Here is a 287,556-nt window from a genome sequence, read left to right on the forward strand (position 1 = left end):
GAAGGCAATGGCACCCCACTCCAGTACTCTTGCCTGGGAAATCCAGGTAGGCTGCAGTCCATGGGGTCTCGAAGAGTCGGACATGACTGAGCGACTTCACTTTCACTTTTCACTTTCATGCATTGGAGAAGGAAATGGCAACCCACTCCAGTGTTCTTGCCTGGAGAATCCCAGGGACAGGGGAGCCTGGTGGGCTGCCGTCTATGGGGTCGCACAGAGTCGGACACGACTAAAGCGACTTAGCAGCAGCAGCAGGAAAATGGCCAGTATGGGAACATGGACAAACGGAACTCAGGGATACCAGAGATGGTGAAAGACAGATAACTAATCTGGGACAAGAAAATTACAGTCATTTGAGAATCATTTTGTAACAGAGCAGGGCTGGTTTATCTATGTTACCATGGCTGGAAAGAAACCTATTTCTGCATTCTGAACCATCACACTCTGATAACATATTCACATAAAAACCTCTGGATTGGTGATTGCTTTGCCGTTTAGAGAGCAGAACACTAGAAAACAGGTGGAAACATTTTTTGTCAATGAAAAACAAGTGCATCCTTTGTTAATCAATGAGATAGTATCCTGGTTTCGGCAAAGGGAGCCTTCCATTCTGACCCTGGTTATTAGGAGTCAATTTCCCTCTCTTTGATCAACTCAATATTGACTTGAACCTCAAAAATTAAAGCTCTCAACAACGATGACCACCAGTAACTAAGATGACAGTTTGGGGACCTTTCCAGTTTAGCATGTTATCACTCCCTCCCACCCAAAACCACAGCAGAGTAAAATGCATTGATAAACAGCAAAAAGGGCATCAAGGAACACTAGAAACATCTTTAGAAGATTTATTTTCTATTTTTCAAAGGAATAATAGTAACAAAAAATCAAGAGATCTTATTAAAAGTATTTATTCTTAGTATATGGAACATAATTTTAAGATTGCATATTAGTTGTTTTTCAAAGAATATTAAATATCCAAGACTTTGAAAGTAGAATCAGAAGGGAGAAAAGGACCCCGCCCCCCCCCAAAAAAAAACCCCGAAAAAAAGGTGAGGGGGCAGGGATGAAAACAATTCAGAAACAATTTGGTTCCATTTTAGTTAAAGTGGATTTTAAAATAAGACAGAGAGTAAGTCCATAAAATTTCTTTGGGAGGAGAACAAAATTTCCATCTTCTTGCAGAGATTAAGGCAGTAAAAGGAATCTGAGAAACATCTGGTTCAATTATGACGAAGTCTGCCTGCTTTCCTGGTTTTACATTGAGTTTCAATGCAGAAAGACAACAAATGTTGGTGATAAAATTACATTAGACACTCCATGATAATTCTGGTGGGGGTGGGGGTAGTCTCTGTTTTGAAGAATTCAGACGGAGTCAAATGCCTTAGGAGAAATTTTGGTCAATAAATGGTCTAGGCTCTGGAAGAAGTCATTCTGCTCCTTCCACTGCTGTTGTGGAAATAGGTTTCACGTAGTACGGACCTTCACTCAGGTAAGTTCTGAGCCTCAAATAATTTGGGTTCCCAAAGATTTCTGCAATTGTTTTGGAATTGGCAAGTGCTTTCACCAGTTCATACTTAGCATCCTTTGAGGCTTTGTCATGCTCTACAGACCGATCCATCACATATTCTACAAAACCTGGACTGTTAAACATAAGTTTCTGAGCCCAGGGTTGGTTTGCAATGGCCTGAAATGGAAAGGAGAAAAGAACACAATTCCTCTGAGCCTTAAGAAGTTAGGCGTGTTAATGGAATGGCACAAACCTTAGAAAAAAATTTGGCAACACAAACATTAAAATTGTTACTTTTTACCTAAGTAAATTCCTCCTAAAACTCTAACTTAAGAAAATACTCAAAATATTTTTTAAAGTTTTGTATACAAAGATGCTCATTACAGTGTGAAAGGTACACTATAAATCCCTTATAGTGGGAAGATGGGTTAGTAAATTATGGTATATAGCAATAAAAAATTAAGTAAATATTAAGAATAAAGTTTATAAAGAATAGGTAAGTCTGTTATACGAAAAAAGTAGATCCAAATTACACACATGGCATAATTACAACGATGGAAAAATTAAAGACTAGAGAAGAAAAGAAAAGACTACCCTAAAGAAACTCATTCTGCGCATAAGAGTGTATTTTCGAGAATGTTCACTGTAGCATCATTTGTGATAGATGCTATCTAAATCTTCATTTACTGGAGAATGACACACTGCAGCTACACAATGAAATGCTAATGACTTTCCAACTGCCTCTTTCAGTACAGACAGATCTTAAAAATATAATGCTAAAGAGAGAAAGCAAATTGCAGAATGATATGAAGAGCATGATACCATTTGTAAAGTTCAAGAATATTTGAAATACTGTATTTTAAGGATATATGCATAAGCAGTAAAAGTACAAAATCACACATGCGCTTGTAAACCCTGAACTCATGACAGTGCAAACATGGAGAAAGCGGGGAAGGGGAAGCGAGTCAGGCTGAGGTAGCAAAGTATGCCCGTGCGTCTGGATGTCTTCCCAACACAGACAGACACGAACTCCAGCACCGACGCCAGCCCTGAAAGGAGTCACACCAAACAGGTGTGCCGTGTGCTTTAAGAGCGTGCCACTTCTCAGTCTTTCCCAAATTTACAAGCAATGAATAAGCAACTCTTATAATGAAAAATGTTTCTTAAAACCTCACTACTATATTTTAACAAGGGACAGTCAAGTTTACAGCCTGTCTCTTCCCTTCAAAACAGACCTTCAGCACAGGCGTCACCTGGAAAGCTGTTAGAAACTGAGGGTCTGAGCCTGTACCCCAGAACCGCTGACTGAGACTCTGCATCATAACAAACCTTACGGTGTGAGAAACATCAGCCTGTTGAACTGTATTTGAGGATGGGGGGGCTTGAAATAAACACAGCTGCCCCAACCAGTAAATCAAAAATTATTTCTACAGCTATGGCTGAATAAGTGAAGCATAAGGTAGAAGAGAAGGAAAAAATAAAGCAATAAAGAGAATGGGCTTCCCAGGAGGCTCAGTGGCAAAGAATCAGCACGTCAATGGAGGAGATGTGGGCTGGATCCCTGAGGCTCAGTGGCAAAGAATCAGCACGTCAATGGAGGAGATGGGGGCTGGATCCCTGAGGCTCAGTGGCAAAGAATCAGCACGTCAATGGAGGAGATGGGGGCTGGATCCCTGAGGCTCAGTGGTAAAGAATCAGCACGTCAATGGAGGAGATGGGGCTGGATCCCTGAGGCTCAGTGGCAAAGAATCAGCACGTCAATGGAGGAGATGTGGGCTGGGTCCCTGAGGCTCAGTGGCAAAGAATCAGCACGTCAATGGAGGAGATGTGGGCTGGGTCCCTGGGTGGGGAAGATCCCCTAGAGAAAGAAATGGCAACCCACTCCAGTATTCTGGCCTGGAGAACCCAACGGACAGAGGAGTTACAATCCATAGGGTCACAAAAGAGAATCCCATGGACAGAGGAGTTACAATCCATGGGGTCACAAAAGAGTCAAACGCGACTCAGCGACTAAAACAAGAATACCAGTGCAGGAGCCAAAATGCCCATCACAGTGGCTACTAACAAGAGTGAAACGGTCTAAAAATGGCATTCTTGAAGTTGGCAGGTATTCTGTGTCCTTCAAGACGCAGACTGTATCACATCCTGGAGGAAGCGTTCACTGTCTGGCTGCCCCCTCTCCTGTTGCTTCCCTCTCCAGGCCAAGCATGCTACCTGAGATCCCATCGTTAAGATTACTAAAGGGCATATTACTACATTTTCACCAGCCCAGGGAACCACAGTAAGTACTGAAGCTACAAAGTTAAATCAGATATGGTTCCTATTTTTCAATAAACTCTGTTCACAAGTCAACAAATAAACATTTTCAACAAGTGTAATAAATAAAACAGGCATAATCCTCACCACAACTGTAGCTATACAATTAACTACACATTTACTGCCTGGGTCCCTCCACAGACAGAGCGACACGGAAGGAAGGGCTTTGTCTGTTTTCTTCACCGTTACATCCCCAGAACCTAACACAGAAGCTCAATAAATATTTGCTGAATAAATTCGGAAACGCAAGGTAGGAAAGTCAGCACTGCTGAAGTCAACCTTATGAGTTTGGGCAAAGCTTGCTGAAAAGATATCTGAGCTAGCCCTTGGAAGAATAAACAGAAGTTAACAAGCAAAGTCAGGGAAGAGTGCTGCCTGCAGAAAATACATGAGGGTCCAGAAATACGATGGGAGCAGTCTCGTTATCACTAGAGCATCCGGGACCAAAAGGGAACGGCAAGAAATCAGGCTGTGGGAAGACCAGGGCTAGGACAGTAAGGGCTTGCTTGATGGCAGATAAGGAATCTGGAGTTAATTCTGTGATCCCTGAGCACCCCCAAACATTTGCCACAGCACCTAATAGCTTTCACCGAAACAATCTGTTCACCCGTTTGTCTCCCTCATTAGTCTACACTAATAGCAGAGGGCAGAAACTTAACGGCTCAGTGTAAGCACTCAAGTGTTGAAGGGGCAGATTCCCAGAAGGGCCCGTGGACAAGAAGAGGACACCTACCGTGAACACTTTTAAGGCGGCACAGTGTAGTTCAGGAAAGGGTTGATTACTGATGCCACGGAAGAGCTCCAGTGGGTCCCGAGATAAAGAAGAAAACCAGGACTCAGTCATCCTCAGGAGGTCCTCAGTCTGCTGCTCAGGCTACATGAAACAAAAGGATGCTCTCAAGACATTCAGAGGTGAGGAGACCTGGGTTCTGAGCACACCCTGCCGTTAACAGCTGCGTGGTCTCTGCCAGGTTTGCAGCACTCTGCCCTAAACACAGCACTGACTTCCCCGCATTTGTTTTGGCTTGCTTTTTTATTTTGTTTTGATGGGGTTGATTAAGCAATCTCTAGGGTCCTCTCCAGCTCTAATACTCTATGATTCCATTTTAACTTAAAAAAATGTCACTAGTCATATAATGAAGGGTATCGTCTTTCACAAAGAGTGAGAAAGATGGCATTTATTTGGTCGAAATTTAGAGTAAGTTAATGGGTATTATACAGATTTATTCTCCCCCAAATATCCCACTGTCTTTTGTTAATTTCCCAAGCCACTTACTGGTAAATAAAAAAGAGATGACAATGCATCCAAACATCTAATTTTCAGCTCTGTTGAGGCATTCTTTGCTTGATATCCTATTCTCATGAGCAAGCGTTCAAAGCGAGTGCCTTTGAAGAAAAACAAGATATTTATTGTGGTAAAATACACGTAACATAAACTTTATCCCTTTATCCATGTTTAAAAGGATGCATGCACATTGCTGTGCAGCCATCACCCCATGCACCTCTGGAACCTTATTCTCACCACAAACTGCACTCGTCAGACACCAGCTCCACCCCCCCCGCCCCAGGCCCCCGGGAACCACTATCCCACGCTCTGTCTCTGCGAGTCTGACTGTGCCAGGTGCGCTGTGTAAGTGGGATCATATGGAATCTGTCTTGCTGTGTTGGTTTAGTTCACTTAGCACTGCGTCTTCAGGGCCCCCCCATGCTGTAGCACGTGAGAGAATTACGCTCCCTTTAAAGGCTGAAGGATATTCCTGTGAGTGTACACACACCACATGTTGTCTATCCGTTCACTCATCAGTGACTTGTTTCCACCCTTTGTGGTTATTGTGAATACGGCTATTAATGAACACAGGTGTATCTATTTAAGTCCCTGCTTTCAGTTCTTCTGGGTATATGCCTGGAAGTGGCCTTGCTTGATCATACGGTAAACCTACGTTTAACTTCTGAGGAACCACCACGACGTTTCCACAGCAGCTGTACCATCTACACTCCGCCAGATGTGCACAGGCGTTCCCACTCTTCACATCCTGGTGGCTGTGTCAACACTCATCATTTTGTTTAAAGCAACAACACAACAGCCATCCTCACGGGTGTTAAATGAACAATGCGATTTCCTACGCAATATCACATATACAAGTTAAAGTGTTGAGATCTGGGATCAATGGACCTGGATTTGAGTAGCAGCTGCCCCGCAATCTGAATGATCTTAAAAAATGTTCTTAACTTCTCCGAGTTTCCGCTACTTTGTCTGTAAAATGAGAGTGACAATAGTGTGTCCTTGCACTACTTATAACAGTATTATATGTTATAGGTACAAGCACTTAGGAAAGGACATGTAACATGGATACTAGCTATGAAATGCAACAGCACATATATTAACAATTTTCAACATCTATTTCACAAGGGCTTTAACAGTGGTGTGCATTTTTCTTGTGCGTGGAATTCATAGTACTTGCAAGATACCCATGGATGTGCCATGAAAGTATCACTCTTGGCATAAAATCTTGTAACATATTTTTGTTTACCTTCCTTGACATATAAATATTAAACAAATGTGTCTTTTCATTAAATATGAACAACAACCCTGAGAAACATTAACACTTGTTATGCTGTTTTTCTATACGAGGAAAATGAAGCCGAGAGCAGTGAAGTGAGTACAAGAAGCTGAAAAAGCTACTTTAATGTTAGAACTGGGACATAAAGCCAGGTCTTTCTGACTCCAGACTACAGTCTCTGTACCATGAATACTATTTAAGAAGATGGAAAATTCCATGGATGGAGGAGCCTGGTAGGCTGCAGTCCGTGGGGTCGCTAAAGGTCGGACATGACTGAGCGACTTCACTTTCACTTTTCACTTTCACACATTGGAGAAGGAAATGGCAACCCACTCCAATGTTCTTGCCTGGAGAATCCCAAGGATGGGGGAGCCTGGTGGGCTTCTGTCTATGGGGTCACACAGAGTCGGACACAACTGAAGTGACTTAGCAGCAGCAGCAGCAGAAGGGAAACAGTGTTTGATGCAGCCAAGTTAAAAAAAAAATCAGTAATAATTATGAGACATTTTAGGGGTTAGTCGCAGGTCATGGTAAGAAGACTGTCCTATAAAAGCAGCTTCTACAATGAAGTTAAGCATAGCAGCAAATGAATTCTTATTTTAAAAAAAGGAGAGACAGCGCCTTAAGGAAAACCAAAACAAGTCATACCAACCTGTTTTCTGTAAAACTTGTTTTCCTTCAACATTGGATCCCAGAATTCCAATCGTGTCCACTGCTACACCAATCATGGTGGGGTCTTGACTTTCTGTCATTTCAAAGACCTTTTCCACAAAGATAGGATAACGCTCACAGATCTGTTGAGGACTATCCATTATGGCCAGGTTTCCAAAGAACTTCACAAACCCTGAAGATATTTAGAAGAATACATTTTAATAGAAAAAGAAGACAACACAAATTGTTGGCCCCACATTTTCATGGGACAGTAATAAACTTCAGGCCAGAAAGGGGAGAAAGGTTATGGTACTGTGTTGCTCAGAAATCAGACAGACCACAGGAAGACACTGAAGGATCTGTGTGGTCCTGAGGGAATAGAAACCCCAGAGTCTCAACTGATCTGAGTCTGAACACTGAAGCAGTGTCACAGGAAAAAGGAGAAGAGGGCCCGTGGGATCACAGGAAGGCAAGTTCAGAGGCATTTCCAGGAAGAAAATTTTAAACAGAGATGTTCATCAATGAAATAAGCAAGGCTCTCTAAAATAAACATTCAATTTCTGAAAGTGTTCAAGAAAAAGTAACCAATCATGTCCTAGAATAGAATGACTAGAACAATTCTGTATTAAAGATTTCAACTCAGGCTTTGACAAATCTGTGAAACATACTGTAAATGTCATTCTGGTAGTTTTATTTATGACTCTTTTGGCTGAGGGTCAAGGGAAACATCCTAACGCTCTAAATAGCAACATTTCTAGAAAATTAGAATCAACAGCACGTAGCTCCCAGAGCAATAGATTCCACTTCATTAAGGGCCTATGGGCATCATCTCAAGGAAACTGGCTCTAAAGAAAACAATTTTTGGCCTCCCCTGTCAAAGATTAGTTCGGAATCAAAACACACGCTGTCATTTCCACAAGCATTTCTTACCTGGCAAATAGAAGCTAGAGAAAGGGTCTGCATCTGCCCCAACAATTATGTTAGAAATCTGATCAATGACTCCTTCTTGAGCAAGGTACTGTCGTCCATGATGAGTATAGGCCAGTGATGTCACCATTTCTATACAGGTGGCTCTGAAATGACAAGGATTTGCGTATGATTGACAGTTTATAAACTGTTTTCATACAGGTTATTTAATATTTCCCACCAAATGTGAAAGGTCAATGATTCTGGATCTCCCTTTGAGATGAGGACAGAAGGATGAGAAAATTGTTACTTGTCCAGAATCACAATCATGCTGTTTTTCCGAGGCAGTTACAACTCAAACTGTGGTCTTCTGATTCGAGGCCCACAGCTGCTCCTTGTTTCCAGTATAACACAACCCCTCCTCAAAGAGTTTCTAAACCTGTGTTTCATTTTGAAATGTCAAACATGACTTTTTTTAACACAATTACCTCTACCACATATTTAAAAAATAATTCTTTGGTATCACTTAAAGCCTAACCATGAACAAATTTCCTCAATTAACTAAAACAAGTATTTTTATAGTTGATCCTAAGCTATATTAACTATTTGCAAGTTTTTTTCCTATGTCACTAACTCTGATACTAAGTTAAAGAAACTTAACAAAATAATTTCCTTATTGTGAAAGCTCTGAAGCAATGTAACTCCAATGCTTTGAGACAGCATTAACTGAGGGCTGGTTTATACATGTGAGTTTAACAAATTCAGTCACATTTAAAGAACAGAAGACAATCAGAAAATCATTTAAGAAAAGGAAAATAAAGTCCTGTGTACACAAAGGTATCTATAGTGCTCTTATAATAGTAAAATATTTGAAACAAACCAAGTGTTTAAGAGTGAGGAGGTGTTGGTAAACTGTGGAATATCCAAGGAAACACTTGGCAGATATCAAAGGGGACTCAGGGAGGAGTAGGGAGTAGAGGCTGGAATTAACATTTCACAATACAGTGCCTATATCAGCCACTGTACTACTCTCTATGGTTAACTCACTTAATCCTCGTTTTCAGAGTTGTCATTCACATTTAATGTTGTAAATGACAACATTTACGGAGTTGTCATCAAGTTCAGTTCAGTTTCATCCTCAGTCATGTCTGACTCTTTGCGACCCCATGGACTATATAGCACACCAGGCCTCCCTGTCCATCACCAACTCCTGGAGTCTACCCAAACTCATGTCCATTGAGTCAGTGATGTCATCCAACCATCTCATCCTCGGGCGTCCCCTTCTTCTCCTGCCCGCAATCTTTCCCAGCATCAGAGTCTTTTCAAATGACTCAGCTCTTTGCATCAGGTGGCCAAAGTACTGGAGTTTCAGCTTCAACATCAGCCCTTCGAATGAACACCCAGGACTGATCTCCTTTAGGATGGACTGGTTGGATCTTCGTGCAGTCCAAGGGACTCTCCAGAGTCTTCTCCAACACCACAGTGCAAAAGCATCAATTCTTCAGCACTCAGCTTTCTTTATAGTCCAACTCTCACATCCATACGTGATTACTGGAAAAACCATAGCCTTGACTAGATGGACCTTTGTTGGCAAAGTAATGGCTCTGCTTTTCAATATGCTGTCTAGGTTGTTTATAACTTTCCTTCCAAGGAGTAAGCGTCTTTTAATTTCATGGCTGCAATCACCATCTGCAGTGATCTTGGAGCCCAAATAGTCAGCCACTGTTTCCACTGTTTCCCCATCTGTTTGCCATCAAGTGATGGGACCGGATGCCATGATCTTTGTTTTCTGAATGTCAAGCTTTAAGCCAACCTTTTCACTCTCCTCTTTCACTTTCATTAAGAGGCTTTTGAGTTCCTCTTCACTTTCTGCCATAAGGGTGGTGTCATCTGCATATCTGAGGTTATTGATATTTCTCCCAGCAATCTTGATTCCAGCTTGTGCTTCTTCCAGCCCAGCGTTCCTCATGATGTACTCTGCATATAAGTTAAATAAGCAGGGTGACAATATACAGCTTTGACATTCTCCTTTCCCTATTTGGAACCAGTCTGTTGTTCCATGTCCAGTTCTAACTGTTGCTTCCTGACCTGCATACAGGTTTCTCAAGAGGCAGGTCAGGTGGTCTGGGATTCCCATCTCTTTCAGAATTTTCCAGTTTATTGTGATCCACACAGTCAAAAGCTTTGGCATAGTCAATAAAGCAGAAATAGATGTTTTTCTGGAACTCTCTTGCTTTTTCGATGATCCAGCAGATGTTGGCAATTTGATCTCTGGTTCCTCTGCTTTTTTTGAAACCAGCTTGAACATCTGGAAGTTCACGGTTCACGTATTGCTGAAGCCTGGCTTGGAGAATTTTGGGCATTACTTTGCTAGCGTGTGAGATGAGTGCAATTGTGTGGTAGTTGAAGCATTCTTTGGCATTGCCTTTCTTTGGGATTGGAATGAAGACTGACCTTTTCCAGTCCTGTGGCCACTGCTGAGTTTTCCAAATTTGCTGGCATACATGTTGTCATCAAGGAGATGAGGAAAACTCAGGTGCAGAAAGGTTACAATAATCTAAGGTCAAACAGCTACTAAGTAGTAGAGATGCATGCAAACCAAGTCTCTCACTCATTTTCAAGAGTCCACGTTTTATTCTGTCATGCTGTAGTGCTATTACTTAATAACATCAAAACATATGCATGTCGGGAATTCTCTGGTAGTCCTGTAGTCAAGAGTCAGCGCTTTCACAGCCTAGGGCCTGGTTTCAATCCATGGTCAGGGAACTAAGATTCCATAAGCTGCATAGCATGGCCAAAAGAAACTAACAAACAAACTATATATATATATGCACATAGGCTTCCCTGGTGGCTCAGACAGTAAAGAATCTACCTGCAATGCAAAAATTCTGGGTTCGATCCCTGGGTTGGGAAGATCCCTGGAGAAAGATGTGGGTACCCACTCCAGTATTCTTGTCTGGAGAACTCAATGGACAGAGAAGCCTAGTGGACTATATAGTCCATGGGGTTACCAAGAGTCAGACACAACTGAGTGACTTTCACTTTACTTTCCCTGGTGGCTTAGTGGTAAAGAATTCACCCATCAATGCAGGAGACTCAGGTTCAATCCCTGGGTCGGGAAGATCCCCTGGAGAAGGAAATGGCAACCCACTCCCGTGTTCTTGCCTGGGAAATTCCATGGACAGAAAAGCCTGGAAGGCTATAGTCACAACAACAACCATATATGCGCGCGTGCACACACACACACACACACGTGCACGCTTACATGTTAAGCAATACAAAACGACAGTTACCATGTGGTTGGCACCTTCTAAAGCACACACAGGCCTAAGGACAGGGAACAGTTATTCAAAAGGAGCTAAACTGTCATGAAGGGCTTTGCTAAGTTCCAGTAAGTTGTGATCAGGTAAGCTGAGCCATGTTCTAAATGCCCCTTTTTCGGGACAGACATCAGTCAGGAGATTGCAACCTGAGCACAGGATCCAGGCAGGGGAGTTCATGCTAAGTCCTTAGGTTGTCTCCTGGCTCTCCAGAAGAGGATATTTTGTTCTGAGAACTTTCTCCATCCACATACCTGACCAGCACATCCTCACCAGTCAGTTCTCGGAGGAGCTGGGTTACCAACCCACTGGTGGTACAGTAGTTCAAAGATTCTGGTGACACAGAAGAAATCTCCACAATTAGCTGAGAGAAAAGAAGAGAAAAAGTAGAAAGGTGAAAAGAGCACCAAACTGGTTGATGGCATTTTGGTTAAATGCAGGGCTGGGAAGTATATTATGTACAGGTACAAACTACATATGTACTTAATATAACTGAATTTTTAAAAATCCATAATTTGTCTCCACAAGTAGGACAACTTTGTTGAACTCATAAGAAATTACTTTGGCACAGAAACACTCCATATACCTGGGCATATCTTGACTTTTTCAAAAAGAAACCATTAATGGGGACAGAAGCCCCTGTCGGCAACAACAAGCAGATTGTAAAAATCATTCATTCATTCATGTACTCTATCCGTCAGTAATTCACTCACTCTTTCAACAAGTATGTTCTGAGCGCTTACTGAGAGATGTAGGACACCAAGGATTTTAACAGAAGAATGACAGAATCAGATTTCAACTTTTAAAAGATCATTCTGACTATAGGTGGCAACAGACTAGCAGTGACAAAACAAACCGGCAGAGCTGTTTGGATGAAAATCCAGTACTCCAGGTGAGAGATACTGATAGCTTAAGACTAGGGCCGTGGTAGCTACACTGAAGAAGAGAAGTGCAAGAGTTTGAGTAAAATTGACGCAGTGTGATGCCTGAATGGATACGTGGTGGGGAGGAGATGGCCTCAGAGAATGAGCTGGAGGTCCAATATCCAGCTGTGTGGACTGTAAGACAGGGTCGATTTGTTGCTGCTGTTTCTCATTAGGGGTATGAGGTGAATGGAGAGAATCAGAGGTTTGTTTTGAACATGAGCACGGCCTAGCTTGCCTTCACAAACCCCAACAATTAAAAGTTCAATAGAGGTTAAGGACTTAGGACACCAAGAAGAAATGGCTATAGAAACAGAAGGAAAACCAAGATTCTTACATGTTAAGACATGCAAAGTAAGACACTGTTCTGAAGAGGGAAATCAGACTGTAGAAGGTTCATTTTGAATACACAGTCTACTAACTGCGTGGTCTTGGGGAAATGACTCCATTAATAGTGAGATTAGTGACAGTGAAGCACAGGGCTTCCTGTGAGAAATGAAGACAATGTAGACGAGAGGATTTAGCACACTGCTCAGCACAAAGCTCCTTCTTACTGCCACTACTACACTGATGTTTGCAAAGTGCAATTTCAATGGCATCTCCTCTATTGTATCAACAGTACTTAGTGAAAGTGAAAGACGCTCAGTCGTGTCCGACTCTTTGCGACCCATGGACTACACAATCCATGGGATTCTCCAGGCCAGAATACTGGAGTGGGTAGCCTTTCACTTCTCCAGGGGATCTTCCCAACCCAGGAATTGAACCCAGGTCTCCCACATTGCAGGCAGTATAAATATTTTTTATATGACTGTCTCACACATAGGCTGGGAGTTCATCCCACATCGCTAGTATAGGGCCTAACATAGACTATACACTCAATAAATGCATGTTAAATGAGCCATCTTGCCTTTTTATGTAAGCCCTACTGCATTCTGAATTACAGGCACCAGAGAGTATGCTTTTAGTCTTACCTCATACACCCTATACCGAACAATGTCATTTGTTTTCATGACACTTTTCAAATCATCCAGCAGATTACTTTCAAATAAAGCCTCCAGTCCAGCTTGGGTCAGTGATATTCTTGACAGGGATTTAATGGCCTTCCAAGAAAAGAAAATATCTCTTAAGCAGTCAAAATGCCCAACTGTATTTTCTACTTCCTAAGATTGAAGTGAAAATTAGTGTATGGAATGTACTTTATCCAAACAGCATTCACTACATTTTATGTATAATTACTTACCATTGGAAAAGATATACTGTATTTCCAATAGAAAATAGAAACAGTTTCTTATCAAGCAACCCAAACAACTTTTATAAGCTCTATGATGGATAATTTAGACATGTGTATTCTAGAAAATAAAAGGGGTTTACTAGCTTTTTATTTTTGACAACCATTTATTTATTTGATCCCATCGATATGAGGTTGCAAATTCAATTACACAAATCATAATTGTAAACCTTCACCTCTCAATCCAGAAGGCCTTTCTCTATTTTTCAGGACATTGTCACTACATATTCAGGCAATGGTTGTAGCTGACTCACCGTTTTAGCTACAGACAGATTCTCTCCACCTATACAATAAACAATTTGTTTCAGTAATTCAGCATTATTTAGAATCTCAGTAACAGCATCAGAATTTTCAACAATCCTTCCAACCTGAAATGAAAGAAACAATCAGAAATATTCTTCCAAGGCAGGGCAACATGGAAACACATGACAGTCAACTTCCTCAGTGTGCAGTTATTTTAGGAGTTACTGACTATAGCCGTGAGTCATTAAAAATCCCAGATGACTCGGATTCATTAGAGTCAAACACACAGAGGGCATAGTCACATCTTTGAAAGAAAAAGACAAAACAGGTGAGTTAAGGCTTGTAACACCTGTGAGTGAACACAGGACAAATCCAAGCTCTGTCAACTTTCAGTGGTTAATCGTGAGAACAGATTAAATAACTTCTTTGAGCCTAACTTTTTGTTTGTAAAACAGGAATACAATAGTTAGCTGCAGGATCATAATAAAGATTAAATGAAACTTAAATAGGTAAAGCCAGAGTTTTTGCAAGTAAATGGTTAATGGATAACTTGATACCTTCCCCTTTTCTTGAATAAATACTTTAGAGGAGAAAAGAAAAAACAGTAATTGAACATCTCTTGGATAACTAATTGCTCAGCTTCTGTCCCTTCACGATAATCCTCAGCAGCAGCTCTTCACCCAAACAGTAGCATGTTTGGTTACCAGGCTGGTAAGAGTTACTGTCAATTTGTTGGAATAGTGACCTTTATAACAGTACTTTGTTCATGCCACTGTAAGACTTACCATGGCAATCTTTTCTTCTAGACTTGGGGCTCCTTGGAGGAAAGAAACAGGCTTTATTTAATAGATTTTGTATCAGGCATTTTACCATATACGAACATCATATGGTAAAATGTCTGATAAAAGCAACTCAGTATTTGATGAAAAACTGATTCAGATGCTATTTACTGGAATTTCTCACTTCAGCTTGCATTCCCCAGTTATAATTAGCTACACACACTAGACTAGGTAATTCTTACAGACAGAGAGAGCATGCACTTTCTTCACCTCTCTTGTCTCCGGCACCCAGCATAGAGCCTGGCCCAGGGCAGATGGTCACTAAACGTTGATTCCATTACGTGCTAGTAAAATATTCATACCTGGGACAAAGTAAGGATTTTTACAGAGTCATTAGGGTGAGTCAGTCCCCTCTGCAGGTCACCCCTGAGGTTCCGGGCCACATGAACTGGCTCCAAAGCTTGCAGCAATCTCTCCAGGATGGATACACACAAAGTAGTCTGTTCCCTAAAGGAAACACCATCAGTTCAGTTCAGTTCAGTCGCTCAGTGGTATCCGACTCTCCGCGACCCCATGAATGACAGCACGCCAGGCCTCCCTGTCCATCACCAACTCCTGGAGTTCACTCAAACTCATGTCCATCGAGTCAGTGATGCCATCCATCCATCTCATTCTCTGTCATCCCCGTCTCCTCCCGCCCCCAATCCCTCCCAGCATCAGAGTCTTTTCCAGTGAGTCAACTCTTCGCATGAGGTGGCCAAAGTATTGAAGTTTCAGACACCATAGATCTCATCAATTCCTGTCCTACCAGGTAGGAAGTAACAACCTAATCCTAAAGAAAATCAGCCCTGAATATTCACTGGAAGGACTGATGCTGAAGTTCCAATCCTTTGGTCACCTGATGTGAAGACCTGACTGGAAAACACCCCGATGCTGGGAAAGACCACAGGTAGGAGAAGGGGATGACAGAGGATGAGATAGTTGAATGGCATCACCAACTCAATAGACACGAGTTTGAGCAAGCTCCAGGAGTTGGTGATAGACAGGGAAGCCTAGTGTGCTGTAGTCCATAGGGTCGCAAAGAGTCGGACACGACTAACCAATTGAACTGAACTGAACAACATTAATATCTGACACCAAGCTTAATAAGGCTCTCTTCCACACAGAGACTTCCCTTTGAAAGACCACTTCTACTAATTTATTCAACATTTACTAAGTATCTATTATGTACCATGTCTGTGCTAGGGATATACATACATTATACATACATATATATATATATATATAATATATACTCTTTAAGGATAAGATATATTCTCTGATCTCAAGGAGCTCATTTAACGGAAGACACAGAAAAATAGGCAACTATAATCCAGGTAGATAAAGGCTACAGGTTAGGGCTGGAAGCTGAGGGAGCTCAGACAAGAAGACAGGGCTCAGGGAAGGCCCCCCAGAGGGTAACACCTAAATGAAACTTTAAGAAAAGGTGGGGGTTATCTAAGAGAAGTGTTCCAGGCAAAGGGGGTATGAGCACAAAGGGGGACACAGAGGAATGAGGCAGTGTTACGCATTCAAGGAACCACAGGTGGCTTGGAATGACGGGCTGGGAGAGAAGTGGGGAGAAGGATGAATGACAAAAAGTAAAACAGGAGAGATGCACAGAGGCTGGGCTCTGACAGTCTTTTACGTCCTGCTATGGAATTTAGCCTTTTCCTAGAAAGCAATGGGAAGCCATTAAGTGGTTTTAAAGCACAGAAGGAACACAATGAGATCTGACTTATAGAAATCACTGCATCAGTTTTAGAGAAAAAACTTTCAGTCAGAAGTTATTTGATGGTGAGAGGTGATAAAGGAGCAAAAACAGGAAGAAACAGTGAGAAAGGAGAAGAGGGAAAAGACTCAGAGCTATTAAGGAGGCAAATCAAGCAGAACTTGATGACTACCAGATGCAGACAGAGGTGTTTCACGAGTCATTTCCTTGTCTCTTAACAGGCCGTACAAATAAATGGGCACTCATAAACTACTAACAGGAGTGTACAGTTAAACTGTGCGGTTGTAAAAGGGAATTAAGCAATATAGCAATAGCTCCACAGGTGGCACAGAATCTGCCTGCCAATGCATGGGGCATAAGAGACACGGGTTCAGTCCCTGGGTTGCGAAGATCCCCTGGAGAAGGAAAAAGTGACCTGCTCCAATTTTCTTGCCTGGAAAATTCCATGGACAGGGGAGCCTAGAGGGCTAGAGTCCTTGCGGTCGCAAAGAGTCAGACATGACTGAGCACAGCAACACACAGCAATTCAAAGCAAATGAACATATCCTTTTAACTTAGTGACTGCACTTTGCACAATCAAGCCCAAGAGAGTAGTTAACTTTTTTATTCTCAAGATAAGTCAAAACATGTCCACACAAAAACAGTACACCAATGTTCATAGATCCTGCTTGCCAGGGGCTGGAGGAGGGATGAGAGGGGGAAACAGAGAGTGATTGCCAATGGCTATAGGTTTCTATGATTAAGCCTCTGACTGTGGATCACAAAAAGCTATGGAAAATTCTTAAAGAGATGGGAATACCAGATCACCTTATCTGTGGTCAGTTAGAACCAGACATGGGACAACTCGTTCAAAATTGGGAAAGGAGTATGACAAGGCTGTATATTGTCACCCTGCTTATTTAACTTATATGCAGAGTTCAGTTCAGCTGCTCAGTTGTGTCTGACTCTTTGCGACCCCATGGACTGCAGTACACTAGGCTTCCCTGTCTATCACCAACTCCCGGAGCTTTCTCAAACTCATGTCCATTGAGTCCGTGATGTCATCCAACCACCTCATCCTCTGTCGTCCCCTTCTCCTCATGCCTTCAATCTTTCCCAGCATCAGGGTCTTTTCCAATGAGTCAGTTCTTTGCATCAGGTGACCAAAGTATTGGAGTTTCAGATTCAGCATCAATCATTCCAATGAATATTCAGGACTGATTTCCTTTAGGATGGACTGGTTGGATCTCCTTGCAGTCCAAGGGGCTCTCAAGAGACTTCTTCAACACCACAGTTTAAAAGCATCAATTCTTCAGTGCTCAGCTTTCTTTTCTAGTCCAACTTTCACTTCCATACATGACTACTGGAAAAACCACAGCCTTGAACAGACAGACCTTTGTTGGTAAAGTAATGTCTCTGCTTTTTAATATGCTGTCTAGGTTGGTCATAGCTTTTCTTCCAAGAGCAAGGGTCTTTTAATTTCATGGCTACAGTCACCATCTACAGTGATTTTGTAGCCCCCCAAAATAGTCTTTAACTATTTCCATTGTTTCCCCATCTATTTGCCATGAAGTGATGGTACCAGATGCCATGATCTTAGTTTTCTGAATGCTGAGCTTTAAGCCAGCTTTTTTCACTCTTCTCTTTCACTTTCATCAAGAGGCTCTTTAGTGCTTCTTCACTTTCTGCCATAAGGGTGGTGTCATCTGCATATTGAGGTTATTGATATTTCTCCCAGCAATCTTGATTCCAGCTTGTGCTTCATCCAGCCTGGCATTTCACATGATGTACTCTGCATACAAGTAAAAATAAGCAGAGTGACAATACACAGCTTTGACCTACTCCTTTTTCTATTTGGAACCAGTCTGTTGTTTCATGTCCAGTTCTAACTGTTGCCTCTTGATCTGCATACAAATTTCTCAGGAGGCAGGTCAGGTGGTCTGGGATTCCCATCTCTTGAAGAATTTTTTATAGTTTGTTGTGATCCACGCAGTCAAAGGCTTTGGCATAGTCAATAAGGCAGAAGTAGATGTTTTTCTGGGACTCTCTTGCTTTTTCGATTATCCAATGGACATTGGCAATTTGATTTCTGGTTCCTCTGTCTTTTCTAAATGCAGGTTGAACATCTGGAAGTTCATGGTTCACGTACTGTTGAAGCCTGGCTTAGAGACTTTTGAGCATTACTTTGCTAGAGTATGAGATGAGTACATGCAAAGTACATCATGAGGAACGCTGGGCTGGATGAAGCACAAGCTGGAATCAAGACTGATGGGAGAAATATCAGTAATCTCAGATATGCAGATGACACTACCCTCATGGGAGAAAGTGAAGAGGAACTCAAAAACCTGTTGATGAAAGTGAAAGAGGAGAGTGAAAAGGTTGGCTTAAAACTCAACATTCAAAAAACTAAGATCATGGCATCTGGTCACATCACTTCATGGCAAATAGATGGGGAAACAATGGAAACAGTGACAGACTTTATTTTCTTGGGCTCCAAAATCACAGTATGGTGACTGCACCCATGAAATCGCTCCTTGGAAGAAAAGCTATGACAAACCTAGACAGCATATTAAAAACCAGAGACATTAGTTTGCCGACAAAAGTCCATCTAGTCAAAGCTATGGTTTTTCCAGCAGTCATGTATGAATGTGAGAGTTGGACTATAAAAAAAGCTGAGCACCAAAGAATTGATGCTTTTGAACTGTGGTGTTGGAGAATACTCTTGACAGTCCCTTGGACTGTGAGGAGATAAAACCAGTCCATCCTAAAGGAAATCAGTCCTGAATATTCATTGGAAGGACTGATGCTGAAACTCCACTCTTTTGGCCACCTGATATGAAGAAATGACTCACTGAAAAAGACCCTGATACTGGGAAACATTGAAGGTGGGAGGAGAAGGGGACAACAGACAATGAGACGGTTGGATGGCATCACCAACTCGATGGACATGAGTCTGAGCAAGCCCTGGGAGTTGGTGATGGACAGGGAAGCCTAGTGTGCTGCAATCCATTGGGTCGTAAAGAGTCAGACATGACTGAGCAACTGAACTGAACTGAGAAAAGATCCTGAACCAATATATAGCCCAGAAAAACAGAAAAATACCCAGAGATCGCCAGTCCAATACACAGAGTTACTGCCACAGATTGCAGTTGGCATCTACTACCCTGCCTTTAAATTCCCAGCAACACTGTTTTCTAGAGAGCTGCTCCTTCTTCCAGCAAACTACCTCCCCCACAGAGCTTATTCTTCAAACTCCGCTTCATTTCAGTCCCATTTGCATTCCTGGTGTTAACTTACGGTGTGACCACTGAAAGCCTCTTCATCTATAATATAAAGTGGTTGGACTGGTTGGGCTGTCTAAAATTTATGCATCTTTTATTTGGCATACATCATATTATGTGCTGCACCCTAGGAGGGATGCAGAGATGAACAAAATATGGCCCCTGTCTTCAAAGAATTTACAAACTAGAATGAAACACATATGGAATTACAACATAAGGCAAAAATTATCAAGTATCATTAAGAGAAACAATCATAATGTCCTTAAGGAGATCTGAGATCTGTCACTTACAACTGGAGTGACCAAGAAAGACTTTTTGGAGGGGAAGGCACTTCATCTGGGCCTTAAAAGATGGACAGATTTGGAGAGAAGGAAAGAAGGTATTTCAGTTAGAATGACTGGCATAAACAAAGTTAGAAAAGTGCCAAGTCATATTTAAGGAAAAGTAATTAGCGCCACATGGTAGCTGGAGCAGATGAAATATGTGCCACATGGTAGCTGGAGCAGATGAAATATGGTCGAGTGGAGAAAAAAGATGAGGCTGGGAAATCAGGGTGAAAATAAACTGTACGGGTCCAAATGCCAGACTGACAAGTCTTACTTTTACACCAAAGGCACTGGGAGACCATGGAAAAGCTGGGAGTCAAACAACCTGAGAAGCTCACCGTGGTTGCAGCATGGGAAGAACACACTAGAAAATTAAACTCAGGGATAATGAGAAATCAAACTAATTCAATAGGTCTAGCAAGAGGGAGAAAATGCGGGCCTGAGATAAAATGGACACATAGGAGGGATTTAATAAGCAGGTCTAAATAATGCTGACTAACAGAATTAACGAAGAGATAGCACAAATGAAAAGAGAGAACTCTTAGAAGGTCAGAAGTCATCCAGTCTTGACTCAGTGATTCATTATCTTTTCAAGAAAGAAGGTCACTTTTAAATTTCTGGATCACAAACATTTAAAAAGTCTTTTAGGTTATTAGATGATCAAATACAAAACATTTAAAAATCAAATACTACAGATGTACATAAAATGAAAAGTAAAATGCCATCCTACCATTCTAAGTTCCATTTCCACATTAGTAGCTTCTGATGTACCTTTCAGATATTTCTAATGTTACATTGGGCAGTGTTCATGTGGGTGTAGGAGGGTTGTAATTCTTTTCTAAAAATTACATATAATGGAATTATAAACTCCAACAATTTTTTCATTCAGCAACATATAATAGAGATCTATGTCCATATATATATAGATAGATCTACTCAATTTTTCTAACAGCTGCATACTGTTCCATAGTCATATGTCATAATTTAAGAATCTCCTTTTAATAGATATTCAGGTTGTTCCTAGTTGTTTGCTTTTGTTTGGTTTTTGCTGTCAACTTCTGTTGTGAATAAACCTGTAGATACAGTACATTTTGTGTGTGAGTACACCTGCACGTTAAATTTCCGTAACAAGAATTACTGGATCGACAGAGCCCACCAAACCGCCAGGACAGGACCTCTTGTAAAGAGGAGAGAAAAAGTCGAGGCCCGGGGCTCGTGTTTCCAGGATGAAGGCGGCGAGTCCAAACGACGGCCGGGGCACAGCTCGGAGCCTGGGCTGGAACCCCGTCTCTTTCCCGTCCGCCCTGGCTCCCTCCTCTCTGAAATTTCACCTATATTCAGCCTTCACTGAACTGGGAAAGCCTCCCCTCACCACCCCGCCCCGGCTCCATACTTGGGCTGTCATTCTCCCCCGCTCAAGCTGCGGGGTCCGCTCACCGATGGCTGTCGTTGAGCAGGGAGAAAAGCGGGCCAAGGCGCAGCTCCGCCGCCTGCTCGCGGAGCTCGCTGAGCGGCACCGACTGCACCAGCGACTGCAGGGCGCGCAGCTCCTCCAGCGGCGCCTCCAGCCGCGACACCTCCCTCAGCAGCGCCAGCGCCTGGGCCGCCATGACGCCCCCTCCCGCCGGGGTCCGCCAGTCAGCCCGCCCCGCTCCCGGGGCGCGGCGCGCCTCTGTGAGCCTCGCGAGATCTGCGCGGCGCGGCCTCCTGGCCCCGAGTGTCGCTGAGCCCAAACCGCCCCAGCCGCACCAATAGCGGTGCTCAGCTGCCCGGCCGCTCGCGTTCGGGAGCTGCCAAGCCTCGCGATACCTGGGCTCACTGGGGTCGCCGGTCGTCACGGGGTCTCAGCCGTGCGTCGCCATGGCTGCCGCTCAGTGGGCCCTAGTCTCAGGTCTGGCTGCTTCGGTGGCACTGAGAGCGAAGGCTGGGTCAGTGTCCGGCAAGCGGAGTGGCGACAGTGAGAGCCAACCGAAGGTTAGACGGCCCCCGGGCTCTAAAACCAGCCCGTGGTGGAGGCTGAGGCCGCCGGGGCGGAGCGGAGGGGGCGAACATCCTGCTCCCCGGCCACACACGTATTAACGCGAGGCGAAGGGTCAGGCCTCTGGAAGATGAAAATTCTCGGGAAGCTGGAAGAAGGCGTGAGTAACAGCGACGTGGGGCCGTGCACACCCGTAAGCAAGACGAGATGGCCGTCGCGGCCAGCAGGGAGAGTTTTTGCCGCGTCTGCTCCTAGGTGCTGTGCATTCCCAAGGATGTAAACATCGAGAAGATGGAAACGTCAGTTAATCTTTTGGGTCTAGGATTGGGGGCGGGGGGGCGGCGATCGCTGAAGGCTGTCTGCAGCCAGGCCAAACAGGTTTACGTGCAACTGGTGGAAACCACTAGCAAGGACAACCCAGATGAGTTTTCATGCAAGCAAGGGATGGTTTGAGAAGTTTAGAAATTACTATTCACTCTGACCGGGACGACAGAGAATGCGATGGCTGGATGGCGTCACCGACTCGATGGACCTGAGTTTGCGTGAATCCGGGTTTTGGTGATGGACAGGGAGGCCTGGCGTGCTGTGATTCATGGGGTCGCAAAGAGTCGGACACGACTGAGCGACTGAACTGAACTGAACTGAATACACTCTGAAATTCGAGTTTGATGGAAGATCCGTTAAATACCCAGTCACCACCCACGTATTCCAAGCAACTCTAGAAACTGATCAGAGCTAGAGGCTTTAACGTCAATAGGCCTTCACCGTCAAGGAAATGGGCCTGCTTTGGAAGCGCTTGCCTTTGTGTACTTTTGGGGAAAGACAGAAACCCGGGAAGCTCAGGACGCTGAGGACAGGATCTCCCTTACGTTTGGTGCCACGGCTGCGGGTGACAAAATGACAAAGCCATTTCTGCTTATTAAGACCCCGAATTCCACTTGTTTTATGAAAAAAGATATAAAATGCTTTCTTGTTTTTCTGGCGATCACTAACCTTATCGTTAACCACTACCCTCATTTGGGATTGACTCCCTAATTGTTTCATTCTTTGAGCCTGGAATTAACTCCCCCAGATCTTGCCTTCACAGTATAACTGGTAGTGATCCAGTCACCCAGAAGCATTATTCCTCACTCATCCCAACACTATCTATAACTAGCCATCTTTAGCCTTTGGATCAGAGTATAGTTGAAGCATTCATGGGGTATTACACCAAGCGTATGTTTGACCACTTTGCCCATGGTATTGGGAAAAAACCAAAAACCCTTTGCTCACTTTAAAAGAAACATGGCAACAATTCAACATTGCTGTTCCTTTGGTAGTAATAAGAGAGGTGATGGATGATAAGAAAAACCAGATGCTCGATAAAGCTTGGTGGAAGCTTTGCTATGATGTTATGAATAATTATGCATGTTTCCCTGGAGCTAAAGAAGAAACTTAAAAAAAAAACAGTCTGCAAATTGGATGGGCTTTAAATTCATCAATATGAAACTTAAGTTTCAAGCTTTGGCACTAACAGAGAGTCTGTATCTTGAGATGATAGATGCACGCCTGTACCTTGAGAGGAAGAAGGCAAATCTTTGGAATCAAAGATGAACCTAAGGAAATAGTGCTGTCCTATGCCAGGTGTCAGACCTTATCCGTGCTGCGATTGATGTGGATTCTTTCCTGGATTGAGGTTTGACCTTAAAAAAGAGACTTCAGTAGATTGTTGTATATCTATAGAAGAGGTGCAAAAGAACAAAAGAACGTTCAAAATAGAGAGCTGAAAAAAGAGAAAGAAGATACAAGCAGTATTGTGGATGAAAGAGACGGGTACAGAATACGACTCTGAAGAGGAGTCTGAGTTCACTTCTGAATCCAGTAAGGAGGAGGAAAGAAAGAAGGGAAGATGCCTCTAGAAGAAGAGCCTGCGATCTCAGGCAGTGGTACTGAGGCTCTTACTGGATCTGAAGGATCTGCCAAGGCCATAAATGCAGAATTGGACGTTTGGAATCTGGCCTTGGAATTGACTCTGAAGAGAATAGAGGTGCCTCAGTTGAAGGAAGAAGAGAATCCAGAGGTGGTTTCTTCCAGATAGAAGTTCATCCCTTGCCATCCTTTGCCCCAACATCACCTTCATCATGACCATCCTTATCATCACCAGTCACACATCGTATCATTTAGTCATTCAACAAATATTTATTGAATGTAATCTCTGCAGGAACCTCTGCTAAATTCTGGGACATCATCTCAGGATCTAAGGTAAAATGGTCATTAACAGTGACCTTTCCTCTTAATATAACGTATTTAAAAGACCACAGTCTTGATTTATTTTAGTGGACTTTGAATATAAAGGGTTTTTTAAGGACCACTAGGCCTCATTTTTTCTAACCCTGTTTTTTTCATACATGCTAAGTTCTTCAATCACAACTGGAGATTTTCTGAGTTAACCTTGTTTGGTAGTGGCATGGGACTGCTCTTGAAATGCTGACATGGTCTTACATTTTATAAACTCTTACATCAGTCTTCTGTTAATCTTCACTTTAGACCTATAAAAGAGGTATTAGCTCTTTCTTTATAAAAAAAAGCCCCCAAAGCTCAGAGAGGTTAAATAATTTGCCTGAGTCTACACAGCCATCATTAATGATAGGACTAGGGTACAGCTGGCTTTGTCAGGCACTTTGCTAGAAAGTGTTATCGGCCTTTTAGGAATAATAGTCCCAAGGAATAAGGCAGACAGGTAAACACAGAAGCTGTGAACTGGCAGCTTGCCCCCCAGTTTGGGAACCAGGTGTGTTTTGTTTTGTCTGCCCAGTTTAAAACAATTCCTGATTGTTTTTCGGCATTCCCCCCCACCCACTTTGTTCAAGGTACTATTTACATAGGACACAGTTTCCCAATTTTAGTGTACAGTCTGTTGAATTTTCTTAATGTTTGTGTAATCACTGCTGCAGCCAAGATGAAGAGTCGTTTCCCTTCAGGGTCTTAGCAGCAGTGTGGTCACTTAAACATTAGGACATTTCACATTAAGAAGCTGGATTCACAGATGGGGAACCCTGACAGCTGTGGACTCTGCATCCCCAAAGGGCAGCAGTCAGTCACTAGCTTGCTGCTTTTGAGTTTGTTCAAGCAGCTGACGCTAAATGCTGCCTCCGAAGTGTGGACAGAGTGCCTTGGGGGAAATAGGACCTTGGGGTTAACCTTGGTGAAGGCTGCACAGACCAGTTGGCCTTGAAAGATGGGTGGGTTTACAGGGAGAGCAGTCAGCAGCAGGAGTGTTTGTTTTAAACCGTGGAGGATTAGAAGGGAGATCCTGCAGGGGACACAAAGTCAGCTATGTGTGGGCTTCGTTTCCTTGGGTTTTTATTTTTTTGGTGGGATGGGCCTCAGTGGAAGACTTTTGTGTATTTGTGTTTGTGGGCTGTGGTTTCTGAAGGTTTTATTTATCTAAGAAGCTTTAATCTGTACACCTCGGGATTTTATGGATTTTGGTATGTGTGAGAATGGGGAGGGAAGATTAGTATTTTTATTTTTGCAGGGGTTGGAGGTTTGCACAGGGTGTTTGGGTTATATGTTTCTAGAGAGCTGCCCGGTGAAAAATGAGTCCCTCTTTCCCCGCCCCCTCCGCCCTCTCCTTCTGGCCAGCCTGGCTGGGACCTGGCGGGCAGTGGGGCAGGCAGCAGGTGGTGAGAGGAGACGGGGCTCGGGCCCTTCGAGCCCACCCGTCCGCCAGCGACTTTCCCTCAGGCTGCAGTTCCCATAGCCTGTGCTGGCTCCAGGAACCAGTGATGCCATGGACAGGCTAGGCTCTCGGTGCCCTGTGCCAGGCTCCGCTCGGCCCTCTATCTTAATATGCCTCTTGGTGAGTATTGCACCGTACGACGCTGTGAATCCTCTCGCCTCTAACCCTCCAGCCTGGGAATTGAGGGAAGAAGGGGCATTTGTGTTGTATGCTCCTGGGATTTTGAGCTGGGGGCAGGCGGGTAGAGGGTGGATGGTGAAATCCCTGGAGGCACCACCCAGTGTCCTGGAGATGGTGGTGTGATTCTGAAGCTCACCAGCACCCCTTTCTGCCCTGCCTTTGGGGAGGAGTGACAGGGCTGTTTCACTGCCCAGGAGGGTGGGGTGGTGAGGGGTGTTTGCTGGTGCGTTCTCGTCTAAGGGTCCCATGCTAGTTTTTTCCCTCTTCCCAGTGTAGTTGCCGGCTCACTTTCTGGGGGCTTGGTTGTCTCATCTCTGAAGTGTCTTCGGATGTGGCTGCAAAGTACCTGTTGGTGGTGCTGGTGCTAGCTGCTCTTTGGGGCAGGGCTGGCTGGTGGGAAGGAGCACTGTCGAAGCCCAGGGGTCTAGCCCAGCTCCGCTGCTCAGCTTTCTGGTGATTTCTTTCCCTCTCTGGCCCTTAATTAACTGGCACACATCAGTGATGCTTAATATTTGGGGGACTATAGATTTTCTTGCGGGAGTGTGTGTGTGAAAATTCTGAATTTGCACCCAAGGAAAGTATATAGATAAACGCAATGTTAATTTCAGAGTATTTACCAATTCCTGGGTTATAAATTTAGAAGTACTAGGTGGTTTCTGAGGCCCCTTCTGCCTTAACACAGATTGTAAAGTCAACCATAAACTCTAAAGGACTTCTCCAATGGTCCAGTGGTTAGGACTCCCCCTTCCAGTGCAGGGGGGTTGGGTGTGATCCCTAGTTGGGGAACTAAGATCCCGAATGCCTCGGGGTGTGGCCATAAAAGTAAAGAAAACAAAACCATAACCTGTTAAAGGTTAGGCAGATACTCCAGTACAAAAAAAAAAAAAAAGGACAAAGGCAGAATGAAGTAATTGAAAGGGTACATAAAATATTTTAAAACAGTGTAAAATCAGAAAAGATGTGAAGATATAAATATGAAAACGCTGTAAGCTCACAGTAGTCGAGTGCTTCTGTTAGGAGTGTGTCGGCAAGCGTGCCTTGCATTCATGTGATAGCACTTTCCAACGGACTGCAGTCCACCTTTGTTGCCAGACTGACCTTTCATACCTCCTGGCTCTTTGTTGGTACGGTCCACAAACACTTCTCAAGTCCATACCTCCTATCAGGGCTTGTAAAGTGCTGTGGATCCAGAAATGAATGAGCTCACATCCAATGAGGGAGATATAAGTAAACTGCTGTATTTCAGTGTGATGGACGGTACAGTAGAAGGATGTTCAGCAGCAATCCTGGCCTCTACCAATGGCATTTCCTCCCCAGTCATGACATCCAAATTGTCCCTAGATGTGGCCAGATGTCCCCTGGGGCTGGGGCAAAATTGCCTCAAGCTGAGAGCCACTGGATTAAGTGAAGCTGAAATAACCCCGCTGTGTCACTTCCTGGTGAGGCTCCTTGCAGTTCAGAGAGCCCAGAATGGGAGGCAGGAGTATGGATTTCAGTCTTGGTTCAGTCACAGAACTGCCTCAGTCACCTTACCTGTTAAATGAAGGCTTGTCTTAGGTTATACCCAAGCGCCCAGACTACCTCTGAGTGTCCCTTTCACTGTGAGTTCACACAAGAGTTTCAGTACATTTTAGGTGTTTGTATTTAATCCTGTGAGCTCTGTGTTCCACTGATACCTGCTGGCTGAAATGCCCTATATCTCCCCTAGGAATGGCTTTTTTGGTTGGGGGACAGACCATTGTTTCTTTTGTTTAGAGTCCGTGCTGAAAGCCACCTTAGAGTCGTGTATCTGACCCCTTAGAGTGTACTAGTATGTTTGATTCTCTGCCAGAAGCTCCGTGGATGACCCAAAAGCCCTACTTACTTCACAAGACTGTTCAGTCTCCATCTCAGCATCTTGCTGGTGTACGAATTCACCAGTCTGCAGGTTATTTCTTGAGAACCTGCTGTGTGCCATGAACTGTCCTGGGGAACAGTGACGAGCAAAGCATGATTCCTTTCTTTATTGGATTAGTGGCCAAAAACTGTTTTTCCTATCTTATTTGAACCCATGGCAACTCTGTGGTAGGCAGCACAAACATTGTAATCTCCAATTTCTAGGTAACCTTTATAGAAGAGAGAGAAAGTAACCTGTTGACCACAGAGAGCTGTACGAACACTAGGTTTTAAATCCTGCTGTTTAGTGCCTTTATTTTATATCCTATGTAATCTAATTGAGTTGTCACTAACAACTTCCTTGCAAACCCTGGTTGTTTTTTCTTGTGTGGTCACTGGTTTAGTTCAGAGGACTAGTATGTTGGACTGGAGGTGTTGGGGGAGGTCGTGGGAGGGAATGAGAAGCCCACCCCGGACAGGCCTCTAGTCAGACTGAAGCTGAAGAAATAAAAACACTACTCAGGCCCTGCCAAGGAGTAGGAGGCAGGCAGGGCCAGGCCATAACGTAGGAGTGGGGGGACAGAGGTTTGTTTGAGCGAGACGTGAGCCCCGGGCTGGCAGGCAGGAGAAGCGTGTTCTTGTCCAGTCTTGCCTGATTCACTGTGGGGCTCCTTGCAAGTTGCCTCCATCTCTATTAATGACTCTTTTGTATCCCCCAAGCAAAGAACCCTGGAAGATGTCCTCCAGTTCTTTTTATTTCCTCTTCTTTTAGATGTTTTATCATTAAAGTAGCAAGAAACATTGTATCTCGACGGTCTTTTCCTCTGTTGTCACTGTCATTTTCTTAGCTCAGGATCCTGATGTCTTTTTCCTGCAGCACTATAGCGGCCTTGGCCCGCCCATCTCTGATCCCCCCACCCTCCTGGTTACTCAGCCTGATCCTATTATTTCTCTCCTACTTGAGAAGCCTCCGAAAGCACCCTGTCACCTGAGTCCAAACCCCACATCCCTTAGCCGACCCTTTATAGTTCTAGCCAGACTCATTTTCCTCCCAATTTCATGCCCACTGACTAAGACCCATGCAGTCTAGATAATTCGTCTGTGCCCAGATACCTCTTGAGTTTGCACATATTATCCATATCTTTTTTTTCAGTCCTAACTGTTATTTCAGTTCCAACTTGGATGGTCCCTTCTCTTCCCAGCCTCTTCTGCCCCCAACAGATGGAGCCTTCCTCTTGGACCTCCCCTGCCGGCTGTCTGTCATAGTAGCACAGGTCCCATTGCTTTGGAATTAGGCTTCCTTTTCCCCTGGACTCCCGACAGCACCTGGCATGTACACAGCTGAATGATGGTGAAATTCACTCCCTAGCACATCAGCAGGTACAGGAGTTTATTGTCAGTCAGAGTCTCCACAGGATGATAGCAGTTCAGTGGATGCCAGTTGGCATTACCTCTAGTAGCAGTTTTTTTGCAATGGGAATGGATTTCAAGTTATCCAGGCTCCACTCCTGTTCTTGGCTTCGCCAGTTAAAAGCTGTGTGACTTTGTGTGTGTGTGTGTGGCCACGCCGTATGGCTTTTCAGCCTCATGGAGTCTTAGTTCCCCAACCAGGGATCGAACCTGGGCCCTGGAAGTGAAAGCACAGAATCCGGACCACTGATCACCAGGGAATTCCCAGAACTGTGTGATTTTGAGCAAGTGTCTTGATTTTTAAGCCTTTTTTTTTTTAACCATTTGTAAAATGCAGAGGAAAATAATCTAGGCATGAAAACATTAAGCACTGAAGTTCAGTACAGAGTGGGAAATGGGGATAAAAGTGTGTCACCCAGCGTTGGTCCCAGTCTGCTTGAGCTCGCAGGTGGGGAGTCGGTCATGTCTCTGCTGATCTGTGCTTTTCTTTTCCCACTGTGTAGATCCTGACAGCCTCTCTCCTGACATACCCTGTGCTCAGGACCCTCAGCCTGCAGCTCCTTTCGGTTGTCACTGGCAGCTACGTGTCCGGCACGTACTCCATTGTTTTTGTCAACTGTCCCAACGAGCAGATTGCCAGAGATATTGCCAGGTACCGGGAAGGGGCTTAGGTACTGCCCCAGGGGGCTCAGAGGGGCCACTTCGGGACTCTTCTTTTGCTTTTGACAACCCCATCTATCCAGTGATGAACTGCACAGCTGTCTGATGGGGACAATTTGAGAGGCACGTGTGAATGACACTTGGATGGATCCTGTTTCTGGGCCTGAAAATGTTGAGTGGTGCCTGGGGGCAGATAAGGGACCTGAGATCCAGAGAGCTAGGCGCCTTGCTCAGATGGAAGCCTGCAGGTTGAGCATTTAACAGTTTTAATTCCTGACCCAGCTCTCTTTATTTTTGGAGATAGTCTTTGCTCAGTCCCAGAGATGTGGACCATGACAGGAGGAGGAGGAGACCAATTCCAGGTGTTTGGTGACTTACTGAAAGCAGTGGTGGAGAGAACCCGCGAGCAGAGTTGAAATCTTGGCTCTGTCACTTGCTGACTGTGTGACCTCGGGCAAGTTGCTCCCCTTCTCTGAACCTTATTTTTGGAATTACTGTTGTTGTTGAGAGGATTAAATGATATGGTACCTGTTCAGTCCTTACTCCAGGAACTCAAATGTAACAGAGGCTCAGTAAAGGTTGTATCTGATTTCACCCCCTCCCTCTTTTTGTTTTTGTGGCCTCACCGTGCAGCCCGCGGCATCTCCGTTCCGGAATGGGGGCTGAGCCCCAGAGCCCCGGCAGTGAGAGAGTCGAGTCCTGACCGCTGGGGAAGTCGCCCCTCCTTCGTAACGGCAGCTCTGAGGAGGCTTAGTGGGCTGAGGGGCGCTAAGCTTGACTCCAGCTCCTTTCTTGCTCTGCCCTCCTGCATTCTTGAAACTTGGTGGTCGTTACAGTGTTTATGTGTTGAGTCTGGTCTTTGGGGGCACACGGCTTCCACACTGATGGTCACGGGCTAACTTTGGAGTTGATTGCATCTTTCCTGCCCCTAACCAGAATGTCTGTTGTTTTCCTTATTAACATTGCTTTTGGAGAACAGCTCTTGTCTGAATGAGCATGTGATTACTCCAGAAATATGACCTCAGCTTTCAGCAGCTAGGAATTGAAATCCCTTCTGTGCTTCTGGTATACCCAGAGCCTGTGCTGAACTCACTGGACCCCTGGATCAGCCACTCTGGGTCCTGTCAGGAGAAACTTCAGGTGACATCTACAAGGTATTGGGAGGAAAAGGGCTCTAAGGCATGGATTCTAAATAGTGGAAAGGCCAGTTGAGGGGAATGGATTGGTCTCAGCTTGGAGAGAGGTCTCTGCCGTCTTCTTGCATCCAGGGTTGCTGATGAAAAGCAGCAGTGGATCTCATTCCTCTGTAGGTAACGTGTTTTCTCTCTGCTAGTTTTTAGGAGCGTATCTTAGTGTTCATTTGTTAACTTTTTAAATATACTCTCTCTCCTCTCTATTCTTTCTGCGTCCTTTTCCTGAATATTGAATTCATTTTCTGTGACTGACTTTATAGTTTTCTTTAGACTGAATTATGTAGTTTCCTTTTCAGGATTTCGAATTGTTTTTAGTTAACCAAGTGTTCTTGTTTCGTACTTGTCTGATCTTGTTTTATAGATGCAATAATCTTGTTTTATCTTTCTGCAGATAGTAATTATACTTACTTTATGTTTAATTTTTTGCAGCTTTATTGAGATATAATTGTCATATAACATTGTGTAAGTTTAAGATATACAACCTAACCCCTTATATATGTATATATTGCAAAATGATTGTGACGCTAAGGTTAGCTAAAACATCCATCATCTCGGTTACTTTTTTTGGTGTGGTAAGAACTCTTAAGATCTCCTCTTAGCAATTTTAAAGTATATATAATTGTACTTATTTTAAAATCTTAGTTTTGATTGTTCTATTAATTTGTCTTTCTCAAGTAAATTCTCCTTCATTGTTGAATTTTAGTTTCTCATGGTGTTTGACTTGCTTCAGATACTTTCCTAGTGATGCTGACAGGGAAGTGCAGGAGCAGCTGCAGGAGTCGCCCTTAGGCAGCCCTGTTTCCACTGCATGTGGAGCAGGCAGGTGGACATTCTGCAGTCTGAATCAGTTCCTAAGAATAATTTATCGCCTCAAGAAGTATTTCCAGAAGGGTCAACCTGTATGATTGAAACTTTGACTATGTTAATGAAAAATTATAATTTTATAATCTTCAAAATTCTCCAAGTTGCTGGAGGCCAAGTAAACCAGATCACTACCAGTTTTTAAAAGATTCGAAGGCTCTTAAACGAGGAAGTCCCCTTATATGCTCCCATACGTGTCTCAGGGCTGCCTTTATTCTTCAGGGCTTCCTTCTAGTTGCTGGTGCATACAGTGTTCTCCTCACTGTGTTCCAGCGTGGCTGAGCGAGAAATGTTCTCTGTTGTCTCTGGCATGTGGTGTAAAGGGAGGTTGCAGAGTGTGTGTGTGTGTGTGTGTAGCCCACCAGCTGGACTGGAAGTCTCAAGTGGAGATTCCCTTCAGCTGTTCTGTTCACTAATGATTCAATTGGAATAGAAGAGAGGTAAATAGATTTCGTTTCCAGGGTTTATAGGAGAGAGTAAGTAGGTGCGTGGTAGGGAGGGCCCCACCGATGATAGCTGGCAGGTAGCTCAGCTCTGCCTATAGAACTGGTGCCGGGACCAGGCCTTTTGGCTCTAGTTTGGGGCTCGCCCTTCTCAGTGTTCTTTAGAGCTGCCTCTCAGGTCTGGTTCAGTTCCGTTCTGGCTCCTAGTGATGTTCTTAGAGCTCGTCATTGACAGACACACTCTAAACTGGAAAAAATCTCTTGTTGGGGCTAGGGTGGAAATCTGAACTGGTAGAGCTGGATTCTAGTGCCCTCTTTGCTGACAACACCACATATGACCTCAGTCTTCTTTCTCTGGGCCTTGCTCTCACACACAGGGACAGGGGTTAGATTGGACCAGGGCCACAGGCACCAGTATCGACAGGCAGGCCACTTCAACCTGAGCGAAGTGGGCTGGGTGTCTTGATGAAGAACGGCAGCAGTTAGCAACCCTTATGCGCCCCAGGCGTTGGGAGGGAGGAGAGTGAAGACTGCCTGGCCCGAGAAGCTCCTGCCGTGCCTGGAGGTAGTAGCTGCTGCTCAGCTCTAGCTGAGTGTGGCCTTGTAGGACTACAGGTCCAGAATGTTCTCAGATTCAGTTTTTGGTGAGAAGCTCGGTAAGTTTATTTTTGAATGTAATGGACCCTGATAGTAAATATTGGTAACAAAGTCAAGATTTTTTTAAACACTGTGAGAGCCAAACCATGTATCTGGTCTGTGAGCCTCCAGTCTGTGGCCTTTGCAGTTTCTGCAGACCCTCGCAGGTCTGTCTTCTGCTTTACTCAGACGAGCGTGAGGGCTTGAGCTCCCGCTCTGTGACTCACCGCTGAACTTTGCTGTGTGTTTTATCCATCAGCTTATACATTTGTTTTCTCTCTCTCTGGTATTATTTTTTTCTTTTTCGCCACAGGGGCATTTTGAATAACATAGTCCTCCAGAATTTTACAGTCTTTTTCCCAAGTACAAGTTGCTGTGATTAGTCACCAAGGAATTCACACTGCCAAAGAGATTGGAAGCCCGTGAAGCAATGGATTTTTTTTTTCCCGCTCAGCCGTGTCCGACTCTTTGCGACCCCATGGACTGTAGCCTACTAGGCTCCTCCGTCCACGAGATTTTCGAGGCAAGAATGCTGGAGTGGGTTGCCATTTCCTTCTCCATAATTTTTTTTTCTAAAGGTTTAACTCACTCCCTGTGTTTGCGTGTCACTTTCAGAACCAGTGAAATGTTATTTCTCAGCAGATGACTTGACTGAGTGAGCAAGACTTATAGCATTTGCTTAAACAAATTTGGGCCCTGTGCCTCTGCTTAGAGTCAGGGATTTATTTACCACCTGGAACTTTCCAAGGGCATGAGGATAGTGATAATACCACATTAATGTGGAGCCTTAAATAGAACAGTGTTCAGCTGGGAACTTGGGGGAAGAGAAAGTAGGTCAGTTCTCTTGGCAGCGGTCAAGGAAAGGCGGGCTCAGGGCTCAGAGCTCAGACACATTGTATTTGGCCGGGGCCAAGCACTTCAGAGAACTGAGACAGGCCTTCGTGGCTGATGGCAGACCTGAGGGGTTTGTCCGGGCCTGCCTGATTCCCAGGGCTTAAGGTTCGATCCTTGGGGACACTTCCTTGAATCGACAGTGTGGTGGTGCTTCTGTTTCTGTGATACTTTGTACTAGTTCAGGCCCTGCACAGGACTCAGACTATCAGAGCAAGAACTCCAGTCTGTGGTCTGTCAGAAAAAGAAAACCCAGTGTTTAGAGGTCTGCAGAGGTGGTGATGGTGCTCTTAGGACTGTGGTAGGAAGCGTCACAAAAATGAACAGTGTAAAGGGCCTGTATTTGCCAGTCACAGGACGGGATGCCTTTGTTTTCTTTTTTTTGCTTTCCCTTCGAGATGTATCAGTTCCATGTGGTCATCAGACACTTCTGATTCGTAGATGTCATGTGAGAGCCTAGTGCATATCCAAGAGAGAAAAGGAAAAGAAGCTGACATAATCAAAGGAGTGTTTGGTGGTGAAAAGGGTTGGAACCCATCAGTTGACTCATTCCTCTGGTTGCACGGCAGGAGAGTCAAGTTGAGTGAGGCGGTCCTGCCTGTCTTGGATAGGTGCTCAAATCCTGATTTCTGGAATGAAAGAAGGAGCTGCATAAGGTCACACAGCCATCCTGCTGCAGGGCTGGATTGGAATCCGGGTCTTTTTGTTCTCCTTCCAGTGCTAACAAATTTCCATTCACCAAGCTGATTGGGCCTGTCCTTGAAACAGCCTTTGCATAGCTGCTTTCCTGCTTCTCCCACTCAGGGAAGGACTTAGAAACAATTCTGTCCGCAGAGGGTCTGTGCACGGGAGTTATGGAACGTATTGGTTTGACTTGGGAAGGGTACTGTAAATGGTTATCTGTTTTGACTTAGGTTTCCTGGGGAGTTCCCAGGAACTCCTGAATCCTGTTCCATCTCTTCAGATGCTGGACACTTGCCCCAGTAACTGGCATGCCCTCTCTTTGCTTTAGGGCTGTACTGGATAAGAAGCTGGCTGCCTCTGTGAACATCCTGCCTAAGGCCTCCTCACTGTGAGTTCTGCTGTGGCCAGTGGAGGGCTGTGAGAGTGCTCCGTCAGGTCCTGCCTGGTGGAAACTCGGGCACTGAACTAATGGGAAACTGTAAAAGAACAACTCAAAGGCATTTACGTAATCAATACTTCACTGTCGGTCTGTATCCCAAAGAAATCAACCAGTGGGTTTATGCCATTCAACAAAAGCAAAAACAGGCTATGTTTAGAGAAGGCAGAAAAATGATCTACAGTTGAGGAACAGTGAATCTTGTTTCCTCATTCTTTGTAAATCAGTCAATCAGTTAGCTTGCTGTTAGCAAAGAAGTCAGACTGGGTAAACCAGTCTGAGTAAGCCAGCTAAGAATATCAGAGATTATAATTCCTATTGCTTTTGGATTCTCTGGAAAAGTTTGAGTTTGGCATATGTGACAGGCTGTTTCTGTGTATTGTCTGCCTTTCATTTGATCAGCTCTTTCACTTAAGCCACGTCTATACCATTTCCGTCATCAAAATACTTCAGCATGGGTTGGGGGTAGGAGAGAGGGTCTAGAGGGAGGAAGGGGCCATAAAACAACCACAGCTCATTTACACTGATGTGTGGCAGAAACCAGCACAATACTGTAAAGCAAGTATCCTCCAGTTAAAAATAAATAAAGTGATAAAACACAATATCTCGGCGTCCCAGTCCTGCCCGTGCAGGATTTGTCTTGCGCCTTAAATCTCTCTGGCCAGCCTGTTTCTCAGCTCCGTCCTGCCCTGATGAGAGACGGAGAGATGCCTGTTCTACAGGTTAGAACAGAGAAGCGCTGAAGCACAAACGCTCCCCCTGCCCACCAGTGACACGCCCGCGGTGCCCCCATCACCTGTTGCTGTGGCTCCCAAGTCTGGCTGCAGTTTAGATGCCTGAGCTCCATCCTGGATCTGTTTAGTCTCCCTGAGGATGGGGCTTGAGTCTCTGAATTTTTCAGAGGTCATATTAAGTGATTCACATAACGCCAGTCTGGGAGCTGGTGGTCGGAAGCTAGACTGGAACTTTAGCCTGCCGTTCTCCTCATGTTCGTCCTTCCTTGTAATTCACCCTTTCACCAGCGCTGTAGGCTGAGGCCAGGGGCCTGAGCCATCTTAGACTTGCCCTGGGTCAGCATAGATATTCTCAGGCCGCATTTCTCTCCCTCCCATGATGCTGTTCTCCTACTCTTTTTCTGAACATTGTCACTGACTCTGTTTTGAACTTTCAGACCTGCTTCCGTATTTTATAAGGCTCGCTTCTTCCCTGAATAAGTCCTGTGCTTCTCCATTTGTCGCTGGTGGGCACTCAGCTTTGAGAGTCAGTGATATAAATAGCACCAGCCCAGAGGATGGGGAGGTGCCTGGAAGCCAGGAGTGTGGGGTGAGCGCCAAATAGAACTGGAGGTGCCCGCTTTGGAGGGTAAATTTGCAGGAGTTTCTTCAGGGCCATCGTGGAAGTTGGGGAAGACACTTGGGTGGCAAATGTCGGCACACCATAAGAAAAACCATCTCATGTGAAAACCGTTAAGGTAGATGGACTTCTTCAAGAGACAGTGAGCCTCTTACTTCCAGGAAAGTTAAGTCAGGTGCTGGAAGCATGCATTAGAATGTTTAGACTAGATGACCTGTAGGACCTTGGCCAACTCCAGGCTTTTTCATATGAGCTTGGAAAGATTTTAAAGTTTCCACCTTAGTAAGTCAGCAAATTGGGCCAGGTTTATTTCACTGAACTCATCTTGTAAGTGGACTTCCCTGGTAATTCAGCTGGTAAAGAATCCGCCTGCAACGCAGGAGACCCGGGTTTGATCCCTGGGTTGGGAAGATCCCCTGGAGGAGGGCATGGCAACCCATGCCAGTATTCTTGCCTGGAGAATCCCATGGACAGAGGGGCCTGGTGGGCTACAGTCCACAGGGCCGCAAAGAGTCAGACACGACTGAGCGACTAAGCTCAGCCATCTTACACGCGTGACACTTCTTCTTTGCTCTTTTCTCCAGATACTACTGGAATGGAGAAATAGAGGAAGCCACCGAGGTCCTGTTGGTGAGTGAAGCTGGGGGGTAGGGCCCTAATCGGGAAAGAGTGAGAGCAAAGTCCCAATTAAGTATTAGCAAGGATCAACTGACGGAGGTTCTTGCCCCACACAGGTGCCCTGTGTCCATTTGTAAGTTGGTGACTGGGCCTGGGCACCTGGAGGAGTGCTGTTTCCTAGAAAGCCAGAGGAGTGAAGGGCTGTGGACCTGGAGCCGAGATCCTACACCAGGGATTTTTATTTTTTCTTTTACAGTTAATAAAGACAAAGACTTCGAAGATCCATATGCTTTCCAGCTACATCAGGTAATAGTGCCATCTCCTCCCAGCCAGGGACCTATTGGTAACTAAGTGAATGAGCTTGAAAAGGAGGTGACCTTGAGCCTAGTCACCAGCCTCCCATGGGACCTTGGCTATGACCCTGTCCCATAGACTATCTATAAAATGAGTCATTGGTGTTTTTTTTTTTAATTAGTTTATTTTAAAAAATATTTATTTATTTGTCTTCCCAGGTCTTCCCTGATATTAGGGCTTCCCTGATACCTCAGTTAGTAAAGAATCCTCCTGCAATGCAGGAGACCCCGGTTCAACTCCTGGGTCAGGAAGATCCCCTGGAGAAGGGATAGGCTACCCACTCCAGTATTCTTGGGCTTCCCTGGTGGCTCAGCTGGTAAAGAATCCGCCTGCAATGTTGGAGACCTGGGTTCGATCCCTGGGTTGGGAAGATCCCCTGCAGAAGGGAAAGGCTACCCACTCCAGCATTCTGACCTGGAGAATTCCCTGGACTGTATAGTCCATGGGTTCGCAAAGAGTCAGACATGACTGAGCGACTTTAATTCACTTCGCCAGGCCTTCATTGCAGCGTGTGGAATCTTCAGTTGAGGCCTGTGAGTTCTAGTTCCCTGACCAAGATGGAAACCAGGCCCCCTGCATTAGAAGCGCAGAGTCTTAGCCACTGGACCACCAGGGAAGTTCCTGTAAAATGAGTTATTAGTTTCAAACCAGTGGTTCTCAAAATTTTGGTCTCGGGATCCCTTTATACTTTTAAAAATTACTGAAGACCAAAAAGAGCTTCACTTATGTGGGTTCTATCAAAGTTTACTGTATTAGAAATTAAAGCTGAGAAATTTTTAAGATAAATATTTTTAGTTCATTGAAAATAACAGTAACAGAATAATAACATATGAACAGAAGTAAATACAGGCATACCCTGGAGATATTGCAGGTTTGGTCTCAGATCACCACCGTGAAGCGAGTGACGTCACTGCCTGATTTCCCAGTGCGTATGAGAGTTATGTTTACCCTACACTGCAGTGTAAGTGTGCCAGCAACAGCATTGTGTCTAAAGAAAACAAAGTACGTGCCTTAATTTAAACATACAAAACAAGAAACAGTTACAGTAACATCAGAGATCGCCGACGTCAGCTCACCATACGAAGTATAATCATCATGAAAAAGTTTGGAATTTTGCAAGAATTAGCAAAACCTGACCCAGAAACACGGAGTGGGCAAAGGCGGTGTCAGTGGACTTGTTCCAGGTGGGGTTTCCACAGACGCCAGTTTGTAAAAAGCTCAGTATCTGCAGTGCAGCGCAGTGCCGTGAAACAGTGTGCTGGCGATGCCTTCTTAGGGGGGTAACCGTAGTTTCCAAAAATCAAACACGTGAGAAGAATGGCATCTTTCTACATTTTTGCAAAATCTGGCTTAATAAGAGAGCTGGATCTCCTCAAAAGCACCTGTTAAGTACTGAGTTCATGGTTATACATTCAAATTTTCCAAACTTCTGATTTTTGCTTAAAAACATGAATTTTTTCTTATTTACAGTGTTTTATATCTGTACAATGTTATACAATGTATATAGTTTCTGCTGTACAGCAGAGTGACTGAGTTATACATATATATATTCTTTTTCATGTTCTTTTTGCTTATGGTTTATCACCAGATGTTGAATAGAGCTCTCTGTGCTGTACAATAGGACCTTCTGGTTTACCCATCCCATGTATAACAGTTTACATCTGCTAATCCCAGACTCCCAGTCATTCCCTCCCCTACCCGCAAAACACGAATGTTTTTTTAATGAATTTTTTGATTGGCAATAAATGATGTAAATTGTCTTCGACTGATGGGCCAAATATTTGTTCATATTTGAGAAAATGTGTGCCTAATACTCAAACCTGAGTCACCTTAATTTGTGAAATTGACAGACAAATGATGGTTACTCAAGCTTGAAAGTAAAAATGGTGTACTGTGGGAAAAAGGTCGTTTAGCTTGTGACTTGCATCAGACAAGTTCAAGACAACACTGAACTTAGGTATGATATCAGAAGCACTTTATATATACTTCCCATTTTGTCACACAGAATATTAAAAAGACACACTCAAGGGTCAAACTTTAATAAAAATAGTAATTTTTGCCACATTATCAGAAATGTTCTTAGGTAAATTTGACTTTAAAGAAAATGCATGCATGTATGCGATGGTGAAGAACACAGTGATGGCCAGCACAGCGTGGAGCTGCGGTCCTGATGTGTGCTAAGGTGTGACGTTTTACCCATCATTGCTTTTGCACCATCAGTGCAAACATCAACATAGCGAAAAGATAAATAACAAATTAGTATTGTTGTGAAAATAGTTTTGGCCTCTTGGACCTCCTGAAAGAGGCTTGAAAGTTCCCCAGGGGTCAGAGGACTCCACTTTGAAAACCACTGGTCTAGGATTCCATGAAATAGGAAAATTCATTCTTCTCAGGCACTGGATAAAATTATGCGGCCTGCTCCTACTGTTCAAGCACCTGTTCGTGCACATGTTGTGATTTAGTAAGCAGCCTCTCTCATGAGGATTTCTCAGTGCCTAAAGTCAGGAGAAGGAAATGGTAACCCACTCCAGTATTCTTGCCTGGAGAATCCCATGGATGGAGAAGCCTGGTAGGCTACAGTCCACGGGGTCGCAAAGAGTCGGACACGACTGAGCGACTGAACGGAACGGACCGGAAAGTCAGGAGAGCAGACGACTGTCACCCCGGCTTGACAGCTGGGACTGAGGCGTCCTCTGCCTTTTCAGTTTGCAAAGTGAAGACAGCCCGTGTGCTCAGAACTGGGTGAGAGAGACGGGGAGAAGGGAGAGGCTTCTGTGGGCTCGGACGGTCAAGGAAGGTCCCTGGGGAAAGGCCGCTGGTTGAAGCGAGCCTTGAGGAGCAGAGAGGCTTTCAGTTTCTCAGCAGGAGTGGGGAGGACTTTGGAGGTGGAGGAGAGAATCGGCGCAGGGGACGGGGCGGTTTGCGAAAGGCACAGTGACGAGTGGAGGGCAGTAATCCAGGCAGCGGCTGCCACTTACCGAGTGCACAGTGCCAGTCAGTGTAGCAGCTAAGTGCCTTATCTACCTTGCCTCATTTAATCCTCAGCAGTCCAGTACTGTTTGCACCCTCCTCTTTTGTGGGGGCTTCAGCGAAATGAGATATGTCCATGCTTACATGGCTAGTAAGTAGTGGACTTAGAATTTGAACCCATGTCTGTGAGACTCTAATGCCCTCTGGCCTCATTTATACTTGGTGACAGATGGGTCATAGGCTTAGGAGTGGTGGGCTCTGGGGCCGGACAGGTGGGCTGCAGGCCGACTTCAGAGGGCCTCAAGGGAGGTTGGCCAGTTGGGTTTTATGGCATAGCCTTGTATGCCACTCATGGGACTCTGCTTTCTTCCCAAAGGTTGGTGCATCCTTTTGAAATCCCAGAGCTCTTCAGTCTTCCCATGGACCAAGGAGATGTGCAGTATTTAAGGTGGCTGGAGGAGGGCATGGAGGAGGAGTGAGTGGGGGCTTTTGTGCCTCCTGCTCGGTGCCTCTAAGAGCCATCGTTATCTGTTCTCCGGCTGAAGGGCGGCTTCTGTCTGCCTCCTTGCATCTCTGGATTCCATGCTTTTCTCAGCACAGAGGAGCTAAGTAACTCGTGGAGGGTGAAGGTCCAAGACCCCTGAGGCTAGAAGAGGATGCCGGGCCGCCAGGCCCAGCAAGGACCCGGTGGAACTGGCCTCTGAGTGCCTCACGCCTAAAGGTGGCCGGGAGTGGCAGCGTCGCAGTGAGGGTGAGGCTGGTCTGCTGTGTTCGTTGAGCCCAAACTGAGTGCCGCGTATGTTATTACTCTCCTGCTTCTGATGAGGAATGACCTGGCGACCTGTCACCCAGAAGCGTGTGGGGGAGAAGGTCACCTTCTAGGGAAGCTGGAAGCACTCTATCCAAAAGGAAGAATCGCTAATGGTGCAGTATCAGGGACAAGCAGGATTATTTCCTCTAGCTGAAGGTGGCGTTTGTTATTCCTGACTCCTGAGGAAGTGGGCCTGGGAAAGGGCTTCATGAATGCAGGTAGGACTGGGGAGGGGAGGGCTTAGACACAGCCTCAAGGATTGAGAGTTGGTCTTGACTCTTTCCTAGCCCGCAGGTGACAGACCTCAGAAAGCTGTGGTCCCTTGCTCAGCAGAGACAGGGGTTCTGAGCCCACCACACTGACCTTCCCATGCGAGCACGGAAACCGAGCATCCTAAAGTGGGAAGAACCCAGTGGAGCTGCCGGAGCAGAACTCCAGGGGTTCACCGGAGGCGCCCTGAGGGCTCCTCATACTTTAGCCAGTGCAGCCATGCTTTTATTATTAATTTTTATGTATTGAGCTAAGTTGTTACAAGTTTGTAAACCAGTAGCCTAAGCCAGTCATAGATTTTGTAAGGTCCAAGACCCCTGAGGCTGGAAGAGGACGCGGGGCCAGTCAGCCGAGCCAGGACACGGTGGACTCTGTAAAGCCAGCGTTATAGATGACTGAAGGGAACTGAACTGCCCTGAGGCCCAGAAATGGGGGCTTGTGTTACAGAGGGGAGAGCCAAGGCTGTTCAGTCTGTCTGCTGCTCTCCTAACCCTGCTCTGTGGGGCTGGTGGAGCCCCGGGGGGGTGAGAAGAGAGTCTGACCTAGGCCCCCTCACGGCTCTGCTTCAGGGCCCCCTCTCAGGGCCCTTTGGAGCCTCACCCCAGCTCACTTTTCCACCGCCACCTCCACCTCTCCTCTCCTGCCTGGACCTGTGGATAGCTCTGGCATACCAGGCTGTTACCCTGTGTTGGGGCTATCGCCTCTGCCTGAGCACCCTCTGCACCAGTGCTCGAGAAGTGTGACTGTCCTCTGCAAGCCCTGGTGTCCAGTTGGAGGGAGTCTCCCCTGTCCTGACGTCCTGTTAACTTTGCACATCATGGTCCGTCTCTTTTTTCTAGATTGTGCGTTGTTCCAGGTGAGGGGCACATTCAGAGCTACTTGGTCTCCTGCACACAGTTTGGCAGAGATTTCCCAAATTGATGTTTCAAGGATTTGAATAACTAAAGCCTGGTGGGCTCCAGTCCACGGGGTCACAAAGAGCTGGACACGACTGAGCGACCTCAGTGTCTCTTCTTTCCAGTTACTTTCTCACTTACCAGGTTGGCGAAATCCAATTGTTTTTTCCTTGAACTTCCTTACAGTGGGATCAATTCCAGAGGAGATGTCCCTGTCACTGGTTCGTTTTCTGTGCTGTGTGCTTTGAAAGCTGTTTGCTGGTGGCCTGCCTTTGCCTCAGTGTCCCAGCTGACTACAGGAAACACAGGGCAGGACACCAGCTCTCTCTGCAGGTATTGTCCTAAGTCCTAACATTTATCCTGGTGACTCAGGTTACCCTCAGTTTGCAGCTGAAACCTGAGACTGGAGAGCAGAGACGCTTAAAATAAGTGGCAAAACTAGGCTCTGAAACCAAGTCTCCAACTCTAAATCTGATGCTCTCACGGTCTCTTTTAAAGAGGCTGGATATATCTCTTTGTAGGCCAGAGAACCTGCTGTAGGAAGAGTTGTTCATTCCTAAAACATCCACCTTAACAGTGTGGTAAGTTGGTATGTTGTGTCGTTTCCTTCTTCCCACAGACCTGGCGGTTAGTGATAATGTCTTCATTCTATAGATGAGGGAACAGATTGAGAGGCACCTAATGATTTCCAGGAGTTTGTCTAACTCTACCACACGTTCCTCCTCAATGAGGCTGTGGGAGCTGGGGCTAGACACGAGGGCTTCCACCCGGGAATTCCTTCCCAGCACTTCTCAGGAAACATGGTTTTTGACTCCAGAACCCTGGGAGAATCAGTTGAGGAAATGAGAAGTAGTTAAAAAAAGTGTCCATGAATCCTGAAGCTTTAAATGTAAAGGTGCTGTTGGTTTGAAGGAACTCATCTCCGTCAAATAAACTAGAGCAAGAAGCAGTTGCTCCTTCAGAGTTGCACATCCAGTCACCGAGCCAGGACAGGGGTGCAGAGGGAAGCGGTTTCCATCTACTTCTGCCTGGGATTGTCTAGCCCTGTCCGCTGCCAGCCCCGAGTCACTCCTGCAAATAAGAGAACTATACACGTCATATGCCTTATACAGATCCTGTGAGTGGTGCTCTAAGAAATAAGCTTTGGAAGCAAAATAAATTCTTAATTTGGCAATTCTGACACTCGTCTGTACTCTTAACCTTGTTAGGCTATTTGAATGTTAACATTTGAATACTATCCAATAACATTTCTGGTTTTCCAGGGTTTAAATATTCCCTAGAGACTGCAGTTCTTTGTAAATACTACTAAGTTTAATAATCCTATTTGTTAAACAGATTTTTTTTCAGATTTCTGTAATAACAGGAAAAGTATGAAGAATATTTTATGTATTTTAAGAATAAGTTATAATTTAGGGAATTTGTGAGAATTCTAATTTCTTGCTCCAAAATTCTAAAGGCAGACAGATGCATGCTGTGAGTTTGTAAGCACTCACCTAAACCACACAGAAACGGGCACTCTCCAGCCCAGGGAGAGCCAGCAACCTCAGAGGGGTCTCCAGGGCTCTTCACTGTGCAGCCTGGGCTAGAGCCCGAGTCTCTGGGTGCCTGGGGCCATCCACCTGTCACTCCATTGCACTGATTCCCGAGACTGAGCCCCGTACCCCACCCCGGCTTTAAGTGTGGTTTGTTCCATGGTCAGTTGTAAGATCGCAGGAGGAGTGGTAGGAAAAAGTGGGAGCTGTAGTTAACCAGGGCTTCCCTGGTAGGTCAGACAGTGAAGAATTGGCCAGCAATTTTTAAGGTCAGCCGTTAACACTCGGGGTTTAACAGGCTACACTAACTTTGGAAATACAGAGTTCAGTTAGGCACATGGCCTTCACCTGCCTGTAGCTTTCTCCTATCCCGTCCCCTCTTTTTCTCTCTCCAAACTACCCCTGACTTACAGAAGTTTATGTAAGGTGGCAATCTATAACATTTATGAGGTGGTTCCCTCAGTATCTAAGGGGCTGGACACGAGCAGGGATTCTCCCAGGCAAGTGAAGCAGGGGGTGGGGGGTGCAGAAAGGGGACTGGAGCAGAGGAACCTGACAGGGCGGGGCGAGGAGCACACCTCAGATTGCTAAGGCCGTGTGCCTGCCAGCACTTTGCAGTTTTACAGTGCCTGTACCGAAGCCTCCTCACAGGGTCACATTCTAAGTTCAGGCCCCAGCTTTTATCTCTGTGGCTCCCAGCTGATGTTTCCTGCCCCCATGGGCAGGGTCCTCAGAGCAGAAAAAAGGTTCTCTGTCCTGGTGGTAAAGGTAAGAACACCGCTAAGAGAATATGGTGGCATGTGGCAGAAGTACCGGGGTGATCGGAGAAGGGATGGGACCCCACCGTTCCCCGTCACCTTCCTTATACTTCACCAGAGCAGTGATAGGTTGTTTTTCAGAGGGAGCCTTTAAATTGTAAATCAGACACATTAATTATAATTTTAATATAACAAATGTTATTAAAAGCAGCAATTCAAAACCATAAATCTTTCTGAAGGTGCACAGGGTTATAAGGTCAGTTGGCAGTAATGCAGCTATCACCAGGTAGGAATGAAACGCTGGGGCGTGGGGTCAGGGTGGCCTTGCCAGGCCCCACGCTGACCTCCCAAAGGGGAAGACCCTGTCTCCCTCCTCCCCCTCTTCCAGGCCAGAGCCTCTGAGCTTGAGGGGTGGCGCAGGGGCACCAACGGCCCTGTTCGTCCCGCACCTCAGAAGCCTGGGAGCAGAGCTGGGAGGTTGCTGTGCTCTGGGGCCAGGCGGGAAGCCAGTGACTGGCTCTCCGTCCCACACCCTGGCTGAGCAGGGGCTGGCCTCTCAGCTTCCCTTCCACCTGCCCCCGTCAGGAGCATCAGTGGCAGCAGCGGTGGGGCTGAGACGGGAGCAAACGGGCCAACCAGCCGTCCCTGCCTGGACCACACTGGGAAGCGGAGGAAGGGGGGGCTGCACCGCAGGTGAGGGCCCGCTGGAAAGGCACGGCTGGGCTGGGGTCTGAGGGAAGGGGCGTCTGAGTGCTCTCAGCGCCCCCACCCCCACCCCAGAAGCCCACAGATGGGGGATAGCCTAATCATGGAAAAACCAGCTCCAGGCCTGCAGCTGCCCCCTAACTGTTCATCCCCCTTCGCCTTGCAGCTGGCAGACTCCAAAACCCAGCCAAGCCGGAGGCCGCAGCAGCAGTTGGCAAGGCTGGCCCCCATCTGGTGCACCCCTCGCCCAGTCAAGGCACTTCTTTCCAATCAAGTGAGTCAGTTTCTAATGCCTCCGGAAGCAGCAAAAATGAGGGGTCTCCTTCCCCTCCCACTTTTGATCTCCCTCCAGATGGGTCCGAGTGTTAACATCGGTTCTAAGAGCTCTGTACTCCCACTGACAAAGGCTTCCCTTTTTTGAGGGGACGTAATGACTCAAGCCCTTAAAAAAAAAAAAAATCCCAACCTGCCCCCAAAAGTGATTGTCAGTTTCAGAGCAGGGCAGGGGGTACAGAAGGTGTGAGTCCCCCATGCTTCCCTCTCGGGCCCAAGCTGGTTCCCCGGCCCGAGCTGGACTTTCACATTTCGTTGCAGCACGTGGCGCCCGTAAGAGAGCCCAGGAAAAACTGAGGGCAGGAGCCAGGCTGGCACCCAAAGGGGTGTGTGGCTGTGTGTGTGGCGTGTGAACACCTGGAGGCTGGGACCCATGTGTGTGCCTGGAGGTGAGAGCGCACACACAGACGGAACCTCCTCTGTGTGCGCGCGTGTGTGCGCGCACGCGCCCTTGGGCTGTGTTGGGGAGGAGGCAGAGGAGACAGTCCGCGATGGAGCAGGCGGGACACCTCTCCTCCTCATGCCTCCCGGCTGCAAGGCTGGGCCCCGCCCCAAGGCAACAGAGAGGGAACGTGACCGGAGAAGAGAAAACGGGGCTCTCGGGAGCCGACACCGCAGCCTGCACCCTCTGCCTTCTGAAGCAGAGACCCAGCCTCCTCCTCCTCAGATCCTGAGAGTCGCAGGGTCTCTGCCCCGCAGGCTTCCCAGAGGCGTTCTCCCACCCTCACCACCCCTCCCCGGGACAGGAGGAGGGGTGGGAACAGGGCAGAGGAGCTCCGCAAGGCCTCTTACCCACCTTCACCCTGTCTTTCTCGAAGACTTCCGTCCTCCTGACGTGGTCCCCGGGACGGGTCAGGTGTGAAGGACATCCAGGGGAGGGCTGGGTGTGCAAATGCACACACCCAAAAGGGGACAGGGAGAGGGCCACACTGGGCACGAAGACTCGGGCCTCTGCGGAGCCGGGAGGAATGCGGACTCGGACAGGTGAACAGCTGGAGGGAGCACGTGGAGACAAGTAGCCGGCGGGACCGCAGAGACATGGGCGAAGGGACGGTGAGCCTGAGGCCCAGAGCAGAGGTGCAGGCAGGCAGGAGGGCTAGGCCGGCCCTCGACTCTGTCTTGCTTCCCTCCCTCCTGCAGCCTGGGGAGGAGCGGGGAGCCTGTGGCTTCCACCGCCTCTCCTTTGGTTTCCAGGGCTCCGGGCCTCCTTGCGGGGCTGGTCAGTAAGGGGTGGTCCCTTCCCATTCCACCAGGTACTGAACCTTGCCCTCTGGCGTGACCCTCCGAGCCAGCACCTGGTACTTCTCCCCACAGGCTAGTCGCCCCGCTGCGCCAAAGTAGTTGGTGATGGAGGACTTGAGGTGAGACAGGGACGAGTCGTCCTCACTGATGCTCTCAAACGTGTGGCTGTCGACGCCCTCGTCCGGCCGCTCGGGGCCCGAGGCCGCCTCTGCGCTGCTGTCCGAGGCGCAGCGTCCGCCCGGCTCGGCTGCCCGGCGCTTGGCCCGCAGCGGCACATACGCTTTGGCTGCCAGCTTCCTCTTGCGGCTGCCCACCGTCCGTCTGCGTGGGGAGGGGGCGAGGCGGGGAGGACGGGAGTGAGATGGGCTCACCCCCACCAGTCCCCGACCCTGAGCTCCGCCGGCCCCAGGCCCCAGTTAGCTCACTGAATCCTCAGGGCAGCCCTGAGGAACCCCAGAGCGGGCAAGTGCCAGCTGGGAGTGGCGGAGCCGGGACCCAACTCTAGCTGCGTCCGTCTCCAGAGCCTCGCTCTTTTATACTGAGGACCTCGGCGCTGCCTGAGTCCAAGAGACATGTGTGTCTCCACCCTCCACCCCACCCCGCCCAGAGCAGAGAAACTAAAGAGGTACACATTCAGAGACACCTAGAAACCCAGATCCAAGGCGCTGGTGAGAGCCTAAGAAACAGGAAGAAGTCAATGAGAACACGGAGGACGACACCTAGAGGTGTTTGGAGCCAAGACGCACTTCGATGGGCACGACGCTTTTAATTTCCCTCTTGCAAGGGCCAGGAGTGCCCTAAATACCATTAAAGGAGCCTCAGTTGAGAGCTGGTCCGTGCGCTTTGCAGCACCCCAACCCCCCGCCCTTTGCTGCTGAGGACCTGCCGCCGTGAAGCACGCGGTACCCTTCGCGAGCCTCATGCAGACTTCGGTGCCCTCTCCCAGTCCTTACACTTTGCAAGAAACCATTCCCCCTCTCTGTCAGGCTCCGCTCCTTAAAGAAGGACCCCCAGCAGACAGACACTAGGTTCAGACAGCCGAGAAACACGGCTGGAGACCTTGCAGGCACAGGCACAGACATCACAAAATCCTGGCACATGACAGCCAGAGCCGGAGAATGACAGAACCCAGATCTGAAACTGCCCAGAGAGGTGTCACACGCGGCAGCAGGTGAAGAGGAGTGGGAGAAGCAGCAGGTCTCAGACCCGACGCCACATGGACAGAAGGTCAGGTTCCGACATTTAGGAGCCCAGGGTGAGCCCCCGTCACAGGTGGGGGTAGGGGCGCCGGGGCTGAGTGCACGGCGCTGGGAAGCTAACCTGGAGTCGTAGGAGAGGCTGGTGGAAGCAGAGCCAGAGGTGCTGGCGGCATCGGTAGAATCCACGTCCGAGAAGAAGGTCTGGCCTGAGCTGGCACTGACAGGGAGGAGGGGGTGAGCCTACTGCCAGCCCTCAGCACCCCAGGACTTTCCTGGGCATCTCTGGCCCCTCTGCCCGGCACCCTTTCTCTTGGCTGAGCCCCTTCCCCTCAAGCTGCCCGCCACCACAGTGGTGGGCGCGCCTCCCCCCCCACCCCACCCCTCCGGCCACTGCCTGCCCACCAAGCCTTCAAAGCCCCAGAGGTCACAGAGGCCTTCCCTGACCACCTCCCCGGTCGACGACACAGCACTGTGACAACAAGAGACAATAAAGAGGGTTCTGAGTCTCCTAACAACCAAGCAGCGGCCGTGGAGGAGGCTCAGGGAGACTGGAGAACTTTGCCAAAGTCACACAGCTGGCAGCTGCTAAGTAGGGGCTGGGGCCCAGGCCTGAGTGACCGAAGCCCTGGCCCCCTCCTTCAGGCCTACAGGAGAGCCCGAGATGACCTTCAGTAAAACTGCTGGATGTGGTCCCACCCATGCGGGCACCAAGGACCAGGTGCCATGGAGCAGAGGGAGCACCCACCAGCGCCCGGGGAGGGTCGGGGACGGCTCCCCAGAGGGCCGTGAATGTGGGGGGACCACAGCAAGTCTGGGGCCAGGTGTGAAGCAGGGAGGAGAGGGGACAGGAGAAGTAGGGAGGGCTGGGCTCCGGGGGGCTATCCCCGGGAGCCCTGCAGGTCTCGGGGGGGGTGGGGGTTAGGTGTCAGGCTGAAAGCCCTGATGCAGAAAGACCCTTCTGCAGTGCAGACCCTTTAACTCAGCAACCCCAGGAGCGTGTCCCCATCCAAGGCTCTGTGTTCGCAGGGCTGGGGGAATAGGGGGCGTCTGTCTCCCTGGTCGGTTCTATTCCCGTTTCCAGAGCAGATCTCTCTGCCGGGCCCCTCACTGTTACCTTTTTAAACTCTGGATCTCGTCAAGCGTGAAGTCAAATATGCTGGCCAGGTGGTGATTGGTACTCCAGGCCGAGGTGAAGTCGCTCTGTGGACACAGGAGGTGGGGTCAGCAGGCAGCAGCAAGCCCCGCCCCCAGCACCCTTCTCCCCGCTGGGCCCGGGGGCCTCCCACGGGCCACGCCTGTCACTTCCTCTCTTCCAGTCCTGCCCGGGGAGGCAGGGCACATCGGTGCTAGTCCCAGCTCTGTCTCTAGCTGACTGTCCAACTGGCCCTTCTGTGGGTTTCGGTTACCTCCACTGCAGAGGTGGGTAGCAACCCCTCCCGAGCTTGACTCCCAGAGGTGTCAGCGTGGCAGAATGGAATGAGGATTCTGAAAGTCGCTCAGGCATGTCCAACTCTGACCCCACGGACTACACAGTCCATGGAGTTCTCCAAGCCAGAATACTGGAGCGGGCAGCCTTTCCCTTCTCCAGGGGATCTTTCCCAACCCAGGAATCGAACCCAGGTCTCCCGCATGGCAGGCGGATTCTTTACCAGCTGAGCCACCAGGGAAGCCCGAGGATTGTGAAAGCGCTTTATAAACTGTCCAGGGGAGACGTGTGGCACTGCTCATATTACTGCCCACAGTGAGGGCTCCAGTGTGGATGCAAGAGCGCGCCAGAGCCCTGGTTCTGGGCCGGGCTCTGCCACCTCCTGGGGTGTGACCTCAGCAGAGTCACTGCTCTCCAGGGCCTCAGTTTCCCCACCCTGGCCCAGGCCTGCTCTGGGTTCTCAGGAGAACGTGGGGAGACAGAGGAGGAGCCCTTCCTTGTGTAACCAGCTGTCAGGGTCCTTTCAGGGATGTGGGCGAGTCCCTGGGTCTGGGAGACCCGGTTTGCTGTGCCGGGGCCCCTCGTGGGTGTGGACCCTACGTGTGAAAGCAGAGAGTGAGAAAAAGAGCAACTAACACTGGGGATGGCGTCTTCCAGCAAAAACTTCGATCTTTTTCTTCTATACACTCGCCTTTTCTGCTGCTGGAATTCATGAGGCAGCAAACTGTGGAGACAGAAAAAGAGGGAGCCGGTCAGAGCCCGAAGGCCCGGGGGAGGGGCGGCCCGGGGGAGGGGCGGGGTCGCAGCGTGGGCACAGGCTGTCCTTCCCGGGGAGCCCTGGGGAACTGGGGGCCGCAGGTGTGGGAGGCGGAGGCGGGTACGGTGGCACCTCTCCTCACCCAGGCATCCAGGAGCTCTGCCCCCCACCCCCCCCAATGCCCAGGAAGGGGGGCTGGGCTCAGCCAGGAGCGCTGCTGCTAAGTCACTGCAGTCGTGTCCGACTCTGGGTGACTTCATGGACCTTAGCCCGCCAGGCTCCTCTGTCCATGGGATTCTCCAGGCAAGAATACTGGAGTGGGCTGCCATGCCCTCCTCCAGGGGATCTTTCCTGATCCAGGGATCAAACCCGCGTCTCTTATGTCTCCTGTGTTGGCAGGCAGGTTCTTTACCACTAGCGCCACCTGGGACCCCTTCCCCCCCTTCACTGCCCTTCGCCTCGCTGCCTCGCCCTACGCCCACAAGACTGGGTCCCAGCTTCCCCTCTGAGCAAGGCCACCGAGGGGCCGTGGTGGAGGCAGTGGGCCCTGAGTCAGGCCCCGGCCCAGCCACGGACTGGCCCACGAGGGCACCTCTGGCTGGGACTAACTGGCTGGAGTGCTGCCTTGTTCCCTCGGATGTCACCGCACAGCCCATCGGAGGGGGCTGGCGCTGGAGCAGGGTGCGGAGAGCCCAAGGCCAGCAGCGGCCCCGCTCTGGGGTCCCGGGCACTGACCCGGGCTTGCTCTTCCCTCTCCTCCGCAGCTCGGAGGCGGCGCCATGCTCGGGGGGCGCCAGGCCCTTGTCGGGCAGCAGCTTCCCCGGCGGGTTGGGCGGGACACGGATGCGCAGGCGGAAGATGCACTTCTTCTTCTTGATCTCCTTGCCGCAGAGGAACCTGGGGGTGGGCAGGGAGAGGAGAAAGCTCTGGAGCCTGTCCGTCCATCCTCCTGGGGAGGAGAGCCAAGTGTTAAAAACCTCCCTCTCTGCCTTCCCAGACCCAGCACTAAAATCCAGAGCGGCCTGTGGAGACACCGAGTCCGCAAGGCCTGTGGGATCGGGGGCTCAGGTGGGCTCCTCCCTGTCCTTCCTTGTCTGGGGCATCACACTCCTCTCCCCTTACTTTTCTGCCTCAACCAGCCCCCAAGGCCTCTGCCTGCAGGACAGCCTCATCCCGCTCCCAGGGGACCCTTATGGTGGAAACACAGGGTTCCACAGCCCTGGAATCCAGAGAGCTCCTGCAGGCAGTGCACCCTTTCGTGACAGACTGAGCTGCCTGGGGGCCTCAGAGGGGCGTCCCTGCAGTCCTATCCCCAGGAGACTGTCCACGGAGACAGCAGGAGGCCCCATGCGCTCAAGCATAGGTAGGGCTGTGTCTGGGCCCCAGAGCAGGAGAAGATGGAAGACAGAGTGGATAATAACCCTCTCCAGAGAGGCCTAGGGAGGTCTCACAGTAGTCAGGGACCGTGTCTTATTCACTGTGGCCTCAGCACCTACACGGGGCTGACACAGTTCAATAGACAGTCGCTGATGGAGCAAGGGAATGAAGGACTGAAGAGCATCTGGGGTGCAGAGTGTGAGCAAAAGCACCAGGGAGGGGAGCAGAGGGTTCAGAGTGGGTGGCGCCCAGAGCCAATCACGCACAGGGCCCGTGGTGGAAGGAGTGGGCTGGATCTGATCACACGGGGCCCAGACTGCCGAGCTGAGGAGCTTGGCACTCCCTGTGGTGGGGACATGTGTGTTCCAAGAAGAACTCAGCAGACCAGATGGGAACACACGGGCTGGGGACAGTGAGGAGGCTGCAGCCCACCCAAGATGATGCATCCAGGCCTCAGGGCCTGGCCCAGAACCCCGGATGGCTAGCACAGGGGGGCAGCCCCCTATGGAGCTGAACCCAGCAGCAAAAAGGGTCAGGCTGCTGGAGAGGTCAGGGGAGGCATCCCAAAGAAGGTGAATGCTCCCTGGATCTTGAAGGCTGGGCGACACAGCCACAGAGAAGCGGGGGGAGACCCGGATGGGAGCACAGCTGGCACGAAGGTGATGAGGCGGGAAGCTACGTGAAGCCTGAAGTCCAGGCCACCGGGTGCCGCCCACCCCCGGTCCCACGCCAGCACTCCGTGCTTCCCTGCACGCACCGGCTCTTGTAACTGTTCAGCGCATTGAGGAGATGCGGGCCTCGGTCCGTCACAGGGGTGCTGGTGAGCTACGGGGGAGCAGGACAGTCAGACCCGGCCCGTGGCCTCTGAGAAGGCCTCAGTCCCCGTCCCCCGCTTCCCCTCAACCCCCGGATGCTCCGAGTCCTCCAGCTGAGGACCACTGACTTGTTCCATGATCTCAGACAAGTCTTTGCACCTCTCTGACCTCACGTCCCCATCTGTAAATGAGAAGAATAACTCCTGTCGTAAATGTATCAAGAGCTTTAAAAATGTCCCTGCCCTTGACCCAATAATGGTGCTTCATGGATCCTATCGTACGGACATGACACACCAACAAAGTTTTATATACAAAAAAGTTCACTGCAGCATGTTCCTAATGATGGGCAAACATGAAAAATGTGGGGAAAAAAACCTATACGCCCAGCAGGACGGAAACAAGTAAACTATGGAGGAAACCAATGCAGCCATGAAAAATGTTGATAAAAACTTCCATGATATGCAAAAGTATTTATGATATAATGTAAGCTGAAAACAGTGACTTAAATTTGTATACAACATGAGTCTGATTTATACACAGGTTTATTTATTTTTTAGATTCTACATATAAGTGACGTATTTGTCTTTCTCAGCCTGACTTCACTCAGTACGATATTCTCTAGGCCCATTCCTGTTGCACTGCAAATGGTAATATTTTCATTCTTTTTTATATTTTCACATCTCCTTACACCACTGGTGGGCACTTGGGTTGCTTCTGTGTCTTGGCCGTTGTAAATAGTGCTGCTATGACCACTGGGGTACATGTATCTTTTCATCTTTTCTGAATATATGCCCAGGAGTGGGATTGCTGGATCTTATGGTAGCTCTATTTTTAGTTTTTAAAGGAACTTCCATACTGTTTTCCATAGTGGCTGCACCAATTTACATTCCCACAAACTTATGGTTGGGCTTCCCAGGTGGCGCTAGTGGTAAAGAAACCTCCTGCCAACACAGGAGACATAAGAGTTCAATTCCTGGGTTGGGAATGTCCCTTGGAGGAGGGCACAGCAGCCTGCTCCAGTATCCTTGCCTGGAGAATCCCATGGACAGAGAAGTCCGATGGGCTACAGTCCATAGGGCTGCAAAGAGTCAGACACAACTGCACGACTTAGCATGCATCCATGCAAACTTACGGTTACCAAAGAGGAGAAGGATGGGGGAGGGGTAGACTAGGGGTATTGGGTTAACAGACACATATTACTGTATATAAAACAGATAAGCAACAAGGATTTAGTACAGCACAGGGAGCTATATTCAATACCTTGTAACAACCGAAAATGGAAAACAATCTGGAAATATATACATAAATTACAACTGAGTCACTCTGCTGTCTATACCTGAAACTAATACAATATTTTAAATCAACTCCCCTTCAATAAAAAATTGCAAACACTGTATAATCTCACATAACAAGAAAAACAGGCAGAGAAGAAAGCACTGAATGGTGTGTGGCTGTGTGCATTAGCAGTGGCTGTTCTGAGTGCTGTGACGCAGGCATGCGGTTTAAAGTATACGTTCTTATACTTTTTGGTACTTTGAAAATTTTCTACCAGGAAGATGCAGGATTTTTTTATGTATATAAATCAGAAAAAAAAACTTGTTAAAAAAATATCAGCTCTACCTATCTTTTAGGGCTTGACGTTAATCATATGTATATCATTAATAAATTATCAACACTGTAAATGAGGATGTTATTACACGAGAAACTTCTGCCAAGAATAAACATTACTTTAAAAAAAATTCCCGTTTCACGAAAGGATTTGGGCAGTCAGTGGAGAAGACGCCTCCCTCTGGATATGGTGGAGAGGGTCTGAGGGTGTCACGAAAGGCAGCATGGCCCTGCCGGGGAAGTGGTTATCCCGGGAGGCCCTGGCTCAGCTCCAAAGCTGTGCGGTCAACAGCAAGTGGCTCTCCACCTCTGACATCCTGGAAGTCTCTGGTCTGTTACTTCACTTAGGGACTCCCAGCTCCCAGGACCCCTGGTGAATACCCCTGAGAATTCAGAGTACTCAAAGTGTACTCTGAATCGCTGCTATTCAGAATACAGACAGCAGGGGGCAGGCCCACTTCACTTTCCATCCTAGCCAAGCAATTTGGAGTGGGTCACTGCAGAGAGGCCTTCTCCAGCCAGACTTGACCCCCAGCTCCCTACAGCTGAGTCGGTGAGTCTCTAAGCCACCTACTACCAAAGCCTGGGTCAGGAAGCCCCTTGCAGGGTCCAGGCTCAGAAGCCTGGACTCAGGGATACAGCAGTTCAAAGATGACATTGGTACCTGCTCAGCAGCCCTCAGAGGCAGGCAGTGCTCCCGAAGAGCTGAGCTCAGAGACCCAGAGCTCAGTTCTGCACTGTGTGGCCCCGGGCACGGCCTTCACCCCTCTGGACTCAGGGCACCCCACGGGCGGGCATACCTTGCCGAGCTGCAGGAGCTCCCAGTGATGGTTCACGAAGGCCAGGATCTCCTCAAAGTCGAAGTACTTCTTCTTGCTCTGCACGCCCAGGTTGTAGAGGGCCAGGTGCACCACATCGACCCTGGGCAAGAGCGCACGGAGGTGGGGCCGGGTGAGGCGGCAGCCTGGGCAGCCAGGGTTGCAGCGCCCTGGATCCGAGCTGAAGGGCAGGGGTGAGGCTGGGGCCTGGGGCCTGGGATGGTTCTCAGAGGGGCGCAGGAGGGGAGAGGCTGAGAGGGGCCAGGGCGGGCCCGGCCAAGCCCACCCTCTCACCATCGCAAGGGCAGCCTCTCGATGTACTCTGGGCCCTGGTTGCACACGGAGCAGAAGAACAGGTAGAACCTGTGGGCGTGAAAACGGGCCCGGTGGCAGGAGGGCCTCTGCCATCCTGCCTAGTCCACACCCTCGCCCCCAACCTGCTGTTCATGGTCAGCACTGTCTTCATCCCCTTCGAGGAGAGGACAAAGCTGGGCCGGAACAGGGATGAAGAACCGTTCTCCCACCCTTCCAACCTCTGCCTCAAACCCTTTCCCAGATAGCACTGCCCTGGACTGTGGCTGAGCTCAGAGGGAGCTGAACAAGGCTGGGCTGCAGGGGCCCCCCTTCCCCTCTGCCTGAGAGATAGAGACAGACACACACACACAGGCACACGCGCGTGCACCTACTTCAGTCACAAACCACACGAGACACCAACCAAGACACACACAATATCTGGTTTGACACACGTACGCCTGCCACTAGATCAGCCCCCTTGTTAGAGGCCAGATCAAGTCACCCATCCACCCTGTGGCTCCTCCAACAATCCTGGGCAGGGGTGGGGCAGACCTGTGTCCCTCCCGCTTCCCAGACCCTTCAAGAGATGGGCATGGGGAAGGCAGGGCTTTGTCTAAGGTCCCCTGCAAGTCAGTGGAGACTGGGGATGTGGTTCAGCCGGTCCCTCTACTGGGAAGACCTCCCAACCCTGAGCAGCCTCCGTAGACAGGAGGCTACACTGTCCCGGAGCCCAGGGGTCTGGGGTCTGGCAGGCCATCTGAAGGAGTTGCTGCAGCTTCTGCCTCCGCCCCCCACCACAACCCCAAGGCTGAGTCGGACCAGACAAGCACCTACCGATCACCGAACATCATGGGCTCATTGAGACACTGGGTGCAAGCCTCGTGGAACCACTGCCTGCAGCGGTAACACTGCAGCATCCGCAGGTACCATCTGGAGAGCCAGAGGAGCCAGGGTCAGCCAGGCCCGCACTCCCAGTCAGGAATCGGCCTCAGCAACCTTCCCCAACACAAACTTGCCCTCCAGCGGGGGAAAGGGAAGAGAACTCACAGTTACCAAGCCCTGGGCTGTGCCAGGGGAGGACCGAGCAGCAGGACATAACCTGGTGTCATTCGCTCTCACCAGTTGGTCAAACACAGGCCTCTGTTCCCGTTTTACAGACAGCTTGTTCAAGGTTACTCAGGAGGCAAGGGGTGGGGAGTGACTCAGATCCTGGCCTCCTGACTTCAGAGCCCATGCTCTCTGTTACACACTGGAGCCCCCTTCTCAGGTCTGTGCCCCACACATTGCTTCCAGACACCACTGATGGGGAAAGATTTGCCAAGGCCATTTCATAGGAAAATAAAGGCTCCCTGTGAGCCCCTCACCCGAGGCTGTATCCATCCTGTTACAACCATTCAACACCTACTCACTGAATAAGAATGAAAACCACAAAAGGTATTTCTTAATTAACAATGCTCGGTTCACACCTTGACAGGTGTGGTCCATGGACCACCTGCATCAGAGTCACCTGGAGTATAGGTTAAAATGCATAAGATTCCTGGACCTGTTCCAGATCTACTCAGTCTTTGGGGCAGCCCCTGGGAGATGCATATTTGACAACCACCCGAGCAACTCTGTCCGGTAAGCATTGAGAACCACCACCTCAGTGCTGCAAAGGTCTCTGTAAGTATGTCTCCACCTGTTATCCCAAAGGCCCCACAACACCCACAGAAGGTGATGGGGCCAAGGTTATTAATCTCACTTGAGAGATGAAGCACTTCAGGTGATTTGCCCAAATCACCCAGCTAGGTCGTAAGCATGGCCTTGAGACCCCCAGGGCTTGTCAGCAGAACTGGGGGCTGAGACTCACGACTTCAGGGCGCCCTGTGGGCTGTTCCCTGTGAGCAGAGGTTCCATCTCTCACTCCCGTGGTTCCCCCAACAAGGTTGGGGCTGATCCTCCCACAAGGTTGGTGCAGTCAGCCCAAAGGAGCCAGCTCAATCACCCATGGCGACATGCAGGCCCAGGCCACAAGGAAGAATCAAAGACGCTTGTTCTATAGTCAGGGTGAGAACACCCTCCAAAGCATCCTCAAACATGCCCAATCCCTGCTTGCACACGTCCAGGGAAAAGGACCTTCATCTCTCACCAGCAACCTGTTTCACTGCTTCTGATGATGGAAAGGTTTATCCAAACGTCCACGCACCAACAGTAAGAGCTCACATTTATTAATTGCTTGCCAAGTGCCAGGCACTGTGTGAGCCTTTACATGAATGATCTAAATCACGCTCTACTCACAACCCCCAAGCCCCGGGACAGCTACCATAAGAACGGAGCTCAGGGACAGCATAGCTGTAAGGGGCTGGGAGAATGTGGACACTCGGGACCAGGCTATTAACCACTGTTCGACACTTCCTTCTCTTCTATGGAGCCCCAAGAAAACCTCCACCCCCAGCGCCCCCCACTTCCCCTAGTGCTAGCCTCCGACTCACCAGCCTCGCGAGGCTGTGGGCTCCTCTCTGGGGGTCCGGCTACCCCAGCCAGCCGCGCCCCCGCCTCCCTGGAGCCCCGCCCACCGGGAGACCACGCCCACCAGGAAGACCACGCCCCGTGCGGCCCCGCCCCCGCCCCGCCCCGCGGCCTTACTCTCCCGGCCCGCCGCAGTAGCAGTAGCATTGCTGCTGGTTGGTGCGGTGTGGGGAGTCCCACTCGAGCTCCTCGGGCTGGTAGGACAGCACCATCTTCACGGCCTGCAGCGTCCTGGCGATGGCGCCCTTCTTCAGCGCACCGCCTTTCTGCGGGGAGATGAGAGCCCGAGTCACCTGCCAGGGGTCCCGGTTGGGCCACACGTGGATCCCCATCATGGCTATCATGACTAATGCCGGACCACGTGGGACAGGCGTTTCCAATATAGTCAGAAACGCATGGAGCCTTATCTCATCAATCTCAGATCCATCCTGTCTCTATCCCCAAGGGTCTGCATTTTCCATAGTATTAACAGGAATAAGCACAACAATAAAAGTCACAAGAGCCAATATACATCGACAGTGGGCGCTTACATGGACTTTTCTGTGATTAGCAAAGCACTATTTGCTGGGGGCCTCCTATACTGACACCAAACCTGTATCCATTTACTAGCAGCGGAGGAAACAGGCTCAGGGAGGCTAAGGAACCGGGCCAAGGGCATACAGCCGGTAAGTAGCAGCCGCTATCTGCCTCCAAAGCCAGGCGCTGCGACCAGGAGTCAGGCCTGAGTCCAGAGTCTCTGGGCTTCCAGACTGGAGGGGGAGAGGGGCGGGCAAGGTGGGAAGAATGGAGGGCTCACCCGCACAGCCAGCGCGAAGATGCAGCGTCGGCAGAACCAAGGTGTAAGCAGGGGCCGGTCGGCACTGCCCGCTATGGGGATGTGGCACTGCTGGTGGTAACCTAGGAGCGGGCAAAGAAGGGCGGTGAGTGCCCACGAGAGAGCAGCAGCCCCTGGCTGGGGAGGGCAGCAGCAAGTGCTGGAAGTCATGTGACTGCCAGGTGCCGGGGTACTTACTGGGCCAGCATGGGCCCAGGGCAGGAAGCACACAAGGTCTGACTTCAGCCTCTGTGCTCCATCTCTGCTACCTATCCTCTCCACCCCTCGGGGCTCCAAAGTGCCTAACTTCTCTCACTCTCCAGAAGCCCCGGCTCTCCCCTAGGATCACCTCCCTGGGCCCCCATTCCCAGAGACTGGTCCCCTTGTCACTCTGCCCCGCCAAGAGAAACATGGAAGTCAGCTGAGGCCCTGAGGATCGGCCACAGAGCGGTTCCCAAGCCAGCGGGGGACGGGGACCCCCAGGTCTGGTCACACTCACCCAGGCCGCACTTCCCACAGATGAGGATCTCGTTCAGGGGCCCTGACGTCTTCCCCAAGCAGATGTTGCACTTGGGCTCCTCCCCTGGAACACCAGCTGAAGGAAAGGGGCCCTGTGTGGTCAGCTTGGGTTCATGGGAATGACCATTCATGGGAATGACCCACGGTCTTAAAACCACAGTCCGGGCGCCGCACCTCTGGATCTGAGTGTTGGGCCCCAGAGGCCGACTCACTGAACCTCTCCAACCACTCTGAGCTGCCTCTGACCAGTACTTCATTCTAAAGATGGGGAAAACAGGCTCAGAGCAGTTAAGTCCCTTGCTCAGCTAGAAAGCAGGAGAAAGGGGATTCAAATCCACCGCTTTTTGACATCAACTCATTTGATTTTTGTTTTGGCCACACCTCAAGGCATGCAGGATCTTAATTTCCCAACCAGGGATTGAACCCACACCCCAGACATTGGAAGCCCAGAGTGTTAACCACTGGACCACTAGGGAAGTCCCAAATAATTTATTTTCTTTTTTTTTTTAGTATTTATTTGGATACGCAGGGTCTTAGTTGCAGCATGTAGGATCTTTTAATACTCATTGTGGCAAGGGTTCTCTTTTAGTTGAGGCATGTCAGATCTAGTTCCCCAACCAGGAACTGAACCTGGGCCCCCTGCATTGGGAGCATGGAGTCTTAGCCACTGGACCACCAGGGAAGTCCCCCAAATCATTTGTTCTTTTGACAATACCATGCTGCCTCTCCTGCTTAATTTAACTTGATTTGTTAAAGTTTTTTATGTTAAATAACTTTAAACATTTTTTATTATGGCATAATAATAAAATGTTATAATGAAACTCCGTGTTCTTATCACAGCCAGTCTTGTTTTGATTATATTCCCACCCACTACCCCTCCTGTTTTATTGTGAATCAAGCCCCAAATACCCAATCATTTTCCATAAATATTTCAGTAGGCATCTCTGAAAGATTACTACTCTCTTAAAGAATAAAAAAGAACTAGTGCCTCTATGGAACCCAAATATTGAAAATAATTTCTTAATATCAACAAATTCACTGTTCACATTTCTAATTGTCTCAATGGTCCATAACAATTTTAAGTTTGTTCAATTGCTCTTACTCTACAGGTTCCCTCTCTCTTTTTTCTTTGAAGTTTGATGTTGAAGAATAAACATGTGTTTGTGTGTGGAGGGTTTGAATGAATAAAGTAAGTATGTTTTCACGTGTGTTTCAGTCTCATTTCCCTCAGCAGACCGGAAGTTTGGTAAGGACAGAAAAGGTATCTGTTCATCTGCGTCCCCAGGACCTCACATGGGTGTGGTACAACACACGTGTTCAAGACACGTTTGTTGAATAAATGGTCTCTTGCCTCTTATTCCTGAATATGATCCCAGGAAAATGAAGCAGTTACTTAAAAAATGAAAAGTTTGAATCTCAGGAATTCATGTAAAATCTCGTTCATATGATTAGAAAAGGAAACAAAAACAGGTTGGCTTATTATAGTAATTGTGTTACTTTCCATTCCTTTACTACTTATTAGATACTGAATGGCCATTTGCCATTGACCGCAGTTATTTCTTAAGAGTACCAACAGTTCTGTGGGTCTCAGTCAATCTCCACTGGCTTAATGAAGCTAAGGATCAGTACCTACAGCAAGCTCAGCCTTGTGCTCTCATCCTGTGTGAACGCAGAGGGCCCCTGTCCTCTGTGAGGAGCAGCGATCTGGGAGCCATGTAACCCCTCCACTGAGCACTGCAGCACCTTCTTGGTGCCTGGCACAGAGTTGGCCTTCTATTGACGGTTTGCTAAGGTGAACTGTCTTTCCTCATCAGCTGGCTCCTGCTGCTTTCGATAAGAAGGCAGCCCAGGACAGGAGACCCTCATTGCTTTGGATCTTGAAATAATACATTTAGGGTGAGAAGGGCCTGGAGAAGCATCAGTCTGCATTAGCCATAACATTTTGGAGAAAAAGGCAACCTGGAAACTCTTCTAACTGGCTGAGTCCTGTGGCCTTTGCTTTTGCTCCTGAAATCATCTCTTACGGTAACAGATTCTTCAGAAACTGACTCCCTGTAACTCAATAGCACTGGTGGTGGTGTAGTTGCTAAGTCATGTCCGACTCTGAGACCCCATGGACTGTAGCCTGCCAGGCTCCTCTGTCCATGGGATTTCCCAGGCAAGAATACTGGAGTGGGTTGCCATTCCCTTCTCCAGGGGATCATCCTGACCTAGGGATCAAACTCGTATGGCCTGTGTCTCCTGCATTGCAAATGGATTCTTTACTACTGAACCATCAGGGAAGCCTGGTCCAAGGAATGTCGGGCCCCAAAACCTGCCTCTTCCTCACATACCACCAGGTTAGTCCTCCTGTTAGAGCGTAAATGGCAAAAAGGTCTGTTCTCACATGGTAACTTATTGGGAGTGGCTGCCTGGCGCTCCGTGTTGAAAATGAGTGTTGTGATTGATCAGTGATGCCTGTCATGCACATGGCAGGGGAGAACGGTCGCAAGAATGCCCCCAGTTTGTCATCTCTGTAAGACAGTATCAGCCCTCTGAGGGCAGGGATGATACCCAACCCAGCTCCTTTTCAGCCCTGGAAACGGGCCCAGCTTCATCCTGCTACGTCCATCACCACGCTGCCTGCTCCAGGCTTGTGGGTCTTTCCCCCATGGAGAGAGCAGCCTCCTAGTTTTTTTAACATGCTGATAGAGGACCCTGTGCTTACGCCAAAAGGTTTCAATTCTGATTGCCTGGGCCCCTTCTGTTCCTAGCCCCAGAGTGACCCAGAGCTTTGGGCAGCTGGGAAATACACACAGGCCTGGGACACAACCCTGCTCTCCCACCCCTCCTCAAGCTACCTTCCCCATCTGCCTGCCTCCCTCATGAGGGATGAGTGCTCAAGAGGATGACAGATGTCATAAATGAGTTCTCATGTAAATGGACAACTGGTAATCTCCAAGGACGAGGCCAGATGCCGGAAGTTAAGAGACAGAAGGAGAGAAGGAAGAAAATGGAGGTAGGAGAGTGGACCAGGGCTGGGGCGGGGTGAGGAATCACAGGCACACTCACCGTGCTGTATGTCCTTCCATAAGACCCAGTATTTGGAATTATCTTCAAAAGTTACGAGGCAGCTCTGCTTAGAACTGCTGACCTGGAGCAGGAAGAGGAGCAGTGTGAGGCAGTAACTGGGGGAAAGCCACTTGAACACAGTCTTCCTCTCCCATCTCTGCCCCCACAGGGCAGAGAGATTAGACTCCCTCCTTGTGTTCCAAGAATCCGCCTGCAATGCAGGAGACCTGGGTTCGATCCCTGGGTTGGGAAGAGCCCCTGGAGGAGGGCGTGGCAACCCACTCCAGTATTCTGGCCTAGAAAGTTCCATGGACTGGAATAGTCCATGGGGTCACAGAGTCACTTTGTGCTCCAAAAAGCAGAGCCAGGCCAGAAGGAGAATGGCAGTCCTGAAGGTTGTGCACGCCCACTCCCTGGAGTCAGGCAGCGAGGGGCTGGGCGACGGCACCTTGGTGGGAATACCGAGGCCAGATGATCTCTCCAACCTGACTTTTTTTGTTTTGCAGGCTCACAGAGCACTTGTCTAAAGATGATGACCCTAAGGATGGCACCTGCTTTGGCAGGCTCCGCCTCCTTCCACTTTCAGCTCTAGAGCAGGAGGGCACAGCAGGAATCTGCCAGCAATCTCCCATCCTCCACCTCTGGTCTGAGGCTGAGACCAGGGATGAGCAGAGAGATGCTGAGCCTGGGGAACTGGGGCCAGGGAGGAAGGGTTTACCCTCTTGATCTTCCCAAGATAATACAGTCCATCTGTCCACCGGCACAGCACATACTGGCCCTCTGTCAGCTTGGACATCAGGTCTTTGAAGTTGTTCTTGGCTTTTGCCAGGGCCCCCTTGTTAGGGAGGTGGCTGGTGGCACCATAGGAGTCCCGAGTCCCTGGGTCCAGAGCTCGATTCTCCATCAGCTTCCACTGACACTGGAAGAGAAAAGGACAGGGTTTTTACTCCTTGCTTCAGGAGAGAGGGGAGAAAGGAAACCAGCGACCATTTGTGTAACCTGTGCTGTGCCAGGTACTTTTATCATCTTATGGATTCTTGTGACAATCTGCGAGGTTGTCACTGGTATTCCCATTTTACAGGTCAGGAAACTGAAGTCTGGCAAGGGGAAGTGGCTCTGGGTTCAGAGGCAGAGTCATGGTCCATAACCAGGTGAGCCGATTCTATACTCTGCACTTGCCCCACCCCTACCAAGCAGCCTTGTACAGAGAACGGCTCTTTCAACCAACCACAGAGCAAAATCCCCCTGCCCAGGTGTGTGTGGGGGGGAATCTGAACCATGCCCCCTGGCTTTGGAGCCAGAGGTTTTATCCGTAAAGCAAACATACCCCGTGTTTTCTGAGTGGAGGGCCTTCTCCAGGAGAGCAGTAGGAGGTTTTCAGACCCCTGCCCCTTCCCCTGAGAGCTAGCCAGAGAAAATTCACCCAGAAAGGAAAACTCCTGGTGGCTTATGAACTGGTATAGACTTGGCCATCTGTGAACTCTGTTATCTCCTTTTCTGTTCTCAGTTATGGGATGATTTAATGGAAACCAATTCTGGGACATTTAAACTCACTTATGCTTTTACTCAGATGCAAATTGGCTCCAAGCAGCGAAGCCATCGCCATGCCAATCTCTCGTCTGTCTCCACCGTCCTGTGAAACCTGCTGGCCCTGCGGCTTTCCCACTTCCTGCTAAGGGTACTACTCTGGTCCCCAGGACACCCCAGCATCTTTGACTTCTCCAACTGATGAGTTGCCACAAGCAGCCAACTTCAAGCACAGTGATTCCTGGCTTCCTCTTTCTCGTCCATCTCCCTGGCCTGCTCTGCGCTCAGGCCTCATCTTGCCGGGGCATTCACTCATTCAGTCAATAACCTTTCATGCTCACTCAGCTACCGGGCACCTGGGATGCAGAACGGCCCCGCGCAGGCACAGCGCTAAACGGGCCTCTCCCTGTCTATCTGCCGCCCCACCAGACTCCTCCCCGGGGCCAGCAAGTCCCATCTTCTTTTCCCAGAAACCTTCTGTGGTTCCCCCAAGCCTTCAGTGGCATTCAAGTCCCCCACCCCAAGGCCCCTCCTCCTCAGTCTGGGCTCACCTGGCTCCAGGCGGCTGCACACACTCTCCACTAAGCCAAAGCACAGCCCCCTCTGCTCCCTGCACCCACTATTCCAGTCCCATCCTTCTCTGCCCAGGCGCTGGGTGTTGTGATTACCTGTAGATTACAGGGAGACCGTCAGTCGTGTGTGCTTTTCCGTGTGAGCGCGTGTGTGCTCGTGTGAGCCGGTGTTTGGTGTCTGCAGCCTTGTGGCGGTGAGTGTAGGAGGCGGAGCACATGTGTGTGCATGTCAAGGGCCCCGGGGCACGCAGGCCATTGCTGGGGTCTTCACTCTCCAGATGGTGGCGCGGCCGCATCCTCTTCCCTCCCGCCGCCCCCGCCCCCAGTTCCTCCCTCGTCTCCAGGGCACAGCGCACAGGCGCTGGGCAGGGTGTGCGGTCCAAATCTGCCTTCTCCCTGCCACCTGGCTGCCGGGCGCTGCACGGTCCTGCCCCCCGGGCCTGGCCCGGGCCCGCGGCAGGTTCGCAAACGGACACTTCCTCCCCCGCCGCGCCGCTGGGAGCAGGCCCAGCCGCCGCACCCGCCTCCCTGACCGGGCGGGGGCCCTCGGGTGGCGGGCCCCCGCTCCACCCGCGCCTGCATCCTCCCGGAGCGGGCCCCCGCGGGCTGTGATTGGCTGATTCAAACCCATCTGCAAAGAAATGCCTGTTTGCGGGTTCTCGTCGGCGTCCAGTTCAAATCCGCGGCACCCGGAGCGCGGGGCCGGGCGGGGGCAGGAAGCGAGGATGATTCATGCGCCGGGGCCTCTCCCAGGGCGGCCGTTGGCTTTTTAAAAAGGGTGTTCGGGAGGGGAAAACGCTTGCAGAAGGACCCCCCTTCGGGTTCAAGCGCTCCGATCTTAAGTCGCTCCGACGCCAGGCCTCCCCCCATTCCCATCCCGCTGCAGCCTGACTTCGGACGTGAGCAAAATCCCAAACGGGCCCGTCGGTCTCCAGGCCCGTCCCCCCACCAAACAGGAAAAGTAAAGATTTGGAGCACGGGAACAGCGACCTGTCACACACGCCCCCCCAAAGGCTCGGGAACCCGGGCGGGGCTCCCGCCGCCCCGCAGACTCCGTTCACCCCTCTCCACCGCCCCCCGCCCCCCAGCCGTGCATCCCCCCGGGACTCCCAAGCCCCCTCCCCGCCCCGAGGCGTCTGAGCCGCCAAAGTCCGCGGAAACTTCCCAAAGAGGGATGACTGCAGGGCGAGGCGAGAGCGGCGCGGAGTCCCCGGCCCGGGCCGGCCGCCTGCAGCGCTGAACTTACCGCGAGGCTGCGTGTCCGCCGGTCCCACTTGGAGTCTGGCCACCAGGCACATCGGCGGCTGCGCTCGGCCCGCGGCTGCCCGGCCGAGTGTCCGCCCGCGGGGCCGGGGTCGGGGTCCCGGCGGGGGCGGGGCGGGGCGGGGGCGCCGCGGGGAGGCGGGGGGCCGGCGGAGCGGGAGGGAGGGGCCCGGGCGCTCAGGAAGGGGCCCCCCGGGCGCGGGGCGCCATCTTTTTCGCGTTTTCCCGCGAATTATTGACGTCCCGCTTATGTAATTAGCGGGGGCCGCGCCGGCCTCGCCATTGGAGCCCGCGGCCGCGGGGCCCCGCCGCGCCGCCCGCCGCCGCGCCGCCCGCCCCCGCCCCCGGGCCGCCCCCGCGGGCGCGCATCCTCCGCCGCCGCGCGCCCGGCGCAGACACGCGGCGCAGCGCACTCGGGAGCGGGGCCCCGGGCGGCCGCCCGGAGGCGGAGGCGCGCGCGCGGCCGCCACACGCTTGTCCGCGAAACCCAGCTCTGCGCGCCGGGCGCGGACGTCAGCTGGCTGGGACACCGCGGGGAGGCGCGGAGGCGCAGGGACGCGCTGCCCGGGCAGACCTGGGGCCAGCCGAACGGGATTAGCACAGCAGAAGCACACAAACGTCCTGCGCTTGCAGCGGGGACGGCCCGCATAGAGACACAGCGCACGGCGCAAACGCAGGCTGACCACACATGATCTACACGACACAACACACATTAGAGTCTAGACACAGATACGCAAGAGTGTACACAGCGTAGACACACAACAAAACAGACATGTAAAGCAGACAGCCGTAGAGTCACAGGCTGCACACAAACGCGAAGCGGAGAAACACAACACAAAGACACAATTGGAAACACCACCCCCCACACACACACAAACACAACATTTAAATGAGCGGCACACAGTGAAAGAGCATATAGTCATAAGAATAGCTGATTGAGGCTGGGGGCATGGCTCCAGTCATTATCGGCCCTGGCCCTGGGGAGGATGGGCAGAAATGGCCGCATCCGGACTCACTCTCTGGGGAGTGGGTCTTGGGGTTCGGCGTCTCTTAACAAGTGGGTCTACCCTTGTTATGCATAAGGCAGAGATTGCAGTCAGCTCATAGGCCAGCTCCACCACGGGGCGTGGGACCCTTAGCAAAGCATTTCAACTCAAACTTCAATCTCCTCATCTAGAGTTGTTGGGAAGGTTGGCATTAACGTATGCAAAGCCCTCAGCAACCAGTGGGTGTGCAATAAGTGATTACTGTAACTTTGTCAAGAAGTCATGTAGCCACTGAGTGCCCCCTCCTCCCGCAGGAGTGAGACCAGAATTGGGGGCAGTGGGAGTCACGGTCTCAAGGGGGAGTCAGGGGTTGGCCCAGGCAGCAACAGCACAGGGGTATAAACATGAGGGGCATGGTGCGTGGAGCTGGACGTGGGATTGGAGGAGTCCTGGCTTCAAGTCCAGCTCTGTCTCTGAGCCCAAGGGAGGTGCTGGGTGAACTAGTGCCCTGGTAAACCACCTTCCCTTTCTGTTCAAAGAGTCCATGGCTGCCCTGTCCCCCAGGACCACTGCCGAGATGAGGCCAAAGCAGCCCAATAAAGAGCTGTGCTTTTGTAAGTGGAAAAGTGGTGGCAAAACGCAAAGCTGTTTAAACACAACAAAAAGAGAAATAATAAATGCCTCTAGAAAGGTGTAGTTTCACCCGTGATTCAGCGGCAAATCCAGCTTTGAGTTGAGAAGAGAGGAGAAGGATTGCAGAAAAGGTGGCATTCAGATGGAATGTGGAGATAGGAGGGAGGCATTCCAGACTGGGGGCGTGGTGTGTGCGGGAGGCCTGGGCCTGAGCGAGTTGGGCGTCCTTTGGGTTGGAGTTCAGGGTGCGCAGGTCGAGCCTGGAGGAGGAGGAGCTGAGTGTCCTGGGCTGAGTTTGGCTTTCGGCCCACAGGAGGGTCAGGGCCCCTGAGCAAGGCTGTCAGTTGTGCACAGTCTGGAGACAGCCGCAGGAGAGAAGGGCTGTGACCCGAGTCTGCTTTGGGAGGACCTGGCAGAAGTAGGTTGGAAGCGTGGACAAACTAAAGAAACACAAATTATCACAAAAAAAATGGGTTAAGGCATCAACCGGCAAGTCACAGAAAAGGAAACCTCGGTGGCCAAAAATATGAAAAGGGGTTCAGCTTCACTGGTCATGGGAGAGATGCAAATGCTAAGGGCTGTGGGACACCATTTCACGTCCACCAAACTGGCAAGCGGCCAGCAGTCTGTCAGTGTGGGGAGAGGGACGAAGGGGGTAAGGATGTGGCATCCTGGGAACCCTGTACCATCCTGATGGAGAAGCGAAAGTATACAGCTTTTCTGGAGAAGAGGTTTGGCAAATGCTAATAAAGCCGAAGATGCTGTTATCTACCGTTCAGGGACTTCCCTCCCCTCACTCAGCATGTAGTTGTAAAAACTGAGGAATTGATTACTTGTCCACCAACAGATAGATTGTGATCTATTTGTGCAATGGAATAATATACTGGGAGGGAAAAGAAACTCAGGCCACAGCCTCAACATAGATACAGTCTAAAAAAGTGGTAGAATAGTGTGATACAAAAAGGTTTTTTTTTAATTCAAAACTATGCTACATATGTATTGTTAGGGATACAGTCAGATAGTAAGTGTTAAAACATGCATAGGAAATCAAAGATACTAAATTTAGAACAGCAGGTACCTCTTGGTAGGGAGGGGTGGGAATGAGATCAGAAAGAGGAGCACAGAGGATTTAATCTGTACTGCAATGGCACCCCACTCCAGTACTCTTGCCTAGAAAATCCCATGGACGGAGGAGCCTGGTGGGCTGCAGTCCGTGGGGTCGCTAAGGGTCAGACACGACTGAGCGACTTCACTTTCACTTTTCACTTTCACACATTGGAGAAGGAAATGGCAACCCACTCCAGTGTTCTTGCCTGGAGAATCCCAGGGACGGGGGAGCCTGGTGGGCTTCCGTCTATGGGGTCACACAGAGTCGGACACGACTGGAGTGACTTAGCAGCAGCAGCAGCAGGTAATTATGGCGGAGAAGGCAATGGCAAGCCACTCCAGTACTCTTGCCTAGAAAATCCCATGGATGGAGGAGCCTGGTAGGCTGCAGTCCGTGGGGTCGCTAAGGGTTGGACATGACTGAGCGACTTCACTTTCACTTTTCACTTTCACACATTGGAGAAGGAAATGGCAACCCACTCCAGTGTTCTTGCCTGGAGAATCCCGGGGACGGGGGAGCCTGGTGGGCTTCCGTCTCTGGGGTCGCACAGAGTCGGACACGACTGGAGTGACGCAGCAGCAGCAGCAGCGCTATCTTTCAGGAGAAGAACATCTGAAGCATATGTGACAAGGTGTCAAGAACTGGAAAGTTGTGTGGCTTGTCTGTAGTTATTTGCATTGATCCTTCTTCTCAGGTCTAAACCTTTTCCCTCTATTTTCTGTATGTTTGAAATATTTGGCAATTTCAAAGACGGGATGTGCAGAGAGATGCAGCAAAGGAGGTTTGGTCTCAGCACTAACCTGTCGTGTGTGCTGGGCCATCAGAACTCCCAGAGTCCTGACACGTCTGCTCCTACAGTTTGGTGACGCAGGCATGGCAGGCATTGGATCTGTCCACTGGGAAGCGAACAGAGGCTTGGGGAGATGGGGTGACTTGCACAAGGCCACACACAGGAGGGAGGAGTCCTCTGACCCTAAGCTGTGTCTCAGGGGAGACCGGCAAAGGCCGAAGAATGTCAGGAAGAGGTCTCCCACCTTGCAAAAACCAATCTTCTTCCAACTGCTGGCCATTTCTGTTTTTGCTTTCAATTAAGGACACCTCGGAAAATATAAAAAAGCCCTTGGGAGAAAATGAAAGTGACGTGCTTTTCACTGTCTTATTTTTAAATTTTATTTATCACTTTTGGCTGTGTTGAGCCTTTGCTGCGACCTTAGTTCTGTAGGCTTCTTAGTTCTTAGGCTTCTGTAGTTGTGGCACCTGGGCTCAGTTGCCCCGAGGCATGTGGGATCTCGGTTCCCAGACCAGGGATTGAACCCCCGTCCCCTGCATTGGTCGGTGGATTCTTTACCGCTGGACTACCAGTCAAGTCCCTGCACTGTCTTACTTTTTAATTCAGCTTCATTGAGGTATCTATCACAGACTCAATGGACATGAGTTTGAGCAAGCTCCGGGAGATGGTGAAGGACGGGAAAGCCTGGCGTGCTGCAGCCCATGGGGTCATGAAGAGTCGGACATGACTGAGTGACAACAACAAATAATTCACATAAACCAAATTCACTTGCTTTAAATGTGCAACAGTCTCTCCATTCTAGAGGACGTGATTGGTTTGGAAATATTTGAGTACTAGCCCGCTTACCATGTATGGAAGTGCTCTTACAAAGAAGAAAAATGTTTTTCATGAATTTGAATAATTATGATTCTAATAAAAGTTTTGGAAATAAATAAGATACAGGTGTTTCCATCGTTGAAAGTGTGGCCAGTGGGGTGGGCCTGTGTTTTATTGCCTGAATTTGGGGGTCAGTTTATAATGGCCTCTGCAGGGAGGTGCTGAGAGCTTTCAAATTATGGTAGAAAGGATGATTGTTAACACGATTTAAATTCTTTTTTTTTTTTAAAGAAATAGTTGACAGGGTTAGACTGTGGCCTGTGGGAGTGCCTGTGGCCTTGGTTGGCTGCCAGGCCATAAACAGCTTTACCTGTGGCTTTTGTGGGAAACGAGAGACATCAAGTGTCTGTCCTCTCCGAGAGCCCAGGCGTGCCTCCGCTGGGATGCAGGAGACCCTGCGCCCCGTGCCTCCCAAGCTTGCGCTGGAACCAGGGGTGGGTCCCTTCTCTTCTCTGGATTGACCTCCCTGTCTGTTAAAGAACAGCTTTATTTGCGTTTGCAACATTCAGCAGCCCCTGAGGGGCAAGTGTGCCAAGTACTCCTAGGGGCAGAGGGAGGCATGTGGTAAAGATGGGTAAGTCCCCGTCTTCGGCTTTCAGAAGCCCAGGCCCAGCCATGGGGCTGGTGGACACATCAACAGGGCACTGTGGCCGCCTTGGTGGTTGTGTTCAGTCTCTCAGACATGTCCAATTCTGTGACCCCACGGACTGCAGCACACCAGGCTTCCCTGTCCTTCACTGCCTCCCAGAGTTTGCTCAGACTCATGTCCATTGAGTCAATGATGCCATCCAACCATCTCATCCTCAGTCAACCCCTTCTCCTCCCACCTGCAATCTTTCCCAGCATCAGGGTCTTTGCCAATGAGTTGGCTCTTCTCATCAGATGGTCAAAGTATTGGAGCTTTAGCATCAGTCCTTCCAATGAATGTATCTAACCAACCAACACTCAGTATTGTCAGAAATTTTATTTTTTTCCAATAAAAACTTTGTATTTTTACTTCTCATTGTGTTTTCATTTTTACTTCTATAAAAATACTGTTAAAATGAATTTTTTCATATAAAAATTATATTTAAAAAAAGGACAAAATGGGCTCTCGACAAGGAGTGGTCAGTCCTGAGTAAATACCAGTGATCTCTAAGGTGCCTCTGACTACAAAAGCATTTGATTTTATGAACTTAATCTAAGCTTTGTCTCTCCCTCTCCCTGAGCAAGTCACTTCTCCAGTCTCTGCTTTAGATTTTCTCACTGGTCAAAACAATGTTTAGAACGAACAAAGAGTTTCTACTCTTTCTCTGCAAATGATCTTATATAAGGATTTGATCCATGAAATGCCACATTGATTATTTAAGTTGTTTGGTCTTCTCTTTTTCATGAATTTGCTTAGTCACTAAGTTGTGTCCAACGTTTTACAATCCCATGGACTGTAGCCCACCAGACTCCTGTGTCCATGGGACTTCCCAGGCAAGAATACTGGAGTGGGTTGCCATTTCCTTCTCCGTTTTTATGAATTAGGTCCATCTATTACTCCCACAGACAGAGGAGCCTGGCAGACTATTGCCCATAGGCTTGCAAAGAGTCGGACACGACTGAAGCGATGTAGCATAGCACATTACGTTCAATCAGAGCTTTCGATTGGTGTGATACAAATAATGTGATTATGAAAGATAGAATTAAATAGATAAGTACATAGAGTTCTAGTCCAAAGCTAGGGTGCTGGTTCTTTTGTTAATCTATGCCATTGCACAGCAGATACTTCTGTGGGGGGAGTAAAGATATCTTTCCAATTATCAAACATTAAAACACAGATGAGCATTTATTAGCGAATCCCAGTATTTACAAGGCATCTTTTCTGGAATCAAGCAATCTATGAATCTATCAACTTGGTGGCTGAGTGCCCAGTTCCATGAAGAGCAGATGGGAAACAGACAAGACCTGGTCCCCAGGAGTCAGACCCCTTGCTGGGCATTTCATGAAGAAGGCAAAATCTAACCACGGTGGGTAGTGCAGATGTTTGGATGATATTAATTCTTCCAGGACTTAAGCACAGGATGACTTTCCACATATTTGCGTCTCATTTCACTCATCAATATTTTGTACTTTTCCACAGTATTTTACCTCTCTGGTAAAGTTTGATTTTAAATATTTTATTCTTTTTGATGCCATAATTGGGATTGTTTCCTTGGTTTCCTCTTTGGATAGTTTATTGTTAATGTATAGGAATAAAACCGATTTTTTTTTCGTGTGTTGAACAAAACAATTGTAACTATATATGCAGATGGATAGGGCTTCCCTGGTAACTCAGCAGGTAAAGAATCTGCCTGCAATACAGGAAATCCCGTTTCGATTTCTGGGTCAGGAAGTTCCCCTGGAGAAGGGATAGGCTACCCACTCCAGTATTCTTGGGCTTCCCTGGTGGCTCAGACAGTAAAGAATCCACCTGCAATGCGAGAGACCTGGGTTCAACCCCTGGGTTGGGAAGATCCCTTGCAGGATGGCACGGCAACCCACTCCAGTATTCTGGCCTGGAGAATCTCCATGGACAGAGGAGCCTGGCGGATTGCAGTCCATGGGTCGCAAAGAATCAGACACGACTAAGCACAGGCAGATGGCTGTTAACTGGACTTACTGTGGCGATCATTTCACAATATATACAAACACCAAATCATGATGTTGAACACATGAAACTAGTGCAATTTTAAGTCAACTGTATCTCAATTTCTAAAAAAAAAACACTTCCTTTTGTGAACACAGGTGTGACAAATGCAGTAGCAAACTGTTCTCCCCCCACCTTTGTTCACTCTGTAATTTAGAACAATGTTTTATGGAAACATTTTGGGACTGTTTCTATATCAGTTTGTAGATATCTACACCATTAACAAAAAGCAAAAAGGAACTAAAACTATTGCAATGTATTTCACTGTGTATATTGTTAAATTTGTCTGATTATATTCCACTGTACGGATTGTTATAGTTTAACTAGTCTCCATTTCATAGACATTTGGGTGATAATTGTCTAAAACAAAATAACTCCTTGAATATTAGTCTGGGAAGGGGTAAATTTTGCCTTGGTGTTATTAGTTTGGTAACTTTGTGGTTTCTAAATTAATGTTTTACAATTTAAAATGATTTTTTCCACAACAACTGGAAAGGGCTTTCCAAGTCACGTTCCCAGCTCTTCATGTTCAGATGGACAGATTGGTATGGGGAGAGCAGGTGAGGCTTGCTCAAGGTCATCCAGGAAAAGACTTGTTTAAGGTCAAGTGATAAATCAGTCAAAGAGCCATAATTTGATCAAAGTTTCTGCCTCCCTGCTGAAGAGATTTATGTCTTGTTGCTTTTGTCAAAACTCCAGCGGTCCTCTCGAGTTTTCCTACTGCCAAAATTTATTTTTAAACCCTTCTGGTTGAGTGTTCTATGATAGGCGACATTCTTGTGAATTTTTGAGGGCGTCCCTGCCTGGGTGGGGGCGTGTGTAGGTGACAATCAGCTTGGAGAGGGTGTGCATCTGTTATGGCTTAAAGAGCATCTTTGTTCTTTTGCTGCTCTCAGAAGAAGCTCTCATTCACTCTGTGATCTGTTCTGCTCCCCAGTCTTTGGGCCTAAGCGAGGACCACCTGGATCTGTGTTTTACAGCTGCCCCTTTCAAGATTACAGTTCAAGATCCCATATACGTCCTGCCATGGACAGGAAACACCTGGGCCAAAGCCGTGTGGATGGAGCCCAATCTGTGTGGGAGATGCCCTGAGTAAGGGGCCTGTGAGCCAAGAGCTGTTCATTTCACTTTAATTTTTCAAGAAGCCTGAGTTTTAAAGTGTATTTATTTATTTTTGGCTGTACTGGGTCTTTGTTGCTGTGCGGGCTGCTCTCTAGCTGCTGTGCTCGGGCTTCTCTTGTCGGGGAGCACAGGCTCTAGGCTTCCAGGCTTCAGTAGCTGTGGGCTCAATAGTTGCGGCTCCCAGGCTCCAGAGCACAGACTCAACAGGTGCGGCGCACGGGCTTAGTTGCTCCGGACCATATGGGATCTTCCCGGATCAGGGATCGAACCCGTCTCCTGCAATGGCAGGTGGATTCTTTACCACTGAGCCACCAGGGAAACCCAAGAGCTGTTCATTTCAGATGCGGTTCAGACCACTGGGGTCTTGATCCCACCTGTGACACTTCAAAAGGCCCAGGGTGTGTTTTGGCGGCCGGGGTAGGGGAGCAGCTAGAGAAAGTGGGGAGGGAATCCAGAGCAGAGGGCATCCAGGAAAGAAGCCCTGGGACCTAGGTTGGTGGGAATGGCAGGCACAGTTTGTTTGAACAGGCAGCTGAAATAGAGATGCTGAGGCAGCCAGACATAAAGTGGCCAGTGGCAGGGGTAGGGTACCAGCAGGGGGACAGGAGCAGGAGGCGCAGGGACAGGGCTCTGCAGCAAAGAGCTCTGTCTGTGTGGCTGAAGGGGAAGCAGAGAGAACACGGGGTCAAGCCACGAGGGACCTGTGCACAAACCCTTCACCACCGACTCAACTTTGGCAAGCAACCCTCGGTAAGTCCGAGGAGCCATGTCCGCTTCTGCACCCAGGAGACAACCCGGTGCCAACCTGAGTGTCTCTCACTCCAACTGCTGGTCCGTCCTGTCCGCAGTCATCCCTCTCTGACAGTCCCAGGAGGTACCAACCTGGATGACCCTTCCAGGAGGGTTAATTCTAACGCACAGTTGAGTGATCAAACTTGAGTCTAGGTGCGGCTGTAAAGGGATCTTGTAGGTGCAGTTAACATCGAGACTCAGGGAAGGCACTTCATGGTGGCCCAGTGCTTAGGGCTTCACCTTTCAATGCAGTGGGTGTGGGCTCACTCCCTGATCGGGGAGCAAAGATCCCACATGCTTCACGGCTAAAAACCCAAAACCTAAACAACAGAAGCAATACTGTAACAAATTCAATAAAGACTTTACAAAGTGTTCATACATAAAAGGAGAAGGCAATGGCAACCCACTCCAGTACTCTTGCCTGGAAAATCCCAGAGGGGAGCCTGGTGGGCTACAGTCCATGGGGTCGCATAAGAGTCAGACACAACTTAGCCACTAAACAACAAGATGTATCTGTCAATCATCTATCTATGAATCTATCTTTGTATCTATATATGTATGTAGACATTTGGGCTTCCCTGGTAGCTCAGCTGGTAAAGAATCCACCTGTAATGCAGGAGAGCCCAGTCTGATTCCTCGGTCAGGAAGATCTGCTGGAGAGGGAATAGGCTACCCACTCTAGTATTCCTGGGCTTCCCTTGTGGCTCAGACGGTAAGAAAATCTGCCTGCGATGCAGGAGACCTGTATTCAATCCCCGGGTTGGGAAGATCTCCTGGAGGAGGGCATGGCAACCCACTCCAGTATTCTTGTCTGGACAATCCCCATGGACAGAGGAGCCTGGTGGGCTGCAGTCCATGTGGTCACAGAGTCAGATACGACTGAGCGACTAAGCACAGCACAGCACATATCTATATATATATGCATCTATGCATCAATATCTATTTATTCCCATCAGTTCTGCTTTTCTGGAGAACCCTGACTCATGAACCCTCTTTCAGAGCCTTGATAACAGGCCACTGATCAGGTCCTTCCCAGCCCATCTCCTGAGCGTCTCCTGGCACACACTCAGGTCCCCTTATTCCTCCCTCTCCTGCCTGTCTGTGTATTCCAGCCCATCGTTTCCTCAGCATTTCATACCCATGGGTTTTCCCTTAGCCTCTTTTTTTACACTCGTGATCCTTAACAGGATAGAAGGACCCAGACGGCAATGGAATCCCATGGAAGAGCAAGCTTGGTGTCAGCTTGAAGGGCTGAGAGGTCTGAGAGCCACAGGAAGTCAGCCAAGGGAATACTGCAGACAGTCTGATCTGGGGTCCTTACTGAGGGTGATTTTGACCTCCACGGGTCATCGCACCACTCACTCAAGAGTCAGTCCCAGGAGTGAATGTCTGATTGGCGGAGGCTGCGTATTTCACGTCCACTGTCCAGGCAGGAGATCCTGGGGAGGCACTGGGCTTCACTAGGCTTGCATGGTGAGGGTGCAGTGGGAGGTGGGTGCTGGTTTTCTTCTGGCCTCACAATCAGGGAACTCCCGCAGAGGAGAAATCAGGTTCTAAAGCGAGGGCAGATACTGGACAGATTATAAGTGGCAGCTAAAACTCTTAGAGCTATCATTCAGCCTAAGCCAGTAACTGCTGGATGGTACTGCTTGAAAAGGGGCAGAGTGGAGTGGACAGAATGTAGGTTCTGAATGTGGATGTGCTGTGCTTAGTCATCAGTCGCCCCTCTGTCCATGGGGATTCCCCAGGCCTGAATACTGGAGTGAGTTGCCATGCCCTACTCCAGGGGATCTTCCCAACCCAGGGATCGAACCCAGCGTCTGAGCTTCCAGGGAAGCCTGCGTGTGGGTGACCCAAGGTCAAGTTCTACCCCTTACTATTACTGTGATTCTGGGCAGGTTACCTAACCTCTACAAGGCTCAATGACCTCCTCTGAAAAAACGGGAATAATAACAGTACCTACAGCTCACAAAATTACACGTGAAAACACTTTGTAAATGATAGAGTGTTTTGAGCTCCAGAGGGCACCAGGGATGGAGTAATTGTGCCTGAGGCATCTTCTGATCTTGGGGCCCTGCTCAAGCCTGGTACCCGATAAATACCCCCAGTGCTTGTTAAGTGAATGGATAAAGTGATCAAGGGATTATCATCATCTGCTGACCTGAGTCTCAGCTTTGCAGAAAAAAACAGGCAGATGCTGTTGGACTCCAGTGTGGGTTGTGTGAGCTGAGCTGCATTTTATTTTCTTAACAACCTTTTGACGTTTTCATTTTAATATGTGAAACCTGGCTACTTGTCTAGGGAGAGTTTATGGAAAAAAAGCTTCCAGCTGGCTTTGGTATGGCCCATAAAAATGTACTGAAAATTTCGAGCAGTTAGAAATTAGGAGCTGTCGGATGATAGAGCTCAGTGACGCCATAAACCCTGGTGAGGCCCATAGTATTTCAATAATTAGCTCTCTGGGCAAGAGGATGCGTTCTTCATTCCTTCCTGGTTCCTAGTCAAAGAATGGGGCCCAGAATCAGCTAAAGAGAAACCACAGCTTTCAAATAACTGACAAACACATCTTTAAACACAAGCAGCTTGTGATTCAAACAGTTTCAAAGACCATGGGGGAGGGAGGGTTTTGAAGTTTTAACTGTAACAAGCTGATCAGAATACGTACATCTCTCCCTCCCTGCCAGCTTTCCAAATCCTCCCCCTCCCTCAGATCAAGTCTGACCTCCTCCAGGAAGCCCTCCTTGATAACCTCAGCCCATTATGGATTCGTTCATCCGTATGTCGCCTGGACTTAAAACCCTGCAGAAGTTCCTCTGAGCCTCAGGGCCAAGTTCGCGCTCCTTAGCTTGGCGTGCAAGGCCTTTTGTGATCTGGCCTCTTCCCACCGCCGTGGTCTTGTCTCATATCCTTCCTAGCCTTGTCTGGGCTGTGCCAGACCGCCTTCCCCTCTGTCTCCTCCCAGCCTCCCTTTGGGCCTCTCAGAGCCTTGGACTGTACCCTCACTTTGGCTGGGATGTTCCTTCTTCTTCTTTATGTGGCTGGATGGTATTTATTCCCCAAACTGATCCCAGGCCTCTCCTCCAGAGGATGGGGTGGTGGAGGGTTTGAGTTCCCCAGCCTGGCTTCGTGGGTCTCTGGGGGATCCCAGAGTACATGTCGCACTTCCCTGGACAATCCACCAACCTCCCTCCGCCCTCTCCTCTGTCCCCGGCATCTTCCACGCCTCAGCGTCTCTCTAGCGAGCACCAGAGCTGGCCCGGGGACGTGCTCCTCTCTAGGCCTGGCCCCTCATACCTGGCGAGCACCACTGTGGCCGACAGCACCTAACCCCAGCGACTCGGAAGAGCATCTGCCAAGCCCATGATCTTGAACTCGCCGCCCCACTACACTTGCCAAGAGTTGTGTTGGAAAGAACACTACTCATCCTTTGATCTGGATTGGTGGTGCTGAACAGCTATACAACCACCCTCGGGTGCCACCCAGCTTCCAGCTTCTCAGGAGAGACCCCCGTGCCTCGACACCTGTCAGACTGTCCGAGTCCGCCCCGCCCGCACGCACTCAGATCCCAGAAGCCTGGCCTGGGACCCCACACTGTAAACCAGTTACTGACTGCTTCCGACATGCACTGTAGGAACAATTCAAAACACCCCAAACCTAGGCTGCAAGCTCCTGAAGATGTAAGCCAGGCAGGGAAGTCGCAAACAAAAGGGCCTTCAGGGAACTGTGGAGGGCTCATTGGAAAACTACTCAGCTTGAGCCAATTCTTATCCTTAGGGAATGTGGGCCCCGGGTAGTCAAATCCCTTCTTTTTTTTTTTTTTTAAATAGACCTCCAATCTGGCTTTTTAGGTGAAATTTCCTAACCATCTAAAATTGACAACAAATCCAAAGCATTTAAGTATACTTCTCAGGCCAAACTAGAGCTTACCTGGGGACTGCGGGCAGCTAGCGGTGTGCCAGTTTGTTCTAAGTGTTTCCTATAAAGGCTGCAGGGGGATTAAACTGGAGGGTGGAGAAGGGCCGTCTCACCCTGCGCTGTGCTCTCTGCTCCGAGCTGCTCTGGGACCCCGGCCCGCGCGGAGTGGGGCAGAGGAAACAGTGCCCGGGGCCTGCACTGTACAGGCAGCAAGGACGCCGTTTGGGGACGTCACTCCTGAGGGTCCACGGTGTGCTTCGCATGCCAGCACCCCAGGAGAAGGCCTCTCTGGTCTTCCGTCGCGGTAGCCCCTGAGGCATGGGTATGTCACAAACACTGAACCTTGTGGATTTGGTTTTGGCCTCTGGGAGGTTCAGAACAGTTTGGGGCCTGTCTCCTGTCACGCAGAGGACCCTGTGGCTCCCTTTTGCCCGCCTGTCTCACTCCTGGATTCCTCGGACCTCCCCAGCTTCTGTTTCCATTTGTTCTTTGTCACGTGACCAGGCCTCTAAAATTTTATTCCCTTGTATATCAAGAAGTTATGTTAAGTGCTTTCTGGAATAAGGCATGCTATAAATAAAGAAGCCCTTACAGAAGAGTAGGTGCTCAAAGAGAAAAAAAAAAGAGGTTGTTGAACTGATAACTACTTGAATGATTCATCTACGGTCCCTCCCAGGGCCCGGCTCGGAGCAGGTGTTCAGGAAGGGCGGGGCAGGACAGTAGAAAGGAAAGCAACGGTTTAGAGGTGGTGAGACAGGAGCCCCGTCATCTCCTAGCGACTAGGGCCTCGGCGAAGTTCTTCACGCTCTCTCAGCCTCAGTTTCTTGTCTGAAAAAAGGGGACAATCTCAGCACCCACGTTCTGGGAGTCTTTAGGAGGACTGATTGCGGTTTTGTATATAAAGTGCCTGGTACACACACTAAATGGCAGTTGTGATGATTAATTATAAACCCCTCATGAATCTGTGTCTTTATTTAATAGCCTAATTAAAAAGGTGTGCAGCATGGGTGGGGGTACTCTCACCCTGCTCAAGTCGGCTAGACTCTGAAAAGGAAGCCACAAGTATCCCCTGGGGAAATAAAATGGAGTTTCCAAGAAACCCTCTACTTCCTCAACTCTCGGTCCTGGCTCTCTGCCGACCAGGGTACCCCTGGCTTCAGCAGTGACGCAGTAGCTTCCTGTCCGGATCAGCAGCTGCCCCATCGCCTCTTCCTAGAATGCTCAGCCCCTGGCCTGCCTTCCCCATCACTCAGCTCCCCAGCCTTACTCCTGCACATCCTTTATTTTGAAAGCCCTGGGCAGTTTTCTCCAAGCCTCCCAGATCTTTTTTGGCTCTGACTAGCCCCTCTCCCCGGAGAAGGCAATGGCAAGCCACTCCAGTACTATTGCCTAGAAAATCCCATGGATGGAGGAGCCTGGTAGGCTGCAGTCCGTGGGGTCGCTAAGGGTCGGACACGACTGAGCGACTTCACTTTCAGTTTTCACTTTCACACATTGGAGAAGGAAATGGCAACCCACTCCAGTGTTCTTGCCTGGAGAATCCCAGGGACGGGGGAGCCTGGTGGGCTTCCGTCTATGGGGTCACACAGATCGGACACGACTGGAGTGACTCAGCAGCAGCAGCAGCAGCAGCCCCTCTCCCAGGGGTCACTTACAGAAGAAAATTCATCATTGCCAGTCACTTGTTCTCATTGCTTGATGGGCACACCCTCCCTTTAGAAAACCTGTGTACCCTAGTGTCCAGAGGGGGCACTTAGAGGACTGCATGTAGCACTGTGTGTTGGGGTGGGGGCGTTCCCCTAAGGGCGGGACAGAACAGAACTCTCCAATATCGGTATAGGGATGGCAGCCCATCACACATTCCAGTGGTGAATGTCAGGTCTCCCTAATCACTAAAAGTTTATTCAGAGGGGGTGCCATGGTGTAGGCGGGGTTCCCAAAGTGTGCCCTGGACCAAGGGCATCGGCATTAACTGGGAACATGTGACAAATGTAAATTCTCTGGCCCCACTCCAGAAATACTGAGCTGAAAAAAAAAGAAAAAAATCTGGGTAGACCAGCACTCCTTTCCCCCTTTTTGGCCCAGCTAAATGCCTTGTGGGATCTCAATTCTCCAACCAGGGATCCAACTTCAGCTTTGGTAGTGAAAGCACGGAGTCCTAACCTCTGGACTGCCAGGGAAGTCCCCCAGCACTCTGTTTTAACAAGCCCTCAAGCTGGTCCGGATACATGGCAGCTTGCTGACCTCTGGAGTGAGGGAAGGGTGGAGCCGGGATTCCAGTTCTGAGCCTCAGTTGTGTCCTCTGTAAACAAGGACCATGCTTAAAGCAGGGGACATCTGTCAGGGAGATGAGATTAGCCTGGGACTCGTGGCCACACACAGTTGGTGCTCAGCCATCCCTCACCCAGTCAATCATTAAATCGAGCCCTGAGGGTCAAGGGTGAGCTGACCCTGTTCTGTGCCAGGCTCAGAATCAATGCCAGACCCCTAGAGTCCTGACTCTGTCAAGGACGGGAAGGGAGACCAAGTTAAGGGAGACCTGCTTAGAAAGTTTTGGGACACCCTACATACCCACTTTACGATTTTTATTTTATTTCCTTTTTTAAAATTGAAGTATAGTTGATTTAAAATGTTGTGTTAATTACTGCTGTGCAGCAAAGTAACTCAGTTATATGTCTGCAAAGTGACTCACTTATGTACATATAAGTGACTCATATATATGTATAAATATGAAATATGAAAAATAAGATGAAAGAAAAATCTGGATATTCTTTTCCACTAGGGTTTATCACAGGATATTGAATAGAGTTCCCTGTGCTCTACCGTGGAGCTTTTAAGTGTTTCTATTACTTTTCTGGGCTTCCCTGATGGCTCAGACAATAAAGAATCTGCCTGCCAATGCCAGAGACTAGGGTTCGATCCCTGGGGCGGGAAGATCCCCTAGAGAAGGAAATGGCCACCCACCCCAGCATTCTTGGGATCCCCGTGGACCAAGGAGCCTGGCGGGCTAACAGTTCGTGGAGTTGACTCAGTTAGTCAACATTACTTTCCTGCAACAAAGCAACACAGTGCTTGTGGTTCCAGCGGCCCCGGGGCCACGGGCCCTTCTCTCCAGCCATCCCCCAGTCCCCTGTGGGGCTGAGCAAAAGAAAAGGAGCATCAAGGACACTCCTCCCACCTCCCCCGCGGGCCTTGGCAGCGCTCTAGTGGAAGGCAGCCACGGGAGGCCCTCTTATCAGGCTCTGAGGCCCTGGCTGCCTGCAGAAGGCCTGGTGAGGTCCAGGAAAAGGCGCCTGGGAGAGCCGAACCGCGCGTTTGGAATGCACCAGCCGCTCAATGCATTCCATATGGGTGCGGGTGGGCGGCCTGGCCCGCCCTGGGGACCGCAGGCGGGGCCGGACCTTGGCAATCAGCTGCTCCCTCATTAGGCCCTTGCCAGCCCCGCCCTGCGGGCAGGCACGTTTCTTTGTGCTCATTTACTGTCTGTCTCCCATCTTCCCTGTGCTGGGATGCTGAGCCCTGATCACAGAGTCTAGCCCGGTGCCAGGAACATAGAGTTGGGAGGATTTGATGAGTGAACACCTAATAAACAGCTTCGTGGTAGAAGGCTTGAGGGATTCTTCCTCTTAAGTAAACCCAGCACACAATCCCTCAGCACACTCAGCTTCAGCTAACATTCCGGGGACTCTTCGGTGTGTCTGGACTTTCCATGTGACATCCCAGCTGGCCCTCATAACCCCGCTGGTGGGGACTGTGCCGCCCAGCTTTGCCCATGAGGATGGTGGCGCTCAGAGCTGGTGATGGGACTTGCCCAAGGTCTCACAGCCAGCAAGGAGCTGGTCAGGATCTGCAAGCCAGTGAAAGAATTACAGGTCCAGGGCCCTTTCTGTCCAAGCTCCAGAGGGAGCGAAACTCCTCTGAAGGTTTAAGGTACTCTGACCTCCTGGGGTTTGTCCTCACTCAGATCCTAAGACCCCCAAAGGAGGGAACTAACGCCCTAAGAAAACAAGGCACGGAAATCTCCAGCAACCTTAAAAAAATTTTTTTTGTTTCAACTTTATTGATGTATAAATAACAGACCTGTTAGTGGTTTTGAGCTTTCAGATTTAAGGTTGCCTTAAAGAGGAGTCTGGTCTTCACATTGCATTTATGTAACAGCTTTAGAGGCATGACTGCTTGATTAACAGGCTCTTTGGGTAAAACCCTGGAAGCTCTCCAGTCAAAATTAGGAACTTGATAGTGAATAAAACCCAACACCATTATTCAAGATTGATCTGAAAGTTTTAGCCATTGCAGTAAGATGTGAAGCAAAGACTTAGCAAAAAGATTACCACTTCTTAAGGACTCTGAAATTGGAGTAAATATTTTACTGAAAACTCATAGCACCTTAACAAGATAGTTATTTTATATATTAGCATTATTTCCATTTTTTTCCTTTTAAAGGAACTGAAGTAAGATAATCAGTAACTTTCTTATATTTTATCCACCAAATGGTCCTTGTGGCTATAGAGTGTTACTGACATTGTAAAGGAGACAAATTATGCTGATTTAAAAAGGGTCTTTGTCCATCTTGAAAACCAAGAGAATTCACTGAAAAACCTACTAGAATAAATAAGAGAATTCAGCAAGATGATTGGATAGAAAAGATAGCCACGGTCCTACATACCTATACCATCTACATACCTACATTACCAACTGGAAAACATAATTTAAAAAAAATGTCAGTCATAACACATCAGTAACTAACCTTAACAAGAAATGTGAAAAGCTGATAAGAAGACAACCACAAATCTTCTCTGAGAAACAAAATAATTTTTAAAAAATAAATGGAGCTCCATTTCTACCGTGGTCTTAGATGGGAAAACTGGATGTTATAAAGATGTCAACTTTTCTCAGGGTAATTTGCAAGTTTCATGAGACTCTCACAAAAATCTCTGAAATATTTTTTATGGTGTTTGTTCCAACTGGAAGAATAAAAATTTTTAAATGTTGAAAATATGAGTAATAAAAAAGGGTTACTTTGATGTGTGAAGAAAAATAACACCTATCATGTCACATTTTAAAATACACTCTGAAGCTGTAGTAATCAAAACAGCATGGTAAGGATTTAAGGAATGGATAATGCATCAGAATCCATTATCAATGGGTCTGGTAATGGATCAGAACAAAAATGGCCCAGAAAGAGTCCTTATCATTTATAGGCTTCAGTGGATAATAAAGGTGGTGCCCAAATCACCAGGGAAAGGAGGAATGATTCAACCTCAAGGCTAAGACAGTTGGCCAGCCATCTGGAAAATGATTACATCAGAGTCTCACTTCTCACTTAATATCAAATAAATTACTGATGGAGGAAAGAATTAAAATATGAGTCCATAAACCTTAAACGAAAATCTAAATGAACATTTTTCAACTTAATTATTTTTAACCTTGTGTTTGGAAATAATTTAAGACTCACATAGGGACTTTCCTGATGATTCAGTGGTTAAGACTCTGAGCTCCCAATGCAAGGAGTGAAGGTTCCATTTCTGATCTGGGAACTAAGATCCCATATGCTGCATGGTGTGGCCAAAAAAAAATTAAGCCTCACATAATGTTGCAAAAATAGTACAGAATTCTTGTATATGTCATCACATAGTTTCCCCTAATCATAACCTCTTACATAACCATAGTGCAGTTTCAAAACAGAGGAATTGAAGGTAGTGTGAAACTATTAACCACCTACATACATTATTTGGATGGGAACATTTTAAACAATAAGAAATACAGCTCTATTTAAAAAATTAAAATCTTTAGTGTGTTAAAAATCATGAAAGAAATCAGAAAAGCAAATAGCAAAGTGAGAAAAATACAATAAGTATGACAGTTATTACCATGTTTGTGATAATAAGAAAAATACTAACATGTATATAGAAATTTGGAAACAGGGCACGTGTAGACAATTCACATGAAATGTAGATAGTTACTGACCATATGAAACAGGTTTATCCTCCCCAGGTACAAAGGCAATTTAAAATGCCATTTTGCATCTAGTAAATTAACACATATAGCAACACTTGGATGAGATATATATACCTCAATACAATATACTGCTTGGGAAACTTTAAATTAGTATATCACTTCTGGAAGACAATTTTCAGTGTGTAAACAGAGCCCTAAAAGTCTTCACATCTTTGAGCCAGGTATAGCACTTAAAAGCACCTCTCCCCTGGTTGTGATCAGAGGAGTTGTCAAGATTGTTAATCACAGTGGGAAAAGCTGAATTATCTGACACAGGGGATGGCTGCTTCCTTGATAGTTCAGCTGGTAAAGAATCCACCTGCAATGCAGGAGACCCTGGTTAGATTCCTGGGTCAGGACGATCTGCTGGAGAAGGGATAGGCTGACCACTCCAGTATTCTTGGGCTTCCCATGTGGCTCAGCTGGTAAAGAATCCACCTGCATTGGGGGAGACCTGGGTTTGATCCCTGGGTGGGGAAGATCCCCTGGAGAAGGGAAAGGCTACCCACTCCAGTATTCTGGCCTGGAGAATTCCATGAACTATAGAGTCCACGGGGTCGCACACGACTGAGCGACTTTCACTTTCAGTTCGGTTCAGTCCCTCAGTCAAGTCCAACTCTTTGCGACCCTCCCTGTCCATCACCAACTCCCTGAGTTTACCCAGACTTGTGTCTATCAAGTCGGTGATGCCATCCAACCATCTCATCCTCTGTCGTCCCCTTCTCTTCCCACCTGTAATCTTTCCCAGCATCAGGGTCTTTTCCAATGAGTCAGCTCTTTGCATCAGGTGGCCAAAGTATTGCAGTTTCAGCTTTAGCATCAGTCCTTCCAATGAACACCCAGGACTGATCTCCCTTAGGATGGCCTGGTTGGATCTACTTGCAGTCCAAGGGACTCTCAAGAGACTTCTCCAACACCACAGTTCAAAAGCATCAATTTTTTGTATCAAAACATAGCCTTGACTAGACAGACTTTTGTTAGCAAAGTAATGTCTTTGCTTTTTAATATGCTGTCTAGGTTGGTCATAACTTTCCTTCCAAGGAGTAAGCACCTTTTAATTTCATGGCTGCACTCACCACTCATCATCTGCAGTGATTTTTTTTAGCCCCCCAAAATAAAGTCTGCCACTGTTGCCACTGTTTCCCCATCTACTTGCCATGAAGTGATGGGACCGAATGCCATGATTTTAGTTTTCTGAATGTTGAGCTTTAAGCCAACTTTTTCACTCTCCTCTTTCACTTTCATCAGGAGGTGCTTTAGTTCTTCTTCACTTTCTGCCATAAGGGTGGTGTCATCTGCATATTTGAGGTTATTGATATTTCTCCCGGAAATCTTGATTCCAGCTTGTGCTTCTTCCAACCCAGTGTTCCTCATGATGTACTCTGCATATAAGTTAAATAAGCAGGGTGACAATATACAGCCTTGACGCACTCCTTTTCCTATTTGGAACCAGTCTGTTGTTCCATGTCCAGTTCTAACTGTTGCTTCCTGACCTGCATACAGGTTTCTCAAGAGGCAGGTAGGGGATGGCTAAATTTCTTCTGTCCCCTCCATATAATGGACTACAACACTGTCATGATAATAATCTTTCATAGATCTTTAATGGTATGGAAAAATGTTAATAATAATAATATGCAATGGAAAATGAAAGATAAAGATTGGTATACACATATAATACCAATTTGAAGATTGTGAGAGCATGTGTGTGCATGTGTGTGTGTGTGTGTGTATTTGGTATATATTTATCTATCTGTATCTGGCAATAAATGCACCACTAAGTTAATAGTATTTATCTCTGAGTAGTGAGACACTTTTCTCTATTTATCTCTCCCATTTAAAAATAGTGACCAAAAAAAAAAAAGAATAAAAATAATGAGCAGCTATCACTTTTATATTATTATTTTAAATGGCTTTATTGAAGTATGACTTACTTCTCAAAAAATGCACCCTCAGTTCAGTTCAGTTTAGTCACTCAGTCGTGTCTGACTATGCGACCCCATGAATCACAGCACGCCAGGCCTCCCTGTCCATCACCAACTCCCGGAGCTCACTCAAACTCATGTCCATCGAGTCGGTGATGCCATCCAGCCATCTCATCCTCTGTCGTCCCCTTCTCCTCCCGCCCCCAACCCCTCGCAGCATCAGACTCTTTTCCAGTGAGTCAACTCTTCACATGAGGTGGCCAAAGTATTGGAGCGTCAGCTTTAGCGTCAGTCCTTCCAATGAACACCCAGGACTGATCTCCTTTAGTATATTATTTTAAATGATCATGTATTTTGTCCATTTAAAAACAAATTTATGTTTAGAGAACAGAACATTACTTAAAACTAAAAACAAGTCTTCTAGATTGTAACTGTATCAGTTAGGGTTCCACCAAAGAAACAGAAAAAATATATATAAAAGCCATTGAATTGCACATTTAGATGGGTGAACTGTACGCTTTATGAGTTATATCTTAATTATACCTCCCTAAGACTGTTACCAGACACTTCCTAGTTCTGCCCCTCACCAGCCGGGACTTTGAAGACTGACCTCCCCTCCCTCAGCCTCGGTCTCTTCATCGGTCGAATGCTGGTGATGAGCGCAGTGGCTTCACGAGCTGTGGCGTGTTTTGACACGAGGACACTGGGCCCTGGGGAAATACCGACAACAGCAAGTGTTTGCCGAGGAGGCTGCCGGGCGCCTGGCCCAGGGCTGGGCACTCACGCCCGCGGCCTCACCGTGCCCTCTAACTCCCCGGTTGCGGATGGTGCAGTGGAGGGGGTGAGCAGGCCCCCACAGACCGGCAGCGGCGGAGCCCAGCTGACAGCCCCGGAGCCCGAAGGACAGGCAGCCGCGGAGCCCGAAGGACAGGCAGCGGCCGAGCCCAGCTGACAGCCCCGGAGCCCGAAGGACAGGCAGCCGCGGAGCCCGGGCCGGGCCTGAGTTCCAACCACAGGGCAGCCCTGGGTTTCGAGTCGCGCTGCCCTTCGCTGCGCTCTCAGGACCGGCTGGGTCAGGAGAGGTGAACTGCACGCCCTGGAGCGAAGCTTCATCCACCTTCCTCCCTTCTTCCCTCCTCCTTTTCTTTGGCTTAAAGTACTTTCTAAGTACTTTAAATGCTCCAGTGAAAGGCCCCCTGAGAGCTGGTGACTGCCCGCCTCCCCGGACAGGTCTGGCCTTGGGGAGGAACACACACTTGCCCTGCCCGCTCCCAGCCTGGAGAGACCTCTGAGCCTGGCCTCATCACAGAAAACATGCAGAGGCAGATAGTCTTCATTTGCCAGAGATGCAAGGCTAGCTTCTGCGCTCTAAGAGCCCCCGCGCCGGGGAGTCGGTTTCTCCCGAGACCCCCGTTGGCGGGGAGAGGGCAGGCCTGGGGCTGGCCCCCACCCAGCAAGCCTTGGAGCCAGCTGTGCAGAGGCAGTGAGTACAGCTGCTAAAAATAGAAGTCACGTCTAGCAGGGACGTGGGCTGGCCCAGAGGCATGGCTCAGCCCAGGCAGATGGGAGCGGGGAGCAGAGGCAGGACTCTCGCCCACCACCAAGGTCCTGTCTGCAGTGTGTGTGTTTGGGCGGTGATTCCCTTACCCAGCGTAAGGCCCCATCCCTAGCTGCACCAGAGTGGTAGGGCCTGCTCCTTCACCGGGGCAACGAGAAGAGTCTTCGAGGGATGTTAAGCAGACGTAGCACGTGAGCTGCACGTATAATTTCTTAATGTCCATGCTAAACAAAGAACAGGAGAAAGTAATTTTAATAAATTTTATTTAATCTAATATAATGAAATGTTGATCATTTCAACATGTCATCAACATAAAAAATATTAAGGAGATCAATGAAATCCTCTTCATCGTACCAAGTCTTTGAAATATGGTGTGTATTTTAAACTCATGGCTTGTCTCAATTTGGAGTTGTCATATGTCAAGTGCCATATTAGTTTTCAACTGCTGTTGTAACACATTAACACCTAATGCTTTGAAACAGCACAAAGTCATTATCTTACAGTTCGGGAGGTTAGAAAAGTTTGGAAATGAGTCTCATGGGACTAAAGTTAAGATGTCGTCAAGGGCTGTATTTCTTCCTGAGACTGCAGGGGAGAATTGGTTCCTTGTCTTCTCCAGCCCACCTTTCATCCACCCACCCACCCACCCATCCCTTCCTCCGTCTTCAAAGTGCGTAATCCAAACTCTGCTTCTGTTGTCACATCTTTTCTCTTTGCTTTAGTTGTCTCTTTGCCTTCTCTGACTCTAAACCGCTCAACTGTTTCTTATGAGGACCCTTGGGCTGATACTGAGTCCACTCAGAAATCCAGGATGACCTCCCCTATCTCAAGATCCTTAATCACACCTGCAAACTCCCTTTTGCCATGTAAAGTAGTATACTCACAGATCCGAGGATTAGGATGTGGGCACCTTTGGAGGGTGTTACTCAATCAGCCACAGACACATGTGTCAGTGGCTGCCAGACTGGACAGCATAGTTCTAGGGAAGTTGTGGGAAAATCTAGTTAGATCTCTTAGCTTCACACTCCATTTTAGCCACTAACTCCTGGTGGGATCTCAGGCAAGTCTCCTCCTGTCCCTGGTTGCCTGTACTTTCCTTGTATGTAAAATGGGCTTGATAATAACCTAAGCTTGGGAAAATGCAACAAGCTGGGAGGGACATAGGTGCTTATTTAACTGTGAAAGGTGTGGGGGGCAGTTCAACTGACAGGTTGCTGAAGGTTGTTGCCCTGTGGTGGGAGAATTGAATACTAGGAGGGTCCTCAGAGGTCACTGGGTTCAGCTGCCTCATTTTGCAGATGGGAAAACTGAGGCCCAGAGTGGAAAGGAGGCTTGCCAGAGCGCCCCATTAGTTGGCAGCTGAGCCAGAGAGGGGATCCAGTGGGACACTGTTCCCTGTCCACCCCTGTCTGAGTTTCCTCAAATATAAAATGCAAATAATAATGACATGTTTTCAGGCTTTGTGGAGATGAAGGAACTCTCAGGTGTGAATATGCTCGGGGAGGATAAAGGAAGGTCACGATGACACCTGGGCACAGGTGATTATGGTCTCCCTCCAGGGCAGGGCTAGCTGCTCCCTCTACCTCCCCGGCCTGCAAGGCTCTGGGCACCTCGGAGGGCGTCAGTCCTGTTTGTCCATCCTGGTTCCCACTTCTAGAAGCCAGCCTCAGAGAGGCAGGAGGCAGGCCTTTCGCTGGCTGACAAGGGCCCACAGCCCTCTCCTGAAAAGTGACCTCCTGCGGGCATGGCCCTCCGTAAGCTCTGCGCCTCCTGCCAGGCGGGGGTGGGGGTGGGGGAGGTGGTGGTGCTGTGCTCTGGTTGGGGCAGGGGGCCAGGTGAGCGCTTTGCCAGGCTTGGACGGAGGAGCCCCACTCCCCTGCTGGCTGGCCAAGCAGCCTTTGCAGGTCCCTGGCCTCCCTGTGCCCAGCTGCGCAGAGGGTGGGAGGGGGCAGAGATGCCCACAGCCCCAGGGCCTAGGGTCCTGGGGCTCCCTTCACTGTCTTCACAGGGGCTGACAGGCAATCTATTCCTGACTTCAACTCCCAGCTGCACAGGCGGGCAGGGCTGTCGGGAAGGCAGGGGCCCCGGGGAGAGGCAGGGTGAAGCAGGAACACAGGGGGGCCTCCATCTGCGTCCGGCTGGCTCCTCCCACCAGCCTTCCAGCCTGAACCGGGCCGGGGGCAGGGCTGGCCCGCAGAGCCCCAAGGAGGCCTCTGTCAGGAGGAGTGGGTGTCGGCATCAGTGGGGAGGTCTGAAAAAGCCTGACTAATGAATAGAATGCTAGATTGCTAATTTGCGAAAACAGATATGCAACAAGCAACAAAGGCTTACTGCGTAGCACAGGGAACTAGTCAGTGTCTGGTGATGACCTACAACAGAAAGCAATTTCCAAAATAATGTATGTGTGTATGCACAACTGAATCACACAGAACGAGAGCTCTGCCGCTTGAAACTTAGTAACGCTCATCTTTTTGCCAGTTCTTCCAACTGTCCTACGGAAACCTAATAATGCATGAGCTACAAGATTTTAAATAGATTTGTGTAGAATATAAGAGTAATTTAAATTACTATAATTATAAATGTATTATATTTGAATTATCAGAGAAATGTTAATATGTCTCACTATGATTATATATATATTTTTTTCCTTTCCTCTTATATTTCTTCCCATTTTTGCTTTATGTATCTTTGTTTCTTTGTTGTTAGGTGTCTAATGGTTTATGATGTCTATCTTCTTTGTGAATTGTACCTTCATCATTAAGAATATTCATCTTTGTTTCATTTAAAAAGAAAAGAAAACACCTGACTGCTGCTGAGAACCGGCCTCTCCAGATCTTAACAACCCATCGCACTGTTTAGCAAAGTTCCACGCTGCAGGGAGTAGCGGGTGGACATTTCCCACTCCCCTGGGGTGCTGGAGACCCGGGACTTTGCAGAAACAGCCCCTGAGGGGCAAGGGCACCTGACCGGCGGAAGATCTGTTCACTGTTGTCAAAGTGCCAGCTCTGCTCTGCGTCTTGTGACCCAAAGTGAAGACACTGTGGTTCCCGCCCTCTTACAGTCCGACCATCATTTTCTAGGCAGGGTCACCCAGGCCGTCACACAAGGGGAAGGGGCTGGCCCCGGGTCCGTCAGTGATCCGGAGACAGCCAGGGCTGGTGGAAGGAGAGCTATCGGCCTTGACTCCTGGGGCCTATGGGTCAGGACCTTGACGATGGCTGTAGCAGGCATGCTAGGCACTCCTCGTGCTCGGGGCTCCGTCCAAGTTCCTACTTGTGTTGGTTTGCTTCATCCCCACCACACCCCCGCGTGGTAGGAATTTATCTCCTTTTTACTCTTGGGGGGATGGAGGCACAGGGAAGTTAGATGACTTGCCCAAGGACACAGCGACCAAGTGACAAAGCCAGGATTGAACTGGGCTGCTGGACTGTTACCACCTGCTCCCGACCGAATGCACGCAGGCGTGAGGCTGGGGGAATGCGGCGAAGTGACCTGCATGCCCTGACCTGTGCGCGTGCCTGCTTCTCCTGTGCCGGGGGAAGAGGACCTCCGTGGGTCTCTTTGTCCCGGAATCCCACATGGTCAGCCTTGGATCTTTTCCCAACCACGCATCCACTGTGCGGATGGGACTGTGAGCTCAGAGGTGGCAAGTGACTGGCCCAAGGTCCCACAACCAGAGTATGGAGTCCCCGGCAGGCGGGACACCGGGCACTCGATGGTCGAGGGGGTTGGGAGTGTCCTCAGACCCCCACCCCGGCCCCAGGAGATGTCCACGGGGCAGGCAACTCTCCAGGGGGTGCAGCAGCAGCAGAGAAGAGCTCTTCTCACCCGGCACAGCCCCAAACACCCGTGTCCCACACGGATTCCCCTCCAATGCTGGTCCCGGGCTTCCTGCACCGATGGGGCTGTGCTTGTGAGGGACAGAAACCAGCTGTCCCCATAAAGAGACTCTGCAGGATTGACATCAACACATTAGTGGGTGCAGCAGAGGTTTGGGGTTGTGGCAGAAGACGCCAGGGCTGGGCGGCTCTGCCTGTAGGCACCTGCTGCCCCAAGGGAGTCTCTCTTCTCTGAGCGCCTTCTTTTCATCTGCACAAAGGTACCTGGGGCCCTACTGCCAAAAGAATGGATCCGGCTGCCCAGAAGTTGGCCGGAGGGAGAGAGCAATGGACGGGGAGTGATGATGGCTCAGCTGACCTCCCACCAGAGAGGAATCACAGGCCGCTGCAGCTGAGCCCCTGACCCACTGGGTAACCTTGACCTCCCGGCCATACCAGGATCAGCTGGGACGGCAATGACGACTCTAGCACCAGACACCCCAGATTTTTTAAGGAGGAAAATACCTTGAAGCTGATAGGGCTTGAGGAAAGGACTAGAAAAGGGAGTGCTGTCATCACCCCAGATGACTAACATTGCAGCCCCTCTGGAATGGCCCCCTAACTCTGTGCCACCTCAATGTGCTTTGGTTAAAATGAACACTCAAGTCCCAGATGCCGAGGCAGCAAAGGAGATCCAGCTACTGGCAAAGGCTCACTGGCCCACCAGTGGCTCCCCCGACTTTATCCTTCCTCCCCGTGGCCTGTGTCAATCCCACCCAAAGGGTTCCCGCCAGGCTGAGCGCTCCAGGCAGGGGCATCTCTCCCGGAGGAGAAGGGCTGACAGTCGGTCCAGAAGGGACCTCATATCCATTTGACCTTCTCCTGCTCCCAAGGCACTGGAGAGGACCCTGTCATGGGTAAAACCTCTGACTGTCTGTCACAGATAAAACAGAGGTCTGCCTGTTAGCGGTGTGACCTTGGGGAAGTTGCCTGACCTCTCTCAGCTTGTACCTTCATCTATAAAGTGGGGAAAACATGCCTTCCTCCCAGGTCAGTTACCAACAGAAGGCTGGTACTCGCAAGTAGTGCAGTGGGTGCTGAGCAAACAGGAGTTCTCACCATTTCATGGTTGAAAATGAACATGCAGTCTGCGCAGAATTAAAAGCCATCTCATCTTTCTGTACTGTTTCCACAATATTACGCCGATGACATCAGGGGATTAAGGCTCTGCATCTGGCATTTCGGTCTAAGTCCTGGCTTCTGGCCCTCGTGTGACCTTGAGTGACTGATTTTTGCCCCTCAGAGCCTGGGTTTCCTCCTCTATAATCCCACCTCCTCGTGGGGTTTTTTACCCAAGTTTCATGAAATGACACCTGTGAGCGCTCAGCTCGGTGTCTGTCAGTCTGCCAGGCACCCCATCACTGTCTGGGATTCTTGTTTCTGTCATTACTAGACTGGGACCCCACAGGATACAAAGTGAGTGGTTTCCCGGACCCTGGCACCCTCAGAGCAGCCCTGCGAGGCTAGGATTTTCACCTCCACGCAGAAGAGGAAACCAAGGCTCAGCAGGTCTCTGCTCTGGAGGTCAGTAGGGAGCGGCGGCCAGTGAGGGGTGGTGCGGGGCCTGTCGGCTCTCCTGGGGTACAGCTGCGGGAAGGCAGAGGACGTCTCTCTCTCCCGCTGCCCGGGCGGGCCCAGCATCCCACCCTCTGGCTCCTGCACACACCATCTCCTCCAGACCCAGAGGGCAGATCCTCTCCTGAGACTTCCCCAGGCGGGCAGAGGAGGGTCCAGGAGCCCCACATTCGCGTGGCCTCACATGGCCTCCTCTTCTCGGGGGCCTTGGTTTCTCCATCTGAGCGTGACTCACACCAGAAGAGTGAATCCTAACCCCACCACTGACCCGGGTGGGGCCTGAACACGTCACTTCCCTCTTCTTGGCTTCCACGTCTTTGCCTACAAACAGGAGACAGCGGATGGGAGTGATAGGGGGTGTCAAGTGGAAAAGCGACAGTAAAGCTGTAATTAGCATGGTTTAAACACATTTTTCTAAACTCCCTCTGCGTGTGTCTGTGTATGGACTCTTTCAGAACGACAAAGGACATTTACTAAAATGTTCCCAGTAGCATGACTGTGGTTTTTTTAACTTCCTTTTGTACGTCACTTTTGTAGTTAGCCAGTGTTTCTACCAGAGGACATGTCTCTTACCATTAGAAATGGACAATGAAAGGCAGAGATAATGGCTGTCCCTGTGGCTCAGGGTGGTCCGAGATCCCCTGCAGACACCACGGAGCTGGCCCTTAGCCGCCCGGTGAGAGTGAAGTTCCCTCGGCTGTGCTCACGTGCCCCTCCTCACGGGCACCGTGGGGGTGACAGGGTGGTTCCCACAGGCTGGCCCTCTGGCTGGGAGCAGAGGGACCCATCACCTCCCAAGGCTACCCGTGAAGGTGTGACCTCATCTTGGCTGAAGACAAAAGAAACGGAAATGCCTCATCAGTCTAGAAGACGGAAAGTAATTAGAAGCCAAAGACCCAGCTCCCAATTCCACTGCCTGCCTTGCTCCCACCTGACCTTAGGGAGGACACCTGGTCTCCCTGGCCTCAGTTTCCCAGTTTCTAAAAGGATGTTCAACTCTGCCTGCCTTACAGGGGTTTATGAGGAGCCAATGAAAGAGTGGATTCTCCTGCGTCTTGCCTCCCCTCCCCCTGAACCACCTGTAAATGGTAGGACCTCAGGTGTATGGGGCACTTAACATAGCGCTTTGGTGGAAGATAAATTGGTAAAGGTTTAAACTCACCATCTCACCCTGCTATCAACAGCCTGAAGGGTCGCACACAGGTGCTCTGAGACCCTCCCGGCAAGTGCTGATAAACCAGGCAGCTGGGGCCGCCTTGGATGCCGTCTGCACTCCAGCCCATCCCACCTTCTTGCCTCTTCCTCTGTGGTTCTGCCTTCCACACATTACCTGAAGGCAAGGCGGCATCCCATCTCTGGGCGTTTACTCTTCCCCACACCCCTATCCTCTGCATCTTCAAATATTTAAAGGCTGAGTTTACATGCCACGTCTTCCAGGAAGCCCTCCCTGCTTCAACCAATGGGTCTGGACTTCCCATGCTTTCTCTGAGCATCTCTTATGTACCACTTTCAATGATTTACTTATGGACCTGTTCTGCCCACTGAGCTAAGAGTTCCGTAAAGATAGAGTGCATCTCTTATCGTTCCCCACCCATCAGGGTCCAGCACAGTAGGTCTCAAATAAAGCTCGGCCGAAAGAATGGCTGCGGCTCACACTGTTTGAAGAGAGTGTGTGTCTCCTCCTATCAGACACAAGTGGTGAAAGGGACAGAGTGACAGCTGTCTCTAGGAGTGCTTGTCCCGCAAAGCCCTTATAAGCTCAGTGAGTAGGGATGGTTATCTCTTTGCCAGGACACCAGCTCTGAGACAAGTGTCCCCATCACTTGTCTCTGGTTTCCACACACATCGAGGAAGCAAGTCAGCCTCATGACAGGTTGTCAGCAGTGGGGACGAGAAAAAGAAGTCCTGACGTGTTGGTAGCCTGTCGTGTTTGGCGAGATGCCACTACCCTACAAAGCACTAGCGCTCTGGCATCGTATTTCAGCCTTGTGAAAACCCTGTGGGCGGGGCAGGGCCAGGCAGGGTGGTTCTCCGTGTTTGTAAGTGAAGAGGCTGAGGCACAATGGGATACCAGGTCTGCCCTGGGGGCTGGGGTTTTGGTTTTCTGATACACTGAGCCCACTGGGCTGTGCTGCCCCCTCACCTCCCAGGGAGGGCCAGCCTCAGAAACGCCGGGTTGGGGAGGACAGGCAGGGCTGCTAACCCATTTCACAGGTGAGAACACTGAGGGTCTGAGGAGTGACTCCCAGCCTCAGCAGGCACAGGAAGAGGAAGCTGCAGGGAAGGCTGGAGGGGAAGCGGTGAGGGGGCTGCTCTGGAGCTCTGTGTAGCAATGTGACGCCTCGGGGCTCGGGGAGATGGGCCAGGGTCCTGCAGCAGGCTGTGCAGCGACCTCCAAGGTGAGAAGACAAGTGAGCCCCGGCCCAGCCAGGCAGGCAGCGGTGCCCTGCTTCTTGCCAGCCTCTCCTGTGTAGCAGCTCCTCTGAGGTCAGCGAACTTGGCGAGTGAGGCAGGCGGGGCGGTTCCCCCATTACAAACAGAAGACCAAGGAGGAGAAGCTTGGGTGCCGCCTGCAAAACTAGCCGGTCCACCCAGAGCTCAAAAGTCACCACCAACTCCCACAACCCTTCATGAAAACTGCAAAAGAGATTAAAGAACAGTTCTTTCTTTGGTTTTATACACACAAAAGGACAGCGTCTGCGGGTGGCTCAGAGGTCCTGACCTGTCAACTAGAGATGTGGCTACCTTGGTTCAGCGGGTGACATGGGATTCTGGACGTGGCCGAGGGTGGAGCCCCCAGGCAGGCAGCACAGGGAGTGTGGGTCCCTCTCCTTCTCCACGCTCCTACCGGCCGCTCCTGAGAGCTCAGAGACCTGGTTTCACCTGGAGGAGGCAGCAGGGCCTTTGGCTGGGAGAGGCGCAGGACACAGGGCCTGCGTGTGGCTCTGCATAGAGGGGAAGCGGACTGCCAGGCTCAGTGCGGGCAGTGCCATGTGGGTCAGCTCGCCCACCTCGAGGTGCTGAAGCTGAGTCAGGACACTGGAGGGCACGGGGCTCCTGAACCCTGCAGCCCGTGGCCTCAGCTGGCCCAGGGGGCTGAGAGTTAGAGACTTTCTGGGCTTGAAAGGAGCCTTGAAGGTCTTGAAATCTACCCCGTTTGATGCCCTCCCCAAAGTGTAGCCCTCTGCAGTTGCTTGTTCACCTCCAGTGCCGGGGAACTCAGTCCAGCCTGGGACAGACTGGATTACACTGGGCTCCGTCCCTTCCACCCCTGGTTCCGGTTCTGACCCCGAGCAGGCAGAGAGCAAGCACGGTCTCCATGGTGATCCGCAGAGGCCTCCTCATCCCCAGAGCCCTTGGCTGAGGTCCCGCATCTCCAGCTCAGCACCCACGCCCCAGCCTGGTTGGTCCCCACACCCTCCCGCTCTTGGCCAGAGTCCACCTCCACGCTCAGGGCTGGGTGGCTCTCCGGCCTCCAGTCTTGCGTGGTGAGTGCTGGGGGATCCGTCCTGCACCACCTCCCTCTGGACCTTCCGCCTTCGTGGGTCCGCCCCAGGGTCCCGCCACTAAGGTGACGGCGAGCCCCGGCCAACCTGTCAGCCGGGCTCAGGCAATGCCAGCCCCGGCCCGTCATCGTGCCCTGGGGTCCTGGGCACAGGGGACCGGGGCCTCGGCTGCTGTGCGGAGCCCCCTTCCGAGCCGGGCTGCCGTGGCCTCGGGCGCGGCCGGCAGCCTAAGTGTCTGTCTCCACGACGCACTTGAGGAACATGGTGTCGTCCTTCACATAGGCGTGCTTGGGGGACTGCAGCTTGTTGAGGGGGAAGAAGAGCGGGCAGCCGCTGGCCACGTTGGTCTCGCTCTGGGGCCGCTGGAAGGACGCGGAGTTCAGGTCGGGCCGGAAGGCGTCGATGGCGTGTTCTCGGTTGTTCTGGTCCAGCAGCATGAAGGTGACCTGCCGGGCAGCGTGCTGGGAGGTCAGGCCCGGGTCTGGCCCAGGCCGTCCCTCTGACCCTGAGCTCACACCGCTGCTTTTAGTTAGTTCCTCAGTTATGTCTGACTCTTGCAACCCCATGGACGACAGCCAGCCAGGCTCCTCTGTCCACGGGATTTTCTGGGCCAGACTACTGGAGTGGGGAGCCATTCCCTTCTCCAGGGGATCTTCCCTACCCAGGGATCGAACCTGTATCTCCTGCACTACAGGTGGATTCTTTACCACTGGGCCACTGGGAAAGCCTGAGCTCACACTGAGCAGGAGCCAAAGAAAGAAAGAAGAGCCACACGTGGCACACGGTGAGAGCTTGAAAGCAGAGTCACCTGGTATTGTGAGCGGGCTCCAGGGTGCTCTATGATTAGGGCTCAGATGTTCTATCCGACAGGAAGGGGGAACTCAGATGCCACTGTCAATTGCGGTTGGCTGTTAGGGGCTAAAGGCGAGACTGAGTCCTGACAAGGAGGCTGGACCCCTGAAGCCAAAATGCCCCTTTCTGCTCAGAGAGGTTGACCGTTCAACCACAGCTGGATCCTCTGGGACAAGGTAGAGGGGTAAGAGCAGCCAGGCCTTCCACTCAGCGGATGTCACTCACATCCTGAAACACGAACCCAGCTTCTGTTCTGCACAGGGGCCCTGTGTGTCCCCGGGAAGCCAGTGACCTTGAAGTGACATACATTCTCCCCTCCGGCCCACACTGCTGAAATACCCATCACCCCCGCCGCAATGGTTCTCAAACTCGGCGGCACTTTAGAATTCCCTGGGAAGGTCTGAAGTTTCCCAGTGCCCAGGGCTCACCATTTATGGTAGTGAGGCCCAGTCATTAGCATTTTTAAAACTCCCCCAGAACGTATGGGGACCGGTTTTGACCTACTGACTCAGACCCAGGCCCCGTGGGGCCCCCGCCCCACCCGTCTGCTCTCCCTCACCCCCTTCACCCCAGCTGAGGTCTGGAGTATACACTCCCCCCCGCCCCCGCCCCCGCCCTCTTGCTGCTGCTGTTCACCTGCAGGGAGTGTCTGCCACACCCCCACCTCCGGCTGCCCTGTGAAACATTTTCAACAAACTTTATTTTTTAGAGCAGTTTTAGGTGCAGGGCAAAACTGAATGGAAACTACAGAGATCTCCAAGCATCGCCACACTGCCTCCTACCCTATCAACGTCCCCCACCCAAGAGGAACACTGGCTGCACTGATGAACCTATGCTGACACACCATATTCGCCCCAAGTCCCCACTTTACTTTAAGGCTCAAGCCTGGTTTTGTACCTTCTATGGGTTTGGACAGATGTACAAGGACAGGAACCTATCATTATCATATCAGAGCACTTAGTAGCGTAGTGTTAGTCACTCAGTCGTGTCCAGCTCTTTGCAATCTCGTGGACTGGTGCCCTCCAGGTTCCTCCGTCCATGGGAGTCTCCAGGCAAGAATACTGGAGTGGGTTGCCATGCCCTTCTCAGGGGATCTTCCCGACCCAGGGATTGAACCCGGGTCTCCTGCATTGCAGGCAGATTCTTGACTGTCTGAGCTACAGGGAGGTCCCTCAGAGTATTTACACTGCCCTAAATCCTCTGCGTTCCACCTAGTCATCTCTCCTCTCCTCCATGAAACCCTGGCACCCTTTGATTTTCTCACTGTCTTCACAGTTTGCCTCTTCCAGAATATCATATAATTGGAATCATACAGTTTATAGCTTCTTTCACCCCGTTAACATGCATTTAAGGTTCCTCCGAATCTTTTCATGGCTGCCTAGCTTATTTCTTTGGAGTGCTAAATAATACTGTATATTGTCTAGACGGACCACAGTTTATCTATGCATTCACCTACTGAAGGACATTTTGGCTGCTTTCAAGTTTTGGCAGTTATGAATAAAGGTGCTATCAATATCCGTCTGCAGGGTTTTGGGTGGACTTAAGTTTTCAACTCATTTGAGTAAATGCCAAGGAGTGTGATCTCTGGGTCACATGGTAAGAGTACGTTTAGTTTTGTAGGAAACTGCCAAACCGTCATCCAAAGTGGCCATACCGTTTTATATTCCCACCAGCAATGCACGACGGTACCTGTTGCTCCACATCCTTGCTAACACTTGGTGTTGTCAGCATTGTGGATTTTGGCCATTCTTAAAGGTATACAGTGGTATCTGCCTCCCTCCCTTTTTCTGAGAGTGCTGCTGTTGCAGGCTAGACCCATAGTGCCTCCTATAGGAAGTTTTCCTTATTCACCCCGCCGTGTGAACTCCATCTCTACATGTCTTCCAGGGTTGCTGGTCCAGGCATTTTAGCTCCTGCACTCATGCAAGCAGCAGCCTTGGCTACTAGAGGGGAACTCAGGCTCTTGTTTCGTAAGCGGGGAAACTGATAACACAGAGGGTGAAGGGCTCTCCGAGGTCACACAGGTAAGCTCATGGCTAACCCAGGAGCAGGAGCCAGGTCTCCTCCACCCGAGGAAGCCCCTTGTTTCCCAGGCCCATACCTTGTTCCTGAAAGGCCACGGCAGCAGAGCATCGTACTCCCCTCTCATGATCACGATGAAGAGGGACAGGTGGGTCCTCTTTCCTGTCCCATCCCCATTCAGGTAGAGCCGCAGGCACAACTTGTATCCGTACTTGGCGGTGTAGAAAGCTGAAATGCCGAAGTCAGAGTCATCACCAGGGCAGCTGGCAAGTGCTCGACTTTACAGATGAGGAAACTGGGGCTGGCAGTTAGGCAGGCCCAGGTCAAGGCCCCAGGCTATGACATCTGGGATTGGAGCTGCTTCTCCACCACAGAGCATCAAGGGGCTTCCCTGGTGGCTCAGCGGTAAAGAATCTGCCTGCAAGGCTGGAGACGCGGCTTCAAACCCTGGGTCAGGAAGATCCCCTGGAGAAGGAAATGGCAACCCTCTCCAGTGTTCTTGCCTGGGAAATCCCACAGACAGAGGAGCCTGGCAGGCTACAGTCCATGGGGTCTCTAGAGAGTTGGACGTGACTTAGTGACTCAACAATAAACAAAAACATCGAGCATTAAATCTTGGAGACCACCTGGCCCACTGGATGTCAAGGGCCACCGGAATCGCAGACTGCCAGGCCCCAGGCCTGGAGCTTCTGACTCAGCAGTGTGGGGTGAGGACTGAGAATTTACGTTTCTGACAGGGGACAGAGGCGCTGCTGGCCCTACCACACTCCCGACTTAACCCATCTGCACTTTGTAGTCAGAAGCCAGAGCCCAGCAAGGGGAAGTGGCCTGCCCACAAAGTCACAGCGAGCTGGGGTCAGGGCCAGAGTGAGGGGCCCAGCTTCCTACATCCCAACATGCAGCTTTTTCTGCGGCCCCAAGCTAAGCAGCTGGGGTCTGGACTGGGAGGGAGTGGGGAGGCTCACAATCTGCTGGCCACCCTCAGCACAGGCCCCTGGGATGAATCATCCCCTGGTGATTAGGTACAGGGCCTGTGGGCTCTTGCTCTGGGCAGCTGAAAGAGCCATCTGAGTGTGGGTTCCAGCGGCTGTCCCCATGAGGGCACGTCTGGGAGGGGCAGAGCGGGGACAGCTTGTGCAGGGCAGGAAGGCGGGGACAGGCTGACGGTCTGACTCATCTCTGCCCTCTGTGCTTTGGTAGAACAGGAAGCCAGAGACACTGCTTGCTTTTTCCCTCTTTGGAAAGCAGCCAGGACAAAAAGCTTACATGTAGAGGGCAAGGCCACCCCACGAAGGAGCTGCCCCGGTTCCTGAGGCGCAGGGCCTGGCCTGGGGGTCCACCTGCCCTGTGGGATGGGGGTTAAAACTGCCTTCAGCAGAAATCCTCCTCAACAACCCACCCATTTTACTCAGATGCACTTGAGGGAGGCAAGGGGAGAAGCACACAGGTCTGAACACAAACATGCACAGCCTTACAGAAGCAGGTCTCAGCTAATGAAGACAAATCTCAACCGAGTAACTGCCTACTTTACGCAAGATGTTGTGCCAGGCCCCGGGATCCCAGAAATGAGTAAGAACTGCCCTGATCTACACAAGACTCACTCACATGCTCCCCACAATTGTACACAGACGCCTGTGGTTTTACCTAGATCTCCCCTCACCTGACTTCAGGTCCCTGGGTCTCAGAGGGCTGGGGCCCCTGTGAAAGCCATCCTCCACTTCCCTCGAGTCTGCAGAGACTCAGGTTCACAGCGCACTCTTTCAAAACCGACATCCACACAAACAACTGAGATGACATTCAGGGAGGCAGAAGGCCAGCCGGGTGCCAACAGCCCCTGTTCCACGCGGCGGGGTGGGGAGGAGCCTACCGCCTCCACGGGCCTGGCAGGGCCGGGCATCTGAACGCCCTCAGGCCTAACTGGACGCACCTCGGCTGTCAGAGCGGACCACTCCCTACCCCCTGCTTGTCTCCTGGGCCCCGTGGGGCCTGCCTCCCCTGCAAGTGCCTGTACCCACCTCCCCGCCCTGCTTGCCATCCCGGGAGGAGTTACCTGGGGAGAAGAGGCTGACAGTCCTGCCACAGGCCGACTCATGGCACCGCCGGGTGACGTTGGTGATCTTCCACAGGAAGGTGCCATCGTAGGAGGCCTCCTCCATGAGGCGCAGGCTCTGCTCCAGCTTGCCCAAGGCCTGGTCCTTCTGGGCCAGGGTCTGCTGCAACTCCAGCACCTGAGGCGGGGGAAGCCCATTTAGCCAGAGGCACCAGAACGCAGCCTGAGGGTGAGGTAGGGATGGCAGGATGTAGAGATAGATGCAGCTGTTCCCCAAATGGCCTTCCTGACCTTCCTTCCCTCAGCTGCAGGCCTCTCTCTCTGCATATGCTGGCCCTCCTGCCTGGAATTCCTCTTCCTCCCTTCTCCACTGGCCAACTCCTATTCATCCGTCAAGAACCTGGCTCACATAGCCCTTCCTCTGGGAAGGCTTCGACCACTGCCCTAGCTCAGCTGGTTTCCCTCTTTCCTCTCTTTTTACAAGCGTCTGAGATGTGTTTTTCTGCTTTTCCTACAGGATGGATGGTCTCCCCTGTCAAGGGCTGGGCCCATGCTCATTTTATCTGTGGTCATGTGGCTCAGATGGTAAAGAGATGGAGGTTTGATCCCTGGGTCAGGAAGATCCCCAGAGAAGGGAGTGGCAACCCACTCCAGGATTCTTGTCTGGAGAATCCCATGGACAGAGGTGCCTGGCAGGCTACAGCTCATGGGGTTCCAAGGAGTTGGACATGACTGAGTGACTTCCACATGATTTGCACAGTGCCTGGCATGTACGAGCTGAGCCACAATATTTGTCAAGGAACTGAAGACATAGTCACTGCCCTTGTGGGGAGTGGGCAGGTGCCACCTTCCAACTAGGGCAAGAGTTGCATAAAGAAATCCTTTACTCTGTCACTCAAAGCCAGTGTCTGGCTCTTCTAGTAGGTTCCTCCATTGACATTTGAAACAAATACAAATTCATTCTCAGGTATACTCAGGTAGGGAAATCAGGAGTGGAAGTGAGCATCCTTAAAGAAAATCAAATCCCTAATTTTACGGATGAAAAAGTCGCATCCTGTGACTTTCTCAGATCTACATAGCTAGTGAATGGTGGGCCTGGAACTAAAATCCAGGCCGAGCTCAACATGAGATGGTGACGTAATATTGTTGCCCCACAAAAAACAACACAGCATTGTGACTGGTCATATTAAGTATAAGCTCTGCAACAAAGGAGGTTACAGTCTGACTTAGCCAAGAATTGTCAGATAAGTGAATTGTCTGGTGGTCTGGTACCATCATGCCGAAGGGTGGAATTCTTAAGAGGCTGAGCCAGAACACAAGAAACAACGTATTCTGATGAAGTGTGGAGGCACTGAGGGTGCTTAGCTTAAAGAAGGAAACACTCAGGCAGGATATTATTACTGACTTCTCATCTCCGAAGAACTTCCATGGGGGCTAGAAGTCAGATGTTTTGTGGGCTCCGAGGGGCAGGGAAGACAGAGAGACTAATTTTAGCTTAGTATGAGGGAGAACTTTCTAAGCGTGAAAAATGTCTGACAGCAGAATGAGATGCTTGGGGTGGGAACAGTCCATTGCAGAATTGAAGCAAACGAAACGAAGTGCTGGATGGGGGGTGGGGTGGGGTTGAACTACCACTTCTGCCTCAGTCCTCTTCCTAGAAGGTCTCAGGACACAGGAGAGAGAGTTGTGATGGGGGCATGGCTGGTCTGCGCAGGGAGGAGGCGTAGGAGGAAGGTTGGTCCATTTGCTCTGGAGACCAGATGAGGCAAGGGGTGTAGGGGCCCTGAGCTGCCTTGAAGGTGAACTTGCCTCCCAGGCTCACCCTCTGTTCCAGGCTGAGGATGTGTTCACGGTCCAGCTGGCTCTGGTGAATGGAGGCGGCCAGGGCCAGGTGGGAGGCCTCCACCTCCTTGTTGAGGACGGCAACAATGTTCTCAAATACACACAGCTTCCCTTCCAGCTCAGTCAGGAGCTTCTCCTTCATGAAGTGCTGCAGGGCCAGCTCGTCCTGGCTCTCGGAACAGGGGGCCCGGTAGCAGTCCACCTCCAGGTCCCCGGCTACCTCCACGGCCCCCTGCAGCTGCAGGTCAGACAGGTTCCGTTCCAGGGCCATGGGCCCATACCCCAGGCCAGAGCCCAGCTGGGCCTTCCACTGCTTCATGAACCCCAACAGCAGGTTCAGGTGGGCTGCCTGGGAGCTGACTTCATGCTCCTCCATGAACTTTGGGCTTCCCTGCCGAGAGAGTGGGGCTGATCAGTGAAAACTGAGGAGGAGGAGGAGGCGGAGGCGGAGGAGGGGGAGGAGGGAGTACCAGGCAGCCAAGGAGAGTCCTGCCATCAGAGGTTACCAAGGGACGTCATATCCATCCCCCCAGCAATGGGAAGGACACAGCAAGGGGGAGAGGGATGTGAAGGGCCCTGGCATTAGACACGCCCAAGGTGAGCTGTGTACACTCCAGCTCCCAGAGCAAGTTCTGTCCTGCTCTCCAGCACAGTGACGATTCAGGACCATGGAGAGAGGCACAGGGGTTGGGGGTAGCGGGGCGGGGAGGCTCATGTTTGTGATGCCGCTGCAATGCTCAGGTGAGACATTAAGAAGAACTCCCCTGAGCACAAAGACGATTTACTAGTGATTTTGTGGCTTGTGAGTCATGTAAGGTACATCCAGAGCAGCAGCTGGATGTTGGGGGAAAACCCGAGGGGCTGAGCGAGGAGGTCTGAGGCTGCAGTGTACAGACCTCCTTTCTCACACCCAGATACTTACCTTGAAGGAGCAGCCAACACCTGCAAAGGGGCACTCAACTCCAGCCTCAGCCACCTCGGGGTGATCCTGGAAATAAGAACCATGTCACCGGGTGTTGTGGGGGTCCCGGTGGAACTGGGGCTGTCTGTGAAGAACGAACATGCACCAGGCAGGGGCTGGGCCGGGCCACGAAACTTTGCACACGCTGTTCGTTCTGCCTGGATGATTTCTTTCCACCCTTCAAGCTTCAGCCCTACTGTGACCCTCCTTCAAAATGAGATCAGAGCTCCTGCTGTGATCCTGGGAAGCGCTGCCACCCCTCTTGCTGGGGCGGGTTCCACCTACCTCACCCTTTGGTTCCGCACTGGTCTGGGAGCTCCCTGAGGGCCCCAAACAGGCAACTGGGCAATACCGTCAACCTATGCATGGGTCTGAGGAGTTTGGAAACGGCTTTTGCGGCCATAGTTCTTCCGAGGGCCCCAAACAACACTTGGGGATGGCAGGGTAGCTTTTCTGTTCCCATTTGATTGATGAAGAAACTGAGGCTCACAGAGGGGCAGGGACTCACTCAAGGAGGAACAGCTAGGAAGCTGCACGGCTCCAGGGCTCTTTCCACCCCATGTCTCCTGTTGTCGTTCAGCCGCCAAGTCGTGTCGGACTCTTTCTGACCCCATGCACTGCAGCGCTCCGGGCCTCCCTGTCCTTCACTATCTCCCAGAATTTGCTCAAACTCGTGTCCATTGAGTTGGTGATGCCATCTCTGTCTCTTACCAAAATTAAACCCAAGAGAGACTGGGAGGACATTTTTTCCCAAAACATACACCTGTAAAGGCCTTAAATACAGAATATATAAAGAACTCTTACAATAAGACAGACAGCCTAACACAAAATGGGTAAAACACTGAACTTCATAAAAGGAGACACATAAATGACAAGCCTGTGAAACTAGGTTCATCACCACCCGTCATCAGAGAAATGCAAATTGTTATAAAATGCCACTGTCTGCTCACTAAATGGCTAAAATTTAAAAAGGATGTCAATACCAAGCTTTGGGGAGGATGTGGAGTAACTGAAAAACACTTGCAGGTTGCTAATGGGAATACAAAATGGTACAGCTGCTTTGGGACAAACTATGCAAGTATCTCATAAAGTTAAATCATAAAGTACCTTATAGACCATGCTTACCAAGCTAGCAGATAACCCACGCATTCCACTCCTAGGGATTTACCCAAGAGAAACTGAAAATGTTTCCATGTGTGTATGTAAATGTTCAGGCAGCTTTACTCACAACAGGCCCACAATGGAGGCTGTCTGAGTTTTCATCTGCTGGCCGATGGGTGAACAGTGTGGTGTGTCCGTACCCGAGGACACTCACCACTCAGCAACTGGACGGACTAAATCACTAACATGTGCAGTACCAGAGCAACCGCGAAACATTCTGCTAAACGAAGAGTCGAACACGGAAGACTGCATACTAGAATTCTATTCTTTTTAAGTTTTTTCTTCTGATATTAAAAAAAAATTTTTTTGGCTTCACCATGCAGCATGTGGGATCTTAGTTGCTGGACCAGGGATCAAACCTGTGCCCGCTGCTTTGGAAGTGCGGAGTCTGAACCCCTGGACCGTCAGGGAAGTCCCTAGGATTTCATTCTCATGAGATTCTAGAAAAGGCAAAACCATAAACAGAAAGTAGATCAGTGGCTGCCTGGGGCTGAGCTGGGGGAGACTGACTAGCCAGGGGCACAAGGAAGCCTTTATCTGGTGCAGAAACATTCACGTTCTTAACTGCAGGTCACACGACTGCAGGTATTTACCGGCATCCATCAATCTGTACACTTAAAATGAGTGAATTTTATTACACATAATATCTTGGCTTTCCAAGAGCTTTGTTGCTGTTTTTAAGAATAACCTCACGGGGTGATATGAGGGGAGATCTAGAAGGAGGGGAGGACAGAAGTCTTTGGGTTAAGCAAATATAAAGTCACACTAGTCTTCATTCTGTAAAAGTTAAAAAAGCAAGAGCTGTGGGCTTAATAAGACAGCTGGACTGAAACACAGCACAGCCCAGCAAAGGGCCGCCCCGCGGTGCCCCACTGCCTCAGGCTTCAGGCACAAGATGTTCCCAACCAGCAACAGAAAACAGATGTTTTCCGGGAGGGAGGCAGCCTCGGCAGGGGGACCAGGCGGGCTTTGCAAAGTGCCCCGTGATGCAGCTTCTCCCAGCAGGTAGCTTCCTGATGTTTGGGGAGGGTGGAGGCCCCGAGGCTAAGGAGGACCCGGTGATGGATGAGGGTGGCCGCTCAGGCCCTGAAACTCCCTCCAAACCCGTGATTCGAATCCTCTGAAGCTCGAAGTGAGAGGCAGAGGGAGGTAAGATGAAAGTGAGAAAACTAACGGTGGGGTTCTAGAATCGCACACAGTGGAGGGGCACGTGTCCCTGTGGCAGCTGAGTCTGTGACGTTGTGTCTGTGCAGTGAAAGCCCAGGCAGACCGGCAAGCGCTATGTGCGTGGAGCAGGCGTCCTTGTTACCACATGTGACGGAGGAAGCTGGGGCCAGCCACGCACAGCAGGCAGAGGAGAGGCTGCTGGGGGCCAGCCAGACTGCCTGGAGTGCCACCATCAGTCACTGCCTCTCATTCCTTGGGGTGCTTACAGGGGGTGGCCCTGGAGCCATCCCGCTGGGGTGCAAAGCCCATTTCTGTCAGCTCACACACTTAGCTGTGTGGTCCAGGGGGACTTATTAACTCCCCCACGTCTCAGTTTCCCAATCTGGAAAATGGAGACAATAATAGAAACCACTCCCCGCCCCAATAGAGTTATGGTGAGGATTAAATGCCATAATACACGTAAATTCTGATACGAGTGACCTATTCTGTTATAATAAAATACCACCAACTTAATGGCTTAGACAACCCACATTTATTATCTTACGGTTCTGGAAATCAGAAGTCCTAACATCAAGGTGTCAGCAGGACGGTGTTCCTTCTGGAGACCAGAGGGCAGAGTCTGTTTTCTGGTCTTTTCCAGCTTCCAGAGGCTGCTGGCATCCCTTGGCTCATGGTCCCTCCCTCCAGAGTAAGAGGCAGCAGCAGAGCACCTTCCAGCCCCTCTCTAATTCTGCCTCTCTCGTCTTCCTCTTTGGAGGACCCTAGTGACTACAATGAGCTCACCAAATAACCCAGTCATCTCCCCATCACGAGATCCTTAACCTAGAAGGTCTGCAAAGTACAAAGACCCTTTTGCCATCGTCACGGGCTGAGTAGTGTCTGTGCGTGTGTGTACTAAGTCACTTCAGTGGTGTTGTCTGTTTGTGACCCTGTGAACCTCAGCCCACCAGGCTCCTCTGACCACAGGGTTCTCCAGGCAAGAATACTGGAGTGGGTTGCCATGCCCTCCTCCAGGGGGTCTTCCCAAGCCAGGGATTGTTCTGAGGCCCTTATGTCTCCTGCATTGGAAGGCAGGTTCTTTACCACTAGAGCCACCTGGGATGCCTAAGCAGTGTCTCTCCCACCCCAAACCCATATGTGGAAGTCCTAACCCCCCAGGAACATGACTGTGTTTGGAGATAGGGTCTTTTTTGTTTTTTTAAATTACATTAAATTGTTATATTTTTTGGCTGTGTGATCCTTGTTCTTAGTTTTTTGGCTGTGGGGTCTTATTAGTTCCATGACCAGGGATTGAACCTGTGCCCCCTGCATTGGAAGCTCGGAGGCTTAACCACTGTACCACCTGGGAAGCCCCCCTGGAGACATGGTCTTTAAAGAGGTGATTAAGTTGGAATGAGGTCATTAGGATGGGCCCTGCTGCAGTGTGACGGGTGTCCTTACAAGAAGAGGAAACGAGGGCACAGACTTTGAGGGAGGAGGGTGCTGGGAGAAGACGGCATCCAGGAGCCAAGGAGAGAGGCCTCGGAAGAGACCGACTCTGCCTGAACCCGCCTCCGGAACCGCGAGGGGATCAGTCTCTCCTGCGCCCACCACAGTCTGCGGCCCTCTGTTACGGCAGCCCGGGCAGACCAACACAGCCGCGGAGGGTGACACAGTCACAGGTTCCGGAACGCACACGCAGACAGCTGTGGGGAGCACCATTCTGCCTGACACACACGTGGTTTAGCCCTGATGAGCAGTAACAGACCTGCTATTACCACAATTATTCCTGTGGATGAAGCACTGCCCTGGGGACACATTTTCCCTCCCCCTTCACGGCTGTCACATACATGCACCTCATTTAATCTTCACACCTCAAACTCGCAGCAATTCTGTAAAGCCCTGTTTCCCCATTGGATTTCCTCAGGGGTTGGTAGAGGTGAGGAACATCCCTACGTGCACTTGTATTTCTATAGGACCAAAGCATTTTTGCAAGCTACCTCATAGGACCCCTGCAGTAATCCTTCAAGGCAGGCAGGGCGGAGTTGGTTTCACCTGAACACACGTGGGAGACCTGGCCGAGTGGCTCAGTCTGGGTCACGCGGAGCTTGTACAAGTGAGGGGCCTGCTGTCCCGCAGGCACGAGCCCTTCTGGGGCCGTGACTTTCTCCACCCCCATGTAAGCACAGCCCTGCCGGGTCTCCCAGGACCACCCGGAGGGGGTTGGGGCTCTGAAGTTCTGCCTCTCTCACGGAGGTGACGAAGCTGAAGTTCAGGGAAGGCTGCTGACTTACAGGAGATGATGCAAGCTTGGGGCAAAGCGGTGGTGGAGGCCAGGCGCCTGGGATCCGCATCCAGGGCCCTTCCTCTCCCTGGGGAAAGAGGGGTAGCTCATCTGAAGGCAGGGCACCCAGGGCACTAGAGAGGCAAGCGGGCTGGGGCTGCGGAGGAAGAATAGGGCGTCCATCCTGGGCCAAGCCTGTGCCACAAGCGGCCCCTGTGTGAGCGGCCTCACGGCTGGCAAATCGCTAAAAATAAAACTTGCGGTGGAATTTCCTCTGAGGAGGAAACAGAGAAAACACAATCCCAGCCCTGAGCGAACACTTGTCCTTCTGTCCACGTCCGAGAAGTCAGGGGGGTGTGGTGTTCCCGGCTGCCTACTGACCCAGGCCCTTTGTGATGGGGTCAGCAAGCAGAGGGCTGTCAGGGGGCCTCCACTTGACGACCTGGGGGCCTCTGATAATGTGGGTGTTAAGAGGATACTGGGGGCACGAGAGAAGCCTCCATGAAGCCACTGCACAGAACAGAGGGCCTGCAATGTGCCGGGCACTGCCCACACTGCTGTGCTGGGCACAGAGGCTGGCCAAGGTCTTTGAGGGCTGGACGGGGTGTTTTCGCTTGCGTCTCAGCTAGTGCTGAGGGAGAGGCACTCTACCTCAGCACTAGGGCTGGCCCGGTCCACCCGCCAGTTCCTGCCCTCCTCTGTATCTGAGCCAGTTTCCTTTCTGGCAACCTCTGCTCAGCTCAACTGCCACCTCCTCCAGGAAGTCCTGCCTGATTCTCCTAGTTGAAAGGAGTCTTGCCCATTCCTGTTGTCCCAGCACTTGCTGGATTCCAGCACTTAAGACTGACTGGGTATTTAAACCTGTGTAAACAAAACACTTGGGGTGATCCCCCCTCTGGAGGCAGTAGAGAGATGCCAGAGTCCCGGGGGGCAGGAAGAGGGAGGCTGGCTCCAGCTCCCCTTTGTGGTAAGAGTGGTGCAGGCACGCCTCTTCCCTAAGCCTCCATATGTCACCCGTTGGTATCACCACAGCCCATGACACAGGATGTCACAGGACAGATGAGGTGACAGATGCAACTGCCAAGCTCAGAAGTGTGAGGGGGCTCATTTCCAGGGGCTGGATTCCAACAGACACAAATCAGCATGGAGGCTGAGGACAGACTCGAGAGAGACGTGGTCAGCATCCTCCCACAGACGCAGGACGGCCTCAGGGCACAGGAGGCTGACTGTCTTGCTTTTGGGGGAGACAGACGTCAGTTCAGTACAAAGGGAGAGGACAATGCACAGTAGTTAGTTCCTCATGGTGGACATGGTGGTTTTGTGCAGTGATGAGCTGCCCATCGCTGAAGGGACACCAAGCCACTTGGCAGGAATCCAGTACAGAACGGAAATGGGACTAGACAGCTCGATCTCCAATCGTTTTCAGATTCTAGGATAATTTGAGGCATTCTTGTAAGCCACTGGCACCAAAGGCCAACCTGCTTTTGACCTTCTCGAGTGGCCTCAGGGGGAAGAGATGAGAGCAACAAGCCCTTTCCCAGGGTCTCCTGCAGGCAGGACTGACTGCTATTTCCCAGCTGCCAGGCGGTCCCTACTTCACTGTCACTTCTGTAGGAAGGTCATTCCGGGCCAGGACCAAGTCTCTAACTGGGTCAACAATCATCCTTTAACGTCTGCCTCTTACACGAGCTAATCAGTCCCGGGCTCTGAGCGCTTCTTGGGGGGACGTGATGCTAACGAAGTCAGAGGAAGAGGACAGAAGGGTGAGCGCTTGGCGTGGACAGGGTCGCACGGACGGCACCTCGGGGCTCAGCTCGGCCGGCTTCCGGCCCGGCCCCGCCACCCCACCCACCCCCACTCCCCAGCTTTCCTCAGAGGCACAGACTTCAGAACCACCACGTGTGCAAAGTGTTGATTTACCATCAGCTGCTTTCCTTTGGTCAAAAGTCCCCCCAAAGTTCCCATCGGGTCAGGAGCTGGCGGAGTCCCTGGTCTTTCCGCTTGTGGCTTTGTGCAGGTGTCAGACCACGGGCTCACGCCGCCCCCCAGCTTTCCACGGGGGTGCAGCCCCTCCCCCCACGCTGCAGCCGGCTGAGCGCCTGCAATTCCATCATTAGAGTCACTTGGTCAAAGGCATCCAGTTTCAAACTGCGCCACGCAGGGCCCTAGGAATCCAGAGTCTCTGGGGGCTGGGGCAGGAGAAAGAAGAGGGGTGACCACCGGGCCAGAGGTCCAGGCTTCCCTTCTACTTTCATCTGATTTCACACTAACACAGACGAAAAGATTAGAACTACTGAATTGGGAGACGTTAAAATATCTCTGCTTTATATTATCTAAGATTCATACAATGACCCTGGATTCATTCTGTTAAGAGGCAAGACTAGAGCAAACCAGAAACAATCGTCCTGACGTCTTCAGGCAGGCAGCTGCCTTAGAAAGCAGATAGCCTATCCCTCCCTTTGGAGGGTGGAGCGCGGAGGCCCGCTGAGCACAACATCCCACGAGGGAGGTTTGGGAAGTTATTCCAGGGGTGTTAATCCTATCGGCCCTCACCGCATGGTAGAGTACAGAGTTCCGGGAAAATGCATTAGATCCTTACTGTGATCCCCTTGAGGGTCTGTTGGGGAGAGGACTGCTGAAGAGAAGAGAGGAAAGCCCTCAAAACCAGCTCTGGTGGGCCAGATGTACCCCGCCTCTCTGGAGGAGAGGGGGCCGGAGCGGAGAAGGGGGAGGAGGCAGGGACACCTGCCTGCCTGTCGTTCCACAGCAGGAGGGAGTGCGCCCCACCAGCCAGTGACTGGCAACGGGACATCGCTGGTACTGAAAAGGCCCTGTCCAAGGCAGCGTCTTCATTTCACAGGTAGACAAACAGGAGCCATCTCAGCCGGGCGCTGAATTAGCCATCCTTGACATCAGGCTCCTGATCCCCCCCTACCCACACCCAGAGCCACAGTTTGGCCAAGGGTTGAGCTTTGGTCCAAAGGAGCTGGGCTCCTCGCAGTGTGGACAGCTCGGGTGGCTAAGCTGATGAGAATCCCCAGTGGGTGTCGGGGCCCCACGTGTAAGAAAAGGGGCTTAGATTTAGCGCCAGGGTTCCTAAAGCTCTGGATTCACAGACCAGTACCAGCTTTGTTTGCTTTTTAAATTAGGAGATCAACATAAAGATTGTCGTTTTTTAATTTTACCCCAAAAAAGGCTTTACCCCCAATTCTACCATCTGTCATGATCATTTCCTTTATACAAAGACACGCACAGGAAGGGAATCATCTCAGAGTAAAGGGTGATTCTATTTTGTAAGAAAAAGTCATGGCAATTTTCTTTCTCTTTTCTTTACCATTTTTGTCATGAACTGGTTTGGGAATGAACCAGGGTTGGTTGCCATGTGGGCACCTCTGGGCTGGACAGATGGCCCGCACGGGTCTTTCCAGCTCAGAAGGGCCAGGGTTCTAAAACGGTGCCTGAGGATGTCGCTTTGGCCCCTCTTACTCCTGGAAGCACAGCTTGGGGAAGCCAGAGAAGTGAGCTGAGGCTGGCCTGACCCTGTCTGAGAGCAAACAGGGTCAGAAAGAGCTGTCTGCACCAAGATTGGCAAACTATTTCTGGAAAGAGCCAGAGAGTGAACATTTGGGGGCTGGAAGGCCTCCATTACAACTATTCACCTCCGCCATCTCAGGGCCAAAGCAGCCACGCACAAGACATACACGAATGAGCTGTGGCTGTGAACCAATCCAACTCTCTTTAGGGATCTGGAAGCTTGAAGTCTGGATCATTTTCATGTGTCACAAAATCTCATATCCCTGTTGAGTTTTGAAAACCCTTTAAGGGTAAAAACCATTCTCAGCTCATGAGCTGTGTACAAACAGGTAGCAGGCTGGCTGGGCCTGAAGGCCATGGTGTGTGGGTCCCCGAATAGACTGCTTCTCTCACCCTGAACCTGCAGGTCAGCCAGGCGGCGTGGGACAAGCAGCTTTCTCACTGTGAACATCAGTCTCCTCGCCACCAACAGACAGAATTCAGCCTAGATTCAGGACAAGCAGGGAGGTGCCTGAAAGCGGAGACAATGGACAATCTTTCCTGGCAGCGCCAGCTTACCTTCTCCTGAGACAGAAGGCTTCCTGGACTTTCAGACGGGGTGTCATCCCCTTTGCATTTGGGACAGATCCGATCCTCATCATTCCTGGGAACATAAAAACAAATGCTACTGAGTGAAGCCTTCAAGACTCCATGACACCAACCTCCACCCCCAGAGCCCCAAAGGCCTGGGCCTCGCCCAGCATGGCAGCTGACACCCATGAGCATAGAGCTGCATCCCAGACGCACCGTTCCCAAACCTCAAAAACACTGGGCACCCAGCGTTTTCCCATGGCTTGCAGTGAGCTTCTCTGGCAGCCAAACCTGATTTGAACTGACTAGACTATTAAAGCCCTTCTTATCCCACTTAGTATGAATATTTACGTTTGCAGAAATATCACTGCTTGATGCTTGAACATAAGGTATGTCCCCAGTCCCCGCTGGAAGAATGACAGAGTAATGTACTGACTGGCTTTTCAAAAATCTGAAAAACTTCTTCATTCCACAATACATCTGAGCCCAGGGGTTCAGTTAAGGGATTGTGGGTGTGTACTATATTAGTTCTTTGTAGGTTCCTCTATTTTATTCTGGTCTCTTATTTTTAGTAATTACAGATGACTACAGCCTCTCAGAATAAGAAGGGGCCTCCGAGAATGCCCAGCCTGAGATTCCTAAGCAGGACTGGGTGTCAGACTCTGAATGAGATGACGCATGGGCCCACATGCTTTTGCAAAGTGATCTGATCCCTCCCGAGCGCCCCGGTCAGGCCCATTTCACAGGGAGGCGACTGCAGCCTCAGAGGATGCAGGGGTGGGCGGGGTGGAGAGATGCAGGGCAGACCTGGAGCCCTTCCCCGCCCCTACCACGTTTTGGAAGAAGAGGGAAGGAAACCAAGAGACCCACTGCAAAAGCCTGAGATGAGCCCTGGATGGTAAGACCAGTCAAGCTCTGCTCGCCGCCCCATCTGCCCTTCTTAGCCCTCGCCTTTGTCAAAGCGTTTCAACCTCAGAAGTTTCCCACCTCCCTAACCTGTAAAGTCCCCAGCAAAGGTCACACTGGGGGCGCATGGCAGTTTAAGAACACCTCTACCGGGAGACTAACCTCATCTCTCCATTAGGCCTCACTGTCCTAATATGCTAACAGTGTCCACCTTTCCAAGGCTCCTCTGAGGAGTGTTTGGCACACAGTTGGTGCATAACAGTTGAATAATAAGGTGGGACACTGATGATCATATTGATGTCACACCTCTCTGAATTATTTATAAATATAATATACACATTTTAATATATATGTATATTATATATATATTTTTATACATATGCCAAATACATGTATTATATATAAAGATGTGTTCGTTGCTCAATTGCATCTGACTCTTTGCAACCCCATGACCATAGCCCGCCAGGCTCTTCTGTCCGTGGGATTCTCCAGGCAAGAATATTGGAGTGACTCGCCATTCCCTTCTCCAAGGGATCTTCCTGACCCAGGGGTTGAACCCGGGTCTCCTGCACTGCAGGTAGATTCTTTACTGTCTGAGTCACCAGGGAAATATAAAGGTATTTGTATACAAAATAAAGATATTTATATACAAATATACAGGAGATGGTGAAGGACAGGGAAGCCTGGCGTGGTCCAGTCCACGGGGCCGCAAAGAGTTGGACACGACTTAGCAACTGAACACGGACAATATACAAACATATTAAATATATAATACATGAACACACAACAGCACACCAGATACTTCTGCCCCTTAGAAGAGTCCTCAGCAACCAGTCTGAGGTGACGGGTGACACTGTGGAAGGAGATACATCTGTACAGCAGTTTGCCATTTACGCAGGAGTTTATAGATAAGTTCCCAATTATAAGGATCTTTTGGAATGTTGTTGATTGGGCCTTGTAACAATCCTGGGAGGTAGAAAATCACTTTACAGGCAAGGGGGCTGAGGTTTCGGGACGTTAAGCCATGCACACAGGCCACAGTAAGTAAGTAGCCCAGCTGGGCTCAAAGCTCTGCCATGCTCGACGGCCTTCCGCAGAGGGAGCTGCGGGCTTTCTGCGGCCCCTTCTCCTTTCGCCAGAAGTCAGATAGGGGCATCGGGGAAGCCGCCAAGGCCAGAGAGATACAGTTACCTGCCTGAGAGCAAGGGGTCCTCTCGCCCTCGCCTCCCATCAGGAGTCCCTCCCCGGGGCCTCCTCCCCACCTGCCCCTCACCTCGCGTTCTCAGAGAGACACACGGCGCAGCAGAGAGGCCTGGGCTCTGGGGGGTCCTGGCAGGCGGTGGGGGGGCACCCGAAGGGGAACTCGTTCTCATCGGGGGCCGGGCGGGAGCTGCTGGCTGACCCAGAGGCCATCCCGGGGTCCCAGGCGGGCCCAGGGTGCAGGGCCTGGTCCAAGCTCCTCGGGGTAGGGGCCCAGCCCTGGGAAGTCTGTGCTGGAGAAGTGCACTCTGCTGGGCCACTCGCTCTGATACACGGGCGGCTGATGCCTTTATCTTCTCGCTGGCTTGTATGGTTCGACGTCACAGCTGAGTCACAGCAGGGAAGAGACAGGAATTACCCTTTGTGGTGCAAAAAATCCCCTGGATGGTGACTGCAGGCTCCAGGAGTGTCCAGTCATTCTTTCGAGTGAGAGGGAGGTAAAGAGCAAGTCAGACAGAGAGAAGAACCGCATCGCGCGGACTTTCAGGGACGGCAGTTCAGGGTTTCCCCTGTCGGGGGACCTCAAGCTGCCGCTGGCTCCTTCCACCTCCTCCCCAGGGACAGAGGCAGAGAGAGCTCCGGTTCCCGACTCGTCCGTGTTCCCTGGGCCCTCTGAGCAGTCTGGGATTCTCGGTGGGGGTGATCACCACTCCAGTGGAAATCCCCAGGGTTCTGGAGGCAGATCCAAAAATGAAAGTTCCATGCGTGTAAGCTCTGCCCCATCCAGAGGAGGTGAAAGTCACTTCCTCACAGTGGGTCTCGGTTACCCCATCTGTAAAAAACTAAAAAAGGAATTGCAACAGGGCGTCTCCAAGCCTTCTGTGGGCGCTAAAATTCCAGGACCCCACGGCCAAGGTAACCAGGGGCAGCAGGAAGGCCCCTGATGGCCCAGCCCTGCCCGGGGCACTCTTCATCAGAACGGCGATGACACCATGGACTGCTCAGGGCCCTACCCCCACGGCCCCACTCAGGAAATCATAGGTGGCCACAGACTCAGGTCAGCCACCACCACTTCCTGGCACTGAGGAGAACAAAGGTCTAAATGAATTCAAGGTCCTGGAGACTTGGTCTCAGCAGCCAAGCAGGAGGCAGACCCACGGTGTGTGGGAAGCATGGCTCCTGCCACACCTCCTGTGCCCCGGGCGACAGTTTCCTTCCTATTCCTTTCACAGGCTGTTGGGAATCCCGCAGGCAGGAAAGGCACAGAGAAGCCAGATGCCTGGTCTGAAGTCACTCAGTTCCCGGTGGCTAGTGCCAGGTCTGCGTGACTCCAAGCTCTGTGCTCCTCCTCCTGCCCAAGAGAGGCCAGAGCAAGGCAGCATGGAGCCTGCAGAGCCCACCACAGAGGTCCGAGCTTCTAGCCTCTGTTTTCTCATCTATCGAATGGAAAAGACGGGCTCCCCTGGGGGCTCAGGCAGTCAAGAATCCACCTGCTATACGGGATACCTGGGTTCAATCCCTGGGTTGGGAGGACCCCCTGGAGGAGGGCATGGCAACCCACTCCAGTATTCTTGCCTGGAGAATCCCCATGGACAGAGGAGCCTGCGGGCTGCTGTCCACGGGGTCGCACAGAGTCGGACGCGACTGAGCCACTGACACGGTACACATGGAAAAGCCAGTCGGTTCCCCCGCATCTCTGTGTCCTGCTGGTCTGCTCTCGGGGCTCTGCGAGCCTTCTCAGCAGTTTCAAATCACGGGCTCTGAGGTCTGACAGATCTCAGCTGGGGTCCTGAGTCCATCACTCCCTAGCTCTGGGTCATGGGGCAAGGTCAGTAACTCCTCTGCACCTCAGTTTCTGCATCTGTAAAATGGGGACAATATTAATACCTGCCTCACGTGACAGTCATAATAACAGGTGAGATTGTTTGAAAGTATGGCATGGTGCACAGCCCAAGTGAAGTGCTCAGAAGGCACAGCCCTTCCAGTTCAAGATCAGGAAAAAAGATTAAAATGCTAAATTATGCTTATATATATAGTGTTTTCACATTCATTAACTTTAGTGGAGCCTCACAAGTGGGCAAGGTAGGTCAGACGTTATCCTCTGAGTCTAGTAAATTCAACTGCCCACCTTCCCTGGAACGATGCTGAGTCTGCCAGGGGTTGCTGGCAGAAAGGACAAGGCAGCCCACGCTACTGCGGCAGTGAAAATCAAGTTCTCCAGCTTCACAGGGGCCAGCCCCGCCTGACCCTTTCAGCAAATAACTTTGAGGGTTGTTTCGGAGAAAGACTGTCCAAAAGCCACTCACTTAACCGCACACCCAAACCTGCCAACTTCTCTGCATCCTCAACTGTTCCCTCCTTCCCTCGGCTCGGCATCCCAGACTTATCTCTGTCCAAGTTCTTGGGCCCCTTTCTGTCTCCTCTGCCTCCCAGCTCCTTCCTATCGGCCTCAACACGTGCCCAAGCTGCTCTAATGACTAAAAGCGAGAAGCAGCAGGTGCCGCGTTAAGTGCTTTTACAGGCACATCTCATCTCATCTTCACGTGAACCCTATTAGGCAGGTATTGTCACTTTCACCCCCATTTTACTGGGGCTCCTGGGGCAGTTCAGTGACCTGCCTAAGGGCTCAGAGATCGTCAATGGGGACTCCGGATCCCTGTGTTCTAACCACACGCGGTGTTTTAAAACGCTTTCCACATTCCGCTCCAGCATCCACACGCTCTCCTCAACTGAGCAGAACTTTTGGAAAATACTGTCTACACGGGCGCTCCGCGTCCTCACTCCAGTCGAGGCTGCCCCAGGCCCACGGCAAGCCCACGCCACGTATCCGGGCGCCTCCTAACTCCCCTCCTTGCTGGGGTTCCCGCCCCCACACTTCTCCTGCTGCTCCTCGTCTCCTCGAGCCCTTTCTCTTCCGAGGATCCTCGGCGCTGCGCACTCGCGTCTCCCCTCCTTCCCTTCGTCTCTCGGGGCGCGGCTGGACCAGACCACGTCCCCCCGGGAGTCCCCGTGGGCTGCCCCGGGGTGCGTGGATTCCTGGCCCTGCGGCCCCACTGCACGCCGCCACCGGAGCCCAGTCCCCCGCCGCCGGGCTCCGTGAGGCCAGAGGGCCTGTGCGGGCTCCCAGCCCGGCTCGGGCGTCCCGGGGGCGTCCCGCTGCCGTCGGCCCCGGCGCATCTCCAGACGCGCGCGCCGCGAGCGGAGCCGGGCCAGGGCTCGTCAAGGACGGGCGGCCGCCGGGCGCGCGGGAAGGGCCGGGGCAGCGCTCGGCAGCCCGGACGCCGGGGCCCGGAGGCGCGCGGGGAGCGCGCGGGGAGCCCGCGGGGAGCGGGGCGCGCACCCACCTCGCCGCCGCCGCTCCTCCGGCGCCCGGCCGGCGCTTCCGGTGGGAGGACTCGGCCGCGGCGGCGGAAGCGGGCCGGGCGGCCCGGGGCGGGGCCTGCAGCCGGCGCTGCCTCCCGGGGCGGCCCCGGGGCGGGGCGAGCGCTCCCCGGGGGAAACTGAGGCCGGGGCGGGCTCCCCGCTGTGGCAGTCTGTTTCTGCACCGAAACCCGCCCGGCTCCCGTTCCCCTTCTCCCCGCGCGAGTTCATGGCACGCGCGTGGGACTCAGAATGAAGCGTTCGCGGAGTAAACGAATGCAGACTTGGGTCTCGACGGTCCCGGGCCCTGCCTGCCTGCAGCCCCTTGCGGGGTGGGGCGAGCAGCAGCGACACCCGCGCTTGGCCCTCTTGGGGTCCTGCAGAGATCCTAGCTCGGCGCTTACTGAGTTGTACGCAGTCAACTGTACGAGCGCTCGGCGTTTCCACAAAACTCAGTGTTTTCAGGAACCGAGACTCGTTTTGTCTAAATACACACACGCGCGCGCGCGCACGATCACTTATTCCCTGTGAATTTTGTGTATATCAATTAAAATAATTATGGTACTTAGCGTTGGGATAGAATTTTTGTTTAAATATACAACCTTTATTTTTGCGAATTTGATAAAGGCTCCTCCATCAATATCTGCAGGATTGTTAGCTGAGGACCGAGTGAGCCTGCCTACTTGCTGGTTTTGTTTTCCTTACCCAGAGCCATCCATTACATTCTCTACACGTTAGGATCTCATTTTTTTGTCCTGACACCCAGCTGGAGTTGGGAACTGTGTGTTACTTCTTTGGTTTGGTTTGTTTTTAACCTGGGATGTGTTTAAGCCTCTAGCTCACCTAGGGCAGAACTCCCAACTTCTGCGGATGCTGCAGGACCGTCCTCCTGGAGAAAGGAGGGCCTCCAGTCCTTCCTGGAGGGGAGACGCCTACCTGCAGACAAGCTGAGGGTCACAGGGGCCTCCAGGTTGGCAATCTGTGGGACATTGACCAGAGGTGGCTTCTGTGGTCACTCTCAGTTCTAAGAGAAAAGGATTTAGAGCTTGGAGTCTCTGATTTCAAAACTCCTTGGTTCTCAGTGCAATCCGTGAAGGCTTTGGGGCCTCTAAAGCCATTGTCTGGTCCCATCTCTGTCCCACCCACCCCTTCCTCTCTGCACCAAGCCAGCGTCAGTGAGCAGTCAGCCTGACGGCACTCTGCATGTGCCACATCCTGTTTTCAGATTAATGAGCTCATTTGGTGGAAATTTACCAAGGGAAATAGTTTAATTTTGGAAAGTACCAAAAACTCATCTGTAGTCACTCGACTTATTTTTGGGGGCTCTTGAAATAGAGGGGGCATCACCAGGGGGACCTCTGAGCCATCAGGGAGCGGCAAATTGAAAGCAGAGCCCAATGAGGCTGAACATGACTCAGAAAGGAATCAAAACCTTTTGGAGACCACTCATCTCTACCCAGTAGAAAAAAAAAAAATTCCAAAATTAAGTTGAAGAAGAAAAGTGCATGTGGCTAAGGCCTAAGATCTGGTGGTATGAGCCTGGGGCCACGACTGGGAACAAGAAAGCACACACAGGGAAGTAAGGGGGTGTCTGAGCCTCAGCGTGCCTCCCACATCCCTATCTGCTCTGCTTGTTCTGAGAGGCACCAGACGGTTTCCGTTTTCCAGTCTTCCCCCTGTCCTTTAGCTGTCAGACTCTTGACCTTGAGGTTGCCTGCTAGCCTTGTAGCCTTTTAAGCTTGTGGCTCCTTCAGTTAGGAGGACTCTGGGAAATTAAAGTTTTTTGCGCCGTTCTGCATTGAAGGTGGTAGAGACGGATGACAAGCCCCCTAAGTGTCTGATCACCTCCTTGGCCTGCCCTGTTTCCTAGAGGAGAGACTTTTCATCCCTTCTAAGAGGTAGAATCGAAAAATGGTGAAAACTGATAAGGCACTGACAATTTAGTACTGGAATGAAATCGTGTCTTCCTTCTCTCTGCCCCCCGCCAGCTGAAACCTGTATACATATTTTGGAGGATATATTTATCTTTTGGAATGAGCGCTGGACTAGGAGTCAGGACATTTGTGTGTGTTTTTTTCCCTGTCACTAAAGCAGTTTTGGGGGAGAGTAGATGAATAAATGAATGCTTAAGCAATAGTTCAACAAATCATAGTCCATAGTGTTGTTTTTGTTTTTTAAGTGGAAAATGACCTGGGTGGAATGCCGTGGGTTATCTCAAAACTTGTATTAGCTGTGAGACTGTCTTCAAATGCTTTTTCACCTAGAGCCCAAGGATGCATGCTAAGTCACTTCAGTCGTGTCCAACTCTCTGAAGACCCCATGGACTGTAGTCCACCAGGCTCCTCTGTCCATGGGATTCCCCAAGCAGGAATACTGGAGTGAGTTGCCATGCCCTCCTCTAGGGGATCTTCCCCACCCAGGGATCAAATCCACGTCTCTCACGTCTCCTGCACTGGCAGGCCAGTTCTTTACAGCTAGCGCTACATGGGAAGCCCAGAGCCTAAACCTACAAACCAGCTAGAAGCACGGATTTTCTGTTAAGTGAAGCAGACAGCTAGGAGTCTGTGCCTTGGACTTCTTTCATCCCCATCCTGACCTGTAGGCTCTAGGAACATGGTTTAAAAATGGTGGACCTAACAAGTACTCTCAGATCCCAGAGGTGGAAACTGGGATTCTCTCTTGAGCTGTCTTGCCTCTGCTGTCCCAACCATTCGAACTTTTTTTTCCCCAACAACTGAGCATTTCCAGGTGTTATAGTCCTGATGGGCATCGGAGGAGGAAGAGATTGCATTGCCAGGGTCATTACCCTTCCAGAGGGTGGGAGGGCAGGACGAGACTGGAGCCTAAGCATTTGGAGGATTGAGGTTGGTGGTCCTGGTAAAAACAGCAGTGACAACAGCAGCAGTTACACGTGATTTAGCATGAGTTACTGTGACACTGCTCTCATCTGAGCACATCACATGCCTTGCTCCACTTACTGATATCATCAAGAAGAGGTGAGAACACTGTTTTCTCCTTTCCAGAAGCCAGGCCCCAGGTTATAGCAGGAAATGAGGCAGCCCGGGCTGCTGGTCTCGTGACAGCTGGCTCCTAGAGGTGAATGCACCGAGTGTGTCCATTCTCCTAATGCCAGTCGTCCATGTGGCTCGTTTGTGCGTGTGCACGCGTGTGCGCAGGGTGGCCGGGGCGGAGCTCAGTCATGTCCAGCTCTTTGCCACTACATGGGTTGCAGACTGCCAGGCTCCTTTGTCCATGGAATTTTCCAGGCAAGAATACTGGAATGGGTTGCCATTTCCTACTCTGGAGGATCTTCCTGATTTAGGGATCGAACCTGCATCTTGTGTGTTTCCTGCACCAGCAGGCAGATTCTTTATCACCGTGTCACTTGGGAAGCAGCAGAGTTGGACGTGACTGAGCGTATTAAGTATATGCTGACTCCCTGACTAGGGATCAGACCTGTGCCCCCTGCAGTGGAAGCAGAGTCTTAACCACTGGACTGCTAGGGGCGGTCCTGTTTCTGCTTGTCAACCCTTAAAGCGGGGGGCCCAGAATAGGCTACTGCTTCCTCTACTCCTAAATGCCAGACATCCCCCTTTCTGCCGCTATATTCCTTCTTTTCATCGCCAGCTGCAGGCTTTGTCCCTGACCCTGTCTTTAGTTAAAAACAATTAGTGAACAGCTCTCCTGCTAACATCATCTGTACCTCCTCTGAAAACTTCTGATTCCTGGACCAGGAAATTTAATTAGACAGATGATTACAGGTTATCAGTCATCTAGTATTGATAGATTAGAAGAGCAAATGGTCCTGAGTTCCTCAACCCAAGTTAAGCACCTCCCCATGGTAACTCATATACAGCTGATATCAACAATCAAACAATCTACCAAATGATCTTGTAAAATCTTTAGCCTATAGGACACCTTTGCTTTGATGTGATGATTTAAAATGTCCCAATTTCCTTCTGTTACTCTCCATCTTGTTCTTTCTATAATCGTTATAAGTGGCAATTTATAAACTACGCTTGTTTACAGGTCTTTTTTTCCTGTACCACTAGAATTTGTGAATTATATTAATATAATAAATTAAATGAATTAAAGGTATTAAAGTAAAGCTGTGTCTGATTCCTTTGTTGTCTTTCCCCCTGACTCAGCACAGAGGAGGCAATCAATAAACATTTGTTCAATCAATGGCTAATACTCAAGACACCATCCATAATCATTTTTACTTGAGATAATAATCATTAATGATGATCTCACCATCGTCACAAAATATTACGTATCTTTGGCCTGATTTTTTAGGGTGTTATGAAATTAAAAATAGCATTCTAGTGAAAATTTGATAAGAAATTTGGGGTTCTTCTCTGAAAGGAGATTCTATGCCTAGTGATTTTTCCTATCTCAACAGACTTCCAAATTTTAAGGAAAGAAACAAATCACCTCAGAAATTCTTTGAATTGTAGGCTCCAGAGCTGTCCCTAGGGGATTTCCAACTATTTGTGGGACTGGCTGCTTTGAGAGTGCCGTGGAGATTCCCATTTGTGACGGGGGTGCCAATGACACTCACAGGGATGGTACTGTGTCCAGGCAAGGAGCCTGGCGGAGGCCGCTTTGATGTTCACAGGCTCTGATGAGGCCAGTGGTGAGGGAGCCAGGCAGCTTGGGTCTGCAATAGTCTACTCGCTGCTTCTCGTCGCCGTCTCTGGACACCCGGGGGCCTCGTTCTACGAAGCTGGTTTTTCTATGTGTCAGATCCCTTCTTTCAGGGACTCTTGACAATTACAGATGCTTCTGAAGGTGGATGCTGGGACCTCCAAGGCCTTTTGCTGGGCTACAGAATTATTGCTCTTCATACTTTTGAGAGGGTGGGTTTCCCGGGCTCTTGGCTCAGGAGAAACAGGAATGACTCGATGTCCTAGCTGCAAAGCAGTCGACATCTGCCTGAGGAGGGATAAGCCTGGGGATCCTTCCCTCATTTTGTCCTGACGACTCAACCTGAGAGAGAAAAATCAGTGTGTGAGCAAAGCTCGTACTCAGGAATCAGGAGACCTGCCTCTGTCGTTGATTTCAGGACAGTGGGGAAGCTCTGCTCCGTTTTTGGACCTCATTCTTCCCATCTGCACAGTGTGTGACTGACCTCAGAGCAACCCTTCAGGGCAAATTCCTTAGCCATTCAAACTGGCTCTGGGGGAGGGGTGCAACCCTCCCACCTGTTGAGGGGCTGCTCTCCCCACTCAGACCACGAACGTCTATAATGGATGCTAGAAGCTTCCACCAGATGCCTGGTTTTTTTGGACTCCAGACATATTTTTGAACTCCAGACACAATTTTTTTTTCCCCCAGACAAAGCAATATGAAAAGCCTGATGAGTTTCTTTCAGAGCTCAAGCTAGATGAATTTACAGCCCAAGAACATGGGGCAGGGAGTAAGGGGCTATGAACCAGGGCTGCAAGCTGTGTTCCCTCAAAGGATACCCAAGCTCGAGGCTCGGATCGTGACTACGCGGAGCTGACGCTTACTCATCTCTTCGAGCTTCTTGTCTAGAAATGGGGAAACGGGGGCTCAGGTGGGGAAAGAGCTGCACGGCGAGTCAGAGTCTCAGGGGCATCTTCCTTCACGTTCTGATGGCCTTTGTCCCCAGATGCCTCGGTCCTTTCTTCTTTCTGCATTCATTTCTCCTGGGCTGTCTCTCCACAAAACTGGTTTCCCAGGGCCAGAGAGCAGGGCGTATCCATCTTTGTAGGCCCCTCGTGTTCAGCCTGTCTCACACCCTAGGAAATATCTGTTAAGAGAGACTGATTAGCCATCATAAGAGGATCCAGGAATGTTAGGAAAATATTCATCCTGTCTTTCACATCTGTGGCCTCCACAAATGTAATTAACAGTTTTCACTTCTACCATGAATCTATTTGCTCATTTTTAGAAGAACCATAGTGTAGACATTTAGCCACATTTTCTGCGGAGATCATTGCCTTAAGCGTTTTGGAGCTAGAATGCAGGAATATTTAAAATGCAAAATCAAATAATACACAAGAAAAGCTAGTCTGTCTGGCTCCCATCCTTGGTTGCTCTCTTCTGTAACCAGCGTCCAGCTATACAGACAGAGGGCCGTGGGGAGGGCCCTCAGGCCTCTTCAGCCCCTCTGATTACTGAAACCGGAGCTGCCTGGGGAGGCCAGGGCCTGGCACCAGCTCTCTCTGGGTCCTGCCTCTCCGTTCACAGAGAACGTGTCTGCACACGAGTGCTCCCAAGCCGCCCTGGAGTCCCTCCAAGGACAGGCCTGGAGGCTGGCCAGGGGGAGGGTGCTCCTGGAAAGGACACATCTCTGCGAAGCAGAACCATGGCATACAGGCACACACATGCAGATGCTCGCAGGATGGCCAGATCTTGCAAGGTTTCTAGAGAAATTGTAAATCTGGATTTTTACGTGTAATAGCTTGATTTTTAGAATGCTCCCCAAAGCCAAATCCTAACCAAATGAGCATCCTCAAAAACCGTATCTGAGGGCCACGATATGCAACCTCTGGTAGAGCCTGGCACATCACACACACGGCCTAAACAGGTGAGCTAATGCCCCGCACGGAGCTCACTGGGACTGCCCACACTGTGTATGCTTATCCAGGTGCAGACCTTGTGCACGACCAATAGGAGTCACCCAACATCTGCACACGCTTGCTGTCTCCTAGGATGTCCACTTTCCAGCTAAGGAGACTAAGCATCAGTGGTCTCCAGGGCCACGTCACTGGTGACAGCCTGGTGTTAGCTGCCCACTCACCTCCAGGATGTCTGCGTGCAACTCTGCAACCAGGCTCCTCCGTCCATGGGACTCTCCAGCAAAGGCACTGGAGCGGGTTGCCATTTCTTCCTCCAGGGAATCTTCCCAACCCAGGGATCAAACCCCACGTCTTCTGTGTCTCCTGCATTGCAGGCAGGTTCCTTACCTGCTGAGCCTTCAGGGAAGCCTGCGACTGAGCTGGAATGCCGGCTACTCTGCTCCTCTCAGTAAACTCAGCTCTGAGTTCAGGGGCTGTGCTTCATTTGCTGTTGCATCCTCATCACCCAACAGAGTATAGAAGGTGTTCAATAAATACCTGTGGGATTGCCTACAGGCATACAAATGCACATGGATGCAAGCACATGTAAACCCACAGTCACGTAAACCCACAGTCACGTAAGCCCATCCCCAGAACTGCCCAGGAGGACCTTACCACTCAGGGAGCACTCCCAGAGGCACGTACCCACCCCCATCTCCCACCGCCCAACAGGCCTCCCCAGTTCCCCAGCTTTGCCCAAAGCCTTCACAAATTGTTTCCTGGAAACCTTGAGGCTGCTGTGGTGTTCTTTTCCCCTAACTCAGGAGACAACTCAGCAGTTCTGTTTTTCAAAGTCTGGGACTCATAAACCTGGAATCCTTTCTTCGATTTTTCCACTAGAATTTTTCTTGGCTGGGTGCCTTTCCCCAGGGCCCCGGCCAGGAGGTCACACTCAAAGCGCCCTCTGCTGGGCATTGTCTTCCCAACCTAGTGGGCCGTTCCTGAGGGGTTACCTGTTCAGTTTCAACTGCTTTCCAGACGGGGAAACTGAGTAAGGTGGCAGTACTGGGAAGAGGGGCTCGGGGGCGGGGCTGGACTCATTCTGAGTGTGTGCCACTACTAAGTGGTTTGTGATTTTTTTCGGAAAATAATAGAAGAAAGAGCTCCCAGAGCTCAGACATGGCAGAGAAAGGCCCTCTGCTGTCCCTGGGGCCTGTATGTGGAACAGATGGCAGAGGTTGGGAACCTGTTCAGATTCAACCTCCTCCTTGAATCCCCACCATGTTTAGTGGGCGGGGAAACCGAGGCACAGAGATGCTGGGGAAGGATGGGGGAGACGTGCTGAGCATCCGCCGTGTGCCAGCTGTGCCAACAACCTCTCGTTTCATCCTCCCAGCAACCTTGTGAGGCAGGTAGTGGTGTTTCCATTTTACAGATGAAGAGCTCAGTGAGGTCTCAAGATCAGAAAAGAGGGGAGAGCTGGGATTGCATCCAAACCCGCTGTTTTCTTGGCTGTGCAGCCTTCTGGATTTTTCCGATTTGGCTCCCGAGGGCCCAAGGCGGGGCCTTTGTGGCTGGGCTCGTCAAGGCAAGGTTTCCGTGGCCCTTCTGCTCATAGAGGGAAGCCCTTCTCCTCAGCCCCTTCCAGAGGGCAGTGTTGGGCACCCTGGGGAGACAGGTTGACCGGCCCCATCAGGCTTCAAGCTGAGAAATCCAGGGCTTGGAGGAGGGTCCTGGCAGCTGTGCCAAGGCCCCTTAACTAACAGGGAAAACAGGATTGGATGTCTTTATAAACTGAACTTGTGAGAGGTTCCAAAGGGTAAGGGTTTTCCTGGAAAAGAAAGCAGGTCCTGGAAGGTTTTTGTTTTGTTTTTCTTCTTAATGGGGCCCTAGTTAATGACTCAAGGAAATGAAGAACACATTTCACCGAGAATTAGTCATTGCCCTTCCCAGCCCTCCATCCTGCTGCCCTTTCCAAATCTTCCAAAACTTCTCACTTCCGGCAGGAAAAAATCCAGATCCCTGGTTTTGTTCACCTTTGGTCCGGCTTGGCCTTATCCTCTGTGTGTTTCACTGAAGGAAACCGCCCCGGGGTCTCTGCGCGCACTTCCTTCTGTTTCCTGCTCGGCATGTGCTCTCCTTACTAAGACTGCACTTTGGCTTGTCCTGATCTCAGCCATTCTTTAAGAGCCAGCTAAGAAGTTGCCTTCTTTATGGAGCCTTCTCCACTGTGCCCAGTGGGAACCACCTTGCCTTGTGCTAACGAATGCCGGCAGCAGCCTAACCATCTGAGACACTAGGAAAGCATGTGTGCGGTGGGGTGCACTGCCTGGAGGCAGGGTGCTGTAGAAAGATCCCTGAGATTCTTTATCCTCTCATCATGTCCATGGGATTCTTCAGGTATGACTACTGGAGTGGGTTGCCATGCCTTTCTCCAGGGGACCTTCCCAACCCAGGGATGGTCTCATGCATTGGCAGGTGGGTTCTTTACCACTAGAGCCATCTGGGAGGCCCCCTGTTCTTTCATTAGGATATTAGGGTTGAATGAAGATGGAATGTGTTGGAGAGAGCTGCTTCTCAAGTCAAGAGAGAAGAACTCTACGCAGTCTACTTGTAGAGTGTAAGACGTGTCCACAGGGGTTAGAGATGGGGGGCACATGGGCTCACCTGACAGCCACCGGAGACACTGAGGAGATGAGAGCTGGGTGTCATCTTAGACAAACAAGACGAGGAAGAGACGCTACTCTCGGATCAGCCTGAACTCCCAAAGCTGGCTTACGCACAGGATGCCACTCCCGTTGACTGGACAAGGGGCAGGCTCCGGAAGGACTGACGTGAAGGCCTCTCTGGTCTGTCCAGCAGGGGGACGGGACCATTGATTCTTAGGGCTTCAGAAGGGCTGACCCGTGGGATACAAGATCATGTGGTACTTGTGTAAGGGTGTGAGGTCCTCAGAGCTTGGATGTGCCCATGTGAAAGTCAGCTTTAACACCAGCTTAAGACAGGCCTTCCCTGGTGGTCCAGGGGTTAAGAATCCACCTTTCGATGCCGGAGACACGGGTTCTATCCCTGGTCAGGGAACTGAGATCCCACGTGTTGCAGGCCAACTAAACCTGTGCGCTGCAGCTACTGAGCCTGCTTGCTCTGGAGCCTGTGGGCCCCAGCGACAGACGCTGGTGCGCTGCAGCAGAGACCAGTGCAGCCGAAGAAAGCCATCTAGCACAGGACTGTCGGGTGCGATCTCTCCTGCTCCCCTTCCTCTCCTCTCCTCGCTGCCGACCCTTAGCCCTGGAGGGATCCGAGGTCAGGGGTCCATGCCCCCATTCCCAGCTATAGTGGCCCCAGCTGCAGCAAGCCCTGACTGGGAGAAAAGATTGGACTTTAAATCAAGTTTGGATTTTGCTTTTGTATGGGACTGATTTATAAACAGAGTTTGTTGAGTGACTGAAGGGACCACAGGAATTTTCTATGTCCTAAGAATGAGCAGATGATTAGAAAAGTCGTAAGATGTGTGAATTTTTATCAAAGGTCAGGAAAAGGGCTTCTCTCCCGTTCCTGTGAACACATGTATAGAGCGTGGTGGGAGACAAAGGGAAGGTGATTATGATCATATACTTCAAGTCTTCTTCACTCTAGGTATTGATTACGTTTGCCATTGTAAATGGGTTGTTGTCTTCCATCATATTTTTCTAATTGGTGGTATTTTCTCTTATCACTTCCAAACAATGAAGTCCCTGTGCGCCCCTCAGGTAAAGCCACTTAACTGTTGCCTGAAAGGTCAGCTGTGTCTCAGGCTTCATATCCTGACCTAGTAGAGATCTGAAGGCGCCTCACAACCACAGGTGGAGGGACTCAATATCCAAGCGCCTTTCCTGCTGGTTACTATGCCTGCCAATCAAGTTCTCCACGTGGCTGGCTTCCTTCTAGAGTCTGTGTGTTTCTTTTAAGGACCCCAGTCACGTTAGAGGAGAGACCCACCCTACTCCAGTATGACCTCATCTTACCTGGATTAATGACCCCTGCAACCATCCTATTTCCAACCCTATTTCCATTTTGAGGTGCTGGGTAGGGGAGGATGCCAACGGGTCTTTGAGGGGAGACACAGTTCAACCTGCACCATCTTCCTTTCTCATTTTCCTAAATTTGCATTTTCTCCTGCTTCCCCCAGGCGTGTAAATGGCACCTGCAGCAGCTCGAGCCAAGAACCCCTGAGTAAACCTCGAGTCCTGTGCTCTCACCACCCCGTCCCAACTCCTCCAGCAAACTCTTTCAGCCCTAGCTCCAAAAATGTCCCAGATCCATGCGCATCGCTTCATTTCGACCATTCTGGCTGAAGCTGCTTTCGCTTCTCGCCAAGACAGCTGCAGTCGCTCTGAGCTGATCTCCCTCCCCTCCCCCTGTTTATCTGTCATGTGGTCTTACCTGCTTTGTTCACTGCTCTCTACTGAACCAAATCCAAACACCTCACTCGTGCTTACAAAATCCTATTGATCTGGTCCCTCCCGTCCTCTGACCTCACTTCCCGTCACTTGCCTGCTTTGATCCAGCCACAGCAGTCTGCTTGCAGTTCCCTGGGTCACTGGCCTCCTTTCTGGAATGATCTCTAGGTCTTTGTGTGACCACCCCTTCTTGTCTGAGAATCTCAGCTTAAACATCTTCTTTAGTGACATCTAAGAGGTTCGTGACATTGTACAGGAGACAGGGACCGAGACCATCCCCATGGAAAAGAAATGCAAAAGAGCGAAATGGCTGTCTGAGGAGGCCTTACAGATAGCTGTGAAAAGATGAGAGGCGAAAAGCAAAGGAGAAAAGCAAAGATATAAGCATCTGAATGCAGAGTTCCAAAGAATAGCAAGGAGAGATAAGAAAGACTTCCTCAGTGATCAATGCAAAGAAATAGAGGAAAACAACATAATAGGCAAAACAAGAGACCTCTTCAAGAAAATTAGAGATTCAAGGGAACATTTCATGCAAAGATGGGCTCGATAAAGGACAGAAATGGTAGGGACCTAACAGAAGCAGAAGATATTAAGAAGAGGTGGCAGGAATACACAGAAGAACTGTACAAAAAAGATCTTCACGACCAAGATAGTCACGATAACGTGATCACTGACCTAGAGCCAGACATCTTGGAATGTGAAGTCAAGTGGGCCTTAGAAAGCATCACTATGAACAAAGCTAGTGGAGGTGATGGAATTCCAGTTGAGCTATTTCAAGTCTTGAAAGATGATGCTGTGAAAGTGCTGCACTCAATATGCCAGCAGATTTGGAAAACTCAGCAGTGGCCACAGGACTGGAAGAGGTCAGTCTTCATTCCAATCCCAAAGAAAGGCAATGCCAAAGAATGCTCAAACTACCGTACAATTGCACTCATCTCACACGCTAGTAAAGTCATGCTCAAAATTCTCCAAGCCAGGCTTCAGCAGTATGTAAACCGTGAACTCCCAGATGTTCAAGCAGGTTTTAGAAAAGGCAGAGGCACCAGAGATCAAATTGCCAACATCCGCTGGATCATGGAGAAAGCAAGAGAGTTTCAGGAAAACATCTATTTCTGCTTCATTGACTATGCCAAAGCCTTTGACTGTGTGGATCACAATAAACTGTGGAACATTCTGAAAGAGATGGGAATCCCAGACCACCTGACCTGCCTCTTGAGAAACCTGTATGCAGGTCAGGAAGCAACAGTTAGAACTGGACATGGAACAACAGACCGGTTCCAAATAGGAAAAGGTGTACGTCAAGGTTGTATATTGTCACCTTGCTTATTTAACTTATATGCAGAGTACATCATGAGGAACGCTGGGCTGGAAGAAGCACAAGCTGGAATCAAGATTGCTGGGAGAAATATCAATAACCTCAGATATGCAGATGACACCACCCTTATGGCAGAAAGTGAAGAGGAACTCAAAAGCCTCTTGATGAAAGTGAAAGAGGAGAGTTAAAAGGTTGGCTTGAAGCTCAACATTCAGAAAACAAAGATCATGGCATCTGGTCCCATCATTTCATGGGAAATAGATGGAAAAACAGTGGAAACAGTGTCAGACTTTATTTTTTTGGGCTCCAAAATCACTGCAGATGCTGATTGCAGCCATGAAATTAAAAGACGCTTGCTCCTTGGAAGGAAAGTTATGACCAACCTTGATAGTATATTAAAAAGCAGAGACATTACTTTGCCAACCAAGGTCCGTCTAGTCAAGGCTATGGTTTTTCCCGTGGTCATGTATGGATGTGAGAGTTGGACTGTGAAGAAAGTTGATCGCCAAAGAATCGATGCTTTTGAACTGTGATGTTGGAGAAGACTCTTGAGAGTCCCTTATACTGCAAGGAGATCCAACCAGTCCATTCTAGAGGAGATCAATCCTGGGTGTTCATTGGAGGGACTGATGCTAAAGCTGAAACTGCAATACTTTGGCCACCTCATGCGACGAGTTGACTCACTGGAAAAGACTGATGCTGGGAAAGTTTGGGGGCGGGAGGAGAAGGGGACGACGGAGAATGAGATGGCTGGATGGCATCACCAACTCTGTGGACATGAGTTTGAGTGAACTCCGGGAGTTGGTGATGGACAGGGAGGCCTGGCGTGCTGTGATTCATGGGGTCGCGGAGAGTCCGACACGACTGAGCGACTTAACTGAACTGAAGAGAACTTCCCTGACCACCCCATCATCAAACCAGTCAATCCAAAAGAAAATCAACCCTGAATATTCACTGAAATGACTGATGATGAAGCTGAAGCTCCAATACTCTGGCCACCTGATGTGAAGAGCTGACTCATTGGAAAAGACCCTGATGCTGGGAAAGATTGAGGGCAGGAGAAGGGGACGACAGAGGATGAGATGATTGGATGGCATCACCGACTCGATGGACATGGGTTTGAGCAAACTTTGGGAGATGGTGAAGGACAGGCAAGCTGGCGTGCTGCAGTCCATGGGGTCGCAAAGAGCCGGACACAATTTAGCGACTGGACAATGACAACAAAAGAGAACCCCGACCACCCCGTCAAGAGCAGGCACTCGGTTTTTCTCCGTTGCTGACCTTTAATTCCCTGCAGAGAATTTAGTAAATAGATTATTTTTCTCATTTATGTGGATATTTATTGTCCTTCTCCCCAGAATCCCTAGGAAAGCAGGGACCTTGTTTATCTTGATTACACCATCTAGAACTGTGTCTGGCACATAGAAATAACTCCGTAAATATTTACTGAATAAATAATCCTGCACAGACGATCTTTGTGTATGAACTTTTTTCTCCCCCTACTTTTGGGAATTTATATAAATAATCCAGCAGGAGGAAGATTACTGGATCAAGGGATGTAAACACATCTTGGCTCTTGGAATGTATCGTCAAATAGGTTTGCCAAGATGTTGGGTCAGTGTTCATTTGTTAGGCATCCTTCTGAATCCCCAGTGCCAAGGCAGTGATTTCTGGTGTGCGGGGGAGGGCGGGAGAAAGGGCATGTGCTAGAAATGGGGGTGGGGGCAAGTCGGAGCTGGGGTTGGGCCTTCGGTGGCCGCGACAGCAGTGATCAAGCAGCCGGCCGGCCCCTCCCCAGCGCCTGACTGCAGGGGTGACCGCCTGGCCTTTGCAGGCCTGCCTGGGGCGGGCCTGGGTAGAAGCACCTCGCCCTTCAGCACAGCGAGGCTGCCCTAGAGGCAGGCCTGGGGAGCTGTGAGGGGCGAGAGGCTGAGGACACGGAGTGGGGCTCGTACTCAGTTCTGGAGGCCCCTTTGCCTCGGCTGCTCCTGGGCGGGAGCTTTCCTGCTCGGGACGCTGAACGCCGGGAAATACGAGTCCCTCTACTATACGCCTGCCTATAGGAGCTCAGAGACCTGGCTCAGGCACTTTAACGCACAGCCAGGTCCGGGCGTTTGTGCCTTGCCGGGCCTCTAAGAAAAACTTCAAGAGCTAAAGTAGCAGTTGCATGCAAGGTCCTCAAAATACAGGACCAGACGGGCATCAGCCAGGTGTGGTCGTTTTATCAATCCTCACCCACATTCCTCACGGGACTGTAAGCTTCCTGAGGGCAGAGACCAAATTTGAGGCAGAATTAGTGCTAATGAGTCCGCCTGCCTGAATTCTAAATCCCTGCTCCACCACTTATTGGGGCAGGTTATTTAACCTCTTTTTCCTTGGTTTATTCCTCTGTACCAAACTCATGGGGTTGTTTGTGGATTCATTAAGGGGATGAATGTGAGAACATACCACAGTGCCTAACACAGCAGGCTCTTGGCAGGTAAAAGGATTGACGCCCAGACCTGCTCGGGCCACATTCTACAAAGGCGATTTAGTTTTCTTTTAGCACCTCCTCCCTCCTCTTTTTTCTCAAGACCTCTTTCTGTTTGAAGCTCTGTGTTTCTCTTGTCCCCAGAATCCCTCGGAGTTTTCTGCAAGGCCTTGGGCACAATTGTTCTCAACTAAAGTGCTGGCTGATCAACAGTTGCTTCCATTCATGCGGGAATCCCTGATTTTATGGAGCAATCTGGAACCTTGTTAGGTCCAAGACCCAGCACCACAGGCATCACCCGGGAGATTCGGAGTCCCCAGCCACCCCAGACCTACGAAAGTAGACTCTGCATTTTCACGAGCTCTAGACAATACTTCTTTAATTTTAATATACCTATGATATTTTCCTGAAGATGTTTAAAATATAGATTTCAGTACTCACTTCTAGAGTTTCTGATTCAGTCGGTCTGAGGTGGTGACTGAGAATGCGTATTTCAGCACTTTGAAAATCCTGCTGTAAGACTGCCAGCCTGCAGAGCCAAAGGAATGAAGCTCTAACTGGAAAATCTGACGCTCTGGGGACGATGAAGATAGCAGACCCTCTCTTAGTCTTTTAAAAGCTCACCAGGCAGTCTTTGCTGGTGGTATCTTCACACAAAGATGCTTTTGATTATTATGCCATTAACCACGTTTGTTCAAAATTCTACGGCTTAAAAGTTCTCTCACTTGTTTAATCTGATTTCATCCTGCAACAACCCTGTACATTGGGTGGGCTGAAATGACTACCTTGCTTCCAAAACAGAGAACAGACGCATAGGAAGCTGTGTGACTTAGAGACCGCAGCCTGCTGGCCGCCACAGGCCAGCTCTTACTTCTTCCCCATGGTAACCACTTCTTTCTCTGTGTCTCTTACACACACACACACATACACACACACACTGTAGTCACATGGAGCAGGCTAAGTTGCTTTAGTCGTGTCTGACTCCTTGCGACCCTATGGACAGTAGCCCGCCGGGCTCCTCTGTCCATGGGATTGTCCAGGCAAGAATACTGGAGTGGGTTGCTATGTCCACCTCCAGGGGTTCTTCCCGACCCAGGGATAGAACCCGCGTCTCTTAGGTCTCCCGCATTGGCAGGTGGGTTCTTTACCACTAGCGCCACCTGGGAAGCCCAGTCAAACGGAGAGGCTACCGTAATTTCCACACCCAGCATCTAATTACTGAGCAAGACACAATTTGACCTCTGCCTTTAGAGTTGGTAGGAGCTGGCAAGAGGAGGAGAAATGACCACCAGCCCTGCCCCAAGCCCCAGCTGACCCAGGACACTTTCTCTCCGCTTTCTCCTACCCTGGCCACATCTCTTTTCTCTATTCTCAGAAATGAGGGTTCAGTCCTGACTCTAATTTCCTAAAGATTCTCTGTTTGGAAAAAAAGTTTATTAAGCCACATAATTCCTTCCTCAGCTCCGATTTCCTTGTCTTAGCTTCAACCCCTCTTTCCACCTACCCCCAGCAATGCCAACACACACACACACGTAGACACACACGACTCCAGCCAAGCGAAAATCACTCTTTCCAGGACAGTTCTGGTTCCTCTCATCTCAGCTGCTAGCGATGTGAGTCCTGGACCCCAGCCCCTGGCTCTGGACTCTGCCCGCCTGCCCCTTTGGCCCAGCTGGTGGGATCAGGCCACAGGTGCTGCTATGGGGAAGCGGAGCCTGGCGCTCTGGTCCAGCCCTGACTCCCTTGTGGGACCCTGGGGGAATCCCTGCCCTTCCCTGGCTCGATTCCTCCTCTGTGAAACGGGGAGAGCTTGATTAGATGATCTCCAGGGAGGCTTTAACTTTAGGACTTTATGATTCTGTGTAGGAAGCTCACAAAGGAAAAAACATCAACTCTACTGGCAAATTAAAATCCTTGAGGCGATGGAGGAGGACCTGTCAATTCAGAGTTCTACCAATTGTGTTGTCTCCACATGGAAGCTGATTTCCAGCTTTTACAAAGCTCTGACATTGATCTCTGGTGCCACCCTCCTTCATTTTGCTACAGCAACGCCAGTGTTCCCACTGCCCCAGTACCCTGTACCCACTCTGCCTCACCTGTGGTCCTAGCACAGGGATGGCTCAGCGCCTCCAGTGAACACACATCGCTGAGGCCCAGGGAAGCAGAAGCTTTGCCAGGTTTACACAGTGACCACGCTACCCTCCCTTCCTGTGTGGGAAAACACAGTCAGCTCACAGGCTAGAAGCAGGGTCCCGGGAGCCCAAAAGATGCACATTTGAGTCATGGCCCTGCCACTTGTAAAGGTATGAGACCCGGGGCAAATTACTCAGCCTCCTGGGGCCTCAGCTGTTTCCTTCCTAAAGTAAAGACGATGACAATCCTCACGCGATGGGTGTGGGATGTTGAGAGGACACTCCACGGAATGCAATCAGCACGATGCCAGGCAAGAACTTCGTGGAATTCATCCCTCGTCGTGTGCCAGGGCTGTGTTATTAGCAACTGCAAATTACACTGCTTGTGCCAGGACTGTGCTCATCACTCCACGTGCAAGATCTGTGTTATCTCACTTAAGGCTCACAGACATGCTCTGATGTGGGAATTGTTTTCAGATGTGACCATGGAGGCTTAAGGAAGGAAAACAGATGTTTTCCTTTCTGTTAACGGCCTCTCGGAGCCGCAGGGAAACTGGACGTCACTGGGGCCAGTCTCCTACTTTGAATGCTTCTGCAGCATCCCTGGACGGCGGAACTGATGGGGAACCTGGTCCCCCCTGGAGAGCCTAGTTTATCTTTGAACGGCTCTGGCTCCAAGAAAACGCTTCTTTACGGAGAGCCCCACTTGATTTCTCTGTAACCTCCGCACATCCGCATGGTGGAAAGAATGCTGAGCACAGTCAGAGGCCTTGGGCTCGTGTCCCAGCCCCGCGCTAAGCAGCGCTGGGACCACCCGCAGCCGCTCCTCTGGGCCTGTTTCCCAGGTGAGAATGAAGGAAGTGGATGAGGTAAGCTCCAGGTCCTTCCTGGTTGGGACATTTTGCTGCTGCGTCACTTCAGTCGTGTCCGACTCTGTGTGACCCCATAGACGGAAGCCCACCAGGCTCCCCCGTCCCTGGGACTCTCCAGGCAAGAACACTGGAGTGGGTTGCCATTTCCTTCTCCAGTGTGTGAAAGTGAAAAGTGAAAGTGAAGTCGCTCAGTCGTGTCCGACCCTTAGTGACCCCACGGACTGCAGCCCACCAGGCTCCTCCATCCATGGGATTTTCTAGGCAATAGTACTGGAGTGGCTTGCCATTGCCTTCTCTGTGGGATTATATAACTCGTGATGGTGAACGCAATATACCACATATCTGATTATAATGACGGAAACAGTGAAGGAGTGGACGCCATGTTCCAAGGAGCAGATCGGCTTCTGCCAGCATGTCTGTCAGGGTGGGGACCGCGCCAGCTGAGAAGAATCCAGAAGGTTCTTAGAAATGGAGCTTTCATCTTATCCTCTTGTCCTTAAATAAAACCCTGTCCCTCTTTCCCTCCAATCTCTTCCTACCCGCCACCCTCTCTGCTTCACTTTTTCCTTTCTTCCTCCTAACTTCCTTTCTTTCTGAGTCAGAGGCTAAAGGGATAATTGAATCTCAAGTCAAAGTTAAAGGTCAGGCCACTGGTGACAAGGTACTCACATTGCATTAAACCTGCAGAAACCATCTGATTTCAGGCAGGACTAGGAAAACCCTCGGATGCAGAGTTGCTTTGTATCTCTGAGAACCTTCCAGATTTGGCTGCTAAGTTCCCAGCTCTGAGACAGAGGTTTTCAGGCACAAGGTCAATGCATGGACTCGCAAGGGGCCTCTGAAATGGCCTGCGAATTTGTATACTGTGCGCACATATGCATTTCAAAGAAATGCTTTCTGGCTGTACCTTGCAGCATGCATGATCTTAGTTCCCAGCCCAGGGATCAAACCCACGCCCCCTGCAGTGGAAGGCAGAGTCCTGCCCACTGGCCTGCCACGGAAGCCCCACATGTGCATTTTCTAGGAAAAAGGGTCTGAAAGGGAAGAGCCACCCTGACAGGTGCACCTTGGTGTCCCTTGGACCCGGCCTGGTTCTCAGAGCCAGGCTGTGGTGTTCTCTGAGTCTGATGTCACAGAACATCAGCATCAGACCAAATGGATCTTTACCAAAAAAAAAAAAAAAAGACTGCTCCTTAATCGTGTTTGAGCAGAGGATAAAACAAGTACGTAATCCAAATCATGAAAAGTGACAAATATCCCCTTTTCCCGTCTTACGTAAGGGTGACTGCTCCTCCTTTTCCTCCTAATTAGATAACAGCTAGCACCCCCAATCATAGGATTACCCTGCTTGCCGACAGCATCCAACCTGGAGCAAAGTCCACTTCCCTGAACCCTCCCCAAATAATCCATCACAAGCCCAAATCCTATAACAAGCTCTTTCTAACATCCTTTGACTGAGAAGCTCTGGAAACTCAACTTTGTTTAATCACCATCAGATTCCGCCTGGTTTTCAGCAGTAGCCTAACTGGTCTATTTTTACCATTGCCTCATTTTCAATGCAGCAGTTACCATCATCCTTCTAACAGATAAGACAGACCATGTCATTGCTCTGCTCCAAACCTTGCCTTCTGAGTAAGATTAGCACCACCCCATCCGTGACCAGCATGCTCTCATCCCTGTGGCCTCCCTGACTTCAGCCTCACCTCTGCTTCGTCTGCTCCTGCTACATGGGCCTCCCTGCTCTTCTGGAGCACCCCTGGTGAGCTCCTGCCTCTGGCTCGGTCACGTTCCCTCTGCCTGGAACACTCAGTCTTCAGATCGCCAGTTGGCTCCCTCTTTCAGCTTGCTTGAGTCTCACTGCTCACTGAAGCCCACCCTGACCTGATTATTCTACTAAGACGCAACCCTTCTCTCGCCACTCCCAGTCTCCTTTGCTCTGCTCTGCTTTTTCTTTTTCTCACGGCTCTTTTATCGCCTGATATTCAAAGTCAGTCCCCTAATGATGGACCATTATTTACCATGCACCTCCTCTTGCTGGAATCCACGTTCCACAAGGGCAAGGATCTAGGGACCAAGCTCCCAGAACTGGGCCCAACCTTCGATGACCAGTCAGTACATATTTTTCTGGATGTTGCTGAATAAATTAGCATCACAAGGGCTGGAAAGTAAAACCGAGCGTGACTTTGGCTTAGATCCCTCCCTGAGAAATCAGGAGTCAGGCTGCCCGCTTTTAGCTTGGCGGGTTGTCAATTCCACATATTTTGTTAAGACAGGGTTTCCTAAACGTCAAGTGTGTGCACGCCAACCTCATGATTTTTGCCCTTGGAACAACCTAGACTTTTATTTACTTAGAAACTTTTCCTTAAATAGGCTTTTTGACAAATACATTTATTTTCAAAGAAAATTTTATATCATAGCTTTGATGTGCTAGTTGTATATTTTTTTCTAACACATGTTAAAACAAGCATATAACTATTTACCACCTAAATTGTCTTGCTTACCCCAGTGGAAAACTGCCTTATGCTTTTTCCTTTAACCAAAGATCCCCCTACCTCTCCCTGTGCCGTGTCTGACTCTTTGTGACACCATGGACTGTAGACCTTCAGGCTCCTCTGTTTGTGGAATTCCCCAGGCAAGAATACTGGAGCGGGTCGCCATTTCCTTCTCCAGGGGATCTTTCCGACCCAGGGATCAAAGTCACATCTCCTGTGTCTCCTGCGCTGCAGGTGGATTCTTTATCTGCTGAGCCATGGGGGTACTCTGAGCGGAAATCCCACAGACAGAGGAGCCTGGCGGGCTGCAGTCCATGGGGTTGCAAAAAGTCGAACATGACGTAGCAGCAGAAAGCAGCACGCCTCTTACCAGCTTCTAATACGCCTCTCTCTACCTTTCCAAACTCCTCCAGAAAGCCTCTGGAAGCTCCTCCAACTCACATACTCATTCGCTTCTCTGAGCTGCCTTTACATTTACAGGAAGAAATCCATACCTGGCATGTGGATGCTTACACGCCATGGAGTCTTGTTTTCCTTTTCATAACAAAAGATTATAATGTTTCTTCTTGGGGCTCTAGATAAAAGAGGCATTAAGGTGTTCAACTCCCTTGACTCACAGGCTATCAGAAAGATGAAGAGGCTTGTCCCAAACCCCTGCCAGAGTTAGAATCCGCCAACACTTGCTGAGTCCCTAGGATGTGTTCGGCGTTAAGCCAGGCACAGGAGACAGTGGTGGACCCAGACTTTGCCCACGGGGAGCTAAGAGTGAAGCCAGGAGGCTGTGCACGAAACAATGACACAGGAGCCCGCGAATAATCGCAAGTGCCTTAGAAGAGGAAGACAGGCTTGAGGAGGGGCCCAGCTGTGAGCAGGGTCACAAAAGCCTCGCTAAGGAGTATGTTTAAGTCCTTAGGAGTTTGCTGAAGAGGGGCTGGTGGGTTTTTCAGTGCAGCCAGGCTCACTTACAAAGGTCTACTTTGAAGTTGGGAAGTTCAGTTGCACTGCGAGTTAATTAGGCCGCTGTGGCCGACCTACTTGAAACAGCACTCAAGGAGAAGGCTAAGCTGCTGGGGCCTCTGGGAGCGGGGTGACTGCAGAGGTCCTGCCCGCCCGGCCTGCAGCAAGAAGGTGACTGGAGGCGCCGCAGACCTGCTCTGGGGGGCCCCTCACCCCTCGTTGGCAGCGGGTTGGGGCATATTGGACACAAGGGTTGTTTTTGCCAAGGGAGTGCCTTCAACGTGAGTTCTGACATTAACGAAAATAAATCCTTAGTTCCCTGAAGCTGGAAAATCTTAGTTTAACTTGCGAGGCACAGTGCAGGGCCTTGTGTAGCTCCCCGAGGGTAGCTGGTCGGCGCAGGTTTCTCAAACAGGGACGCATGTCAGTCACTGTGGCCGTTTCATCCAGGGTTTGTGTTTCTTTGTGGCATTTCAGCGGGGCTGGTTAAACTGTAGCTAAGGAAGACACTCCACCTGCTTCCTGCCTTGGTCTTAGGAAATTAAACCTGACAAGCGATGGGATGGGGCAGTGAGGTGGAGGAGGGAGGTGTTCGGACTGTGAGCAAGCCTTGGGGTTTGGTCTCCCACTCTGTCCCTTACTAGGCTGGGCGAATCGCTTCCTTTTCTGCGCTTCAAATTCCTCATCCTCAAAGCCCTCTGTGTTCTCGGCCTCCAAGTCTCCTTGGAGTGGGGGTAATAATAATTCTTGTACTCCATGAGATTCTGGAGACATTAAATGGGAATAAATATGAGAACTCTTCCATAAGATCTAAAGTGCTGCAGAATGTCACTTACAAACGAGCCTGCTCATTGATAAATCCTGAAGGGAGGCTCAGAGACCTGGTTAGAGCAAGAGCAAAGGTGCCTGGATTTCCACAGGTTTCTCTTCACCAGGTGGCTGCCCTGGGGCCCGCCTTCCAGGAGAACAAGTTCCAGGGGAAATGAGTCGGAGCTGGGAGGGCGGGGAGGGGAGTAGAGGATCTGCATGGGGGTACAGAGAGGGCAACAGGAAGGGAGGTGGCAAGGACAAGGCTCCGACCTTCTCAGGTTGCTGAGGGCTTTGAGGGGCGGCTTTCTCCACCGTTCTCACCTTGCCTGTCTTTGTGAGGTTGCAGCTGACCTAGCATAAAATAACACGCTTTTTTGCACATTTTGAAAGCAAACTCAGGCTTTAATGATCGGTTTTCTGTTCCGTGGTATTTTCTTTCAAGCAAAGGCCATGTTTTTGTAAGATACTACATTTCAATTGGGCTATTCTTTGTCCTTGGCAAGCATTCCTGAGCAGTAGGTTTCAGGAGGGTTCCAATTTATTGCTTCTGGTGTCCAGTAACCTTGGAATGAGTGTCTGTCTCCAGGCCCCCCGAAGGACATGCTGTTTCGGAGAGTTACTGCTCTTAAACTGTTCTCTAATAAAAGGAAGTGTCCCCCATTCTAAGTAGAGTGAACTTTCCAAATAAGACCAGCTGTGAATGTTGGAAAAAAAGAAGAAACTTCAACAACAGGAGGCCATAGTGCAAACTGGAAGTAGCTGACCTTTAGGCGTTCTCACAACCATTTAAAAAGATGTCTTCAGTAAACTTATCTAGGTTCGCTAAAAATCTTTGGCATGACGGACACCTGGAGTCTGTAGGCCAATATTCAATCCAGGTCGAGGAATCTAACGGGTAGACATACCTGCCAAGGAATAATGCAAATGAATCACTTGTGATGGTGGCCACAGACAGAGAAGAGCTGAATTCAATTGAGCCAAGCTGCTCAGGTGCCCAGGGGTCACACTGTTGGCCAAACTCCTCTGAACTGGCCTCTCCCTGGGAAGGTCCACAAACCCTGGAGACCATGAGCTGCTCGGGGCTCCCATGGTTAAAGGCAGGGACAGCATCTGTTTCAATGTCTATTTTTAGAAAGACATAATAAAACATGTATCCAAACACTGTCCTCCTTACAAACAGAACAGTCTGAGGACAGAGAGCAGGCGCGGTTAAGGGGGAGCCGATGAGTGAGGCCAGATCAGTCAGACCTGGGCACTCAGTGGGTTTGTCCTCAGGGAGACCTCGGCTACCCTGGTGGTTTTGAGGAGTTCTCTGTTTTAAGCTCACATTATTTCATTTATGCTCCTAATGGTTTGTTGGTTAACAGCAGGGCACAAAAGAAACAGGTAGTGGGTTTAAGAATAAATTGCACTCAGTTTTGGATGGAAGATGAGAGACTCCAAAATACTGGCGACTTACTTGAAACGGAAATTGTGTTTTATCTGCAGGGCCTCTTTACCCATAATTAAGTACTGTTTCCTTTTTTCCAGGTTGGCGTTGGAGCAGGTTGTCTTTTTAATGAAGGTGATTTCAGAGTCTCTCTCAGCAGCAGCTTCTCCTGAGAGACACACAGCAAGGTTATCACATGTCACAGTTTTCGACTCTTTTGAGCATTCCAGTTCCTGATGGCTATTTAGTATTCAGTGTAAATTTCTATCGACAGGCTAATGGCTATTGGCACTGTCCCTGTGGATAAGGCCTCAGACTCTGGGATCAGGCTCCCCAGGCTAAACCCCAGCTCTGCCACTTCCTAGCTGTGTACCTGAACGAATGAAGCCCAGATCCTTCATCCCCAAAATGGGCATCACAGTAAAACCCATCCACAGAACTGCTGTGAGGTTAAATGGGCTAAAACAGGAAAAGTGCTTGGAACCCAGTAAGCACGATTTAAGTGCTTTTCATTAGAACCAGGAATTAACAGAACCTTTCCAGAGTTGAGGGGCTTCCCTGGTGGCTCAGCTGGTAAAGAATCCGCCTGCAATGTGGTAGACCTGGGTTCGATCCCTGGCTTGAGAAGATCCCCTGGAGAAGGGAACGGCTGCACACTCCAGTATCCTGGCCTGGAGAATCCCATGAACTATTCCATGGGGTCGCAAAGAGTCAGACACGACAGAGATTTTCACTTTCTTTCAGCCATCTTTAAACACAGCTTCAGTCCTCCCAGTATTCAGTAAATATTCCCTGATGCTCGTTGTCCTCAGTATATGCTTTCTCCTTATTCCCATTACACTTGAATTTCTATCATAACGTTTGCCTCCACATGCCTGACTCCTCTGCTAGGCTGCAAACTTCTTGAGGCCAGGACAGGGCATTCATTGCTATATATTCAGGACTGGTATCCAGTTTTTAAACTCTGGCTGAGTCATCCTGATTAGATCCTGAAAAGCCTCTGAAACTGTTGCTAAATAGCACATAATAGTAACTGCACGAGTGGTAAACTTCAATTAGTGAAATAAATTACAGTGAACCCACGTGAGTTCAAGCTGCCGTTCTCAGGCTCTGCTGGCGACCATTCATACGTGAGTTCCCATTGTAGCAACATTCCAACAACCTTCCCAGCACTATTTGCCAAGTCAGCCCCTGTCCCGGTGAGCAGCGTTACTGCGGGGGGTCTTATTATTTTTAAAAATCTTTTGTTATGGAAAATGTCAAGCATATTCAGAAGGGAGAATAATTAACCTCGGTTTCAGCAATCACTCATCTTTTTTTTCATTTATATCCTCTCCTGTATTTTAGGAGAAACACCAGTCACAGGGTAACAACATCATTATCCTTGAACTACACAGTTGGCCTTGATTCTGAACAGTTTTAGTTTTTTATTTTGGCTTATTTTTAGCAGCACTTCTTGTATAAGTGGTAAATATGTGGTGTTTTGATATTTTACATAAACTAAAAACCTATATATGAAGAGCCAGAATGAAGAGATAACAAACTATGCAAAACTTTCTTAACATTTCCTTCTAAATGTCATAAACGTGAGCCTTCTGAACTGACAGAACAGAGAAGAAGCAATAAAGAACTGCTGCTGCTACTAAGTCACTTCAGTCGTGTCCGACTCTGTGCGACCCCATGGACTGCAGCCTACCAGGCTCCTCCATCCATGGGATTTTCCAGGCAAGAGTACTGGAGTGGGGTGCCATTGCCTTCTCCGAAAGAACTACAGCTTGGGAATCATCTGATTCTGCACAAAGTTCAGAACAGTCTGGAATATCTTTTGACACTAGGCAATAATTGATACAAAATAAGTAATTTGTATTTCTAGAATGAAAAGCACTTGATTATTTCAGTAAAAATAGGAATGTCTTATTGCTTATGATATATATGTTGGATCCAAAAGTGCTTGAAAATTGGGTTGTGAAAAGATCAAAGTGCTAAGAGTGCTTACCTATTTTGTCAAAATGCAATCATGTTACAAATAAAGAACACTTGTGATCATCAACCAGACAACATCACAAATCAACTTCACACAGTGAAACATTTGAAATAATAAAAGTCAGAAAAAAATGTCAGTGTTGATCAAGCAAAGAAAAATTTGGAAAGTATTACTAGAATTTTAAACTCTAGTATATGGTTAAAAATAAACATTTTCAGATTTGAAATACTTGATAGCATTTCAAAAGAAAAAAAAAGTGGGTTGAAATTTTCAAAAAGGCTAGGAAACAATTCTCATAGCCATCAATAGTTCAGTGTTGAGTTCATGAATAGTTTTTAAAGTTTGGGACAAACTGTAGTATTTGCTATTTGAAGTACTATTTGTAATTGGCATATTACAATGTAACATTGGTCTTCGTTTCCAACTTAAAATGCCTAAAAATGCCTAACAGGTTTTTAGATTTGTGAATTTTAGTTGAAATGTATTTTACGATGTTACTAAACCTTCAGAAATATTGAAATATTTCAGAGAACTTATTCACTGTACATTTAATTTATTTTATTTATAAAAGTTATGAACTGTAGAAAGTTTTACTTGTTGGGTCAAATGCTTGTTGCTTCAAATGCTTATTGCATCTGAAGTGCTAGTTACAAGAAAATCAAATACCTTCAATGTATAAATGCTATTAAGTTTTTAAAGGACTCTGGAGTATAAGTAAGTTTGTTTAAAGAAATTTAGTCTGTTCAACTTGAAAAAATAAATAAATAAATAAAAATTGGATTATTTGATTTTAAAAAAAATAAAGTATAGTTGATTTACAAAAAAAAAAAAAGAAAAAAAAAGTGTAAACAAAGTGCCACAACTTAGATTTATGGTCCTACTTACAGCAAAACTTTATACCTACTGAAATGAGAACACAGCTTTTGAGAAATATAAACAAGGTAATAAAATTTCAATTATTTTCTAGAAAATCAACTAATATAAAGCATGTTTTAAATAACCTGAAATGAAAAATTAGAGACTGAAGATGACTTCATGGGTTTTGTTGAACTCAAGGTACAGGAAGGACAACATATCAAACTGAGAAAAAAGGGGTCAATGAGAAATATTTATAAGAACACCTTACTGGAACAAATGTAATATCAGGGAAAAATCTGGGGCTTTAGTAAAAATCCTGAAATTTACAGCTGTTTCAGTTTGGCACTTCTGAGTCAAGTGTCTCCAGATAATGCAATCAGAGACACAAGGCAAACAAGAATCACTTTAAATATTGTTTTCATAAATTTGATGTTTATGACCATATACCTAATACACACTAGATAGAATAAAGAAATAGTGTGGGGACTTAAAAAACTGCAATAATAAAAATTGGAAAAATATTGGCATTTCAAAAGGCAGCCAACAGTGCTAAGACTGCAAAGGCAGCTTATAAATCACATCATCTGGTGGGCTCACTTTCACAGACACAGCAGTAAACACTTAGAAAGTATATATATATACACACACATATATGTATTTTTTAGTGATTTGTGTATGATATTCTATCAATTATGTCTATATTATCTTTAGGTATTCAAGAAACAATATTTCAGCCTTAATAAGCTGAAAGATTAATGAATAAATGGTAAAACTGATCATATAAAAATAAGTAAAGGAAATACGAAAATGAAGCAAGAGTTGTTACAAAGTGAAGAATGGGATGCCATTTGATATAAAACAAAATATCAACAGAAAAGCTAACTGAAAGTGTTTTTGTTTTTAGTGACAAAAGAAAAGTAGATGAACTTTTAAGATTTTTAAAATGTGAATTCTGAAATTTTGTCAGTTATGTTTGTAAACCTCTGAGGGTTGAAGGGGAATAAAAATTAAGAAAATTAGGAAAATTAAACATGACATTTCAAGAAATTCTTTTTATAATTTAGCTGATAATAGATATATATTAAATACATGGAAATGTTAGATGGTATCATAAAGACGAGAAATACTTGAATGTAATTACTGCTAGTTTAGCGGAAACTGAGAAACGGTTCCGTACTTTGCACAATACTGTTGCTATTAGGATAAATTACTTTTTGAGGCTGCTGCTGCTGCTGCTGCTGCTAAGTCGCTTCAGTCGTGTCTGACTCTGTGTGACCCCATAGACGGCAGCCCACCAGGCTCCCCCTCCCCTGGGATTCTCCAGGCAAGAATACTTGAGTGGGTTGCCATTTCCTTCTCCAATGCATGAAAGTGAAAACTGAAAGTGAAGTCGCTCAGTCGTGTCCAACTCTTAGTGACTCCATGGACTGCAGCCTACCAGGCTCCTCCGTCCATGGGATTTTCCAGGCAAGAACATTGGAGTGGGTCGCCAGTGCCTTCTCCATTTTTGAGGCTAGATGTCATGTAATGACTATCAATTCAATAAAGACATAACTGGAAAAATTTGATGTGGTTCCTTGTTGTCAAAGCAAAGCTCAAACAGAGGCCCCCTACAGTGAGTCAAACAAAATAATGCTGACCATTTCTAAATAAAACAAACCAACAAAAATTTATTTGGAATTAAATATGATTTAATGGATCATTTGTTTTTACCATTTACGTCATTTGACAAGCAATTTTATAATATTTGTAGTTATCTTACTTATGAATAAAAGGGAACATATGTTAAAGTGCTGTTTTATGTGCTATTTACATATGAATCCATTTTGTGTATTGGTCACTAAAGCTCATTTGGCCTCTCAAAACTCGCACGGCCTCTGAGCCGCGGCTCTGCCGTTCGTAGATGCTCCTAACTGGCTTCCCTCTTTCAGCTCTTGCTCCCTTCAATTGAACCCAGAATGATTTTTTAAATCATAAGTCAGAAAATGTTTCTTGCCCACCTAAAACCATTTATTAGCTACCCTTTGAACTTCTAGAATAAAATCCAAATTGCTCACCTTGCCTGATAAACCCCAGTGCGGCCCAGCTCCCGCCCATCTGAGTCACTCTACACGCGCCTTTGAGAATGGCTAACTCTCAACAGCAGTTCCTAAAAGATGCCCTCTGTTATCACTCTGAAGGTATTTCCCTTATTAACTCCATGTCTATTTCAGATATAGTACTTACACTTTATTTTGTCTATTTCCTTTTTAAAAAAAATGTGTCTCCTCGAATAGAATATAAACTTTATGAAGGCAGGAACTCTGGCTGTGTTATTCAAGTTATATCCTTCGTGTCTAATATAATGCTGGCCATGTAGCAAGGACTGAATATTTGTTGAATGAAAGAACTCATGAAGGAATTCTTACCAGCTTTGTAGATATCCAGGAGTGTTGCAGTGTACTTAACAAAGGCATTTTCTTCAGTGACAGCTATGATCTCAACTTTATAAGCTGGTAAAAAAAAAAGCACAGACACAATAATTTATGCTTATTACCACTAATGCTATGTCCAATAGAAGCCAGAGTCTGTCAAACAAACAAAAAATGATGTGTGGCAAGCTCTTATGGGCACCCTGGGTAAATCTCATTTCTTCCAAGAAGGCTTCCCAGCACTCCCAGCGAGATTCTACTGGCCGTGACTCTAAGGAATCACTCTGCTTAGAGTCACAGAATCACTCTGCCCACTGTTACAGAACAAGATGATTAGGGTAAGAGCAATGTTAAATTTAAAAAAGCACACAAAACAAAATAAGCCTTAGATGTAAAGTTCAGATTCTGATCTTTTAAGATGAAAAGGCACTTCCTTCTCTGCATCCCCACAGAGGGGTCCTGTATCTATCATTCTGACCTGTCGTAGGGATCTCCGTGTTCCCTCAACTCCATTCCTCGATGACTTTTATTGGTTTGGATCTTTGGTTTTTGATAGGACTCTGTTTTCCAACTCATCTTTGCTTGGATTGGCAGCTTTTTGATATGAGACATTCTCAATCATGTCTTTCCTTCATTCAGGCATCAATTTTTAATCTATGGTGTGTTTGATTTCGCTTCTGAAATGACCAGCTTAAAGAGACCTGTCTCTTCTTTGTGACCTGAGAAAAAATCCTCTTGTTCTTGCTTTCTTTGGGGTTAAAGTGAATGACCTAAAATTTTTTGTTCATTTTTGAGATCCTAGCTAGCTAGCAAGACATAGAGCTCAGTGAACAAACTCACTGTGGCAGAACCAAAGGTTGTGTGTAAATTAGTGGCCTAAACAATGTCCTAAATTTCAGATTCTTAATTATTTATAGTAGATATGGGCAATGAGCCTACTGTAGGCATAGGCGGAGTGAAGAAATAGTTTAATTTTGTTTCTATTCTGTGATTCCATCATTAACTTGTAGCTCCAAAAACGCCTGCTAAGCCTTTTCTTGAATGTGGCAAACTAAATCCTGATTGCATGTACTCTCTGTGTTAAAACAGATTTTTTTATATACATATTTAAGAGTTAAAATTGTTCTATTATGGTAGAAAGAAATAATTTGGATCTAAATTTTAGGGGAAAATTGTTAAAACAATATAGAATTCTCTTCAAGTCTCAGTATATTTTAAAAGTTGCAGTGGATCTTGGATGAGTTAGGCAACTTTTTAGCATTTTTTAAAAACTCAAGATGAATTTGAAGGAAAGAAAGATCATGAGCCACACAAGATTCATTCTCATGGCTGTTATTTCCATTAATAGAATTCAGTGTTATCTACTGGAAATAATACTGGAGACCAGAATGTATCCTGGTTCTATTACTTATTTTCTGAATGACTTTGAGCTCGTTATTGAGTCTCTCGGAGCCTCAGTTTCTTCACTGTTACCTCCAAGGAGGCTCAAGGGACACCAGTGAGAGACCGTATATGAGAACAATTGGTAAACAGAAAAGGCTCCATGAACAGCACTGGGCTTATTTGTTTATAAAAACCCTCCTACCAGTTGTCAAGAAAAACTTGAAATCGTGTACTATCTGTTCATTCTCTTTTTCTTAAAGAAGACGGAAGTAAACATTGGAAGCTATAGATAGAAAATAAAGGATCTAATTCTATGAGGAACTTGTGTCTGCAATTCTACTTGGGCATTTGATTTAGCTCTGAGATCTGGACAAGAAGGAGATGCTTCTTTTGAGATGGAGAGAGTCTCACATGGGGATTGCAATTGTGATATATTAAAAATTATTTAGTACTGACACTTTTCCCTTGTCTTTGGAGGGATTTTGGAAAATACTCAGACCCCCAAACCGTCTTTGTTTCTCTGCTCGATCAGCCGGAAGAATGCAGGAGTGAAATCATATACCTCTGTGGCTTCTCAAATGCTCTTTGACTATGTTTTAGCACTTTTAATTCAATGGGGTCTGGTGGAATAAAGTGTTTGGGCTGTATGTGCACCTTGCTTCCATCATTTCTAATGAAAATCATATTTCGTTGCTGAAGGATAAATAACTTTGCATGTTAATACTGAAAATTTATGACATTTTCCTTCAAGGGAGCACAGGAATGTTGCAGCTACATAATCACATGTAAAGTTGCAGATCTTCCTAACTGACCATGTTTAATGGAGCTATATATTAAACTTCCCAACTTACCATATGCAATCTCTGGCTTACACGCTGTTTCTTTTCTAGTAGCTGCAGGGATTGTCAGATCCACTTCTGCCTGCATTTGCCCGCAGTCAGCTGGATTTTGTGAAAGATCGCACAAGTTAGGCTAACGTAAGGAACAGACGCCCCTGGGAGTAAACACGGGATTTTCTCATCTGCCCTGAGACCATCCAATATAATCTTACAAATATCAGATTCCTAAGACCTGTCCCCCCTTTCCCCTCTTCCATAAAGTGAAACAGTATGCAAAGCAAAAACAAAACCAACAAAAAACAAAATCTTGAGCACGGGGCTTAGCGTGGGTAGTCACTGCACACTCAGCTCTTCAGAAGCACACGCGCTTCACTGAAGAGGGGAGGACACTTTCCCACTTTGAGTGGAATCGAAAATCTCTCGAAGGAACCAGACTGATGACCGATTTACGCTGTGAGAGGGAGAAACAAGTACCTAAGAAATGTGTAGATTTTAAGGATTTTGAAAAACAAAAGAAAACCAAAATCAGCTCAGACCCGCATGGAGTCTGCAGCTGATTATTGTTGAGTTCTGGGGCTTTTCTTTGGCCAATAACGCTGCCTTGATTGGCAAGATTGAGTGGAGAACGTCTCTAACTGGGAAGGACTAGGGGAAGGAAAGAGGAGATAGTGACTCGTTCCAGAGCCTCTGTTCTCTAAAGCAATGGTCCTGCTGCACTAAAAAGACCAGTTAAAAGGTAAGAATTTCACATCATGCTACCTTCCCGATATCCAACAACCATCTCTGATGGTGTTTCTCCAGACGGGAGGAAGTATCGGGTTGTTCTGGAGCTGTCGAGATGTAGACTTACAGTACTCAAGGAATGCACTTTCCATCAGATGAGATTACATTTCTACTTCTGAGAAATGACAGTTTGTCAAACAGCTTCTCCCAGATTAGCCCAAGATCATGAGTGGTTGCTTTAAACAAGTATACAGCCTGAACACATTAAATGAAGTTTACCTTCGATACATTTGCATGTTGCTCCTTCACAGACTTTCTGAAGTTTGGTGTGGGATGTGCTATAAAACATGGTACACTGTTTATCTGTGGCAATGAAAGTGCAGTTAGAAGAGTTGGCTTGGCGAGGACGCAATTTACCCATCAGTGAATTTCGCCCATGGCTCCTTGATTGCCCTGTCCAAACCCTCTTTCTGTAGCTGAGGCCAAGGAAAGTTAAATTATGAACTGCCTGTCCTAACACAGGCCCCTTTGCACTCAAAATATTCTCCCTCTCTGTGCTTGAAATCTTACTCTTCCATATTCATTTCTGAGAATGAAAGTATTTGGTGTTTCAATGAATGAGAAGAAATAAATTATGTTACATGAGAGTCTATTGAAAGAATTACAATTGGTAATTGTTTAGGCTAGAGAAGAAAAGCATTGGTTTTTTTTTCTATTGTTCAGCAGGAGAAAAGAAACACACACATATGGGTGGGTGTGTGTGTGTGTATAGTTCTTTTTCAAGGAGAGGCTAAGTATCATAATCTATGATTTCAGAAGTAAAACTAGATTGAATGGGTCTCAGAGTTTTGGTTCACTTTAAGAGTTTTGTTACAAGTAGAACTGTCCAAAGTGAAGTTGTCTGCCTTGTAAACCAAAGGGTTCTCAGGAAGTGGAGAGTTATCAGAAGTGGCTAAACGATCAAATGCAGAGGTCATTCATTCAACATTTATTGATACACGTTATGTACCTGACACTGGGTTAGATACTTGGGACAGACGGATGAAAACATTCTGGGGTATGCACAAAGACACGCCAAGGAATAATAACGAGGCAACAGGACGAGTGCTACAATAGAGCTCTCTGCAAAATGCGGTGACAATATAGACGGAGGAGAAGCTGATTCTGTGGAGACTGAAAATAAGAGTAGGGTAAACGGCCTTCTCTAAAAAGGACAGATGCAATGGGAACAGCAGAGTTTAAGTGGGCGCAGTCTCATCCAGTCGACCCATTCCAAACACGAAGAGACTGCGGGCCAGAGAAGCGATTCCTTCAGTGTCACCCACTGGTTGTTTGTCCAAGTGGGGGTGTTTGTGAAGACTGAGCCCCGAGAGAGGAAATATATAAAATCTGCAGGCCTCGAGCGCCTTTCTTCAAATTCCATAATAAATACAAAGCAGTCTTCGGAAGAAATTTTAGAGTAGAGCTGATTACCTGGTCTGTGGTACTCATACACTGTGAAGGTAGCAGGACTCAGAAACCCAACTTCAAAAAGTTCAATTATCCGGAATCGAACACAAAGGAACTCATTGGAAGGAATCTGTTTGACAAATTCAAAGATTAAGAAAATCATGAGAGACAAAAGACTCAAAATATTTTAGGCAACAGCTGTTAAATAGTAATAATAAATGAAAAACGGTGAGAGGTGGAACTTACCGAGTTCAGCTGCAGAATAACGTGCCCATCTTTGATTTCGTAATCAGTTAATAATTGATCCACCTGTTCCACAAGCTAAGGGAACAAAGAGAGAAGCTCAGATTTAACTTTGCGACCTTTCCGTTTCGGTGCACTCACCCAGTGATGGAATGTGAGGTCACGGGGATGTAATCCACTATGAAAGATAGCGAAGAACAGCTCCTCCTCTTGAAAGAGCCTGAACATGTCATCACATGCACTCACATTATTGTGTCCGTGCAAGCGTAATACTTGCCCCTGTTTCACTTTGAAAAATAAAAACTCAGGTAGATTATCGGTTTGAAAAGAGTATTCTGGGAGAGTGTGAGAAAGTGACATAGAATGGATGGAAGTAGCTTTGTAAAATAATGCAGTAAATAAAAGCAAGCATCCATAACAATAGTTAAGAGAAGACATTTACAGCTTTTAAGTCTTCTGGGTTCGCACCGACTCCAGTAGGCAGAGAGATATCCATCACGGCATGGGAGGACCCAGATGACGACTCTTCACTGCTGAGCTTGTAGCTGAAATAAGGTAGAGATGAGGGCATGAGACAAGTAACTGGATAAGACTCTTGAAGAAAAGGCCCTGCTCCTTGGTGGGCCTCACTGTCTAGTGTGAGTCTCCAGTTACATGGTTCTTTATGATGTATGTGTTACAGTCTCTGAATTTTAGAGAGATCTCTGCGTCCTCTCGGAGAAGGCAATGGCAAGCCACTCCAGTACTCTTGCCTAGAAAATCCCATGGATGGAGGAGCCTGGTAGGCTGCAGTCCGTGGGGTCGCTAAGGGTCGGACACGACTGAGTGACTTCACTTTTCACTTTCACACATTGGAGAAGGAAATGGCAACCCACTCCAGTGTTCTTGCCTGGAGAATCCCAGGGACGGGGGAGCCTGGTGGGCTTCCGTCTATGGGGTCACACAGAGTCGGACACGACTGAAGTGACTTAGCAGCAGCAGCAGCTGCGTCCTCTATCCCAACCCTTTCCTCGCTGGATCAGTAACCTCGGTGGACTACCGTTCCGGAGTTGGAGACAATTATAAAGGCTAGTCAGTCCCACCTCTTCATTAGCTAGTTGACGAGACTGCCGGTGACAGTAAGGTATTTGTTCAAGGTCTCATGACTAGTTCACCTCAGGGCTTCGTAAGTCTATTGATTCTCATCCGAAGTCTTTCTCTAGCAGAGCATATTGGAAGAAAAAAGTTAACTGTCTATTGGCAAGAGACTCCATCAGCATGTTCAGAAACAGACTGGAAGGAGCACACTCAGTGCTAGCAGCTACTTCCTCTGGATGACGAGGTCATGGGAGATTCTCTCTTTTCTTTCCCATGTTTTTCTATATTTTCTAAACTTTTCACAATAGATATTATATTTAAACAAAAATGTCTCAAGGACTACACTTTGTTTAGGAATTGTGCTTGCGGGGAGCTGAGGAGAAAGGTGGAGGGAGTAACATGGGCAACTCGAGTTATCTTGTTTGTGCTTCTCTGGTGTGAGAGGAAAGAACAGTGAAACGGGGAATTGGGAACTTGGGTGTCATCCCAGTTCTGCTGGGAGACTTCTACACATACTTCCCCTTTCTGGAGTGCATTTTCTTATTTGTAAAATTAATTGTGAAAAAGTATAAACTTGTGCTTTGAAGTTATAATGCCAAGACTTCGGTTTTGAGAGGCAGAGAGGCCTGTTGCTACAATTAAGCAGAGTTCATGCTAAAAGCGGAGAAGGCTGGTGGGGTAGGGGCTGGATTGGAGCGTGTTCGGCAAAGGTTGAGTTTTAGATTCCTGCCTCAAGATGTGGGAGAGACAGCTGAACATTTGAGAGTAGAACTTGGGAGAGGAGTCAGGATTAAAGGAAGAGCCTGGGGAGACAGCTTCACAGCGGGAAGGTGAACTGATCTCACCCCCCAAAATAAGTATGAGTGAAATGGAAGCTATTATTCAAATTAGTGAGGTGATAAGGAATCCCTTTTCCCCAATCTTATCTGGTATGCGTAAAGCAGACCCTATTAGAAGTTTGAGATATCATATTGGCCGTAAAAATGTAAATAGTATAAAATTTCTGGCTGATAAAATTAAACCCCATTCTTCACCAAATTAATAATTTGGGACAAAATATAAGGCAATGTGTAACTGAAAATCTGGCCTCCAGCATCCCCGTGATTGGATGAATGAGTGTCACCAAAAGTGGAGAACTCTGGCTCACAGATGCAAATACTCTGTTAACACGACGGAAAAGGGCCTCCTGAGTGGAGAGTGTCTATGAAAAGTTGCTGGAGCCTTGATGACTGGTTGCCATGGTGACTGTTTCAGCCATGGAACAGAAACCTTCCTTTCAAGAAGCCCTTTGCCTGCTGCCAAAGACAGCAATCCTTCCCAAAGGCATTTTGTTCCAAGAGAAGGAGAGAAATGAAATCCTTTTTTCTTTTCTTGTGAATACAACAGAGAAGTTGTAAAAAGCTAAATACACGAAAGAGACCCTCTCAACATAGAAACTGTGCTGGCATTTTCTTAAACCAGGAGAGTGTGCATTTGAAGGCAAAGAATTTCTCACATGAATAAGTACTACTCAGTTACATCTGGAATTTGTCCAACCCAACTTCAGCATCATAAAGCCAAAAGCATGTTTTACCTGGGATTTTTTTGGAACATTCTGTCCCCAGTTTATTTAAAATAAATAAAAAACAAAGAATAGAATACTGAACACCATATCTCTATTGCTTTCTTTTGTACATTAACAACTAGAATGAAAATTAATGTGTTTTTGATGCGAGCCCCTTTATGCATAGCAGCATTGTGGAAATGCCGGAAAGCGCTTTGGGATCAGGTAGTCCAATGTTCTTGCTTTAGAGAAGAGGCCTGGAGAAGTGAGGTGGTTTGCTGACAGTTACCTGAGTCCTTCATGGCAGAAGCTGCCCTCAGAGCCTAGCTATCCTACCACAGAGCCCTTCCTGTGCTCACACGGGGTGCCTCCCTGTGGTCCCACACACTGATTCTCGCTTTGCCCAGAACAAGTTTGCTCATACCTCCCCGCAACACAAGCCACGGACTTAGACAGTGATCACACTCTGTCTGCCAGAAGAGAGGTACCCAGGGTAGGAACGGCAGCAGTGGAGCTGCCTGAGGAAGCGCGGCCTCAGCAGGACCTTCGGGAATGAAGAAGGTGTGCAGGGAGAGCAGAGGGCAGAGCCTGGCCCAGGATGGAAGGCGGGACTTCACTAGCCGACGGAGGGACCCTGAGAGCAGAGGGACTGGCCTGGGATCACAGACAAGGCTGGGAGACGAGGTCGAGCAATTGAGAAACAGCGTGCTGTGCCTTAAGGCTGGCGGTCTCTCATGCCGCAGCATGAAGGGAGGTGATTTGGAAGCTGGACTGGGCGTCGTGGTCTACCTCTAACTGTGAGAACTTCCTTCACCTCCTGGAGCCTCAGTTTCTTTACCACTAAAATAAGGGGTTACTATATCGTTCCTAAAATCCTTTTCAACTCTAATCTATGACATGCTGCTGCTGCTGCTAAGTCACTTCAGTTGTGTCCGACTCTGTGTGACCCCATAGACGGAAGCCCACTGGGCTCCCCCTTCCCTGGGATTTTCCAGGCAAGAACAGTGGAGTGGGTTGCTATTTCCTTCTCCAATGTGTGAAAGTGAAAAGTGAAAGTGAAGTCACTCAGTCGTGTCTGACCCTTAGTGACCCAACAGACTGCAGCCTACCAGGCTCCTCCATCCATGGGATTTTCTAGGCAAAAGTACTGGAGTGGCTTGCCATTGCCTTCTCCTATCTATGACATAACTGCATGGAATTTCTAAGTTACCCATTCTGAATGCTTTGCATCATCTGTGATAACAAGTATAAACAGCAAAATACCAGCCATAGAAATCACTGTTGTTGAGAACAGGAAGAATTAAGAAGATAGAACAGAACAGGAGGCCTTAAGGGGTGGTAGAGAGAAGAAGGGAGACGCCTGTGTTCTAGTTCTGGCTCCTCCACTGCCTGAGTCACTCTGTGTGATCACCGAGGCATATAGGCACGTTTTCATAAACACGTTAGGATGGTGGCTTGGTAAGCAAAACAATGGCCCACAGAGGTGTCCACCTTTTAATCCCCAAACCTTAAATAGCAAAGGGGACTTGCAGTGTGATTAAGGTAAGGCTCTTGAGCCAGGGAGAGTCTCCTGAATATCCAGGTGAGTCCAATATGATCACAGGGGTCTTGATAAGGGAAAGAAGCAAGAGAATCAGAGAAAGAGATATGATGGTGGATTTGAGTCAGAGGGGGATACTAAAAGATGCTGTGCTTCTGGCTTTGAAGATGGAGGGAGGGAGGCTCAGGCCAAGGAAAGCAGGTGTCTCTAGAATCTGGAAGAGGCTCCCTGGAGCCTCCAGAAGGAACAGGGCCACAATAGCACCTTGATTTGAGGACTTCTGACTTCCAGAATGATAACACATTTGAGTTAAGTCACTGTGTGTGCGTGTGTGTGCCCTCAGTTGCTCAGCTGTGTCAAACTCTTTGAGATCCACGGACTGCAGCCTGCCAGGCTCCTCTGTGCATGGAATTTCCCAAGCAAGAAGACTGGGGTGAGTTGCCATTTCCTCCTTCAGGGGACCTTCCCGACCCAGGAATGGAACCTGCTTCTCCTACATTGCAGGTGGTCTCCTGCATTGGTAGGTGCATTCCTTCTACCTCTGAGCCACCTGGGAAGCCCCTGCAAGTCATTATATTTATGGTAAATTGTTACTAGTAGCAACTAGTGGTCAAATCAGGCCTTGGAGTTAGTCTGCTAAGGGTAATCCAAGGTTCTTAGCCCTGGCTACCATGAGAAGACCCTGCAGGGGGTGAGGTTGGAAAGAGTTCTGCAGAGTTCTAAAAGCTCTCCAGATGAGTTCAATGTACAACCTGATTTGGGAACCACTGGCTGGCTGCTAATGACCAGGGATTTTGTTGGGCGAACATGGTTTTCCTAAGTAAGAGACTGGGAGCCGCTTCTGAGAGAATACTTTGCTCTTTTCCTAATATTCATATATCATAATCTACCTTTCTGGAAGGCAAATTAATAATATAGTGTTTGAATTAGAAGAAGGCCAAAAATGGGAGAGAAAAGTGTACATGAGTAAAACAAAACTGTTCTGTAGAGTAAGTAGCTGTTTAAGAATACCTGGTATATTCCACATTAAAAAAAAAGTGAACAATTTCACATCTTCTGGACATCTTTAGCATTCAAAAAGCTTTGGAGAGAGGATACTCTGGCAGAAGTGAAGCCCTGAGGTCTACTGTCCCCCTGGTGGAAACGGGCTCACCTGGCACAGGCCACTATGCGCTTGTATTCTGAGCTGCTGTAGCCGGAGGCTGGCACACACAACAAACAAACAAACAAAAACAAGAGTAAACTGCTTTCAGCTTGTTCTGGAACATGTCAGAACAGAGTCATTAATGAGCAGGCCTCTGAACACACTTAAAAATTATCTGAGATTTGGAAGTTGGCACTTTTGGTGATTTTAATGGAAATTCTGGTTTTAATGGCGTGGTCAATTGGCTCCTGACAATCCAGGAACTGTGGGAATCATTAGAACAGTTCTCTGCTCTCCAAGAACTTAGTAAGGAAGGAGTCGTTTAAGGTAGATCTGTGTGTTGGTAACGTGTCTGGGGGAGGTGGCAGGGAGGAAGCACCCATATCTAGATTCTCTGGTAGTTGGAAATTTCCTGCAGCAACAGGACTCTGAGTCGCAAACAGAAGCTATCAGGCAGAGGAACAGCACACACCCTGGTCCCAGGGCATGGGTCAAGGAGGACTGGGGTGGGTAAGTGGCCTTGCTTCTAGATTGGGAGGGGAGAACCAGCCCCTCAGAAGAGGGATGCAAGGGCCACGTGTAGAAAAGAGACAGGTGCATAAGAAAGGCTTATTGGTCCTGAAGAGACCAAGTTGAAGATGGAGGCAGGGAAATGCGCATTTGCCAGACTCCTCAGGATACAGAAAGGGTACAGGATAGAAGCCCAACAGAGGGATGAGAGAAACTCAGGGCTTGGGAATGGAACACAGACATAAAACTATTAACAGAAATTCAAGGTTCTGAAGGTAGGCCCTTACTGCTAGTTACATTCTTCTTTTCCTTTTAAAGACTTTATTGAATGTGTTACAATATTGATTCTGTTTTTTTTTTTTTTTCCATGTTTTGGTTTTTGGCTGGAGGCATGTGGGATCTTAGTTCACTGACCAGGGACTGAATCCACACCAGGCAAAGCCTTAACCACTGAACTGACTACCAGGGAAGTCCCTAGTTACATGCTTTTTTTTCCCCTTAGCTTTTATTTTTAATTGATTTTTATTTGGAGGATGATTGCTTTACAATATTGTGCTGGCTTCTGCCGTGCAACATGAATTAGCCGTCAGTATACGTGTCTCCTTTCCCTTGAACCTCCCCTCCAACCCCCATCCCACCCCACTTCTCTAGATCCTAGTTACATTTTTAAAAGTAATTTTTAGTCAGAACAATTTCTGGATCAACAGTGGATATATCTAACCTAGATATTGTTATTTAGTGTCAGTTTCCAACTGTTAATAATGAGCTACCTCTATTATAATAAATGGCAGTTATGTCTACTCAGATGTCAACCTATTAAAGAATCTGAATGAGAAATTACTTTAGCACATTTTTCCTAATCAGAGAAGCTCTTCAGCATTCTTTATGCTTAACCAACATTGTAGTGTAAATCATGCTGTTTTACCTTCAATTTCCTGGGTTTCAATTTTCAGATGGAAGCTGCAAACTTCCTCTGAGGTACTGGTTTTGTGAACCACAGTTTTTACCTATATTGGGACAAGTAAACAAGAAGACTGTTTAAAATGGGGAGTGGAAAAGGTATCATGGCAGGACTGTGGCTGAAAACGGGATGCAAGTATTTTTATCACCCACTGCAAATGGGATGCATTAAAGACCCATTTTCCCAGCAACTGGACTTTCGACAAACTCCACAGTTTGAAACGTAACTGAGAAGCCCAAAGTAAGCTAAAAATGATCTCTCTCCAGGCAGAACCTTGGTCCAAATCCCACGCAGTCAAATCTGAGCACCTCACTCTGCAGGAGAGTTTTAAGACTTTCATCCTTGTGCTTGTACATCCTAACTTTACACAGAACACCACAAGCTCATGAAGTATGGTTTTCTCCAGCCCACAAACCACTGCGGTGACAACAAATTATAGGTGTGCGTGGAAGGGCAGGGGTGCCGCCAGAAGCGGGTGTAGTGAGGGCAACCAGCAGTGACAGAACGGTGGGCCGCCCGTCTTCCCACCCGCATGCAACCTTACAAACAGCCTTTGAAGCAAAAGATGAGCGCACAATTAGATAGTCAGGAGAGCGCTAACTTATGCTCAGAATATGAGGTTTGTGTTACTTAGGCATTTGGCAGTTACAGCTTAGTTTTTCTAAGCTGTTTATGTGTGTCCATGCAGCCTGTGGTTAAAAATAGAAGACGCTTAAGCCCTTACATATACACGTTAGTCAGCAGTGACGCTGGATAAATGACATGTGATTAACCTCAGCATCCATTTATACGTGTGTATGTATACAGACATACACACATCACATGCATATACATTAAACATAAATATTATTTATCTCTATACAACTATTCACATATACTTATATATAATTTCTAGAAATACACGCACATATAAAGATTAACAGCCATTTTCAAGCAGAAACTGTGGGGACAGCTATCAAGATAACCAGAAAGGATGGTGAATGACTCTTACTTCAGTTATGGTTACCCAAGCCCAGGTTTCTATAACTTTGTGGCAAAGTCTCTTTCTTTTGTATTACTTACTATAAGCAGACATGTAACCTCAATCAAGTTGTTCTCCACAAAATACTCACATGCACTGTAGCCAAGCCACTGTTCCGTCCAGTACTTAGGATGACAAGGTCATCGTTGAGAGGCACCTGGAAAGATTTTTGCATTCGGTACTATTCCTCGTGCTTATTTACTTTGCACAAAAGCTGTGGAAAGTAACAACTATTTCCAGCTACTGGTATGTTTAAATATACCTTAAATAATCTAAAATGTGGTAATTAAAAAAATACATGTCAGCATCTATATACCGATAGCTACTATTACTGATATGGAACCCAGTTTTTCCAAAGTATTTTTTCCCTTGGGAAATTCTCATTGGCCATCAAGGTTTTCAGTTTTAAAAGCCGAGTAGTAGCAAAGGACATGGGGAAGGTTGTTGGGCGACCTGCAGACCAATTTGGCTGCAATCTGCACGTGTGACCAGGCTCAGCTGGAACCACTGGCAGATTCCCAAGAGTGTCTTCTCTCGTACTCTACTGCCAAACCTTTGCGTGTGCTTTTCTTTATGTCTGAAACTTTCTTCACTTCTCTTCGCCTGGCTAACTCCTCCTGAATCTTCCAGATTTATCCTGCCCATTTGGATGCATTTGAAAAGTGGCTCTCACCTCTCAGCCTAGCTCAGGAGGATTCCCCTCTGTCCTTCCATGAACCTAGCAAAGATCTTAGTTTTCACTGTTTGTTGAAATGACTGTCTCCTCTACAGTACAAGGGTTCTTTGTGCTTTACTTTCGGATCCTCAGTGCCCAGGACAGAGCAGGTATCCCTGCTTAGGACATAGTAGGCACTCATCTTAGGTTTAAGGGGTGAATAGTTACACTTGTATAAGAAGGGCAGAACAGATTATCTCGAAGGTCCCATCCAGTTATAAAATATTACTTTAAAAAACCCTTTATTTACCTCTATTGGCCTCCCAAGGAAATACTTCTCTGACATCTTATAGTGGTAGAGGTCACCTTTATTCTTGTAAGACACTTTGATATCCATGTTCAAGTGGAGTTTTCTAACCAGGAGTGAGTACTCTGTCAGGCCCTCGATGGCATTAATTGTATCCTATCAACAAACAGCAAGGTACAAAAAGAGGTTCACTCACTTACACACCCCCTGTTTACAAATGCACTTTCTGATGAGAAGGTGAGTCAGCGTCGTCTGGAGATGAAACTCCAGGTGACTGAGTGGAACTAGTTAAGGGCCCCTGTGTGGAGCGGGGAGAAGAGTCTCCCTCCGCCAGTGAGGATGCTGCTGGTCACAGGGACGAGAAGGCAGGCTGGCTTTACACCCGGGGTCTCCATGTGTCTTGAGCACGTGACCTCAGGCAAGTCATCCTCTCCAGAATGCCTCCAACTCCTTGCACAACTGTGGACCTCCTTCCCATCCTCATATCTACGCTTCACTAGCCCCACAGGGAGACATAAAGAACCTCCCCCCTCTCATTGTTCCCTTCAGTGTTCTTCCCTTCTGCTCCTTAGAGCATTCTTCTCAATTGGTGATACTTCATGTAGAGTTTATCACGGGCATCCCCCCACTGCGATGTGAGACTCCTGGGGGCAACAGTACAACTTTCTTGGCATCCGTTACATTTAGCAGGTACGCACATGGCAGTTATTCAACAAATATTTGCTGAAGGAATAAATGTGTGCGTGAGCGCTAAGTCGCTTCAGGCGTGTCCAACTCTATGCAGCCCTATGAACTGTGGCCTGCCAGGCTCCTCTGTGCATGGGATTCTCCCGGCAAGAATCCTGGAATGGACTGCTATGCCCTCCTCCAGGGGATCTTCCTGACGTAGGGATCAAGCCCATGTCTCTTATGTCTCCTGCATTGGCAGGCAGGTTCTCTTTACCACTAGCAGGATGAACTTAATTTTTCTAGATCTTGTCTTCCTCATCTACAGAATTGGGAGACATGGTTGAATCAGAGAAAGCAAATCTGTGACTACCTTCTCTCCCATGTCCAAGCAGCCAGTGCTCATCAGTGGGGCCCTCTTTTCTCTAAGCCTGCAGTTGTGTCCATGGTGAAACCCATTTCCTTCCCCTGATTAGAAATAGATGGTCACTAACATCACCCTGAAGGACCCCTCTAGCTCTAAATTTTATGTACACGCACACACACCCTGTCATTGCACAAGCATCCAGGGAACAGGGAAGATGCTAACATTTGAGATACACTTGAGTGTAGATGTATACTTTACAACAACACGGTAGTTATAAAGCAAAATTGACACACTCAGATGAGTTTACACTGGTAGCTAGACAGATAAACATGCTAACAGTCAGTATTCCTCTTACTTTTCATTTAGTATTGTGGAAAGGAACATCAGTGCCTTTATTCACATGGCAGCCACTGTGTCTTACATAGGATTTAATATAATTGCTGATAACTCTCCTAGCCCTTCATGGTAACTAAGAATCGTAAAGGAAGTTCTGGGCTTGGAGTTTGGAGGTGTGAGTTCTGATGTTGGCTCTGCCACTAACTCTGTGAATGAACCTCCTGGAGCTGAGTTTCGCCTCTGTGTGAGAAGGGTGTCAATGCAGATGTTCCTTAGGGCCCTTGATTCTAGCCATTTACTCATGTCTTCAGTGGGCTCATTTGGTGACCAAACCATGGAGGCCAGAGGTGGGATATGTGGCGTGGGAGGCACTAGAAATGTCTCCAGGGAGATAAGGGGAGAGAAAGGAGCATTACCTGGGTTGAATAAAAGCCACCTCCGTATCTCTGCTCTTCTGACAGCCATTTGATGACTGGATTCACATAACTCATGTCTTTCAAGTTCAGATGGGTGAGTAAGGCATAGGCTGTGGTTTCCACCATACGAGCGGTGCCAGCATTAGGTGCAGAGCTGTCTTTCTGCTGAAGATCATCTTTCCAAAAACGGTAAATGGGTGGGTTACCTAAACACCAACAAATCACACTGGTAAATTTCATGAAAAATGTGAATTTGGCGTGACAATTCTAGCAGGTTTCTAGAAGTTTCTTCTGGTAGTGGCCTTCTGGTTTCCAAAAGTTTCATATTCTTTTGTAAGAAGAATTTTCTCAAGGTGACCAATACAAATAAGATCTCTTAATACAGGACTGTTTTAATCTATAATGGAAAAAAATTTAGATATGAGCAGATAGATAGACAGACAATGATAGACAGACAAATGATAGACAGCTGAATCACTTGGCTGCACACCTGAAACCAGCACGACACTGCAAATCAACTACACTTCGGTAAAAATAAAAAAAGCACGGCTGTTTGCCTTTACTCAGAAAAGTCAACGTGGAACGTTTGCATGTACTACATGTACCTTCGTGTGGTAGAGTGGAAAGGGCAGCAAACTGCATTATGAATAGTACCCACTATTAATAAGGTTCTAGTCTCCACTCGGCTCCTAACAGACCTGTAAACTTGATGGATGCAGGTCAGGAAGCAACAGTCAGAACTGGACATGGAACAACAGACTGGTTCCAAATAGGAAAAGGAGTATGTCAAGGTTGTATATTGTCACCCTGCTTATTTAACTTATATGCAGAGTACATCATGAGGAATGCTGGGCTGGAAGAAGCACAAGCTGGAATCAAGATTGCTGGGAGAAATATCAATAACTTCAGATATGCAGATGACACTACCTTTATGGCAAAAAGTGAAGAGGAACTCAAAAGCCTCTTGATGAAAGTGAAAGAGGAGAGTGAAAAGGTTGGCTTGAAGCTCAACATTCAGAAAACAAAGATCATGGCATCTGGTCCCATCGCTTCATGGGAAATAGATGGACAAACAGTGGAAACAGTGTCAGACTTTATTTTTTTGGGCTCCAAAATCACTGCGGATAGTGACTGAAGCCATGAAATTAAAAGACGTTTACTTCTTGGAAGGAAAGTTATGACCAACCTTGATAGTATATTAAAAAGCAGAGACATTACTTTGCCAACCAAGGTCTGTCTAGTCAAGGCTATGGTTTTTCCCGTGGTCATGTGTGGATGTGAGAGTTGGACTGTGAAGAAAGCTGATCGCCGAAGAATTGATGCTTTTGAACTGTGGTGCTGGAGAAGACTCTTGAGAGTCCCTTGGACTGCAAGGAGATCCAACCAGTCCATTCTAAGGGAGATCAATCCTGGGTGTTCATTGGAAGGACTGATGCTAAAGCTGAAGCTCCAATACTTTGGCCACCTCATGCGACGAATTGACTCATTGGAAAAGACTCTGATGCTAGGAAAGGTTGGGGGTGGGAGGAGAAGGGGACGACCGAGAATGAGATGGCTGGATGGCATCACTGACTCTGTGGACATGAGTTTGAGTGAACTCCGGGAGTTGGTGATGGACAGAGAGGCCTGGCGTGCTGTGATTCATGGGGTCGCGGAGAGTCGGACACGACTGAGCGACTGAACTGAACTGAAACTTGATGGATTCTTTTCATTCTGTGGTTCTTTCAGTTTCCTGCAGTATAGACAGCGCTTTCTTCCTTGCAGTGCAGCTCAATGAGATACCAAACGTAAATGTTTTTATAAGCCAGAAAGCACCATATATACAGATAGATAGATAGATACGCTTATTGTTATTATTATTGACACTACCAAAAAAATTAGAGAACTTTTCTCCTCGTTAGAAAAAAGACTATAGTTCGGAAATTTTGAGATCACACCCAAACCTTAACTATTCTATCTCCTCCCAATTTAAAACACTAAAGACAATTTCATATAGGTGGCACTTTTCATAAATTAGTTTCCAGATTATATTTGGTGTTTATTGTTCTGTGCTGTGTGTGTGCTGCACTCAGGCACTCAGTCGTATCCAACTCTCTGCGACCTCATGGACTGTAGCCCACCAGGCTCCTCGGTCCATGGGATTTTTCAGGCAACCATACTGGAGTGGGTTGCCATTTCCTACTCCAGGTGATCTTCCCAACCCAGGCACCAAACCCATGTATCCTGCATTGGCAGGTGAATTCTTTACCACTGAGCCACCTGGAAAGCTTTATCTATATATCTGGAGGAGGAAATCGCAAACCCCTCCAATATTCTTGCCTGGAGAATTCCATGGACAGAGAAGCCTGGTGGGCTACAGTCCACGGGGTCGCAGAGAGTCAGACACGACTGAGTGGCTGAGCACAGTGTATATAAATGTGTGTGTGTGTGTACACATATATATGAGCTTCCCTGGTGGCTCAGACAGTGAAGAATCTGCCTGCGATTCAGGAGACCTGGGTTCCATCCCTGGGGCAACATCCCCTGGGGGAGGAAATGGCAACCCACTCCTGTATGGCTTGCCTTGAGAATTTCATCGACAGAGAACCCTGACAGGCTACACAGTCGATGGTTTGCAAAGTGTCAGATACTACTGAGCAACTAACACACACACACAAATACACACACACACACACACACATTCTTTCCAATACTCTTTTCCTATGGTTTATCATAGGATATTGACTACAGTTTCCACGCTATACAGAGGAGCTTGTTGCTCTCCACTCTGTATGTAACAGTTCTTCATCTGCTAACCCCAACCTCCACCTCCATCTCTCCAACATGCCCCCTCAAAATTCTGATGTATCTGTTTACAACTCAGAATTACCTTGCTTGCTTGACTTGAGGGACAAAATGTTTTCCCTCCCTCTTGAAGGCTTTCTTTGGAAGGAAGGTTTTGATTTCTAAAGATAGTTCCAGTTCAAACATTATGTGAACTAATACATTCCCTTCTAGCTCTTAAATTCTATTATTTTATGATTCATTTCGTACAATACCCTAGATATTTCTTTTGTGTTATTTGAAAAGTATTATAGAAGTGGTTTTGAAGTATATGTTGAGATTCAGTCATTTTTTAAATGATGACAGAAGTCAAATTTTGTAGATGGTGATAAACCTCACGTAGTGTTTGTTAAACTTTTAGGAAACTTCAGCCAGGAGAGGGCTCAGAAATACTCAACCATGCCAGCGCTGGTCAAGGCACATTGGCCAATGACCACTACTCCTCTCTATTTCCTTACTCTTGACCCATAGGAAGCAGTGTCTTTATTCTTCAAAATGAAATAATGTGCCTTTTGGTCAGCCGGGTACACTATAAGCTAGGTCATGCACTCTTCTGCTTGAAGTCCTCCAATGACTCCCCTTCTCACCTGAAGTGGAAGTTAAGGTTCTGGGGAATCCCACTGGCCCGCATAGGACCTTGATATGAATGACGCAGGCGCTGCTTGCTCTGCGTAGAGGCCGACCCAAACCAGGGAGCATGGCTGGGGTAGTGGCGCAAAGGCTGGATTTCAGCCTTCAGCCGCCCACGCTTTGCACATTACGCCGCTGCATACAGGAGTCCTGCAGCGCCCCGGTAACGCCCCCCGAGCCCTGCATGGTGCCCCCTCGCCCTTTCCTTCCCTGACACCACTCCTGCCCTCACCCCACGTCTCTCCACTCACCCTGACCTGCTTGCCTTCCTTGGAGCACCAGGCAAGCTCCTACCTCAGGCATTTTCATAAACTGTTTCTCTATCAGGAAATACCCTTCCAGAAAGCCACTGGTTAGGTTTCTCACCTCCTTCAGGCCTTGACTCAAATACCATCTTCTCACTGAGGCTTAAGCCTGACCACCCCATTTAAAATTACAACCAATCCCCTCACTTTCTCTCCCTTCCTTGCTTTATTTTTCTTCATATCAGTCATCACTAAATAGGTTATATATCACTGAATAGTCACTATATGCAATGTTTTAGTTATTGATCATGTTCTCTCACTAGACAGAATATAAATTTCATGAAGGCCTGGACTTTTTTCTTTTTTGTCTGTTGCTTTATCCCCAGAGCCTAGAACAAAGCCTAGTCCGTAGGAGGTCCTCCATACACATTTGTTGAATTAAGGAATGCATAAATATGTGCTGAATGAGTGATTAAATACATGAATAGTAGCGCTTATTACGGAGAAGGCGATGGCACCCACTCCAGTACTACTGCCTGGAAAATCCCAGGGACGGGGGAGCCTGGTGGGCTGCAGTCCGTGGCGTCGCTAAGGGTCGGACACGACTGAGCGACTTCACTTTCACTTTTCACTTTCACACATTGGAGAAGGAAATGGCAACCCACTCCAGTGTTCTTGCCTGGAGAATCCCAGGGACAGGGGAGCCTGGTGGGCATCCGTCTATGGGGTGGCAGAGAGTCGGACACGACTGAAGTGACTTAGCAGCAGCAGCAGCAGTGCTTATTACATTGCACTGTGATGTCTTTGCTCCTTGAGGGTGGGGATTCTGTCTCACTCTACTTTGCAGGCCCCCACCTTTCCCAGAATTAGCAGAGGCTACATGTTTATTTGGACCATAAAGAAGGCTGAGTGCCAAAGAATTGACCTTTGAACTGTGGTGTTGGAGAAGACTCTTGAGAGCCCCTTGGTCAGAAAGAAGATCAAACCAGTCCATCCTAAAGGAAATCAACCCTGAATATTCATTGGAAGGAATGATGCTAAAGCTGAAGCTCTAATACTTTGGCCACCTGATGTGAAGAACTGACTCATTGGACAAAACCCTGATGCTGGGAAAGATTGAAGTCAGGAGGAGAAGGGGACGACAGAGGATGAAATGGTTGGATAGCATCACCGACTCAATGGACATGAGTTTGAGCAAGCTCCGGGAGATAGTGAAGGACAGGGAGGTCTGGTGTGCTGCAGTCCATGGGGTCACAAAGAGTCAGACAAGACTGAGTGACTCAACAACGTGCTTATTGGACACTTGCTGAGCAAATGTCAGAAACAAGTCATACCTTTGACGAAAGCTTTCTTCTTCAGAGCAGAGACAACTGAACGAAACTGTGGATGTGCTTTATCTCCTAGGGAAAGAGCGTAAGCAGCAATGGCCAGTGTAAAAGCACTCTGGGTTGAGAGGGCATTTTCATGCAGAAAGATGTCAGCTTTACTTACAGCCGTGCTGATTTTCTGGAAACAAGAGCAGAGGATACCTAAGTTTCTTCGACAAGATTGGCCTATCAACTGATGGGATCTACCCTCAGGTTGCACCACCCCAGGTTGCAGGCAAGAAGAAGGGTAGAAAGGAAAATGACCTAGTGGAAATGGTGTTTCCCTGCAGCAGATCCTTCTGGGAGAAGGAGCAGAGGGTAACCCGGAAAATGAAAACAAGATTGTCCAAATCGGTTTGGGAGAGGTTTTTCCATTTAGTTTCTGCTTCCCATGTCAGACCTGGCCTCTGGGAAGAAGAAGCATCAAGTATAGACACGGCTTTCTTCATCCTGCTGCACCCAGCAGAACTGAGACAGAGTCACATTTTCAAAAGTTTTACTAAAACAAACCATCAGCAGCAAAAAAAGAGCCAAGCTGCCAAAGTGCTTTTTGATCCGAAGGATTCCTGGGAAAAGAATCTCTGTGCCTCTGCCTGCAGACAACTGAAGTAGTTATTTTGGACACGTGGAAGAGGAGGCAGTGTGGCACAACATTCCTGACTCCTCGTCTGCCACCTTCTTGCCAGCTCCGTCTGTCTCTCACCCACATACCAGGCACTGGCAACGTTCCTTGTTGATTATTTTGTCTTGTTGAATATTTGTATATGCATGCTAAGCTGCTTTAGTCACGTCTGACTCTTTGTGACCCTATGGACTATGGCCTGCCGGGCTCCTCAGTCCATGGGATTCTCCAGGCGAGAATACTGGAGTGAGTTGCCACGCCCTCCTCCAGGGGGTCGTCCCAGCCCAGGGGTCACACCAGCGTCTCTCCTGTCCCCTGCACTGGCAGGTGGTCCTTGGCCACTGCTGCCACCACGTATATATGTATGCATGTTTGTCTGGTTGAGAACTGAACCCGTGTCTCCTGTGTCTCCTGCATTGCAGGCAGACTCTTTATCACTGAGCCACTGGGAAGCCCCACGTGTGTGTGTGTGTATGTGTGCATGCACACACAGGGGATGTAAGAGATGCGGGTTCGATCCCTGGGTCATGAAGACCCCCTGGAGGAGGACATGGCAGCCCACCCCAGTACTCTTGCCTGAAGAATCCCATAGACAGAGGAGCCTGGCAGGCTATAGGCCATAGGGTCACAAAGAGTCAAACATGACTGAAGTGACTTAGCATGCACGCATGCATATATATATATTTAGGGCTTCCCTGGTGGCTGAGTGCTAAAGGATACACCTGCTGATCCAGAGATGCGGGTTCAATCCCTGGGTCGGGAAGATCCCCTGGAGAAGGAAATGGCAACCCACTCCAGTATTCTTGCCTGGAGAATCCCATGGACAGAGCAGCCAGGTGGGCCACAGTCCATGGGGTTTCAAAAGAGTCAGACACAACTTAGCGACTAAACAATAACAATAGCACACACATACAACAATTCTCCTGAACTAAACTAAAAACTTGTTTCATTTTGTGGTTCAAGTCCTGCCAGTCCCCTTGGGTTTTTCCATCTTGGTTCTGTCAGATGGTTTGAAGGACAGGTCTAATTTACTTCCCAGATCAGGATCTCATTTCTGTTAATCTTTAGAATCATCTATGTTGATTCACTTAAGTGGATCCTCTCCTTTCTCCCCTCAGCTTCCAAGCAAATGGAACAGCACAACCCCAGGCAGAAAACATGGTAGGGGGTGTGCTTAGCAGTTCTGAGATACAGAGCACTTTCAGTTCAGTTCAGTCACTCAGTTGTGTCCGACTCTTTGCGACCCCATGAACCGCAGCACACCAGGCCTCCCTGTCTATCACCAACTCCCAGAGTCCACCCAAACCCATGTCCATCGAGTCGGTGATGCCATCCAACCATCTCATCCTCTGTCATCTCCTCCTGCCCTCAATCTCTCCAAGCATCAGGGTCTTTTCAAATGAGTCAATTTGTCGCATGAGGTGGCCAGAGTGTTGGAGTTTCAGCTTTAGCATCAGTCCTTCCAATGAACACCCAGGACTGATCTCCTTTAGAATGGACTGGTTGGATCTCCTTGCAGTCCAAGGGACTCTCAAGAGTCTTCTCCAGCAGCACAGTTCAAAAGCATCAATTCTTTGGCGATCAGCTTTCTTCACAGTCCAACTCTCACACCCATACAGAACACTTTAGCACTCAGTATTCCATGTGATTCCATCCTTTGGCCACCTGATGCGAAGAACTGACTCCTTGGAAAAGACCCTGATACTGGGGGAGATTGAAGGCAGGAGGAGAAGGGGACGACAGAGGATGAGATGGTTGGATGGCATCACCGACTCAATGGACATGAGTTTGAGTAAGTTCTGGGAGTTGGTGATGGACAGGGAAGTCTGGTGTGCGGCAGTCCATGGGGTTGCAGAGTCGGACAAAACTGAGAAACTGAATTGAGCTGAACTGATTCCATGTAATAAAAGAACAGTCCCATACACAGTGTGAGAGTTAGCAGGGGTGAGAGTAGGATCCCAGGGACATGGGGTCGTCATCTCATCACACTCAGAAGTTATTTATTCTAATCACGGGTCTACAATTCAGTATCCTGTGACATGGGACAATTAAATTCAGCTTCCTTACAGGCCCCAGTTTTCTCAGCTGTCAATGAGTGGGTTGGACTAGATGCTCTTTAGTATCTCTCACACTTCTGAATTCCTTAAATTCTGGAGTTCAGGTTATTTTCAAGCCCTCCATCCTATCCCCAGCTCTGTTCCCTGAATATGGTATAGAAAAACAATGGGTGTTGGAGAAAGAAAACACTTACCTCCGTGGGGCATATATCAAAAGACTTTCTAATTCCAATCACAGCAAAGGCTGTAAGATACAAAGTCTTCTCTCGGGCTTCAACAGGCAAGGTCCCCTAAAAATAAGCAATGTTTTGAAAGGAGAGTGAAATGGTGTCTTTCAAACGAAATGACCTGGCCTGACTCTCCACTTGGCCGCCCCTCCCTCTCTCTCCCTTCATGCGGGCCAGCTGGACCCCTGGCGTTTTCTCAAGGCTCTGAGTTTTCCAGCTTTCACTCGCTTTTCTCTCCTCCACCTCTCCACCCTGGAGCTCCACTTCATACCCCTTCACCACAGCCAAGCTCACCTTCTCCTTCAAGACCCTGTTAAAATGCCACCTCCTCGACAAAGCGCCCTTCCTCCTCTGTCCTCCCATATTTTCTCCTCTTTGGGCAGTGACGTTCCAAGGCAGTGTTTCTGAGACCTCCCAGGAAATGACCTTCTACTCATCTCTCCAGCTTTATTTTGTGCCACTCACCCCTAAGGCCTCTAGGCTCCAGCTCTTTGAATGAGCCACCCTCTCTCCACTTCAAGATAACATGCCTGCTGCTTGCGCTACTTGGAACCTTCTGCCTGCCTCCCTCCTACCTAGCTCCTAGGAACCGGTCAAATCGTTTTTTCAACTTCCCCAATCTAAGTGAGAGCTCCTGCTTTCAAAGAAACTGCATTGACCTTTTCTTAATGTGAATCACACACTTGAAATCTCTTAATGTCTGACTTTTCTGCTGCTGCTGCTGCTGAGTCGCTTCAGTCGTGTCCGACTCTGCGTGACCCCATAGTCGGCAGCCGACCAGGCTCCCCCGTCCCTGGGATTCTCCAGGCAAGAACACTGGAGTGGGTCACCATTGCCTTCTTTGACTTTTCTGCTAGATGGTAACAGTTGCCATGGCTTCAGTGACCTGTTTTTATATCCCTACTAGGTAGCACTTTCTGCACATTCTGTACATATTTATTGAATAAATGAACAGATAAACTTAAATCTTGATCACAGTTGCTAGTGTCTGTACCCTACTCTCCCTCCCAGTGTGTGAGCTCCTTTGTGGCAGGCGTGCTCTCTGATCCCTTCTTCCCACTCTTCTGCCCTCACGGTCCCCCACAGAGGCCCTTGAACATTTCGGGTGCTTAGTGAATGGTTGTTGAATGGATATGAACAGCTGGATAGATGAGTAGGATTAAAAAAGAATTGTTGTAGTATCTTACTTTTCAAACAGCACCTGCTGCTGCTGCTAAGTCGCTTCAGTCGTGTCTGATTCTGTGTGACCCCATAGATGGAAGCCCACCAGGCTCCCCCGTCCCTGGGATTCTCCAGGCAAGAACACTGGAGTGGGTTGCCATTTCCTTCTCCAATGTGTGAAAGTGAAAAGTGAAAGTGAAGTCACTCAGTCGTGTCCGACCCTTAGCAACCTCATGGACTGTAGCCTACCAGGCTCCTCCATCCATGGGATTTTCTAGGCAATAGTACTGGAGTGGCTTGCCATTGCCTTCTCCAAAATAGCACCTAGATGATGTCAGTTGCCCTCATTTCTTGTGGGAGACCTAATTGGTCCTAATTATGGGACCCTGGTCAGCCAGAAAGGCCGCTTGTGACACAAAAGGGATTGGATCGGCGCAGGCAAAATAAATAAATAAATGAAAGCTGTTGGACCCTAAAAAAATACATTCTAAGAGTAGAAGATGCTGTAGCAGTGTTTTGGAGAGATTTTGCAATTTAAATGTGTAAGTGGATTCCAATATCAAACAACACTTTGTTACTTTGTTGTACTTCTTGATGAATTAATCTTCTTTCTAACAGAGTGTCCGTCGGTTCCCTTCCATCTTTCACAACAACATCTGGCAGCCTTGACCTATGAGAAGGCCTTGAAGTTCAAGTGCAGATTTTGTACCAAGAGTTTGTGGACAAAAGAGCCCATTTTGCCCCTTCTGAGAGCTCCAGCACTTGCGCTCAGCGGCCCACTAAAGCCTGTTACACCAGAGGTCTGAGATCTTACTCATCTGGCCTGTCTTGAATTATCTGAATAACAGGATGAGAACACCTTGCAAATTCTTTGCCTGTACACGAGACTTTTCTTGCAGGATTGCGTATATTTCCCCCTCTTTTTCCATTCTTCTAAAAATGAATGAGAACACAGCTCAGACTTTTAAATCGCACTGCTGTTCATCTCTGCACTTGGTTTCCTTACCTGTAACTTCACGGGTTGGTAGTCGGAATTTTCCTTGAATGATCCATTTTCTAGTTGACATTTCTCAAGCAGCCACAATAAAGAATTACAAATTGAATTTTGGTTCTGATCTACATATTTACTTATTTGTCCAAGTACTCTTAGAGCAAAAGCTGTTAACCTTTGGGGCGAAAACCAAATAAATAAACATTTAGACACTGAAGCCCTTTTGGCTTTCAACCTGCAGTGTATTTAAGTTCATACAGTGTTTATTCTTGAAAAGAAAACATTTTAAAACACACAATTCCGAAGCAAGATGTTACTATTTCAAAACATCAGGGAAGATCTCAGGAAGATCTCCAAAAACAACCAAGTGTAAGCAACATGTCTTCTGTGACTTCAGCATTGTCAGCCTGCACACAAGCTGAAAATTGATGCCTGATGGTACAAAAACTATTCTCTAAAGTTGGACAGAGTTCAAACAAATAGTTTAGAGTTAAAACACTGACCCACAAACATGAGATATAGAGGAGCAAGATTATAAAATTCTAGATTGTAAAATCTGTACAAGCTATCTGATCTAAATCCCCATCTGAGGTCTGAATTCTCTTCCCTAATACCCGTGGAGGTGTTTATCTCACTTCCCCTTGAGTCACGCCACTGATGGAGAACTCACCACCTCTCAAGGAAGCTTTATTTATTATGATTACTTAGTCAAAACACAAGTTCAGGAGACTTCTCTGGTGGTCCAGTGGTTAAGAATCCACCTGACATGGCGGGGGACACGAGTTTGATTCCTGGCCCCGGAAGATCCCACATTCCGCGGGACTACTAAGCCCGTGTGCCACAGCTACCGAGCCCGCCTGCCCTAGGGCCCTGCTCTGCAGCAACTGAGGCACCTACGGTGAGAAACCCTGTGCCTCCGCTAGCGAGCAGCTCCCGCTGCCTGAGGCTCGATAAAGCTGGCTCGCAGAAGCAGCGACCGGCACGGCCAAAATAAACAAACAAGCTCAGTCTCGACCAACGTCCCCCAAAGACTGTGCAAGGGGATCTGCCTCGCGACCCCAAGTGCCTCTCACACCTCCTCTCCTCCATCTGATTCCATCACTCAGCAGCCCAGGGGCCAGAGACCCCCGAGACTCAGACCACTTGACACTGTCCCTTACTGTGGATTTTTTTCCTTTTTCTTTGTAAAATGAATATTATTCTCTTTAATTTTTTATCTTCCCTGTATTTCTAAAAAAATTTGGGGGGTATTCAGGTGTTGGCCGTTTTCTTATATATATATATATATATATATCTTTCTAGGACTCATGGAGTTGGGTCTCGGGTGGTTGTGTCCAAGTGTTTCTATGTTTCTGACTGAACAGCAACCACTCAGTCTTGCCTGAAGTCTTGAGAGGCTCTAGGGGTTTCCTGAGAGGCCACGGCCTCATCTTGTGGATTTCTGTTCTCCAGGCCTGCCTCTGTCTCCAGCTCCTGATGCGGTGGTTTCCAGTCTGCATCAGTCCCCCACTCCCTGCATCCTGGGTGTCGTCCTCTGGTTGCCATACTCCGAAAAGTGTCACTTGCACAGGGTCAGACCCACTACTAACGTACCATCTGTGAAATTTGTGACTGGCTCTACAGCCAAGAGGAAAGGGAGGAGTCAAACTTGGTCAGCAGGGGACAAAACCCAGAGTATTGCTTTGCACCGATGAAGAGAACAGAGAAGCCAAGAACGGATTTGGCTGGAGTGTGATTGAAGGGCTTGAGTGATTGAGTGTGATATAGGCCCCCTGGAAATGCGGATCTGGAGTTTACGAAAGAAGACAGGCCTTGAGATGCTGATCAGAGAATCATCTGCATGGGAGTTATGAACATCACGGGCAAACATGAGATTGTACAAGTCTAGAAAATGAGGGTCAAGGACAAAATCCTGGGACTTTCAATAGTTAAAGGTCATAATCTAAAGACAGTTATTCTAGATTGCAAGCCTGTTAAAGTGTTTCATATAGTAGAAACTACAAAGCACCTGTCATGGTGTTTTTAGTAAATATTTTGTCAAAGCATGACAGTATTTTCTGAAAATAGACCTTGGACTGCAAGGTTATCAAACCAGCCCATCCTAAAGGAAATCAACCCTGAATATTCATTGGAAGGACTGATCCTGAAGTTGAAACTCCAATATTTTGGCCACCTGATGCGAAGAATCAACTCACTGGAAAAGACCCTGATGCTGGGAAAGATTGAAGACAAAAGGAGAAGGGGGCCGCAGAGGGTGAGGTAATTAGATAGCATCACCAACTCAGTGGACATGAATTTCAGCCAATTCCAGGAAGGACTGAAGGACAGAGAAGCCTGGAGTACTGCAGTTCACAGGGTCGCAAAGAGTTGGACACGACTTAGTGATTCAACAGCAACAACAAAAACAATACAGATTTATTAATTGAGACTGTCTCCCTCAAATCATCAGAATTTTGGAAGGTATTATGCCTCCCTGAATAAGTACTTACTCAGCACCTACAGTACCAGGCACTGGGAATACTTGAAACTGCCCACGTGGAGCTTACATTCTAGTGACCAGATGGATGATAACTGAGATAAAGAGAACGTTAGGGATAAATCTTTTGGAGAACAGGAAAAAGTAAAGTTGTGGAGAAGGATATGAGGTACTGGAATGGGATGTGACTTTAGATAGAATGAGATGTGACTTTAGGTAGAATGATTACTAGAGCCCTTACTGAGATGGTGACTTTTGGTAAAGACCTGAGGGAGAGGAGGGAGGCTGCCTCGCTGACGCCTGGGGAGAGTGTTCCCCAGAAGAGAGGGAGCAGGGCACAGTCAGTGCAAAGGCTCTGAGCTGGAAGCGTCGTCAGCATGTTCAAGGAACAGCAGGAAGGCCAGTGGGGCTCGGGTGGAGTGAAAGAGAGCAGCGGGGGACGTGGCCAGAGAGGCGAGGTGCTGCTAGATCATGTAGGGTCTTGTAGATCATAGTAAGTGTTTACCCTGGGTAAGACGGGACGCTTCTGAACGGTTTTGAGTGATGTGACCAAACGTATGCTCCAACAGGTTCACTCTGGCTGCTGTGCTGAGTACAGACTGAAGGGGAGACGGGGTTGAGGCTGAAAGACCAGAGTGGGCGGGGTCACAACCCAAGTCAGAGACGAGAACGGCTTGGACCCGGGCGGTGCATTGGTGTCAGTGAGTAGTCAAATTCAGGGCTTCCCTGGTGGCTCTGAGGTAAAGAATCCACCTGCCTGTGCAGGAGACACAGGCTCAGTCCCTGATTCAGAAAGACCCCTTGGAGAAGGACATGGCACCCCACTCCAGTGCTCTTGCCTGGGAAATCCCGTGGACAGAGGAGCCTGGTGGGCTGCAGTCCATGGGGTCACAGAGAGTCTGACGGGAACTAGTGACTCAACCACACAACAGCAGTCAGGCTCAGGATGGATTTTGGAGGTGCAGCCAAAAGCATTTGCTAGATCGGGTGAGGCTCGCAAGTGAAAGCTGACTAGGCTTTTCAGCCTGAGCCGCTGGATGGAGCGTCCATTAAAGTTGTTATTCTTTGGTTCACTACTGTGTGAAAATACAAGGCAAAACTCTCTACTTACCAAGTGCTAGCACTTCCACCCTTCCACATGCTGTAAGAGTAGTCAGCGTTTCTGAAGGACGTGATGCTCACCATCCCTAAGAGGCATCAGGAAAAGAACACGGTGCTTCAGTGACCCCATCTCTACTCGGCGCACTACGAACCCCTGGGAAAGGTAAACTTCCTTTGGCGTTGGGCAGCAAACATGTGCTCTGTGGCCCACACTGAACTTCTCGAAGGAAGTATATGAATGGCTTGAACTGGGAATTATCAAGTAGAACACTCTGAGCTCATTCAAGAAGGAAGGAAGTGCTCTTTAGAGTTTGGAATGCAGGTGCCTTGTCTCTCATCCAGGCGTTTCAGTAAGTTAAGCCAAAACGCTCTAGCAAACAGTATTTATTTCTGTAACAGAGTCCACCTCATGTTTTTATTTTTTTATTTTTGCTGAAATGTTTTTACAACTAAGGTTTTGTGTAATTCATAACTTAAATATTTAATCAAACTTTTAGCTTAAAAATAATCACAAGATTTTAATGTACAATATGTGAAACTGATTTGCTTTTACCTTCTTTTAATTTTGTCTTCAGGTTCTGTTTTTGAGTTAATGAGTTCGTAGAGAAGATGTTCCAATTGTTTCCTGCTTCCAGGTAGTGATAAACATAGAATACCGGGACAACGCTCATCAGTTCCGCCTCTGCGTTCCCTCTGGGGAGGTGGGTAAGACTGTCAATGCCTTCCTGACTCAGAACTGCAGACATCACCTCGCCTATAAGCAGCCCTGAAACACGCAAACAAGCACGCAAACAAAAAAATCAAAGTAGATACACTCAGTTTTTATCAGCTTCTGAGTAACGTATGTTTTCAGCAGCGACAAGAGCAACCATCCTTATTCTTTCCTTGCTAATCTAAGCAGTTGAATTTCTTCTCAGAACTGGGGAGAGGAAAAAAATCTGATTAGGAAGGTGTATTTAAAGAAGCACCAGGCTGAAACACGCCACCATTAACATGGAGGTAAGATGGTGTGACGCCGTGGGTGGATTGCAGCACACTGGAAGAGGCGAATTAGTTGCCATTCAACGCGGTAGCTTTGGATATTGTAAACCCTACGAATCAACCACTTCCCCAATGCAAAGCCAAGAGTCTGAACTGTGAACATTCTGTGAGTGCTATGAGGGCTCTGTCTACACCTCATCATGAGACCTGGGAAAACCACTCTCTTGTATATCCAACAAAAGGGTGGGGCATGCTTAGAAAGGTCCTTTCCAGTACTAACATTCTGTGATTCCAAGCTTTAATCTGAGGTAAAATGTAGTCAGGACATTCTATTATTGTGATGATAAGTCCTTGAACTTTTAAAGGCTGGAGGCCAGGGATAAAGCCCACTAAAGATAGCAGTTCTACAAATGGCCCCAGAGCTGCTTTTCTGGGGCCGTTTGCAGGGCATGCAACAGTTTCTGGACTAAGACTGCCCACTTGGGTCATAGAAAGTCCTTTAAATCTGGACGCAGCTGCGCCCTCGTGTGGGAGGAGTCTTTGGGCCAGTGACAGCCCCCACCCTCCATCATGGGAGCGTGGATCTGCATTAAATCAAGACCTGAAAGAGCGGTTGGGGAGTGACGGTGAGAGCAGGGTAGCGCACTCCCCGAGTCCCCCACTGGATACACAGCTGAGTAGAGAAGAGGAGAAATGGGAAAATCAGGAGAGTACTTGACTTTTGTTTGAAACATACAGTGAAATAAGAGATAACAATGTCACTGGTTCATTTACCTTTTATGCTCACAGTTCTTTTGACTTCTGTTTTGGGGACAATATTTAACGGTATCCGGTATGGGAATTCCTTTCGTCTACTAATGGTGCCTGAAAAAAAAGTGGACTCTTTTATAATCACAGTATTAAAATTTAAAAGGGAAGTTAAAAATAATCAAAGATTTTTATCAAACCCTAGGCTTACATAATCTCATTAAATAAAGCATTAAAGTTGACTTCTAAACTTCCTGGTCATTACAGGATAGGAAATAAATAGGTTATGTAAATCTTATTCACCAGTAAGAGGGAGCGTGCCGTTTTGTCTAAAGAAAGAAAATTGTTCTCGGAACTGAAATCTAAAAATAACTAACATATAATCCTTCATCAAGGAAATGTGAAGATTAACTCCATCGGGAAGCATGCCCTGAAGTCCTTTCCACCTTTTCCTCTTCATCTAACTTAGACACGTTTTCTCTCTGCACAATTTTCTTTTATCAGTCGCTTCTGTTGTGTCCGACTCTTTGCGACCCTATGGACTGTAGCCCTCCAGGCTCCTCTGTCCATGGGATTTCCCAGGCAATACCTACGGCTGATTCATGTTGAGGTTTGACAGGAAACAACAAAATTCTCTAAGGCAGTTATCCTTCAATAAAAAAAAATTTGAAAAAAGAAAGAATACTAGAGCGGGTAGCCATTCCCTTCTCCAGGGGATCTTCCCAAGCCAGGGATCAAATCCCAATCTCCTGTGTTGCAGGCAGATTCACTACTGTCTGAGCCACCAGGGAAGCCCCCAAGTTCAAGCATGCCTGTATCAGAGCATTTTCTACTGCAATCAGTGACTTACCTCATAAAAATGATAGTATTTATCATTCTACTGATAGAATACCAAGCACACTACTAAGCTCTTTGTATGCATTATTACCATTATAATAATGATATCCTCACAACAATCCTGTGCACTGGGTCTATTATTATTATTTCAATTTTGTAGATGAGAAAATGAGGCTTAGAAAGCAAATTGCTCAAGGTCACAGAGCTAGTACAGATGAAGCTGCATCTGAACTCAGGAGGTTTTACTGCAGAGCCCACAGTAGTCACCATGAAGAGACTTCTCCCATCGTCCTGCTAAGAAAGTTCTTTGAGGGCAGGAACTCTTGAATGCTATAGTCCCAAGTACTTAGTCCCTGGCACATGGCAGATGCTAAAAAAAATAAAGTGACATTTTACAATTTAATCGCCAAACTACCTGGCAAAAGAGACAAGAACAGGAATGTTCTTCAGGTAAGTTTTAACCTTTGATAAATGCCAAGGATATAATGTTAAAGTAAAACTGAGGGAAGGCATTTGAGAGTATTTCATTGTGGTTGGCACCCCACTCCAGTACTCTTGCCTGGAAAATCCCATGGACGGAGGAGCCTAGAAGGCTGCAGTCCATGGGGTCGCTAAGGGTTGGACACAACTGAGCGACTTCACTTTCACTTTTCACTTTCACACATCGGAGAAGGCAATGGCAACCCACTCCAGTGTTCTTGCCTGGAGAATCCCAGGGAAGGGGGAGCCCAGTGGGCTTCCATCTATGGGGTCACACAGAGTCGGACACGACTGAAGCGACTTAGCAGCATTGTGGTTGAAAGAGCATTGAGTTCAGAAAGAGCTTATTCCAGAATGTGACACTGGGCAAGACAACCTTTCTATGCCTTGGTCTGCTCATCAGTTAAACAGAGATAATAATATTTTCCTCAAAGGGTTTTTGTGAAGATAAAAATAATAAGAACAAAGAGCCCAGCAAAGAGTTTGTGCTCCTTTTACAGTACTTATGACAGTAGGTTGTTTGAGATTATCTAAATTTGATTCTCCACCATTTTTTTCCATTGATATCTGCCCTTGACTATTTCAATTCTCATTAGCAACTCTTCTACCAAATGGAAAAGGTACAGAAGAGAAAGTTAAATATCAGGGAAGTCAATTTTACTCCTGTCAGAGCCATAAAAAAGATCCATCAAGGTATCACATATAAAGGCAGATTCCAGAGAGATTAAAACATGTAACAGTTAAATCTATAAAACCGAGGGGACACAATGTACAACAATGTTTGTGTGAACTGAGATATATGACTGTCGAGTGAAATGATAATGAATCTGACTTTATCAGAATAAAGGATTCTTGCTCAAAACCCACTGAAGCTCATTACTGCTCAAAGAAGCACACTGGAGACAAAACCCAACAAGAAACAGACGGGAAAACCCAAGTCGAAAATAGAGAAAATGCAAAAGATAGGAATAGGCGATTCACAGACGGGAAGCCCAAATGGCCAGCAAGCACTGGAATAGATGTTCAGATAACATCGTATTCAGAAGAGTTATAGATAAAATAATGAGATGCTGCTTTATGCCCCTCAAAAATGGTGCACTTTAGAGGTAACTCCAAATATTGATGAGGACGTGGAATGAGAAGAATCCTCATGCAGTGCTAGTGGAGGTGTGGATAGTAGAGCCATTCTGAGGAGCAGTGTGACAGAAGTCAAGGATAGTCAATATGCATATGCCCTTTGACCCAGCAGTTCAACCCTGAGAAACAGACCAGGTAAATGCTCACACAGATCTGTAAAGGGAGATGGAAAAGGATGTTCACTGCAGCATTCCTGGTGGCAGTGGGGAATCTGTCGGTAAGAGGTGGATGAGTAAAACGGGGATGGAATCAGAACCAAGCAGAACCCCGCAGCCCCCCAACCCCCGCTCCCAACTAAGTCCAAAAAAGTAGTTGATGCTTAAGACAATGGCCACAGACTGAGTGTCTGGTGCACGCTCCTGAACGGTTTGACAGCTACTGTAACCAGGACCAGAGGGGAAACTGTGTGATGACCAGACTGTAGCCATGACCTACGCGGCTCCATCTTGAGCAGTCTTGAATGTCTGGCTAGCACAATTCCAAGGTCTGGCTTCAAGAGAATGGGATTAACATTATTGCTCGTAATAAACTACATCTTGTGGGCATCAAGATAACTGCAGCTTGCTCTGCCCATACATGTAAGCAGGCAACTAAGATTGTCATCGGAGATGCCACAGACTCGTGCTGATGTATTTCACTCTGAGAACACCGTGCTCTGTGTCAGCATGGAGAAATTACAGAAGATGGGCCTTCACCCCGATCCCATAGAAATGGAATGATACTCGACAATAGGGAATTGACAGCAGTTCTTATGCCCCTTTCCTGTTTGTCCATCTCTGTCCCCTTCTAACTTTAAAGGAACCTTCGACAACTATAGGGATGAGACCACCAGGCTGCTTGACCCGACTCCTAAATTGTGCTCTCCTAAATGCTCACCGTGCCTTGCCTAACCTGTGGGTAAAAAGAAGCAAGAATGAAGAATTAAGCAGTTTAGAGAATGACCAGCTCCACAGGGAACCCCACTCAATATTCGGTAATAACCTAAATGGGAAAGCAGTTTGAAAAGGACACATGTATGTGTGTCAGTGAATCGGTCTGCTGTACACTTGAAACGGACACAACATTGTTAATGGATTACACTCCGATATGAAACAAAAATTTTTGTAAAAAAAGAATGACTAGCTCTCTACACCTAATAGCTGCTTTAGAAATCCCGTAGGCAAATGACGTGGGCAAGATAAGGTCTCAAGAAAGAGACAGCCAGTCTGCATACAATGGAGAATGACACAGAACTCAACCTCCTGCCTCCGTGATTCACTGACACGCTGCCCCCTTCTCCTTTAAAAACTGCCATTGTTTAGTAGGTAAGTTGTGTCTGACTGACTCTTTGGAAACTCTGTAGACTGTAGCTCACCAGGCTCCTCCGTCCATGAGATTTTCCAGGAAAGAATAATGGAGTGGGTTGCCATTTCCTTCTCCAGGGAATCTTCCCATCCCAGGGGTCGAACCTGCATCTCCTGCGTTGCAGGCAGATTCTTTACCACTGAGCCATCTGTGAAGCCCAGAAAACTATCATAGCTGAGCAGAATCTTTGGAGTTGATCTTCAGACATGAGTATACTTTCTTGCCAGATTGCCAGCTTTCCTGATTAAAACATCTTTCCTTTCTGCTGACATTTGCCTCTCGAAATATTGCCTTTTGAGCAGCAAGCAGCTGAACTTGCGTTTGGTAACGGAATATACTCTGAAACACTATGTAAGAAGCCCTGAATCAATGTATGCATAGCAATAGAAATACTAGTTTAAAACAAAGTACTGAGTTTAAAAACTTAATTAGAACAGGATCTATAGCACAACACCTTTTATATGTCGAAAAAAAAACACATACAAAATAACCTTACTTCCCTACTCAAAGACATATACCAAGCATATTAGAGTGGGGGCATTTGAAGAAAGGGAAGTGGTTGCAGGGGTCAGGAATGAGGAGAGAAAACAAAACATAGGAGGGCCCTGTCCAGACCGATGGTGACAATGTGCTGGGAACTGAGGGGGTTGAAGAGCTAAACCCTTTGCATCCCAGATAAGGACTGGGGAGAGAGCTTGTGAGGCAGAGGGAGCAGGAACCGAAGGCTCGTCCGGTGTTTTGAGCCTCTGTGCTCAGTCTCTTTAAGTCGATGCCGCGGAATCACCACTACTTTGCACTTCGTTTTGGTGCCTCATTGCCTCTCACTGGTATTTTCCTGGGATTTCCTCAAAAAAAACCTCTGTAAAGTGTCATGTGCGCGCGTGCTCAGGCGCCTTAGTCGTGTCGTGTTTAGTTGGGTCTGTGCAACCCCATGGACTGTAGCCCACCAGGCTCCTCCGTCCCGGGGAGTCTTCAGGCAAGAATACTGGAGTGGGTTGCCGTGCTCTCCTCCAGGGGGTCTTCCGCACCCAGGGAATGAACCCACCCCTCCTGCATCTCCTGCATTGCAGGTGAATTCTTTCCTGCTGAGCCACCAGGGGAGACCATAAAGTATCATACTTGTGTACAACTCCAATATATACAGACTAGACGTGTTTAATGAAATCTTTGAAATAAGCTGGAAAGAACTGAGTCATCTTTACCCTTTTTAGCACTCTGGAAAGTAACAAAGGTGCGTGAATCTAAGTTGTCTAACATAGCAAGGGAAAAGAGTCGCATGACGAGATTGGAAAGAGGCACGGATTCTTTAAAAAACCAAGATTTTTGATGGAGAGATCTATTCCCAGATGAAAGACCACTGCCCTCTCGTGGTCCTCAGGCTCACACCTAGGATGCGTAAGGCAGGGCTGCTTTGGAAAGCTGTTTGCAGTGCTGTGAGTGCGGGAGGCTTAAGGGCGAAGGGAAAAGAAGACAAAGGAGCAGCGGCTCTGAGGTGTGACGCGACCGCGGGAGGCCCGGACCTCAGAACGTTCAGGGCACGGCCCTAAGGCAGCGGGTCCCTGGCGATCTGGCCTCAGAGAACGCCTCTAACCTTCCGGGCTCCCAGAGGAGGCTGGTGTGCAGAGAAATCTGCTCCCGACCGCCCCCTGCCCCCCAGCGACTCTCCCTGTCGATCCTTCACGGGTGGAAGGAAATTTGTATGGAGATAAAATTAGAGAAGAGTTTGCATGAAGTCATCCTTATTCAGTTTGGGGTGATCTGAAATGTAAATATTAATTCTTTGCTTTGCCAGAGAAAATATCACTCTAAGTATAGTGGTCTTGATTTATTTAAAACAAACTTTTTTCCCTATTGTATCCCTGAAAGAAAAGGAAAGTGATACAATGCAATAATAGGCAAACTTTAACCATTTATTAAGAACTACAGCAGTCTGTCTTTTTTGGTGAAAAGAACTGTTAACTGAGAACATTCTAAATTTCATAAATACCTGTGTACTTAGGCTTTGATTAAGTGCTCAAATGCTTGCACAGTTCTAACTCTCATTTAGAATATCTTAGTTGGAGGGAAAGCAAGGAAGCAGGACCAAGGAGGAATGGCTTTGTTAAGTAATCAGCATTACTGTGCTTTCAAGTAAGCGTGAGGAGTTTAAGAATGTAAATGACTCTTTCCTAGGTGTTCTTTAGATCGATGGTTCTATAAGAAAATGTCATCGTGAAGGATACAATGACTGATAGATAAGGGAAGTCAGGCTACTGTTGCTATTTCGATGTTTTGCGTATAAAACTAACCGGCTTATTTTGGGAATTCCCTGGCAGTCCAGTGGTTGGGGGTTGGTACTCTCACTGCCTGGGTTTGATCCCTAGTCTGGGAAGTAAGATCTCCAAACCCAGCCAAGGGTGGCCAAAAGCAAAACAGAAGCACAACTCATGGGGTTTTTCTTTGTTCTAAACCTATCCAGATTGTGACACATGCTGCAAATGTGACAGCAACTGAGAAGTGGGAATTTCTGATTCCAGACAATTCACATTTTAAAATAATGCTTCAGGTTACACATCGCTCTTGAGCAAAAGGCAACATAAAATACAAAATCATTTTGCCTACCATAGATACCCTGTGGGTCCAGAGTAACACCAGCATAACTTTCCCTTCTGACACCTTCTGGCTAAAATAAAGGCAAAAAACATCCAGTTAAGAACATAACTAAATTTATATGACTTGAATGCTCAGGTGAATGTGACTACTTTTCCAGTTAAAATTTTTTTTTTTATTTATTGATTTTTGGACAAGAGAAAATGCGCTTAAATACTTACATGCATACATCCAGGAACAAGATTTTCTGGCTATGTGCACGATAATCAGAGCAAACACTGCAACAGAAGCTATTATGTGTCAGGTAGCTGATCTAAGCGCTCTGTAGGTATTAGCTCATCTAACCCCAAAAACACTCTATGAAGAAAGTGCTATTATTACTCCCACACGACATATGAGGAAACTGACAACCAGAGAGATCAAGAAACTTAGCGATGTCACACTGCTAGGAGGCAGTGGAGCTGGGATTCAAGCTCAGGCAATGTGGCTCCAGAATCTGCGCGTGGAACATCATGCAAAGACACAGAGAACACAGAACATGCCTCGCACAAAATAAGTCGACGTGTGCTCACTGAAGTGAATCTCATGGCTGAAAACAGAACTCAGAGGATGAAGACCTAGGAAGGCCCAGTTGTGTCCTTAAGATTTTTGTCAAGAATAACATGAAAACATGTGAGTTAATAGCATTTAAGAATGATAGCATTTAAGGAATGAGAGTTTTCTTCCCCTTTTTTAACCTGTTTACTCGTTTACAAAATGGAAAATTTCCTTGACTATAAATTCTAAACTGTAAGTTCGTAAGTCCTGTCTTCGTTATTGCTGTAGCTCTAGAACTTAGCATAATGTCTGGCACAGGTATCAAAACATTTTTCCAAAAAAATACTTCAAAAAACGAAATACCAAAATGTTAAAGTTGGATATTTCTGGTCGTAGGGGTTATTGGTGATTTTAATTTTCTTCTCTGTAGTTTTTTGGTATTTCATGCTTTCTACAGTGAGCAAGTATCATTGTTTTATTTAAATTTTAAAAACATAATTTCAGACTTGAAAGTTATAAGAGCAGTCCAAAAATATTTGAGATAACCTCCACCCAGATCCCCCCACATGTTAACATTTTATTATGTTTCTGTTATCATTTTCTTTTCTGTCTCTCTTTCTGAATCACTTAAACATGAGTTGCTGATAACTATTTTTTCCAGAAAGAAAAAAGTACTTATGAAAGAATTTTTAAAAAGCATATTTTTCTTACCACCACTCGTAGTGTTTTTACTAAGATTTCATTTCCAACCGAAGTCTCCAGTGAGAAGCTGATGTTGTGGAGGCCGATTTCCAGAGGAAGCACGGTGAAGGTCACCAAGTGGTTGGAGGAACCCTCGATTTTCTGGGGCACACACTTGGAGAATCTTCTCCCCTGAGAGTCAATGCCTGGGTTTCCCAATGAACAAATCCCCTCCACAGGATGTATTTTAACACAGAACTGAAAACAATGAACACTGATTTCAAAACACTTTATGATAAGGAAAGCATGCCCTGACTATGTTCATCTGGACACAAATTCTCCCCGGTACCTGTCAAATAATCCCTCATATTCTAAGGTGGTAGAAAAAGTTCATTTCAGATTTTCTAAAACACGCACACCAGTTGCTGCTTGGTGGATTACAGTCCATAGGATCACAAAAAGTTAGACATGACTGAGCACGCACGTGTTCAGCAATGTGCCGTGATGTCCAGAAAGCTCAGCACTGGCTCAGAAATGTCTAATCTTCCTTAGACTGTTACCTACTAAATAATGCTACTGAAGTTCTCTGTTCATGTTGTCAAGACAGCATTTGTTACACCATCTCTTTACATGTTTATAATTCAGACAGTGGGAACCCAGGCTCAGGTACGCTGTGTATCTTATTCATCTTTGTATATTACAGCTCAGCCTTTCATGTTCAATAAGTGGTTTTATGAAAGACTGGAAACTCTATCTCCTGGCATTCAGGGCCCTGACTAATATGTCCCCACTAGCTTTTCCAATCTTGCTTCTCATTAACTTCCCATTTGTATCCCATTATACAGCCGGACTGACTCCAGGAAGATCTAAGTTCAAATCCTGGCTCCGCCACTCTTTGTGTGACAAGAGCACACAGCAGGACCCTCTACTTCTTCAACTTTGGAACGGGGAGAATAATGACACCTACTGACTTCTGGCTCAAATTATGAACATTTTCCATCTCCTCTCCGAAATCTAATGACCTGACAGATCTATCCCCCAAAAAATAAATCTGTATGATCCAGAATAAATCAAGCAGGTAAACAAGAAGGAGTATCAACATTCAACAACTAATTCTGAGGAGTTTCTCAAAAACGGCAAGTTCGTTTTTCCTCTTAACTATCTTCCTGGGAAACACAGTAGCCAGGGTGGTTGAGGCAGGAGTTAGAAGAAGACTTTAGGGTCACCAGAAGCCAGTGATTCCCCGGATCATGGGGAGGTAGGTAAGAACAGATAAGCAGAGACATTTGGTAACTCAATATGAATTCATTATAAAAACTCTTAGTCAATGAGATAAGAAAAGAACTTTTGAAACCGATGCAAATTATCAAAAACAACAAACAAAAACTTTGGCAGTGGTTCTGCTTTTGGAAATAGCCAAGTAGTTCCTGCTAGATAACTATTCTGAAAATAAAATTATAAGCTCTAGACAAAACATGATTTAAAAAAAAAACTATCTGAAGTCACTAGAGATTGGAAGAGAAGGTGACCCTCAGAAGAAAGAAAGGACATTGGGTAAGGGTCCTGGTTTTTTAGTTTCAACCTGAGGCCTAAAGGCAAAGGAGAAAAGGAAATCATACCCATTTGAATGCAGAGTTCCAAAGAATAGCCAGGAGAGATAAGAAAGCTTTCCTCAGTGAGCAATGCAAAGATATAGAGGAAAATAATAGAAAGAAAAGACTAGAAATCTCTTCAAGAAAATTAGAGATACCAATGGAACATTTCATGCAAAGATGGGCTCAATAAAGGACAGAAATGGTAAGGACCTAACAGAAGCAAAAGATATTAAGAAGAGGTGGCAAGAATACACAGAAGAACTGTACAAAAAAGATCTTCATGACCCAGATAACCACGATGGTATGATTACTCACCTAGAGCCAGATATCCTGGAATGTGAAGTAGAGTGGGCCTTAGGAAGTATCATTATGAACAAAGCTAGTGGAGGTGATGGAATTTTAGTTGAGCTATTTCAAATCCTAAAAGATGATGCTATGAAAGCACTGCACTCAAAATGCCAGCAAATTTGGAAAACTCAGCAGTGGCCACAGGACTGGAAAGTTCAGTTTTCATTCCAATCCCAAAGAAAGGCAATGCCAAAGAATGCTCAAGCTACCGCACAATTGCACTCATCTCACACGCTAGTAAAGTCATGCTCAAAATTCTCCAAGCCAGAATACTGTTCTTCAACAATACATGAACTGTGAACTTCCAAATGTTCAAGCTGGATTTAGAAAAGGCAGAGAAACCAGAGATCAAATTGCCAACATCTGTTGGATCATCAAAAAAGCAAGAGAGTTCCAGAAAAACTTCTGCTTTATTGACCATGCCAAAGCCTTTGACTGTGTGGATCACAACAGACTCGAAAATACTTAAAGAGATGGAAACACCAGACCACCTGACCTGCCTCCTTAGAAATCTGTCTGCAGGTCACGAATCAACAGTTAGAGCTGGACATGGAACAACAGACTGGTGCCCAATCAGGAAAGGAGTATGTCAAGGATTTTTCTTGTCACCCTGCTTGTTTAACTTACATGCATTGTACATCATGAGAAATGCTGGACTGGATGAAGCACAAGCTGGAATCAAGACTGCCGGGAGAAATATCATACCTCAGAAACACAGATGACACCACCCTTATGGCAGAAAGTGAAGACGAACTAAAGAGCCTCTTGATGAAAGTGAAAGAGGAGAGAGAAAATGTTGGCTTGAAGCTCAACGTTCAGAAAACTAAGGTCATGGCATCCGGTCCCATCACTTAATGGGAAATAGATGGGGAAACAATGGAAACAGTGAGAGACTTTATGTTTTTGGGCTCCACAATTACTGCAGATGGTGATTTCAGCCATGAAATTAAAAGACATTTGGTCCTTGGAAGAAAAGCTATGACCAACCTAGACAGCATATTAAAAAGAAGAGACATTACTTTACCAACAAAGGTCCATTTAGTCAAAGCTATGGTTTTTCCAGTAGTCAGGTATGGATGTGAGAGTTGGACTATAAAAAAAGCTGAATGCTGAAGAATTGATGCTTTTGAACTGTGGTGCTGGAGAAGACTCTTGAGAGTCCCTTGGACTGCAAGGAGATCCAACTAGTCCATCCTAAAGGAGATCAGTCCTGAGTGTTCATTGGAAGGACTGATGTTGAAGCTGAAGCTCCAATACTTTGGCCACCTGATGCGAAGAACTGACTCATTTGAAAAGACCCTGATTCTGGGAAAGATTGAGGGCAGAAGGAGAAGGGGACGACAGAGGATGAGATGGCTGGATGGCATCACCGACTCAATGGACATGAGTTTGAGCAAACTCCAGGAGACAGTGAAAGACAGGGAAGCCTGGTGTGCTGTGGTCCATGGGATCGCAAAGAGTTGGACATGACTGAGCAACTCAACTAAACTGAACTTAACAAAGGACTAATGGTGGCTGCCCTCAGGTCCAGTGCAGTCACTCAACCATGTCCAACTCTTCTTCTTCACTTTCTGCCATAAGGGTGGTGTCATCTGTGTTTCTGAGGTATGATATTTCTCCCGGCAGTCTTGATTCCAGCTTGTGCTTCATCCAGTCCAGCATTTCTCATGATGTACAATGCATGTAAGTTAAAGAAGCAGGGTGACAAGAAAAATCCTTGACATACTCCTTTCCTGACTGGGCACCAGTCTGTTGTTCCATGTCCAGCTCTAACTGTTGATTCGTGACCTGCAGACAGATTTCTAAGGAGGCAGGTCAGGTGGTCTGGTGTTTCCATCTCTTTAAGTATTTTCGAGTCTGTTGTGATCCACACAGTCAAAGGCTTTGGCATGGTCAATAAAGCAGAAGATTTTCTGGAACTCTCTTGCTTTTTTGATGATCCAACAGATGTTGGCAATTTGATCTCTGGTTTCTCTGCCTTTTCTAAATCCAGCTTGAACATTTGGAAGTTCATGGTTCATGTACTGTTGAAGCCTGGCTTGGAGAATTTTGAGCATTACTTTGATAGCATGTGAGATGAGTGCAATTGTGCAATAGTTTGAGCATTCTTTGGCATTGCCTTTCTTTGAGATTTGAATGAACACTGACCTTTTCCAGTCCTGTGGCCACTGCTGAGTTTTCCAAATTTGCTGGCATATTGTGTGCAACAGTTTCATAGCATCATCTTTTAGGACTTGAAATAGCTCAACTAAAATTCCATCGCCTCCACTAGCTTTGTTCATAATGATACTTCCTAAGGCCCACTTGACTTTACTTTCCAGGATGACTGGCTCTAGGTGAGTGATCGCACCATCGTGGTTATCTGGGTCATGAAGATCTTTTTTGTACAGTTCTTCTGTGTATTCTTGCCACCTCTTCTTAATATCTTCTGTTTCTGTTAGACCCATACAACATCTGTCCTTTATTGTGCCCATCTTTGTATGAAATGTTCCCTTGGTATCTCTAATTTTCCTGAAGAGAACTCTAGTCTTTTCTTTCTATTGTTTTCCTCTATTTCTTTGCATTGATCACTGAGGAAGGCTTTCTTATCTCTTCATGCTATTCTTTGGAACTCTGCATTTAGATGGGTATATCTTTCTTTTTCTCCTTTGCCTTTTGTTTCTCTTCTTTTTTCATCTATTTGTAAGGCCTCCTCAGACAACCATTTTTGCACTTCTTTTTCTTGGGGATGATCTTGATCACCGCCTCCTGTACAATGTCATGAACATTTGTCCATAGTTCTTCAGGCACTCTGTCTATGAGATCTAATCTCTTGAATCTATTTCTCACTTCCACTGTATAATTGTAAGGAATTTGATTTAGGTCATACCTGAATGTTCTAGGGGGTTTTCCCTACTTTTTTCAATTTAAGTCTGAATTTGGCATTAAGGAGCTCATGATCGGAGTTGCAGTCAGCTCCTGGTCTTGTTTTTGCTGACTGTATAGAGCTTCTCCATCTTTGGCTGCAAAGAATATAATCAATCTGATTTTGGTAATGACCATCTGGTGATGTCCATGTGTAGAGCCTTCTCTTGTGTTGTAGGAAGAGCGTGTTTGCTATGACTAGTGTGTTCTCTTGGCAAAACTCTATTAGCCTTTGCCCTGCTTCATTCTGTACTCCAAGGCCAAATTTGCCTGTCACTCCAGGTGTTTCTTGACTTACTACTTTTGCATTCCAGTCCCCTATAATGAAAAGGACATCTTTTTTGGGTGTTAGTTCTAGAAGGTCTTTTAGGTCTTCATAAAACTGTTCAACTTCAGCTTCTTCAGCATAACTGGTTGGATCATAGACTTGGATTACTGTGATATTGAATGGTTTGCCTTGGCAACAAACAGAGATTATTCTGTCATTTTTGAGATTACATCCAAGTACTGCATTTTGGACTCTTTTGTTGACCATGATGGCTACTCCATTTCTTCTAAGGCATTCTTGCCCACAGTAGTAGACATAATGGTCATCTGAGTTAAATTGACCCATTCCAGTCCATATTAGTTCCCTGATTCCTAAAGTGTTGACGTTCACTCTTGTCATCTCCTGTTTGATCACTTCCAATTTGCCTTGATTCATGGACCTAACATTCCAGGTTCCTATGTAATATTGCTGTTTACAGCACCGGACTTTACTTCTATCACCAGTCACATCCACAACTGGGTGTTGTTTTTGCTTTGGCTCTGTCTCTTCATTCTTTCTGGCGTTATTTCTCCACTGATCTCTAATTGCATTTGGGCACCTACCAACCTGGGGAGTTCATCTTTCAGTGTCCTATCTTTTTGCCTTTTCATACTGTTCATGGAGTTCTCTCAAGGCAAGAATACTGAAGTGGTTTGCCATTCCCTTCTCCAGTGGACCACATTCTGTCAGAGAAGACTCTTGAGAGTCCCTTGGACTGCAAGGAGATCCAACCAGTCCATTCTAAAGGAGATCAGTCCTGGGTGTTCATTGGAAGGACTGATGCTAAAGCTGAAACTCCAATACTTTGGCCACCTCATGAGAAGAGTTGACTCACTGGAAAAGACTCTGATTCTGGGAAGGATTGGAGGCAGGAGGAGAAGGGGACGACAGAGAATGAGATGGCTGGATGGCATCACCGACTCGATGGACGTGAATTTGAGTGTACTCCGGGAGTTGGTGATGGACAGGGAGGCCTGGCGTGCTATGATTCATGGGGTCACAAAGAGTCGGACACAATTGAGCAACTGAACTGAACCGACCTAGCACATGAAGCAAAAGAATGAAGAGATGTAAAATATTCAATATTGTAAGCCGGTCGGTTTCCCTTACAGTCAGTTCAGTCACTCAGTTGTGTCTGATTCTTTACAACCCCATGAACCGCAGCACGCCAGGCTTCCCAGTCCATCACCAACTCTTGGAGTTTGCTCAAACTCATGTCCGTCGAGTTGGAGATGCCATCGGACCATCTCATCCTCTGCCATCCCCGTCTCCTCCTGCCTTCGATCTTTCCCAGCATCAGGGTCTTTCCCAGCATCAGTTTCCCTTACAGTAATTTCTAAATTCAGGATGTGCCTGCTAAGTCATTTCAGTTGTGTCCAACTCTTTGTGACCCTGTGGATGGTAGCTGGCCAGGCTCCTCTCCTCTCTCCATGGGATTCTCCAGACAAGAATACTGGAGTGGGTTGCCATGCCCTCCTCCAGGGGATCTTCCTGACTCAGGGATCGAACCTGTGTCTCTTAAGTCTCCTGCACTGGCAGGCAAGTTGTTTACCTTGAGCACCACCTGGGAAGCCCAAATTCAGGATAATACCTATCAAAACCTAAATACATTTTTAACTAAATCAGCAAGCAATTACTTGACATTTAGAATCTTATAATCAAAAAACTTAAAATAATTCAGTTTCAGTGTATGTACATATTTTTGTTGTATCAGAGTATGATTAATTGAGAGAAAACATTCAAGCTTAAAACATAACTTTAGGAGAGTGGAATGGAAATATAAGTTCACAGATAAAAGGAATGGTATCTAATCTGTTTTTAATGAGTTTATTTGGGTATTTTTAAATGGATTGTTACAGTATTTAGGTTCTGCTCCACAAAAGTTTGATACAACAGTTTTATTTTTAAAATATCAATACTTAAGTGTTTCCAAAGTTATAGACTTGCATAGTCTTTGAATTTATGATGAAAAATTTTAGATGCCAGTTCAAAAATGTGCCAGTGGGGTACATTTTTTTCTGAAGAAAATTTAGGGAGGTATAAGCAAAATTTTTGGAGACCACTGGAATACTTATGTCTAAGAATGAAATCACAGCTTTTTTTTTTTGAATAGAGTCAGATTTTCAGACTGCACTGATTTCCTGTATAAAGTCTTGTGACTGTGATTTTTCAGGTGAAATCAGTCAGCCTAATGCATAATTCTGTTTAGAAATGTGTTGGCAAAAAGAAGACAAATGGTGGGGCTGACCAAGGTTGGAGTTTTTCACAGAGTGTACCCAGAGCAAAAGAGGATCAAGGGCGCTGGAATGTTTTCACTCAGTGAGATTACGACGATGGCTCGTGAAGTCTCACCTGAAAGAGGAGCGAAGTAAGGGCTTTAGCAGGAGAGGGCTAATGAAGACTAGAAAGGAGCCAAGTCAGTGAGTTTCAAGGTTCACGAGTCAGAAGGACAGGTAGGAGGTTGTGGTCCACAGGTGAGATGTTTGAAATAAAGTTTCCCAAGGGGAAGGCAAGATGTGCAAAGTGCAGAGTGTGAACGGCCGAAAGAGGGCAGGAAGGGGCTGTTAGAGGCAAATCAGGGAACTCCAAGTCCAGGGTGATGGATGAACCAAGCGTGAGCCATCACAGCATGCCGATTATCTTAACGACTCGTGTTCTTCGTTAATGGGAATTGTATGAATAATTTTCTTCTTCCCTTCACCGAGTTTTTATTTTTTGTGTACATGGTAATTCCATTAATAGAATTCTCAGAAGACTAGGAACATCTTCATTTTTTTTCCCATTTATTTGAACATACCATAAATATTTACTTACCTGAATTCCAGATGTTCTATAGTTGTAAACAGTTCCACTCAGTTGGATCTGTTCCCCTCGTATGACAGAATATGGTATATTCATTTCCAGGAAGACGCTTTTGAGCACCTTTGCTTTCAGAGTATTAGCAACACATATACCTTCAGCCCAAGTAAAAGCAAAGTTGAAGCGAATTAGGGAATTCCCATAATACCTGATTAGTACTAAAATGTCTCAGATTTGCTTGCTACAAGGAAAAATGAATGCTGGGTCATGTTTTTCCTCTGCCCTATTACCCCTATGGAATTTTCCTTGCATTTTCTATGCACTGATTTTTGAAAACTGAGCTATAATTGACACATAACATTATAGTGGCTTCAGGTGTTCAACATGGTGCTTCGATATTTGTATCCATCGTAAATAATCACCACAGTAAGTCTAGTTAACAGCCACCACCTTGTGTAGTGTGTGTATGCACTACACAATGTTTTTCTTGTGGTGAGAAAGTTTAAGGTCTATTCTTATATCACTGATCTCCATTCAATAATTACTGGTATTAACAGAAAACTGCATTTGTCCAAAAAATATTTAATTCTATTTAAGGAGTGAGAATGATTACTAACTAGAGCACCAAATCTCTTTTTTAGATACTCGTTATAGGTTCCATTTAACAGGCATAAAATTTTGGTTGTGGAAGCCGAGATTTATAAGAACACAAAACAGCAAGCAAACAAACAACCCAGGCCTGAAGTTATTTATAAAGTATCTGCACTAAATCACCACAAAAGGGGAGCAGTCCAGGAGAGAAATCACGTATTGGTCTCTAACTCTACTCAATCTTCTAGTCACTGAGAATTAAACAAGAAAAATGGGGGCTTCACCTCAGTTTTTATAAAATGATGACTAACAGAAGAGCAAAAGAGACTGATAGAGGCCAAGCTCTGAGCTTATCCAAGTCTCCTTGTACTACATTATAAATAGACTTTAATAAACGGCACCACTTAAGTTCTGGATAAACTAAAAAGACAGTAATTTATAAAACCCTGCGTTTTGCCAAATCAAATCACTCCTTCCGTAAATATATAACTTCAGTTTGCTTACCACTGTTTGAAATTCCAACACCTTGAATTTCCCAGGTAGTTAGAGAATCAGGTAGCACAAACTGCAGTTGGTTTCTGAAAGTTAAAATGTTGATATTCAAATACAATCGGACATTTACTAACCAAAATTGACAACTTGCAGAATTTTTGCCTCATACTACTTTAGAAGAAAGAAAAAAAAAATCACACCAGAACAAAATCACATCAGGTATTAAGGAGAAACCAAGCAAGAAAAATATATCCAGTAACTCTTATACTCGTTCCATATTTTTACAAATTTTACTGGTATGATGAGAATTCAAACTTGGAAGGATACCTTTGAAACACTGCAAACTCAAAACATACAGTTCAAAGAAAAAATTATGTTTATCATGTTGTTGTTTAGTTGCTAAGTCATGTCTGACTCTTTTGTGACCCCATAGACTGTTTATTGTGTAGTGTTTTCTAAAATAGGGAAGCAAAATACTAATCTACCTTAAAACTGCTCATAACAAAGCTGACATAACTAAAAATTTCTGATGAAGATCAAGCTTGTACTCATTCAACAAACAACCATCGTGCATCAACTTTGTGTCAAGCATAGCACTAAATACTGAGTATGCAGCGCGCATTGATACCGTTCTGCTCTCCAGCAGTTAGTTCACAGTCTATGTTCAGTAAATAAATTGTACCAATTAAACAAAAACAGTTCAGAGGCAGTGTGCACTGATTCAACACATTTGTTTTAGTGTCTCTGCAAGCTGGACCCTATGCCAGGTGTTGGATATAAGACTGGTCTGAATTTAGTCCTTACTCTGGAAGTATTTACATTGCAGTGTGACAGGTAGTTGGGTAAGGAGGACCTCATGGTACTGCCTGACGTGTGTAACGGGGTTCACCGCAGGGGTCATACATCCAGTCACTAGGTGGGGGAGCAGTGGTAGAAAGGCTTGTGAAGGGAAACGCAATCCAAGGGGCAACGTCAGATGGAGCAGACAGCACTGTGGAGGAGTAATCGGGCAGCACAGGGGTAGGGACCAGGGGACCCAGAAGAAGTCGGATGTCAGGCCCTGAACCCACTGCCCTGACTGCTCCTTGGAAAGTCTGAGCTTTGAGATCCCGTCCATCCCCAATCTTGGCCAACCTGAGGAAGGGTGACATGCAGGGGACTAGCACTGTTTTCAGTGCCTGGTACAGAGTCAGTCAGTCAGTCAGTTCCGGCGCTCAGCCATGTCCTTGGGACCCCATGAATCGCAGCACGCCAGGCCTCCCTGTCCATCACCAACTCCCGGATGCATCAAAATTCACGTGCATCGAGTCGGTGATGCCATCCAGCCATCTCATCCTCTGTCGTCCCCTTCTCTTCCTGCCCCCCAATCCCTCCCAGCATCAGAGTCTTTTCCAGTGAGTCAACTCTTTGCATGAGGTGGCCAAACTACAGGGTAGGCATTCCATAGACATGTGTTGAATAAGGACTTTAACAAGAAAAGAACCTTTCTCCCTATTAATCAATGTTTGCTTTGTAGGATGAAAACAGCGGTCCAATATAGCATAAAGCACACAGTTGTGCTTGGCAAAGGCTAACTGAAATGAAATGAAGTTGAATGGAATAGTACCCTTCTTCCCCAAGAGTTGATCTTGCCGTGGAACTAATTCTCAGAGCAAAACACATGTTAAAAAAAAAAAAGTAAAATAAAATTTGACCCAGTGGTGGTATGATCTTTATTCCTAAATAAACTGTTGGGAAATGGGTAGCTTCCAGATTTTTGGTTATATTTTCCCATATTTTTCAGACGAATGTCAAAGAAATATAATACCTTTTGGGGACATGATGAACTTCCCATAGCCAGCTTTCTGGAAAATAGCTTCTTATTTCTGGTTTGGTTACTGGTAAAAGAGACCTTACATCTGGTGGGGGGGAAAGTATATATGATTATGGAAAAACAGCAAAACTTCTACCTCTAGCTGAATTTTTAAATGTAGACATTAATCAATAGCTTAAGTATTTTCTGAAAGGTCATTGAAACATTTTGTTTAGCAATTTCAAAATAGAACAAAAAAGGCCTCAGGATTTCTCCACTAGTAGCACTGACAAAATGAATAAAGCATAAAAATATATTTATATATATATTTTTTAAAAAAGTTATTTATAACTTTTATAAGTTTTTTTATAAAAGTTATTTATATAATTTTTTTCTAAATTGCTAAATGTTTCATGTTCTGAAAATTGTACAAAATACTAATTAGTCTATAAAGTCTATCTGTATCTATTGCAGGACTTTTCCTGGTGGTCCAGTGGCTATGACTCTGAGCTTCCAGTGCAGGGGACCTGGGTTTGATCCCTGGGTTTGATCCCTGGTCAGGGAACTAGATCCCATATGCCACAACTAAGATCCAGTGCAGCCAAGTAAATAAATAAATAAGTAAAATTTTTAAAAGTTATCTACATTTTAAAAATCACAATAATTGTTATTATTTTATAAAATAGGGAAGTTTATGTGATTCTTTGCCTTACCGCAGACATTTATTTATATTTCCTTTAATAAAAATGAGCAGAATGTCTGCTTATGTCCAAGATGTTCTGATAGGGACTAAAGTTACTTCTCTGTCTTAAAAAAACTAGAAAACCAGACCCAATAGCTTGCTTTCAGATATTAGAGCGTAAGTGAGCCAGATCAGTGATCCCTGAGGGAAGGCAGGCAGATTAGGTAAACCCCAAAATTATCCAGGTTTACTGTCTGGAGGCAGTTTACAGGCTTCAGAGCAGGGAGAGAAACCCTCACAGACCCTGGCAGAGTTGCAAAACCAGGCATGAGTTTTGGGAGGCTACGCTGTCTAGAACAAGGAACAGAGGAGGGAACTGGAGAGGCTGAATTCCAGGCAACTGACGCCAACCCAGATGGTTAGAGCTGGAAAACTGGACCATGAGAAATGGATATGTACTAGATTGCTCATAAAAAATACTGCATGTAATAAGCAAAAATCTGAAAACAACCTAAATATATCTAATGACTTGGCTTCAACAAATGGCCACAGGAATTTATTTCTGCAGAAATATATCCACTCAGAACGATAACATTTAAGGCATACTGTTAAGCAAAACAATCAAACGGGATCTATCATTCTGTTTTTGCTTTGACTGTATATGAATGAGCTGAAAGTCCTAAAAGTTCTGAAAACCTGTTAATTCTGAAGACGTATATGGTGGTTTCAACTGAAATAAGATTTCAACTTTTACGTAAGCACACTTAATTGTATGCTACACTTTGAAATCTTTTGCTGTATTTGGTCAGTATGGGTACAAACAGGATTTTAATGGTTGTAGTATCATAGAATCATGAAACTGTAGAACCCAAAGGCATATTAGATATCATCTGGCCCAAGTTTCTTGCTTTAAACACGAGGCGAGTGACACTCAGAGAGGATGAGGAATCATTCACGTTTATAGAATGACTCGGCCTCAGACTTGCCTGGGTCTTGACTATGGGCTACAGCACTCTGCTCTGTACTATATTTACCTCTTCTGATTCCCAAAAGTGACACATTTTTATCTTAAGAGCATTTACAAGTTATCTTTTCTACTTTCCATTTTAAATAGAACATGAAAACTGCCTTTTTTGGCAGCATAAAGTTACATCAAATTTTCCATATTTTCCCATAGAAAATGTCAGACTTACGGAGCCTTCCTAGTTGGATATTTTTGTAAGACTCTTCAGCCCGGAACTGGCTTGCGATGGCACAGCAGTCCTTGAAAGCTTTGACGCATCTGGGGCCTATCTTAATCCGAGCGGCTCGCTTCTCACAGCTTTCATCATCGTTCCGATGGGCTCCGTCATAACAACATTTCTTCACCATTGCGTGTTGGTATTTAGCAGCTGAAATGATCATAATTCAGATGCCCTTGATTATGCATAGAGTCAAACATCTCACACTTAGAAGGGCTCTCGAGGGATACCCAGTTTCTGCTGCCACAGGACCCCTGCCCCACAATAGTCACGGCTAGTGGACTGTCCAGCCTCCTTTTGGAACTACCATAGGAATGGGGAGACGGTGGCCTCATAAAGTAGTCCACTGTCCATCTGATTCACACTAAATGTTTACGGGCTTCCTGCAACTAACCTAAGTACTGGCTTTTGAAATGAGCACCTTGGATTCAGCACCCTTTTGAATAAAGTAAGTTGATCAGAGAAGTCTGCAAAATATTTGAAGATAGTTATCACTATACAAGTATGTTCTTCTTCAAGCTAAATGTCCTATTTTTTCAAATGTTTCTTGTAGTTTGTACACCTTCACCAGTGGCATCATCCTTCATCATAAATGCCTGGATTAACCAATATCTCTCTTTTGATATCACTAAAACTCAGAATGAAAGCCAGAATTAAAATGACTCATATATAAATGCAAAGTATTATTGTATCACTATAAACATCCTTTTTGGTTGAGCTCAGGTCACTGACTCCTGGTTCGATGTTCTTTCTACTGTGTCATTGCCAATGATCATATCTCTGTTTAAATAATACTTAAAAATAATTTTTATTGGGCTTATTCCTCCCAATAATCCAACTTATTCTTAAGTATTAAATGTATGCAAGAAGAGCTAGACGTCTAGGTATATCTCAAAGTTAATTAAACCATGGATTTTGTTAGAATAAAATGGAAGAATGTAATTTTAGTCACTAGATGAAGTTTGCAGAGAGGAAATATTTGTAACAAATAAAAGTTAATCTTTTATATTTTAGAGATAGAAATAACAAAGATTTATTTCCCTTAGATTAAGGTTAGGGCAAATGAACTATTGGATTTCTTTAGATGAATCTTTCCAAGAGAGATGATCTAGATGTCTGTACATAGCTTCCTTTTCACCCATTCATCTGAACGAAAGAAATTAGATGATGTTTAGTTTTCTCCAGCTTTTGAATTACATGATCATAACCTTTTGACAGTCACATGAAAGTTTTATAATACCTTCTTCCTCTATCTTCTTTTGCAGAATTCTCTTTGGCCTGAGAATTTCCTTACAAGGTTCATCTGTTTTAAAAAGATAAAGAAAAAAAGGAGGGAGAAAGGAGATAAAATCTCAAAAAACACAAAATTCCATGAAATTATTTTTTTAAGAACATTCACATAACTCATCCAACAAATACTGAGAACCTGGTTTTGACCAAGCCCCGCACACTACACACCTCAGTGTGACTTGTTTCTGGAGAGGCCCACAGTCTGTCGTTACACAGTTTGACTTGTTTGATCTGAGTTTGGTTTTAGATCCTATAACCTTTTTGATCCACTGATTACAGGGAAATACCTGAGCCCGTAGGAGTGAGCCACGTTTTTGTTAGGTATGCTATTTTAATTATTTTCTGTGCTTATATTATTATAAATAATAGTATCAAGTATAATTATGAACAGCTTTAAAACCACAGAAAGAAAACAATTAAGGTGTGGTCCTTGCCCTTAAAGAGTTCCCAGTGCAGTGACTGAAATAAGATGCGTCACTAAGTTTAAGGCTGTATAGTGGAGTTGGTGGCGGACAGGGAGGCCTGGCGTGCTGTGGTTCATGGGGTCGCAAAGAGTCACACTACTGAGCGACTGAACTGAACTGAACTGAGCGGTGTACTTCTATTAAATTACTTATAAATAGATCTAGTCCCTATAGTAGTCCCCCTATTAAAGGAGAGGAAACGAACAATTCTATATGAGGAAGAGGTTATGTAGAGGAGATGATTCTTCCACTAGCTTCGGCAGGCTAACAAAAGGGAAAGCAGTCCTAATAAGGAAAAGTCAAAGATGTAAAATAGGCTAGTGCCACCCATAACTACACTTGGTTCTCTATGGCATAAACATAAGGTCACGTAGAGTGGGATGAGAAACAGCTGCAAAGAGCCGGGGAGAAGATCACGGGGGGCCTGGAGTATTACAGAAAAGAATTTGTACTTTATCTTGAAGGCTAATGAAACCGTTTATACAGAGGAGTTACCCAGTCATGTCACCGTCAGATCAGCGTAGTGAATTATTCTGGAAGAGGGACACCAACGAAGTCTGGAGGCAAGATGTTCGTGTAAATTTCAGGGATCAGCTTGAAGAATAAACAAAAAGTGGTGTGTTTTACCGTTTTCTTGGGTGTTATCTGCATTTGCGTTGGTGAGGAAAGTGAGTCCAGCTAGGAGGAACACCTCTGCATTGTCTCGGCCACCGCCTGCCCCACAGCCCAGGTCACTCTTCTCTAAAGTTTGAAATACCTGTTCAGAGGTACTTAGTTAATTTAAAAATTCTTAGCACAGTTCCTAAAAGGCAAAATAGTAAGCCTAATCAGATATGGAAATCATTCCTCTGAAAAACTAAAGGTACAAATTGTTACATGATTCTAACAAATCTGTGAAATGCACAGGCCTATGATTTATCAAATGGCCAAAGACCAAATTTCCCAACTTCCTTCCTTTAGTTTGTTCTTTTGCTTTTAAAAATACATGCCTATTCAAAATGAAATCAAGAACTAAGTTTTAAGCTTTGATGAGATGATGCTTGGAAATCGACCCATGCTGTTTGTACAGAGTGCATACTGTGATCAATATAATGTCCAAAAAAGAATAAATGGTGAATGTATGAATAAGTGAATTAATAAGCTAGTTTTTAAATCACTGAAAGAAAAACAGTACCATCTCTTGTATTTTGGGGAAGAGGGCTCTAGGTTCTAAGTGAATGAGAATTTGTTTGGGGGAAGGCTTTTCCCAGTTTTAATTTTGACCCCAGATAGTTTTTCCTTTCTGAATATTTTTAACTTAATAGTTTCTCAGTTCTTTCTTCCTTCTTCAAAGAAAGTCAAGTCTAGAAAATAGTAGCAGAGCATAGGGGAGGTAAGGGCTCGGCTGGTAAAGAAACCGCCTGCAATGAGGGAGACCTGGGTTCAATCCCTGGGTTGGGAAGATCCCCTGGAGAAGGGAAAGGCTACCCACTCCAGTATTCTGGCCTAGAGAATTCTGTGGACTGTATAGTCCATGGGGTGGCAAAGAGTCGGACACGACTGAATAACTTTCACTTCACATAGGGAAGGTAAATGGGAACTTGGAGGAAAAGAGTCCGCCTGCAATGCAAGAGACCCTGGTTCGATCCCTGGGTTGGGAAGATCCCCTGGAGAAGGAAAAGGCCACACACTCCAGTGTTCTGGCCTGGAGAATTCCATGGGCTGTATAGTCCATGGGGTCGCAAAGAGTCAGACAGGACTGAGCAATTTTCACTTTCACTTTCAGAGTAAATGAATAATTTTCAGATTCTTCTGGGCCACAGATTTTAATGAGTAAAAAAAAGGAAACAAAAGCCAAAATCCCCCAGAGGTTGCCTATTTATTCTCCCCTAGTGCTGCTACTGTAAAGCCCCCTGCTCCCAAATCTCCAAACCCTACTGATCAGTGGTACACTGGCCCCATGAATGTCACTGCTATCATGATCATATGTTTTTAAAGTGCTTAACTCCGTACTTGGAAAAGTGAAAAAGGATAGAGCTGGGCTTTAGAGACTAACGTGAGAAGAGCTTACCTTCCTAAGAGCCCCTGTTCTGAGAAGATTGTTTCAGTAGAAAAGCAAGTCCAGTCTTCATTTAGTTCTTCCCCCACAACTTACCCCAATGGCCCCATCTGTGAAGCACTGCCTCAGGCCCCACAGTAACGAAGGCCACACACTACTTAACTCTTTCCAGGGGTCTCTTGGCTGTCCTTTGCACTCCATATATAGCACTGTCCACTGCTGTTAAAGCCACCCAGGAATCCAACTCAGTTTCCAGATTAAGAGATACACGTTGGCCAGGGGAATATGTATCTGTACTTGGAGACAGATGAACCTAAAGGTCATTTGGAAAAGAAAATAATCATTTGTATGACACAAAACTTCACAGACAGCTGCCTTTACAGCCCGTTTATTCAGGAGAAAATCTGATTGGGACTTATAATTTGTGGCTTACCTCAAGCTGGTTGCCACACTTTTCCTCAATATTTAACCAGACTGAATCGGACACTAACTCTGCAGTCTGCTCTCCTGTAACGATGTAATAGACCAGGAGACGAGCGGAAGGAACCATGTTCTGTGTCACTGGAATGTTTATACTTTGATAAGCTGAATCTGAAAGTTTTTCCCTTGTGCCAAAGTGAACAATTTTGCCCTTGGATAAAATCTAAAAATAAAGAGCAGCAGAAATGGTAATTACAAAACATAACCTTTGCTTTAGGATAGAGCTTGGAAGTGGGAGTAGAAATTATGTTAAAGAAAAAGAAAGTTAACATTGCAAGGGCCTACTATGTGCCAGGAACTTCATGTTCAATTAACTCTTTTAGTTTCCACGATAACCAGAAGGATGGGAATACTATCTTCATTGTGCAGATGAAGGGACTGAAGTTCAGGAATTAACTAAATGTCATTTAAATTTTTTCCTTAAAACTGTTGAAAGAACGTCATCATCACTTGTTTGGCCTGAACATCAGAATAATTAATCCCATTTCTTTGATAATTGTCAGGAAGCCTATAACATTTTTTGTACATTCCTTCCTAGCTTTCACTGACAGCCTTGACTGATACCTCTGTTTAATGTAAGTGATGTAATAGGGATATTCCTGGAGCAGGTTTGAAATGACTCAACCCTTAAGAGCAGGATTTGGGTCCCTCCTATATTACAATGAAATGCACGTATTTTAAATGGGTCTAGGTATGTAATCGTTGGCCATGAAGCAGAGTAGAGGTCATGTGAGAATTTAATCAGGCTCTCTCTGTGGAGGAATTGTGCTCTCTCTAGAGAAAGGCACGTCACACGGAGAGTCAGGGGCTGCCAGTTCTAATCACAGCCTTTCCCTCCCAAGCTGAGTGGCGGTGGTGAGTCTCCAGTCCTTTGCCCCTCAGTCTCCTCTTCTGTGAAACTGTCATGAAAATCATGCCCTGTCTCAAAGGCTTTTGAAAAACGGATTATTCAATTAGGTGATGTTCTTGGAAGCGCTTTGTAAGAACATATGTAAGGGATCATTCTAACACTTCTCTGCAAGCAAAGGAAAATCAGGTAAATCTATCATTATTATACTTACCAAGTAATTGTAGTGAGTTATTTTGTCAATATATGGACTTCTGGGTGTAACAACAATATTCAGATGTTCTCCCACAAGCAAATGTTTATGGTTTTCTCTCCAGTCAATATAAAGGTAGCTTTGGCTGAGAGATGAATATGCTATTGCTCGGTAATCTTTCCTGGCCTCATTTTCTTCAGGAAGATCTATATCATCGGTCTTGACCTGAAAAGGAAAAAAAAAGTTAAAGATATGTGGACTGTGATGTCAAGGTATGCTTTCTGTGAAACATACCTTTTAAATTCCTTTCTTTGCTTTATACATTTCTAAATTTCATAACACCAATTGCTAAAGAAAAAGAAATCCACTCCTCCAATGCGTTTGTACAGCTGTGGCATCAAATAACTTTACAAAGGCTATGGACAATAACTGGGATAATATGGGACTGTGGGTTATGGTGGGAAAGTCCGGTGACGCGAAAACAGAATGATGCTCATGGAACAAACATTGGCATCCTTCTTGAAGTGTCATGGTAAGCTTGGGATTCTTTTCTTATGGGTTACAGGGGTAGCAGTGGGGAGGTCCCCAGGACTGGGGACAGGAGTTGTGAATGGACATCACACAGACTTTCTGGCCCAGTTTCACTATGAAGTCGTGGCACAGACAAGGGCTTACAAACAGTGGAGCAGGAATGAGACCATGGCAGTGACATCGGCCTTTGACAGCAGAGGGGTTAATATCTGGGGTGAGATATACATTGGTTTGTGTTCAAGTGCCATCAGTTATTAAGTCTGGGTAAGTTACTTAACCGAAAGAGAGGTTAAAAGCCTATGTTTCCTCAGCAGCAAAATGGCAAAGATAATATTCTCTGATTCAGAGAGCTGATTAAATGGGTATTGAATGTGTTCTACATAAAGCTCTTAGTATGGTGTCTAGCACTTCATAAGGGCTCAGTAGATGACAGTGAATCTGTGCAGCTGACATGCGGTCAACATCATTGACACACATTATTAAGTTATTTTTTATCTGGAGTTGGGAACCTAAATATTAATTGCTGGGAGAGAAGACTATTAAGTGAACTTTCAGGTAGAGTGATTCATACAGCTAGAAACAAAAGAGAGGCTTCCACATTTGATCCCTTTGTGGCCCTGAAGAGAGACAAAAGGTTGTGAGGTGGGAAAGAGAGACTTTCTATCACTAATTTTCACTGCTATTCCTGTTTCATGCTTCTAGATTTTAATACAGTCTTACTAATGCAAGAGAAAATAATTCACCCGAAATAAAAAACTGATACATTTATCTTCCTAAAGGACCATTCAATTAATTTGAAGATTGCCTCTGGTGCTTTTTTTTTTTTTCCTTTGGTTGCAAAATTGTGGAACTGTTCACTGGACTCATGTCTAAAATCTGCCACATTTTTTTCTGCACATTGGCCAAAACACACAGTCAAAAGTACACATTGTCCTAGAAAATTTAAGAGGAGAATTCAGCTCACAGTGAACTCCAGCACCGTCACTTCAGATGGGAGATTCACCACAAAAGAAGCCACTCCGTCCCTGGCACGTGTTACACTTTTCTTCGACTCCAAGTCAGATATCTCTTGGTTCGCATTGAGCGTTTTTGCACTCAGGGTCACTGGTATCCCTCCTACCAGATGGTCAGATGAATCCTTAACTTGCACCTGTTTGCCAGAACAGTGCAAATTCATTTCCACAGCTCATCACTTCTTTTAAAGCAAAACAGTTCTGAAATAACTTTCCTTTCTCCTCACCAGTGTATAAATTGTTCATATTCAATTCAGTAAAGAGAAGCATGCTTTCATCTTATACATAAAAGGGTCTAATCTTATTTAGTTAAATCACTCTTGAATGGATTCCCTAATATAAACATTGGATTAGGCCTGCCAAGTAGATGAGATAAGGTCTTCTGTTATTAATTTCTGTGTTTCTTCAATTGGTTGAGAACTAGATAAAAGAAAATGAAGCAATTACTTCTGAGAATTAATCTCTTAGATATGAGAAATAATAGTATAGGGTTTGGTCCCTCAGCAACCCCATGGACTGTAGCCCACCAGGCCTCTCTGCCCATGGGCTTTCTCCAGGCTAGAATATTGGAGTGGGCTGCATGCCCTTCTCCAGGGGATCTTCCCCACCCAGGAATCAAACCGGGGTCTCCTGCATTACAGGAATATTCTTTACCAGCTGAACTACCAGAGAAGCCCCATGAGAAACAATAAACACGTTTTTTTCTCCTTAAACTCTACCTCTCATTGCCATGCATATGCTAAATTCATATAGAATTTCCACAAAGGTATATTTTACATTATTTATTTTTATATGTGATATGAAATATATAAAGATATATAGTTTAAAAATATATTTTATATAAAGATAAATAAAATATATAATATACAGACATTTAAAAATAATAAATATATTCTATATAGTGACATATTTTATGATATTTTGTATATATTATATTAATATACTCTATACTAAATTATAAATTATCATATGCATTATATAGTAACACATTATATATTATTAAATGTGTTGTATATGTATTAAGAAGTTATAAGCATGTCCAAAGTTTGCTTGGAGTCTGGTAAATCTTTTTCTCTTAAAAGCCAGTGATCTACAGCTTTCTAAAGGATAGGGAATAAAAAGTTTCATTTTATAAATATGGTAAAACATAGTATGTATAATAGAGTATGTTTTATATAGTATATAATCAGATATAGAATACTAAATACAATAAACTATAATTACAAAGTCAGATAAATGTTTTAGCTCCATACTATCAGCATTTTAAAAGGAAAAGAGGAAGGAGAGACAATATTGAAAAGGAGGAAAAGAACAAAAACCAGAGCAAAAAGAGTCAGGGACAGACGGAAAGTGTCGAGGTGGAAAGGCCAGAGAAGAGCCGGAGAGACGCGCTCGGAAGGCGGGGACGCAGCCCCAGACCCGGGGGCACAGGGACAGACAGAGGGCTTGGCCTCAAGGGACAGTAGCTCTGTCTGAAGACTCCTGAAGAACGTGTTGCAAATGATTTTAAAAGTTAGTATGTTTTGACTACAGACACATGGAGTTTTATTTATAATACATATCGTTAATGTAAGGCTCGTTTAGGGAATGCCTAACACAGGCTCTCCTACTAAATACTGATATTGTCCTGAGGTTGATATTATTCCCAAGAGAGAAGCTGGCCAGCGATCTCCACTGCAGACTGCATCGTCAGAGAGGTAGGTTTCACGCAGAGTGAGTTAGATCCCCTGGAGAAGGAAATGGTAACCCACTCCAGTATTCTTGCCTGGAGAATCCCATGGACGGAGAAGCCTGGTAGGCTACAGTCCACGGGGTCGCAAAGAGTCGGACAGGACTGAGCGACTGAACGGAACGGAACGGAGTTCCCTCTGCGCTTTGCCTCTCCCTTATCCTTCCTCTGCTGGTCACCGCCCCGCCCTTACGTTTAGAGAAAGATAAGCACGTTCAGCAGTGCCCCCACCCCCAACCTAACCTTGACGGAATATGGAATCCCAGGCTTCACAAAGAGCGGAGTAGCGACCAAATTCAGTGTGTAGGGAGAAAGGACGTATTTGATGCCGGGAATTTCTGCTTCTTCAGAAAATCCACCTAAAGAAACGACGAAGCTTATTAGAAGTGCGCTGGTCTGTGTGGGGAGCTACGCTTGTCTCCGCGCGTCTCCACAGAGACACTCACTCGCTCACTCATTCACTCACTCGCTCACTCATTCGTTCACTCACTCATTCACTCATTCATTCACTCGCTCACTCATTCATTCATTCATTCACTCACTCACTCATTCACTCCATTCCTGTACTCACTCCTTTACCAACAGCAAGTAGACACGGATCTTGGCTCAGAGGGGCAGTGCAGACAAGAGTGTAAACCCTTCTCAGAAGTTTCCGAAGCCTTACGCTCGGGGCTTATGTGTAGAGATGGCCCTTGTGGAAGTAGAGCAATAGGATCGGACCGAGGAGAAATTTGAGGAGGGGACGCCACTTTTCGCCAGTTGCTTGAGTTTCATTTAAATACATAGAAGGCATTAAGGAGAGACGAAAGGGTCGGCCAGAGACTAAGTCTTACAGGGAGGTCATCTTTAGGGAGCAGGGATACGGAGAGAATTGGAGAAAACATAAAAAAAGACTTGAGGTAGAGAGAACCCAGAGGGTCTACCGGCAAGACAATAGTGTTGCTGCTGCTGAGTCACTTCAGTCGTGTCCAACTCTGTGTGACCCCATAGATGGAAGCCCACCAGGCTCCCCCGCCCCTGGGATTCTCCAGGCAAGAACACTGGAGTGGGTTGCCATTTCCTTCTCCAATGCATGAAGGTGAAAAGTGAAAGTGAAGTCACTTAGTCATGTCCGACTCTTCGCGACCCTATGTACTGCAGCCTACCAGGCTCCTCCGTCCATAGGATTTTCCAGGCAAGAGTACTGGAGTGGACAATAGTGTTAGCCTTCAGCTAAAGCTTACATATAATAAGTTACCAGAATAATACACAGAGCTCTAGCATCCCTAACTTCTTTCCAGGATTATACCCCGATACTCCCACATATGGGCTTCCCAGGTACCGCTCCTGGTAAGGAACCCACCGGCAAATGCAGGAGATGTAAGAGACATGGTTTTGAACCCTGGGTCAGGAAGAGCCCCTGGAGGAGGACATGGCAACCTACTCCAGTATTCTTGCCTTGAGAATCCCATGGACAGAGGAGCCTGGTGGGCTTTGGTGCGTGGGGTCACAAAGTGCTGGACACGACTGAAGTGACTTGGCACGCACACACGCACCCCTACATGTATATACTATGCTTCAGGCAGCAGAATAACCTGCTAATGCTCAAAGGCCACCCTTGGTATGTCCCCTCTCTGAAGAGGGCCCCACTTCACCCTGCCTGTCATCCCTTCCTCAGAACCCTACTAGTCTTTCAAGACAAGACCAGTCATCTTCAGGACACCTTTGCTGGTTGCTCAGCAGTCATCTAGGAACTCATCTTCTTCTGAAGGTCAGTAGCATTGAGCACTTTGCTTAGAGCACACATGGAATTCCTTCTTGTCAAAGAGTTCTTTATTTGTCTTAAAGCTGATGCGTGTTCGTAAGCCACTTGAGTACTGGAATTATGCATCATTAACATTTGTAAGCCTGCATATTTAGCAGCACTCTTTGCATATCTAATAAATATTGCTTAATATTTATTAAGCTCTATTTTAAATAGAGAAAAATAACAGTAAGAAAGAAACATTAAAACAATGTCAAAAATATAGAGAGGGCAGGGAGTCTAAAGTCATCATCATTCTCCTGCATCTTCTGAGCATCTGGTGTTTACAAAGTGCTCAATAAGTCTGTAATTACCCCAGTTCTTCATTCTGCTACCCTAGAAGGCCGAACGTAAAGACGTAGAAGGAGACTTAGGAAGCTTCTAGTATAACAGTCATTTTATTGAAAAAAATGGACTTAGTGTGTTTAAATTATTTGTTCCTGGTTGATTGGGGGTTCAATATAGACCTGCAAATATAAGGTCCATTAGTACTCAAGATATATCAGAAGTAAGACAAAGTAATCCAACTGGGAGCAATAATTATTAACTATTAAAACCATTGGAGTGAGGATTAAGAGTACTAGACAAGATATTAAGAATGCTAAGGAAAGAAAATAGGTGGTGAGGAGGAGAGGAAGAAGGGGGAAGATGGAGGGGGAGGAGGGGGAGGAGAGCTAGGAGGGAAGGGGTGAAGGGGAGGGGAGGGCAGGGGAAAGGGGGGAAGGAGAGGAGGTGCTGTTCCTAGTGCTCTGCGTATACTGACTCTTTCATTCCCACCATAACACTGAGCGGCATATACTATTATCGGATCCATGCTGGAAACATTGCCTCCAGTTTGGGAGAGAATTACTATTCCAGAAGAAAAGGGCTTTATGATGTACTTTGTTCAACTCCATCATCATACAACTAAGTGGATAAAACAGTGATAGAAGGGGTAACTTTTGTTTGTTTGGTACTTCACCAAATGTCTTTACACACATAATCTCTTTGATTTTGATTCCTCCTGGGTGAGAAAACTGAGGTGCCAGGTGTTCAAGCCAGACAGGCTGTGAGCCACTTGGACTGTTAAATGGGTGGGTGTCATCCCTTCTTGCCAATGAGACAGTAGAGACCCGGTGACGAGGGAGTGACAAGGCTACACTCCAATCCCAGTTTTAATGAAGTAAAAATAAAATTTAACTGTGAAAGGAAGTAAAATGTGAAAGACTGTAGTAATTATTTATACTTTTAATATGCTGTCTAATATTTCCCAAGAGAAAGTCCCTTCTCTGGTGCATGCTAAGTCGCTTCAGTCATGTCCAACTCTTTGTGACCACACGGACTGTAGCCCGCCAGGCTTCTCTCTCCATGGGATTCTCCAGGCAAGAATACTGGAGTGGGTTGACATGCCTTCCTCCAGGGGATCTTCTCTGGTGGCTCAGTGGTAAAGAATCTGCCTGCCGATGCAGGAGACACAGGAGCTGCTGGTTCAATCCCTGGGTCAGGAAGGTCCCCTGGAGAAGGAAATGGCATCCCACTCCAGTATTCTTGCCTGGAAAATTCCATGGACAGAGGAGCCTGGTGGGCTACAGTTCATGGAGTTGCAAAAGAGTCGGACACAACTTAGCAACTAAACAACAACAAATATTTGCCAAGAGAAAGTTTAAGAGGGAAAAACAAACTTACCTGTAGACTCTATGATTGTCACACCAATATAGAGGTACTTGTCGTCTAAATCTTTTAGACTTTCATAGGACAATTCTTTAACTGCTGTTTCAGAGTTAAATGTGACTTGAGCCATTCCGTTTATCAACTTTTTAAAGGGGGAAAATAAACAAGTTATTTCAGAGAAGAATTTATAAGGAAAAAATGAATAAAATGTGCCTTTACTAGCCTCTCAATCAAAGACAAAGAGGAAAGCTTTACCGTCACCACTAAAGCAAGTAACTGAGTCCACAGTTAAGCCCCGAGTGTTATCTTCTAATCTGTTTGTTTAGAATTATAGATGTGGAAGAATCTTAAACATCATTTGGTTCCACAGGGCTTTTCTGTACTAGCTGGCAAAGATGACTTCTTCCCATCACTGAGTCATCATCATCTTTCTAGGCCTCTCAGCTTGCTTTTGCTCTTAACTGAGAGTTTATGGGATTTTATATTTACTCTGTACTTTACTGCTTGCGTATTAAGACACTAATTTAAAAACGCGCAGTGGGTAATGGGATATAGGGTTATCGACGATGCGTGAGTCTCTCAGTGGTGTCCAACTCTGTGCCACCCCACAGACTGTAGCCTGTCAGGCTCCTCTGTCCATGGAATTCTTCAGGCAAGAAGACTGGAGTGGGTTGCCATCCCTTCTCCAGGGGATCTTCCCAACCCAGAGATCGAACCCCGGTCAGATTTTTACTGTCTGAGCCAGCAGTGAAGCATATGATGTTATTTAATTATTAAGCACAACAGTAAAATGGATTTTGCCTTATTTTTTCTTCTAAAATTGAGTATTTCGAGGCCAGGGATTTTTGTCTTATGTAGCTTTAAACCTCAGTGTTTAAAAACTTGGAGGTAAAAACTTGCATTAAAAAAGAGGCGTTTATATCTTAAATAAAACTGTACTTTGAAAGAGCAAGGGCTCAATGACTGATGATACAAGCTCTGTGAAAGTGCAGTAGTGAACAAAATGACATGAGCCCTTACCATCCACAGTGTGATGCAGAGAACGCTGAACTGGGGGAAAGGGCAACAGGGTACTGCTCCGAGCTCTAGCAAGCACTAGTCCTTAACTGTGGACCGATGACTTCTCAGTGAGTTCACTGTTAATTCATTCACTTACAGATTTTTATAGAGCACCTACAACATTTGCCAGCAACCAGGCTGGCTCTAGGCATATAGTGGGAATGATTCAGACCCCCAAAGAGTTTTGCATAGAGAACGATAAAGGAGGAACTAAAGCATTACTGATTGTAATGGCTGCTCAGCCTCAGCACTATGGACTTTTTGGACGGGGTAGTCCGTTGTTGGGGGCACTGCTCTGGAGGAGTCTCACAGCACTGGCCTCGACCCACTAAGTGCTTGTGGGACCCTCCTGCCCAGTTGTGACAGCCACACATGTCTCTGGACATTACCAAATGTCTCCTTGGGGGTAAAAATCACCCTTGGTTGAAAAGCACTGCAATATAAAGTGTGAGACACGCTCCACCGAGAGAGACTCAAGGCCTGAGCAGACAGGATGGGCGTTGATGTGGAGACAAAGAATGGGGCTGCGTGAGCCAGGCAGAGAAGAGGCAGGAGTGACCAAGGGAAAGGGCTTTCCACAGCCGCAGGAGCAGCTCTGCAAACACCTGGAGGCAAGAGGGACTGGGGTAAGTTTGAAAAAGTGGGGCAACCAGCGCAAGGGAGAAGAAAGGGAGAGATGGGTTGGCAGGGGGCTTGATGACAAGGAAACTGAACTTTATCCTCAGGATAGTGAGAAGTCAGTGGCAGGTTTTTAGGCTTCAACTTCCACACCCACAGGAAACAATCCAGTGGACTAGATGATACGGAAGTGACTCTCCAGCTCTAGCACTCATGACGGATCTTTAGGTACAAGTGAGCCTCTTACCGCTGTGCTTTGCATTGCTTTTTGCATCATTTCTTTTTGATTATCTTTTAAGTTGTCTCTTATTCCAAAAGAGATATAAACGTCAGCCTCATTGACGACTTTATTATAAAAATATCTGTCAAACAATCATACCATAAAATTGTTCTGCTAACACAGTTACAAATATAAAATCCAGATAAAATATAACAATTTAAAATCACATAAAGCATTTGACATACTTTAAAGTGCCTTTCCATCCACTATTACATTTCATCCTCATAAAACCACCATAATAAAGCCAAAGTACAGATTTTTGTTACTATGTGCTAGACGAAATAAACTGATCTGGAGGAGATCAGGAGTCAGCTCTGGGCCTCTCTCTTCAAAACACACCACTTCCTCAGTGATTTTGGTAACAGTGGAGAACTGCTCTTTATTTTCTTTTACACCTTTTAAAGCAGCATGCCCAGTCTCACAGTTATATAAATTCTTTTTAAAAACTCTAACTGTATATTTCCTTTTTTAGTTTAGAATTAAAATAGTGATAAAGAAAACTTTCTGTATAGTAAAGATGATAGCAAGATTTTACTTTCGTTATTCGTAGTTTGAACAAAAAATGTAAATCTCTCCATTAAAAGAAGTCCATTTCTACAATTCTCTGTCAAGTGAGTCTTTTACAGTGGCTTAGATTAAGTGCCTGGAGAAGGCAATGGCAAGCCACTCCAGTACTCTTGCCTAGAAAATCCCATGGATGGAGGAGCCTGGTGGGCTGCAGTCCGTGGGGTCGCTAAGGGTCGGACACGACTGAGCGACTTCACTTTCACTTTTCACTTTCACACATTGGAGGAGGAAATGGCAACCCACTCCAGTGTTCTTGCCTGGAGAATCCCAGGGACGGGGGAGCCTGGTGGGCTTCCGTCTATGGGGTCACACAGAGTCGGACACGACTGAAGTGACTTAGCAGCAGCAGCAGCAACAGATTAAGTGCCAAACACTCTATTTGAGGAATAAATGCTAGTAAGTGAGGCAGTATACATATGGTAGCATTTGAGGGCATGGGTTCTGGAACAAGAGAGACCATGTGATTTATTAGCTCTATGATCTTGGACAAATTACTTAACATTTATGTACCTTCTTTTTACTGTTTGTAATGTGGGGAAGCAATTGTATCTATCACATAGAATTTTGTACGATTAAATGAGCTCATACATACAGAATGCTTTGAAAAGTGCCTGACGTATCTAGTGATATAAATCGGTTATTGTTTTTAATAATTATATTAGGTCATTTTTAAATGGTAGGTTGCTTATAAAAATAACCCCAATTCTTCACCTCCCCATGTGTCTGCTGCCTTTGCAGCTCTTTGCCTGTAAAGGGTTTGAAGGGAGCCTGTTTCCTTCAGGCCGGTGCTGTAATTTGCTTTGGACAAAAGACTGTGGCGGAAGTGGTGGTGTGTTCGTCCCAAAGTGCAACCTCAAAAGGGCTTCATGCTCCCATTCTCCCTCTTTGAACGTTGCTGCTGCTGTAAGCTGCCCGTTGGTTGATGAGAAACACACACGGTCCAGTCATCCTTGCAGCTTCAGACAACTGCCAGTTAACTGTCAGGCATCTGAGTGAGACCTCACCAGACCAGCCAGCCCCCAGCTGACCTGCCAACTGCAGGCATGTGGGTGAGCCCCACTGACATCAGCCTGGCCCAGATAGCAGAACTGCCCAGCTGACTCATAAATAGTTGTGGTTTTAAGGCACTGGGTCCCAAAGTAATTATGCAGCATTAGCTGGCTGATGAAGCCATTAAAAATGATAAGAAGTTAAAGCTTCATATCTCAGTCCCAGTATCCTAAGGCATGCTGCTTCCTAAACATACACACTGAACTTACATTTTTAGGATTTTTTTTTTTTTTGGCTGGTGAATAATCAACCAGACTAAAATCGGAATCAGCTAAAATCAGTATGAGCAATTGAACTATAGGCATGATGTCTTCGCAGTGAGGTAGTTTCAAAGTCATGCCAGACAAGGCCACTAAATCACAGATCTCAGCGATACAGAAATGTATCATCTCACCACACAGCACACCTTAAACTTTCCCAATGTCATATGTCAATTATATCTCAATAAAACAGGGGGTAAAAATCAAAGATCTCACTCTGGGCAAATGTCACCAAAGTTAGCACTCAGTTTAACTGAAAAACCTGAAAACAAAACAAAAAACTTTCTTACCTTGCTTTTATAGTAATTTCAAAATTAGTAAAGTCCTTATAACCAATGAAATTACTTTCTGGTTCTATTGAGATAGAAAAATGTGGCAACACTGAAAATAAAAATCAAGAAGCAACGTTACCATTTGAATTAGTCTTAAAAGCATAGCAACCAACTGTATTTCTGGTGTAGCTGGATAAGCTGTGACATCAGCGCAGCATCCACATTGTCATTACTATCATCATCAACAGGGAAGCCTCTTGTTCTACCAATCAGAGGTTAGTTCATACGTGCTAGAAGAACTTTACTTATATTTTGATTTCAGCACTTATAGGCAATTGACTACTTCCTCCGCTAGAGGATGGGCTCTTTGAAACAAAAAAGACTGTTCTCTTTATTTTTGCGTGTCTCCTCCCTCACCCTTCTCATGAGCCACAAATACAGCATGTGCTCAACACATGTTTATTAAACTGAAAATAGGAAAAGAAATTTCTTGCTTGTTTAACATTTCCCTTTTTTGCCTAATAGATAAAATCCATCCAGTCTCCAAATTCCAACATAAAACTCTCACTTTGGTCAATAAGTGAGAGCTTACAATTAGCTACAAGAAAGAAGCTTCATGCAAAATTAAAAATTAGGGCAGAAAGGAAGGAGGGTTTTTTCCCTGTCTCTTTGGTATCCTGATTGCCCAAGAGAAAACAATTTCACCTGTCCAAAACAGCATGGTCTTCTCTTTGTTCTCACACAGCCTGTGTAGTAAGGTTTACAGATTCTATTATCCTGCACAACACTGAACAGAAATTGGGTGATTGTATGACCTTGATATTGCAGATAAAGGCTGTCACATGTGAGTCAGTGAGATGGGGTCAGATAGGGCTTATGTGTTTTCTAGATGGTGACAGGGCCTTCCCGTGTAACACAAACAGTAAAGAATCTGCCTGCAATGTGGGAAGAAACAGAAGTCAAAGAGCAATGCAGTCTGTTGCTCTGGGCTGCGTTCCTCTGTTATTAAAGATCAAGGCAGATATATTCTCTCCAAGGTATGAAGTAGAGGAAAATATTTCACCATTTCATCCAGTACCTGCTTCCCGTGTAGCCTGCACATGCCTACCAACAGGGATGCCCCCATGAACACGGCAGACAAACCTGCCCTCAATGAGCTTGCAGTGGGGCAGGGAAGACAAGAGCAAGCAAAGAATCACACAAATGCTTGAGACCGTTATGAAAGCTGGTATGTGCTCGTGAGCACAGGAAAGAGGCTTCAGGGAAAACGCCCCTGAATAAATGGCTTTTCAACCGAGACTTGAAGCTGAGTAGGAGCTGGCTAGGTAAGAGGGAGGGGGCTGTCGGCAGATCATATGCAAAGCCCCCATTACTGGAGTGGCATAAATGAGGCTGAGAAGGAGATGGGAATGAGGAGGCACTGGGGACTTCAATAATGAAATAACACGACAGTGAGAATATCTCCAAAGCAGAGATAACAACTGGGAGTTGAGGGTGGGTTTGCAGTAGTCCATGAGGGAGCCTGGTGATAAAATCGATGTGCGGCTGCAGATAATAAGAGGTGGACAAATTTTAAATATGTACAAGAAGCAGCAAAAATGCTTGGAGGAGAGCGGACCAGTCAGGGTTATATGTTATTTAGAGCCTATAATCTTTAAAGTTGAGCTTCATTATAGTAAATTTGTCTTGTCACTGTTTGTTAATTGTTAAAATTCACGTGTTTATTTGCCACATTATTATGAGTCTATTGGGGGAATTAAAAAATGACTTCAAGCAAAATAAAGTTAAATTTTATATCAGAGCACACAAATACTCAAGTAAACAACTGCAAGAAATGGAAAGGTTAAGTGGTTTATATGTTAATTATTAACCATTAATATGATTGATTTCAAAGTAAGAATATCTGATATTTTTGGGTCAATGTGTTAGGAATTTCTGAGTCAGAAGGAAAATAGCATTGGAGTAGGGATATGGAAATCCAAATGTGCCTGTTTTGTCATTAACAGGTTGTGATTAAGTGAGTAAATCACCTGTTAGTCTTACCAGGTTCCGTTCACCTCAACTCTGATTGTTTCTCCTAAAATCCTAATTCTGGAAAGGACCTGAACCAGTCAAGCTCCTCAGGGGGCTAGGTGTCTTGGAGCTCTATGGTGAGGAAGACAAGTCCAGAGGGTTGCTGTGCTTGTTCAAGGTTGACAAGGCAGCTACACCCAGAGCTTAGCATTCAGACAACGCCCACTCCTCCCACCGCCTCGGCCAGTACTTCTAACCATACCAGCAAGCAGCCTCATCTTCATCTGGGAGTGATTTTGCATTAAGTTCATTTGTGAAAAGAATTATTGCAAAAATCCTGACTCTGCACAGGTAAACTTTTAATCATCAGAAATTACCATATTCTTTAATTTCAAAATATGCGGTTCCAGTTGTTGAAAAGTCTTCTTTATATTTAGCTCGAATGGTCCACACGCCATATCTATGGAAGCAAAGATATTTAAAATTATGGAAGTCATGAAATGTGCCTGTTATGTTCAGGGGCTAGTGACACAAAAGTGATCAAAACAGACAAGACCTGTCCTCAGGAAATTTATAGTCTAGCGGGGACTAAAGGCAAGTAAATTAATAAAGAATTACTTGAAAACTTGAGATAAGTGCCATGAAGAAGATAAGTAAATGGAGGAGAGAGAAAAGAAAAAGGGAGAGAGGGACTGCATTCACTGTTGCATGCGAGACAGCCTCTTTGAACAGAGAACATTTAACCCATGTCCTGAAGAATGAGAGGAAGCCAGCTTTGCGAAGCTTTGCGAAGAGTAAGGTGAAGCACAATTTAAGCAGAGGGAACGACCTGTGAAAAGGTGCTGGGGTGGGAAGGAAATGGTCACAGGAGGCTATCACGGCTGATACATAACCTGGCATAATTTATCAGTTGGCACAAAATGAAGTTGGAGAAATGATAATAGTTATACAATAATTGGATCAGTTCTTTGCTATTATGGAATATTTTCAAGGAGGTACACAATTTTAAAATTACCCAAATTATGTAAATCCCCCAATTTAATCCAAATTTCTAGGAGATCTTCAGTACAGTGAATTAACCGTGAACTCTCTTCTAGAGGGCAGAGCAAAAACGGCCATAAGAAGATTTTAAAGTGATATTGCTGCTGCTGCTGCTGCTGCTGCTAAGTCACTTCAGTCGTGTCCAACTCTGTGTGACCCCATAGACGGAAGCCCACCAGGTTCCCCCGTCCCTGGGATTCTCCAGGCAAGAACACTGGAGTGGGTTGCCATTTCCTTCTCCAATGTGTGAAAGTGAAAAGTGAAAGTGAAGTCGCTCAGTCGTGTCTGACCCTTAGCGACCCCATGGACTGCAGCCCACCAGGCTCCTCCATCCATGGGATTTCTAGGCAACAGTACTGGAGTGGCTTGCCATTGCCTTCTCCGAAAGTTATATTGCAGTCATTTTTATATGCACTTATTCGTCCTCCTTTAAGTTTGTTGGAGGCAGGGACTATGTATTTTTTATTTCTATTTTAAAATTCTCATTCCATTGTACTTTGCATTTCCCAGGAATGTGTTCACTAAATTTTTTCACATTGGGTTCTGTTTAAACATGTTCTTAATCCTCTAGCATGAGACCAAATGGAGGAAATGACTTTACTAAGACCTTCCCTCTTGAAATCTGTCTTCTGTAGTCTGTGAAGTAAAGACTACAGAAGACCAATACTTTTATTGGTCATAGCGAGACATGGGACAGCACCAGTCTTTTAGACTGATAGTCTATTAGACTCCTTGAAGGGTGGAAGGCTGATGGTTCCACAAGAAAACGGCCTGGGGACTATTTTTTGCTTCTTCCAAATTTTAATTTCTGTACGTAGAGAAGACTGGTGAGAAGTATTGGGAGTGGTTTGTTTCTTTTGCCAGAACCTGAGCCTAGCTTCTCATTAGAGCTGAAAAGACTTTGCCCATCTTCATGTCTTTTCTCACTCTTTGTTAACACTAGGTGGCTCCCTTTGACTGGTTATCTACCTCACAACCAAAAGTTCCAGATGTGTTTTACAGAAAACTTTATTTTTAAAAAAAACTTTAAAATACTTAGGATTAGATGGAATCTTGAAGTCAGGAAAAGAAATAATTCCAGTATAATCATTTTCTTCTACCATGTCAACTTCTGATCCTTCGGGATCCTTTGAATAAAAACAGACAATTTCTAAGCATATAAATCACATTTTAAAAGTTAACTGATTACTTTGTCTTTGATTGACAGAAATATTTACTAACAAATATCCATGTCTTCAAATTAAATATGGAGGAGGAAAACCATTTAAATATTGTGAAAGACAAATACAGCTCATTTAAGGCATTTCCTCCTTATTTTGACTTTCTTCCATCTCCTGCCTCTCTTAAAACAACAAAAAAAGTAAATCAGCGTCTAGGGTACAGTAGTCTCAGTTTTCTAGAAGAGATTCAGCTCTCTATCGTGTGACTAAAAAATTAGAACTATGACAAAAACTGATGTTATAATGAACCAAATGATAGCTTACACACTTTATAGATACCGGAGTCTAAATTTTGTATGTGTTCATTTGGAACTTTCCAAAGCAAATATGCTGTAAAATTCATTTATTAGTTAGAAATTTCATAAGTTTACAGGTTATGTCAATAATTATCAACCACAATCTTGGAACACACTAATGCTTCTCAAATAATTCATTATAAAATAGTCAGATGTGAAAGTCTCATAATTTTCGTTGTTATAAAGGATTCAAAGTTATTCCTATACAGCCCTCTTTTTCACTCGTGTTCTGTTAAGATTTTTGGTTTTTTGGTTCCTTGAGTAGGAGAAAAAGGTGCTGCAATCTGCAGTGGGGGACCTACTGTTAATAGGTGAGCAGTTATTTCCTCACAAAAATTCATACGGTTTTGACGTGAACTGGGAAGACCATGGGAATTTATTGCACACATCTGGTATGTACATCATGGCTCATGAAAGCTGATAATTATTGATCTTTATCTCATGGAGTTAGCACCACTTTCCACGTGCTAGTGTGTGTTAGTTTCTCTAAACTCCGCAAGCATAAGTGCCACAGGCTGTAATTCTTTACCTTGTATTGTACAAATCAAAAATATCATACTTAATAGACATTCAACTAATTCTTAGTTGAATCGATGGATTAATTCATTAAGTTGAATTCTTAGTGATTGAGGGGTGATCTTTAAGAAATGTATCATGAAGGATGTGTTTAAATGATTTAATTCAAAACCATAACTTGTTGAGATTTTCATTTTCATGAGATTTTTACATATTGTAAAGGAATAAACCTACAACGTTATACACACAGAAGGTGTTCAATAACCATTTCTGAACATTGAATAAAGTAGTATGGTGTCAGGACAGAGTTATGGAGCAAAGTATCTTGTCCTGATGAAAATTTAAATAATTAAAATTTTTTATATAAAATTATTATTTAAATAAACATACTTACTATGAAAGTTAAGACAGTTTCTCTTTTGGCTGGCTTCAGGTCATCGTTCAGCGAATAAACTCTAACCTTTACTGTAAGAATAATTGATATCACCAATAACTTTGTGAAGCACAGTATTTTGGTATTTGCAATAATCATCCTTAAAAGAGATGAGCCTCATCTTAAAGATTCAATACATAATTATATATGAAAATTCGTATTTAAAAGAAAGAAAAAGTTAGCTTGTAAACAAATATATCACTAAAAATTTTTTCTTTTATTGAGAATCCTTTTCAGTTCAGTTCAGTTCAGTCACTCACTCATGTTCGACTCTTTCCAACCCCATGGACTGCAGCACGCCAGGCTTCCTGTCCATCACCAACTCACAGAGTTTGCTCTAATTCATGTCCATCAAGTCAGTGACGCCACTGAACCATTTCATCCTCTGTCGTCCCCTTCTTCTCCTGCCTTCAATCTTTCCCAGCACATCATTAAAAATTTTTTCTTTTAAAGTGAATCCTTTTGGATTCTTTTAAAGAGTTACTTCTAATGAATTTAAAGAACAGTTCACTTTATTAAAATGTATTTGCATATATCTTTTGGGGAACAAATACATAGTACAAAGTTAGTTATATCTGTAATTAGGCGAGTATTTGTAAAAAATTTCATAGTAGCAAAATAGTGATGTCTACCCTATGGTTATATTGAACTTAGTCATGTCCGACTCCTGCAACCCCATGGACTGTAGCCCATCAGGCTCCTCTGTCCATGAGGATTCTCCAGGCAAGAATACTGGAGCGGGTTACCATGCACTCCTCCAGGGGATCCTTCCAACCCAACCTGGGATTAAACCCAGGTCTCCTGCATTGCAGTCAGACTCTTTACTATCTGAGCCACCAGGGAAGCCCAAGTATACTGGAGTGGTTATACTGGGAGTATAATAAATCGTCTCAGAATTGAAGATTTTAATGAAAAATTAGGTGGTTTGTTTCAGACTATACACTCTTAGAACAAGGCCCCAAATTGTCTCTTATTGTTGCTAAGGATAGCCTTGAATTGTACAGTTTTGTCATATTTATTGAGCCAGATCCTACAATTATTCATTCATTGTTAAAAGAATAATGGCAGAGGGCTCAATAACAGTTAGTTCCCTTCCACTTCTTTCTGTCAAGTAATCGATCCCCACCTTTTAAACAAATGCATCTGCTTAGCTTTTAACTCTTAGCTGCTTGAACATGTTGGTTTAATTCCTTCCAATGACATATTATAATTTCTCTAGGGTTTTTCCTGGTGCTCAAACCATTTCATGGCCAAAACTTTAACCACAAAATAAAACTGAACTGGCATCATAAACCTTTTAAAGGGTCACTATTATGCAAAGCTCTACCTAAGAAGCCACATATTAAGCTCTCTAAAATTGATTTCACTAAGACCATAAGATCAAAATGAAACGCTCAGTAAATCCCTCTACCCTGCTGTCCCCTCACCCCTGTCTCTCCGCTTGAGTCCTCCCTCCTGCCTTAAGAACATACCTGGTCCAGCCCTGAGCATCATTGAGATGCTGCCGGAGGCAGTGTGCCACAAAATGAGTTTGGGCCCTAGAATTCAAAACTTTGGTTTCATTCCTATCTCTGCCACTTCCGAACGTGACCCAGATACAGGATACTTAATCCCTCTTACCCCTTAGGTCCCACATCTGTGACACAGGATGGCTAGTATCTGCTTCATGGCATGTGAGACTAAGTGAGACAAAGCTTTGCATAACCCAGTGCATAACAACTAGCGAATGAGTGCTTATTATTTTTATTATTTCTGTAGCTACTACTTGTCCACCTTCTAACTCAGTTTGTGCTGCGGCTGCTAAGTCGCTTCAGTCGTGTCCAACTCTGTGCGACCCCATAGATGGCAGCCCACCAGGCTCCCCCGTCCCTGGGATTCTCCAGGCAAGAACACTGGAGTGGGGTGCCATTGCCTTCTCCAATGCGTGAAAGTGACAAGTGAAAGTGAAGTCGCTCAGTCGTGTCCGACTCTTAGCGACCCCATGGACTGCAGCCCAGCAGGTTGTGCTAGGTTAGAAAATTAATCTTGTCTTCATAGCGATGGTATATCAAAGGCAAGTTCAATAAATGCTTTCTGTACCAAAGGTATAGCTTATAGACTTTTAAAATATATATTGAATGCCTTCTATGTGCGGACACTATGCTAGGCACCGAGAGAGGTGTCTAATCAGACGTGGAATTCCTCTAATGGAGTGAAGAGGCAAACACAAGATCCCACAAGTCACTGTAAAATTCCAGGGGTGGGAAATGCCACAAAGGACACTCCCCGCCTTTCGGAGGGTGACAGAGGGAGCTGTGAAGCAGAGAAGGCTGCCCTCTACGTGATGGCACAGAAGAGCTGAGCGCAAGTTTAGAAGGCAAGGAAGGTGCATGAATGTGCCAGGAAGAGCACACAGGCCTTACTACAGACAGGATAACAGTGTAAGAAAGCAACTGAAAAGAGGTCAGTTTGGCTGGTGTCCACGGGCGAGGGGCAGCATGGTGGTGACGAGGTAGGAGGGGAAGGCAGGACACAGGCTGTATGAAACTGGAAGGAGTTTGGTCAATATTCTGATATCCTTTATCCTTAAGAACAGCCCCATTTGTTATATCTTTATCAGAGTTTTACCATAAAAATATATAGTGTCTTCATCTTAGAATAGAATCTAAGCCTCTAGCCTAAAGATACTTATATGAAAAATCCCTCAAAGATCTTCAGATTAACTGTGAGGAATGGGACTTTACAGCTATAAATAGCAAGATGGGATTAATTTCTAAAAGAATTACTTTTCAGTAATTCTTTTTCTTCTGTGTAAGTAAGGCTTTGTGCTATTCCACAGCTTAAATGATAATGGAAAATATTTTCCTGCTGCTTCCTCTGGGGTAGGCAATGTTTGAAGTGCTTTATACATATGAATTCACTGAACTCTCACAGCAGCTCTGTGAGGTCAGTTCTATTACTATCTCCATTATGCAGATGAGGAAAACAGGACTCGGGAAGATTAACTCACACAAGGTCATGGAGCTAATAAGAGTCCCAACCGTAATTTGAACCCAGACAATTTGGCTCCAGAGTCTGCTGTTCACAACTATACTTCACTACCTCTCACTAATGAGTCAAAATTTAGAGGGAGGTGCTCTGGTTTTCTCTATGATCTATTCTAAGATAGAATAGGTCTTAGAGAGATCTTAGAGATCTTTCTATTCTAAGATGAAGACACTATATATTTTTATGGTAAAACTCTGATAAAGATATAACAAATGGGGCTGTTCTTAAGGGAAACCTTGAGAGCTAACAGAAGTCCCCGGGTCTGGGCATCAGGCTGCTTGATGGACAAAAATGAGGACCAGGGACTTGCCTGGAGGGCTAGTGGTTAAGACTGTATGCTTCCATCGCGAGGGACACAGGTTCAATCCCTGGTCAGGGAACTAAGGTCCTGCATGCCACGGGGCACGGCCAAAAATTAAACAAGAAAACAAAAAAAGATGAGAACCCTAAATGGTAAGCAGTGTCAACAAGACCCAATTAAAGAAGCGTCCTCTAATATGGGAGGAGGACAAGGGTGACAGTATATTTGTTTTGGGGTATGATGTTTAAAAAGGGCTCAAACGTTATGGCAGAGACTATCTCAGTGAACACCAGGTCATCTTCTTGGAGTCAATAGGTTGCTATTTTGGCAATGATAATATGTCCAAGCTGGAAGCGATACCCCAGCCTTTCCAGGCCTTTTCTTTCTGAGCCGGTCGTAACAGGAACTCCTGCTAAAAAGGTGACGGTGCAGGCCCGTCCCACTCCACACTGCCATCAGCATCAGTCAGCATGCAGCGAGTGCGTCCCACCTGATGCGCTCTCAACAAAACTGGCTGGTCCAGCCCCTAGTCCTCTTTCCTTCACCAATAAAGCCATTGCTGAAACTCCAGAACCTCCCCCTTCCATGTACAATTCTCTTATAATTCCATTCTGATTTGCTCAAAAGTTAATTTTGGCAACAGGGAGTGATGGAGGAATTGAAGATTTTGCAGGTACATGAACATATCTGGGCAGCATTCACACTTTTCTGTGTTTTGTTTTTCGTTCATTGGGAGTAAATCCAGCCATTCACCAATCAGGCTTTTGATTGGCTACCCTGTCCTTCCCACCTCTAACAGATAAACCACTAATAGGAAACAGTGTTCTAATAGGAACTTTCTTTAGGTAGGTCTCCTTAGAAAATTAATATCCATTTATTTATGTGACTTCACTTACTTTTTGCTGAAACATCTGACACCCTAGTGTTTGTTTTCTGAATTTCAAAATTAGCTACAAAGTAATAGAATGTTTTTATGATCGCTACTTTATAATAAATTATTTTCACATTGCCAAAATTATATTTGCAGTTACCTTTTATACTTGTCCAATAATAAAACCTAACACTACATCTCACAGTTCTTAAGTAGCTTTTCTCCTACATGGGGACAACTGACAGGGTCGATAATGTAACTGCTGGCTTTTGTGATTTCCATGTGAATCTAAGGTTTATATTTGAAATCTACATTTAAAACTAAATTCCATATAATTATTTAACAATTTCTGTGTGAATTTAAAATTAAAATTATATTTATAAGTGTAAAAATCACTGGGGATTGAGATTCTTTTAATGAAGTTGGAAACCTGTCTCCATTTAAGTTCAAGTGTTAAAGAGCCCACAGCGACACTGGCCTGTCATCTTATTCTGCGTTGTCCCTGTCCACCTTTGTTATCACAGTGATGGCGGCCTCATAGAATGAGCTTGGCAGTTTTCATGCTACTATATTTAAACAGAAACCAACAAGGACCTATTGTATAGCCCAGGGACCTCTGCTCAACAGTCTGTAACAACCTAAAAGGGAAAATAATTTGATACATGTATATGCACCAATGAATCACTTTGCTGTACACTTGAAACTAACACAGCTTTGTAAATCAATTTTACTCTGATGCAAAATAAAAATTAAAAATAAATAATTCTTCCCCACCTCCAAAGTTCAGTTTAAATAAATGCCATCATCAGTTATCTAGTTGCTCAAGCTTGAAGAAAACGAAGCTCTACAGTATAGTGGCAGTACCCATCCCACTACTCCCAAGAGAAAGAAGTATCTTATACTCTACCTGACTGGTGTGGCGTGTAAACAGGTTTGTCTGTATGAATGAAGAGGAATCCATTGTCATAGGTTATTGGCATTTTTTTTGCTTTCGAAAAATGCTTTGATATAACTTCCAAATACACATGTGAAACTGAGCTTTGTCTTTCAGACAACTGTTTGGGTTGTATCTGTAAAAGAAAATGTTGATGGGAAAGAGTATAATAATTTTAAAGTTATAAAACATGCTATTTAAAAAGTAGTATAGGAGCCAAAGTAGTAAATAAATTTTGCTCCAAACCCTTCAGTATCAAACATCATAATCAACATTCAGCTTTAAATACTTAAAATTTTTTTGGTTCTATGCTTCCCAAATTTTATACACATGTAGCCAAACTACTGCTATAAAAATGTTAGCCACTCAGTCGTGTCTGACTCTTTGTGACCCCATGGACTGTAGCCCACCAGGTTCCTCTGTCCATGGAATTCTCCAGGCAAGAATAGACCCAGGGAGCGAACCATCGAACCTGGGTCTCCTATACTGTGGGCAGATTCTTTAGCGTCTGAACCACAGCTCCCTAACAAGCTTCAACCTCTTTAGCTCGCTGGATTAGTCCATGTCCTGCGTTCTCTCCGTTCAACACCCTGACCGACGTTCAGGACACTGTACTATATTTATATCCTCTGTTCCCAAGGTTGTGCAGTACACTTTCCAGTTTGAGATAAAAGCTAATTAATACAACCAACCGTGTTGATGAGAGCACTGTGAACGTTTGGAAAAGCAGCAAGAATCTATAAAGATTCAGCACTCAGATTGCTTTGTGAGTATCTGAGTTTTTTCTCTACTTCAAGGAAATAGAAACTGTAGAACAAATGATTCGTTAAAGGTGTGACACATTATGAATAAGGCTTGCTGCTGCAAGTGGACCCAAGAAAAGACCTTGGCACAACATCAAACGATTAACAAGTAAAGATATATTGTAATGTTAAGATAAGTTTAAACGCTTAAGACATGCATCAGCTTTTATGATTTTCCCACCCTAATTTACTTTTCCAAATTAGCCGTCTAAGTTAGCACTGTTCAATAGAGCTTTCTGTGGTGAGGGAAATGTCCTATATCCATGCTGCTCAGTACATGCCATCTGTAGCTATTTAAATACTAGAAACGCGGCTAGTGTGAGTGATGAACTGAATTTTTTATATTGGTTACATTCGATTCATTTAAATTTAAAGATAACAGCCACATGTTTGTGGCTAATGGTAGCAGATAAAAGTGTCTTCTTTGGGGAAAGGAATTTTATTTCTTCATAAACTTAATAAGTGGACCTATTTGCTAAAAGGTTAGAGCACTTATCATCAAGGACATGAAGCAAAGAATTCCTACATTGGTTAGAATTTGTTTGGATCAGTGTTTCTGAAATTTGAGTAATATATAGACCCCTTTAAAGGAGAGAACATTCTGGAAGACTCTCAGTGTTGACTTTTTGTTATTTATAAAAATAAAGAAATATTTTCAGTACAGTGTTAAATACATACAGACCTAAAAGTCAGTATAATATTCTTGTGCTTATGACTTTTGTATAATTATAAAATCAAAACATTTATAAAATAAACTCAAAATGGTAAATATCAACGTAATTCTAACTTTCAGCTCTTTATAAAATTTCAAAGTTTAATCTCTTTTTAAAGAACTCACGTTAAAGAAACACTGGTCTAATAAGCCTCAGAGGCCCTTCCAAGTCTAGAAATCTTTGATTTTTTTGGTTCTTTCAGAATTTAAAACAATATTTTTCACTTGGATAAAGAAACAGTAAATATAAAAGTTATTTTTAGTTATCAGAGTTCTTAATAAGAAATGAATTATGAGAAATTCCTTAACCAAACTATACTACAATATCTTAATCCCTCAGTTGTGTCCAACTCTTTCTGACCCCATGGACTGTAGCCCACCAGGCTCTTCTGTCCATGAAATTCTCCAGGCAAGAATACCTGAGTGGGTTGCCATTCCCTTCTCCAGGGGATCTTCCCGACCCAGGGATTGAACTTTAGTCTCCTACACCGAAGGCAGATTCTTTACCGTCTGAGCCACCAGGAAAGCCCAATAGAAGGAAAATTTGTTTGATACAGGTATGGTTATACATGAGAGCTATTCACTTTAGTAATCAATAATTTATTAGTTTTAGAAGTTTTGATTGTAGGATATTGGAGTTTAAACAAACAAATGTTCAACAGCATCCATGGATTTTTGTAGGCAATGCACGACGGATCAATATGCGTGTTCATATTGCTCTGTTTCTTTGCATTACTAATTTTCACGGTGAACAAGTACTTTCCGTTCATTTCCAAATGTGTTCACGTTAGTGTTAGTCTCTCAGCCGTGTCTGACTCCTTGCAACCCCGTGGACTGTAGCCCATCAGGCGCCTCTGTCCAGGAGGATACTGGAGTGAGTTGCCATTTCTTTCTCCATATGTTCACATTAGGACAGCTTTATTTTCCAATCAGAATGTTAAAGTTTCCATACACTACTCAAAAAGCAGATACATCTCTCCTGTTGAGAATTCTCTTTTTCACCCATATCATCATTAGCGACTGACATCATCTAGGATCACACAGTGGCAGCTCGGTATAAACTATACAATCTCTGTTAACAGTATTCAGACTGGGCACACATTTTATTGGGAATATTCTGTATGTATAAAGAAACCGAAGGATAAATACATACTGTTAAGGTAGCAGAATTTTGGAATTTATTTTCTGTGGATAAAGTAACATGCCCTGAAGAGTAAGTAACTTTTTTGTCAGGAAAGCTTTTGATTGAGACTATTGCATCAAATTCCTCAGTGTATCCATAAACTTGAATTACAACATTTTCAGATGCTCCAACACGGAATACTTTTGGTGCTGAAATAACATACCTGTTGAAATACGAAAGAAAAGGATCAGTGTATTTATATGACATTTTTGTTATATTTCTGACTTTTTATCTCACTTGATAGATTACATTTACAATTGGCACTTTCTCTCAACTTGAAATGATATTTTTAAATTAACATTTATTTGCCATCTATAATCATTTCAGCCCAGTTTCCAAGAAAAAATAGCTTGGAATTAAGACTTTAGAAATAGAGCTGGTGATTTTGTTAACCTCTAGAAAGGTAGTGATAGCACCTTCTCTGAGCTTCTGCAGCGAAGGAAAACTTTTAATGATAAATAGGTTCAATATTTTTGCCCAGCGCAGAAGCAAGCAATATAGGTCCCAGAGATTGAATTCCAGCTCTGACATCTGCTGGCTGAGTGCCCATGGTAAAGTCACTAAACTTCTCTGAAGAGTTAAATAATATACCTTAAAATTACCTTTTTATTGTTTACCCACTAAATCGTGTCTGACTCTCTGCAACCTCATAGACTATAGCCCACCAGTCTTCTCTGTCCATGGGATTTCCCAGGCAAGAATACTGGGGTGGGTTTTGCCATATTCTACTCCAAGGGATTGTCCCAAACCAGGGACTAAACCCATGTCTCCTGCATTGGCAGGCTGATGTTTTACCGCTGAGCCAGCACAGAAGCCCAATCACCTTCTTTACCAGGGTGCTAAGGATGAACTGAACTGAAGGATGAAATAAGAATATCTATCTGAAAGCAGCTAGCATGCTTCAGTTCAGTTCAGTTCAGTCGTTCAGTTGTGACCGACTCTTTGCAACCCCATGAATCGCAGCACGCCAGGCCTCCTTGTCCATCACCAACTCCCGGAGTTCACTCAAACTCATGTCCATCGAGTCGGTGATGCCATCCAGCTATCTCATTCTCTGTCGTCCCCTTCTCCTCCCGCCCCCAATCCCTCCCAGCATCAGAGTCTTTTCCAATGAGTCAGCTCTTCACATCAGGTGGCCAAAGTATTGGGAGTTTCAGCTTCAGCATCAGTCCTTCCAATGAACACCCAGGACTGATCTCCTTTAGAATGGACTGGTTGGATCTCCTTGCAGTCCAAGGGACTTGCAAGAGTCTTCAACACCACAGTTCAAAAGCATCAATTCTTCGGCAATCAGCTTTCTTCACAGTCCAACTCTCACATCCATACATGACCACGGGAAAAACCATAGCCTTGACTAGATGGACCTTTGTTGGCAAAGTAATGTCTCTGCTTTTTAATATGCTGTCTAGGTTGGTCATAACTTTGCTTCCAAGCAGTAAGTGTCTTTTAATTTCATGGCTGCAATCACCATCTGCAGTGATTTTGGAGCCCAAAAAATAAAGTCTGACACCGTTTCCACTGTTTCCCCATCTATTTCCCATGAAGTGATGGGACCAGATGTCATGATTTTAGTTTTCTGAATGTTGAGCTTTAAGCCAACTTTTTCACTCTCCTCTTTCACTTTCATCAAGAGGCTTTTGAGTTCCTCTTCACTTTCTGCCATAAGGGTGGTGTCATCTGCAAATCTGAGGTTATTGATATTTCTCCCAGCAATCTTGATTCCAGCTTGTGCTTCTTCCAGCCCAGCGTTCCTCATGATGTACTCTGCATATAAGTTAAATAAGCAAGGTGACAGTATACAGCCGTGACGTACTTTTCCTATTTGAAACCAGTCTGTTTTTCCATGTCCAGTTCTAACTGTTGCTTCCTGACCTGCATACAGGTTTTTTAAGAGGCAGGTCAGGTGGTCTGGTATTCCCATCTCTTTCAGAATTTTCCACAGTTTATTGTGATCCACACAGTCAAAGGCTTTGGCATAGTCAATAAAGCAGAAATAGATGTTTTTCTGGAACTCTCTTGTTTTTTCGATGATCCAGTGGATGTTGGCAATTTGATCTCTTGTGCCTCTGCCTTTTCTAAAACCTGCTTGAATATCTGGAAGTTCACGGTTCATGTATTGCTGAAGCCTGGCTTGGAGAATTTTGAGCATGACTTTACTAGCATGTGAGATGAGTGCAATTGTGCGGTAGTTTGAGCATTCTTTGGCATTCCCTTTGGGATTGGAATGAAGACTGACCTTTTCCAGTCCTGTGGCCACTTCTGAGTTTTCCAAATTTGCTGGCATATTGAGTGCAGCACTTTCACAGCATCATCTTTTAGGATTTGAAATAGCTCAACTGGAATTCCATCACCTCCACTAGCTTTGTTCATAGAGATGCTTCCTAAGGCCCACTTGACTTCACATTCTAGGATGTCTGGCTCTAGGTGAATGTGAGTGATCATACCATTATGATCATCTGGGTCATGAAGATCTTTTTTGTACAGCTCTTCTGTGTATTCTTGCCACCTCTTCTTAATATCTTCTGCTTCTGTTAGGTCCTTACCATTTCTGTCCTTTATCGAGCCCATCTTTGCATGACATGTTCCCTTGGTATCTCTAATTTTCTTGAAGAGATCTCTAGTCTTTCCCATTCTGTTGTTTTCCTCTGTTTCTTTGCATTGATCCCTGAGGAAGGCTTTCTTATCTCTCCTTGCTATTCTTTGGAACTCTGCATTCAAATAGGAATATCTTTCCTTTTCTCCTTTGCTTTTCGCCTCTCTTCTTTTCACAGCTATTTGTAAGGCCTCCTCAGACAGCCATTTTGCTTTTTTGTATTTCTTTTCCGTGGAGATGGTCTTGGTCCCTGTCTCCTGTACAATGTCACGAACCTCCGTCCAGAGTTCATCAGGCACTCTGTCTATCAGATCTAGTCCCTTAAACCTATTTCTCACTTCCACTGTATACTCATAAGGGATTTGATTTAGGTCATACCTGAATGGTCTAGTGGTGTTCCCTACTTTCTTCAATTTAAGTCTGAATTTGGCAATAAGAAGTTCACCATCTGAGCCACAGTCTGCTCCTGGTCTTGTTTAGTACTAAGGTAGCATGCTTAGTACTCAATAAATGTTATGCTTCATTAAGTTTGCTGAATTAGTTGAAAGGAAATAATCTCAGAACTATTACTCTCAGAACTATTACGCTATCCTAATGGGTGGATAAAGAAATGAATAGAATAGCAGTGAGCTAGGAAATGCACTTAGAAATGAAAGCAGTAACAGAGGTCCTTGCAGAAGAAATGATAACAGTCATACGACATGATGATAATAACAAAAAATGAGGAATGAGAGGGCTTCACATACACCTCTTTTAATCCTCACAACGGGTCAGTGATGTAGACGCCAGTATTATTCCTAGTTTGCAGGTGATAAGAGCTCAATGTGGACCAAGGTCACGTGGCTCATCAATGAACAGGCAGGTCTTTCTGTTCAGCCTCACTCTCTGTTATGTGTATAACTGAGGTCAAGTTTACAAACTATGTTTGCAAACAGTGGGCTGTTCCTCAGTTTTATATTTTATGTGATGGATCCAGAATGGACATGAATCAATATAAGTGTTTGAAATAGAAATCTTAAAATGGGTGAATTTTCATAGTTTTATTAAAAGAAAACTTACAAATACAAACTAGGTTATTAATTGTATATTGTAAAAGTATCTAATTGGAATAGTGAGAGCTACCTATGCTATTAACGGAAAAAGAAGTGTGTTTCAACCCAAAAGGTGATTGAATAATTCAAGCAGCTGATTGGCTCCAGAGCACACAGGCCAGCCCAGCAGGCCGGATTATTGCAGGTCCCCCACAGCACTACGGGCTTCCCCAGTGGCTTGGTGGTAAAGAACCCGCCTGCCAACACACAAGACGTAAGAGGCGCGGGTTTGAGCTCTGAGCTGGGAAGGCCCCTTGGAGAGGGGCATGGCGACCGGCTCAGTGTTCTTGCCTGGAGAATCCCATGGACAGAGGGGCCTGGTGGGCTGCAGCCCAAGGGGTCACAGAGTTGGACACGACTGAGCACACAGCACACATTCACGCAGCACTATGCCATTTAGAAAGGCTTTAAACTCAGCAAGTCTGCAAGAACAATGAAAGTAACCTGGAAGCAAATACACACTTTAAAAGCAACTGGTGGTTCTGCTACATGGCAAGTAATTTGGAACCATTTACAGAAAATCTGTAAAAGGGGGAAAAGAATCTCCAGTTTTCCAGCCATCTTCTCAATTTCCCATGCACTCATGCAGGAACAGCAGAAAACGAAAACTGTTCAGGTTTGCTGATAATAAGATACATTTACCGAAACCTTCCTCAGTTCTAGGCACTATTTTAAGCACTATACACACATGTGTGTATTTATATATGTATATATGTCACTGTGCTGTGACAACCACCCTGTGAAAAAGACCTTATTATTACTCTGGTTTTACAGAGGAGGAAGCTGGTGATTAATTTGCCCAAGGTCACACAGCTATTACATTACAGAATTAGGAACTGAACCTGAGCAGCCTGTTTCCTGAATTAATACTTTCAATTGCTAGACTAGACTGAATTTATCAAGAGTTTTTCGAGAGAAATTTAGGAGGTGAAGCTATTTTAATTTTGGCGTTGGGCTTCCCTGGTGGCTCAGTGGTAAAGAATCTGCCTGCCAATGCAGGAGACGCGGATTCAATCGGGAAGATCCCGCATGCCAAAGAGCAAATAAGTCTGTGTGCCAGAACTATTTAGCCTGTGCTCTAGAGCTCAGGGGTGCAGGAGCCACGACTACTGAAGGCTGGGTTCCTGAAAGCCCATGCTCTGCAGCAAGAGAAGCCACCACAGAGAGAAGCCTGAGCATCACAACCAGAGCGGAGCCCTTGCTCGTCACAACTGGAGAAAAGCCACGTGGCAACAAAGACCCAGCACAGCCAAAGAGAAGTAAATAGAAGTGAACTGTGGGAAATTCTGAAAGACATGGCAAATGGGTGCAGAAACAGTGGAAACAGCGGCAGACTTTATTTTGGGGGCTCCAAAATCACTGCAGATGGTGACTGCAGCCATGAAATGAAAAGACGCTTACTCCTTGGGAGGAAAGTTATGACCAACCTAGACAGCATATTAAAAAGCAGAGACGTTATTTTACCAACAAAGGTCCGTCTAGTCAAGGCTATGGTTTTTCCAGTGGTCATGTATGAATGTAAGAGCTGGACTATAAAGAAAGCTGAGCACCGAATAATTGATGGTTTTGAACTATAGTGTTGGAGAAGACTCTTGAGAGTCCCTTGGACTGCAAGGAGATCCAACCATCCATCCTAAAGGAGATCAGTCCTGAATGTTCATTGGAAGGACTGATGCTAAAGTTGAAACTCCAATCCTTTGGCCACCTCATGTGAAGAGCTGATTCATTTGAAAAGACCCTGATGCTGGGAGGGATTGGGGGCAGGAGGAGAAGGGGATGACAGAGGATGAGATGGTTGGATGGCATCACTGACTCAATGGACATGAGTTTGAGTAAACTCTGGGAGGTGATGGACAGGGAGGCCTGGTGTGCTGCAGTCCATGGGGTCGCAAAGAGTTGGACACGACTGAGCGACTGAACTGAACTGAAAGTTATTTTTTAAATTGGTGTTTTTAGAAGTTTTTGGAGAAGGCAATTGCAACCCACTCCAGTACTCTTGCCTGGAAATTTTCATGGATGGAGGAGCCTGGTAGGCTGCAGTCCATGAGGTCGTGGAGAGTCGGACACGACTGAGTGACTTCACTTTCACTTTTCACTTTCATGCATTGGAGAAGGAAATGGCAACCCACTCCAGTGTTCTTGCCTGGAGAATCCCAGGGACGGGGGAACCTGGTGGGCTGCCGTCTATGGGGTCGCACAGAGTCGGACACGACTGAAGCGACTTAGCAGCAGCAGCATTAGAAGCTTTATATTTTTCAGTTTATTATTGTTTTAATTTTGATTGTCTATGTGGTAGTAGTGGTGAAATAGAAAATAATTCATATTTGTTGTTGCTCAGTCACCCGGTCACATCAGACTCTTTGTGACTCCATGGGCTGCAGTACGCCAGGCCTCCCGGTGCCTCACTGTTTCCTGGGGTTTGCCCAAGTTCATGTTCATTGCATCGGTGATGCCGTCCAGCCACTTCAGTCTCTGATGCCCTCTTCTCCTTCTGCCCTCAATTTTTCCCAGCATCAGGGACTTTTCCAATGACTCATCTGTTCACATCAGATAACCAAAATACTCTAGCTTCAGCTTCAGCGTCAGTCTTTCCAGGGACAATTCAGGGTTGATCTCCCTTAAGACCAACTGGTTTGACCTCCTTGGTGTCCACGGAACTTTCAGCTAATTCACGTAATTCATAAGTCCCTAAAAGAGAGCTCTGCAACCACCGACTCATACATAGTTTGATCCTCACTGATGCGATGCTAACACAATCTATCATATAAAGTATTTCATATTTTTCTTATTTTCTTTCAACAGTTGTAGAGAATATGGCCACTGAACTTGCAAAAGGCAGAAATGCTAGCTTGGCCTCTATCTGGAAAGTTCTTTCACCAAATATTTGCATGATTTGCTCTGTTACTTCCTACAAGCTCCGTTCAAGTGTCACCTCTGCAGAGACTCTTGCCTGTCTGCACTTCTGTGTGGTGCCCACTCATTTCTCTACCCTCTCGTTTCCCTGTAATTTTTCTTCACGGCACCAGCAGCCACCTGACCGTATTCATTCATTCACTGGTTCGTTCACTGGGTCATTTTCTTCTCCTTCTTGAATGCAAGCTCTGTATCATCTGCTATTGGGTTGGCCAAACCCAAACGAACTTTTTAGGCCAATCCAATACATCCTCAGTGCCAAGTTCTCAAAAAGTTTTAGCTGAATCAATCAATCAAATTTATTGACTGCCATGTTGTAAATGGTATACTGTTACTTTTTCAGAGAAACAGAGACTGTGCTTATTAAGGGTCAGTACACTGTAGTAGAAAAAATTTCAGTGTCATGAGACCTAGGTTCTACTCATGGTTCCACCACTAACCCGAAGTCATTTAATCTAATCTCTCTGAACTTCAGTTGGCTGTCTTTTAAGGTGGAATAACAGAATCTAGGAAATGGGCTTGCCATGTGAGAAAAATCAGATTAAGGGTGGGAGAGTGCTGAAATGTATGATGTCTCAGACATACACTGATATTATTGTGCATTTTACATATTTACATGTGTGCATTTGTGACAAAATGGAAAAAACCTGAAGCAATAAAGAGGAGTCCTTAATACAGATTCTATTTCTGTTTTAGTGGTGTGACCTTTGCAAGTTACTTCCCCTGTCTAGATTTATACTTATATGTGAGATAGGTTAGATTAGATACTCTCCAGTTCCTTTTCAATACTAAGATGTTATTTCTAGATATGAGATCAATATTTTAAGACCTAGTGTTAAATACAATTGTTTCAATAATAATTTTCAACAAACTATCGTGTGTAATTTGTGAAGCATGAGCTCACAAATTTAGAAGCAATTACATCAGTAGATTTCGAACCACAGTATTAGAATTGACCCCCAAGTAACTCTTGCTTTACCATGTACTGCTGCTAAGTCACTTCAGTCGTGTCCGACTCTGTGCGACCCCATAGACGGAAGCCCACCAGGCTTCCCCATCCCTGGGATTCTCCAGGCAAGAACAGTGGAGTGGGTTGCCATTTCCTTCTCCATTACAGAAAACAGAAAAAACACAGAAAATTCTACACCAAATATAAATAAGCAATCAACTCAAGAAAGTTTGCTATCTTGAATTCAGTTGTGCTTTTTTTGAAGAAGAATTTGAATAATCACTTGTGTAAAGTTTTATAAATAACAATCCCTGAATGGACATATACACTGATATATTTTAAATGGCTAACCAATAAACTACATGGAATTCTGCTCAAAGTTATGTGGCAGTCAGGATGAGAGGGGTGTTTGGGGGAGAATGCATACATGTATATATATGACCGAGCGCCTTCACTGTTCACCTGAAACGACCCCAATATTGCTAATAGGCGATACCCCTATACACAATTTAAAGTTAAAACACACACACAAAAAAAAACAAACCTGTAAAACTGTCCCATTGTTTGCCACACATCAAGTCAAAATGCTACATGATTTTCTTATTCAGAGATGAGACTATTGTGTTCCCAGAAGTAGAAAGTAATGTACAAATTAACACAGTCTGTTGTATTTGATTTTTCACTCATCGCCTTGAAAAATGAAGGTAGTTTCTTTTACTTACGTTTGTTCCTGGCCCCAGCTTTTCCCCAGGAAGATTAAAAAACAAAGTATGCCCCACAGGCCCATGCTGGAGGCAGTGGTAAACCATCAATAGGACCCTCCTGAAGTTATTCTCCTTTTTAAAGAAACCGAGATCGAAGAACTTGGGTAAGTTGGTTTACTGGTTAATTATTAATGTCAAGAAGAGGGACTTCTGAGTAGGAAAAGTAAAATTGGAATGGCAACACTCTTTAATGCCCAGGTATAAAAGTAGAAGATTTTTATGGGAAGATACTTTATACAGATTTTACACCTAGAGAATTTATTTTTATTAATACATATAAAGGATTCTAACATAAAAGTTTGGCACTGCAATGAATGCCTCAAAGTTAAAAATCAATAAATTGATTGTCTTTTGACTCTTGACCAGGCAATTGCTCTGAAAGTTTTATCATGAGAGCATGCCTCTGGAGACGCTCTGATGGAGACCCACTGGGATTCAGTTTCACATGAAGGTGATTTTAGAATGGGCCTGGTTTAGAAGGGCTTATGAGCTATCTTTCTAGAGAATACCTGAATGGTAGCGTCATTGGCATTGGAAATGGCAGACGAAGAGCACAGACCTGCAAAGGAATAAGTCCTTGGTTCGTTCAGTTCAGTTCAGTCAGTTCAGTCGCTCAGTCACGTCCGACTCTTTGCAACCCCATGGACCGCAGCAAGCCAGGCCTCCCTGTCCATCTGTCCCAGTCTAGAAAAGAAGCTGAATGTTAGGTGGAGAAAAGATTGTGACTGGCAATGAAAATATCCCGCTGAGGATGCTGTATCATTTTCTGCAAAATAAATGATGAATTAAATACTTTAGCTTTTAGCAGGGAATGGATATCCTCAATATCTATTAATTCAGACACCACAAATTCAAAATTTGCATTCATTCAGGCACAGAATATCTTTCTTTTCTAAAAAATAAACTTACACTATACTTTTCAATGAGGTTTTTAATCGCTTTAATATAAGAGCTTAAAGAAAACAAAGCTTCCTATGATATGAGTCTTGTACTTAATTTAGGAAAAAATTTTTAAGATTTTTATGATGCTTGAAAGTGAAAGTGTTAGTTGCTCAGTCGTGTCCGACTCTTTGTGACCCCATGGACTGTAGTCCACCAGGGTCCTCTGTCCATGGGATTTTCCGGGCAAGAAAACTGGAGTGGGTAGCAATTCCCTTCTCCAGGGGATCTTCCTGACCCAGGGATCAAACCTGGGTCTTCCGCATTGCAGGCAGACTCTTTACTGTCTGAGCCACCAGAAAAGGCTTATGATGCTTCCTAGAAAGTTTTTATTCACTGCCTTCCTTCTACTAGCACTGATTTCTAGCTTAGTATGTAATAAGTACTCTATTTCAAAGTAGTAAAACAGATTTCTCTAAACAGTTTTCTATGATTCATATGTTTTATGTTCACATTGGTGATCCTTCTCTTGAATTAATAAGATTCTATTTTACCAACACTTTGTACTGAATTCATTGGGAAAAAAGGTGCACAAAGGAAAATTTGATATACAAAGTTCACTAACAGTGTCTCTTACATAGATTATTGAAACAACAAAAATCTGTCTCTATTGTCTGACCTTGGAGAAGGAAATGGCAACCCATTCCGGTATTCTTGCCTGAAGAATCCCATGGACAGAGAAGCCACGGGGTTGCAAGAGTCGGACACGACTTAGAGACTAAACCACCACCATTGTCTGACCTATTTGTTTCAGAAGGAAATCTGTAAAATAATTAAACTGGGTTGCGAAAGATGGGTCAAGTTAAAACAAACAAAATACTTTTGCCCTCATTTTCGGGAAAAGATCTTTAGGAGGAAACGAGAACACTCAAATGACCATAGATATATTTGAAGTGAAGGAAATTTATTTGCTTGTATTATGGAGTCAATATTGATCAGTGATATTAGTCACTTACCATTGGTGTATTTCTCTGGTAGAACACATTTTAAAAACGATGGATTTCACAGGTTCTCAATAGAACTAGAGTTCAACCACTTACAGATTTCCTTTAACTAAAATGTTTTAATCTGCCTTACAAACATGGCTTAAAGATGGATTCTTCTTTACATTTTAAAATGTTGACCTCTGGAGGAGTCTTTGGTTTTTATACAGATGTGTGGATGGTGCTCAGTCATGTCTGACTTGTTGAGACCCTGTGACCATAGTGTGCCAGGCTTCTCTGTCTCTGGGATTTTCCAGGCAAGAATACTGGAGTGGGTTGCCATTTTCCACTCCAGGGGATCTTTCTGACCCAGGGATCAAACCCACGTCTCTTGCATTGTCTGGCAGATTTTTCACCACTGCACCACCTGGGCTTCCCTTTTATGTACAGATAATCCATCTCTAAAGAGGAGAAACCAGGTCTGGCTGGAACTTTGATGGTCTCTTGACCTTCCTGCTAATGCTACCTCAGTTTGACCCTCAGGTGGACCCTACATGACCTCTCTTAGCTCCCAAGGCCTCTCTCAGTCGGAGTCTTGCTTGATTCTCCAGCCTCTATGCTCCTCTTCTCCACTGCAGCCAAGTAGCTGAATTACTTATTACTCTCTGAAGTCACCATGACATGAAAATGCTCCTAGCAGGGCAGTAACAGTCAGTCAAGTACTATTACGCTTAACCTATTTATACCTTCAATTAGGTGTCTCTTCAGAAATGAGGGTTAAATATGGGTTACTGCTACTGGCACTGCAGGATGCAACTCATTCAGAATCTACTTAAGTGCTTGCCCATAACACCAGTGAGAAAAGAAATCTTGGGGTACACACTACAGCTAGCTGTGGAACCTGATGAGTAAATCCCTCTCATTGGTTACTTGTCTTCCAAAATATTTAAACAAATTTGAAAAGACATTTAGCTACAAAAAGTCTATTGAAACACAGTCTTATAAGGAAGTCCAATGTGGAATCTAGTTAGAATGGAGGTGCTCCAGGTGAGTAGAAGGGATGGCCCTGCTTTCTGCTCAGGGGCACCCCCAGCAGGCCTTGAGGAGGCTCCATAGGAACCCTAGGGTCCCTGGACACTTGCTTTAAAAACACTCTTCCAAATGTTCCTGTTTCACTTGGCCCATTCCTTATTTCCCTCGTCTCTTAATAAATCCCCACAACCATCTTGAAATTAGTTTTAAGTTGATCAGGCCAAAGGAGAAACCAGCATCTTTCTCCTTGAGTCCAAGATCCACTGCTTAGCTGCGTGCTGAAATTCCTCTCTCAAGTGACCTGGGCTATCAACACCACACCCTCTAAAAACCCCCTTTTTCTTCTCAATCTTATACCTCTATCCCACATCCAAGACTCTGAACTCTTCAAGTCCAAATAATTGCTACTTCCTGAGAGTCTGACATTCTGACTTAGTGAGTGAAAGAGCACAAAAAGTCTCCCATGGAACAGAATCATTTTTAGAAGATTTAGAATTTTTCCCTCTTTTTTATGGCCATTAGCAGATTATGTGTTCCCTCCTACTTTTATCTCATAAGCTGTAAAAGATCTACACTTGGAAAGATCCTCCTCTCTCCCTATCAAAGATATTGCCTGAAGCATTTTTCTTACTTCCCAGGAATAAGTCTAGTGATTAAGAAGAAAGCTTATAAATGTTAATTCGCAGTCTCAAGAAGGGCTACAAACTCCATTGCATTTTACCAGGTGCTGTATGAAATTCAAACATGGAGAATACACTTTGAACCTTAAAAGATCATCCAAATAATGACAACACAATAGGTACCAATTATTAGCTCCATGTCACAGGTACTGTAATAATTAACTTACATAAACTGTTTCTAATCTTCTCAACCACTCTGAAAGGTACTATGACCTCAGGTGACCACTGAGTAATCAGTGATTACCCAGAGAAATATAGGCATTTGCCTCAAGGAACACAGCTAGTAACTTGCACAGATGGGGATTTGATTGTGTTGGGATCAATGGGAACAAGAAGAGAGAGAGCAAGCCCTGCTGGAGTCTGCCTTTCTCTTTGACACGGTCTTCAGGTACCTGGGCTTCCCAGATGGCGACAGTGTAAAAAACCAACGCAGGAGGCAAAAGAGACGCAGGTTCGATCCTTGGATCTGGAAGATCCCCTGGAGGAGAGTATGGCAACCCACTCCAGTGTTCTTGCCTGGAGAATCCCATGGACAGAGGAGCCTGTGGGCCATGTTCCATAGCGTTGCAAAGAGTCGGTCTTGACAGAAGTGACTTAGCACACACTTTTTTGCCTGGGATTGATTGTCTGTTTCATAGACTCTTTGAGGATTTGTAGCCTACCCCACACACTTTGATTCTCATTTAGACAGCACAGTACATTCTCGGTGAAGGTTCAGAAGTACAAGTTGGGAATAGATGTGATGGAAGCGAAGCACTGCTCTGGTCTCCCTCAGAGGGCGTCAGGTTGAGACTGACTGGAGGGGTAACCAGGCAGATGCCGTACTGGGGAGATTGGTGGGAAAGGCTAGAGAAGGGAAGAGCCAGGAGCAGCGAGATAAGCCGTGCCGGAGGAAGTTTAAATCCAAGGGGGATGATTTAGCGTTTACGTTCCCAAACGGTAACTGAAGAAAGAGAAAGTAGAAAGCTGTTGCTCAAACTATTTTTGTACGTCACCAGAGTGGTGGACTGAAATAACACGTCCACTCGGGTCCTGACTCAGTAACAGAATAGGGGAGGATTTCTGAGGAGAGAATGTAGAGGGAGTGAAAAGTAATAAGGCCCAAAGAGAAAAGCAATCGTTCCGTTCGTGCTGGAATGCGATTAAGCACGTTTCTTCAGAGGAAACAAAGAGACAAAAGACGGCGGCCACTCAACATTTATGTCTGTTTTCTAACCTCACTGAAGGTTCGACCTTGTAAACGACTCAAGGGACGCAGCAGCAGCAGCAGCCCTTGTAAAGAGTGACGCTCAGGCCATTAACCTCTTGTTTGGCTGCGCTGTCACACACTTTTTCAGATGATATGCTTCTTGTTCAGCATGAGCTCTCTTATCTAATTCTAATGCCTGTAATGCATTGGTTCTCATCCACTCAACCAGTGGCTAGATGTGGTAGCCAGTCTCCAAGATGGCTCCAGTGTCCCTGCCTCCCTGGTGTTCATGGCCTTGGGTGATCCCCTCCTGCTCTGTATCAGGGTCGGCTCATCTGACCAGTACGATGGTCAGATGCATACAGCGAATGCAGAGGTGTGTGGCTTCAGAGTAGTCATGGAAGACTTTGCCTTTCCCACCTTGCTGTCTCTTGGACTGCCTGCTCTGGGGGAGACCAGCCACCATGTAGTAAAGACACTCAAGAAGCCTGTGGAGAGGCCCATGTGGAAAGGAACTGAGGCCTCCTGCCTCACACAAGTGAGTCCCTGTGGAGATAAATCCCCAGCCCTAGTCATGCCTTTTGGTGACCACAGCCCCAGCTACAACTTGATTGCAAACTCTTGAGAAAACCTGAACCCAAAACAAAATTATCCCACAAAGCTGTTTCTAATGAGCAATTGCGTATTGGTGGTGGTAGTGAATACAGGCACTTTCATGAGACTTGCGTTTTTAGAAAAACAGCTGTTACAGAATACGAGTTAACTATTGCTATGTTATCAATTACCCCAAAATTTGGAGGCTTAAAAGAAATAATTATCTTCATAGTCTTATTGGGCAAGAATTCAGGAATGGCTTAGTTGGGTAATCTTGGCTTAGGTTCTCTCTTGAGTTTGCAACCAAGCTGTTAGCTTAGGCTGCAGTCACCAAAAGGCTTGACTGTGGCTGGAGGATTTCCCCGCGTGGTGGCTCACTCTCTCGACTCTGTGCAGGACGCCTCAATTCCTTTCTACCCAGGACGTAAACGACTATATATAAAATAAATAAGCAACAAAGATATACCATTTAGTGCAAGGAATTAAACCCATTATAGGTTATTTGTAATAACCTAAAATAGAGTATAATTTGCAAAAATACTGAATCACCATGCTGTACACCTGAAATTAGCACAATATTATAAATCAACTATTCTTGTTGTTGTTTAGTCATACCTCGATTAAAAAGAAAAAATCTTTAATTTGCAGGCGCACTTTCAGCTCTTAACTATGGGTTCAGTTCAGTTCAGTTCAGTCGCTCAGTCGTGTCCGACTCTCCGCGACCCCATGAGTCATAGCACGCCAGGCCTCCCTGTCCATCACCAACTCCCAGAGTTCACTCAAACTCATGTCCACAGAGTCAGTGATGCCATCCAGCCATCTCATTCTCCGTCGTCCCCTTCTCCTCCCGCCCCCAATCTTTCCCAGCATCAGAGTCTTTTCCAGTGAGTCAACTCGTCGCATGAGGTGGCCAAAGTACTGCAGTTTCAGCTTCAGCATCAGTCCCTCCAATGAACACCCAGGATCGATCTCCCTTAGAATGGACTGGTTGGATCTCCTTTCGGTACAAGGGACTCTCAAGAGTCTTCTCCAACACCACAGTTCAAAAGCATCAATTCTTCGGCGATCAGTTTTCTTCACAGTCCAACTCTCACATCCATACATGACCACGGGAAAAACCATAGCCTTGACTAGACGGACCTTTGTTGGCAAAGTAATGTCTCTGCTTTTTAATATATTATCAAGGTTTGTCATAACTTTCCTTCCAAGGAGTAAGCGTCTTTTAATTTCATGGCTGCAGTCAGCATCCGCAGTGATTTTGGAGCCCAAAAAAATAAAGTCTGACACTGTTTCCACTGTTTTTCCATCTATTTCCCATGAAGTGATGGGACCAGATGCCATGATCTTTGTTTTCTGAACGTTGAGCTTCAAGCCAACCTTTTCAGTCTCCTCTTTCACTTTCATCAAGAGGCTTTTTAGCTCCTCTTCACTTTCTGCCATAAGGGTGGTGTCATCTGCATATCTGAGGTTATTGATATTTCTCCCAGCAATCTTGATTCCAGCTTGTGCTTCTTCCAGCCCAGCGTTCCTCATGAGGAACTCTGCATATAAGTTAAATAAGCAAGGTGACAATATACAACCTTGACGCACTCCTTTTCCTATTTGTAACCAGTCTGTTGTTCCATGTCCAATTCTGACTGTTGCTTCCTGACCTGCATATAGGTTTCTCAAGAGGCAGGTCAGGTGGTTTGGTATTCCCATCTCTTTCAGAATTTTCCACAGTTTATTGTGATCCACACAGTCAAAGGCTTTGGCATAGTCAATAAAGCAGAAATAGATGCTCTTCTGAAACTCTTTTGCTTTCTCCATGATCCAGCGGATGTTGGCAATTTGATCTCTGGTGCCTGTGCCTTTTCTAAAGCCTGCTTGAACATCTGGGAGTTCACGGTTCACATATTGCTGAAGCCTGGCTTGGAGAATTTTGAGCATGATTTTACTAGCGTGTGAGATGAGTGCAATTGTGTGGTAGTTTGAGCATTCTTTGGCATTCCCTTTCTTTGGGATTGGAATGAAGACTGACCTTTTCCAGTCCTGTGGCCACTGCTGAGTTTTCCAAATTTGCTGGCATATTGAGTGCAGCACTTTCACAGCATCATCTTTCAGGATTTGAAATAGCTCAACTGGAATTCCAGCTTTGTTCATAGTGATGGGCTCAGAGGCCTGCTTACAAGCGCCATCTGCTGGCAGTAACTTAACCAGTTCGATTCAGTTCAGTCACTCAGTCGTGTCCGACTCTTTGCGACCTCATGAATCACAGCACGCCAGGCCTCCCTGTCCATCACCAACTCCCGGAGTTCACTCAAACTAATGTCCATCGAGTCGGTGATGCCATCCAGCCATCTCATTCTCTGTTGTCCCCTTCTCCTCCCATCCGCCATTCCCTCCCAGCATCAGAGTCTTTTCCAGTGAGTCAACTCGTCATATGAGGTGGCCAAAGTATTGCAGTTTCAGCTTTAGCATCAGTCCTTCCAATGAACACCCAGGACTGATCTCCCTTAGGATGGACTGGTTGGATATCCTTGCAGTCCAAGGGACTCGCAAGAGTCTTCTCTAGCACCACAGTTCAAAAGCATCAATTCTTCGGCGATCAGCTTTCTTCACAGTCCAAGTCTCACATCCATACATGACCACTGGAAAAACCATAGCCTTGACTAGATGGACCTTTGTTGGCAAAGTAATGTCTCTGCTTTTTAATATACTATCTAGGTTGGTCATAACTTTCCTTCCAAGGAGTAAGCGTCTTTTAATTTCATGGCTGCAATCAGCATCTGCAGTGATTTTGGAGCCCAAAAAAATAAAGCCTGACACTGTTTCCACTGTTTCCCCATCTATTTCCCATGAAGTGATGGGACCAGATGCCATGATCTTTGTTTTCTGAATGTTGAGCTTCAAGCCAACCTTTTCAGTCTCCTCTTTCACTTTCATCAAGAGGCTTTTTAGTTCCTCTTCACTTTCTGCCATAAGGGTGGTGTCATCTGCATATCTGAGGTTAGACGTACTCCTTTTCCTATTTGGAACCAGTCTGTTGTTCCATGTCCAGTTCTGTTTCTTCCTGACCTGCATACAGATTTCTCAAGAGGCAGGTCAGGTGGTCTGGGATTCCCATCTCTTTCAGAATGTTCCACAGTTTATTGTGATCCACTCAGTCAAAGGCTTTGGCATAGTCAATGAAGCAGAAATAGATGTTTTTCTGGAACTCTCTTGCTTTCTCCATGATCCAGCGGATGTTGGCAATTTGATCTCTGGTGCCTCTGCCTTTTCTAAAACCTGCTTGAACATCTGGGAGTTCACGGTTCACATATTGCTGAAGCCTGGCTTGGAGAATTTTGAGCATGACTTTACTAGTGTGTGAGATGAGTGCAATCGTGCGGTAGTTTGAGCATTCTTTGGCATTGCCTTTCTTTGGGATTGGAATGAGGACTGATCTTTTCCAGTCCTGTGGCCACTGCTGAGAAACACCTGGAGTAACAGGCAAACTTGGCCTTGGAGCACGGAATGAAGCAGGGCAAAGGCTAATAGAGTTTTGCCAAGAGAATGCACTGGTCATAGCAAACACCCTCTTCCAACAACACAAGAGAAGACTACACACGGACATCACCAGATGGTCAACACCAAAATCAGACTCATTATATTCTTTGCAGCCAAAGATGGAAAACCTGTATACAATTAGCAAAAACAAAACCAGGAGCTGACTCTGGCTCAGATCATGAATTCCTTATTGCCAAATTCAGACTTAAATTGAAGAAAGTAGGGAACACCACTAGTCCATTCAGATATAACCTAAAGCAAATCCCTTATGAGTATTCAGTGGAAGCGAGAAATAGATTTAAGGAACTAGATCTGAAAGATAGAGTGCCCGATGAACTATGGACGGAGGTTCATGACATTGTACAGGAGACAGGGACCAAGACCATCCCCATGGAAAAGAAATGCAAAAAAGCAAAATGGCTGTCTGAGGAGGCCTTACAAATAGCTGTGAAAAGAAGAGAAGCGAAAAGCAAAGAAGAAAAGGAAAGATATAAGCATCTGAATGCAGAGTTCCAAAGAATAGCAAGGAGAGATAAGAAGGCCTTCCTCAGTGATCAATGCAAAGAAATAGAGGAAAACAACAGAATAGGAAAAACAAGAGATCTCTTCAAGAAGATTAGAGATATGAAGGGAACATTTCATGCAAAGATGGGCTCGATAAAGGACAGAAATGGTATGGACCTAACAGAAGCAGAAGATATTAAGAAAAGGTGGCAAGAATACACAGAAGAGCTGTACAAAAAAGATCTTCACGACCAAGATAATCACAATGGTGTGATCATTCACCTAGAGCCAGACATCTTGGAATGTGAAGTCAAGTGGGCCTTAGAAAGCATCACGACGAACAAAGCTAGTGGAGGTGATGGAATTCCAGTTGAGCTATTTCAAATCCTGAAAGATGATGCTGTGAAAGTGCTGCCCTCAATGTGCCAGCAAATTTGGAAAACTCAGCAGTGGCCACAGGACTGGAAAAGGTCAGTCTTCATTCCAATCCCAAAGAAAGGCAATGCCAAAGAATTCTCAAACTACCGCACAATTGCACTCATCTCACACACTAGTAAAGTCATGCTGAAAATTCTCCAAGCCAGGCTTCAGCAATACGTGAACTGTGAACTTCCAGATGTTCAAGCAGGTTTTAGAAAAGGCAGAGGCACCAGAGATCAAATTGCCAACATCTGCTGGATCATGGAAAAAGCAAGAGAGTTCCAGAAAAACATCTATTTTTGCTTCATTAACTATGCCAAAGCCTAGTCAAGCCATAAACAGACAAAGCTAAATCAGTGGCCACAGGTAGGAATGAAGTTAAGAAAAGAACAGAGGCTGACAAGGTCCTCTTACATATTGAGACCAATCACCTATATATCTATTAGGTTGAACCACTTGAAACTGCTGTTTGTGTAGGTCAAAATTGTTTAGATCAGGCAGATACATATGGTTTGCCATAGACCGAATGTTTTTGTCCCCCACCCCCAAATTCATATGTTGAAATTTAATTCCCAAAGTGTTGTTACTTGGAGGTGTGGTCTTTGGGAGGTGATTAGGTCATGAGGGTAAAATTCTCATGAATGAGATTAGTGCCCTTAGAAAAGAGACCTCTGGGAATTCCCTTGTCCCTCTGCCATGAGGGACTGGCATGAAACACAGCCATGCGTGAACCATAAAGCAGTCTCTCATCAGACACTGGATTTGCTGGTAACTTGACCTTGGACTTCCCAGGCTCGATGACTGTGAGAAGTAGATCTCTGTTGTCTATTAGCCACCAGTCTGTAGTATAGCAACCCGAGTGAACTGGTTCAGCCTAGACTACAGGCCCTCTTTTTGTTTTCATTGCCATGCATTGAAAGGACTGTGCTAAATTAGCAAATAAAAATTAAATTACATTCAGTGAACCCGACTAAGAAAAGCAGAGTATACAAAAGAGCTGAAACAAAAGGAATTTTCATAACACCAGAGTCCATCAGTTAGTTACCTTTTCAAAGGACATTTCCTAAGTGTCCATCGTGGGCATAGCACAGTCCTAAGACCAAGGATGGGAGTAAATAATAGAGGGTCTGCCTTGAAGGAATTCACTCGATAAAAGGAGAGAAATAGGTAAACAAACACATTATCACAGAGGGCAATAAGTGCTTCAGTATTAGCGTGTGCAGACTGCAATGAGGATGCAGAGTATTTCATTCTTTGCGGCCACGTTTTGGAGAGCTCAGTGTCTGAGGTGGGTTGTTAAATGTGAAATGCAGATCGCCAGGAGCGAGGTGGGGTTGATTAAGAAAGAGGACTTCAAGGAAAGAGTGTGAAGACTGCAGAGAGCAGGTGGTAACGACACAGAAAGTGCACGTTAGGGGGTGGTGGCAAGGGTTGCTGGCAGATCAGCCGGAGCTGTACGCAGGAGCACTGCTACTCTGCACAGACTGCATGGCAGGTCAAGGGGACGTGGTTTTAGACGGGGAAATAGCATGAAGACGGCTGCTGTGCATCAGACAAGTCATGATAACGGAACGAAACCTGATTGCTTCCCAAGGCCGACAGATCAGCAGCGTTTTACAGTGTGTGTTTATTATGTGAGGAAAATAGTACCTCCTTTTATTTGTTAGATAAATAGCTTTCGAGATATTTTAATACATACCGAAATGGATGATATGTTGTTGGAGTGTTTATTACAAAGCAGTTGTCTAGAAAGACTCAAATAATTATGTAGAAATGCAAAGCCTAGATCACCCTAGAGTATTTGCTTAGTAAAAGTTGGAGGTGAGTAAGTTGTTATTATTGTTTAGTTGCTAAGTCGTGTCCGCTCTTTTGTGGCCCCATGAACTGTAGCCAGACAGGCACCTCGTGGAGTGGGTTGCCATTTCCTTCTCCAGGGGATCTTCTGGACCCAGGGATCAAACTTGGGTCTCCTGCATTGGCAGGTGGCTTCTTTACCACTGAGCCACCAGGGAAGCCAAGTGAATTAGTACTCTTCTGCAAAGATCATTAATTCTGCTAAGTGCTGAGGGGGAAAAACCAACCCAATGATCAACCAAATTAATTGTGAACGAATGTCAGTGCTATCCTTAATTATCAAGGAGTCCTTGGAAGAATGACAGACCATTTATCTGTCAAGCTCGGATAATTTAAAATTTCTTATGATGAAAGTGAAAGAGGAGAGTGAAAGAGTTGGCTTAAAGCTCAACAGTCAGAAAACTGAGATCATGGCATCTGGTCCCATCACTTCGTGGCAGATAGATGGGGAAACAGTGGAAACAGTGGCTGACTTTATTTTTTTGGGCTCCAAAATCACTGCAGATGGTGAATGCAGCCATGAAATTAAAAGACACTTGCTCCTTGGAAGGAAAGTTATGACCAACTTAGACAGCATATTAAAAAGCAGAGACATTACTTGGCCAACAAAGGTCCGTCTAGTCAAGGCTATGGTTTTTCCAGTGGTCATGTATGGATGTGAGAGTTGGACTATAAAGAAAGCTGAGCGCTGAAGAATTGATGCTTTTGAACTGTGGTGTTGGAGAACACTTTTGAGAGTCCCCTGGACTGCAAGGAGATCCAACCAGTCCATCCTAAAGGAGATCAGTTCTGGGTGTTCATTGGAAGGACTGATGCTGAAGCTGAAACTCCAACACTTTGGCCAGCTGATGTGAAGAGCTGACTCATTTGAAAAGACCCTGATGCTGGGAGGGATTGGGGGCAGGAGGAGAAGGGGATGACAGAGGATGAGATGGCTGGATGGCATCACTGACTCGATGGACATGGGTTTGGGTGGACTCTGGGAGTTGGTGATGGACAGGGAGGCCTGGCGTGCTGCAGTTTGTGGGGTTGCAAAGAGTCAGACATGACTGAGTGACTGAACTAAAAGGCAATTAAAAGTAAAGTTTTAGAATACCTTTGAGGAACGTGATAAACTTTCTATAACCAATTTTTCAAGGAAATTCTGCGTGCAATTTTCATGTATGTGTTTGATACATTTAAATTAGAACTATAAAAAGATAGGGTAAGCATAATATACAATAGAGTTATTTGCTAAAGTTCAACATTCAACTTTTAATTAAAAATTTTAAGGAATTTTACCAAATATTTAATTTTTGTTATATCTAAATAGAAAAATAAAATTCTTGATTTAAAGTGTCTAAGATACATTAAGTATAGAAATCAAGTTGCAGGTGGTGGTGGAATTTTGTTTCTCTACCAGCTTGGAGAGGGGTGCCTTTCTAGGTTTGCGCTGCAGTGAGATTTCATTCTAAAAAAAAAAAAAAAAATCAAGGTGCAGAATGGTAATAACCTAGAGGTATAAAACAAAAGATATAGAGATATAGATGTAGATGTAGATGGGCATAGAAAACTTCTGGAAGGATATAAAATGTGAACAACTACAATATCTTGGAAAGCAGGTGGGCAGTGAGGTCAGGGATTTTTACTTTATATTTCACACTCTTACTTTCTTTGTACTAGTGTGGAAGTAAGTTGTGATATTTTTCTAACATTTTTAAAAAGCTCATTGAAGAAATGCAGTATCACATTTATTAATATGATCCCATTTAGAAATCTGTTCACAGTGTTAACACTCTGGGGAAGGGGTAGTGTAAGAAAATTGACAGGTTTTTTTATGTGTATTCTTAAACTTTTTGTTGATTTTCTGATAAGTTTTATTTTTTGGCATTTTTAAAGTCTGTACATTGATTACTTTCAGATTTTTTAAGTCATGAAAATATATTCATTATGTATGTTAATAGGTTACATGAGAATTTCCCTGTAACTATTGATGAGAATTTAAGATATTTTGTATTTTAAAGTATTTTTCAGAGCTTACTTATTTATATGTTTTTACAGTTTCAGGGGAAAAGTACAAGCAAGTTGTTAAATTCTTTTTAAGACAAGTTATTTAACAAGGAAGAAAAATTTACAATTATAAGAGGTAATGTATCTTAAACTTATTGTGGCATTTCACGGTATTCATACAATTCAAATCATGTTGTATATCTGAAAATTATACAGTGTTATGTGTTAATCATATCTCAATAAAACTGGAAAAATTTTAATAAAAGATTTTTAAAATAATAAAAATGTAAAGTCATTGACTTTTTTTAAAGTACAAAATTAAACTAAAATTGCAATGTTTTTCTTAGTTATCCTCTACCTTGACTGGCATGATCTTCATGGTAGTACAGCTAGAATTCAGAAGGAACCAAAGAAAATAGGCTAAAAGGTAGTCAGTAAAATTAAATAAGATGTAAGTAAATGGTGCTCATCACTATTTACCACTCAAATCGTGTGAAACTGAACTAAAGGAAACTCTTTTCTATTAATATATGCGCTTATGGGGGTTCCTTCTACTTGTTATTTCTTGTTGATGATGCTTTGTGGCAAAATGAAGTAATAACATATTGTTTCTTCAAACTACAATACTGTCTTTAAGCAAGACTTTAAGTATTGTGCATGGCCAGTGATGGATACACAGAATGAATATCACAGAATCATTTAGTCTAATATTTTCATTTTACAAATTAGCTCTTGCTGCTAAGTCACTTCAGTTGTGTCCGACTCTGTGTGAAATTAGCTCTTAGGGGATTTAAAACAAATGGTCTGCAGCTGCTACACTTTGGGTTAGTGACAGAGCTGGGACAAGCGGTGTCCAAGCTAGTATTGCCACCTCTGCCCACAGAGCTTTCTAAGCCAAACTGAGGAGTTTATGCTTCTCTTTTCTACACTGAGCCAGGTTTAGAAGTGCTCCTTCCCACGGCAGCACCGACTGCCTAGTGTCCTCTTACTGCACTGCACGTGGAGCAGGGGTTGTGACATGCACCTTGCCTTCCCAGCATTACAGGGATGGGAGAATCCTCCAACCTCACTTTGGTTGCCAGGTTGCAACACCGAGTGAAAGCTCTGACACAATTCTGGCTGATGGTAACCCGCACAGCCCTCTCCTGGCACGTCTCTTCCCGCCAATGGGCTCCATCGTAACAGCACTTCCGGATTAGGGGGTGCTTGAATGTGGATGCTGAGATGATACTACAACTGCTCTTAGCCAAGTACAGATTCAGAGTTTCAGGTCTGGACTTAGAAGCTCTGGTCCAGCGTGCTGGCCCCCTTGCCCCACTCCATCTCGTACCAGTGGTAGACCAGCGCCTGCTGGCACTAATCCTCGAATGGGAAGTTATTTTCTCCCCAGACAGACCGTACCATAACAGAGAGTCTAATGGCTGGAAAACTCTCACTTTTATCTTCTAAATCAAAATCTAACAATCTAACTTCTATTACTGATTCCCTTATTGGTGCTCACAGAGTTATGTGAAGTGAAGTGATAGCTGCTTAGTTGTGTCCGATTCTTTGTGACCCAATGGACTGTAGCCCACGAGGCTCCTCCATTCATGGGATTTCCCAGGCAAGAATACTAGAGTGGGTTTCCATTTCCTTCTCCAGGGTATCTTCCTGAGCCAGGGATTGAACCCAGGTCTCCCAAGTTGCTGGAAGATTCTTTACCATCTGCACCAACAGGGAAGCCCTACTCACAGTTAATCCTTTTATATAGAAAAAGCTACATATTCACCCATTCCTTGAAGACAGTCATCATGAACACCTAAGTCTTACCCTTTATCTTGTAAACATCCCTGGAGTTTTTTCAATTAGACTGTATGATTGGTTTCAAAACCCTTGAACAGTCACCCTCCACTTGGACATGGCCAAGACAGTCAGGCCACGGTCAGTATGAAGTCTGAGTGGGTGGATAGAAGAACAAGAGCTTTCATTTAGGTTGCTCTCCTCTTCTGTTTTCTCAAAAGCCATGGAATGGGACTTTACAATTGATCATGTTCTTGGCTTCCCAGGTAGTGTAGTGGTAAAGAATCTGCCTGCCAATGTAGGAGATGCAGGAGAGGCGGGTTTGATCCCTGGGTGGGGAAGATCCCTGGGGTAGGAAATGACAACCCACTCCAGTATTCTTGCCTGGAAAGATTCCATGGACAGAGGTGCCTGGTGTGCTACAGTCCACGGGGTGCAAACAGTCAGACATAACTGAGCACGCACATATGGTACTTCCTCATCAGACATGAGGAAACAGCAGTGGAGACAGCAGAAGGGGCTTGTCCCAGTGGGCCCAGCTGCTAAGTGACAGAACCAGACCTAAAGCCAAGAGGCAGTATCATGAAGTGCAAAGGTCACTGGACCACAGAATAGAAGCTCTGATACTTGTGGCGGACCCATCTCTCCCAGTCATTTGGACTTGGCAAGAGAGCTCAGTTTTCAGAGACTTACTTTGCCATTATTATGATTATAATTTCTGCCTAGCTGAGGTCAGACTATGGCTTTTAGTGAGAACAAAGCATTATAGATTATTGAATTCCTCCTGAGCTGAGTGCTTTACCTGCATAATCTTATTTAACTCTCATAATTCATTTAATGCTCCTTAGTCTGCAAGACAGAGAGAAATTGTCTCCATTTTGCAGAAGAAAAAAACTGAGGCTTGGAGAGAGGAAGTAATGTGGCTAGGGTCACATAGCTGTAAATAGGAAGACAAGATCCAAACATGGGCTCTGATTCTAAAAAATACTGTTCCTTATATACTGTCTTCTAATGATACTGTTTAGGCATGCACCTGCTGAAAAGGGAGGAAACTTTGTTGTTGCTATTATGGTTATGACAACACAGTATCTGTAACTCCTCCAATAATTAATAATTAACATTATTAATAGTGTACCTGAAATTTAAATGGTATATAAAAATTGGATTTTTCAGACCCATCTTCCAAATAATCTGGGTAGGTCTTAAAAATTAATACACCAAAGAAAAGAAGTAGTGTCCAGTAGAGCACACTGGTCGCCAGTGCAGCGGGATCTACTATCTGTCTGACCCAGGTTTAAATTCTGCCTGTGCCACACACTACCCTGTGACATTGGGTGTACTGAAAAAGAGAGCTGTGGCTCAGACAGTAAAGAATCTGCCAGCAGTGTGGGCAACCCGGGATCAGTCCTTGGATCAGGAAGATCCCCTGGAGAAGGGAATGGTTACCCACTCGAGTATTCTTGCCTGGAGAATTTCATGGACAGAGGAGCCTGGCAAGCTACAGTCCATGGGGTCACAAATAGTTGGACGTGACTGAGTGACTAACACTTTAATAGTATAGTTTCTAGAGAAGGGAATGGCTACCCACTCCAGTATTCTTGCCTGGTGTGACATTGGGCATATTAATTATTATTAATTTCTCTATGCCTTGATGTCTTCATCTGGTAAATGGGAGTATTGAGAGTACCTACTTGTGATTGGGACGAGTGTTCAATGAGTGGATCTGATGATAAGTCTTAAAAACACCTGGTACATAGTAAGTACCTAATTAATGTAGGCTATTATTATTTCATTGGAAAAGACCCTAATGCTAGGAAAGATTGAAGATGGGGGAGAAGGGGACGACAGAGGAGGACTTGGTTGGATGATATCACCGACTCAATGGACTTGAGTTTGAGCAAGCTCTGGGAGTTGGTGATGGACAGGGAAGCCTGGTGTGCTGCAGTCCATGGGGTCGGGAAGAGTCAGATATGACTGAGCAACTGAACTGAACCGATCATTATTTCATCCTGAAGTCCCATCATACTTAGCTTTTGCAAGAATTTAATGGAAGCCATGCATTTAACTGGGTACCTGTTACTCTGATAGAGAGTAAAATCTATGAGACAATTAAAAACTTACTCTAATTATAGAGAAAGGCCATACTGGTAACCTATTTTCTTTAGATCAACACTGTGCTAAATAACAGTGATTAATTTATCAGTCTGCTTTATCCCTATGGAAAGTAAACGTTGGAAGTGCCCACAGATCTTTTTCAACTGCTCTACATCAATCAGTTAGAATGAGAAAATGTGGCAGATCCTGGGTTATTCCATTATAACTCTGAAAACAACATGAAACTCTGAACCACCTGGATTTTCAATTTTCTCTTTCAAATTTCTTCTTGATCGGAGAATTTTCTTAAATGATCCATCTGTAACAAAATAGAGAGAACATCCCTCAGAATAAATACTTCCATCAAATTATGTAAATTATCAATTCAGAGAATTAGACTGAGCACGTTTTATCAGAAAGCATGTTCAGTTTTCACAACAATTCTGATCTATGTATTCCTTCTCTACAGGTATGTACGTGTGTAGAGTGAGCATAGTTCTTGGTGGCAATCATTATTTGCTCTTTGCAGAAGTATTACCTCAAGAATTACAAGACAAAAATCAGTGAATGCATACATTTTTAAGGTGGTTTTAATCATCTCTTTAAAACACATTTAGTGAGTGCCTCTGTCTTTCAGCTTGGGAACAAAAGATCAGTAAAACCCAGTCCTTATCCATAGAAAGACATAAAAATGGCCAACATGAATGAAAAAACACTCCAAGTCACTAATTATCAAATCAAAACCACAATATCACCTAATATCTATCAAAATGGCTCTTATTAAAAAAAAAGAGACAATAAGTGTTGGAAAGGATCTGGAGAAAAGGGAACACTTGCACACTATGGTGGGAATGCAAAATGATGCAGTTACTTGAGAAACAGTATGGAAGTTCCTCAGAAAGTTAAAAATAGTACTACCACATGACCCAACAATCCTGCTTCTGGGTAATTATACAAAAATTGAAATCTGGGTCTCAAGAAGATATTAGCACTCTGTGTTCACTGCAGCACTATTCACAATAGCCAACATGCATGAACAACCTAAATGTCTGTTAACAGATGAGTGAATAAAGAAAATGTACATAAATATGTATACAAACATATATAGTATTCCATTGTGTGTATATATACAATTTTTCTTTATTATATATATGTGTGTGTGTGTGTATATATATATATATGCACCGAATTTCTATTCACTAAAAGAGAGGGAAAATTCTGCATTATGCAACAACATGGATGAAATTTGAGGATACTATGCTAAGTGAAACAAGACAGACTCAAAAAGACAAATAGTATGATTCTACTTAATGAAGTATCTAATACTTTGGCCACCTCATGCGACGAGTTGACTCACTGGAAAAGACTTTGATGCTGGGAAGGATTAGGGGTGGGAGGAGAAGGGGACGACAGAGAATGAGATGGCTGGATGGCATCACCGACTCGATGGACATGAGTTTGAGTGAACTCCGGGAGTTGGTGATGGACAGGGAGGCCTGGCGTGCTGCGGTTCACGGGGTCGCAAAGAGTCGGACATGACTGAGCGACTGAACTGAACTGAACTGAAACAATCAAATTCATAGAATCAAAGAGTGAAATGGTAGTTGTCGGGTGCTAGGGGAGAGGGCTTCCACGGTGGCTCAGCTGGTAAAGAATCTGCCTGCAATGCAGGAGACCTGGGTTCAATCCCTGGGTTAGGAAGATTCCCTGGAGAAGGGAACAGCTACACACTCCAGCATTCTGCCCTGGAGAATTCCAGGAACTGTATAGTCCATGGGGTCACAAAGAGTCAGACACAGCTGAGTGACTCATTTTCCCTTTCAGGGGAGGGGAAAATAGAGCATTACTAATCAATGAGACTAACATTTCAATTAAGTGAGATGAATAAGTTCTAGAGAGCTGCTGTACAACACTATACCTGTAGTCAACAACAATGCTTTGTAAGTTTGTGCCCAGCTCTTTCAGGAAAAGCCATGTTTTCCTCTGCTCTCTTTGGATTCTGGAAACTGGGACCAGTGCATATTTTAAGTATGAAACAGTGATTCAAACATGGAAAAGGCTTTATCAGGAGTTCTGTGGTACATGAAAAAGCTTGATTCAAAAAGAGATCAAGCCCTGACGCTTTGGAGGGGAAGCACTGACTCCAAGACCCTAGATTAACAGAGAACTAACCCTAGGGAGTATCAAATAGTGAGAACTCACACAATGGAGACCACTTGAATACAAGACCTGGCATCACCCAACCACCAGTAGCATCCTGTGAAGGAGGCCTCATCTAAACAACAAACAAAACAAAAATACAAACCAAAATATCAACAGACGTAATTATCACCTCACTCAGCCTTGCCCATCAGAGGAAAAACAAACAAACAAAAAGTCAGCACAAGTCTCACCCTATACAAAGTTTACACAAAAAACTGGACCAACCGGACCAACCTTAGGAGGGCAGAAACCAAAAGGAAGAAAGAATTCAACCTTGAATTGGAAAAGGAGACCTCAAACAGAATAAGTTTAAAAAAAATAATGAAAAGACAGAGAAATACTACACAAATGAAGGAACAAACTAGAACACAGAAGTCCAAATACATGAAGAGGAAATAGGCAAACTACCTGAAAAAGAATTCAGAACAATGATAGTAAAGATGACCAAAAACCTTGAAAACAAAATGGAGAAAATACAGGAATCAGTTAACAAAGACCTCGAAGATTAAAGAATAAACATACAGAGACAAACAGCACAGTTACTGAAATTAAAAACATTCTAGAAGGAATCAATAGCAGAATATCTGAAGCATACGAACAAATCAGTGAGCTGGAAGATAAAACAGTGGAAAATAACTTCTGAAGAGCAGAATAAAGTAAAAAGAATGAAATGAACTGAAGATAGTCTCAGAGACTTCTGGGACAATATCAAACACACCAACATTCAAATTATAGGGGTCCCAGAAGAAGAGAAAAAGAGAGGGCATGAGAAAATTTTTGAAGAGATTATAGTTCAAAATTTCCCCAACATGGAAAAGGAAACAGTCAATCAAGTCCAAGAGGCACAAAGAGTCCCATAGAGGATAAACACAAGGAGAAACATCCCAAGACACACACTAATCAAACTAACAAAGACTAAACACAAAGAAAGAATATTAAAAGCAGCAAGGGAGAAGCAACAAGTAGCATACAAGGGAAACCCCGTACTCTTAACAGCTGATCTTTCAGTGGAAATTCTGCAGGCCAGAAGGGAATGGCAGGATATATTTAAAGTTCTGAAAGGGGAAAATCTACAACCAAGATTACCATACCTGGCAAGGATCTCATTAAAAATTGATGGAGAAATAAAAAGCTTTTCAGAAAAGCAAAAGTTAAGAGAATTCAGTACCACCAAACCAGTTTTACAACAAATGTTAAAGGGACTTATATAATCAAGAAATATAAGAGAAGAAAAAAGATCTACAAAATCAACCCCAAACAATTAAGAAAATATAGTGACCCAAGGACAACAGAGCAGATAAAACCAAGGAAGGTCTTGGAGTACTGGAATGGAAAAACCAGACTCTTATTGTCCTTCCCTCCCCCATGTTGTAACTATTAATGGAACAGTATAACCTGTCTCCCTTCCTACCCCATAGGGAGAAGGTACGTGCTTCCCTACTCTTCCCCCACCCATTATATATGCCTTATCCAATTAGCAAATGACCTACAAGACTCCTATCCTACTCCTTGTAACCCTCGGTATAAAAGTGGACTAAGGACCACTGTTCAACATCAGTTCTCCCTTGAGCTGTCCCACTGTTCTAACAGTGTCTTCCACTCGAATAAACTTTATTTCCCTCTCATTCTGTCTCATGTCTGGAAATTCTTTTCCAACCCATGCCGGGACCACAACAGAACATGGCAATAGGAACATATATATCAATATTTACTCTAAATGTAAATGGATTAAATGCTCCAATCAAAAGACACAGACTGGCTGAATGGATACAAAAACAAGACCCACGTTTATGCTGTCTACAAGAAACCCACTTCAGACCTAAAGACACATATAGACTGAAAACGAGAGGTTGGAAAAATACATTCCATGCAAATGGTCAGCAAAACAAAGCTAGAGTAGCAGTCCTCATATAAGGTGAAATTGACCATAAAATCAAGAATATTACAAGAGATAAGGAAGGACACTACATAATGATCAAGGGATCAACCCAAGAGGAAGACATAACAATTGTAAATATCTACGCACCCAATGTAGGAGCACCTCAACACATAAGACAAACACTAACAGACATAAAAGGAGAAATTGACAGTAACACAGTAACACAATAATAGTGGGAAACTTTAACACCCCCTCACACCAAGGGACAGATCATCAAAGCAGAACATTAATGAGGAAACACAAGTCTTAAATGATCCATTATATGAGGTGGATCTCACTGATAGCTGCAGGACATTCCATTCAAATGCAGAAGAATACACTTTCTTCTCAAGTGCACATGGAACATTCTCCAGGACAGACCACATCTTGGGTCACAAATCACAACTCATATGGAAACACAAAAGACCCTGAATGGGCAAAGCAGTCTTGAGAAAGAAGAATGGAACTGGAGGAATCAACCTTCTGACTTCAGATTATGCTACAAAGCTACAGTCATCAAGACAGTATGGTACTGGCACAAAAACAGAAATATAGACCAATGGAACAATATAGAAAGCCCAGAAATAAACCCATGCACCTATGGGTACCTTATTTTGACAAAGGAGGCATGAATATACAATGGGACAAAGACAGCCTCTTCCATAAATGATGCTGGAAAAACTGGACAAGCTACATGTAAAAGAATGAAATTAGAACACTTCCTAATATCATACACAAAGATAAACTCAAAATGGATTAAAGACCTAAATGTAAGACAAGAAACTATAAAACTCATAGAGAACGCTCGATGACATAAATTAAAGCAAGAGCCTCTATGACCCACCTCCTAGAGTAATGAAAATAACAACAAAAGTAAACAAATGGGACCTGATTACACTTAAAAGCTTCTGCACAGCAAAGGAAACTCTAAGCAAGGTGAAAAGACAGCCCTCAGAATGGGAGAAAATAATAACAAATGAAACAACTGACAAAGGACTAATTTCCAAAATATACGAGCAGCTCATACAACTCAACGCCAGAAAAACAAAAAACCCAATCAAAAAGTAGGGGAAAGACCTAAACAGACATTTCTCCAAAGAAGATATACAGATGGCTACAAACACATGAAAAGATGCTCAACATCGCTCATTATTAGAGAAATGCAAATCAAAACCACAGTGAGATATCACCTCACACCTGTCAGAATGGCCATCATCAAAAAGTCTACAAACAAGAAATGCTAGAGAGGGTGTGGAGAAAAGGGAATGCTCTTGCACTGTTGGTGGGAATGTGAATTGACACAGCCACTATGGAAGACAGTATAGAGATTCCTTAAAAAACTAGGAATAAAACCACCATGTGACCCAGCAATCCCACTCCTAGGCATTTACCCTGAGGAAACCAAAATTGAAAACGACACATGTATCCCATTGTTCATTACAGCATTATTTACAATTGCTAGAACATGGAAGAAACCTAGATGTCCATCGACAGATGAATGGATAAAGAAGTTGTGGTCCATATACACAATGGAATATCACTCAGCCACAAAAAGGAATGCATTTGAGTCCGTTCTGATGAGGTGGATGAACCTAGAACCTGTTATACAGAGTGAAGTGAGTCAGAAGGAGAAAGATAGATACCATATTCTAAGGCACATACACGGAATCTAGAGAAATGGAACTGAAGAATTTATGCACAGGGCAGCAGTGGAGAAACAGACAGGGAATAGACTTATGGACATGAGAGGGGAGGAGAGGGTGAGATGTATGGAGAGAGTAACACAGAAACTTACGTTACCATACGTAAAATAGACAGCCAACGGGAAACTTCTGTATGGCTTAGGAAACTCAAACAGGGGCTCTGTATCAATCCAGAGGAGTGGGCTGGGGCGGGAGATGGGAGGGAGGTTCATAAAGGGAGGGAATATATGTATATCCATGGCTAATTCAAGTTGAGGTTTGTCAGAAAACAACAAAATTGTATAAAGCAATTATCCTTCAATAAAAAAATAAATTAAAAAGAAAAAAATAATGCCTTGTGCACTTAATTTATAATTAGGGAAAAGTTCATGTTAAATGTTCTTACCATAATAAAATTTTAAAAGTTTAACTTAATTTTTAAAATCATGCTGTGGGAGCAGTGAGGATTTAGAGGGAGAATCAATGTGGGTCCAGAAAAGGTAGTGTATTTTTTTAAAAAGCAGATTCATGTGAATTGGTTGAAAATAATTACTTACCATCTTGTTGGGAGTCATCTGCACTTACATTGGTGAGGACAGTGAGTCCTGCTAAGTAGAACACTTCAGCATTATTCCTGCCACCACCTGTTCCACAGCCATGGTCATTTTCATCTAGAGATTGAAGTTTCTGTTCAGAAAGAAAATCATTCCCTCAAAAACAATATTCAGTGGCAATTATGGGAAACAATTGACTTACGGATACTGTTCATTTCAAGTCATTCACTGACTGAATATTAAAATCTAATTCTCCAGTTTTCCCAGTCTTTCTTGATTTCCCTAGTTTTCACCTCATGTGTCTACAGATACATGCCGTTCAACAGCTAAGCCTTTAGGCATATAATGGGTTGTCATTTTCGTCTCCAGGGGATCTTACCAACCCACGGATTGAACCCAGGTCTCCAGCATTGCAGGTAGACGCTTTAACCTCTGAGCCACCAGGGAAGCCCAACATTGATATGGAAGCTTCTAGAAAACAATTTACACTCTCCTTTCTTGGAGCTTTATGCAATGCATTAACTAATAAGATATCCTTTGAGCAGTTGAATGAATAAGTAAATACTGACTACCCCTCATGGTCCTTACCAGCTCTAGTTTCTAAATTCTGAATCAGATGACACCCTCTATTTTATCATTCCACTCAGGATAGAGCAGAGCACAGAGGGGATAAGGTTACTCAATGAATTATTTTTGATGAGAAGGGTTGACTCCTCATCACAATTTGTGACCATGACCTGTGGCACCCAAAAGAAGTTATTGTGGGTTATTTGGGGACAGGAGGGGGGAAGGGCAGGCGAGCAAAGAGAGACTCAGGGCTGCAACCTTCATGGGCAACCATAGTTTCCCAAACCACACCCCTATTTTCTGTTCCCCTCTTTATCACTTTTCCAATTAATTAATACACTCAGCTCACCAGAACTCTAGTATTTTCAGTCATATAACTTCCCTGGAGTGAGCAAGAAACTTTAATTTTATGCATTAGTTTAAAAGGTACCCTCTCTCAAAAGACAGTAAGGTTATTGCTTATTCCAACGAGTGGCTTAACAAATATGATGGTGTCATCAGTCACTGAAAGGAAGATAGTCTGGGATAGTCTGTTGCTGAATGTAGATTGAATTATGTTTTAATTTATTCCCAGAGAAAACTGCATTTTAGCATTTCGTTGAGGCTATCCCCAAATATATGTTCATCTAATACAAAATAATTAGTGAGTAATTTAACAGGACAGTTACCCTTTGTACACCTAAAGGATAACTAAAGGAGTTAACTCTAACCAACCAAGGTCATTTGATTCTACTCTGTGCAGAGATTCTATTCTGGCCCTAAGTAACCTAATGTCTCTTAGTTTTCCATTATCAATAACATAAGAACTCCACCAGTAAGAGCTTAATGCATTTTAAATATCTTTATTATTGATATGTCTATCATAGGATTGCTGTGAATACTCAATATGATAATAGGTTTAAAGGTCTTACAATGATATTCAGCATATAGTAAATGTTCAGTAAATGTCAGCTGTTGGTGTTATTATGCTTAAATCTAGCTTAGGAGACGGACATTGATGTAATCACATCTTATTTTATTTTTCTCCCATGATTAACCCATAGAACTATGAGAGAACCATATGGCCATTTGGCCCCAAGTCATGCCAAGCATCAGTTACCACAGCATTTACCCTACTTAACTCTTTCCATCGGAGAAGGCAATGGCAAGCCACTCCAGTGCTCTTGCCTAGAAAATCCCATGGATGGAGGAGCCTGGTTGGCTGCAGTCCGTGGGGTGGCTAAGGGTCGGACACGACTGAGCGACTTCACTTTCACTTTTCACTTTCACACATTGGAGAAGGAAATGGCAACCCACTCCAGTGTTCTTGCCTGGAGAATCCCAGGGACGGGGGACCCTGCTGGGCTTCCGTCTATGGGGTCACACAGAGTCGGACACGACTGAAGTGACGCAGCAGCAGCAACTCTTTCCATATGATTTTTGCTTCTTTCCTGGAAGCCATAAACATCACTTCTCACTGATGACAATGCTACCCATGATTCTGACTGAGTCTCCATAATAAGAGATATAGCTTCATCTGGAGAATATATATCCTTATTTGGAGACAGATAGACCTAAAATTAATTGAAAAAGAAGGTACCTTAGTGTGAGATTAAACAGTCATTCAAGAGGAACTCCAGCTAGGGAGAGTATCTGTGGCTCACCTGGAGCTGGTTACCACACTTTCCTTCAGTATTGAGTCAGACACTAATTCTGCTGCCTGCTTTCCTATGACAATATAGTAGACCAGTACTCAGGCTGTAGGAACCATGTTCTGAGTCGCAGAAAGGTTTAGAAGTTCGTAAGATGAACCTAGGAGTTTCCTCTCTGTGCCTAAGTGTACAATTCTGCCCTTAGATGAAATCTAAAAATACACAGCAACAAATGTGCATCAGAGTGGGTCTGATGCTGAGCTAGTAACTAGGAAGGTGATCAAACTGAAGAGAATTAATGTTCATGAAGCATCTGCTATACATTACGTACATGTACTTGAACACATTCAATCCTCACAATTGTATACTTGGCTTTATTAATCCCACTTTGTAGTTACAGAAATTGAAGCTCATAGATGTAAACTGTCCCATTAGTTTAAAAGGTACCTCTCTGAGAATCAATAAGGTTATTGCTTATTCCAACAAATGGCTTAGTAAACAAGATGTTATCAGTTACTGAAAGAAAGATAGTTTGGAATTGTTTGTATTCAAAGGTTTGCTTCTAAACGTGGATTTATCGAGGCAGGAACCTTGATCTTGTTGACTCAAAGCTCATGCTTTTTCCAATATATCATGTTGCCATCCTTGCTAGTGTATATTTTGAAAAGCTATGAAAAATGCTTGGAATCACTATATCTGTTCTTGAGCACAGGACTTAAACTCTTCCCTTTGTAAACATGGTATGTTCTTAATGAATGTTGGCAAGGCTTAGCAGTCCAATGCTTGGTAATGCTCTGCTTGGCCCTAAAACATTGCTGAGGTCACTGACTAGTCTGGGGACTGAATGCAGGCTCTGATCAAACCCTGAGCATTGTGCCCTGGAAGGAATATCTGTCTAGGAGTCAGAAGATCTTGCAGGAAATCCTAAACCTACTAACTACTTGTGAATATGGCAGGTCATTCAACCTCTCTAGGCTGTTTCACTGTCTGCTGAGCTCAAAAAGGTGTTGTGAGACTCTGGAGAAGATGTTTGTGAATGTGTTCTATGGACTATAAAGTGTGATGGAAGTTCATCCATTCATTTGCTAAATATCCACGGGATACTGCTCTGTGCTGGGGCTTCCCTGGTGGCTCAGCAGTAAAGAAGCCACCTGACAGTGCAGGAGATGCGGGTTCAATCCCCGGGTCGGGAAGATCCACTGGAGAAGGAAATAGTGATCCACTCCAGGATGCTCGCCTGGGAAATCCCAGGGAGACAGGAGCCTGGAAGACTACAGTCCAGCGGGGTCACAAAGAGTTGGACACAACTTAGCAACTAAACGACAGCAACAACAAGTGCTTTGTGTCGGGTAAGGAATCATTTAAAGGATTATTTGTGTCAGTGAAGAAACTGTTGCAAGTAGGGGACCAGATGCGAGTGAGATATTGAACATACCCCATAACTGTAGTGTGTAATCTTGTCAACACAGGGACTTTTAGGGGGAACCATTATGCTCAGATGTTCTCCCACAAGCAAACCCTTGTAACTGTCTGTCCAGCTAAGCGAAAGGAAACTCTGGCTGCGTGATGAGTAGGCTACTGCTTGATAGTCATTGCTGGCCTGATGTTCTTCTGGAAGGTCTGGGTCATCAGTTCTAACCTAAAGAAGATAGTGTCAAAAGAATGTGAAACCTGATACTCTACTCTGCATTGCTAATAGTGATGACGGAGGTGGTGCTGGGGGGCATTATCAGCACTTCGCCAGCATGCACTTAATTTCACAAAAAGGTAGATTATCATTCCACTGCTTAATCATGATAAGCTATGTTATCAAGAAACTACTGAAAGGCTACTGATTTTAAAAAAATAATAAAATTGTATGTGAATGTCTAGCCTAATTGTGGAAGAGTCCAGCGAAGTAAAATAGAGGAAAGATCCCAGGGAGCTCCCTGATGGCCCAGTGCTTAAGAAATCTGCCTTGCAATGCAGGGGATGCTGATTTGATCCCTGGCTGGGGAACTAAGATCCTACGTGCAGTGGAGCAACTAAGCCCATGCTGCAACTACTGAACCCACATGCTCCAGAGTCTGTATGCCTCACCTGGAGAGCCTATGTGCCCCAGCCACTGAAGCCTACACGCTCTGGAGCCCACACACTGCCCACACACCACAGGAGAAAGTCCATCTCCACAACAAAAGGTTCGCATGATGCAATGAAGATTCCACATGCTGCAACTAAGACCCGACAGAGCCAAAACAAATTAATGAAATAAACAATTTTTTTCAAAAAAGAGAGAGAGAAAAGATCCTAGACCTAGGGTTGACCTTCTTTCTTAAATGACATGCCAACTTACTGACTCATTTCCTTCTGCCATAGGCTAGTAAGAATTAGGAATTTGAGGAGAGGGAAAATGTGGGTGGGAATGTGGCAATTGTTCTTAAAAGTTAATAGAAATGTTGGTTGTGAATGGAAATAGTGGTGAATAATCTCACTACTTCTCAGGAAAGGGATGGGGAGAAGAATCTAGGAGAGTAAACATCTGTTCATGATGGCAAAGTACACAGTAGTAGGGAACTCATAAATACAAGAGTATTTATGGCAACCCACTCCAGTGTCCTTGCCTGGAGAATCCCAGGGACAGGGGAGCCTGGTGGGCTGCCATCTATGGGGTTGCACAGCGTCGGACACGACTGACACGACTTAGCAGTAGTAGCAATGTATATCAGAACTATGCTAGTTGCTGGGGACACAAAGATGAACAAGACAGACACAGCTCTTGCCCTCAAGAAACTTGAAATCCATGAGACTTTCATGGCATAAGAATACCTCCCTTGATCAGCAGAGGGTAGTTAGAGAAGGCTCCTTGGAGGATATGATTTAATAGCAGACCCCCAAATATGTAGGAGTTAGAGAATCAAAGAACTGGGAAGGAGAGTCTAAGGTGGGTTAAAAGTCCTTATGGCAAGAGGTAGTAGAACATTCAGTTCAGTTCAGTCGCTCAGTTGTGTCCAACTCTTTGCAACCCCATGAATCACAGCACGCCAGGCCTCCCTGTCCATCACCAATTCCCGGAGTTCACTCAAACTCATGTCCATCGAGTCGGTGATGCCATCCAGCCATCTCATTCTCTGTCGTCCCCGTCTCCTCCCACCCCCAATCCCTCCTAGCATCAGACTCTTTTCCAGCGAGTCAGTAGAACATTAGGGAGCTGCAAATTGTCCAGTGTAGCTGGAGTTTGACGTGTGATAGAGAGTGGTGAGTGATGAGTTTGGAGAGGGGAGCAAGGGCAAGGCCAGTTGAGAAGAGCTTTGAGTCAGAGAAATCGCTCCATTCCCTGGCACGGTGAGAACAGTGACTGGGGGGAGGGTGGGGACCTGGCTGGCTGTGGGGCCACTCACGAAAAGGGCAGTAGGAGGAGGTCCAGGCTTGAGGCTGGCAGGCAGTACTCAATTTTGGACAAAGTGATGTTTAAGCTTCTTCAAAAGAGCAAGAAAAAGGTATGAAGAGGCAGTTCTACACGAATCTTGAGTGTTTAGGATGAGTCTTCAGTATAAGCTATGGGAGCCTTAGAGAAAAATGTCATGTAGGAAGAGAGGAGAGCCTGAATAGAACCCTGAGGATCACCCTCATTTAGAGGGCAAGTTAGGGATTATGGCTTCAAAATGGAGACTGTAATGAAGAGAACAAAGAAGAAAAATAAAAAGCAGGGAAATGTGGAGTCACAGGGGCCACACCAGGTTATACAGGGTGACCCCAAAGGAGAATGTGGGCTGTTCTTTAATAGAGTTAGCATGTGAATTGTGAATGGGAGGAGAAACAATAATAGCTGGAAATAATGGACGAGAGAAGACTCTATTTGTATGCTTGTATTCCACTGGCAATTCTTACTCTAAATTGTCCAAATTTGAACAACACTATTTAGCATAAGAAGAAAAAAATTATTTCTAAAATGTAAAATTGACAAACTCATACCTTTTATGTGATACTCAGTACATCAAGTTGTATTTCTTGTGCCTCTAAGTAAAAAGTTTCAGAGAAATTCACTAGACTTACATATAAAATTTCCGTCATTTTTCATGTATACTAGCTACCACACCGACTGAAGGGCTATTAGAAAATGCAACAAATGAGAATTTGGCTCACGTGAAACTCCAGAGCTGTCACATCAGAGGGAATATTAATCATAAACAAAGCTACTCCATCAATATAATTTGTTGTACTTTTTCTTGGAACCAGATCTGTCTTCTTCTGAGTTTTATCCACTGTTTTTGCTTTTAAGGTTACTGTAATCCCTCCTACGAAATGGGCGAACGCATCCCTCACCTGGGCCGATTGGGCCAAATTCCTTTCAGTAGTTAATGTTGAACCTTTTACAATAGGAAAACCTAGAATAAGCCCCAAGCAGAATTTAGTTCAGGAGTCAAATGTGGTTCTCTTAAGTTGGTACTTTAACCACTCCAGGGATATATAATATGAATTACATTCAATTCAATGTATAGATATTGCTTGTTTAATCAGAACTGACACTGTGCTATGTGCTTGCAGGTAGGCTGCGCGTGTGTCTGCGCGCGTGCGCTCCGTCACGCCACTGATGGGATGAAATGATTCCCATGTCTAGACTGCTGTTTTTCCTCACAGACTTGGTGACTGGCTTGTATTATCCCTCACCCCCACAGTGAACACCCTTACGGTCTGGTCAACATAATAGATTTTATAATCATCTAACCTTTATGGAATATGGAACCCCAGGTTTCAGGAAAAGAGAAGTAGCGACCAGATCCAGTGTGTAAGGAGAGCAGACATATTTGACTTCAGTTAGTTTGGTTTCTTGGAAGCGTTTACCTAAAGGAACAATAGGTTGATCAAGCCGAGAATTTGACAAGCACAGGAGCCCACTCTCTCCTTTTCTATTTCTTAATTTGGATAAGGACATGTCATTTGTCAAACCCTTGGTCACTTCACATGCAATTGTGAATCTAAGTTCGGATTATTCCCTGGTGGCTCAGATGGTAAAAGCGTCTGCCTACAATGCCTACTCTGTGGGAGACCTGGGTTCCATCCCTGGGTCAGGAAGATCTCCTGGAGAAGGAAATGGCAACCCACTCCAGTATTCTTGCCTGGAAAATCCCATGGATGGTGGAACCTGGTAGGCTACAGTCCATGGGGTCGCAAAGAGTCTGACACGACTGAGCGACTTCACTTTCACTTTGTTTCACATACCCTGAAAGATTCTGGCCATTCCATGAACCAGTAAAGTGCAGTTGCATGAGGTTGGTGAGATGCTTATTCATCAATTTAAATTACAGTATCCTGCTGCAGGAGCTTCCCTGATAGCTTAGCTAGTAAAGAATCTACCTGCAATGTAGGAGACACTGGTTCAATTCCTGGGTTGGGAAGATCCTCTGGAGAAGGGATAGGCTACCCACTACAGTGTGCTTGGGCTTCCCTGGTAGCTCAGCTGGTAAAGAATCTGCCTGCAATGCAGGAGACCTGGGTTTGATCCCTGGGTTGGGAAGATCCCCTGGAGGAGGGCATGGCAACCTACTCCAGTATTCTGGCCTGGAGAATCCCCATGGACAAAGGAGCCTGGAGTGCTACGGTCCATGATGTCGCAAAGAGTAGAACACAACTGACCGACTAAGCACAGCACATCCTGCTCCAGACTATTTATCAGATCATTCATCCCTCCTCCCTCCCTTTTTTTTAAAGTAATGGAGCAGAATGTCGATAATCCTGTGAGAAGAGACACTCACTTGTGAAATAGTTGGTTACCATTTCCAAGGCAACATTCAAAAATTTACCAGGTAATGTGGTAGAAAAATGTGTTAAATATTTAATAATATGTAAGCAGACACTCAAATGACTCGGGAATGCCTTTATATGTGAATAATTATAATATATCATTTGTTTGTTGCAAGCAGAATTGTCTGGCACCAGCATTAGCTGTTCCTTTCAATGACTTAAAAGGCTATCCTTTACATGTGGCAGTAGGGGATCATCACTGCAGAAAGATGTCTTTCATGAGCACTTCCCCTGCACGGAGCTGGTAGATGGTAGTTTGGTAGAGCATGTCTGGTAACTGTATTTGCCCAACATTGCACTAATAATAAGTTGCAGATTGCTATTTGAACTTTGTAAAAAGAAAGAAATGTGAGAAAAGAATTTATAGATCAGCTTGGAACTCACCTGTACTTTCTTGGACTTCCACAAAAATATTAAGATACTTGTTATTTAAATCTTTTAGACTTTAATATGACAGTTTTTCAATTGCTTCTGATGTGCTAAAAATGATTTGTGCAACTCCATCAATCATCCGTTTTTGAAAAGAGGACAAAAATATGGAAGATATAGTATTAGAGAATAATTCACTGCTAGGGATAAACAAATTGACTTTCATCAGCCTGCAAAATCTTCACTTTACAATGACATTATAGCTACAGCTAGTGGTAATACAAAGCATAAGCTTGATTCTATGGCATGCATATTTTAAAAAGTTATTTATTTTTAACTGAAGGATAATTGCTTTACAACATTGTTTTGGTTTCTGCCATACATCAACATCTAAGGCATATATTTTCAACTTATTAATATTTAGGTCATTTCTTTTAAGCTTGAAGCCTCAGGTCATGGAGAAATAACCCTGGGTAAAGCTGAAAATCTCTGATTCAAAACCATGTCTCATCCTGTTCAGAAACTGAAGCTATAATTTGCAATCTCTATCTGATGGAAGCTCATCTCAGGTCCAGGATATCATGTCTATAAAGGGAGAAAACTGCCTCTGAGAGTAGGTTTTTGCAAACTCAAGTCTCAAAATGGAAGACAAACATCACTGCAGTTTTTCTGCTTTCATTAGTAGAACTTCCGGAAGTCCCAAGTATTCGTGGTTTTGTTATGTTCTGTTTGGTGCTGTGAACTCTTAGGGGTGAAAGCTCATTTTAATCTCTACATTGTGATGAATTGACCCCCAATTCTCCATTTCTATGAAGGTAACTTGATTTCTTCTTTACCTTTGTTTTCTGTTTTGCTTCAAGCATCATTTCTTTTCTGCTCTCATTTAAATTTTCTCTTATCCCAAAAGAAACAGAAACTTTAGCTTCAGTTACATTCTTATTGTAAGAATACCTGTTTTAAAAGAATACAATTATCCCCTTTTTTGATAAAGCAATAATTGTGATGAGATATCAGTTACATTCTTATTGTAAGAATACTTGTTTTAAAATACAATTACCCCCTTTTTTGATAAAGCAGTTATTGTAATGAGATATAGATGTATTTTTATTCCTATGAATAAAAATTCCTATTTTAATCCCAGAGGTATAAAAAGAGCTTACTCAAACTTCCCACAGTTTTTAAGTTCATGGTGAGTTAGTGGAGAAATGAACTAGAACCCAGGTCTCCTATTTGTGAGAGGCCACAGTTCTACACCACAGCAGGGTGTGTCTCCCAAGTGATACTTTTAGCAAAAGGGGTGACATCACATCTTCCTAACGTGTACTGGAGCTGTTATTTTAAATTTAGCCTCATATTTTTCCTTTCAGTCAAAGAAAAACATTAACTTTCCTTATTTAAATATTAAACAGGCAAGCCACTGCTCCTATGAACTTGATTTATGGGCCTGTTCAATTAATTCCATAACCACTTTTCTTAAATAAGTTGTATGATCAATTAATATTAACAAATAAGAGAATATTTTCATATCATATTTTTAATACTTAAACAGTTACAGTCACCTGAACAGCCACCATGATATTTCAGTCTTTAGGATTCTTTGCTTATAAGATTGTTAAACAACAGTAAGACTGGAATCAGCAAATGCCCTTCGGGCAAATCTCCTTGAACCCACTTCCCACAGCTATGGCAGATATTATTAACCACAGTATGTTTGACAATGAACCTCAGAGTCTTTCTCAACACAGGACTCCAGGCAAGCACTACCAATAAGTAAATTTTTAACTCTTGAATGGAAACTGCTTGCCATCAGAGGCTAAATGAATCTGAAAATAATAATTTTCTTACCTAGCTTTTATAGTAATCTTGATGTCCTCAAAGGTTTTGTGGCTAATGAAGAAATTCTCTGGTTCTACTAAGATAAAGAAGTGTGGTTTCACTGAATGTAAACCTAAGCAAAAAAAATTATACAGTTTAAACTATACTTGTAACTGCATTTCAAACAAGAAACTTTAGTACAATGAGCTGGAGCAACATCAGGAACAGATACTTCCCTCCTCATCACGAGGGTCATCAGTATCCCGGAGGCCTCTTCATCCTTCCCTAAAGGGTCAAGCTCATCTCTCTGCTCCAGCAGCCATGTCCTTACTATAGCATACACGTTACTATCAAATTATGAGGTCCACAAGGATGTCTTGAACTTGTTTATCTTCGTAAAGCCTTTCACATATTAATAATGTCTGACAGATATTTATCAAACTGCATCTTGTGTTTAGCAACTCTTTTACATTCAGTGTCCAAAGTATGAGCATAAATTGCATATCGGAGAGACATCTTCTAGTTATTAACTGTAGAAAATGACTTTCCCCATAAAAATGAATTAAAACAAAGCGGAGTTTTAGACTTTCTAACTCTTTGATACTATAATTCACAAATAACATTTCTAACTGCTTACAGATCTATGTGTTTTCCTTATGCCTGTCCGAGAAGTGATTCTGTTTCACAATCCTGTTTATCATGCACTGCTCTGCAGGCTGATGACCCAGTGGGAGAAGGCTGCCCTTCAGAGAGAAAGGGGCCTTGGCTGAGGGTGACCAGGGCAGGTGGTGAGGGGTTGACTGTACAAGGGGAGAGTGGGGGCCTCACTCTTGGGCTGCCCCTTTCTGTGTCAGGGAAAAGTGCCCTCCAGCATCCTGAAGAAAAACAGAGCAAGGACCTGGTGACCGTGAGCAGCGTCCAAGCGTGCTATTAAACAGCTCCGAAGTTGAGTTTAATTGGTCCAGAGGGTGTTCGGTTGCTGTGGTTTTAGCATGTTAATGTTTCAGATTTTTACATATGCTTGCCCTTTCTTCATTATAAACACCTCTCTGCCTCCCATCAACCTGATGGGCAGAAATCATCGTTTAAATAGCTTTAACAAGTTTACATAAGAACATACAAGTTAACATTCCAGTAAATACCTCTCGGAAGTGAACAGAAGGAAATATAAGTTAACTACTAGTAAAATTAATATAGACAGTTCCAAAATAAGTATATTTTGTAATTGCCCAAACACATCATCGATTTTTAGGACTGATAGGAGGGAGCACTGGCTTGGGATTCAGAGGGGCATCCTGCATTCTCATTCCCAACTGGACAAACTGGCTGTGAGAGCCTAGATCGGTCTCCCCGTTTCCCCGGGGTCTGATTCTTCTTACCTGGACTCATCTTTAGATGAGGAGCTCAGACTAGGTCATCCTTAAGAGAGTCAAAAAACCGTGGATCTTGCAAGAACATTATCTGATCCTACCTTCTTATAGGACTTGACCTTTTCAGAACGATGATAAGAAAATAGGGTCCAGAGAGCTCAGTGACTGGACTGAGGTGAGCCGGGCCATGAGTCCCAGGTCTTGCCCTTCTGACTCCCAGTCCACCTCTGCCGCCACTCCTCAGTGCCCTTTCTTTATTTTTTTAATGAGTTCTTAGCCAACAAAGTTATTGAGAATGGTTTAGTAAAAACATACATTGGAAATCTGAGTAATTTATGAGAGATTACCATGATTTTTAATCTCAAAATATGCAGTTCCTGTTGTTGTAAAGCCCTCTTTGTATTTAGCTTTAATTGTCCATAAACCATACCTGTGAAAGCGACAGATTAAAAATTTTAGGTATCATCAAATAATATACCTGCAATTCACCCAGTGATTGTAGCTAATATTCATACAGGCACTGGTATGTGCTTTACAAATGCTAACACACTGCATCCTCACCAAAATACCAGAGAGTAGCTTATATTATCATCCCCACTTTATTATCAGAAAAATGAGGCCCAAAGAGGTGAAGCAGCTTGCCCAGGAACACACAGCTAAAAGGTGGTAGAGCTGGGATTTAAACTTGGTAATTTCGGTTCCAAAGTTCTTGGCCACACTCCATGCTTAGATGACTCTGACAGCAGTTTCAGATTTATGCTCCATCTAATTAATATACCATATTTGAAAAATGGTTTAAAATCATAAACAAAAAGTTCATTTTAAGAAAACTTGTACACATACTGAAATTTACGTTATTAATTCATTTTCTAGTCACTGGAAAAGACTCTGATGCTGGGAGGGATTGTGGGTGGGAGGAGAAGGGGACGACAGAGGATGAGATGGCTGGATGGCATCACCGACTCGATGGACATGAGTTTGAGTGGACTCCGGGAGTTGGTGATGGACAGGGAGGCCTGGTGTGCTGTGATTCATGGGGTCGCAGAGTCGGACACGCCTGAGCAACTGAACTGAGCTGAGCTGAGCTGAGCTGAGTGTACAATATACACATATCGAGCTGGAAAGTATTTTTCACTTAGTGGCACTGATTACACAGTTAATGAAGCAATCTTGAAGTTTAATCATATTAATAAATGTACTATATAGTATACTAGAAAATCAAGACATCATTTCTAGGACCATTTAATCAGGTTAAACTTGTCAAAATAATATAAGTACATAGCTTTGGAAATTTTACAATTTAGGGCCAGTTTTTGAGTGGCAGCGTTATATTATTGAAGGAAAGAGTAAGGATGAATCTGGTCATTGGTGAAATGTGGGTTTCCATTTCAGCTCCACCATTAAAGGAACAAGCTTATACATTTCCCTGAGCCTAAATTTCCTTATGTTGAAATAGGAATGATAATAGGACTTAGCAAAGTGTTTGGCTCATAACAGGAGAACCATAAATGTGACTTCCCTTACTGCTTTGAAGTGTTACATTTTCAAGGCATTGCGCAATATAAAAGCCTCAAATCACGTCTCAGAGTATCTTCCAAGTTCTAAAAATAAATGTCAGAGAAAATTCCAAAGCCTCTATGTAATATTAAACACTGCTGGAAGACATCTTCCAGTTGCACATTTTTCCCTCTTTTGTATTTCATGCTGAACACTTTGGGAGCGTGATCTGCCACAGTGTCTAAGGGGCTCACCGAATTGAGTAAACAGACTAGCATGGTGCTTACTGCTGGCAGTTACTGTATCAGTACCTGCATCTCAATGCAGAAGAGTCCCCGCAGGTGCCACCTTCCATTAGGAAGGAAGGACACTCACGGGCGTGCTAAGATTAACCAAGGAACATCAGCATCTTTCAGTCACATGCTGATGGCTCCAGCAGACTGGTCAATAACCCAGTTACCTTCACTGCTTTTAAAAGAAACAACTGTACCAACAAATCATTTAAATACTTAGCATTAGATGGAATCTTGAAGTCAGGAAAACTGATAATTCCAGTAAAATTTTTTTTCTTGTCTCAGCAACTTCTGACCCTTCTGGATCCTTTCTGAATGAAAAGAAAAAATGTTTCATTTTTTAAAACAGTCTTTAAGTACAGAGGTCACACATTGAGCATAACATGTAATTGGTAGTTCTTACAGAAATATTCACTAAGCTCTATGAAACTTTGTTGAAATTAAGCCCATATGGTGTTTATGTGGATTTGAGGCGATGGCTGTCAACTGGTCAGGCTTGTTAACAAAGACTAATGTCTAAGGCAGAAAGGCACATTTTCAACAGACAAAAGAAGTACAGAGGATATTTCAGTTCAGTTCAGTTCAGTTCAGTTGCTCAGTCGTGTCCGACTCTTAGCGACCCCATGAACCACAGCACGCCAGGCCTCCCTGTCCATCACCAACTCCCGGAGTTCACTCAAACTCATGTCCATCGAGTCGGTGATGCCATCCAGCCACCTTATTCTCTGTCGTCCCTGTCTCCTCCTACCCCCAATCGCTCCCAGCATCAGAGTCTTTTCCAGTGAGTCAACTCGTTGCATGAGGTGGCCAAAGTATTGGAGTTTCAGCTTTAGCATAAGTCCTTCCAATGAACACCCAGGATTGATCTCTTTTAGAATGGACTGGTTGGATTTCCTTGCAGTACAAGGGACTCTCAAGAGTCTTCTCCAGCACCACAGTTCAAAAGCGTCAATTCTTCGGCGATCAACTTTCTTCACAGTCCAACTCTCACATCCATACATGACCACTGGAAAAACCATAGCCCTGATTAGACGGACCTTGGTTGGCAAAGTAATGTCTCTGCTTTTTAATATATTATCAAGGTTGATCATAACTTTCCTTCCAAGGAGTAAGCGTCTTTTAATTTCATGGCTGCAATCAGCATCTGCAGTGATTTTGGAGCCCAAAAAAATAAAGTCTGACACTGTTTCCACTGTTTTTCCATCTATTTCCCAAGAAGTGATGGGACCAGATGCCATGATCTTCGTTTTCTGAATGTTAAGCTTCAAGCCAACCTTTTCACTCTCCTCTTTCACTTTCATCAATAGGCCTTTGAGTTCCTCTTCACTTTCTGCCATAAGGGTGGTGTCATCTGCATATCTGAGGTTATTGATATTTCTCCCAGCAATCTTGATTCCGGCTTGTGCTTCTTTCAGCCCAGCGTTCCTCATGATGTACTCTGCATATAAGTTAAATAAGCAGGGTGACAATATACAACCTTGACATACTCCTTTTCCTATTTGGAACCAGTCTGTTGTTCCATGTCCAGTTCTAACTGTTGCTTCCTGACCTGCATACAGGTTTCTCAAGAGGCAGGTCAGGTGGTCTGGGATTCCCATCTCTTTCAGAATTTTCCACAGTTTGTGATCCACACAGTCAAAGGCCTTGGCATAGTCAATGAAGCAGAAATAGATGTTTTTCTGGAACTCTCTTGCTTTCTCCATAATCCAGCGGATGTTGGCAATTTGATCTCTGGTGCCTCTGCCTTTTCTAAAACCTGCTTGAACATCTGGAAGTTCACGATTCAGAGGATATTTAGAATATGTTAAATAAACTCCCAGTGAGGTTCTTCTCCACCATCTTCTTCTTGAACAGGACCTCCAGGATAATTTTCAAACACTGTTTACACAATGTCATGCTGTGCCTGAAAGACTTCCCGGGCTCCCTTTGTCTTCAAGATCACTTTGGGACAAAGCCACAGCAATGGCCTCTGACCTGTTCAATGTCGTCTCCCCGTGGGGAATTCTAACAAGGAAACAATGGGTTCCGTGGGGCCATTTACCTCTATGACAGGTTCACCTGAACCTGCTGTCCCCTCCAAGAACTTCCACAATGTAAAATAATCCAACAAAGCTGCCACTGATTCTCCAGGGAGTTTCCAGGCCTGGCAGCCACCAATCCACTCACTGCCATGGTCATCTCTGTACCTTGCTTCTTCCTGCTCCAGACCTCTGTGCCTTTAACATGGACCCAAAACGTGGTCCAACTTTTCCCTATCAAACCTTCTCTGTGGTTTAAAGACCTCTCTTGGTTCTTAAAGATCAAGCTCAGGGCCTGATCTCATCCTTTCATAATTCCCTCCAGAGTAATCTAATAATTATCTCCAGCACTTCCTTCCCTTCGGGCTGGTCTGCTATTGGTCCCACATCATCCCCTACTTGGCTTACTGGGTTATGTGTGCTTATTTGCCCTTCTGAACTCAAATGCTTATGAAGGACACATCCCATAATCCCCCAAATAAATCAAGAAAGGCTACGTGTGGAAGCTCTGGAGAAAGACAGACCTGGATTTGAAGCCTGATTCAGCTAATAACTATAACCTGAGTGGCTCCTTAACTTCTCCACGCCTCAGTCTTTTCGTCTATAAACAGGAGATAATGATAGTGATCTATGAGGTTGTCTTGATATAACGCACACCGTGCACTTCTCACTGGTTCCACAATTACACTGCTACAACCCGCACCACAATCCCACGCTTCACGAACAACAAGAGGATATGAACTAAGATGACTCACTTTAGAGTATAAAGAACGCCACCAAAAGGCGCTCTTTAATGGGGCCATCAAAATGTATTTCAACTAACTTTAAATTTACACACAAAAAAGTCAGTCAGGATAACAGAAGTGTAAAATTACCAATTGTACCCACAATAGATGCTAAATATATACTTGCTGCTATTCAATAATGGATAATTTAATGCCATATTTTACTGGTATTATAATAATGAAAGCTATTCATGTAATGAAAATGCCATAGTTAAATTTTTATTTAAATTAGTGGCATACTTGCTATAAAAGTTAAGGTAACTTCTTTTTGCAATGGTTTCAGGTTCTCATCCAATGAATAAACTCTTTTACTGTAAGGAAAAAATTGTCATTACTAGAAACTCTGTTCAACTCATAAGCTGACAAAATTATTAATAATCCTACAATATGAGGGCCATGAAATTGAAAGTAAAGAAAGTCAAAAACATTAAATCCAAGTTTAAAGGGAAAGATGAATCAGGATGTTGTACATGAACTGTAAAGTGGAAAAAAATATTCTTTTCACCAAAAATTCCCTGGATGGGGTTCCTTTAAATATTTATCTTTTTGCATTAAAATATTATTAAATTTATTGAAAATTAGTTTTATATAAACTTTTGTATTTTTAACCACTGATAGATAAGAAAGACTGCAGCTCACTGGTGTCTGAATTAATTATAGAGTAGAGGAGAAAGAACACAAGCAGTAAGTTGTGTTGACAGAACCTAGTGAAGCATTCTCTAATACAAAATCTGCATGTTTAAATACTGGAGTACATGGAGGCCTTCCCCAGTGGCTCAGCAGTAAAGAATCCTGCAATGCAGGAGACATGGGTTCACTCCCTGGGTCAGGAAGATCCCCTGGAGAATGAAATGGTAACCCACTCCAGTGTTCTTGCTGGGAAATCCCATGGACAGAGGAGCCTGGTGGGCTATATGCATGTGGCCACAAAGGAGTTTGACACAACTTACTGACTAAACAACAACAAAGTAGGCTTGCACATTCAGGGAAGGCTACTGGAGGCATCAAATTTGAATAAGGCCAACCCCATCCCATGCTAAAATCTAAGAAGAGGGAGGAAAACAAATTTTGGGGGGCTTCCCAGGTGGCTTAAATGGTAAATAATCTATCTGCCAAAGCAGGAGACGCAGGAGACTCAGCTTTAGTCCCTGGTTCAGGAAGGTTCCCTGCAGGAGGAAATGGCAACCCACTCCAATACTCTTGCTTGAAAAATTCCATGGACAAGAGGAGCCTGGCAGGCTACAGTCCATGAGGTTGCAGAGTCAGACACGACTGAGCGACTGAGCATGCACACACGTGCATAGAAGGATGGAAGCTTCTCCTTAGATACAGACACTTCTGATCATGTGCCTAAGAAATAGTTCTGACAGTCTAAAGCCAGGTTAGTTGCATACTGGGAGGGACCTGATGCTAAAATTATGTCGGTGATCTCCATCTTGGGTCCATCTAGTCAAAACTATAGTTTTTCCAGTAGTCATGTATCGATGTGAGAGTTGGACCATAAAGAAGGCTGAGCACTGAAGAATTGATGCTTTTGAACCGTGGTGTTGGAGAAGACTCTTGAGAGTCCCTTGGACTGAAAGGAGATCAAACCAGTCAATCCTATAGGAAATCAGTCCTGAATATTCATTGGAAGAGCTGATGCTGAAACTCCAATACTTTGGTCACCTGATGTGAAGAACTGACTCATCGGAAAAGACCCTGATGTTGGGAAAGATTGAGGGCAGGAGGAGAAGGGGATGACAGAGGATGAGATAGTTCAGTGGCATCACTGACTCGATGGACATGAGTTTGAGTAAGCTCTAGGCGTTGGTAATGCACAGGGAAGCCTGGTGTGCTGCAGTCCATGGGGTAGCAAAGAGTCTGACACGACTGAGCAACTGAACTAAACTGATCTCCATCTTATGTTATTAGATGATGTTTATCTAATTAACACCATCGTCAATGGTCATTCATAAAGGGCAGCTGCATTCAGTACATCCCCATTAGATCAACCTTCCTTCCCACACTTGTAGATAACTTGTAGACGAAATTTCCCGAAAGAAGACTGAAACCATTTCGAACTGGAAACAAGGAGGCAGACATAGTTAGGTGAATTTTGCAATATAGTTCACAATTTTCAATGTTAATATGAAATTGAAATATTTTTAGAGAGGAAGATGATATTGAGAATTGAAAATTAGATTTTTTAAAATTAAAATTCAGCCTCTGTATTAAGTTCTATAATACATCACTTTGTTTTTTTAAAAACCTATTTTGAAAGGAGTCTTGGCATCATTCTAACAAAGATCTTTCTACCTCCAAATTATACTCATATTTTGCTGATTCTTTGTTTTATAATTTAACCTTTAGTTTGTCAGATCTTTACTTTTGTGTATGGTGTAATTTGGAAATTAACTCCATTTCTTCACCACAAAATAAACCACTTGTCCTAATACCATTAATCAGGCCATCTCACTTTCCCTCCAGAAATTATAATTCTCTTTTATTATACCTGACTGATCTGAATCGTAAATAGATTTGTCTGCCTGAATGTCGAGAAATCCATTGTCGTAGCCTAGTGGAATTTTTGCTGCTTTTGAAAAATGAGCAGATAAAACTTCTAAATATACATGTGAAATTGCATTTGGTCTTCCAGATAAGTCTTTTGGTTGTATCTGTTAAAAAATTAATGGGTGAATATTATATAACTGAGATATTAAGAGAATATAATTTATTATCTTAATTATGAAACACGATTATATTAATCATATGTTATTAACTAACTTATCTAAATATAAATATATTAAGATAATAAAAACATGTCTTTTAGGTATATATGAAAATGACTTGAGTTGTTATCTATACACAACATGTAAAAATTATATAAAATTAAACAGTAAATATATTTTTCTACAAACACCTCTATATTTTAGTTTCTTATCAAATTTAGTTTGAAACAATCACTTTTAAAAAATTGATCCAGGGAATATGTCTATTAAAAATGACAATCACTAAAGAATTCAATTTTTAATAGACGAGATAACCAAATGTCATTAAGAAACATTCAGTTCAGTTCAGTTCAGTCGCTCAGTTGTGTCCGACTCCTTGCGACCCCATGAATCACAGCATGCCAGGCCTCCCTGTCCATCACCAACTCCCGGAGTTCACTCAAACTCATGTCCATCGAGTCGGTGATGCCATCCAACCATCTCATTCTCTGTCGTCCCCGTCTCCTCCCGCCCCCAATCCCTCCTAGCATCAGACTCTTTTCCTGTGAGTCAACTCGTCGCGTGAGGTGGCCAAAGTATTGGAGTTTCAGCTTTAGCATAAGTCCTTCCAATGAACACCCAGGATTGATCTCCTTTAGAATGGACTGGTTGGATCTCCTTGCAGTCCAAGGGACTCTCAAGAGTCTTCTCCAGCAAGAAGCTTAAAAGTTAATCAGCAATAGATGAGTGGGAGAATGGGAGGATTCAGATATCAGGTAGAGAACAGACTAAATCATTTATCACATAGTAGTGTAAGTGAATAAAATATCTCATATTTATTTAGTTAAACCTAGACTTTTATTGCGGAGAAGGCAATGGCAAGCCACTCCAGTACTCTTGCCTGGAAAATCCCATGGATGGAGGAGCCTGGTAGGCTGCAGTCCGTGGGGTCGCTAAGGGTCGGACACGACTGAGCGACTTCACTTTCACTTTTCACTTGCATGCATTGGAGAAGGAAATGGCAACCCACTCCAGTGTTCTTGCCTGGAGAATCCCAGGGACAGGGGAGCCTGGTGGGCTTCCGTCTATAGGGTCACACAGAGTCGGACACAACTCAAGTGACTTAGCAGCAGCAGCAGCAGCAGACTTTTATTGAAAATCAAAATCTTTCTTTTCATGATGATTTTCATGTCCATTGGTCATTATATAATTAGCAAGTAGCCCTCTTCAAGTACACTGCATATGATCAGTATATTTTATAGAAATAGAATTTTGAAATTTTATTTTTTGAGCATTGTTAGCAAATTTGTTTGGAAGAAAATTTGCTTGATTCAAGTCCAAACAGAAAGTAGTAAAAGCCTATGATAGATACATATGTTAGGGAAAAAATTAATTTTTCTAGAAAACCATGGGATTAGAATGTTTAACATAGTTTAGGAAAACAAATGTTCAAACTGTTCTCTAACTTCTCTGAATTTTAAAAATCAAGTCAAACCTATTTTTATGTCTCTATATATTAACATTTGTTTTCTTCCTAATAAATAAGTATCTAAATATTTAGGTATCTAAATTATCTCTTTCTAGTGTTTATTGTGTAATTTTAAAACAAGTACATGTGTTGGTTGATTTGGGTTTCAACTCATGTCACCAAATCTTTTCACCTAATAACCTTTATCTGCTTCATTCAAACTTTTACATTTTTCTACATTGCCCCCAAATCAGAAGCAGATTCTCTATTTAACATGTCCCACTTACTTACATATAAAATCATATGGGACTTACCTCTCACTAACTAGTGAACTCAATAGTGTGATGTCTCCCCATCTTTATCCACATATGTAAAAAGGATCAGTGTACCATCTACATATGGCTTTTATAAAGAAACATTTTGCATATAAAAAGAAACTATAAGAAGAATACATACAGTTAGGCTTGCAGAGCTTTGAAATTTATTTTCTGGTGATAAATTAACTTGCTCAGAAGAATATGCAAAACTTCTGCCAGGATAACTTTTAACAGCAATGGTCATTGGAAATGATTTTGTGTATCCATGAACTTGATTACTACATTTTCAGAGGCTCCAACATAGAACACATTAGGTGCTGAGACAACATATCTGCTGAAACAGTTAAAATTATTTAATGCAACATAATTTTTAATGTTTTTTACTTAACTCAAATTAGCAAATTTTCTTACATTTAACAATATGTGTTTTACTTGTCAAAATTTTATTATCTAGGATAAAGCCAGGACAGTGTCCTGAAAAGCAGGATTTCATCCTAAGGATGATATTTCAAAGAGGCAGATGAAATTATTTTAATCAGTTGCAGCCAGGGCAACACTTAATGGAGTCCTCTATAAGAAGTGAAAATAGGGATCATGCTTCTGTCTGGAATTTTTAACCAAAACAGTCAGTAAAATTACTCTTCCTCGTGGCATGGGCAATAGTCTGGGAAAACACAGAGTACTAGAATACAAGTTATGCTAGCTCACAAAGTAGTCAGATTAAAAACCAGGGAAATAACATTAGACAACAGAGAAAAGAAATTCACTTGGATTTCTCAGGACTAGAAAGTTAATTTCATGTGGCATTGATTGAATTCTGCTCTCTATAAAGCTACAATCAAAACACATTGTAAATGAAAAGGGGATCCTTCACTTACATTTGCTGCTGTCCCCAACTTCTTCCCAAGCAGAAAAAAATAAACAATATGTTTAAAATGTCCATGGCTGGGTTAGGATTCAACTGTTGATACAACCTTTCTTGAAACTGCCCTTTTTGTGTGTGAACTCAGTTTGAAGAATTTGATTAAATAAGTCCTCAGGTTAATTATTAATATCAGATAGTGGGATCACTGAGAAGGAAACCTAAGAATTTAAATGATAACCTTTTAATGTCCACAGATAATTTTGGAATTCAAAGCGGAGAAATCTGTTTTGATGACTAAAAGAGAAAAGATACCAAATGGGAGTCTCGGGGGAAAATGTTTCAAAGACGGACAGACACAAAACATCTGGAGGCTGCTGTGGTCTTGAACACTTTCCTGATACAGTAGAGGCAGCTGATGCCCTGATCAGATCCCCTTTTCTGGGCCTGGTATGTGCATGCTACAGATGCCGTGAATACTGGTTGCTTAACTTTTCTAATTGCTCACGTCTCCAGGTATTACCAACTCACTTCAGCCACTGGAGGCAGCTTGCCCAGAAATGCCTGAGAAGTGATGTCCTCTTCATGGGACTGGTCCACAGTTAAAATTGACCGGCTCTGGGGATCCAACAACTGCAGAGTGGTGGCTCAGAGGGTAAAGCGTCTGCCCTCAATGTGGGAGACCCGGGTTCGCTCCAACAGACTACTCCCTTGACTCAAGGTGGGGCAGCCTTGTAGGCCCACTCATGCTACAGAGCCTCTCATGGGATCAGGTTGAAGCAAGATCTTGGTTGAAACCACATCTTTGCTTATCTTCTCTCCTGCCCTGTCTCGCTTCCCTCACTTCTTACAAACTTAGGAAAAGTCTCGCCATAAACCACTTGCAGAGAGTGTTTCCCAGTCTCAGGCTCTGCTTCTAGGAAACCATTCAAAATTTAATGAGCATGAAAGGGGACTATCTTCCTGGACTCTGCGTAGAAAGTCTTAGATATGGAAATGGTTCTGAGGCCTCCCTATAGTGAGACTGGTTTGAATTGTGCCCACAAGGCCTGTACTGATCTACTTTAGAGCAGATCTGAAATCCCAAGGCAGTCTTCCCAAGTGCTGGGGTGTTCCCAAGAACTCCTTACTCTGGGATTAGAAATGACCCGTCAGTGACCAGGATATGGGCAAGGAAACTGTGAAGCTACTGTTGTCTTATTTTCCTCAAGGCTGCATTCAATTACTATACAGGTTCATCCTGAACTACAAGCTTTCAGACGTCATCAGGATGGCTGGTGGTTAGGATGACGGACTGTGTCGTTCCTCCTTCACTTGTCTGCTTTCCCTTCTAGGTTACAGCTCTGTGATGACAGGTACTGAGTCTAACATACACAATGGCGATACACACAGAACTTTTCGCAGCACCTAAAACGTACTTAGCCACTTAACAAATTGGTGCTAAATGAATGAACAAATGCTCGCATCATCAGGTGCGTCCAAGGAAGATGGCGCTGAAAGGGCAGCTGAGGGCCGGACTGTATATGGCCATGAACGTCACGGTAAGGTGTGTAGAATAGAAATTAAGGACATCTTGAACTTGCTGCTCTGACACTGAGGCTGTAGCCATCTTTCTGTGATGTACTAGTATGCTTTATAGGCTACCTTGGTGGCTCAGACAGTAAAGCGTCTGCCTGCAATGTGGGAGACCCGAGTTCGATCCCTGGGTTGGGAAGATCCCCTGGAGAAGGAAATGGCAACCCACTCCAGCACTCTTGCCTGGAAAACCCCATAGACAGAGGAGCCTGGTAGGCTACAGTCCATGGTGTCACAAAGAGTTGGACGCGACTGAGCAACTTCACTTGCACTTTCAAGTATTCTTTATTTTGTGAAAAGAATAGACAGGTAGTACATGCTACACAAAGAATTAAGAAAATTGTTCTCTAAGGTAAAACACAAGCAGAAACTACTGAAAGTATGAGATGTCAAACATTCATTCACAACAGCAACTTTAAAAAATGATCTACCTTGAAAGCATAAGCTTTTGATAGTGTTCGTTAAGTAGGAACCTCATTGTTATAAAGCGAGACTTCCTCATTTTGTTGGTAATTGTAATAATAATGGAATTGTATGAGTACTGAATGAACATTCTCATGCAAGTGATGCTGCTGACATGCATGCTGTTGCAAGACCATCTTCTAAACGGGGACCAGTAGGCTAATATTTGAACCACTGAGTCCTGAACCATATCAAGCAGGAACAATGATAAGACAATTACTAAGCAAAAGTATACTAAAAAGATTTAATGTGAAAACATTTTTAGATCGCAACTGGTGCAACTGATAAGTCTGGCATCAATTCAGTCCAGGCTCTTCACTTGAGCTGTTTGACTATTTTAAGTTAACATTGCAAACTGTAATTCTCTCAACTTTCCTTGTAAAGATATTACCTCAAATACCATCTCTCTAATGATGACTTCCAAATTGATATCTCCAGTGAGAAACTCTCCTTCTAAATGTTGGTTTGCTCCAGGGTTCTGGTCTTTTTTAAATCTTTTTCTACATACATTTACTGGCAGGCAATCTCATTTAATGGCATGGATTTCAATACCATCTCTGTACACCAATACATCTAAATTTCATTCCCTGGAGTGTTCTTCTACCTGCCTTACTCAAAACTTCCACTTGAATATCTACTGCCTTACTTAAAATCTCTACTTGGCAATCAAATTAGAGTCTTAAATGTAATACATCCCAACTGAACTTCTAAAGATCTCCTCCACCACAGCAGAGCAAACAACGAAAAATTGTCAGATGTCTGAAAAAAGTCTCTAACATAAATTTGTTAATATAAACTCCCCCCCAAAAAAAATTAAGGAGGGGGAAATCTTGGAGGAAATATAGCTTATACAAAGTGAAGAAGGGTATTATCCTTTCCACAAAACAAAGAAGATGTAACATTCTTGTAAAGATATACTGCATCCATGAAGCAAGAACACGATACTATTAAAAGGAACACTCAGAAACAAAATGAGCTCTTGGATATGAAAAACATGACAGCATAAACAGAAAACTTTGGAAGATAAAGTAGAGTAAATCTTCAAAGAAAAAATTTAAGCAAAAAGACAAAGGGATGGTAAATAAAAGAAACAAGGATCCGTTCCGTTCCGTCGCTCAGTCGGTCCGACTCTATGCGACCCCGTGGACTGTAGCCTACCAGGCTTCTCCGTCCATGGGATTCTCCAGGCAAGAATACTGGAGTGGGTTACCGTTTCCTTCTCCAGGGGATCTTCCCGACCCAGGGATCGAACCCGGGTCTCCCGCATTGGAGGCAGACGCTTTAACCTCTGAGCCACCAACAAGGATAATTAGAGGTAAATAAGAGAAACAAGGATAAGATGATTAGAGGACCAGGCCAGAAGGTCTAGCATGAATAATGGGAGTTCCAGAAAGAGGGAACAGAAAAGAATGGAGGGAACTTTCATCAATGAAATAATAAGAAAAAAATTTAAGAACAGAAGGACATAATTGTTAGATTAGAAAAACCTTCCAAGTGCCACACAGAAAGATGAATATATATTGATACCAAGGCACATCATTTGGAACTTTTGAGACACTAAGAACAGAAAAATAGATCCTACTAGTTTCCAGAGAGAGAGAGAGAGAGAGAAGGAAAGAGGTGACATATAACTGAGTAGGAGTTGAAAGGATTAGGAGTTAGAATGGAGAAAGGTTTAGGCTTTTCAGCATGGGAAGAAGAAGATGATGAAGGAATATCTTCAAAGTTCTAAAGGAAAATTATTTCTAATGTAGAACTCTATATTCAATCAAATTATCCATCAACTGTAAGAACAAAGGCATTTTTAAAAATGCAAGATTTAGAAAAAGTTTTTTCCTTCTGTAACCCTATGCAAATGTGCTACTACCAAAGAGCGGCAGAGAATGTGCTCTACAAAATAAGAGAAAAACCGACAGAACAGAGATATGGGATACACGCATAGACGGTCTAAAGAGTGGCAGAGAGTGTGCTCTACCAAAATAAGAGAAAAACCAACAGAACAGACATATGGGATACACGCAATAGAAGGTCCAATGCAAGAGGGAGGCAAAAGGATTTCTCAATAGGATAATGAAGGGAAATTCCTGGATGACAGCAGTATGCAAGATTTACAAGAAAACCCAACACTTGGAGCAGCTGGGACTCAAAGGACCTAGATTTATGTTGCTCTTATATCATTTTTTTAACGAGGTAAGAATGCCCACATGAGTCTGACCTAGGTTCCTATTTGTATTTGGCTGGTTGTAATCACATTCTCTGGAGAAGGGCATGGCAACCCACTCCAGTATTCTTGCCTGGAAAATCCCATGGACAGAGGAGCCTGTCAGGCTACAGTCCATAGGGGTCGCAAGAGTTGGACATGACTTAGCAACTAAACCACCATCACCACCACCGATCACATTCTGTTGAAATTTCTGCTTTTTGCTCCTGACCCACACTACTCCCTATCAGATGCCTAGTTGCCATGAATTCTGTTCTTACTCGCTATGTGACCATGTACACTGACATCCTAAGAAGCAGTTCCTGTATACTCTCAAGAGATAAGACAAGGTTGTGATCCTGAAACTATTCACCTATCTACTTTAGGGATCCTAATAATGGCAATCTTGACCTTTCTTTAAGTAGGCTTTCTACTTTTGACTTTCTATTCAGTTATTCAAATCTAAATATTATATTTGTTGTTGTTGTTAAGTCAGTATGTTATGTCTGACTCTTTTGCGACCCCATGGACTATAGCTTGCCAGTCAGGCTCTTCTATCCTTTGGATTTCCCAGGCAAGAATACTGGAGTGGATTGCCATTTCCTTCTACAGAGGATCTTCCTGACCCAAGGACTGAACACATGTCTTCTGCATTGGCAGGCAGATTCTTTACTATTGAACCACCAGGGAAGTCCAAACATTACATTACTTAAGGACAAATATATACTTGGAAAAACTATAGAGAAAAGCAAGGAAATTATTAAAATAAAAGTCAGAATTATTAATATAAAAGTCATCTTTCTTTGGGAAAAAGGGTGGGAAATGTTATAGGGGATGGGTACATTGGGGTTACAGAGAGGGCATTTGTTTCTTAATGTGGGTGGTAGATATGCAAGTATTCATTATGTTATTACTCTTTAAGCTGTATTTAAATTTTTATTACCTCTTCTATATATGTGGAGAAGGAAAAGGCAACCCACTCAGGTACTCTTGCCTGGAAAATCCCACGGATGGAGAAGCCTGGTAGGCTACAGTCCGTGGGGTCGCAAAGAGTCGGACATGACTGAGCGACTTCATTTCCACTTCCACTTCACTTCTTCTATATATGTGATAAATAACAAATGCCATGTAAAAGATTAAATAACACATCTTAAGAGTGATGAGTACGTTTTACAGAAAAATCAAATCTAAGTGGAAGGTAAACACAATATATTCTACAAATATTTATGTGCTCTCCTTTCTTTTGTCAGCTTCTTTAATAAACTTAAATTATATAAGGTAATAATAACAAAGTACTGGGTGTGTTAGTAACATATATGTAGGTTATAAGTACTACAATCGGAGAAGGCAATGGCAAGCCACTCCAGTACTCTTGCCCAGAAAATCCCATGGATGGAGGAGCCTGGTAGGCTGCAGTCCGTGGGGTCGCTAAGGGTCAGACACGACTGAGCAACTTCACTTTCACTTTCCACTTCCACACGTTGGAGAAGGAAACGGCAACCCACTCCAGTGTTCTTGCCTGGAGAATGCCAGGGACAGGGGAGCCTGGTGGGCTTCCGTCTATGGGGTCACACAGAGTCGGACACGACTGAAGTGACTTAGCAGTAGCAGCAAGTACTATAATAATAGCACAAAAATAGGGAAAGAGGAAATAAAGCTATTTCTGTGGAGGAGCATTTCTATGTTTAACTGGCATTCAGTTCAGTTCAGTTCAGTCACTCAGTCGTGTCCAACTCTTTGCGACCCCATGAATCACAGCATGCCAGGCCTCCCTGTCCATCACCAACTCCCGGAGTTCACTCAAACTCATGTCCATTGAGTCAGTGACGCCATCCAGCCATCTCATTCTCTGTCATCCCCTTCTCCTCCCGCCCCCAATCCCTCCCAGCATCAGAGTCTTTTCCAGTGAGTCAACTCATCACATGAGGTGGCCAAAGTATTAGATTAGTACAAATATGAAGGAGATTTGTATAAGTTAAGGTGTATATGGTAAGCCATAGAGTAATCATTAAAAGAAGAAGTTGTTTAAAAAAGAAAAAAAGAGTTAATTAAAATGCCAAAACTAGAAAATTCTTAAATAGTCAAAATATTCATTTAAAGTAAAAGAAAGCTGGAGGAGGAAT

General features: G+C 45.7%; 5 protein-coding genes, 1 long non-coding RNA gene and 1 pseudogene across 15 annotated transcripts; 1 reads left to right on the top strand and 6 right to left on the bottom strand.

The window, feature by feature from the left end:
- Positions 1–831: 831 nt before the first annotated feature.
- Positions 832–21,554, bottom strand: PSMD5 (proteasome 26S subunit, non-ATPase 5). Its single transcript, XM_055427772.2, has 10 exons — positions 21,289–21,554; positions 14,857–15,001; positions 13,727–13,840; positions 13,156–13,284; positions 11,516–11,625; positions 7,966–8,108; positions 7,037–7,228; positions 5,100–5,209; positions 4,557–4,697; positions 832–1,684 (listed from the first exon to the last, which is right to left on the bottom strand). Exons 1-10 carry the CDS (start codon positions 21,459–21,461, stop codon positions 1,427–1,429), a joined length of 1,515 nt encoding a protein of 504 aa, XP_055283747.2. The 5' UTR covers positions 21,462–21,554; the 3' UTR covers positions 832–1,426.
- Positions 21,555–22,111: 557 nt separating this feature from the next.
- On the top strand, positions 22,112–44,398 carry LOC129557214 (protein CutA homolog). 7 transcript variants are annotated; one of them, XM_055427773.2, is made up of 6 exons: positions 24,077–25,670; positions 29,519–29,667; positions 34,712–34,771; positions 36,757–36,802; positions 37,047–37,096; positions 40,491–44,398. In XM_055427773.2, exons 1-6 carry the CDS (start codon positions 25,602–25,604, stop codon positions 40,591–40,593), a joined length of 477 nt encoding a protein of 158 aa, XP_055283748.1. In that variant the 5' UTR covers positions 24,077–25,601; the 3' UTR covers positions 40,594–44,398. The 7 variants fall into 7 exon arrangements, 2 of the variants coding, with proteins under 2 accessions (XP_055283748.1, XP_055283749.1); XM_055427774.2 differs by lacking the exon at positions 34,712–34,771; XR_016037926.1 differs by lacking the exon at positions 24,077–25,670 and adding an exon at positions 22,112–24,070 and having other exon boundaries at positions 29,519–34,771; positions 37,047–44,398.
- A 138-nt stretch (positions 44,399–44,536) lies between these two features.
- On the bottom strand, positions 44,537–65,570 carry PHF19 (PHD finger protein 19). 3 transcript variants are annotated; one of them, XM_055427769.2, is made up of 16 exons: positions 65,193–65,570; positions 63,926–64,042; positions 62,566–62,766; positions 61,848–61,929; positions 58,777–58,872; positions 58,260–58,360; positions 57,581–57,729; positions 55,790–55,885; positions 54,956–55,024; positions 54,644–54,764; positions 52,178–52,245; positions 50,779–50,940; positions 49,923–50,010; positions 48,975–49,060; positions 47,982–48,077; positions 44,537–46,982 (listed from the first exon to the last, which is right to left on the bottom strand). In XM_055427769.2, exons 3-16 carry the CDS (start codon positions 62,749–62,751, stop codon positions 46,640–46,642), a joined length of 1,743 nt encoding a protein of 580 aa, XP_055283744.1. In that variant the 5' UTR covers positions 62,752–62,766; positions 63,926–64,042; positions 65,193–65,570; the 3' UTR covers positions 44,537–46,639. The 3 variants fall into 3 exon arrangements, with proteins under 3 accessions (XP_055283744.1, XP_055283743.1, XP_055283746.1); XM_055427768.2 differs by lacking the exon at positions 63,926–64,042 and having other exon boundaries at positions 65,193–65,569; XM_055427771.2 differs by lacking the exons at positions 63,926–64,042; positions 65,193–65,570 and adding an exon at positions 64,043–64,233.
- A 30,099-nt stretch (positions 65,571–95,669) lies between these two features.
- TRAF1 (TNF receptor associated factor 1) lies at positions 95,670–118,427 on the bottom strand. Of its 2 annotated transcripts, XM_055427778.2 has the most exons (8): positions 118,393–118,427; positions 115,122–115,890; positions 112,931–113,015; positions 104,209–104,274; positions 103,267–103,677; positions 101,445–101,622; positions 99,474–99,622; positions 95,670–96,966 (listed from the first exon to the last, which is right to left on the bottom strand). In XM_055427778.2, exons 2-8 carry the CDS (start codon positions 115,259–115,261, stop codon positions 96,748–96,750), a joined length of 1,248 nt encoding a protein of 415 aa, XP_055283753.1. In that variant the 5' UTR covers positions 115,262–115,890; positions 118,393–118,427; the 3' UTR covers positions 95,670–96,747. The 2 variants fall into 2 exon arrangements, with proteins under 2 accessions (XP_055283753.1, XP_055283752.1); XM_055427777.2 differs by lacking the exon at positions 118,393–118,427 and having other exon boundaries at positions 115,122–118,360.
- A 4,194-nt stretch (positions 118,428–122,621) lies between these two features.
- LOC129557437 (uncharacterized) lies at positions 122,622–125,501 on the bottom strand. Its single transcript, XR_008686204.2, has 3 exons — positions 125,344–125,501; positions 123,922–124,184; positions 122,622–123,397 (listed from the first exon to the last, which is right to left on the bottom strand). It is a non-coding gene; the product is annotated as an uncharacterized LOC129557437 (long non-coding RNA).
- A 15,302-nt stretch (positions 125,502–140,803) lies between these two features.
- C5 (complement C5) lies at positions 140,804–235,933 on the bottom strand. Its single transcript, XM_055427781.2, has 41 exons — positions 235,811–235,933; positions 227,513–227,705; positions 224,818–224,980; positions 219,673–219,743; positions 218,282–218,373; positions 216,583–216,665; positions 214,211–214,301; positions 212,011–212,125; positions 210,102–210,228; positions 206,897–207,012; positions 204,876–205,061; positions 203,402–203,605; positions 202,294–202,503; positions 202,024–202,173; positions 200,450–200,579; positions 199,309–199,371; positions 198,021–198,218; positions 196,161–196,251; positions 194,366–194,439; positions 193,286–193,425; positions 185,348–185,575; positions 184,112–184,172; positions 177,740–177,829; positions 176,538–176,750; positions 175,995–176,070; positions 172,423–172,582; positions 170,223–170,318; positions 167,317–167,488; positions 162,285–162,490; positions 160,503–160,655; positions 159,629–159,694; positions 158,481–158,562; positions 157,055–157,103; positions 152,184–152,286; positions 151,745–151,819; positions 151,523–151,628; positions 150,329–150,412; positions 149,339–149,428; positions 147,102–147,185; positions 141,882–142,020; positions 140,804–141,327 (listed from the first exon to the last, which is right to left on the bottom strand). Exons 1-41 carry the CDS (start codon positions 235,873–235,875, stop codon positions 141,189–141,191), a joined length of 5,034 nt encoding a protein of 1,677 aa, XP_055283756.2. The 5' UTR covers positions 235,876–235,933; the 3' UTR covers positions 140,804–141,188.
- Positions 235,934–250,478: 14,545 nt separating this feature from the next.
- LOC129557194 (complement C5-like) lies at positions 250,479–281,277 on the bottom strand (annotated as a pseudogene).
- Positions 281,278–287,556: the final 6,279 nt, after the last annotated feature.

This window comes from Moschus berezovskii, chromosome 7 (assembly GCF_049115385.1).
Source record: "Moschus berezovskii isolate FMDL1 chromosome 7, NW_MosBer_1.0, whole genome shotgun sequence".
NCBI lineage: Eukaryota > Metazoa > Chordata > Mammalia > Artiodactyla > Moschidae > Moschus > Moschus berezovskii.

Bases quoted from the DNA above. Each gene is read 5' to 3' on its own strand.
- PSMD5 (XM_055427772.2), bottom strand. From the start codon at position 21,461: ATGGCGGCCCAGGCGCTGGCGCTGCTGAGGGAGGTGTCGCGGCTGGAG. The intron at 13,841-14,856 runs GTATGAATATTT...CTTTCATTTCAG, and splicing joins AAATCCTTACTTTGTCCCAG to GTTGGAAGGATTGTTGAAAA. The intron at 8,109-11,515 runs GTATGTGGATGG...TTGTCATTTCAG, and splicing joins GGTGAGGATGTGCTGGTCAG to AGCCACCTGTATAGAAATGG.
- LOC129557214 (XM_055427773.2), top strand. From the start codon at position 25,602: ATGGACAGGCTAGGCTCTCGGTGCCCTGTGCCAGGCTCCGCTCGGCCC. The intron at 29,668-34,711 runs GTACCGGGAAGG...TCTTTGCTTTAG, and splicing joins ATTGCCAGAGATATTGCCAG to GGCTGTACTGGATAAGAAGC. The intron at 34,772-36,756 runs GTGAGTTCTGCT...TCTTTTCTCCAG, and splicing joins CTGCCTAAGGCCTCCTCACT to ATACTACTGGAATGGAGAAA.
- PHF19 (XM_055427769.2), bottom strand. From the start codon at position 62,751: ATGGAGAATCGAGCTCTGGACCCAGGGACTCGGGACTCCTATGGTGCC. The intron at 54,765-54,955 runs GTGAGAGGGTGG...GCTCTTGCCCAG, and splicing joins GAGAGGCTGCCCTTGCGATG to GGTCGATGTGGTGCACCTGG. The intron at 50,941-52,177 runs GTGCGTGCAGGG...GCCCACCCCCAG, and splicing joins CTGAACAGTTACAAGAGCCG to GTTCCTCTGCGGCAAGGAGA.
- TRAF1 (XM_055427778.2), bottom strand. From the start codon at position 115,261: ATGGCCTCTGGGTCAGCCAGCAGCTCCCGCCCGGCCCCCGATGAGAAC. The intron at 113,016-115,121 runs GTGAGGGGCAGG...TTATGTTCCCAG, and splicing joins TGTCTCTCTGAGAACGCGAG to GAATGATGAGGATCGGATCT. The intron at 104,275-112,930 runs GTAAGCTGGCGC...TCTTATTTCCAG, and splicing joins GCCTTCTGTCTCAGGAGAAG to GATCACCCCGAGGTGGCTGA.
- C5 (XM_055427781.2), bottom strand. From the start codon at position 235,875: ATGGGCCTGTGGGGCATACTTTGTTTTTTAATCTTCCTGGGGAAAAGC. The intron at 176,751-177,739 runs GTAAATGAACCA...TGCGTGTTTCAG, and splicing joins AAGAACTGTGAGCATAAAAG to GGCTGCTTATAGGCGAGGTG. The intron at 172,583-175,994 runs GTAAGTAGAGAG...TTCGCCCCAAAG, and splicing joins GGTGGAAGTGCTAGCACTTG to GTTAACAGCTTTTGCTCTAA.